The sequence below is a fragment of the Nipponia nippon genome, unplaced genomic scaffold (genome assembly GCF_047370975.1).
Source record: "Nipponia nippon isolate SJK-2023a ecotype South Korea unplaced genomic scaffold, ASM4737097v1 scaffold_2, whole genome shotgun sequence".
NCBI lineage: Eukaryota > Metazoa > Chordata > Aves > Pelecaniformes > Threskiornithidae > Nipponia > Nipponia nippon.
The window spans coordinates 16,718,037-16,954,092 of record NW_028262336.1 but is presented as its reverse complement, the minus strand read 5'-3'; the positions used below and the strand labels follow the sequence as shown (position 1 = coordinate 16,954,092).

The 236,056-nt window shown below is 46.1% G+C and overlaps 7 protein-coding genes and 1 pseudogene across 48 annotated transcripts; 3 read left to right on the top strand and 5 right to left on the bottom strand.

Annotated features, from left to right (window-relative positions):
- Positions 1-8,762: 8,762 nt before the first annotated feature.
- LOC104015009 (cell surface glycoprotein CD200 receptor 1-A-like) lies at positions 8,763-25,647 on the bottom strand (annotated as a pseudogene). The gene is made up of 10 exons (XR_015704632.1): positions 25,572-25,647; positions 24,569-25,000; positions 21,001-21,267; positions 19,397-19,633; positions 17,885-18,287; positions 17,082-17,148; positions 16,532-16,676; positions 15,432-15,727; positions 13,905-14,140; positions 8,763-11,251 (listed from the first exon to the last, which is right to left on the bottom strand). The product of XR_015704632.1 is annotated as a cell surface glycoprotein CD200 receptor 1-A-like (transcript).
- A 1,839-nt stretch (positions 25,648-27,486) lies between these two features.
- On the bottom strand, positions 27,487-74,558 carry GPHRB (golgi pH regulator B). Of its 10 annotated transcripts, XR_015704531.1 has the most exons (22): positions 74,438-74,558; positions 71,574-71,633; positions 70,589-70,692; positions 68,966-69,072; positions 67,955-68,056; positions 64,679-64,799; positions 64,351-64,431; positions 61,184-61,293; positions 59,794-59,882; positions 59,309-59,401; positions 58,861-58,956; positions 58,214-58,303; positions 57,502-57,567; positions 56,844-57,347; positions 34,206-34,376; positions 33,812-34,041; positions 32,284-32,435; positions 31,457-31,555; positions 30,419-30,763; positions 29,143-29,250; positions 28,719-28,894; positions 27,487-28,472 (listed from the first exon to the last, which is right to left on the bottom strand). XR_015704531.1 is itself a non-coding variant. In XM_087756252.1 (14 exons), exons 1-14 carry the CDS (start codon positions 74,477-74,479, stop codon positions 57,141-57,143), a joined length of 1,368 nt encoding a protein of 455 aa, XP_087612378.1. In that variant the 5' UTR covers positions 74,480-74,558; the 3' UTR covers positions 56,693-57,140. The 10 variants fall into 10 exon arrangements, 1 of the variants encoding a protein (XP_087612378.1); XR_015704528.1 differs by lacking the exon at positions 28,719-28,894 and having other exon boundaries at positions 29,143-29,666; XR_015704532.1 differs by lacking the exon at positions 28,719-28,894 and having other exon boundaries at positions 29,143-29,338.
- PDZK1 (PDZ domain containing 1) lies at positions 44,489-55,555 on the top strand. Its single transcript, XM_009467681.2, has 9 exons — positions 44,489-44,593; positions 48,721-48,932; positions 49,245-49,497; positions 50,482-50,618; positions 51,889-52,084; positions 52,346-52,542; positions 53,053-53,247; positions 54,054-54,353; positions 55,307-55,555. The coding sequence occupies exons 2-9, from the start codon at positions 48,723-48,725 to the stop codon at positions 55,379-55,381; spliced, it is 1,563 nt and encodes a 520-aa protein (XP_009465956.2). The 5' UTR covers positions 44,489-44,593; positions 48,721-48,722; the 3' UTR covers positions 55,382-55,555.
- A 760-nt stretch (positions 74,559-75,318) lies between the features above and the next one.
- On the bottom strand, positions 75,319-132,178 carry GJA8 (gap junction protein alpha 8). 22 transcript variants are annotated; one of them, XM_087756476.1, is made up of 9 exons: positions 130,985-132,176; positions 129,246-129,388; positions 123,104-123,368; positions 120,478-120,605; positions 108,195-108,283; positions 107,842-108,023; positions 93,627-93,708; positions 93,059-93,211; positions 75,319-84,454 (listed from the first exon to the last, which is right to left on the bottom strand). In XM_087756476.1, the coding sequence occupies exon 9, from the start codon at positions 84,442-84,444 to the stop codon at positions 83,245-83,247; it is 1,200 nt and encodes a 399-aa protein (XP_087612602.1). In that variant the 5' UTR covers positions 84,445-84,454; positions 93,059-93,211; positions 93,627-93,708; positions 107,842-108,023; positions 108,195-108,283; positions 120,478-120,605; positions 123,104-123,368; positions 129,246-129,388; positions 130,985-132,176; the 3' UTR covers positions 75,319-83,244. The 22 variants fall into 22 exon arrangements, with proteins under 22 accessions (XP_087612602.1, XP_087612605.1, XP_087612601.1 ...); XM_087756479.1 differs by having other exon boundaries at positions 123,316-123,368; XM_087756475.1 differs by lacking the exon at positions 129,246-129,388 and adding an exon at positions 100,346-100,513.
- Positions 123,020-142,551, top strand: GJA5 (gap junction protein alpha 5). 3 transcript variants are annotated; one of them, XM_009467676.2, is made up of 2 exons: positions 123,020-123,159; positions 139,627-142,551. In XM_009467676.2, exon 2 carries the CDS (start codon positions 139,680-139,682, stop codon positions 140,787-140,789), a length of 1,110 nt encoding a protein of 369 aa, XP_009465951.2. In that variant the 5' UTR covers positions 123,020-123,159; positions 139,627-139,679; the 3' UTR covers positions 140,790-142,551. The 3 variants fall into 3 exon arrangements, with proteins under 3 accessions (XP_009465951.2, XP_087612622.1, XP_009465952.2); XM_087756496.1 differs by having other exon boundaries at positions 123,027-123,165; XM_009467677.2 differs by lacking the exon at positions 123,020-123,159 and adding an exon at positions 128,516-128,819.
- Positions 142,552-159,374: 16,823 nt separating this feature from the next.
- On the top strand, positions 159,375-167,067 carry ACP6 (acid phosphatase 6, lysophosphatidic). Of its 3 annotated transcripts, none has more exons than XM_087759011.1 (10): positions 159,375-159,559; positions 160,216-160,344; positions 160,438-160,568; positions 161,190-161,269; positions 162,071-162,158; positions 163,757-163,889; positions 164,622-164,722; positions 166,094-166,189; positions 166,402-166,567; positions 166,890-167,067. In XM_087759011.1, the coding sequence occupies exons 1-10, from the start codon at positions 159,425-159,427 to the stop codon at positions 167,028-167,030; spliced, it is 1,200 nt and encodes a 399-aa protein (XP_087615137.1). In that variant the 5' UTR covers positions 159,375-159,424; the 3' UTR covers positions 167,031-167,067. The 3 variants fall into 3 exon arrangements, with proteins under 3 accessions (XP_087615137.1, XP_087615138.1, XP_087615136.1); XM_087759012.1 differs by having other exon boundaries at positions 159,375-159,616; positions 166,497-166,567; XM_087759010.1 differs by having other exon boundaries at positions 159,376-159,616.
- A 5,949-nt stretch (positions 167,068-173,016) lies between these two features.
- On the bottom strand, positions 173,017-184,717 carry BCL9 (BCL9 transcription coactivator). 3 transcript variants are annotated; one of them, XM_009467674.2, is made up of 7 exons: positions 184,592-184,717; positions 182,693-183,009; positions 181,571-181,760; positions 181,000-181,099; positions 178,346-180,575; positions 176,129-176,389; positions 173,017-174,763 (listed from the first exon to the last, which is right to left on the bottom strand). In XM_009467674.2, the coding sequence occupies exons 1-7, from the start codon at positions 184,642-184,644 to the stop codon at positions 173,646-173,648; spliced, it is 4,269 nt and encodes a 1,422-aa protein (XP_009465949.2). In that variant the 5' UTR covers positions 184,645-184,717; the 3' UTR covers positions 173,017-173,645. The 3 variants fall into 3 exon arrangements, with proteins under 3 accessions (XP_009465949.2, XP_087614836.1, XP_087614835.1); XM_087758710.1 differs by having other exon boundaries at positions 173,017-174,727; XM_087758709.1 differs by having other exon boundaries at positions 182,693-183,006; positions 184,592-184,710.
- Positions 184,695-233,515, bottom strand: LOC148055673 (uncharacterized). 5 transcript variants are annotated; one of them, XM_087758712.1, is made up of 4 exons: positions 201,870-202,946; positions 188,730-188,871; positions 187,890-187,972; positions 184,695-184,898 (listed from the first exon to the last, which is right to left on the bottom strand). In XM_087758712.1, exon 4 carries the CDS (start codon positions 184,884-184,886, stop codon positions 184,695-184,697), a length of 192 nt encoding a protein of 63 aa, XP_087614838.1. In that variant the 5' UTR covers positions 184,887-184,898; positions 187,890-187,972; positions 188,730-188,871; positions 201,870-202,946. The 5 variants fall into 5 exon arrangements, with proteins under 5 accessions (XP_087614838.1, XP_087614837.1, XP_087614839.1 ...); XM_087758711.1 differs by lacking the exons at positions 188,730-188,871; positions 201,870-202,946 and adding an exon at positions 233,288-233,515; XM_087758713.1 differs by lacking the exons at positions 188,730-188,871; positions 201,870-202,946 and adding an exon at positions 204,852-204,924.
- Positions 233,516-236,056: the final 2,541 nt, after the last annotated feature.

Sequence of the window (236,056 nt, the reverse complement as noted above, 5' to 3'; positions counted from 1 at the left end):
ATCTCATCAGCTGTGTAGCTCAGCAGGAGTGGTTTGACAGAGCACAGCATGGGTTGGGAGGATTTTATTTTGGGCTAATCACAGTCTGATCCTGTGAACTGAATGCCCGTCAGCAGCTGGGGAGCATTAGGTGTACCCCCGGGGTGCATATTCTGCTTTAGCTCCATCAGAAAAGATGCAGCATTTGCTCTGTGCTCCAAGGCTGCTTGACGATATCAACCCAGCACGGTAAGCAAAGACCATGGGGAGTTTCTTTTCAAAAGCACATTCCTGACCCGGGCTAACACTATGTGAGTGCATCTGCCAACAGATGACTACAGAAAATAACAGCTACAGAAGAATCTCAAGGATAGAACATGGACACCAGCTTTAGTGTGATCAAGCCTCTCGGTACCAAAGCGGTTGGTTCATGCAGAGCTCCGGTCACTTTTGACTTATTTGACAAGGCATATTTGAAACGTAATTTTCTAAGAATGTGCTATAAAGGGATGATGACAGCTGCAGCTGAGAGCTAAAGAATGTTTTGTATTTAGCAAAACATTTCCTCCATGCCTTAGCATCATCTTTAGTCTTTCTTCTTCCTTACTGTATACCCTAGCCCAAGCTGTTTCCTACATCAAAATTAACTCCAGTGAAGGCAATAATATCAACAGTTCCAACAACCTGCTGCAGCTGGTCATAGACGGGCAGTAATGACCACCAGGGATTCAATTTTTTTCTGCCTTACACCAGACTGATACCAGGACAAGAAAGGGGATTAAAATACTCACAAGAAAGGAGAAAAAAAAAAAATTCCATTAGTCTGAGATGCACATTACAGTCACAGTCAGATGGGATTTCCATTTGTGTATCAGCAATTCAGATTCTTTTTCCTAAAGGAAGAAATGATATGCAAACAGTATTCTAATAGAAGACAAAGACTGGGATTTTGAGTGCAAAAAAGACAGGCTTATTTCAGGTTATGGTTTCCACAGCAACTTTTAATTTTATCCCTCATGTGTCTGTCTGTCTGATAAGGTCTTTCACAACATTTATATATAATGAGATGTTCCATTGATATGAAATTATTAAGAAATTAATTTCTTAAGGAAAAAAACATAACTTTTTCTGTATATGTTTACAGCTTCACACACACACAGGCATGTACATCTGCATAAAGACGTTTGCATATATGTGTACATTTTTATTTTTGCTATATAAAGCACCAGGAAATAGGCAACCACTGTTGATTACACAAGAATGACAATGATAAAGAATGTGATAGTAAGTGCAGCTGGTAGAGATTCAGACCTGGAGGCAGGCAGTGCTCACAAAGGTATCATAGCTCTGCAGGCGCTAACTTGCCTGATCAAGGAGGCAACCCCAACAATGCACTGACTGCTGTTGTTCAACTCTAATATTCCTGATTTGAATATTTCAAGCAAGTTGAAGATAAAGGCAAGCAGCCAGGCCAGAGCTTTTCAGTAGTTGGCTTACTCATCTTTTTTTCCACACAACACCCCTCTCTCACACAAGAATTGAAGTGAGTACAAGCAAGACGTTTATGTACTAAGTACGTTTTTCTGCATGTGGCCACTTGTTTTGCACAGAAGAGGGGATTGTATACTTCAGAGGTGATAAATATAACATAGAAAGGATTTCAGAGGTTTTGTTCATGGTTTCTCTTTCATGCACGAGAATGGAAACCCGAAATATAAGCACAGCTAGATACAAACACTACACTATGGCATATAAACCCTGTTGGACTGTGGCAGCAGTCAGACAAAAGTCAATCCAAAAAGCACTTACCTTTGTTTGCTCAGCAGTACTTATTGTCAGCTGAGAGAAAAGAATGAGTGGAAATGAAATTTTCGGAGCTCAGTACAGAGTGATAAGATTAAAGTCAGAAGATCTAGAGATGTATCATCAACATAAAATGCCTTAATAGTGTACAGTCTGTGTTTACAGCATCCTATTTCCTATTATAGCTCTGTTGGTGAATAAGACTTGTGTGGTGGGTTGACCTTGGCTGGCTGCCAGCTGCCCACCCAGATGCTCTCTCACTCCCCCTCCTCAGCAGGACAAGGAGCGAAAATATGATGAAAAAGCTCGTGGGTCGAGAAAAAGACAGGGAGATCACTCACCAATTACTCTCACAGGCAAAACAGACTTGACTTGAGGAAATTAATTTAATTTATTACCAATTAATAACAGAGTAGGATAGTGAGAAATCAAAACAAAACTTAAAACACCTTCCCCCACCCCTTCTTCTTCCCAGATTTACCTCCTCCTCCCCACCCGCCAGTAGTGCAGGGGATGGGGAATGGGGTTCAGGGTCAGTTCATAACAATACTTCGTCTCTGCCAATCCTTCCTCATGCTGTTCCCCTGCTCCAGTGTAGGTCCTTCCCATGGGATACAGTCCCTCACAAACTGCTCCAACGTGGGTCCTTCCTACTGGCTGCCATTCTTCACGAACTGCTCCAGCGTGGGTCCTTTCCGTGGGGTACAGTCCATCAGGAACAGACTGCTCCAGCGTGGATCCCCCACAGGCCACAGGTCCTGCCAGAAAACCGCTCCTGCATGGGCTCCTCTCCACAGCTCCTGCCAGGGCCCTGCTCCAGCGTGGGGTCCTCCACAGGCTGCAGGTGGATATCTACTGTGGCATGGTCCTCCATGGGCTGCAGGGGGACAACCTACTTCATCGTGGTCTTCTCCAAGGGCTGCAGGAGAATCTCTGCTCCAGCACATGGAGCACCTCCCCCCCCCCTTCTCCACTGACCGTGGGGCCTACAGGGTTGTTTATTGCACATTTTTCTCACTTCCCTTCCTCATTGCTGCTATGCAGCGTTTTTTACCCTTTCTTAAATATGTTATCACACGCTCCACCAGCTTCACAGATGGGCTCAGTTTTGGCCAGCGGTGGGTCCGTCTTGGAGAGAGCTGGAACTGGCTCTGTTCAACATGGGGCAGCCCCCAGTTTCTTCTCTCAGAAGCCACCCCTGCAGCCCCTCTGCTACCAAAACCTTGCCACATAAACCCAATACACCTTGTCATTCTTTTAAGCTTTGTTTCTTGTTAAAAGTTTCAGTAATAAGTAAAAGTTGTAGATTTTTTTGAAGTCCAAGTATCCTGCTATTCTGACCTTGAAAACAACACAGAAGTCTCAGCTGAGACATTACTGAGACACACTCAGCTAAAGCAGGGAGCATCTGTGTGGCGACTTAACACACTTGCAAAAAATGCTCAGTTACAAGAGAAAAAGCCGACTGTGACTGGCAGGGTACTGCACAACCCTACACCTGCAGACACTGATTGCTAATCCTATCCTGCAATGCATCCCATCCCACCCAGGAACGCACCAGAGGAGCATGCACCTGTGTGCAACACTGAGCAGGCAAAGACAAAGTGCTTCGCAAACAGCAAAGTCCTTACATCAGAAGTCAGTGTTCAAGCAAAGAGCCACTGACTTCCCAGAGGAGTTGTTCCTTCAGACAACGTCTCCTGAGTTGCTGAATCTTGCTTGCAAGGCATAACAGTCTTTTACAATATTCTTCTCCCATACCCAAAGCACCAACACTAAGTTCTGGCAACCCTGTGCTGGAATGAACCCTTAGTTAGTTTGGGATCTAGAAACACTGGCACTAGTCACAGAGTCACAGAATAGCTGAGGCTGGAAGGTACCACTTGAGATCATCTACTCCAAGCCCCTGCTCAGGCTGGGTCAGCTAGAGCAGGCTGTTGAGGGTGTGTCCAGTCTGGTTTTGAATATCTCCGTGGAGAGAGACTCCACAACATCCTGTAGGATGCTATGGGTGGTCCAACAGCAATAAAAATCTACTGTCTGTCTCATCAGTTGACACAAAACATTACAGAACAAAACCACCCTCCCCTGCCCGTCCTGAACACACACTGGTGTCCTCTGTCATAGGCAATCAGCTGTCCCTCTGTCTTGCACAATAAACCTATTTCTGCACAGCATGTTGCTGGACTTTTAATTGTAACTGAGTTCCCAGAATTGCTCCAGTATTGGGTGTTTCTTGAAGCATCGTTTGGTAATTGACAGAATTATTGTCTGGAAAAGCAAAGAGTGATTGCTTGAGATTCTACATTTGTGTTTTCCTTGTGCTAAAACACAGATAATAGGATCTACATGGCAGAAGGTTTTGTAGCGTTTAAACATGAGAAAGAATCTACAAAATATCAGGTCCTGATATAACATTAATGTAAACTTATGCAAACAAGGTACAAGAGGAGAAACTCAAAAGCAGCCATGAAGCTAAGCCAATATCCCTCTGAGAACAAATAAGTGCAAATTTGTATTGGAGCACAGCATTCATATGGACATAACTGGCTTAAATTCAGAGAAGACAGATACTGTACTAGCATGACTCTCCCAGCCTAGGATTAAGTGCAAATCCCCAAATTCAATGTAGGCTGGTAATTCTAGTTGACGCAGAAGGAGGATGATCAGCCCACTTTTGAAGAGCCATGGAGATACACTCCAAGATGAGCTTGTCCTGTGACTGTTCTGTAGCACTATACACCTCTTACAGGCAGTCTCTAAATTAGTAGGTTTATCTGCAAGCAAGATGCTTTTGCTTTGAGAGGGAGCCTGGGTACCATTTCTTTTTCAAAGGGAAGGTAGAGGGATGGGAAGTTTTGCCTGGAGGAATACAGCAATTAACAGACTTGAAAAGTTCTTGCAGAAGCTTCTCTGACCTGAGTAAGACAAGGAGCAAGATGCAGAGGTTTGGGTACAACCTCTGCCAACCGTAAGGCAAATTACCAGTCAGGCTCCCATGAAAGCTGCTCAGGCTTTTCAAGACCTTTGTCACCAAGGATACCAACTTCAGCCAGTGAGACTCAGGTCAGATATCCCAAGGAGATCCCGATGAAAGGAATAATCTATTGCATTCCTTCTCATGCAACAAGAGATTATTCCTTATCTCTGGCTGTTCCAGAGTTTATAGAATCATAGAATCATTAAGGTTGGAAAAGACCCTTAAGATCATCAAGTCCAACCGTTAACCTATCACTGCCAACACCAGGCATCAGATTAAACATTGTCAAGGCATGGGAGTCTGGCTCAGTGCTAGGGAACAACACAAGCCGTCATAGAAATAAAAACAAAAAAAAGACATAAAAATAAAAAATAATTAAAAAAAAAATCAGGAGTCAAAATAGAGGCCAATTCGGACTAGCCCCAGTCCAAAGAAGGAAGTCCAAGAGGCTTCTCTGGGTACTGTGTGCTAAACTCTGTACAAATTGATTTGATAATATAGTCAAAAGCACTAGAAAATACAGGGGAAACCCAGCAGCAGGTGCGGTGATAGCTTGATCATGACAAGAGACAGAATCTGGAGGAAGTGGAGCAAAAAGCCTCCTTATGCTCTTTGTTTCTACTCTTCTTGAGGGAAAGTTTCACTTCTGCAAATGCACAAGGAGCCTGCCGTTTGTAATACCATTTTCCTCTTTCGCTGAAAATATTATTGCTTATTAATCAGGTAAAATAGCATCTACTTTCTACAGCGGAGCTCAGTCCACGCTTGTTTGGTTATATATAGTGTTATTAACAATGTATCAGTCAGACATAGGTACAGCCCCATTCAGAGAAAGCATAACATTGTATCAGAGATATTTTGTGTCTGAACTAAGTAAAATCCCTGATAACCAAGACTGTCTGAAAAGCCTGACTGATAAATGCCTGCTTAGTTTCTTTGAGCTGGATGCCTGTTGCTGGTGTGAGTGGTACAAAGCAGCATGGAAACTATGGAGGAAAAAATAAACTGGCTATGATATTTTTGCATAATAATGCAAGACAGGTGTCACCCAAAGGCAAATAAAATGCTGCATATTACATATTTGGGTTTGGTAGGTGAGCTTAGATTTGCAGAAGCTGAAGCAGAGGAGTGGTTTATAGTCAAGAGCGATTAATTTTCTATTATGTATTGGCCAAAAAAAATAAATCAAGGAGACCTGGAGTAAGTTTGTCTCTAAGGGGAAGTTCAGTGAAAAGCACCAGAAAATTCCAAAACATGTCACAATTTGAAACCTATTGTTTCCCTCCCCCCCCCCCCCAAAAAAAAATCTTATAAAGAAAAAGTCTCATAGAGAGGATCTAGCACCTACAAAAGCAACTGAATGGAGAATGCAATTGTATTTGATGCCAAAAAGAGAAGGAAAGAGAACTAGATAATAAAACACTTAGAGAAGATAAAAATCAATAAACTGAGAAAACTAGTGCATGAGAGGATTGGGGAGACAACTTTAAAGAAATAAAGAGAAAAGAAAAGTCGGCAATTGCTTAAAGAGGCACCACTAAGAGCAAAACCACAAACTATTCCAGGACAGAGAAGTGATAGGAAAGGTAGTAGAAGTCCCACTTGGTTAAATCATGAGCTCTTCACTGCCCCCAGCACGTGACAGATGTGTGCAGATTGTGGACACCAAGCCAAGTAACTGAGGACAAATTAACATTAGAGACTTCACAAAGGCAGAAAGACCAAGTCACAAAGACATCAAAACCAGCAGGGCAATATTCCACAGGTGTTGCAGTTATTAGAGGAGAACCAAGGAAAGTATTATTTTCTCATCAGAGAAGAAAAGCTGACAAATGTGATGCCAAGAAGGCTAGACCAGAAAACACAGCTGCAAGAAATACCAACTTAGGAAACAGCTTTTCACTGAACTGGCAAATACCCTTAGGACATTTGCCCCATTTCCAAAGTCTGCAGGAAAATGATTTGCCTTCTTCATTTCAATCCTGGTATTGAAAATTGGGATTTTAAACAAATCTTGTTCATAATCTGAAGTTACATTCCAATTTATGGGGTTCTAAACATAACTTTTTGTCAACTATTTTTTTTTTCCATATTCAGTGAACAGGAGAATAAAGAACTGTTCGGCAGCATCGCAACACCTGCTATTACCAGAAGATCAATTGTTCATAGGTTAATCAGAAAGCAGACATCATGACTATTGCCAAGAGTGCCCTATAAACATTATGAGTGAAAGTCCATACAATAAACAGGAGCCTTTTCATCTGTAATCACATCTAGTGCTAAAAAGCACAAGTGACATTCAATCAGCTGTACATTTGGCTAAATAGTCAGTCTGAAAGAGCAGTGGCAAGGCAGAGCTGTTGCACCAGCCCTGGAGCAGGGGCTCACACTCCCAGCCTTTTTTTTTTTGTGTGTGTCAGAATGTACAAACAGCTCACTCCAACACCCATCACCTTGTAGTAGCTCTCTCTCAATGATTACACAATAAACAGTCAGCATTTTCCTAGCCATTTTGACAAGGCCACAGAGTATGTGGAAGTTTGCAGTCCAAAACATTTGCCTTGCTTAAATTTGCTTTCAGTGCAAATAATAAGATCACCAAAAGTGTTCTTGCAATTAAGGAAAAAAGCATGGTAAATACACTCATAAAAACATCCTCAAGTTGGTTATTTTCCAGACCAAATTCCTACAAGAGACAAAATACACAATTTGGGTTATTCTTTGGATTACACCAAGATGCCTATCCTGTTACAAAATCAGCAGGACAAAAGATATTTAAGTGATTTTCCTCTCATTCTCAAAACACTCAATAGATCAACTGCAAAATTAAATCCAGGAGGGAAACAGGCACTTCCTCAGCAGTCAGCCCAGGAGAGCACAGCTCGGGCAGGAGCTAGGAGCCACCAGCCCCTGTGGCCAGCATGGGGAGGGCTCCGGCACCCCCCCTGCTGCACTGGCCCAGCAGCTGGGCACTGCTGCACACTGGTCCCTGCTGCTGGGAGGGAGGGAGTTGGCAGAGGTGGACATGGCTGCAGGCCCAGCTCAAGCGTTTCTGATGCAGGAGGAGTTAAACCCCTGGTGCGCCACTGAAGCAGTGCCAGGCCTTTCCCTCGGCCCCCTGAGGTGTGTGTCTCATGGGTTTTAGCCCTTTGGTGTGCAGCTAAGACCAAGAAGTACGACACACACCCCCTTTGGTGATGGCAGGCATAGAGGAAACCATCAAAGCCCGTGCCTAGTTTTCCACCCTGAGAGGAGAGTGTAGAGCTTCCCATATGACAAAAGCCTGTCCTTCACCAGTCACGATCAGCAGTTAAGGTACCCAGTGACAGGCAGTGTGAATGGAAAAAGCAATGAATCACAGTATTAAGCTGCAATGACCCAACATCACGCTCACTCTTACTCATTGTTCTCCTCTGTCAACCCCCTTCTCCAGTCTCTCCCTTTTTCCTTTCTCTGCTTCCATATAAAATCATTTAACTCACAAATCCCTCTTACCCCAAGCAGCAGGGGCTTCCTTTCTGAGCATACACATGGGCCTATGGCATGGCTAATCCCATCTTCCTCCTTTCAAAGACAATGCTATTAGCAGAGCTGACAGGCCCACTAGAATATTTATCACCTCTTGGCAGCTTGGGTGTAATACGTACTCCTGCGGTCAACAGTTCCAGTGAATTGCAGGCAGCTAAAAAAGAAGCAAACTCTGTATCTGAAACTACCTACCGCTTGTGCCAGTATTATAACACATACAAAAGATGAGCAGAAAATTAAGTGAGATTGTTCAATTATTATGCTCTACCTAGAAGCATTATTCATGTCCCAGCCTTTCTTACAATCACCCCCACTAGCCACATTACTCTCTTTGGCCTAATAAGTTTCATTAATCATACACAACGAGCTTGAAAAGCATGAGGGCCAATTTTATTGCAGAAGGAAGATACAACAATTAGGCAGCTGAGGCCTTCTAGTGCCTGCAACGGGTTTGCCTGAGCTGCGGGTTGATAACTCAAGCTTTTTGTTGGCAGAAAACAGGTGATGATCAAAGCCTGACTAGGCTACAATGCTGTAAGCTAATTTTCTGAGAGGCTGCAGCACTACTGGCTCTTGGGCCATCCCAGAAATAAGAAATCAGGCAAACCATACTTCACATGGCTGTTAAGAGCTGTGGAACCACCAGGAGAGCCCATTTCACTGAATACCTGCAGCATGAAGGGACCTATCTCATTGCCAGAGCACCTTGTTTCAGTGCGTCAAACAAAGTCTACTCAGAATTTCCAGGAAATGCTGACACGCTGCAGGTGACTAGACCAATTCCACCAAATGCAAATTAAAGGGGAAAATAAAATCATGAGCACAGAAACCATGCTTTTCAGCCAGGGCTAATTATCAGAGTGATGTTTCTCCAGAGCGTTTTCCCCGCCATGCTATCAGCTCCCTGGCTGTCTGCATTAGCTCTTACTCTTCAACATTTCATTTAGTGCAAAGGAATTATGAAAAGTTCTTGCTTTGCACCCTAAAAATCACAACACACGTGCACCATGATTGCCAAAAGCAGACTGCTCCACAGCCTAACTCTTCATTTCAACATCCGTAGGTCTGGCTGCAGTGGTCCAGCTTCTGAACAAGAAGACAGACCTAAATTGCTGTGGTTGTCCACAAGAACGATCCATGCTCACTTATCACACTGAGCAACACCAGCCTAGGAAGCCAGGTTTTGACCCAACTGGGCTAAGCAACAAGACATCTTTCCCCTATTTCAGAGGCTTCCCATCACAACCAACTCCTTGACAACACCATGACTGTGAAAGGTCCAGGCTGACAGGGAGGACAAAAAAGGGTGCTGGATCATGCCCATGATGCACTACCAGCCATAGGCCAGCAGAACTGGGAAACCGCTTCCTTAGACTAAGGCACTGCCGCAGACTTCACTAGAGCTACAAAACGCTTTTCCTTTTCCATCACTGAAAACCTGTTTTCACTAATTCTGAGCTATCTGTCACTTATTTCTCCCAGAGGCTGTATACATGAAAAGGTGCGTCTCCTTCCCCACAGGTGACATGAAGAAGCTGTACACAGCTCTGAGATAGTGACCCATCATTGACATTTAACACCACAAGAAAGGCTTTCCTCGGTTACCAGGCATGAATGGACTACCTTCTGTGGGCACTTTTCATTAATGCAGAGAGTTGCTCTTCATGCCTTTCTGACTAAAATGAAAGGCTGGAGCGATGTCAGTAGGTGCCCACCCATGTCAATTTAGAAGTGATAAAGTGAAGTGCAATTAAAAGGCACCAGGAGATCCGCACGCCTAAGAACACTGAAGGAGCAGAGATGACTTCCTCCAGCGACGAGCCAGCAAAGGCCATTCAAAACACACATTTGAGTATACTTACTGCTGCATTAGGGTTTGGAAGGTTTGGCAAATCTGATGAATGAAAACTGAAATTAACAACCAGTTGGGGGGGGGGGGGGGTGTCAGCCTGGGGGCACGAGGACGAGAAGAAATAAATTATTTGGTTAGGGGTTTTTTGTTTGTTTTAAACAAGCACACCACCTGCATTTTTCACAACTTACTTCACACTTCTGTTCTCAGTAAAACCATGCTGTGATCTCAGCTTCTAAGAAAATGGTCAATAAACATTTACCCAAATAGCCTCAGAAATCATTTAGGTAAATATTTACACATTCGCACATTTGCTTTAAAATGAATCTTAGAAAATTTCCCATTGCGCTCTCTCATTTCCCTATCAAGTACAATTTCAAATTGGCTTTTTTCTTCCATTATCAATGTAAACAAAGCTTAATTAAAAAAGAAATAGATTAAAAAATTAAAAAGTAAACAAAGATGACAAATACAAGATTGTCATCTGCCACATATAACTATATACTCAGGAAAAAAAAAAAAAAAAATCTTATTTCTGCTAGATGCATTTCTTTGACCTCCTATGTTTTGAGTCCCCTGTGTCACTTCCTCGTTTCCAACACAAAATTGCAAAGAGAATCCAGTTGTAAAAAGTGCTACTTTTTCAACAGCAGTCTGTTAGATTGGCACAGAAATATGTCAATTATTGATTTGAGGACAGACAGCACATATCTCAGAGTCCATTTTCAAACAAAATTCAGATAGGTATTTCCCCAAATCAGTCTTTAAAAAGTTTCAAACGCTTCAAGAGCTGTACTGATATTTAGAGAAAGAAAGAAAGAATTTACTAAAACAGGTTGCTCTCTCCCACTGCCTTCAGGAAAGACAAAGGCTTTTGTGGGGCAGTTTTGAGCGTTCTGCTGGCCTGCTATGCGGCAAGGTCTGACATTTGTTAGCTGAAGTACAAGTTCAAGTAATTGGGTATCATTAGTAGCTGAGCTGGTACTGTGCCTACACTGTTAATAGTTCATATATATCATTCTTGGATTGTAATTCTGATAGATACTCTCTGATAAGACAGGAGGCTTGACCGCAGCTGTTTTCTCACATGATGGTCTGAAGTTCACAGTCTGCAATATAAAGAAAAACATATACCATTATATTGCATGGTAGAATTTTATGGAACCATCATCCCTATAGAGTCCAAACAAAAAACAAGACCAGAAGAAACCTGGTAGGCAACATTACTTTTGCAAAGAAACTGGGAAGTTATTTCTCACAGCTCTGTGAGCAAAGGGGTAGGGCACAGAGGGTGAAACCTGAACTGACAGAGAGATGCAACAACCGCCTTCATAAAGCCTAAACAGGGCAGCCATTTGAATTTTTTTTCTTAATGTGATTGAAAACAGATTTTGAAATGTCGGTATTTTCAGCAAAATAGATGATAACGAACAATGCTAACTTCTCTGGAAAAAAAACAAAACCAAACAAAAAACCACAAAAAAAAATGGGCAGGCCACAGGCAATCCAATTTAGGCACCTAAAATTGCTGGAAGCTTTTGACTTTGATCTCTGCAACTCCCACTCCCGTCAGTCAAATTGTCCTGAATGCCATGGAAGTGCGTATCAGGAAATTAATCATTCTAACTTCAGAGCACTGTTTGACTAGTTTGCAACAAACAAGGCACACGGCCATTAATTTAACCGTGAGCAGAAAACAAAATATGAAATAATTGCTCTTTCAATGTGCATTAAATGAGGCAGAAGCCCTGAGGGACGAGCACCGTATTATCATGCTGTTAAGTATGTATCACGACACACTGGAATTAGAGAGGAAGTAAAAGTTGTGGTGGCAAATGTATCGTTGCTCTTTCCTAGCTTCTGAATGTTTGAACTGCAACTTAAGAAATAAAAGTTTCATAGCTGTGTTTGCCTTTAATACAGCATAAGGAAGTGCACCCTTTTCCCTCATTGTAAAATGCCCATCTCTTTTCATCTGATCTTTAATGAGACAGGTTTCTGCCATCAAGGGCAATACACATTCTTAAGCAAAAGGTCAGAGTTAAGATTACTCAGTGAAGCAGAAATTTGAAAACATTAACTTTTGGGAGATTTAAAATTCAGCTTAACCACTGGCATTGTAAATGTAATTTATAGTATTCTTAGGCAGGAAACGCACTACTCCACTCTTGATCTGGTGCTTAAACAATTACTCAGATACTCTGAACATACATGAAGATAGGGCCTTCCAAACACTAGACACCCTCCCAGATACACTGTTTCTCATTCCCCCCTCCAAGGACACGTAGAAATAAATGGGACTTTCGTCAGAGCAGACATGTTGCAATGAAATTACATGTTTTAGTGAAGAATACACAAAAAACTTCAAAGCACAGACAAAAAAAAGCCCACTTAGTGCAAAATGGTACTGCCGACCCATGTGCCAATTTACGTAACCAGAAAGCTGAAAGTAGGATGTCAGGAAATTAAAATGGTTTGATGGGGCAAGGTGCACAGCCGTTGTGTCTCTAGAGTTCTCCTTTAGCTGCCCTCAGCTGTTGAAAGACTTTCTTCGTATACAGTTACACTCATAGGTTAAATTCTTATTTTTTACGTCCTGGTCTCGAACACATTATTGTTTTCTTTATCCCTTTTTCCTACTGGCATAGACTTCTAACAGGTCCAGCACAGCCAGCAAGGAAGCTGAATTTTACCCTTTACTACCTTTGGCCCTGGGAAAGGTCACCTGAAAGTCACAGACAGACATTCTCCAAGGAATTTTTCTCCAGACCATCACCACTGTGGGAAGCTGGACAAAATTCAACTCCGTGGGTTCAAAGCTTCACATAAAAAATTAGTAAGCTGTATCGTGGTGGCTGTTGAAAGCAACTTTTCTGTCATCAGTGATTAAAAAGGTCACTGAAGCAGCATATTGGGTTTGAGTGGCAAGGTTTTGGTAGCAGGGGGACTGCAGGTGTGGCTTCCGTGAGAAGATGCCAGAAGCTTCCCTCATGTCCGATAGAGCCAACGCCAGCTGGCTCCAAGACAGACCTGCTACTGGCCAAGACTGAGCCCGTCAGTGACGGTGGTAGCGCCTCTGGCATAACATATTTAAGAAGGGGGGAAAACCTGCTGCAGAGCAGCAGCCAGAAGAGAGGAGTGAGAATATGTGAGAGGAACAGCCCTGCAGACACCAAGGTCAGGGAAGAAGGAGGGGGAGGAGGTGCTCCAGGTCCAGAGCAGAGATTCCCCTGCAGCCCCTGGTGAAGACCATGGTGAAGCAGGCTGTCCCCCTGCAGCCCATGGAGGTTAATGGTGGAGCAGATATCCGCCTGCAGCCCCTGGAGGACCCCACGCCGGAGCAGGTGGATGCCCAAAGGAGGCTGTGACCCCGTGGGAAGCCCATGCTGGAGCAGGCTCCTGGCAGGGCCTGTGACCTCATGGAGAGAAGCCTACACAGAAGCAGGTTTGCTGGCAGGACTTGTGGTCCCACAAGGGAACCCAGGCTGGAGCAGTCTGTTCCTGAAGGACTGCACCTTGTGCAAAGAACGCATGCTGGAGCAGTTCATGAAGAACGGCAGCCCATACAATGCTACAAAACATTTGGTTTCAACTGACTAACACAAAATTGTTCATTTCTCCATCAACATGCACTAGAACTTTGGCCTGTCACCCCATTCAACAGTCTGCAGAGCCCTGGCATTCAGTGGGAACAGCTGCATAGAACAGCACAGAGAAGCCCAAGAGCACAATGAAGAGAAATTACAGAATACTGTTATTTACATGACAGGTCTGGTTTCTAGCTGGGTGGGTAACCAGGCAGGTGATGGCGGAAAGCGTGCTGTTGACCCAGCCTATGTAGCTCACTCTGGTCGCTGTCCCATTGGAGTGACTGACTTCTTCCTCGGTGCTGTGATTACTTGCAGGGGTCCAGGAGATATCAGCAGCTGGCTTTCCAGCAGGTGCTTGACAGACAGACACCCTGCTCTTGTCACAGGTCAGAGTCACTGTAGAAGGGACTACAGAAGAAGAAAAAAAAAAAGTCCACAACCATTATTTCTAGTTCAGTATAAAATCACCAACTGAGAAACTGAAAAATAGGTGGTATTTTTTAGTTTGCATGGCCATTCAAGAGATTTTAAAATAATTTGGAATATTAGCACCGATGATCTTTAGGGAAAAAAATACATCAAAAAGTCCAAGGTGAGTATCTCCAAAACTAGCTAGCTGCATCTAAAAGTACTGCTTCCTCATGTTTTCCAAAAGGTAACTACAGTAGTAACAGAAGATGGGATGACAGAGAGGAGTGGATTAAATTAAGATTTATAAGTATGTCAGTGCACATACTGAAGAAAACACAGCTTGCTGAAGCTCCAGCTAAAATATTTAGGAGATTAGGTATGTAGAATCAAGAATTTTATAGCAGGGAAAATAAAGGAGGAATCGGACAAAACTCTTCTGCCTAAAGTCCAACAACTCGTATTCTGCATTTGACAAAACAGGCAAAGGCTCAGACAATACCTAAGCCATTATCAGAAAAGCAAGACCCTGCAGGGAAGAACAAAAAAAAAAAAAAAATCAAGTGACAAAAATCAATAATAGCAATTATAGAGTTCCAAAATTCATTTCCCATAATTTTTAGTTATATTCAGAAGGCTTAACTAATATGGCCAGTATACAAAATCTTCTCGTAGGGGTTTTGGTTTTTTTTTTTAATTTATGGAAACCTGGAGATAGTTTACCTAACTATCTGAAAAAGATGACTTGATGTATTCATTATGTTTTCTAATATTCTTTTGTTCCTGCCTATGTTGAAAATAGACTAATTTTTATTTTAGTGATGCAATCTTATAGACAGCCTTCAGTGTTTCTGGAAGAGTGAAATATTTCCAGATAGTGTCCTGAAACTTTTGCTTCCTTCCTATTCAGCTCTTACCCAGACAAAACACACATTGACCTCATTGTGAATTTTGGTTCAGCATCTATCTCAGAAACTATGCAGGCTGTTGGATTTGTGCATTTTCAAACCTCTCCTATTCATGAGTCAGAAGTAGTTAAAAAAACAAACACAAAACCCTCAGATTATTTCTCCACAGAACAGTCAAGTCCTATTGTGTAACTCCTCATGCCTTTTTCCCCTCTCCAAATAGCCAGACTAAATCAGCTTACCTCTGCGTTTTCAATTTCAGTATGCATCCAAAATGAATTCGGTCTTTTACCACCAAATCAAATAATTTTATCTCTATACACACACACACACACACACAAAAGAAAAGAAAAAAAAAACACAAGGTGTGTCTTACCTGTCACAGAGAAGAGAAAAAAGAATATTCCCTGCACTGCTGGCAATTTCACAGGTGTAATTTCCCTCATCACCGAGGTTCACAGGGTAAATACAAAGAGCAGGGTCGCTGTCAGGTGAATATTTCCACATCATTCTCTCACTGCAGCTTAACTTCTTGTCTCATTGTGATCACTTCTATAGGCCAACAAGCAGCACATGCTGCATTTCATCTTCCACATCACCGTTAGCAAACACACCTTGGAGACGTACGGACAATTCAACACAGCCTCATGACCAGCCTCCACACTCACCATGTTGTAAGCTACATAAGAAGAAAAAGACATTAAAAATGATGCTACAGCCATCGTCAAAGCATAGGAAACTCTTGGCTTCATCACACTTAAAAATTTCTACTTCCTTGCTGTACTGGCAGTCTTGAGGACACATTGCTCTGTACAGACACATAGAAGTAGTATTCCATTTCCAGGTCCAGCTTCCTGCTGTCACTCTTTGAAGTCTGGAAATGCAGTGGAGATGTTGCCTTTCTGCTGTGGACCCTGTGTAGGTATGTGATGCATGCTAGTGAGCTGCAAGTCCTCCATCTTTTTTTAGGCAACAGATTTCTATCACTTTATATGGGCTTTGAAAAACTGATGAGGAGGGCAAGTTTCACCCTTAAGGAAACTATTCTTTAAAAAAACTTATGTTATTGAATTAGGTACCTTGGTTAAAGTGCAAGTAAAACCAGGGATAGCAGTGGAACATACACCTGTAACAAGGTTAAAACCCAAGGGCATTTGGTGCAGTAGTTCCCGAGGCATATTTAGTACAGGGCATATGTAGATCCCTTTTCTACCAGAAATCATCGCTCTCTTGATATTGTCCCAGTTGAACAGGAGATGGGTCTTCAGGTGATCTGTTTTGGATTCCTATCAGATATATCATCCTGTTCCACTCTGCAAGGGACACGATTATTTTGCCAGCTGAGCTGACATCACTCTGTGCATTCACATTAAACAATAAGCAAAATTTCCCCTGATAAACTGCAAAGTTTCAGTGTACTGGCGAGTTGGAAATACAGAGTACCAAAGAGTGCTGCATGTTGGTTTGGATCTTTCTCGCTTACCTGGCCCTTCAGCCAGATTGATTAGCAAGAAAAGGAGTGCAGCCAGAACCACCCATGTCTGAGCCATCTTTAGCAGAAGGAATCAGCATTGCAGAACGTAAAGGCCAAGAAAATGGCATGGAGTCACAAACTGTTGTGCACATCCCTTCAAAGAGAACACGTAGTAAAACAGAGGTTTCCTTTGAAAACAGAAGTTCTAAACAAGACCCCATGTCAAGTATCATTCTTGTACTGAAGAAAGTAAAGAAAAAAGGGTTTTGACAATAAAAACACACCACTGTTTACAAACAAGTTTTAAAAATCCAGGATCTCTGATACCATTTTACAGGCATCTCCAGCTGCTCACTATTCATGCCCAGCTAGCTAGCACAAAAATAGCTACAGACCGCTTACTGTCACTTCACAGACTTACCTGCAGAAGATGAAAAAAAGGTTTTGCAAGAGCAACCATGCACACATTACAACTCTTTGTGAAAAATCAAGGTAACAGCACATATAGGAAAATTCAGGATCTAGACTTCAACTATTTGACAAAGAAATGATTCCTAACCTTTGCATGTTTTTAGTTTCTTGAAGAGTAACTCCACTTCTGTAGTAGAACAAAAAGGGCAACCATCCTATTGCAAGAGATCAAAAACACGTGAGTTTTTTTCCGGCTTTCATAGACACAATGAACTAAAGAGGCATCTAATAACTTATGCTATTCTGCAACTATATATACTTTTTAACAAACCATATCTTATAAATTGCTAGCTCCTTTTTGGCAAAAGGGCAGTGCATCATTGGTAAGATTGAGACAGTGCTGTCATCCCAACACATTGTTTTCTAGTTCACACAAAAAAGCAGAACTCCATGCTATCCAAAATCTTTCCTATGAAAACATATATGGTTCACAGTGGAGAATTTTGATGTAAACCCGTTCAGCTCTTGGTTGAACATGGATTTGGCTAAGAACATCACTGATACTTTCCTATGGCCAGATATCATATATAAATGACCCCAATTTGGCATGGCAAACTTGCACTACCCTGTACTGAACAATATACCTGTGTATTCCCACAGTCAAACTCCCAACCTCTTCTGCTCAGGTCTCAAGGAGGAGCACCCTACTGCAGTAGGTACTCATGCTGGTTCTGTCACTGCAGAAAGGTTCACAACCAAGGCACCTCTGTGCCCCCAGCCAGCTGGGGGATAAAGCCGAGGTCGCGGAGCGCAGGCCTGTTTCCACAACACCACGGCAGCCATATCCTGACTGCAGTTTTCTGATGTTACTGTCAGGAATCAATGGCCGCACTTTTGCCTTGAGGCTCCCTGTAGCCTGCCCATAAAGCTATCTCATTTTCCATCACTCACCTCTGCATTCCCTCAAATTGTCGTCTTGGTAGAGCCTTTGTCATTCTCTCCTTTATGCCGCCATTTGTTTCTGTTTAATCTTTTACTTTCCGAATCAGTCACTCGCAGCTAGAGATGACTGGAAAATTGTGTTTCCATCCCATGAGAAATACTGATACATTGTTTTCTTTCTCAAGTCAAAACCCAATATGCAGCAGACAAGAAAATATCTTTGTGTGATGGTTGATTCAGAAATGTCATATGTGTTGCAACAGGACTTTCTTTCTGGGCTGTTTAGATCACGCAGCGTTCACACCCGTATTTAAATACAAGCATGTTTCTCAGTACATGCTGAGAGGAGGAGGAAAGGCAGCCAGGGTTCACTGTGCACACAGAAACCTAAATCCTCATCTGGTATCAATTGCTGTAAAAGTAACAGGCTTCAATTACGCAGCATTCAAAATTTCATTTTAAATGTATAGTATACCAAGTGAGGACACCTGGTGCACAGAAGAAAAACCAGAACACTGCCACGCTTGTGGCACAGAAAGAGCAAATGCTGCCACATTCGCAAGCCAAGTGCAAGAGGCAATAGTGTTTTCTTAAGCACAATGATGCAATACGTATGCACATTCAGACAAGAGCCTGATGGTTTTCTGTACAGTTCTAACAAAACACTGATGCATCTGGATGGAAAGCTTTCATTGCAACCTGGAAACAGTGCCAGTGCAACCACATTGATCGGTACTCTGCACGAACACGCAACAGGCAACATAACTCTTACATTTAAAAAGTCCCAAATTGAATTTTTATTCACTTAAAATCTTCGCCACATATGAAATATTTTGGGTTTTTTCATGTTATTCAATACTGTCAAAAACTTTGGGGTTTTTTTTTTGTAATTTGGATAAATTATGCATGCAAAAGTTGCTTTAAATCAAAAAGTTTGAAAGTTTGAACATGTTTAACCAAAAACGAAAAAAGATGCTTTTTGACCAGAATTATGTGTTGAATTTGACCCAATTTGCAAATAATTTTTCAGTCCCTTTCAAAAGAAAAGTAAAAAAATATCCTCCACAACGTTCATCAACAAATTCAATATTCACCAATTTTGATGGATCTATAAATATTCATAAACAGAATATTGTCATATTGGATCTTGTCCCAGAGAACTATCTTTTTTTAAAATGCATACAAGTCTCATATATATGGGGTTTATTTGCTCAAAAGAACAGGCATTAATGATTAAAAATGGGGCCTTACAGAAAGAACAGAGTATATTACTCTGTTTAAATATTCATGTATGAAACGCAGAATTTAGACTGCAATTTTTAAGGTTCACAATCCTTGAATACTTGTGCCTGTAAGCAAGGAGTAAGTCTCAAAGTAAAACCCAAAAAGGAGAAACCAAGCACAGCTGAATCAAATTCATTTAAAAGTAGCAAATTAATATTTGTAGATTGTCTTGTGTTATTTCCTTTGATGGAATTAAAATGCATCAATAACTACATTAAAATAAATTAAAATTTTTACTCAGCCTTGACGGTGGCAGCTGGCACAAGACCATGCAATATGTGTGCCACTCTTCCCTTAGCCTCAGCCTTCCAGCTAGGGAACGGCACCGCTCACGCTCAGATTCATCCCAATGAACGCTGAGGCTGGAGGAGAGTTACCCGGTTGTCAGCCTGGAGAAGAGCCCTCCAGCCATGGGGGCATGAGAGACAAACAGCAGCAGCTCCAGTGTGCTCCAATTTTCCGATACTTGCCATCCTGGGGATGAGAAGAGAGACGTTAGCGCACGCAGCCGCTCCGACGCGGAGGCCGGTCCCTGGCTGCTTATGGGGAGGCTGCTGCGCACCAGGGAACTGCAAAGATGTACCTGGAGCTCCCCTCCTGCTCTGTCCTCACGGGGGGCCCAGATATAGTTGCAAAGAAGTGACAACTATGTCAGCTTAGGACTGTCTATCCCAGACAGTCCCTGTTTTCAGCTGTACAGTTCATTAATTTCTTTTCATGGATGCTCCTGAGATCTTAACACGCAGCTGATTTGTCTCACAGACAGACATAGCCTCTTCCCCCTCTGAAAGAGCTCAGTGAAAACAAACCATCTGGTTGTACGCTCCCCTGAAGAGGATGTAACACAGTTAAAACTAGGGAAACAAACTGCTTTCTGACATGAAGAACAAACCACAACCTTAAGTTGTCTGCTATTACACATCAAACACAAGCTACAAGCCTTGAGCTATGCAAAGCACCAACTTAAAGTCAGATAAATAGAAGTCCAACATAATGGAAATATATTTCAATGCACTCTGAAGGAGGAAAAGGTGCAGATCATAAAGAACCAGGTATCAGTCAGTCGTAACCACAACTTTTTAAAAAATAACCAATGTGTCACATAGCCATTCCCATGCTTAGCTCAGCAAAGTATGGCTCTGCTTTGCAGCAGAAGCACATTTAAAGGGTAGAGAAGACCCTGCCTCAGAAGTCTGTTCTCTGTAACGCCTGGCGTCTTTGGGCAGGGGAGGGCTGGAGAGGACGGCAAGAAGAGGAAGCAGTTGCATGCAGCTGTGTCAACTCTCCCACTTCTTGTACAAGGATAAGGTAACAGTAAAGACTGAATATTCAAAGCAAGGCTACATTATTTAAAATCCAAACCCACACTTTTAGTGGTCAGAGCCTCCACACAGCAGCACCGTCCACTACAAAGCATTCGATGTTTCTACCTCGCCAGCAAGGCCTCTCCTCAAAGCCACGCTCCTCTGTCACTCAGCTCCATGGTTTCTGCAGGTGCGAGTCCCTGCAGCCTACACAGGGCTGGCAGGCATCTCAGGAGGCCAGGAACCCTTACACTGAATACTTGCCAACCACATAGCAACTGACCCAGAAGCCTGCAGGCAGCCAACACCTTTTCTGAAGTGAGAGGTGCTGGTTATGCCATATTTTCAACATCCCCAGGTCAGCCTCCACTTTTAGCTGTCCTTTTGAGCGTGGGAAACTCTGGAAGCTGGGCTTATCCACTGGTACCGCATTTGCAATAAATAACTGGAGCAGTTCAAATGGCAATTTGAGAGGCTCTCCCATTTCTCCTTGAAGTTTTAACACTAGCTGCTAGGCATCTGAGCTGTAAGAGTTACCTGAAGAAATGTAGCAGCAGATGCGTCCGTGGGTCCGCGTTCCTCGTGCATTTCAGGGGCCAGGCCCTGGGTTACTTTTGTGCAGCCTGTTCACCGTTTGCGAAGAGTTCTGCGCCAGGTCTGGGAGCAGCCTGCAGTCCTCACTCAGGGGACAGATTTGGCTCAACTGCTGCCCCAGTTTGTCCCAAGCAATGGTCCTCTCGTGGGAATTCCTCAAGTCCCTCCACTCGAAATGAAGTTACAAAATATAGGAAGACTTTGAATGCCCTGGGAGGCAGACAAATCATATCAAAAGGGGCAGCAGGTAGATATTCCCAAAGCTGTTCATTCTCAGAAACTGAAAAGTTTTTGGAGGAGAGAAGAGGTTGCATTCTTGCTCTGTTCTTAGCCATCTCCTTAACCACCTGTCCTGGTTTCACCTGGGACAGAGTTAATTTTCTTCCTAGTGGCTGGTCTAGTGCTGTGTTTTGGATTTAGGATGAGAATAATGTTGAGAACACACCAATGTTTTAGTTGTTGGTGAGCAGTGCTTACACTCGTCAAGGACTTTTCAGCTTCCCGTGCTCTGCCAGGTGCACAAGAAGCTGGGAGAGGGCACAGCCAGGACAGCTGACCCAGACTGGCCGAAGGGCTATGCCATACCGTATGACATCATGCGCAGCATATAAAGCTGCGGAGAGTTGGCTGGGGAGCAGCGATCGGTGCTCCCGGACAGGCTGGGCATCGGTTGGCGGGTGGTGAGCAATTGTATTGTATAGCAATTGCTTTGTATATTATTATTGTGTTATTATATTTTTATTATTATTACTACTATTACTACTGTTCTATTTTATTTTATTTCAATTATTAAACTGTCTTTATCTCAACCCACAAGGTTTCTCACTTTCACCCTTCCAGTTCTCTCCCCCATCCCACCGGGGTGAGAAGTGAGTGAGCGGCTGTGTGGTGCTCAGTTACTGGCTGGGGTTAAACCACGACACCATCTGCGGCTGACTGCTGCAAATGCTGCTGGGCTAACGGACCTTTGGTTTGCCTTTATAGCCTCCTGGTATTTTTATTCTCCAAAAGATACCCTGGCCCTGAAAATGCATCCATGAAGCCCTGTACTAGCACAGCAGACAACTGCTAGCACTGTTAGCAACTGGAGGAGCTGTACCTCCATAATGCATTTTCTTCTCAGGCTCTCTATTTGTCTTATACTTGCTGGCATCAGTGGAAGCCACAGATGGTTTGTAGCTGTGAAATTCAACCCATCCAGTTCGTGAGCTAGTTTCATTCAGTTCCAAATACGTAAAACTCTAAAGCTTTCTCTACGAACTGGGAAACAGAGGGTAGATGGCTTTCTGAAAGAGAGAGAGAACTAGCCTAAGAGAAGGAGCTCTCAAAACAATTATGAACAAATTATACTAAACAACTGTAAAATTACAGTGTTTTGGTAATGTATACCTGAAGGTAAATAGGTTTGAAGCTTCCTCCACAGCAGGGCAGAGGTTTGTAGTGTCTGTGTGTTGAATTCATCAAGATATTAATATTTAGAATAATGCTAATATTAACATTACAAAGTGGGTTTTTCCCCCAGAGAAAAAAAAATAAAAATGCCATACAGCAGATGAGTATTTTGTCTGGATTTTTGTTTGGTGGGTTTTTTGTTTGGTTGGTTGGTTGGTTGGGTTTTTTTATCTTTAGTAGCTGCAGTTCAAGAAAGCAGGTGGGCATCTCCTCTCTTCTCAGAAATATTTACCTTCTTAACCAGCTCATCTAGAAAATAGCTTAATCCCATGAAGTTATTACACGAGGCAAGTTGTACACCTCACATCTGTAGCTGCCTCACAGCCAGCCTCTTCAGAAAGCACTGTGACCCCGTGTTGGGAACGGAGCATAGGAGCAAAGGATGAACGAGAACATCATCATCCCCAGTAGCCTGTTCTCTTCCTTTCAGAACGACAGAAGACGTTTTCTTTACATTTTCCATCGTATGGGAAAAACACCTAATCCATGTACCTAACAGCTTGACTTTCCCAGGTATAAACCATCTGCGGCTGTCACCAATGTCAGCAAACATATGGGGGAAGCACTGCTGATAATGAAGCCTTTAAAACCTGACACTTCCAGGTTAAAATGTCCAGCGGCAATTATATTGCAATTTTCAGAGACCAAGAAAAAGGATTTCTTTTTTAACTGTAGCTCGTTTTCCCCTAATTGCACAGTCACTGGACCAGCATGCCGTGCTCAGCATCTTCTGCTCCTGGCCCTACAGAATCCCCTTACCACTCATGTGTCATTAACCTCAGGGGCTTCTCACTCGATCCCAATACTCCAGCAAACAAATCTATCTACAACAGAGATGTTCATGACCTTAACTACTTTAATTCCTGCCTCTTGTGGACCTACTGCACGTTGTTGCTGGTTTCCCAGGAAGAACCTGAGAACCAACAACCCGCAAGTCCAATTACTGCCTTCAGAGCTGTGGGTAATCCAAAAAAAAAAAAGTCTCCCATACAAGTATTCAAAGAGGAACAGAAAAGAAATGGTTTATAGGTGGACACTTAACTCCCAAAACACTTCAGTAAGAACAGTATGTATCTCAGACTCCCTAGATGAAAGTTTCCTCCCCATCTTTCAGTATTGGCCTCCCACTCCACAGCCAAATGTGATGGAATTGCATCACACAACTCGAACTGCACATAAAGAAACTGCAAACCTCAAATAATTCCCACTTCAAAAAGAACAGAAATAGCAGAAGAACTGGTGTATAGCAAAATAAAACCCCAGGTGGTCCTTCCTCACCCATCCGTCAATCTGAAGTGTAGCATCACTAACCATGGTTTAGGCAGTGCCAAGCAGGAGTAGAGACACAGGACTACCAGGCCCCTCTCCTTCAGCTGTTCACTGCTCCTCCTCCTTCACGCCCCAGGGAAGCTAATGTTCTCTGAAAGCTGCAGCTTCCTCCTCCCATGGGGAGCTGTGAACATCCTGCAAGAAGTCCCAGGAACCCCCAACCGACTCAGCTGGGAGTCAGCTACTCCAGCCTCAAGGAGCTGCGTACTCGGCCCTCCTCAGACTCATCACACAGAAGTAGATTTTTTTTTTTTTTTTTTTTTAGGAAGGGAAAACCTTGTCTCCTATGCTTATAGAGCAGCTAGATCAACACTTCCAAATATGAAATCCATACTGTTATCACATAGCAAAGGAGAAGGCTCAGTAGTTTTCTTCTAGTGGCTTCCATTTCTGTGATTTTTACATCAAGTGGAACAAATCAGTTCTATAACAAGCAGACCTGAAATAGAAACCCATATCTATATTGGAAAAAACTACACATCCCACCTCTCAAATGCAAACTGAAGTCATGACACCAGTGTCAGGATGGCATTTATCACTGCCACAATCTTTTGTTGCAGTATAATAAACCAAAGGGGATGCTTCTGCTTTACCCGTTTCCTTCCTCACCATACAGGCTTCTTTGCTGTCATAAACTCCCTTTCTTATGAGCCAGCTTCACACCTATAGCTCTGTGTCACTTAGCGGTTTAGGAAAATTCTCCACAGTGGTTTCCAGTCAAGCTTCTCACCCCATTTCTTTCTGTGACGCAGTGGGTTAACAGCACTTCTGGCAGATTCTATGCTCGATGCGAGGGAGCATGATGCAGAAGGGTACGAGTTGAAGGGTGAAGCCCAGTCCTACGGCATGTCCTTATTCAGGTTTGTGCTGCCTGAACTGCCTGCCCTTTTTGTAGACCAGTGTTCTGCAGTTGGAAAATGTGACATGAAGCCAGGTCAGCTCTCGCAAACGTTGATGTTGTTACAGGATTGTGGGCATTGCTGGTAAATGGTCTTCATTTTCTCATCTTCCCAGAGTGGCTTAAACTACAGCCCAGAGGGGAAGCTCCCGAGGACCAGGTGACAGAGCAATGCCTGCTCCAGCCAGGGAGAAGGCACACATCAGGACTTTTGGCTCCTTATTCAATGGCCTAAGGCACTGTGTGAAAAGCTGAGACAAGGCACTACAAAACAAATGAGGGAGAGGAAAATAAGATGCAAAAAAAGTCAGCTAGCACGGAGTGTGCCGGAAGCGTCAGAAGCGGACTCAGGAAGCCTCCCGCTCCCCACCACAAGGCCTTTGCTGCATGCATTCATGCTGCAGACCACAGCCTTCCTCCCACCCCCTGCCCTCGGGCCCATGCAGCCCGTGCCACGGCGCACAGCTATGGACTCACTTAAAATAGATGTAAAACATCTTCATTTACCGGAAGTATCTGTGCTGTGGCTGTGTCTATGTGTGCGTGTTGCTACATATATGTATATTTATAAAAATTAATAGAGTCAACATTTTGCACACACTTTTAGAGCTGTTGCACTTAAGTGACAAGGTATCTAGGGATGCTCAGCTAATGAGGCTGTGTCACTGATTATATACCATTTTCCATTTAACTCTCGTATTAAAGTGGACACTTTCAGTAGAGCAGCTGCCAGGGGCGGCACTGCCAAAAAGCCCAGCTTGCGCAGGCAGACACAGCACGCCCTCACTGCTGGCAGCCCTGCCATGTACAGCAGCAGGCAGCCATTGAAACTCACCCCAGAGCAGGGCATCCAGCCCCATGGTGTGGCCCAGGCTTAGTCCCCCACCGCCTTCCTCCCCTCCCAAAGAGGGGATGTCTCCAGCCCTGGGGCCCAGAGTCAAGCAGATATCTTCAAAATGGAGATAGGAGAGCAAAACGGTGCTGGCAGCGCTGCATCACCAGTTTTCCTCACCTCTTTTCCTCCTCAGCTCCTTGCTTGGAGCTGCGTACTTCACAGCACTCCTACACCGCAGGAAAAGTTATTTGACCTGTTTGCAAGGTCTCCATCACTAGAAATCTGGGTTGCACATTGCTTCTATATGGTTTATTGTCAGAGCTGGTTTACGACTCCTGTAATGATAAATAGCCTCTGGCTAAAGGAATTAAAAAATGCATCCAAAGGGATACACCAGAGGCACCTTTGAACTATATAGGCTTCCAACAAGCCCCTCTGAATAGGGTGATTTTCCCAAATGAGACAATCCATCATGTAAAAGAAGATACATTGCAGACACTGACTGCAGCTTACATGGGAGTCCCTGCAACTGAACAACAAAGAAAACAACCTCATTCAAAGGCCAGACTTAATACTTTGGAGTCCAGTACCTCTACTCAACCAGGCTTATGTACATGTGCTACAAAACTTCTCCAAACTAGCTGTAATGCTGTTAACAAGGGCATAAGGAACAGTGATCTCATTATGCCCATAAGGGATCCTGGCTGAATACATGAACAGTTAGCTTGAAAATCAGTTTTCACTGAAAAAGACATTTTCATCTGGAAGTTTTGGACTAGCAGTCTGTATTTCTTTATAGGTTCTAGACATATGTATTTCATTGTCTGCTCAAGCTTGTCTTTTTCCTGTTCACACAGGGCAGTTCTGAGATGGCTGCCAAACGGACTTTTGGTCTTTCCTGTGCAATAGCCAGATGGCATTGACCTGGCAAAGAATAAGAAACGGGCACTGTAGGTTTCTGATCAGCTCCTGAAAGAAAACCCAGTTCTGGCTACACTGTTGTCAAAGACGGAGAAGTCATCCTGACTTGTGAAAGAGATTTTTATTTGGGAAAAATATCAGTTTCTTATTACTGAAGGGCACTTATCTCACAGAATGCCTGCAGTCTTGACTACGAGTTCTCTGTAACAGTATGTACCTCTATAACAATTGTTGTCCTTAATAGACAGAATGTATAGGTATTTTAGAGACTGGAGTTTCCCTAAGTGTGTTCATGTCCCTGGTTACCATGGATATACACTCATGCTCCCTCCCTCAATATAAATGTCTGTCTGGTGTCTTATTACTTACAGTCCTTCTGCAAGCACCTTGTATTTGTGACCTTTCAGCTCAAGCACTCATTTTCACAGTAGTTACAAAGCAAAATATTTGGAAATGGCTTCTATGCTTATACGTAGCATAGAATTCTGAACTTTGAAGAGTTAAAAATCTCTTCGAGCTCAAGAGAAGTGCCTCTTTAAAATTCCTACTTCATCTTCTAGTGCCTTGCAAAAAAAACCATAATTCTCCTTAGTCTCTTTTCAGCTATTCCTTATAGTTGCCAGGAGGTGGAAACATAGCTACACCAACCTACAAGAGAAGCATCATGTTGATGTGTAATTGTACAGCATGCTGACTGCTGAAGAATAGTGCTAAAAATATCTGCAGTCTGAATTGGCTCAGTGGAGCCCCAAACACAGGATCCTACAACCCTCTTCTTGGGCCCCCCCACCTCCCCCTTCCCCCGGCTAGCGAGGCATTTACACCGCTTGTTACTGCTTCTCAGCATCAAGGATGCCCTTAGCAGCTGGTTCTGTCAGATGTGACATACACATTTATTTCAACAAGAATCCAAAATCAGGCTGCCTTTGATGGAAAGGCTCACAAAGCAGCAGCAATTGCAGCCCTTCAGAGCTGATAAACAATCAGATACCTGGCAAAGTGATGAGGAGATAAATGATCACTTATTTATTTAGAAGATACGTGTCTGCTTTGACATTCAAAAACATTACACACATACCCAAGTATAAAAAACATGGCAGAGGTCAGAAGCACTCATAAGACAAGCTTTAGTAACCACAGAAACAGATACAGATGTAACCATCTTCCCTTTGTCATTTGGTACCCAATTTTAAGTCCTAAGAGAAAAGCCCTTACACAAAAGGCAAATTTACAGAAATACTTGGAAAAGGGGAGAGGGACACAACACAGTTAAAAAACTGCAGATAAAATAGCCTTTCAAAACATCCCACAATTAGGGTAAAACAATGTGCCTGGTTTTGGTTTCTGTTTGCAGAACAGTGAGTTTGACACTGGCTTCGTTTCTGCCTCCTGTGCATCCCCCCCACTTGAGCTCATGCTGCTGAGAGTTGATTAAGGGCCTCAAGCTTTCTCAGAGCAACTTGAAGAGCACAGAGGATAGACTAGAAATATGTCAGAAGATGTTTCAGAGGAGAGAAGAACCCAGGAAATCCTTCTTTGCATAGAGAGCTGTAGCAGAAAGGGAAAACCTCCCTGCATGGGAGGCAAGTCCCAGAAAGCACAGCTGGAAAGAAACCATCTCTTCATTTCAAAGAGCACAACACTGAGAAATCTGTTGCCTTAATGAAGGCAAAACCTGGAAGAATTGACATTAGATGCAAGAGAATTTCCATTCTAGAACCAGAAAAGGCATGAAGAAATTCTTCTTCTCTGCCTAGGAGGTGGATGGGGTTAACAGGTAAAGTGAATAATCCCAATAAACCAGTACCAGGAAGTCCAGAAATAAGTCCCCGGAAACCTTGAAGTGTGCCATGAAACACAGCGTGAATCCCAGGCATTCATCATGTGCAATAAAATGAAGTTGTTCTTACAGCATCTCAGGAATATTATCTTGTTTAAGCAAAGCAGTTCAGACTTCACAGTGTCTTCATGGTACGAGTCCTTGGGTGGAAAAAGAGACAAACACATGCACACACACAAAAAAAAAAAAAAAAAAAGAAAAAATCTACCGGTGTTCAGGAGCAAAATGTACCAATCCAAACTAATAAAACACAAGCTTATTCAAAAAGTGACTAATGCAAGACCACATAGAGGTTATATTGAGGGGTCGTCTGGCCAAGAAGAGAGACTTTCACACATCTAAATCAACTGCTTGAGCTCAGGTGCAGGATTTAATTTGCAAGATACCTTATGTCACATTAGCACACAACTACATATTCCCAAAAGGCCACACAGGAGGCATCTGAAGTTCATAAAACCATGGTCCTGTGCTCAGTGCACTCTGTTTTGGCACAACCAGGAATTGGACACTGGGCCAGGTGACTTCTGTGGATGTTGGCCGGAATCCAGCTCAGCTGCACCTTCTGCAAAATCGCTCAGAACCAAAACCAATGCAAGTTAGTTGGGATCTTTTCACCTTCCTGCCTGGGGAGTTTTAGCCCACTAACCTCTATGGAATTATTACGATGGGAACGGGGGAGTCATCAAATACAAGGGCCATGCCAGAAATCCACTTGTGAGACTTGTGATTTTATAAAATGATTTTATAAAATAAATCATAAGCTCTATCTCCAGAAAAGAGATATAGATAGATAGATATGTATCTTCTTACCTTTGACATACACAGTTATCCAGGATATCATGGCCACAGCCCACATCATCTCCAGCTCAGAATCCACCCTCCGAGCTTTGTTCTGTTCCGGGTCACGCTCTGTCCTCTCTGTGGTATTGACAATGCTCACACTTGATATAACGATGACCAACATGCAAATAAAAGTCTGCAGAACTGCGTCTTTCCTTACCTAAAACTTAGTGCCAAAAAGGTGACTGAAGGTGTAATTTTTATTTTATTTTTAGTCAAAATATGCTGGAGAAAATTTTAAGGCGGCAAAAGATGAATATAATCCCTACATCTTCACAAAACTGGGACAACAGCTTGGAAGGGATATGAGCTGGTTTCTCAGCCTGCCCCTGATCAGAACCAACCTACAAAGCTCTAGTAGCTCACCACCACCACGACCACCAGATGAAAACCTCGGCTCCTTAGGCCAAGTAGATATTCCCTTCTGCTGGAGGCTTGGAGCTGAAGTCACTTGGCACAAGTAGAGGACACCATGCCATACGGTCAGTTAAGACCTGTATAGAAATGATTGCACAAGGGCACTGCTCCTGTATGTTTCAGCCTTCCCAGTCTTTCTGCACAGTATTTTTTCTCTTCTAAGTAACGAAGCAAGAGAAAAAAACTTCACCTCAATAAAAGCAAAATAATTCACAGTGGTGGCTGCTGTATCTCAAGTCCCACTCCCTATAAGCATCAACCCTCCCTGAGGTCTACATACACTACAACGAATTCAAGAGGTGATAAGGCTAGACTATTTGCATACACAAAGGTTTCTATTTAAGAAAACACATAGATCTCCATTTTAGAGAAGATAACTTTACTGCCTGTGAATGTAACTATGGCTATAAGCCCAGAACAGATGCTAGGTGAACTGGGGCAGACCTGCGTCTAACCCGAGACTAACATACATTTTCCCACACTGCTTTTTCCACCCAGTTCCTTTCAGCTCTGGTAACGGTGCTTGGAGTAGAAATGCCATGGGAAACTATTCCCATTAGCTCAGAGAGATCTACAGCCAATCTAAAACAAATCACCAACATTTTTCACACATCAGTCTTGCATTTAGCATGCACAGACGAAGAGACAGAGGAGTATGAAACTTATTTCACATGTCACAGTGTGGCAGCAATCATTTTTAGTTTCACACCCTAGGAGAGGATACATCTTCATGAACACAGGTTTTATCATGTACAAATTTTGCTTCAAAGACAACCATGCAATCTCCCAACTCCCTCTGCAAGAAAGCTCCTGGACACACAGGGCTTACCTGTTACATTCAGTCTAATAAAGTGGCCCACAGCAGTTAGGACAGTATTCTGTATTTTGGCCCTACATTGATAGCTCCCACTGTCTGACTGGCTGACATTCTGAATTTTCAGATGCAGAAAGGACGTGACTTTTGCCTTGGGGTCTGAGTTTTGTGAGAGCTGCAAGCTTTCCATCTCCTTTCCAAACCCAGTCTCGTTTTGCTTCTTTGCTTTTTTATACCAGTGAGCCTCCATTTGTGATGACTGATCCTGTTGATGCTTGATGGTGCAATTCAAATTCAGGGTCTCTCCTTCTTGCAGGTGTTTTGTGGCAGAGGCATAACTGATTTCCAGCATACTGTGTTCTGGTGGAAGACAGCAGCCATTAACTGAACTGGCCTTTGTGCCAGGCCAGCTCCCCCTCCCTCACCATACTTCTCCATTTGTTTATGCACTGTGAAAGTAGGGGCTATCTCATGCTCCAGATGTGCACAGAGTGCCCCGGATAACAGGTACCACAATAAAAACAATACTTTTTCCCTCATGTGAGAGGAAGAAAAATCTCTGTTTCCTACGATAAAGCTTGCAGCAAAGGCATTATGCAAACAGAATATTCTCTATTAGCTTTGCTGTTTTCATAAAAATGGAAGATGAGAAGAGCATCCTTTCTTCAAAAAAGAAAGCGAAAGCATCAGGGAAGAGGGATATTGGGGGGGGGGGGGGAGCTGTTTGGTTTTTTTCACTTCAACTTGAAGGTTTTTGCTTTCATCAAATATTGAACTATTCCATGGAAAGATAATATAAAAATACTGACTGGTTCAAAATACCTTTCTTTTGGGATCAGATTTCACCTCCTAGCTTCCTGGGCAAAATTCAGCATGGAGAAAACAAAAGGCTGAAAAACATCAGGCAGAGCATGCCCCGCTGGAAGCTTATTGCAATAGATATTCTTTCTTTCCCATAACCCAGGCAGCATCTCTCGGCCACACCAAGTAACTCCTAAACAGGATTAAAAAAGTGCCAACAGCATGCTTTTCCTTGCCAGGGCTCCTCCTTACCTGATACCAGCATCGCCAGAGCTGCCATTTGGAACACCAGAATGGGGCTGCTGCCTCCAGCCCTAGTGAGGAACCTTGCGATCAGAGTCATCTTCTGCACTAAAAAAGGAAAGTGGAGAAAAAAATAATAGGCAGTTATCCGCGAGTTCTTCTCAGGGTACAGAGGAGAGCTAGTATCACTTAGCTTGGTACTGCAAGCCTCTCCTAGCAGTTACAGAGCAGTCAAAAGTGCACAGACCTTCCCCTGAAGTGATGAGCTTGTAAATGACAAAGTAACCCCTTGCATTCAAATACAACAGAGACACGAAAGCACGTCTGCTTTGAAAAAACAAAACAAAACAAACAACAAACCAACAAGGCAACGGATGCCACAAACCAGAACACTGATGCACACGTACTATCTGTAAACTCAAGTTGCAGGCAACAGGCTTACTGAAGCTCAGAGGACACCAGCTAAAACAGCTGAAAGTTAGGACTGAGACCACAATCACACAATTATTGCTGCAGTCTACAGGGAATTGAACAACTGTCAATGAATTCCTAAAAGCTAGCAAAATTCCTTTGTAATTGTTTCTCCTCCTCAAGAAGGCACCTGCATCAAATTATTTGGCTAGCACAGGCAAGAGCCTGGCTCCCAGCAAATTGTCTCAGGACATTAAAATGAATGTACAGAACAACAGGCTACTGGCATCTCTTTCTCAATGATGAAAAAAAAAAATCAATTCTTGTTACTAATATTACCATATTTGCACTCTGATTAGGAGAATTTTGATCTGGGCATCAGGAAAAAATAGAGAAATTCTGAAGGAAAAAAAAAAAATGCTTACCACAACATCCTTCTGTTTCAGATTAGTGTTAAGAGGCAGGAGAGCTTCTTTCTTTACCTCAGAATATAGATTTTCCTTTTCCATAGAAAAACAAAGCTGTCTTTTAGAAATGTCTCTAAGCGCCAGACCAGCAGGTGGAGTTTGGCACACTGCTGGGAAGGAGAAAAGCGAGAGTGGTTTGCTTGGCCTCCATTTTCCGAATGGGTAGGTGCCTTGAAAGTTCTGAGGTTAAATAACTACCCAAAAATCAAAAGCTTTGGTTTTGTTTGCTTGGGGTTTGGTTTTTTCCTCTCTCACCTACCAGTCATCTGTGTACTTGTGTGAGTTAAATCAGTTCTTTTGGGTATGCTCTGATCTTCCTCTTGGGAGGGGAGGACAGCAAAATGGTGGGAGTGAAAATGACAGCTATTCATCTGCTCTTTTCTATACTGCAAAGAAATTCCTGTGTAGGCTGTACTTGCAGGAAGTTGAATGTCTGGTTGGTTTCTGTGTTATTTTAACTACAATGTCTATTCTTAACTTACCTTTCTGCTCTTTATTGACTTTCTAAAAGGGTCCCCATACACTTTCTGGTGTCAGGCTTTCATTTATGGGTCAGCTACCCAGGCCTGGGAGATTTTATTGGCTTTTACCAGCTAAGGGCAACCTAGCTAACATTTCCTCTCTTAGAGGACCCAGTAATTTTTGGACACTTAAAAGACTCAGAAGAGGTTTCATTTTCACAGTGCAGACAAGAAGCATGAGTTCAGTTGCTCTTTTAACAGTTTTTGAGATGTGTAGAGCATAGTGGTTAATGTAAGGGGAATAATCAGAGCTGCCAGTTCACAGCCTCTGCAGCTCATTAAAGCAATCAAAATCCTTGCTATTAGCAGAAAGTAGTTCAGTGTCCCCGACACGTTTACTGAAAATGTATGCTCTCTGTGCGGCAAAGCCATCAGTTTCCAGAGTTGCTTCCAAACATCTTTAAGACGACACCGCATTTGTGAAAGGTGCTGACTTGAGAGCTCAGACGCAAACATCAGCCATTCACAAAGCATGCACAATTCGGAGAGCAAAGCAAGATTTTTTCCCCCCCCCTCTTCTCCTTCCACTTTCTCTCATATCTCAGGCCAATCCCAAAGCAATCACTTCTCCTGCAGAGCAAGCAACGTGTTCCTTGAAGTCCATTCAGCATCAGATCTGTCAATGTAGCGTAATCCCAGTTACTCACCCTTCGCAGTGGAGCCTGTGGATACATACTCAGGAGCAAACAAGATTGAACATGTCTCTGAGGTTTTCCTCAGAAATAGGGCAGTGAACAGCCTTTTTATTTGAGAAAGGCCTAGGGAGGCTTTAAGCCAGCACCATGAGCTCTGCCTACATTCTCAACAGCCATCTGAGCTGAGTAGCCTAGGAAAATACTGAGGGTGCAACGGAACACCCCCTAGCACACACACCATGCTACTTCAAACAGGGCTTAAAAGAGGAAAAAAATCCCTTATTTGAACCATACAAAAAAAAAAAATGCAAGTAGCGAAGTTCTACTTACTGAGTAAATCTGAATAGGTGCCTGTTTGTTTTAAGGCAAGTGAGATCTCCTCAGGTGTCTCAGCATTAGTAAATCCATCAGATTCAATACAACATTTAACAAATTTTCATTACAAGATTGCAAGGGAAGGATATATCAGGGCTAGGAAAAACATAGATCACAAGACCAGACAATATATTCTCCGGTGTCCTCATGTATCCTACATATTTGCTGCTGCAGGAACCTACCTCCTGAGGAAAGGAAAGAAAAAAAAAAAGATGCTTTCAGCTCTTGCGTGTGTTTATATTAAATCAGAAGATAAAACCAGTGATAGATTTGAACTACTGAAATCCTGATATTTTCATTCTACTTTGTTTAACAAAAAAAAAAAAGGCAACATGGGAGAAATACATACCTTAAAAAAATGTGTGCTGATGCTGCTTTGGACTATCACCTTCACGTATACATACCCATGATAATGGAAGAAAAATTTCAAATAAGGCAAATTCCAGGATTTGTCTTAGTGGTACGCAAATCATATTCAGATAGCAAGAGAGAAAGTAAAGTTCAGTTTCACCTAATTCATCTGTTACAAATGAAAAACAGTATAGTCATGAGGAAAAACATATACAGAAGACAATCAAGTCAGATTAAGCAGTTCACAGCAACTGACCTATAACTAGGTAACACCATATTCTGTATTTGCAACAGAGGTTCCAAAAATGCATTTCAGAGGACCTACCAAGTTTTCCTAGAACCAAATCCTGACAGCTCCAGCTCTAGCTTTCAGCTCTGTAAATGAGGTGGTGGGAAAGCCTGGTCCTCATCAAACCTGTGAAGAAGGATGTGTCCTCTAGGTGGTCTGGAATTGCTCTTTCACCACTTTGGAGACAAGCGCACCAGGAACAGCCCTGACAGAGCCGGGCATCAGATGCTCTGGGTTTCTAATAGTCCTGCTTGTAATCTGTACTAGATACTTGTCTTTGCCCTGATCATATGGCAGGACTGCATTTTGGATGCATTGGTCTACAACTCAATGATGACCAAAGGCACCCTTTTACCCTCCCGCTTTACCTCAGTTTAAGACCTAGTTTGCTGGGTTTGCTTTTGTAGAATACCACTTCATCATTATACATCTTATACATTGGCTTCTATAAATGACAAATGGGCTGTCATTTTTACTTTCTTACATCTAGAATTAAAAAAAAAAAAAAAAAATCAAAACTCAAGAGTTCTATACTGAATTAAAACATAAATAAGGCTTTTTCCCCATAGTGATCATTATTTTTACTAATCATTCTGTGAAGCAATAGAGAACTAAATTGAATAGAACACAAAGATATACGTATTCTGTAACTGTAAAGAGAATAGGTCCAGGTACCAATTAGTGAAAAGATGCACCTTTTTTCATTTTTTAAAAATCAAAATAATAAAATTAATAACGTCAATCAAATAACACAAAAGCAAGCAAACCTTGAGAAATCAACGCTCCGCTGTTATCTAAGCTGATTAAATATGTAACTTCACAGTATTAACCCTAGGAGAATTTAAGAGAATGACAACATCTTTCAGTTTCAACTCCCTTACTTAATTTAAATGCCTACCTGATTTAATTGTCCATTAGCTACTTTTTCCTTATGCCTTACTGTCACTAAACACAATTATGGAGCGTTCTTATTCCATCATCCTCTTCTTCAAAAGGACACAGTGGGCTTTAAAGAAGGTATGACAGTCAAATCACATGGCAGCAGCTTAAAATACAACCATTAACACAAGCGAATTTGACTCAGTAACAAGTTGTGTTTTAAGTTTAGGAAATCATTAAAGGACTCTGTTGGGAATCTCTCATGTGCACAGACAAATGAAAAGGAAGAGATAACAGTACAATTCTCCCCCCGCAAAGGCGAAACAAAAGGCACAAGAGTAGAATAAACTACTTCTGCTTAACCTCTTGCGATCTTGTCACTGGCTATATGGACTCAAATATTGTGGAGCTTACTGCCACACACGAGTTTCATTCAGGCTTATGCTGGCTTCCCCAGTGACAAATCTTTAAATTCTTCCTCCTCTGGATGACCTGCCCAAGGAAACAGCTTAATGTAACTTCAGCTATGTCTGAGGATAACAGAATTTTTCCTTCTCTGGTCTTTACTGCTTGAGAAGGCATGTCCTCCTTACTCCAGTTCAGCATTTCAGGATCACTTAGTTTTTTAGGCCCAGATATAGTCATGTCACTCAGGATGATCTTCAAGAGAGGCAATAAGCTAAGATATAGGTGGGTATTTCCTAGAAAGTTTGAGTGTCATCTTCCAGCCGAAGTCAGGGACACAAGCTCTGCTGTCACCAAAACCAGTTTTACTCTTATAACCAAGGCAACCTTATTTCCATGTGTGCATTTTATGGAGATTTATTCTGTCCTTAGTACTTAGGCATGGATTTCTGGTAGGATCTGTTGCTTGTTTGGAACGGATTTTAAATAAATAAATATAGGCTCATAACCAACTCTACTGGCTTTTACACCATGCTAAAATAATTTATTTTTATACTTTTTTTTTCTCATATTAAAGTAATCTTGGGTTGAAATAGCATCTAGATTTATATTCCTCCCAAAGCTTATAATAATGGTTTTCAACAGTTATGCAGGAAGAGGACTGCATTCTGCATTTCTGCAGTGCCAAGCATAGCAGTAGCCGTTTCCTTTTTGTGATAATGGATAACAAGCCTTTCAAAGCCATAAAGTGACAAGAACTAATAAAGAGCAGGAGTTTTCCACCCCCACGTTTCTATTAACAGTTCTATAAGCATCATATAAGCCTCATCAGAGCAGAACGCAATCATTCCCCCAACACAAAAGCAAAGATACAGTGACCGAGAAGATGGAAACCTCTACAGAAGTTTGTATGTCTCCTTGCCTTCAAGGCTACATTCAGACTTTCCATTATGATCACTGATCTCAAAGAGTGGTAAATGAATGCTATTCCAATTTAAATCCTTCTTGTAGCAAATTTGAAGCAGAAGTTAGGTCCTTCGCATACAGACAAGAGCCAAAATAATTCTCCTGCATTCCGTGAAGCAACATCATTTATATTTGCTGAGGCTGATGCACCTTACCCCTCCAGACATCAGTTCAGCCTGAGCTTAGGCTAATGAAATGTCAGAATAGTATCTTTACTGACAAAGTGAAATTAAATACTCAATAATATAGAGGTTAATATAGAAATTAGGGACATTTCCTGGACAGATTACAGACTTGGAGGGGGGACAGGATGAGTTGGACACAGAAAGCGGGAAGAGGAATGGAAGATGGGAAGAGAAAGAGATTCACACTTGCTGCTGTCAAAGCCTTTGGCCAGGATAATTCCTGTCTCACAGAGCTGTATTTTTGGAGGAAGAGTATATGCTTTCTATAGTGATTGTATAAGCATCTCTTCTTTGTGCTCCTTGAAGAAAATAGCGAAGTAGACATAGTACTTATTATTTATACATTTCAAAAGCTTAAAAGAAAAGGAACAGATTCTACTGTCAAATTCAGAAATCCATCTCCAGAGGGCAAGAAATGCACATGCAACTGAGATTTAAGTAACTTATTCTGTTCCTTCACAGATAAAAAAAAAAAAACCAAACCAGTTTTATAGCAGTACATACCCTAGAAAAAAGAAAGCTCCGTGTGCTGAATGGAAAAAGCCAGACTAGTAGATTTATAATATTATTTTTTGTCTCAGCGTCTTGCATGTCCAAAGACTACTGAATGATACAGCAATTAAAAGGCAGGACCAAAGAAATACATGTCCAGAAAACGCCCAACAGAAGGAGCTGGAAAGAAAAGTCTCCCCGCACATTAAGAGTGCCAGAGGGAAGACGAGAATTCCAAAGGCGTTGCCATTTGAGCACCGTTAATCCAGCCAACCTCAGTTGCTGTTATCCAAACAGTCCTGCAGACAGCCGGACTGCTGTGCATGCATGTGATTATAGATACATGCGTACAGCCATTTACTGTGAACAAACACATAGCTCCACCGAAAATCCTATGTAGCTCACATAATTCCTCATTTTTAAGACCTTCAAATTTTTGTTTCAACAGAAATTTCCAGTTTTTAACATTGATTTCGTCCTGACCTGACAGCAAAAGAAGCTGCACAGACACACCTCACAGTTAACTCTGTAAAAAATTCTGCATCTAAAAGCCCAAATTCATGATCGATACAGAATATTTGTTGACTAGCTAAAGAAGAAAGCATTGTTTATAGTTTATATTCTCCAGTAAAAAGGTCACTAGGGAAGACAATTCAATATTTAAAGCACAAAGAGCAAAGCCTGGGGGAAGAGGACTGCCACTATAATTCCTTACTGACAGGTCCAGGGGATAACAGAATACCTTTCTTTGCTGCAAACACAGGGACAGCAAATGATTTTTTTTTTCCCTCCCCCATTCTTTAGGAAGACATAAGCCCAAAACGCTAGAAGGAGGGGTATTCTCCCCTCCCTCTGCAAGCCTGCAAACAGGCAGGATTGCAATGTCATTCCTGTTTGCTTCCCCTTTTTTTTTTCCCCTGACTCTCTTTACCATATCAGGAGCATGTGGTCACCAGAAGAGAAAGAATTAATTACCATTTGGCTATGCGCAGGATGACTGATGAATATTCATTCGGTAGCTCAAATGGACTTTGCCTCATGATTAAGGAGGACTTCAGTGAACCAAATATTCTTATTACCAAATCACGTGGTGCTTTATATAATACTTGCCAAACTCAAGTGGAAAAACTGTCACTGGCAAAATAAGGGGCAAAGGGAAAGGGCTGTTCTGATTTTGAAGAGCTTAAATACAAGAATAAGTAAAATATGCCTTTGTATTACTCTACTGAAGGAGACCTTAAAACAGTCCAAGGCTCTGATTCACAATCCCTGTCAGACCTAGCTGTGGAAAGAAAGACTTAGCTGAAGAGGCTGCTGCCCCCTCAGATGGGAACAGCAGCTTCTTCAGGAAGCGTATCTCTACCTGACAGAGGCTGCGAATGACGGCCTTCAGCCATCGCAGCTCACAGCCTTGCATATTAATATAAATTGAAAGTGATGTTGCCTCTTGTTAATACATGGGGTTGCGGTGGCTTAGACCAGGAGTATCACCTTTCTGGAACTCAGCTGCAGGGGCATCATTTTCTGAGGGGAGTAGGGGACAGCTTTACAGTCGTCCCAGCTGGAGTCAGCAGAGGACACGAATGAGCCTGTATTCTCCCAACACGCTGCATTTGAAAATGAATTTTCATTAACTAGTTTGTTATGAATCCAAGAAAAGGATGGCACTGCAAGGAGATGAGAGAGCTTGTGGTCAGCAAGTATACAGTAAGCAATATAGGTAAACCAGCACTGTTTAGAAATCCTCATTAGATCGATTTTTAAGGAATGTACATGCTCCCAGGCAAGAAAGTTCAGCTGTGATCGCTATAGGCACCATCATAAAGATTTAAGAGAGGGAATATTTTTACAGCAAAATATCCACATAAACCTTTTGTCAATAGAACAATGCTGGCAGTGGTACATATCATTTGAGCACAACTTTATTTTCAGATCCAAACATATGAACCATATTCATTCAAATTTAGGGTTGGACTCCTTGTACAACTGTGTTAATAACAAAAGGCACCTTTTAGCCGACTGATCTTTGTAACTTTACACTTGTATTATAAACATTAAAGATCTACTTCACCGATCTTTCATTAACAGCTCTGTTTTCTACTCCTGTCATCCAGTGGAACAGCCATGAAAGTGGTTTCTTCACCATCACTTAACACAATCTTGATGAGTCACAATTTAATAAAACAAAACAAAACCGCTTATAACAAAAATTAGAAGTGATCCAGAGGCTAGCTACATTATTTTTTTGTCTCTCTCTTTTTTTTTTTTTTTTTTAAAAAACCTGACATACATCTGTATAAACTCTTCAGATGTGAATAAGTTAAATAAGGGCCATCATCCTGGTACCAATGGGGACACACTCTCCTCATGTCTGTGTCCAGAACAGGGTTGGGAAGTGAGCTGGACCACCTGCTTCTTGGCCAAGAGCAAGGCTTTGGCAAAGAGCGCTCACTGAAACTGCGCCCTGGCACACCACCACCTGCACCAGGTTTGGCTCTCTCCACTCCGCAGCGCTCTGCCAGCACTGTGAGACTCTGGAACAAGCCACACGTACCCCCAGTTTCAGGCTACTAGAACGTGTGCAGCACAGCTCTCATCTTATTTCAAATGCTAAGTAGGAAAAATACCATTACCTTTACTGTCACCATTGCCCGTTTGCCAGCAGAGGACACATTCACCCTTCCTTGAAGTTAGGCAGCTCTTCAGGTTGTTGCAAAGAATATGTGGACAAGGATGCTAAGGCACTTTCTGTTACTGCTATGTGCTCAAGTCAGCTTCTTTGAAAGCCTTCCAGAGGATCAAAATAAGGTGCCTCAGACAGACTATACCGAAACATCTCTACAGTCAGTGCTCTTATTCCAGGGGGCCTGCTGGCAGCACTAGAAAGTGAGAAGTTTTTGCTTTGGGGGAAGAAGGCCAGGACTTATCAAAACCTGTGAATTTACTAAAGCCAGAGATCCTTGCAAGTACTAAAGTTAAGAACACAGGTGCTTCTCTCCATTTACCAACATGCTGAGGAAACCATGTGATCACTTACAACTACTAGAAAATGCTTATTTCTGATAATTTTTCACACCACAGGTAAGTATCATAGAATTTCTTCTAACCGAACATCGGAAAAGCTTTGGCAAAAATAATAATTGAAAATATTTTGTAAATGTTAACCCACAGGAGAATGCAATGAGGATAGGAACAAAGGTCTTTATATTACTACAACCACACTATAGATGAAAAGGGACATACCTTGGAGAAATCAGACCCCCCTTAGTCCCTGTGCTAACAGAACCACACCACCTAAGTCACTGTGGCCAACTCCTGCAATATAAGAATACTGTGAATTCAGAGGTTTTCCCAGGTTTTATCACTATTCTCAAAGTGTTAAAAGGTAAAATGTCTTTTTTTTTTTTAAGTTAGGTTCTTCATTTTTGTGGCTGTATGAATGTGCTTGAGAACACTCTTCGAAAAGGCTCAAGAACCAGAAGAGGAGATATTTCAAGCTGCCTTTACTCTAATCCATTCTTAAATAGTTTTCATTCTACTGGTGGAAGAATAGGAGAATTTTTGGACTTAAGGGCTTGTCAGCATTGGATGCGTTAGTGTACCTTCCATACAATTTACACCTCAGCCCCAGAGATGCAAAGATCAGCTCTAAGACATGCAGGGTCCTGTTCGTGAGCACACATGGAGATACATCCTCCCTGCACCTAGTCAGCAGCATCCCATTTAACCTCCTGTCATGGCCCTAGGGCTAACCACCAGCCTCAACTCAAAGAACCTTCCCCTTGCCATTCGTATGTACTAATGTTTCATAATGCATCACGCCACAAGCTTAAGTAGTCTGTTGACTGCTAGACCTTTCTCCCTCATCTTTCTTTTCAAAGCCTTTTGAAACTGCTGCACAGCCTCCACCTCCTTCCGATTTGGAACATGACCATACTTTCCCTTCTAGAAACACAGAATGTTTCTATGTTTCGCTAACTTTTTACATTTGTGTAGCAACTTATTCTTGAAAAATCTTGTCTGGACCCCAAATGACCTCAAGTGACTATCACAGTGGCACTACAATAAAAAAAAAAATACATCTTGCTTCAAACGCCGAGTTGTTTCCTTGTATGCTGACCCAAGATCCTTGTATGTGTTCCCATCTGCACTGTGCTTAGCTGCAAAACTATGAGCCAGTGTGATTCCCTTTCTCTCTGTCCCTCCTCTCCAGTCTTTGCCTTACTTGTCTGAAAGATTGCAAGCAGAGGACAGGGCAGGGTCTGACTTCTCTGGGGCTTACTTAGGTTTTTAAGTTGTATGTTATACAAAGAGGAACAACTGCTAGTCACAACAGGCTTGCAAATCCACTTAGAGTAAGTGGATTACAGTAAGGCTTTTACAACATTGATGACTGCTCTGTTGCAGCACATTTAGGTTATGCTTATTTCTATTACCTTTCCTTTGAATGAAACAGTTGGAGCAGACAGCCAAGGAAAATACAGGTATTATTTCTAATAATCCAATTCCACAGCAAGTTAATACGGGAAATAAGTCATTTTAAAGCTTTCTAAAATTGAATGAGGTTTTTTAACAAGAACTTCACACCGTCAATTCATTAAGTGTCTTAATATACCAAGATCTCAAATTTGGAGGCTTCCCCCCTCATTAGAAACACCAGTCTGTGTCTATAAGCATATCCTGCACATGCGTATGGCCAGTGGATAAGGTATGCCCTTGCAGTGGGGTGACCCCAACCAACAGCCAAACACCCACCCTGACTCCCTCTCACTCCTCTCCTGCAGGCTGGGGGAAAAGGCAGGCAAGAAGACTCATGGATTAAGACAATGACAGTCTGATAGGGAAAGGAAAGTTGCGCATGCAAGCAAAGAAAAACAGGAATTCATTCACTACTTCCCATCAGCAGGCAGATCTTTAGCTACTTCATAGGAAGCAGCACCTCAACATGCACAACAGTTGCTTGGGAAGACTGCCATAGCCACAAACATCTGCCCTTCCTCTCTTTCACTGAGCTTTTAATGCTGAGCATGACATGAAATGGTACGGGGTATCCCTTTGGTCAGTTGGGGTCAGCTGCCTCGGCTCTGTCCCCTCCCAGCTTCTTGCTCATCCCCAGCCTACTCGCTTGGGAGGGCATGGGGGAGAGAAAGCCTTGAGAGAAAGCAAACACTGTTCAACAACAGCCAAAAAACTGGTGTGTTATCAACGCTGTCTTAGCCCAAAGCCAAAGCACAGCACCATGCAGGCTGCCATGAAGAAAATTATCTCCATCCCAGCCAGACCCAGTACAGTCTCAACCCCTTATTCCATACCATTCACATCATGCTCAGGTCACGCATTATCTAATGCATTTAAGTATCCTCTGTCCCATTCATACATTGTTTAATTTCTATATGCTACTCAAACCTTTTCATTCGGTTTTTCATTCACGAAATTCCTTTTTACCAACACTTACAACTTACACTACATACTTAAACCATCTTTACATCCAATCATCTGGTTTATACATCCTCATTAACCACTATACCTTGTCCCTTGACATATATACAGATATTATCCCCCCATTCCATGCTCCCCCTCCCCCAAACGTCTGTAAGAACAGGCGATGACTTTGGTCCTGTCTGTTAAGGAGATCACTCAGGACAGGAGAAGCAGCATGTTGGATTGTTGAGCACCAGGACTGCCTGGGCTGGATCAGCGCTGCACTCACATGGTTCCTCGCAAGGCTCATTCTCCATTGGTTCAGGTGATTCCTGCTGTATTACTTCCTATATCATACAAGTCAAATCATGGATTATTTTCGCCCAGGGATAAATCTTGTGGAGGTACACACCAGATTTCCACTTCCTTCTGCACTACCCACCAAGTGCACCTGGGTCCTTGAGCAACGACAATCCCACAAATGGGCTTTCCTTTATCCCAAGGGAGAGCAACCCACACTGCCTTTGCCAGCCACTTACCTATATGGACTACAGGGACCTCATCTCCTCCCACAGTATGTAGGGGCTTTGTTTGGGCAGAACCAGGACACCTATTAGATCATCTGGTGTTAACCAGCCAAGTGGCTTCTGCTAAACTTACGCCCCACTGCTTCCATTCCCCAGCGCCCTATGCTCTCAGCATAGTCTTTAACAGTCCATTGTATCATTCAGTCCTTCCAGAGGCCTGTGGGTGATAGTGCACATGATGCACCAAATCAATGCCATGTTTCTTGGCCCAGGAGTATTTGAGGTTGTTTCAGAAACAAACTGCACTGTCTGACTTTATTCTTTCAGGGTTACCACAACACAGAACTTCACTTTCAAGGCTCAGGATGGCATTTCAAGCAATGGCATGGTTTACAGGGTATGTGTCCAGTCACCCAGTAGATGCTTCCACCATGGTAAACACGTAGCACTTGCCTTGGCAGGTTCAGAGCAGTGGTCCAGTATAGCCAACTTGCCAGGCCTCACCATATTGATATCCCAGCCACCTCCCTCCCTCTATTCCAGGGAGACTTCACTCACATGGGTCACTTGATTGCAGTGCATGTTTCGCATGTGTGACAGCCTCAACAGTCAAGGCCACCCCTCAATCACAAGCCCGTTTTTTCATCATATCTCTCCCAGTTACCATCTTTATCTTGAATTCTTCAAGCTTTTTCATCCTATTTTCCCCCCCTGTCCTGTAGAGGCGGGGATTGAGAGCAGCTCAGTGGGCACCTGGCTGCTGGCCAAGGTTAACCCATCACAGTCTTTTTTTTGGCATCCAACATGGGGAGCACAGATTTGAACCTGTAACCTCCTGATCTGCAGACAAATGCTGCTGGCCCAGGTCAATCCACCAGAATCCAAACCTGCTCCCTTTAAGACATTTCTTATAGCTGGAGAAGGCTCTTGCCCAGAGCAAAGATCAGGCTTGCCCTGGATGACCTCCTTGACTGAGTTCTTGAGTATAATTCTCAGTAGAACAAAATTCAAAGCTGCTGAGAAATGCATGTGATTAGCACTTCTACAGGCAAGGACAAGCCAGCTTATCAAGGTGTTGAACATATTCAGTGAAACTTGGTTAAATAAATCATCTTTTAAATCAACCTTTGCCCAATCAAAGTCCAGCCTTACTTATAGGTACAGCCACAGGAGGGATAGCAAAAGAGAATTCCTGTGAAGGCTGCTCCACACAGACACACAGGTAAGAAATTCCTTTTTTGCTAATCCCTTTTCCCTTAGAAAACTCCTTTTTATGACCCCAATAATTTTGCATGTAAAGCTTTCATGGATTAAAAGGAGTAGTATGCAGTGCACTATAACATTCCCTCCGTTTCTAAATACAAAGAAATAATCTTTCCCATAAAAGCCTACTGTTTCTTCAGCTTTGTGTACCACTGGTTTTGCATGTTAACTTCAGGACTTAGCACAGATTCCCAGTGTTTGTCAAGAAAAACTGTTTTGAGTTGTAGTTGTGATCAATACTGTCTGATGTGTTCCAAACAATGTCCAAATAATAGGGCAGTCCATCCCTACATGGAGTTAGTCCCAGTGCAACTACACAGAGACTCAAAAAAGCACACGGCACCTGACCAAAGGGAACAAGTGAATCATGATCTGCAGGCTTCCTATCACCACATGCTGAAATTCCCCATATTCTCCAGCTTTGGTGACATCCCTGCCAAACCCCCACCACACATCCATACTGTTCTATATGCTGCCCAACTAACCTCAACAATGCACTTTCAGCTTCAATAGCAAACAGTGTAGCATGGGTAGCCACAGAGGTGGTTCTGCAGTAGGCTGCTATCATGGAAGGATCTGACTGCCACCTACTTCTGAAAAAAAAAGGGAAAAGAAAAAAAGGCCAGTCCCCACATACATTAGTCACACAGGTGATATGAAGAGAAGAAAAACCATGGAGGTGCAAAGAAATCTTTACAGGCAAACAGATTAATTTTGTTAGTATTTATTAGGCCGTGATTAATGGCTAATCTCTGCAACACAGCCTTGGCCTTTTGACAGACTTCTGTCAGTAGAGAGAGGCAGAAAAAAAAATTTTTCCAGTAAAATACAAATCAAGTTTGCTAATTACCTGGACTTTCCAACTGGAGGAAGTTGTCTTCGTTCGTCTTGTTCCTCTGCCATCATGGATCTTTGGCAGGAGTTCCTAAGACAACTATCTTTGGAGTTGTTCCCTGGTCATAACTATTGCTTACTTTCAGTATGTAGTATTCCTGCTAATTATATACATTGCCCAAATCAGAGTTTCATTACATCATAAAAGCATAGATAAGTTTAGGTTGGAAGGGACTTTTGGAGGTCGTCTGGTCCAATGCCCTGTACAAAACAGGGCCAACTTAGATCGGGTTGCTCAGGGCCCCATCCAGGTAAGTATCTCCCAGGATGGAGATTCCACAGCCCCTCTGGGCACCTGTTCCAGTTCTGACAGCCCCCGAGATGAAAGCTGTCCTTATGGCTAATTGGAATTTCCCTTGCTGCAGCCTGTGTCTGTTGCCTCTCATCCTACCACTGTTAACTTTCAAGTAGAGTCTGGCTCTATGTTCTCTACACAATCCAGTTAGGCAGTTGAAGACATCAGTAAGATCTTCCCTTTACTTTCTGTTCCCAAGACGGAACAAACCCAGCCCTCTGAGCCTCCTTAAACGTTATGTGCTCCAAAACCTAAATCACCTCAGCGGACTACCTCCAATATGTCAGTTACTTGGGGAGCTCAAAACTGGAGACGGTACTCACAACTGCCAAAGAGGGGAACAATCCCTTCCATTGGCCTGCTGGCTACATTCTCATACCACTCAGTATACAGTTGACCTTCTTCACCCCAAAGGTACACCACTGGCTCATGTTCAACTTTGGCACTTGAGTGCTGGCCAGCCAGCAGTCAGCCTGTATTGTTGTGCATGGTCTAGATACATTTTTTTTTTCCCCCCCACTTTTCTTTGTTGAAGTTCATGAGGTTCCTGTCAGCCCATTTCTCCAGCCTCCTGAGGTCCCTCTAAAGATCAACCCTAACCTCCAGCCTATTGACTTCTCCCCCTCAGTTTGGTATCATTTATCAGCTTGTTGAGGATGTATTCTGTCTCACTGTCTGTATCATAAAGATGTCAAACAGTATCAGCCCCAGTACCAACTCTAAAGAACGCCACTGATAACCAGCCAACGGCTGGATTATACACCACTGACCACACCCCTCTGCACCTAATGGCCCAGCCAATTTTCTGCATCACCTAGTAGTCTGCTTCTCCAGTACATATATCGCCAAATTGGCTACGCTGGCTCTACTAGAGACTGTATCAAAGTCATTGCAAAAGTTAAGGTGAACAGCATCCACCACTCTCTGGCCATCACAGAGCCAGTCCATTCATCATGTAAAGTTATCAGGTTCATCAGGTATTATAAAAATCAGTAAACCCATACTGTCTGATCCCAAACATCTTCTTGTCCTTGGCATATGTGCCTTGACACAGCTTCTAGGAAGATTTGCTCCAAAACCTCCAGGGGACAAAGGTCACTGCCTAATAGCAATCCCCAGCATCCAGTATACTCCTTAACCAGCTGGCCTCAAATTCTCTGGGGAAGTAACACAGCACTCTGGAGACACTGACTGGAAATTCTGCTCCGGTTGTCACAAATTCATTGAGAAATCATTTGAATCAAACTATTACAGTTACTTCAGCAGCCTGTCATTTCTAAACCAAATTTATTTCCTTTCTCACACAACATCACATTTTTATATTGATTACACCTCATGTCATTGTTAAAGTCATCAGGGTTGGAGACAAACTTTTAGTCAGGCAGCAAACTGAGGCTTTATGGTCATTTCGGGATTCACGTGAGAACTGCAAGATAAGCGTACTGTCTCAGCTCCTCTGTTTTGTTCCACACAGACCAGGCAGTATTACATTTCCTCTCCTGCAAGTGGCACATTCCCATTGTCAGTAGGTGTATGCCCGAATATTCCACACTTGTGTTAGACCTCATAATACCTGGATTCATATCTTACCCAAGTCTCACATAAAATGATATGTCAAAGTGAAATAGCTCTGTTAGCTCCTCTTCATAACAAAATCAAAGTGTTTAATTAGCATTCAGAGGCAGAGGAAAACATGGACAGCTCCAAAAACTTTGACTCTACCAGTAGCTTCTAAAGGACACAGAAATAAAGCAAGTGCACCATTTTGTAGGAAAACTGAGCCTTAGAGATATCAAACCCAGCTAGAAGAAAAAAAGCTTTGTAAGTGGAGACAAGGATCTTCCTAGTTCCTTTATAGTCCTTGCTTTCCACCCTCCAATGCAAACCCTGCACTCATTAACAATAACACTCCAGTTACAATCTCTCTTCCTGAAACTTGATTTTGTTTAGCTAAAATAACTAAGAACAGGAAAGCCTGGTGAGGACAATGAGGTCCTTCCTTGATCCCACCTGTTCGTCCATCTGCACAGGTTGCCCATAGAAGTTGTAGGGTCTCCATCCTTGAAGATAATCAAAAGGCTAGAGAGCTGGGACTGTTCAGCCTGGAGAAGCAAAAGCTCAGGGGAAACTTAAAATACCCGATAAAAAATATCTGAAGAATATTCAGAAAAAATAGAAAGAACAAAGGAAAAAATAGAAAGGCGTAAAGAAGATGAAGCCAGGCTCTTTTCAGTGGTGCCCAGTGACAGGACAAGAGGCAACTGGCACAAACTGAACCACAGGAAGCTCCATCTGAATGTAAGGACACTTTTTTACTGTGAGAGTGACTGACCACTGACACAGGTTGCCCAGATAGGTAATGGAGTCTCCCTCCTTGGAGATATTCAAAAGCTGTCTGGACTTGGTCCTGGGGAACTGGCTCTAGGTGGCCCTGCTTGAGCTAGGAGGTTGGACCACATGACCTCCAGAGGTCCCTTCCAGCCTTGACCATTCTGCGATTCTGTGAAATCTCATTTTGTCACATAATTTCCCTATAGTGTTCCAGTATTTTTTGTGCTGCTGTTATTTTTCCTCTGTAAGACTTAATTCTGGTACTAAATCCTCACCTCAGTTTTCACTATGTTGTCACAGGCAGACAACTTCTTTCTTCCAGTTCTGCATCTTGCTTAACTTCATTTGAGATAGGGAGACAAGAAAAGCAAGGAGGCAGAGGGAAAAGGGATTGATTTCTTCTCCCTAATCTTGTTAACTAGCTTCAACTTTACACAGCTGGATTTCCTGCGAAACAAAACCCCAAGAATTCTGAAGAAAACTGTCTCAATATGTATTTAGAAGGAACGTATCTAGGTAAGCTTACTGTTTTTACTCACACGTATCTTTTCCATCCTGTCTGGTAGAGATGGCTTCTGTTCTCCAGCCCCGAGAATGTAAAGTGACGAAAAAGCCCCAAAAGACCTACGGATTCTACCTGCGTATCGAGAAAAACACAGCAGGGCATCTCATCCGGAATGTGGAAAAGAACAGTCCAGCTGAAAAGGCTGGCTTGAAGGATGGAGACAGAGTCCTCAGGGTTAATGGTGTGTTTGTAGACAAGGAGGAACATGCACAGGTACATCTCTGTTTTGTCTGGGATCCACACCACTCCCCTGTTACCCAGACCCACTGCCACTATGTGAAGCTTTCGCTTCCAGTTTTTATGGTATCTTCGGCTCGGAAATCCAAGAGCTCAGTCAACTGCTCCAAGTATCTCCCTGCAACATTCATTGCCCACCACAGGCATGAAATGTCTTTGAGGTGCCTCCATAGTGCATAAGCAGAGGGAGGAGACAACAAAAACAGTAGACAGTGCAACCCTTCCTGGGGAGAGCTTTTAGGTCAATCACTCTAGCACCTGCTTGCCATTTCACCTTGTCCGCTACAGGTGGTGGAGATTGTCAAAAACAGCGGGAATTCTGTTGTACTTCTTGTTCTGGATGACGCATCCTATCAAAAGGCAGAAAAGGAGGGAGTGAACTTGGAAGAGCTGGGTCAAAAGGTGTCAACAGGACAGCAGCAGGAGCAGCAGTCCCCACTGCCCATGGCCAATGGAGCGATCACTGCAGTTCCACAACCCTGGCTCTGCTACCTAGTGAAGGAGGAGAATGGCTATGGCTTCTCTCTGAAAACCACAGAAGGTGAGAGCCTGGGGAGAAGAGATAGTGTGTGTATATATATATATACACACACACACATATACATATATGTGGCAGCAGGGACAGAGGCAACCACAGTTAGCACGTGGGGGCCAATGGGGACACACAAACTGCTCTTGCTAACAGAAAGAAAGTGAGAAGCAGCAAGATGATTTCAGATCCATCTCTAGTCCATTTCTGTACAGCATATGCAGTGCATGGTTTTCTGAGGACCACACTTCTTACGGGGTGGAGAAAAGATAAAAAAAGAGATAAAAAGAATAAGCTATTGTCATCTTGTTATTTAAGCCCACACAAATTTGCAGTCCCTGCTCAAATACCAGATGTACACTCAAGGTGCTACATTAAGACCTCTTCTATTCCTCCAAATCACCTCAGCGATCAGCACACAAGGTTCTAGACAGCTGTAATAAACACTTTTCCTGATCTGTAAGTTATTTTGTTGAGAAAGCAAGGGATTTTGAACCTCTTCCACATATGCCTTTCTTCCAAGGCCAGTCAACAGAATAGGGAAGTCTTCTGGAAAGCATCACCTCTAAAGAAGGTATTTTGGAATGCAATATAATTGAAAGACCAAACATGGAAGCCTTCCAAACACAGGAAATTATGAAATGTATAAAACAACAACAAAAGCAGCTGGTCACTTCAAACTGGGGGGGAGGCGGGCAGGAATCAAACCCCTTTCAGCTATCTTAATCAGCCCCTTTGGCACTCTTGGTAGACTCATAAAAGATTGTTTGAGCTGAAGATAGTGAACCAATGCCTTCATCCCCCACAGAAGTGATTTTTCCAGGACAGAATAAGAGATAGAGGTGTGTCTACGTGGAATGTTTGTGGTGCCACTGTAATCTGCATGTAAACAGAGACCAAGAGTCTCTAAAGACATCAGTGCTGAGTTTCCTTAACTATTAAATTCAGGCATATTTCAGTGACTTACCCTGCGTAACGAGTTTTCATTTATTTTAGGACAGAAGGGGTTGTTCATAGTAGAGCTTTCAACACAAGGAGCAGCTGCAAAGGCTGGTGTCCAAAATAACGATCGCCTGATTGAAATCAATGGAGAAAATGTGGAAAATGACACACATGAGGAAGTGGTGGAAAAGGTATATTGTTTGTATACTGATTCACCTTCTGTTCTGGCCCACTTTCACAGCAAGGTAGCAGGGTTACTGAGGAGGGAGGTCTGGCTGATTCGAATGCCTCACAGTAAATCTTGGAAACTACTGTTCGTGTATCATCAACATGGCAGAGTACCCCTCTGCTTTGGCTCTGTTGTCAAGCAGCCTCTTGAACTGACTCTGAATGAATACTGCCATCAAGACAGGCCAAAGAATTTTAAATAACGGAAGTATACTGCTGCCAGGAACCCTATAAATAAATCATGCTCTGTTCCTAGAAGTCCTGGAAATACTCCTAATGGTAAGAAGGCAAGTCATCAAATGTGGTTTTCAGGGCAGGAAGAGGGGGAACTCTCCGATGATACAGTTAGCATGGAACAAGGAAAATTCATTATTTTAGTAGTTCCTTTCTCCTGTTAAGAAGTCCAAAACTAATGAAAATTACTGTGCAAGTAATTTCACTACCTGGCCTCAGCTGCAAAGAACATTGCTAATGAGGCTTCCAGCTTTCCACTATTGGCACCACTAAAACGCAGCTGGAGCTGAAGAGATTTCAGAGCGCCATGTGACAGGCAGTACATGCTCCGGCATTCCAGCATCACAATTCAGTGCACGCTACAAACTATGGAACTGTGCAACGCCTGTGTTTTGTTGAGCTGCTATAACATCAACAGCAGAGTGACACTGATGAGTAAAGAGGACACCCAGTAGACTAGAAAGGAGTAAGAGAAGGATGGACTTAGAGTGGTTTAAACAGACAAAAAAAACCCTGAAACCTCAGAATCAGTAATACAGTGAGATGGAAGAGGACCAAGAGCGATAGAAACTTGACTCTCGTCACTGTAATCTAAAATAGTGGTATAGATGGCATATGTCTATATTGTAAAGTTCCACAGCTAGATAAGCCAAGTACTATCTACTGAGGCTCACTGGATTCTACTGGCACTGTACACCACCCTCATGGGACTCTATAGCTAAGTCCCTAGAGTTCAGGAACACAGTATGAAATACAGAAAATTTCCTCATATGTATGCTGGATCTCACATGCCCGAGATCTTGTCATGGTCCAAATTTCTGACCGGGGCGGGGAAAAAAAAAAAAAAAAAAATCAACTTACAATAGCATGGCCTACACCTTATGGCTCATTCATCAACAGCACCCACACTATGTATCAGTACACCAGTTACCAAAATATCTACAATTCCCACATGTTGTTGAAGGGGTGACATCTGAGACTGTATATGTATTGCCACAGGTAAAGAAGTCTGAAAATCATGTTATGTTTCTACTTTCAAATGAAGAAACAGACCACTATTACACAAGCCAGAAGATGGTACTGAGCAAAGAGAGTGCCAGCCTAAGATTGCTTCCCCTCAAACCACGACTTATTGAGATCCACAAAGGAAAAAATGGTTACGGCTTTTATCTACGGATAGAACAAAGTACTGGTGGTAAGAATCACGTTAACACACAGACCATGACATTTGCTATACAATTTCTTCCTGTACAAGGTTTGCAGACCTTTCTCTTTGGCTTCTTACTTATCATCTGGGAGAAGTCCTCTACAGACGTGTTGCAAACAGGGCTACATCAGGGAAATGGTCTCAACCTGAAGTGCAGTTCTGACAATTAGCCTTTGCCATGCATTTTAATGTCTTTAAACTTACCAAGCAAACACCTTCACATCAATCTTTTACCCCTTCTGATCTTAGATCATGTAATCAAGGAGGTTGATTCTGGGAGCCCAGCAGCCAAGGCGGGTCTCAAAGACAATGATATCTTAGTAGCTGTCAATGGTGAGCAAGTGGATGGTCTGGATCATGAAAGCGCAGTGGGAAAAATTAAGCAGTCTGAAGCAAAAACCACACTGTTGGTAGTGGATAAGGAGACTGACACCATGTATAAACTGGTAAGAAAATGCAAATTACTGCTAAGAATTGATAATTTATCATTATGAAGAGACATATGCAGCAATGAAACAGTCTGCTCTGACAGACACTTCTTCAGCTTGCAGGAAACGTCTAAGATACACCCATATTTCAGCAACTTCCCTTGCACTTGTACAGCAAGTCACTAAACAGCCAAATTTTTGGCCTGTTCCAGATTTCTATAGGCACTATTGGAACAATTCTAAATTTAAACACACCACAAGAAAGGGCAGAAGTTTAAGACAGCAAATTCAGAGCTACATGGCTGTGTAACCATTTATGAACAAAACGAGTAACAGAATTCCCTTCTTACATAGATCAACACTAGTTTTCCACTCAACCAGAAATTAATAGCAAAGAGTTCTTCATTGCAGCTCAAGTCCCAGTCATTAAAAAGGTTTCAAAGAAAACATGCTGCGCATGAAAGCCTAATACAGATTTCACAGGATAAGTTTTTATGTTAACAAAGTTTTATTTGTCACTTTTTTTAGGGTCAAATTTCCCCCTTTTCATACTACTACAAAGCACAAGACCCAACTCCAGCTAAAATGGAGCAAAGAGTGGAGTTGCACACTGAGCAGAGAGTGAACCACAAGCCAAGAATCTGCAAGATGGTGAAAGGCCCTAGTGGATTTGGCTTCAGTTTAAACATGATCAAGGACAAGCCTGGACTGTTCATCAGTGAGGTACTAATGTAGAATGAGGAACAAGGAAAAGCTCAAGTAGTCTGTTGGACAGCCTCCTCCCTTCCACCCTGCAAATACATTCAAGATAAGCCACAATAGACAAGTCTCTTCTCCAACGTTCTCAGATAAGAGTTGTAATTGTTACAGTCATACTGACATTGTAGGACCAAGATAAAAAATAAGCACCAGAAAACATTCCTGTTAGATGTCTAGATGGAAGGGGAATCCAGCTTTTGCATCATTTTTGCTTTTATTCATGAGGCTGGCATGGTAAAATTACTATTTTAAATAGATTTTTTTGACTGTAAAACATCCTAAATGTAAGAGAGAGACCTTCGCCCTGCTCTACCCCCATTCTCTGAATTCCACAGCTGGCAAAAGTCAAACCTCTACTGTCTCAAATTATGTCTGTGCCTTTAGCTTTCTTGAGAGGAGGGATTCCACTCGTTACTACAGAATCTGTGAGATGTAGTAAAGTTAACTTTGAAGTTACTGGACAGGGACCTGCACGTAATAAGAAAACTGGTTTTCTACCTGTCCATGATTCTACCATGCCACATTTCTCTAACGAAAGTCTATCAAAATCAAGATGCATCTTAAATCTCAAACTGATGGGTTCCATGTTTATTATGTCTAGGCCTATTGCCTCTCCTATTGCCATTTCTGCCCCACAAATCTCCCCGTCCCCATGCTTATTTTGCCATCTTGTAAGGAAAGCAGTAACACAATAGCCTAACTAACCATCAGTTGTTAATGCATCTTTCCATGTTTTATGCTAATATCACAGTCTGAACTTGCCTTTGCAGGTACAAAATCACGGACCAGCTGACACAGCAGGTGTAGAAAATAACGACTTTTTGGTGGAAGTGAACGGAGTGAACGTGATGAACGAATACTACGACAAAGTGGTGGCAAGAATCCAAGATAGTGGTGACAGACTAACACTACTGGTGTGCAGCAAAGATGCTTACAACTACTTCCAGGGCCAGAACATTCCTATCACAGCCTCTATGGCAGATCCAGTCCATGACACTTCTGAACCTCCTGCTTGTACAGAAAACCATCCATCAGAGCGAGACAGGAACTCACCTGAACCAAGGGAAAGGGTAAGTAATACTGCATTAAGTAGATGTTGCGGGATCATCTAGGGGATAGCAAAAGAACTTCTTTCAGCCTGGATTTTTACAAGTCAGTCTATGTTATTAAAAGGGAAGCTGTGGTCTGATTATCATAAACAACTCTTCCTTTCCCCACACGTAATACAGGTGAGTATCTTTAATGCAAGATTAAATCACAGAAAGGATGCACATACAAGAGATTTTATGGAACAAGATAATCCAAATACGGTAATCCTTAATGAAGATGGGAAACAGGCAATACAATCCTGAAAGTGCAGGGAAAAAAGTGCTTAAATACACCAGAAAACATAAATCATTTTTGGGGAAATCAGATTAAATATTTCAAAACAAATAATTTTGTGGAAGGAAAAGCAACTGACAGGTTATGATGACATTTTCCAGGAAATGTGCTAATTTGAAATGATTTTACTCACTTCATGCCATTAGAAAGAACCTGAAGCATGACAGAAGTCAGAAAAGCAGGAAGGTATTTCTTCTTGAAACGGTCATTTTGAACCCTATGTGGTCAGCCTTAAATATTTAAATGCTTCTCTTCTGATCATGCAAAAGAGGCAGACAAGGAAGAATAAGACCAGTACTGTCTCCTATTCATTTTTCATTAGCCTTGTCTGCAAATGTCCAGCTGTAAGTTTTTTCAAGTTTCTTAGACACCAAGCTGCCTTTTGCAGATCTGAAGTTAGCACCACTTCTGTGTGCAAATTCAGCAGGAATGGGATTTAAACAATAGGAAACCTCTATTGAACAAATTTCTCTCTAAACGTACTTAACAAAAAAGCGCTTCACATTTGTTGGCCCATTCTGCCATCCAAACAAGTACATGATTAGTGCAGATGTAAACAGGCGTCTTTCATAACACTGCAGACTATCGAGCATGTTTACAAACCAAAAATAATCTGAACGTATTTGTTACTCCTCTGCAGGCAAGCTCATCCTCCTCTTCACAATCAGCTGCCTCTACAAGAGCAGACAGTGACAAAGATGACACAAAGTTGTAAGAAGACAAACTATGCCAAGAACAAAAAAGAAACCTTCCAAATTCTTTCTTCAATCATTCTTTGCTACTACACCTCCCAGAACTTGACTATTCCCGGGAGTGCCACACCTGTAAAGGACTGCAATCTCTTGCTGAAATGCAGCTGCCTGAAATAAACACTTCGGTGTAACTTGCATTCATTTAACACACTGCAATTGTACTTCATTGGTTTTCTGCCTTGTAAAGCAGACAGTTAGTCACTTCTGTAAAGGCTTAAATAACTAGAAGTATATAATTAAGTATGCTGCAGCAGAAGGCAGAAATGTTTTACAGATTCATAAGCATCTTAGCCTTTTAAGGATAAGCTCTTAATAAAGAGCAACTGATTTCTCCCCATCTCCCAGGAGAGACAGTTCTCCCCCTAATCCAAGTCCATCAACTTAATCTCTGTGGCGACTCTTCTGTGCTATACTTAGAGCAGTACAACTGCTGTGAAATGGCATAAGCCAACGTACTCTGTGCTTTACGCTCCTTTCTCCTCCTAACATTGCAGAAATTTCTTTCAAACATTAAGCTAACTTCATAATTTATCTTTTCTCTCCTGTACATACAGTTGTGGATCGTGGTAGTTAGAATAGCGTACATAATTCAGTCATGCAGGTTTGTCTAACTCCAAGTCAACACCACACTGTCTGGAATGTGACATTAATGGCTCTAATACTGCTGCTGTATACTTCACCTCCTTGCTGTACACTGAAGACAACACAGAAATAAATTGTTTAGAGTGGTTATTCTCCCCTGCCCCCGCCAGGTCTTACTCTTACCACCTATGATTTATGTTCCAGAACAATTTTAAAACAAATAAAGCCTAGGAGAGTGGTGGAAGCTACAACTTTAAGCTACATGAATAAAATTTACTTTTATGCCTTGAATTACATCAAGAAAGGGAAATGGGCTACTGTAGAAAAATACACAGGTTGTGGGGAACAGCAAATTTACAGCATATAAGGTAAACAAATTTGTAACATAAAAGGTAAAGAAGGCATAGCCATGGTCTTTGACTTCACACTGAACTGTAGCAAAGAGGAATTCAAAACCTCAGTTCCATTTATGCAGGGAGAGAAAAAGTTGAGACTCAGCAACAGAAAGCTAATCTCCAGCTTCTAAGGACAGTAGGGGCTAGTGATACACACTAGCATACACTCCATACACAAAATGGAGTGAAATTCTTTCCACTTCACTTCTGCCACGCAGCACATCCTAGCCACTTTCTAGCTCACTTCCAGACAAATCTTTGGGGCTGACAAAAAACAACTGTGATGCTTGCAGCAGATATTATAAAAGCTTATTTAATTCCACAGATTTAAACATTCAGCTCCAGAATTGCCATCCTCTGAATCCCAATTATGAGTTGATTTTCAAAAGAAAAATCACATTTCCTTGGTGCCTCCTATGAAGATGTTCTTCTAACAGTAAGGTCTTACCTCCTACTGCCTACTATGCAAGTTCCGATGCCCCTAGATACTGGCGTACCAAGGAGTGCCCTTATTTCTTGGCAATGAACTATTTCACATTCAATACGTGCATTCCCTTTCCTTCAAGCTGTGGCACTTTAACAAAATGAGCCACAGGGCTTGATGATGACATGCGTGGAAGTTCAAAGAGCCAGTTACACTGCTGGGACACACAGAATAGTCCTGGCTCTCTTCAAGTTTTGCAGTCCACAGGAGTTGCAGCAGTGCAGTTGAAAGGACAGAGTAGTGCGTGACTGCAGTCCTTATTTAGAGGGCCATATGCTTTTCTGGGGCTTGTTTGTGTGCTAAATAGAGAAAGAGGATACTGGACAGTGCACTAACTAGGAATATCACATCAAACCAACGATGATAAAAGTTGAACTGGAGCTCTCCCAGGACTTCTGTAATAATAGTGCGATACTCTAGAGGCATACTCATCCGGATCAGGAGCACTGATGACACAAAGTACATACCCTGTAAATTAAAAAAGAGAAAGTAGTTATTGTTTCACAGTTGGCTATGAGGCTAACATAGGTCAGCATACAAAGATTCTATTGTATGTGCACACACACAAATATGTATGCATGCGTAAGTGTATATAGGCGTGCCCGTGATTCTACATACTCACCATTATCTGTGCTAAAAGCAGAACAATAACGTTGGAGGACTTGCTGCTGGAAATGGCATAGAAGAACTAGGGAAAAAAAAAAGCACTGGAAATAAGCAGTCAGAAGTCTGATGTGCCTTAGGACAGCATGAAAGGTACATACCATTCAATACTTTTTCATTTTAAAAAACAATAAAAAGCATACTTTCTGGAGGGGTGCCTGTACCCTGCTTTCAGAAACCTGCAGTCTTAGTCTTAAACATTAATCTCCCTAAGCCAGTGGCACTATGTGGTAAAAGTCATATAACAATATATATTGAAGTTTAAGCTTAGGTACCAAAAGCCAGGTCAAGACAATGAGTCACATGTCTCTGAGTTAATGCCTTTCCAGTCCTACCAGCAGCTCAAATTAAGCAATCTAAATTCTTTTAATCACCACCTCATCAACCTTACTAATAAGCCCTGGCTACAGCATCATTTTGAACACTTGCTTACATTTAACATCTCATTTAACATCTACATCTCTTCCCCAGAGTATTAACAATAGAGGCTGAGTGCGGAAATATACTGCAGAAGGTATTTTCCCTCCCTTCCTCCCTCTGCAAGTATTTATATTCACATATTTAAAACATAAATGTGTATTGAAAGTTTATACAGTATTTGTCCCATCTAAAGTTAAAGATCTGATAACAGCTTTCCTGGTCCAAAACCACATAAGAGTCCTGGCTCTTACCTTTGTAAGTGTGATTAACAACCCTCTGATAGAGGTAACAATGATTATTCCAACAAGAATAAAGGAAATGTGCTGAGACCAGAATTTCACCTGTATCAACAAGAAGAATACAGTTAAATCTCTAACACTAACCCCATTTACACCACATTGTATAGCTGCCAATTCTTCAGGGTCTGTGTGTTTCCTAATTGTACAGATATCCATTGTAGACAGGTTTATATAACAGACATTTTCACAAACATATTAGCAATTGTTTACTCCAAACACATGAGAAAATAAGATGTAGCTTACACCAACCACAGAGAACCCCGTATTCACAGGGATGTATTTAAAAAGTGTAAGTGACAGAACACATGTGCACAAGCAAACATAATTACTCTGTAGCTAAATGTATCAATCTAAGTTGACTAACACGTTTCCATTTGCCCAAAACAAACAAGCAAGTCACTGCCTCTCTGGCAAGACCACATTACCATCCCACTACAAAACCAGTGTGAAAGCAAAGTTCATGGCGCATCTTCCCTTCCTCCTCAGTAAGTCAGAAGTCAAAGACACATTCTCAGGGCTCTATCACTCTCTCCCTATCAGCAGTATGATTTTATTTAGATAGGAATTGCTGAAAGCACTAAGAATAAACAAAGTCTCACATCAAACTGGATTCCCAGATAATTTACAGTGATCTCAATTCCTCTTGTGACTGGATCAGTCTTCCCCACACGATCAAATACAATATTGATGGTTGCCTGCAAGAAAGAGATGGATTTACATTCAAATAAGAAAACAAAAGCTTACCCCACTGTTACAGGTGAGACGCATGGCTCTTACTCTGTATCACCAAGGAAAGGAGCAGGGGGCAGACAGATTGTCTAAGAAGGTGCAAAATGCACACATGTAAGAATTGCTTGTCTAATGCTGTATACAAAAAGGCAGATCCAGAGCTTTATTTCAACCAAGGGCCAGTTTCTTTCAGAATTTCCAGAAGCAGGATTTCAAGGAAACTGGAGCCTTACTTGATGAACTGCATGTATAGCATAATCTATGCAGAGTGTGACATTTGCTTATGTCCTCATAAAATGCATTAAAACATTTACATACCATGAAGATTTTCCAGACACAATAGATGGAGAAAAAATAACCCAAAAAATTAAAGTATTTTCCCTGGAAAGTTTTGGAGTACTCTATTCTCTCCTGGAAATATAAAAGGAGGGAGGGGGAACAGAACACAAAAAAACACATATCATTTCCAGTCAACCACAACACAAAATTTTAATGGAGCACCAATAGTAGCAAACACAGCTTTATCCTTCTACACCCCTTAATTAAAATGTTTCTGAACTCAAAAGTTTTAATTCAAAAGTTTCTGAATGGCTTTAGGGACATGGGGCATACTCCAGTACGTATCTGAACTGGAAGAAAACTGCCATCTAGACCCCAAATTAAAGAAACAGATCCTCACTCCACCGCATTACAACATTTCAACATTTACCTGCTGAACAGCTTTCAATTTCTTGTAACATACATTCTCTTTCAAAGTACTCTGGCATCCCAACACCCATCTGGGCAGCTACTTTGCTACGTACCTTTGTTGCATGCAAGTCAGCAGTTTCCAGAAAAAGCTGCCGACTCAGCTCTTCTAGGGCATCCACTTCTTGCTGGATAAGGGACAGATCTGGCAAACCAGCATAGTCAAGGCTAGAATACGTCACAAATCCTTAATTAAAAACAAAATGTTCCCCACCTTCAGCCCCAGGGCCACATCTAATGGTTTGGCCACTTTTTTGATCCAGATCAGGTTTTTGATTCAGTCTTAATGGTCCTTGTTAATACTGCACCCAAAGAAATCTCAAGGATACATATATTGCACACTACTCCATTTTAAGAATGTAGGCAGTACACAGTATTTAGGCAGTCATGCAACAAGCTCTTTATTCCTCTGCCTGGGGAACACATAGCAGAATAGAACCAGAGCTCTCAAAGACTGCTGCTCTTTGATCAGTGTCCCTTATCACTGAAGTGCATCATCATATGTCACTCTCACACCATCTTCATAAACAAAACTGCTGAGTAACTGCTACAAGAAATTCGTGATTATTATGAAAAGTCTAGTCGAATAGCCAAATTTTGATTTTAACAGCTAGTGGGAAAAGAGAGGAAGAAGAGTCTTCAGCCTTAAATATGCAAACTGCACACTTTAGGTGGTCTGGCAGAAACTGTTGGTAGGCAACTGTAAGTTAGAGAAATACAGACCCTTGTATTCCCAACAGATTCCTTCTACCCCTTTCGCATGGGCAGAACAACTTCTGTTCACCTCTTCCTATCCACCTTTTTGTCACACTGGTATAGCACCAGTGCCCAGCCTATATCATGAGAACAACTTATTCGGTCAACAAGTTGCTTTCTGCCCTTCTTTTTCTCACGGCTTTCAAACATGGCCAGAAAGCCAACTATAGGCTAGGTAAATTGTTCCAGCACCTCAGCCAACCCCATTTGTTTTGCTCAAGTACACCACAGGTTCTCCATCCTGGAAAAGCATATTTCAAGTTATGAGAAAAATATGCAGGCAGATCAGTCATATGAGCAGAGGACACATCAGAATAGAAAGCTGCCTCCCACGTCAGTGATGTGATGGGGTAGATATCTGCAATGTGACACCGTAAGTGTGCACGTCTGTCCTGTGACCTGCTGTACACCTCAACCATGGTGATGCAACAGCACATTTACAGGGCACCGCAGCAGCATACAACTCCCACTGTGTCACAGTAAAACTACGTGTCCAAGCCCGGGGCAAGAGGTGAGACAGTACAGTGGTAGAGAACAAACTTCCCAGGAGACATTAAGCCTTTTGCTCAGGCTGCTGAAATGTGTTGAAACACAAATGTTTTGTAACTGGCCCAACTAACACTCTTCCTTTCAAAACAGAAGGCTGGAGCCACCTCCTGAGGCAGGTGCCAGCATGCAGATGAAGGATACTTTCACTGCCTGCAACAGATGTTGTAACACTTTTTATCATTCCCCAGAAGCCAGTGGGTTTGTTATGCACTTCTCCTCTCTGGAACATTGTTCTATGAGCCACTGCTATCCTGAAAGAACAGAAAACACAAATCCTTAGGAATAAAGCATTTTTATAAAAAATCCAAACAAAAAAACACCCCAAAACTAAAAAGCAGTTCCTTAGAAAACACTGTTAAACTAAATTCACTGCAAACAGATGCCCCCTTTTTTTTCCCCCCTAAGCACCAATCTTGCTTCATAACATTATCTTGATTAGCTCTGGAGTAGAGCCCAGATCTAATCAAGCAAGATTCAATGAGACACTTCCCAAGACTTCCATTCAGGATCCTGCTTCAATCCTTAAAGGGATTTAAACCCAATTAAAAATAAAAATTCAAATAGATTTTTCAGTCACATGATTATTCGCTTCCCTTTCCTCAAACACATGATTGTGCTATCTCAGGTTCAGAAATCGGAAGACTTCTTGTGCTCCTGTCCCCTTGAACACCTCTTCTTTATCACTGCACATCCGCCTCCTCCACAGAACTGTGAGCGCTGGATGGTATGCAGCAGCACTCTCTGATATGTTGTCACTCACTACTGGGCTGCATGACAAGCTGTTATGAAGCAGAAACACATAAATCCATTATTGGACTGAACCACTGGACGCTTCAGGCGACCTGAACGTGACTCCTAAAGCTAATTCCAACACTACAGCAGCAGCTGCATATTGTCCCTCACACTCCCACATGCACTGCAGCATAATCCCCACGAGCAGCGCTGGCTCCTGGCCTCATTCCCTCACATTTCTCCCCATTGAAATTTGTGAGTCAGTTATCCACTCCTAAGCCGAAAACTATTCATAGGATTGTCAAGGCGATCCATGATTCAACAGTGTGTAGCCCCTTTCTTGTAGCTGCAGCCCGTATTGCTACATTTGGCACTAAGCCCTCTTGAAGGTTGTTGATAAGCAGTGCAATAAGAAAAAAAAATTGCTCCTCCTGCACATCCAGCAAAAGAAACACCCTTGGGGCACCCCACATAACACAGATAAAAGCACATATGGCCACAGACTACAAATAACAGAGATCTTAGGACGATTCAATTCATCCTGATAGCTGCCAAATATAAGAATTGCATTTTTAATCCTTGCTTTCTTCCCAGTACCCGATTCACACGTTCCATCCAAAACGATCCACAGCATTGCAGCAAAAATGCAGCTATGTCAAGGTGAAGCACAAGGCTATATGTATACAAAGGCAAATCTTTTCTTTTGAGAGGTGACAGGGATCTCTGTACCTACACAGTAGTTAGCAGTTCTGAAGACCTCACAGAAAGGATCCACAGGCAAAAACCACACACTTTGCCTGTGCAGGTATGCGATAAATCTATGTCAGATAGGCTGATTTGACTCTAACATGAAGCAAAATGAAGCAATGGTGTCACAGAATCTAGACATTTCAAGCCTGAGGCTTAGTTATGTCATGCCTGCAAGGATGAGTATAAAGAACCTGCCAACCTTAGAGGCGAGTTTCCATAAGGCTTTACTTGATTACACTCAGGAAGAAGAGAACAATAATTCCTGTGCAAAAAGCATCAGGGAAAACAACTTTCAATTACTATCTCCCACTGACAAGGAAGCCAGTATGAATAAGGGTTGGTATGGGAAGAAATGTCAAGATCAGCAAAGAAACCAAAAAAGCTTTATGTTCTATTGCCTTAAAACGGTTGTGTGCATTGAGAAGTTATGATTTATGAGTACTACTGAAAAGGTGGCCAACAAGTAACTGACAGTTTATGGAACTATAGCGTTTACCCTACACTGTAATATACTCCTATTCCTACTTGTTCTGCCAAATGATTTGGATTGCATTTGAACTGATAAAAATCTAACTTTTTAAGCTCTGCTTTATATGAGCAAATATTCCAATTATGCAAGCCATTGCTCCCTGTCAAAGCAAAAAGAGAACTGAATCTACAGAACTCAAGCTTCTGCTGTTTCTTGCACATTTCTGAGACTACATAGTTTTGGGGGTTTTTCTGTTTTGGTTTTTTTAAACACAAATACATGAACTTCAGTATAATTCCCAAGCAATTAACACACTTTATGTGGCTCTTCATAATGGTTAGGAAGTTGCTACATTCAGAAGATTTCATGGCCACGGGAAGGCAAGAAAGTGCTAGTCATTTACAACTCCCAGACATCCTTCCTTTTACCCCAACATCACCCTCCTTGGACCAGAGGTCCAAAAATGCTGTACAAAACAAAAGAGCACAGAGTCAGAAGCAGCACTATACAATATATTTTAACTCCAAAGCCTGAATTTGAGTATGTTCTTAGTCAATTAAATCAATTAAACCTGAGTAATTAAATTTTCTCACTACTTACCACCTCACACATGACCACAAATACTGAGTTAACATTTGTTCACCACTTAACATTTTCAAAGGGGAAGAAAAAAGGTTATGCTTTAACTACACTTTCATATGCTAACACTGATCAGCAGATACACATGCTGGTGACTAATTCAGCAAGGTTAGACTACCTAAAAGCCCCCTTGTCATACATTAAAAGGTTCCATTAAAACATTAGTGCACCAAAAGTAAAGTTTGGGGGACTGCTGTGAGAATTCAGTGTCAGACAGTCAGACCTTTGAAGTGACTATGGTATATTTATTCCACACAACTAGTAAGGCACGTAATATGTAATTTGTAACAGCACACAAAAATCTTTTCAGTGTAAATAAAATTATATTGTTTCCAAAAGTAAGCTTTTTCACTTGGGGTACATGGAATAAGCTAAACCAACACAAGCAGAGTTCTGATGGCACGCTTGTGCACTACACCATGTTCACATTAGCAATGTTTTGCAATTCTACAAAATTTAACTAATGCAAACCTTGCCATTTGCAAGAATATAGCTGTGTCCACACCAGCACGCTAGCCTGCTTCAGCTTTGATCAGGAAACACCAGATCCACAGAGCAGGAGAGCACTCAATATGTATGAACCAGCTGCTGTACTGCAACCACCAGAGAGCGAGCCAGCTGTAGTGGCTTAAGTAATTTCAAGAACCTTCTTATACCATACTGAAAATACTTGAAAATACTTGAAATAAAACATTTCATACTACTGCTGCCTTCTCACCTTTTTTTCTTGCTAACAATCATGTCCATAGTCTGAAGGAGTCGTCGTTCCAAAGCCAGAATATCTGCATCTGTCACATTCCTGCAAAATGACAACACCCAATTAGGCCTGCTATCCCATTTCAGAGGAAATATGCACATGTCTATGAAACAAAGAAGAGAGAAGCCAAGTAGAATACGCTTCAGCAATGAGAATGGTTCTAGCATGTGGACATGGCAATAGCTAGATTCAGAAAAAAAGTTATGAAAAAAATTAAATCAATGCCACAGGAAAGGCAGAAGAATAAGCTCAAAAAGGCGGACAAAATATTTCACAAGGCTGCGGTTACCTGAGAAAGTAGGACATGTAAGTGTACGGACAGTTGACAGCCCCAAATCCTGACAGCAAAGCCATGAGTGTCACCCCAATCACACCCACACGGCTGATGAGCTGTTCTATAGACAGGATTCCTGAGAGGAAAAACACAGCATTAGTAACCTTGCTCTCTTCACTCTGCTCCCCACTTGGTGCCTTCAAAACACAACACACATACAGAGCTGGTTAATGAATCCAACTGCCCTCCCACTGCAATGACCAGAGGTAATACAAAATACAAAGGGACTAAGGAAAGAAAGAGGTAAAAAGTCTCCCTCAGAAAGCATGTTACCATGCTTAAAAACAAGAATGGGAAACTCTAGATATGAAGAAGCCTAAGACAGACCTGGAGGGGACTAACAGTCAACATTTTGTTTCTAAATTAATAAAACATTAGTGATTGCACTTTGCTAAGGTTGGAACACAGATCATCCACCAGACCCTATAAAGGAGGCACCTTCCACAAAGCCACTTCTGCAATAACCAGGATTAGAGTTACCGAACCAGTTAGTCTTGGCAAACTGGCCCCAAAATATCTGGACCATAGAGAGGAAGCCCTATACTGTCAATTGTCATGAGAAGTGACCTCTCCAGATCAGACGCAATTTGTGCTTGTAGGACAGCAGAGTTACGACAGCATGGGAAGCTTATGCTGCTCCTGGCTGTTCAGTATTCATCTTGTACACACACACGTTGTTGAGGTGACCACCACCAAGGCATTCCACCTGAGCACCAAATGGACTCTAAAACACATATGCACGTAATACAACCTGAGCATCAAGCCTGTGCTGTAACCAACACCAAGCACTGAAGTTGCATTTATTCTTCTCAGCCATTAAACACAGACCTCAACCTGTCTTCTCAGGATACAGTGCCATGTGCTACTAAACATCACTTGCTTTTTAGGGAGCTAGTTACAGAGCAGCTGCCACACACAGCACATTTGGAGCTCAAATGATTGCAAAGCTGAGATGGCCAAGCGCCAAGCCACATTTCATGCTTCAGAGAAGGGGAATAAATGATGAAAACAAGGCAAAAAGACTTCACAAAGGGAGACCGAGACACCCAGTCATGTGCAGCTGCATAGAGATTTACACCAGCTACAGAATGTGCTACAATACGCTGGCCTTTTGCCCCACACACTGTCAGACAGCAGCAGTTAAAACAGAGGTGCCTTCAAAATGACATGACATTCCACTGGTTAAAGCAATGCTCCCCCATAACACTCATAGCAACTCTACTCTTGTGATCAGGTCAGATAAAATGAATGTTTCATCAACCCAGATAAAGATAAGAGCTTTATTAGAATACTAGTATGTAACTGAGTAAAGCATAACCTTCCTTCTACTATGAGCTCCCAAACTCAGGTATTTTAAGCAAACCGCAGACCAACCAGGGCTCCTGACTCGAAGCCCTGACTGCCAGCGCATTTCCCAGCTGCAGCACACTGCCATCACCATCCCCAGGCAAGGCACCCCTGACGCAGGATGCCAGTGACAGTACTCGAAAGGGCCCCGCTAGCCAGCACAATTCCCCAGCTGCAGCACAGCACCATACATGCAGGTGAGCAGTGTGAGGCACACTGAGAAAGGCACTACAAGGAATGTACTGCAGTGTGAGGGGCTCGTTAAGCATGGCCTCCTGTCAGGTGTCCCTCCACAACAGGATCCTACCTGTCTGAACTGGGACACCGCCACACAACAAAGCCGTGCAGCAGCCTTCTCAGTACATGCAGGACAGCAGCACCCTAGCAGTACAGCAGGGAAAAAAAGCCTAGAATCCTTTCCTCTACCCTTATGTCTACACCTGGTAGGATAAGGCACTGTGCAACCGTTAAGTGGAGGTATCATCCTGTAAAGCAGAACCTAAAAATAGAAGACACCCCACTACCAGTTCTGGAAATCTGCAGTTGTTACGCAGCTTCACAGAACCTTTTCAGTGATCTGAAAAGGATTACCTAAACCTGATGGCAAAGTTCCCATTGGGTTATTATATTCTGCCAACTCAAGCACCTTCCACAACTCAAAGTGGATACATGTTTTTCTTGGCAATGAAACACTGGACAGAGGGATCTGCACTGTATACTAGCTGTTGCATTTCAGCAGCAAATGACACAATTACAAAACACAGATACACACTTTCTCTTAGGAAAGCTTTAGGATCACAGACGAAAGGGTGAGCAGACCCTACAGCAGTTGGTATCCTTCAATTTTTCTCTTACAGATCAGCACAAAGTAGCCTCCTAGAGATCAGAAAGATTAAGCTGACCATTATCTACACAGACAGACATATTCACCAATTTGAGTGAAACTGACTGAATTTCACCTGTTGAGAACAATATACAAACAATTTTCAGGTGCAGGGGATAAGGGCAACATAAGTTACACAGGAAACCCAGGTGACAAACAGCCTGCTTCTACAGCATTATAATCCTTTGGCACACTTAGGTGCCTGAAGGATTCAGTACAGTTAGGCACACGCTAACAAGCTCTGTTGGACCAAAACTAGGCCAAGAGCACACAGTATCTTCACACTATAAATACTCTTGGTTCCATGACTGCAACACAGAGATACTCAAGCTATTCTGCACATAAATAGCTCTGGCATCCAGCAGGTCTTTCCAAGTCACATTCTAGTACCACACAACTGTATTGCCTCTGGGCTCAGGCAGTGTATGAAGCTGTACTGAACCTACCATGCACTGCCAGACTTGTTGCTGGATACAGTCTATATAGCTCTGGTATTTAGGCACCCCGCCATGTTTTGTCAACTGGACAGCCACCTATGCTAAAGTGATCTGATTTCAGTCACAAGAAACAATAATCTGACTGAAAAAAGCCAGATGAAGGATTGGTTGTCGATTATCTCAAATAAATTACCTTTAGTCTCCACAAGAAAAGAAACAAGTGAATAAAAATTGTGATCAACTTTCTGTGGAGTTTCTGTGTTCTCAAAAAGTACACTGAGTTCTTACATACCCTACGTTCAGTTAGGACTCATTCTCTTCCCTGAAGTTCTCCTGTGGTACTGGAAGAAAACTAATGCAAATAACTCGGATGTGTCTGCCCATTTCTGTCAGTCTGACAACCTTCAGATTGCAGATTTCAAAGCAGAGCAGACCCTCAGTGGCAAAAACTACTTGCTACAGTCCCAGCTGTAGAGCTGAGATAACATAATAGCTCCAAGATAAAAGTGAGATAATAAAGCCTATTTTCAGGAGGGAAGGAATAAGCAAGAATACAAAACTCACCATGTTTTGGGCTGAGGATAGGAAATGGATCCCCCAACTTCCAGAAGAAATACATGAATGTCAACCACAGAACACATGCAAAAAGCAGTTTCCGTCTGTGCACTAACAGAGAGGAAAAAAAAACAACAGTATTTTAAAGATGTTCTTCCTTTAGGGCTTTTTCTAGCTTGCAAAATTGCTACATTGGTCCAAAAGCTGCTTTGAGCACAGGTGGCCAAAACAGGTGTCAGCTGACAGAGCTACAGCTAGCAGTATGCACCCCTTCACTTCCTACAGAACGAGCTATTTGAGACACCACCGTTTCTAAGAGCTAATGCAGCGACACACCACTTTGGCTTTTCCCTACAGATGCATGAAGAGGGCTGCATTGTGAATTGGGAATGACTTAGTTGCATCTTTCTTGTATGACCCTGAACGTGAAACTTCGAAACTTCATGCCAACACTACACATTTAATACTCCCAACCTACATGCCTAAATTTAATACAAGAAAGCGATGAATATCAACAGCTTAAGGGTAAATGTCCATTAGCGCATGGAAAAGGCCTTATCCAGAGAGCAGTAAGCAAAAAAAGCATAAGTAATTTATTGATCTTTTCTGCCTCTCCCTCAACAGTAATTCACTGAGTTTCTCTGCCTCATTTCTTTTACCCCCTAGCAGAACACCACCACCTTGCCAAGGGTTCCAGGGTTTGGCTGCAAGCTTAAAATTGTAAAGGAACAAATTCCAGTAACATTATTGTAAAGTGCTCAACTTTGTCAAAATCCATAAAGAAAAGCTACATTTGTTGGGGTCACATGAAGTATCTCCTAACTGCTCAATAAACAGTTCATGCTAAAGCATTAAGTTCCAAAGAGAGGTTACCTAGCCAGAAGCCAGAGGAAGGAAGGAGCTATGGGGATAGTGACCAACACATCTCTCTCTGTCTCAGAAAGAGTTTCTCAAAGTTATTTCTCATTTGTATGCATAGTCTCAAGTTAGCAGCCCCACTGCCATAAACCAAGTACTCACATAATCTGATATTGCTCACAACAAAGTAACCAATGTAGAAGGGTACCATGAAGACCAGGATGAGCAAAATGACACACAGGTTCAGCTTCCAGTGAAAATATCGAGAGCTAAAATAAAGCCAAAATACTGATTAGCATGCTATCATAACACAACAAATTTCCCAAAGACAATCACATGTCAATGCAATCCTTTCAACTACGCCAAACATTGGATAATATTGGCCTAGCATACAGAATATTCTGGATTTTGTTTGTTGTTTGGCTTGGGGAGGGGGGGTTGTTTGTTTTGGGTTTTTGTTTTGGTTTGTTTTTTAAAACAGAGCTCAAGAATGTGTATTCCAAAATTAACAACTATCCAGAAAAACACATTGAGCTATTTTATCAAATACTGTATTTTCTACGGTGACTAATGCCAGTTGCAGCATGATTCATTTGATTTACTGCTCATCTAGTTGAACAGTAAATCAAAACTAAGTATAAGCAGTAATTTTGTAATGAGTGGCTCAGTCAAAAAAGGGCTAATTCAAATTTAAAATATTAGAAATATTTAATGTTCATAATGCTACATGTTTCACTTCAAAGTGAGTTGTCTCATGTGCAAGACACTGCAAAGCAAGAATTTAAAAAATACACATATATATCAAAATGATCAATACTCCTCTGACCAAAGCAGATTAGTCAAATGCAGATGAGATTTATCTTGGCTGGACTGACTTTTCACTTAGCTTGAATAGAAAAATACATGTCCTGTTCCCAGTATTAACGCATATCCTCTTTATGCCCCAGGGAAGGAGAAATTATGAGGATCCTTGTCACTTTTTCCTAGCTAATTCAGAGGCAAACATTTTCATCTATATTGATGTCCAGCCCTTATTGAAGCTTATAAAAGCATTCTCCTCAGTGATCTCTCTGGCTGCAAGCTCTACAGATTAATAACATACAGTCAGAACTAGCATTACCTTTTATCAGTTTTGAACTTCTTGCCTTTCAACTCCTTTGACTGCTCTCTTATACTAGTATGATGAGAGAGAATAAATAGGAAACCCAGCTAGCCTCTACGTGTTACTGTTCTACCTTCTCTTTCCTGCTGACTTCTGAAGTAGATAGTTTTTAACATCCCCTTTATGTAGAAGTCCTCACCCTATGTCAAGGGAGGATGCGCCTTTGATTCACAAATACCCTATTATTACAGAAGTAGTTTTCACTCCATAATTAGCTTCACACCTTATTCACTGCTCTGACCACGACAGAAAAACTACTGCTTATAGTTTCTACAGTCCTTAACATCTGAAAAGTGCTCTTCAGCATGATCTGAAGCTTCACAATACTCCCATAAAAGAAACCATTTCTTTTAACTTCACAAATGGAGAAAGTCAAAGACTAATGCCTTGCCCTAAGGACCTAGACCACACTAATAGCAACTGCATGGAAAATCAGGAGCTTATGGCTTCTAGTCTCATGTTCTGTCAAAAAAACAAATCCTGCTGCTCAAACATCTTTGTTGAGCTGTTGACAATTTTCTCACATAATTTCCCCAACCCAAGACTGATCCATTCATTTAGAAGTTGGACTGAAGCTGCTGAACACAAGGCAGGCTAGTCCTTGAGTGAGCTCCCAGACTCACCTGCTGTTCAGGACCCCCAAAATCTCAAAGATGATGAGTTCAAACATAGTACAAGAGAAGGCAAAAGTCACAGAGAAGATCACCTGGACCACATACTGTCGCACCTGCAATAGAGAAAGCAAGCCAGAGACATCAGGCATTTCCATTCCCAGAATGGCATCCTGGTATCCCTCAGGTAACGAAAAACAAATCACAAGGTACACAACTGGGTCTCTTGCTTCAAGGCACCTTGCCCTTTATGTAAATGGGAAGAAACCAACAGCCTGTTAGGAATAGAGGGCAAACTCATAAGTTGCTCAGGACTACACTGATTGCAGCTATCAGCACTTTTACCGGAGATGCCTACACAGAAGGGGTGTCAAGCATGCAACGCCCTATATGTCAACTTGACTAATGACGGACCCTTGCTAACAGAGCTCTTTGGTCTTAACCTTAGATTTAAAAATAAGATCCATATCAGAAAAACTTTTTGGGTCTGAATTTGGCTCACACTTAAGCCATCTCTGACCTAGACTATATTCCCTCATACCCCTCTAGGGATATGATAATGTGACAGTTTTCTCTCATCCAGTCCTCACAAACAATTCAGCCACAATGAACACACCTCACTGAGGTTAAAGTTAACCACTGAATTTCATTTTGTCTCAAATATTTTACAATTACATAAGGCAGGCTTACTGAAGCAAAAGGCAAAATGGTTTTCTGTTATCCCTGCACCTCCTCCACTTTTTTTTTTTCCATTTATTTAACAGTAGCCAATATGGAAACTTTCACTGGCCCCAGGAAAACCCATTTCCTCAGATATCTAGGAGTCTTTCAAACAGAAGCACAAGAGGAAATGAAAAAGAAACTAACTGTAAAGCCAATTAAAAATAAGGTAAGAGGGCTTAAAGAAAGGAAGAAGGCCAGGTGCAGTTTTTAAAATATTTCTATAACTGGGAGTAATTTTTAAGATGTAGAATTGTAATGAAAGGCCCCTTCTCACCTCATAATCCTTGAAGAGCTTACGCATGAAGAACAGCCACCCAAATCCAAAGAACAGCACCTGCAGAAGAGATAAAGCACTTAACATTTGTATCCAGCAACTTGCAAAATACAGAGCTGCTTCACTACTGACTGTTGATGAAAGAAATGGAAGGAAAAAAGCTGGGCCAAAGTACCCAAGATCCACAAAAGATTAAAACTTGTCACGGTACCATGGAAAGAAGAGTATTGTAAATATTCAACTGTAGCAGACGCTGAAGGCTATGACTTTATGGAAGATCCACTCAAGACAGCCCATTTCTGTATTCCCAAGATCTCAGCATTCCTCAGCTGTTTCTTGTTTCACTTGTCTAATCTACAGAAGTAGAGCTTACAGTTTTTACAGAAAACACAGTAACAGAGGCAAAGTAAACACTCGAATGTCCACAACATACAAAGCTAGGGATGAGCAAATTTTATAAAAATACCTGCTGTTTCTTTAAGATTAGAAGTGCATTTGATTTTTATGGAGAGGTCTTAACACTAAATCTGGTTATACTCTGACACAATGTGAGAGAAAGGTGTTAAAAGCATCTCTAAAATAATGAAAAGGCAGTGTTGAATGCCTCAAACCACAATCTGGAGTTGCAGGAAAGCCGCGTAGAAAAAGTAGGTGAAGCAGGACAAGCCAATAATGCCTTGCATTTCAACGGCTCTCAGAGCTCTTCATAAAATTAGTTAGGTTTCAACACACACCTGAGTGTGTGATAGGTAACAGCTGGCAAAACTTGTTTGAGGAGGACTTCAGACTTTAAAGTAATTGATAGCAAAATGAAGAAGGTAAGATACTCCACAAGCCTCCTATCTACAGGTCATAAGTCAAAGAAGTATGATAAGCAAGTGATACTTACATAAAGTAATTCCACATTTAACAGTGTAAAGGAGGAAAAAGGTAGAGACAAACTCTTCAAAAAGAAATATGTAAAGTAAAAGAAAGAGATGAGGAGATAATCAAGTACAACAATAACAGAGGAAGTTATATATGAAGATTAGGTTTCCCTTTGCTAGGGACTATACAAAAGCACAGAAAGATATTATCTTAAGAGTTCACACTCTAAAACAGTGCAGATGAATGTGACACATTAAGTCAGAAAATTCTTGAGCGTTTGACAATTACATGCAGCAATTTAAATATCTACTGGATACTTTTGAAGATGATGGGATGATGCAAAGCTGCCACCACAAATGAAAGAAAATCAATTAGATAAGTTAGATCTTGGAATGCAAAGCAAATGATAGGGGCAAAAAATCAAAGCATTTATCAAGTAAGAGGACGTTGTACCTCTAATGGCCAAAAACTGTCCTGAAATCTGCCAGGAAAACTACAAAGTTGTGCATGAAAGTCTACATAAGATAACCAACTGCTGTTGAGAGGGGAAAAGTCCTCTTTCCTCAGCTCATCCCTCCTCATTACAGAACAAAAATTTCACACCAGCTCAGAAGTGTATCAGATCCCTCTGTGATCCAGTTAAACTTATTTAAACCAAATACTGGAGAGAGCACAAATAAGGGAGTATAACTGTGCAGCAAAGTGGAAGTAAAGAGGGAGCAGAACCTTTGCCTTTTGGCAGAAGCAAAAAGTTGGACCATCTCAGTTGCCAGAGAGGAAGAAAGGGCTTACTGAGGAGGGAGCAGGATAGCAAGGAGGAGAGGAAGGTCAAAGAGAACACAATGACAAGATAAATTACTAGCAAAGGAAGTTAATGAAGAAGGAGGGGGTGTTTCCTCCCACAAAACAATAAAATAGTTTCAGGTATGTTAAGACCACAACCTGCTTCGCAATGATAAATATAGGATGACATGAAAAAGTTTAAAGGGCTCCTAGGTGATTTAAGCTGGTGTAAAACAAAGCCTAGTTGAAAGATGACTTTGATGGCAGCAGAAAGAAAAAGCTGCAGGAAGTGCTGAATCACAGATGGATCAACGGAGACAGAAGCATTTAAGATAAAATAGTGGCATCTTTTTTAAGATTCCTTAAAAAAGAAAATGAAAAATCATGAAAAATCTTCCAAAGCTGTAAATGAGCAACCTCCTTGGTAGCAAACCAGGGGTAGAAGACACAAACAATTAGCCTTCTTGAAGAGTATCATAAACAAAATAAGTACTACACAGAGAACAGCAGAATGAACTTTCCTGCCTCTTCCAGCAAAGAAAAGTTAAGTTTATAGAGGGGGTGCAGCGTTACAAGAAAAGCTCCATTCCCTACAACCTTACTTACGGAACCTTTTTATGCATTACACGCTGACTTAACATTTGCACGAGAGCAACGGTCATCATGACACATAAGGGAGCGGCCTAAAGATGCATACACCTTTTCTTCTCCTGCAACAGGGGTTAGGCGGCAGAAAAGGGCGGGCAGCCATAACGAGACGACCCAGCAGCCCAACACCCCTAAACTTGCAGCGACGAGGTTTGGGGTTTTTTTTGTTTTTTCCACCTTGCTGCTGAGCAGCGGGCGGTGAACGCATTCAGGCGCGGGGTCGCTCCCTGCGCTCAGCAGCCGAGGCCACGGCGGCCCGGGCAGCGGGGCGGGCACGGCGGGCAGCGGGGCGGGCACGGCGGGCAGCGGGGCGGGCACGGCGGGCAGCGGGGCGGGCACGGCGGGCAGCGGGGCGAGCAGGGCCGAGCCGCTGCCGCCAACCCCGCGGCTCCGCACGCCCCGCGCGCCGGGAGGCTGCGCACGCGCGCCCGCAGGCACCGCCCTCACGCACTCCCAACGGCCGCTTCCTGAGAGGCGGTGGCAAGGGGGCCAGGCCCCGGCGAGAGCCACCTCGCCCCGCTCACGCCTCCAGGGCGGGGGGGCCGCGCCGCGCAGCAGCGGGGTACCTGGGAGGTGACCATGATGCTGGAGTCGATGAGGAAGCTCATGGCGGCCACCGGCGCCGCTTCCACCGCCGCGCGCCCCACTTCCGGCCCCGCGCTCGCGCCGGCGGCCGCAGTGCGCAGGCGCCCGCCTCCGCCCGGCGCACCGCCCTCGGCGGGGAGGGGCCGGGCGGGAAAATAAGCCCCGCCCCGCGGTGGGCGAGGCTGGCGGTGGGGCCGGGGCCTCTCCAGAGCGGGGGAAACGCGGGTGGGCCCGAGGGGTGGGATGTGCTGCCGCGGATGGCCTGCGAGTGGCAGCCCAAATCTGCCATTTTACCACAGCTTTGACTCCAGTGCAAGAGCTGGGCGGCAGCGGAGCACGGCACGCCCTGACCGCGCCAGGCCCGGCTTGCCGGCTGAGGGGAGGCCGATCTCCCACATGGGGCCCTTTCCATCCTCCCTCTGCGCCGAGGGAGAACCGGGCTGGGGGTGCCTGCCGGGCCTGGCCGTTATAATGTATCAAGGAATGGGGCCAGAAGGGAAATAAAAGTTCAAACAGGGAATTTCCTTGATGCGTATCGGTGTGAAAGCCAATCCTTCATGTCAAAGTCATGTCCCCACTTGAACTTCATGGCATCTGGGTCTTGTTTTTCCTCCTCTTAAAAACACACCTCACCGTTGCCACTCAAAACTCTCTGTATTTGGAATAATAAATCATACAGGAAGAGAAAGAATCAGGTGGGGTCAGTCAGGAGTTTAACAAAGCACGGAGCCCCGGCTGATTGGAAATCAGGAACCTTTATTCATTACAACTCATTTCACTAGGAAAGTGGAGCTACGTTTGGTTGTGCCGAGTCACCGGATTAGTCCCACAGTCTTTGTTTGGCTTTCTGTCTTGCTGCCAGTCGTCTTGGTTTGAAATTTGTCTCCTTGTCCACAGCATTGCAAAGAGAAAAAACATTCAGCTTTCACGGGGAAATGAACTGAGGGAGCAGATTACTGTATCTGATCTGAGGCCTCTTTTTTTACAGCATTTGGTATTGCTGCCAATTAATGCAGAGCTGAGATCGGAGCTTCCCTGTTCTTCCTTTCTGCATCTGCTACTTAGAAACTGATCTTTCCTAAAGTGATGAGATTCCTGAGTTCGGAGGGATTTATGGTTGTTTTGTTCTGTAGTGGTAGGTTGTGGGGCAAGGTTAGTTGTTGGTTGTTTTTTAAAGACAGAAGTTAACAGGAAATCCTTTAAAAATAAATTGTACAAAGCTGAATTCTGCTCTTGTTTACACCTTGGCAACTCTGCTTGCTTCAACACAAGGTTAAAAAACAAGGCAGAGTTTGGTCATAAGTCTTTAAACTTTCTTCTTTGCATGTGTTTATAAATAGGTTTGAAACATGCTTCTACTTAGGTGTAAATTACTGATCCCTGAGCCTTGGGAGAAACACACAGGGAAGAAGATAATTCCTACTGGGAAAACCTCAGATCCACCCCCCAGCCCCAGGACTTCTCCCTCAGGGAAGGCAAAAAGTGTAAAAAATAAATGGGAAATTTATTCTGTGTTTTTCCTCCTTAGATAGCCGCTGATGGGCATGTGAGAGGAGAAGGGTCCATGGCACTTCACAGACACAAAGGCAACTTCCCAGTTCTGAGAGGCTGATAGTTTCATTAAACAGAATATAGGTGGAGATGGCCAGAGAGGAGAAGCAGCGCACGAGGAAGAGGGGCTGGTCAGTACCTTGGCAGGTTTCCGCTCAGTTCCATATTTTATTCTTCCGCACATTAAATGTGTGAATATAGCTATTTTATGTTCAGTTTATAGAGTGAACTAAAGTCAAAGCTTTCAAGTAGAGCGGAAAGGTGGAGTATATTGAATTAAAACAGTTTGTTGGCCAAGAGTATACTTAGAGATAGCACAGATTTCCAGAAGGTGCTACAGGGCATATTCATGACAAATAGGCTCAGCTGGCAGCCGGCCATCCATTTTCTTTTCTCTTCTCTCCAGAGGTTTTCATAAACAAGAGCTCTGGAGGTGGGAGTAATCCGACATCATTCTGATTCTGAATTTCTTTTGAATTTATTTGTGGTGAGTTCAGGAGAAGGATGTTCACTGGCAATAGATTAATTCCTTTATAGGAATGTCTGTGAGTTTTCTTCGAGCTAACATATACGTATTGAGAAACTTACCTGAACATTTTTGTCCCAGTAATTCTTCATATACTTAGGTAGAAGGATTGGGGAAAAAAGCTTTGCCCATGGTAGTTCTGGTTCTCAATTCTATCAGGTAAATAGAGGAACCAGCGCATAAAAGTTAAATTATTTTGAAGTTGCTAACCTTCTTAAAATCTAGAAATACCAGATTTGGTGACGGGATGGGTTTAATTTGTGTCTCAGCTTGGCTTGCCTCACCCTTACAAAGAGATACTCGGCCGATGAGCTCGCAGGTTTCTTCGCTTTGGCCTTGCCTGCAGCCTGCCTGTCAGCTGGTGTGCTGCGCCGCTGCCTGGGGCTGCCTGCTGCCTGCCTGCATGGCCTCTGCCCTGCAGCTGCCTGTACCCCCGGAATTTTTGGTATGCTCATTTGTAACTGGGTTTCTTTATCCCGGTCATCCTTCAATCCATCTCTCCCCTGAGCTTCAGGGAAATGCCATAGGAGCCACCTTTTCTGTTTAATGTTTCGCCATAAAGTCTTTGCTGTGTTGACTTAAAAGTTTTTTGGTAGGCTACTCCATGTCTTTTCCAAGCAATGTAGCCTTTCCTCCTTGGAAATCAATAAATGGCTTGTTTTGCTTTACAATCCCAGTCTGGATCTAGCAAGGCAAAGGCCAACAGTCTTTGTTTTTCTCAAAATGTTCTGTCAGTAGCACTGTAATCACCATTTCTATTCAGTTCTGCTTCATCCCAGATCAGCAGGCTTTAAAATACACAGGTTTTTGTTGACAGAATGTAAAAATGCAGTCCTCTGCACTTTCAGATGGATTTAAAGGCACACTTGACACTGAAATTAAAGGGAGATGGAAAGACCTAAGCCCCTTTTATTTCCATGATTTTCTCTGTTGACAAGCATACTTTTTTTTTTTTTTTTATGCTTTTTCCAAAGCAGTTACAGAACACATGGTTCTGGCCTCAAGCAGCTTCTGTAGCTAGCAAACATCAGTTGACTGTGTTTGTGCATCAGCCTCTGCTGCGGTGCCCAGTGAGTTGGTGTTGCCTGCTGGGACAGTCTAAGCAAGCTCTACCAGAACACCCCAGAGAGGCAGAAAGTGCCCTACACGTGCTGTTCCACCATACAGTGGCTGCACTGAGCTTTCAGCCTCCCATGAGGTGGATAGTTTGGGCTGGAAGGGACCAGCTGGTCCAATCTTCAGCTCAATGCAGAGTCAGACAAGGGGGCTCAATGTTTTTCCCAGTCAGGCTTCATCCCCCAAAGATGGAGATCCCTCCATGCCTCTGGGCACCTGCTTTAGTGCTGAACCACTCTCCATGGAAACAATTTTTTTCCTTGTCAGAATTTTTTAGTCAAAATTTTCCTTTGTGCCCCTTGTGATCGTTGCCGCTGATCTTTTGCTGTGTACCTCTGTCGAGAGTCTGTCTCCATCTTCCCTCTAACTCCCCATTAGGTACCTGAAGACAGCAGTTCGACTCCCCACCCCTTTAACCTTCTCCTCTCTAGGATGAACAAACCTTTCACGTCCCTGTACATCAAGCTGCTGAGAAAAAAACTTGAATTGTTGATGGAGACATGAGTCTTGCCTGTTCTACTGAAATAGGTGCATGCCAAGCTAGTTGCGAGGAAAAAGGATCGTGTGCCAGGCTACGTCTTGGCAAGTCAACACACATTTATTTGCCATGGTTACTACTCAACTGTATAAGCACATTTGGTGTTGGCAAAAAGCCTTTCCTGAGCCACGTTAAAAGGTGTAGCACACACAGAGCCTAAGAAACGGTAGTGTCATTCTGATGGGGAAAAAAAAAATTGTTCCAATACTTAGACAAGCCCCCTGATTTTGGTACGCTTATCCAACCCTGGCCCTCAGGAAATGTGGCACCATATACCGTTTTATCACAACTGCCTCGGGCTTATAGGAGGCTTTAGTCTAGTTCTCACGGACGTTCCTGTCTTTACTAAACAAAACTATGCCTAGGCTAGGATTACTTTCAGTTGTCAGCCTGAAAAGCCATTTTCTATACAAAGCAGCAAACTGCCACTTTTTTTTCAGCATTGTGTGACACAGCCACCCTTTAAATGTAAAACTGCAGAGTCAGTAAGTTACTGAGTGGCAGGAGAGGCTGGACTTTCCTCCCTCAGTAAGTAGATGTCATGCCCACGCAGACCTGGAGAGCAGAGATCCCCTCAGATCTCTCCCCTCCTACAGGAGGAGGAATCTGTACCTCATTGTGTTTCAGCGCTAAGAGATCGTTGGTATCTATCTCACTTAGAGGAAAGAATCAGTATAACACGGTAATTTGTGGGTTTGCATTCATGAAGGGTAGCTTTTTTTCTGTGTGCCATAAGCAATTGTAAACTCTTCCATGGAGACTCTGGAAAATTACTTTGAGTTTGCACTGAGTGGTTTAAAACAGAAGCCCAGCAATATTGTGCATTATACAACCCTCTCCCACATGCCTTGCAGGGCCCTTAAAATTGTTAGAGATCCACAAACCTGCATCCCCCTCCAGGACCTGTCTTATTTAAGCATAAATGCTGCCCCAGAATGGACACTGGGGATGGAGAAGAGGGGTCCATGTAACCACACTGTCACCGCTGCTTCATACAGCCAGGCCAAGGCTAAGGTGGGAGAAAGGGGTGGGGGATCAATAAGGTCTTTTCTATTCATGGCAAATGCACATTTGTGTTGATGTTGTCAGTGCAATGTGGTGTTCACGTTTTCAAACTACTGCCCTTCTGGTCGAGGAGTCATGTATTAACCAAGCTAGCAGTTCTGCCAGGAAATAACAAGGATACCATGCATTTCAGCAGGGCTTTTCATCAGATCATTCCTACTTACTTTACAAACAGAATTAAGGAAGCCTCACAACATCCCTGTGAGGTAGGTGAAAAGTCTTACACCCATTTTACAGGTGGAGAAAACAGGCATTGAGAGGTATAGTGATTATCACAGCAAGTCAGAAGCAGAGCTGGAAATAAATCTAAAAGATTGTTAGCCTAGGTCCACTGCTCTAGACACTAGAGAACACCAACTCCCACATGCTATTGTAAGCTAAGACACTACCTTTCTCTTCTACTTTCACCTCCTTTGGTGATTTTGACACTTGCCTCTTATGCTCCTTGCAGAGAGCCATGTGATCAGTTAGTAATTTATTCGCACAGGGAGCCAAGGGGGTACACACACCTTTAAATGATCCAGGCATGGCTCTAATTGTCCAGTGACTTCCCCCTTCCCAAGAAGACAATTTTCCCTGTTCTTTACATACAGATCTATGCTTTGCTTAATTATTTTTTGAGTAGAATCATACACTGAATCCACAGCTCTGAGGCTGTTATGCAACTTCACTAGGAATTTCTTGAATAAATGATTAAATTTGTCTCATTGCGAGGGAATAAAACACATTTATATGCTATCACATCCAGAAATAGCAATAATCCTTTGCTCATCTGTAGGGCCTTCCATCCAAGGGTGTCCCATTCTATTACTAACACGATATATCGAGCCTCACATCATCTTAGTGAGGTAGAAAATGATTCCCAATTGTACAAGAAAGAATGACTTGCTGACAGTCCCACAGTGGTTTCATTGCAGAGATGAGGCTGAATACCAGAAGACCGGACTGTTAATTCCCTGCCCAGTTTGCCGAGAAGCGCTGTCTTGATGCCGTGGCTCATACTTCGTGGCTACAGATTCGCTAGCAGCCTGGCAGGGTCCTTGAAAACTGGCTTGAAAAAAAAAAAGTCAACAAGCAGTCGACTGGATGCAGGAGGAAAACATGGGCTTGTTTCATTGTGCTGTCGTGACCCGGAGGAAGAAACAAGCTTTCCTGCGGCAGCTGTGAAAGAACTACAGTGTCCATTGAGTACGCTGCATAGAGTGCATTTTACTGAGGCACTCCAGTGAGAGAGAATGACATACTCAACATCTGATGCTTAAAGACTGGACTGCCCGGCAGCCATATTGTGAACTATATACCTCTGATGAATAAGCACTCATCTTAATTAGTCCAGGGATCTAATGAAGGTATGCATGTCAGAGGCCAGGAACAGGGATGGATATTAAAATACTTTGTATGTAAAAGGACTTGTCGAGTAATTAGAAGTAAACAAGGGTGGGGGTTATTCATCTAGTCCATTGGTATCTGGAAGGGTCAGATCCTCTGAAGAAGGTGGAAGATACTTAATACTGAGCCATTACAGATATATATATATTTTTTTTTTTACATACAGGAAAGCGTGTTTCCAACCCCCTTCAACGAGTGGGCTGGTTTATCCTTAGAACCATTAAAACTCTCTTATATCCTTCTGTGAAGTAAATAAAAAGTAACAGAACCCATCTCGTATAGGTATGGTGATTCTGCTGTTTATCTAAATCTTTGCCCTTGCTTGAATTCTAGTAGAGTATTGGGCACAGCGGACCCTTTTCCTGCTGAAAAACGTTCTCTTTCCTCAGTCGCCTTTTGTTTGTGTTAACCATTCTCCTGTTTCTGTATTAAGAGAGTGGATAAATGGTAGCCTCCAGATTCTCTCTCTGCGTGTTCCTTCGCATGTGTTGCTTTGTAATATTCCTTCCTAAAACTGAGGAGGTACCTTCCAGTCTTCCTTCACAAGGAAGGACAACTTAACAGCCTTTGTCCAGAGAGCAAAGATTTTGACCTCAGGCTGCAAACCTTGGGAAAACACACAGGCCCAAGAGGAGCAAAAGGATTAGTAGTATATAAAAAAAAAAAAAAATACGTGGCACCGCTATGGTGCTGAAGAATCCCAATGCACCCTACAAACTTTATACATATGTACAGCTTACTTCACTCGGCAGTGAAGTCCAGCCACCTTTGCGCTCGTATAGGGCAGCTGCGTAACAAGGCACGGGAACTCCACCAAACAGGTTAGATCAGCGAGGGAGAGACCTGACTGTACTGGTGGCTGCCTGGGCTGGGACGTGGGGCAGCCGGACTGGGGTGTGAGCCCAAGCCTACCCAGAGCTCTCTCAGACACCCATTTGACTTCAGCGCTTTGAGTCAGCCCTGCTACAATGGGAGACCGCAGGGGGTCTTTTCCAGCTAATGACGGGATGAGTTTTATGCATTATGCCAAAGACCTTTTTTTTTTCCTGACCTGGATTAGAGCCTGCCCTGGGAACAATGGGATGGGCTGCAGCCCAGCAGAAGGAATTTGCTGAGCTGGCAGGGTCTGAGGTTTGCAGAGCAGAGCAGATGAGAGTGCATACCTGCACTTTTCTGGCATGAGGCTCAGTTTTGGGGGGACATAGCTGTTAACCTGAAGGTTTTGAATGCATTGCTGCACTGTCCCAGCCAAAAGGTGCTGCTGTAGTCCTAAAATTAGAAATCCACAGACATTTGAACATTTCCATGCACATGCTTTTCTACCTTTTGTAACAAAAAAGATTTTGCTGAGGCTCTGAGCATTCTGTACAGACCTGTTGGCACAAAAGGTCTAAATCATCTTTTGAAAGGACTTATTTTACTTTGGCATTTAATAGAGAAGTAGACCATGGGATGGCTCCCATCTGTCAAATTAAAAACAAAGGATGTCAAAAGGCTATTATCATATCAGACTTCAAACTTGAACAACCAGTTTTGTATTTCGAGGTTTAAATAGTCACATAGTTATCCAGACCCCTGGTTTAGGTTCACAGGTGCCTTCAGGACTCTGTACCTGAGATTTGCTGAGTGCCTGCAAGTCTGGGAGCTGCAGGAACTGAGCACATGTCAGGATCGTGCTGTGAAGGCTTATATTTGGTTTCATGCTCTGGGGGCTGTAGCTGTTTCCTCCTTTCACAGAAGCCTTCCCACGCTTGCTTTGCTAAACTGAGTTTCAGATCTTTAAGTCACAAGACTACAAGAAAAAATATCACTTGAATTTATTCTTTCCAGTGGTCTGAAATAGGCTCGGGGCTGGATGACCCTCTTGGGAACAAATAATCCATCTGTGGGCATCTGCTAAAGCCTAGTAGAGAGCTACTGTTAACCTTGCCCACTGTCACTTGAGGAGCAGAAATAGTTTTGACAAAGGCAAAATATTTTTACCTAACTCAGATTTGCATTCACAGAGAAATTGGGGACATTTTGCCCTTTATTTTCTGAACAGAGATGGGAAATAGTGCTTCCTATTTTTGTGTGGTGATGCTAAGCACAGAATTCACTTTGTGAATTAAATAACTGCAATTCCCTACCATCAGTGAAGGGGAGATCTGCTCAGCATGTCATAGGTGGAAACAGAAAAAGAAATACTAGATACAGTTGTTGATCAGTCTTCCCCCTCACTTGCTGAAGGGACAGATCCTCCCCATGTTCCTAGAGAAATGTGGAACACAAAGCTTCATAGTAAATATGTTCACAGTGGTGACATTTGGGTTTCACTGCCACATTAGGTTTTAAAAGACATCAGTTATGTGTACAGTGTAGATATTACTGTAAGGAGTGAGCTGGCATGTGGAAATAGGGAAAACATTCCTTTTCAAATGGACAGACAGGGCAAATAAGGCACAGTTACCATGATAGTACCTTTCCAGTTGAGAATCTCAAGAGGAAATAATATTCAAATGGCCATTTTAGCACTTTGCTTAAAAATATCTTTTGATTCTTTCTCTATCTCTCCTTTTCTCTTCAACCTTTTCTTTTTCATGTGCTCCCTGTATCCTGCACCTTCATACAGTCAAATCATCTGACCTGGCCCGGCTGCTGGCTTTACTTAGCCTGCTGAGGGGTCTCATATCAGTGGCGAGTTCAGCAGGTGCTGAAGGCCCTTCCACTTCATCGCTCACCACCTCCTCTGCATTCTTCACCCCTGGCTCTTCCTGAGGTGCTGGCTGCTCCTCTTCTTGTTCCTCCTCCTCCTCCGCTCTTACCTTCTCCTCCTCTGGTTCCTTTGCTGGTACATATGATGGTAACCTCTCATCAAATGCCCTGGACAGATCTTCCAGTGGTTCCATCCCAATCTTCTCTTCAAACTCGTTGAAGGCTGATGGAAGGGGACTGGGCTCAACTCCTACTTCTGTGAGAGGGAAGTAGAGGGACACCGGCTTCTCTTCTTCCAGCAGCTTGTAGCCTTTGGCCTTTGGGATGGAAGGGACTGTGATGGCATGGGGGGGCTTCTCCGGGACCTCCCCCAGCTGTTCCTCTGCTGGTCTTCTCAGAGCCCTCCGGATCCTTTTCAGGATCAAGTGACTGATCTCCACCAGGTTGAGGAAGAGGGACACAGAAGCCACCACCAGCATGAACATAATAAAGATGGTCTTCTCTGTGGGCCTGGAGACAAAACAGTCCACAAGATTGGGACAGGGCCACCGCCCACAGCGGTAAAGGGGGAGAATTCGGAAGCCGTACAGGAAATACTGACCTACTATGAATCCCACCTCAAACAGGGTTTTGAAAATGATGTGGAAGATGTAGGTTCTCAGGAGGGTACCCTCCAGGCGAAACTTCTTGGTCCCATCAGGGTTGTTGCCTTTGTTTTGATTTGGAGCCAGGGGCAGCTTCTCTTCATCCACTTCAGCTTGCTGACGCCTCTCTGCTTCCTCTCTCTCTCTCCTCTTCTCCTCCATGCGGACGTGGTGCACTGCATGCCCAAAGTACATTAGTGAAGGCGTGGATACAAAAATGATCTGCAGGACCCAGAGCCGGATGTGGGAGATGGGGAAGGCCTCATCATAGCAGACGTTCTCGCAACCAGGTTGCTGGGTGTTGCACACAAAGTCTGACTGTTCATCTCCCCACACTAGCTCGGCAGCTGTTCCCAGGATCAGGATGCGGAAAATGAAGAGCACCGTGAGCCAAACTCTCCCGATGACAGTGGACTGCTCGTTCACCTGCTCTAAAATGTTCCCCAAGAAACTCCAGTCACCCATTTCTTACTGTCTAAGGAAAGAAAAAAGAAAGAGAATAACCACAAATTATGCTAAATTTAACAGATTTCAGGTTTTCCAACTGATCCCTGTTGTTGCTTTCAACTAATATTTTCCTAACATGCTTTGAGACCAGAAAGAAGGTTGCTTGCTTGCTTATTTGCCTGATCACAATGATTTCTTAGCAGAAGAAGGGCTGGGAAGCCAGAGCAAACTGCTTGCTAAATTCTTTCTTCCCTGGCTCTAAATAGACAATTACTTTTCAGCTGGGGAGGATATTTAACTCCTTTTCCAGGTAAGAGTCTTCTGTGGTGCCCTGTAGGCTCAGTTGCATGAGCCTGCTTAGATTTTGTACACGTGCAAACACTCACCAGCAGTAAAGAAATACAGAATTATCGGCATGCAGCTGCAGTGGTTAGAAAAGAGAGTGAAGCTTTCAAGCACCCAAGCTCTTCTGCAGCAGAACCACACATGGGTCAAACAGATCTCGAATCGGTGCCCATCTTGCACCTACACAAACCTGAATTCTTTATAGGTTGCATATATTAATTCTACATTAGCAATCGGTCTCTTAGGTAAGAATAGCAATTACAACACCATTACTATGTTAATAATACTGTATAAGCTTAATAACTACCATATATACTAGTTTTGCTATATAACATGCATTATATACAATATAATTATTCAGCGTTACTGGTGCTATTAACTGTATCCTCTTCTGAAGTCAGTTGCCACACTGACATTGGAACCGACTTGGAGAAAAACACAAAGGTCTATAACTGGGACCTAAAATGCTATTTTCTTTCTAAAATGTCAGCACTGCAATCTCAGGCTACACAGAGCTGGAAGCCAGCTACAGATATCCTATTGGAAAGCTAAGAAATTAGTCCCTTTTCAAGTAATGCAAGTTAAATGTTACATCTGTCATTATTTTTGCATGATAAGAAATTATTCCTAGGCCAGGACTTCATCCTGCGTATCCTAAACTTCCCACTATATAATTTTAGGCAAGGAAAAAATCTATGAATGAGGGAAATAAAGAGGAAACTTGTTTGGGATGGGCTAATTTAACATATCACAGCAGTCTGAAGTCTGAGGAATGCAGAATATTACAGTGATCCAGAAAGACCGACTTATGGACCATGACAAGTGAAACACAGAACATAATTCATAAATAGCTGTTCACAGGGATCTAGAAGTTCATCTCTTAGATACTACCTCCATCTATAGTTTCCTAGATGCAGACACAAGCTGGGAAAAAGAAGGTACAGTCAACAGCATGGAAATCTGAGTATCTAAACTTCCTTCCTCCTTCAGATACCACTGGGATATATTTGTAATGCCATATGTTACGGCACACCAACGCATACCAGTCTGTTTCAACTACTGTGTGTACGTGTTCACACATAGACAAGCACACAAAATATTGAGAGTTCTATGGCTCTGGGGAATATCACAAATTTTCAACCAAAAAAAGCCTCCTGATGTTATTTTTTGAAAACAAGGTGGACTCACTTTCCTTGCCTTCAAACCTTGTAAAATTTTAACCCCAGGCACCCATGTTACAAAACGAAAAACAGAACACAGTCCTTCAGCTTGCACAAACACCTTGCATGCGTAAGCGGCAAACATATAATTTAATCACCAAAGAAAATTGCTACTTTCTCAGTCATTAAAGTTGTGTAAAAGAGTGTGTTAATGTCAGCACTTACATTAACAAGTCTAGCAGAAGATTACGCTGTTTACATACATTATCTAAACTGATTTAAACATTCTCTTTCTGCAAATTCACAGAGCAAAGTACACCCAACAGTTACCAATCATGTGCAGCTCTGTAAAAACCACGACTATACACAATATAAACCTCATTGTCCCCCAGGCACCGCAGTTAACTCCATCCCTTTCTTTCTTTGTGAGTCACACTGATATCCACAGCTACCATTTGAACATTTCCACTGCAGCACGCAAGAGCGACATTCTAGATGTGATAACCCTTATCGTACGGAAAACTCACTGTACAAGAGAAGGAAAAATGTTTCCTGTCTAACTCCATTAAATGCCTTGCTTGTGGCTTGCTACATTTGGCTAAACTCTTCCTGAGATCACTTCCGAACTAGTCACATTTTTCAAAAATCTGCCATGACTGCTCTCTCTATTCTCTGCAAGTCAAGTGATTCCAGGTTGCTCAGTCGGTTCAACTGCAAGGAACAATTTTGGGCAGACTGAAGATGAGTGGTACAACCAGTTCAAATGTCTAGGATTCTACCTGCAAGCAGTTGGCCCCTCAAGTCTCAAAAAAGGTGCAAGTGATGAATTCAGGCAGTCACCTTTTCCCTTAATTTGCTTGTCATGAGGAAAAGACCAGGAGACTGCTTAAACCCACTCAGAGTCAACGGACTCGTGTTCTTAACTCACACAGGCTTGTTGCAAACCCCTACCCTGCACTTCCACACGTTGCAACCTGAGCACACGACCAGCGAAAAAGACTCTATAGATTAAGGACGTTGAGCAAGCAACTTGCCGCTGTGAAAGGCTCCACCGAAGAAACGTGTCCCCCTCCTCTCTTGGCACTCTGCAGGGAAGAGTGAACTTTTGTCTCTCTTCTTCCCTACCCTAAAAGTCCCAATCTTGTCGCACGACTGAGCAGATATGACTGAATTGGCTCTGATGGTGGGTTTTAGTTGCCCTGCAATATTTAAGCTCCGAGCCAGACGGCTTTATGAAGTGAGTGACAGTTAGTGACGTGAGGAACAATAGGGAGAAAAAAAATAGAGAAAGAGAGGCAGAGACACAGAGAGGAGAATCCACTGAACATGAAAAAGCAGAGGGGGGAGAGGAACAGGCGACAGGCAGTGAAAACCTAATACATGCATAAATGGGAGTTTGCACAGTTAAGCAGGGACGAAAGCATCTCTGCAATTCTGCCATGGTTCAGCACAGCTCTGTGTGTGTCCCCACTCGATAGTCGTTAGGTGTCACGGTGTGACAGGTGAAAAGGGAGCGCCAACATCTCTGATGGTGGCAGAACTAATTGAATTAATTTGTTACCCTACACACAGCTCTGACAGCCAAGTTGCATTGCTTATTTCCAGCACAGGCAGTCAGTGAGGTACTGGACCTGTATTTGGCATCATCAGATACTTTGGACTGCTCTTTAGCATCTTTTACCAGGAAAAAGAAGCAGTATGGGAAAACTAGATCATCAGTCAATGTTAATCAAAGCTGAGAAATACCAATTTTACAACCTCACCTTTCAGTGTCTTAGTTCTGCTTAGTTTTTCCTCCAAATGCATCTCACACATGCACATGCATCAAAGATGTCTAAAACAAACTGTTTTGTTAAGGAGCATAGCCGAATTCCAGCAGCCCAGCAAACAGGAATGTTACCCCGTGTGCACTCGCCTACCCCTGGCCACCTGCAAAAACGCTAGCAAGCCCGTAGAGGAGAAAAATCATAGGCTCAGTAATGCGTCCACAAGTACAACTAACTGCCCTACGAGTGTTGATTATGAGCCAAAGGATATAACTTTATTCTCAGGTGCTATTTTTGTAGTCTTTCTGTATGAAATGCTCAGGATGTGCTCTTGGTGCTCAGCTCTGAAGAAAAAGGGCATTACTGGAAGCAAGATCTGCTAAGCAATCATACAGATACAGTGCTCACGAAGGAGCAAGTAGCTCTCCTCTCTCTTTATGCAGACTCAACACTGAATTTAATTCCTCAGAATAGCACTGGGAGATGCTCTGTCTCTAGAAGAGCTGTCATTTGAATGAGATATTATAATATGAGGGCTGCAAAATTTTGTATCTTCAAACCAATTGTTTCAGGCCTCTCTTCAGTGTTTCTGGGCATTTGTGCCCATGTAAGTTCAGAGCCTCATTTCAGCAGTTGTCTTCCCAAACAGCTTTTAAGCTGAGTTGCATAGCTCCAAAGTCCAAAGCACAACTGGAGGCAGAGATTATATTTTCCAAACTGGATTTCAAAAGAGCTAAAGGATAAGTGAGAGGTGGAAATAATCACATTTTGCAAGAGGGACCAGTCTGGAGACACAAAAGAAGAATCAATCTCTATGCATGCAGTTGGAATGAAGGTCATATTCTGAACACCTTAATAAATCACCCTCTTGTTAGAGAAGTAGTAGCGGTCTATACGTGACATTTTTCAGCCTGTGCTACATAAAGCATGGGAATAGTCTTCCTGGAGAGAGGACACACAGAGAAGGTACAAGTGCCAAGAACGTGAAGTGAACAAGAACAGGCACAGTTTGATCAATGAGAGCAATAAGGACAGTAAGGAAGAGTAAGGAATACCTTTGTTGCTTCATTTTGCTATATGCTACAACATAAACTAGGATTAATACACGAGTGACTGGTCATCTCTGCCACCCTCATCCACCTTCTGGGAAGATGTAAGAGAAGAAGGACTAAATGGTAGCACCAACAGCTAACACCTTTAAAGAGTGCCTGCAAGCTGCTGCATCACAGAGGCCAGATGGTTCAGATGTTAAACTGCCCATCCCTTTTCAAACTGAAACTGTCTTTTTGGAAAACTCAGCTCTGGCTCAATGTGCATATCCCTTTCTGGGCCTTATCTCTCTAATAAAATGAGCCAAAACCCAAAGCTGTTATGTACTACATGGCTGTAGTCCATCTCTAAATTACATCCAGCTACTGTCAGAGACATTTCCCATTAACCTTCTCTCTGCCACTTGCAAACACTATCCAAATATCAAACACTATGTGGCAAGTTGCAGAACAGTTTGCAAGATACAGCTGATGCAGAAATTATATTCAAGTCACTGATCACTGGGCATATGTTACCTTCATCTGAATGATCAGAGTGACTTTCTTGGCTATCACTAGGGTGCAGAGCCTTTAACATGGGGCACACTGAGTTTGCTGGACATTTCTGGTTTGGGGGAAACCACACAGTCCCTTCAACTGGATGCCTTTTAAAAAGGTACCAGTGAGCTCTGGGCCAGATTCTCCAGCTCACTAGGGCCTCCTCCCCCTGAAGAAAATGGCCACAGAAAATGGCCCAAATGAAGACGAAGATGGCCAATGAGGAATTCCTCTTGTACTGGGGCTACACAGGGAAGTGGTTGTTTGAGATGGGGATGAAGAGGAGAGGGCAGAGCAGGAGAAGAGTAAGAAGGGGACTTGATTCTCTCAGGCATCAGGGTAATGCTGGAAGTCAGGGCTTCCTTTGTAATATGGAAGCAATGGCTGTGAAAGAAAGGAGTAGAGAGCATGAGGTCTACAAGACTGGACCTCACACACAGCATGCAACGTTCGCTGAGTCTGCAAAAGAACTGCAACACTGACAGTGCCAGACTGATAATGGCCAACACTTCCAATGTGTGTACCTGGCCCAGCATTTACGCTTTCGTTAGGCAACCTGTAGAAGTGCTGACTACTTCCATCCCCAAAAAACAGGGCTAGAAATAGTAGCAGCTAATGAGAGTAACACTGCTACTCACAGTGACTTTTTCTTACTTTTGGGACTTCTCTTGCCTTCAAAGCACCATGGACATCTCATGCACTTTAAAAATGTTGTTTTCTTTGGAAAGAAGTTTTCTTCATTGCTGACTTCTGATCCTTTAGCTGCTTTGAGGCTGGTGACTGAGCTCCCATCTCTGGCACCACTGAGACTGTAAAGTCTCCACTGCAACTCAGCCTTTTGCTCAGAGACTACGAGGTCACTTGGGGAATGTGGGATTTTTCATTCCAAATGGATTTCCAACACAGACATGATGTCAGGACAAGGCAGGGCCATGCTATTGAACAGCTCTGTTCATGCATGATAGCAGATTGTGCAATTATATAGCGCACAACCCTGGATAATGATACCTCTCCCTCAAACAAAGTTATCTTCTCCTGATCTGCTTAGCTGGAAAGCGGCACATGCTTCCTGTTCTTCTGCTGAACACACAAACCTTTCGCTCATGGCTGAAGCTGAACGCCAGATATATTCAGCCTCCCTACAAGAAGCTGGGAGCTCTACCAACACTCTTGTTTGCTACACACTACCCACCGTAGCGGACACCTGCTTTCTAGTAACACGTCTCTTTGTCCATCCTAGAGCCAAAGTGGTCTATCAGTCTGATCACTAGGACCAGTGTGTCCCAGATTTCATCTTCTCTCTGCCACCTACCAGTCTCAGAAATCATTTAAAGGTAGCTAGCCCTGGGCAAATCTTTAGTGAGAACTTACTGTGTTCCTGCAAGACTGGTAAATGTCACTGTCCACATTTTAAGGGCAGGGCTCTGAGACTTTCCCAGGACTCCCTTCAGAGCCCTCAGGGCACTGAGGGATATAAATTGCTGGGGAATATATTTTGCTAGGGAACTGCAAACAAACCATAAAGAAAAGAGAGGGAGGAAGATATAAAGCATCAAGAAGGAGGGAAGTTGGGAAGTCTGTAAGCTAACAGAAATATTGGGCAAGAACACAGGAGAAGAGGTGGAGGCAGGGTTGGATTGTGCTGAGCCTCAAGTGGAGGATAAATACTTATGGGAAATGTGTTTTTAATTTAAGGGATGGAACAAAACCAGACAATGAATAAAGATAAGCAGGGCAAAAGTGGAATGTCTTTCAGTATCTGTTTAACTTAAACGCAGTTCTTCTCTGAAAATTACTATTATAAGAGGATCTGGGGAATTACAGGCCAGTCAGCCTAACTGTGATACCTAGAGAGATACTGGAACCAATTATGAAACCATCAATTTATAAGTAGCTAAAGGACAATAAGGCGATAAGAAACAACCAGCAGGGAATTTTGAAGAACAAATCCTGTCAAACCAGGCTAATTTCCTTCTTTGACTAATAGGCCTGGTAGATGAGGAAGAAACGGCAAATATAAAATACTTTGACTTTAGTGAGCATTTAGAAGATATCTAGATTGCAGGCTCCCAGAGCAGCAAGCAGATGAAGTCACCATGCAGAGGCCACACAGGTTGAAGTACCATAATCAAGGGTAATTATCAGGGCTTCACTTTTCCAGCAGGGAGGATGACATCCCTGAAGTTCTACCTCCAGGGCTGCTCAGTATTTCCTTGCGTGTTTTGGACAACAGACTGGAGGACAAAACCGAAAGGATGACAGCTGGGCTGGGGCAGGTGGCAGTCCCTCCTGAAGGCAGGGGAGCTGGGGGGTCAGAATTTGAAAGGGACATGAGACACTGGAGAGCTGGGCTGCCTTCTGCAGAGGTGACTGTACCAAGGTACAAGTCAGGAAAGGTGACTGCACGGACACCAAATGCGCTGGTCCAAACTAGGCCGTAACCATTTCAGCAGCAGTGCAGCAAAGAAGGAGCTGGGGTGGGACCTAATATGAGTCTGTTAAGTGAGATTCCTGCAGAAAAAGACAAATCTCATTCTGAGATGCTTTAAGGGGAGTTTTGTGTATAAGGCAAAGGAAGCAATTATTTTGTGTATTTACTCGATACTGCTGAGCTGTCAGCAGGAACAGTGTGTCCGGTTCCAGGCACTACATTTTACAGGAGATGTAGACAAATTGGAGAGAGTCCAAAAAAGAACAACAAAATGATAAGAGATGTGAAACAACATGACTTACAAGGAATGGATAAAATAACTGGGTTTGTTTTCTCTAGGAAAAGAACAACAGGAGGGGAGACATGATAACAGTCTTCCAGCACATAAACATTTGCTATAATGGGTGGAGAGACTAAGCAGTTGTCCTTTACATTCACCAGAAGTAGAAGAAGAAATAATCGGTTAATTTGCAATAAAAATGATATAGCTAAACATTAGAAAACCACTTTGCAACAGTAAGAATAGCAAAGCACTGCAGCACACTGCTTGGGGAGGCTGTAGAATCACAGGAGGTTTTTATGAAGAGGTAAACAAACATCTGTTAAGGATGATCTTACCTCATAAGCAGGAGAACAATTGGGGGGAGAGGGAGGCTTTCTGAGGTCTTTGGCCCTACATAAAACTCTAGGGCCAAAGACCTAGAGAAATCTCAGAGAAATATTTTCAGTTAAAAAAAAAAAAACCAAACAACAAAGTATCTTGCCACCAACCCTGAAAACTCAGCCTGGGCATCCTGGCTTGTCTACACCAGCCGGTGCAATGCTGAGCTGGGGAGATACCAGCTCAGGTCTGGGAGCAGGTTAGTCGTGTCAGCAGAGCGTTCCACTTGAGCTAATTATCTCCTCTCTGGAGTGGGGCTAATTAGCTGGGGCAGCGTGAAGCACACTGGTGCTATGCTGCTCCCCATGCTGGTGCTAGCTCACCCCAGGCTATCAGAGGTATCTCCACACCACCCTGCGAGGAGGGCTGACTTTGGGGGAGCTTCAGGAGGGTCGCTGCTTTGTGCTTTGAATGCAGTGATGGCTCTGAACGTGCTGCGGATTTAGAGGTGTTTGCTCACCATAACCACATTTCAACCAATTTGTTCTCTTGCTACAGTAACTGTAAGATTAAATGCCATAGCTTAGAGTGTTGCATGTGGATGTTGACGCTATACGTGAAAAACAGGGTGCGAGCGACCCATGGCGCTTCCAGTAAGAACCTCTTTCCTCACTCAGTTCAGCGCTGACCTTTTCCAGAGGTGCTGGTTTTATCTGAGGGCAGGAGGAATAAAAGCCACCCACCTTGTCCTAGTAGAATTGCTGGAGAAGCATCAGCAAAGCAGGAGTAGGGAGCAGCCTCTGCCAAGCGGTCGCTCGGGCTCCTGCAGCCGAAACCACTAGCGGGCGGTATCTTCTCATTCATGCACTGCACAGCACCGGGGAGACCGAGGGATGCTATGAACGAGAAAGGAGAGGCTCAGTGTGCCTGTTCCGCTGTATCTAAACCTTGCCTTCCTCTTCCCTCATTTCTTGAACTTTTTCTGCAAGATACAAAACTAAGGCAAAGCAAACACGGGAAAGTTGCGGTGGTGCAGTAATGCCTATCGTGAATACAATTTTTAATAGTACTTTTGCAATGGTTAAATAGATGGACTTAAACTGACATGCAGGTCACTTTCATGTCATTGATTTTACCTATAGAATCAGTACAAACTTTATTGACAAAGCACCCTTTTTGCTAGTGTAATCCGTATTTTCACTTGAATCTGCATCCCTTATCTAGCAAATATTTCTTATGTATACCAGCCGACCTCCATGATTCTCCCTTTAATAACACCATGGTTAATAATAAAAACTGTGCTGAACTTACAAAGAACGCATCAGGCAAAGGAGATGCACTCGCACATGTCAATGGTAGGTGCTATGGTACTGCAGCAGCAGCACAAACAGGGCTAGGAAGAAATGAATGCTCTTTTAGACACATGATTTCATGGATCCGCATGATTTCTCTTAAAACTTGACCAGGCTATTCCTAGAAATACACACCTTTACGACAGTGTCCTGGTTAGAAATTCCAAGTTCTCACGCCAGCACAGATGCTATTTCTGCAGAGGTGCACTGGGAAAGGGCCCAGGGCTTGTACGCAAGGTGTAGCACATGTATTATGGAGCCATCATATACAAAATGCCTTTCCTAGGTACCCATATACCCTCCTTTTACCTGTCCCTTTCTCTGCCCCTGCCTAGAACCTACCACCTGGTCGGATATGGAGGTGGAGCACATCAGCTAGAGGACATCACTGAGAAGATCTGAGCATACAGGCAAGCTGCATACTTAGGTGGTCCACGGACTCAAATTTCTCTCTGCATATTTTCTAGATTATGGTTCTTCCACCACTATTGAGATCCTCCTCACAGAAATGGCTTAACTGCCATCGGGAGCTGTGAGGGAACATATTGCTTACAGCCAATCTGGACTACGTAAAGTGGATCCAGGGAAAGCAGTGACTAGCACCTGATAATACTTCTGGTAATAATTAATTGCTCCAGGCCTGCCCGTAAAAGAGGGGCTAATAATATCTCCCAGCCTCTTGAGGGGATCTCTGTATGTTTGTTTTATCAAGACTTTTTGTACAGTCTCTTAACATCCTCAGGCACAAGGAGCTGGCAAGGACAAAGCTTCTGAAAGACCTGAACAAGTGGGTATTTCTGGAAACATCCCGTGTTACCTCACTGTCCGTGAGGTTTGTTGCCTCCCAGTTTCTGCGGGGGGCTCATTTCCTACTCTCTTGTCCCTTTTTCTGAGCTATTCTAACACCACCAAAGCTTGCCTTGCTGAGTGGTAGGCTCAGGCCTCTCAGGAGCGTTGTCACCACCCACTCTCCACCTTTATCTCCCTGCCTTCATTTCCACACCGTGGAACAACGCGGTGGAGGTGCACTGTGCATACGAGGTGTGGAGGTGGCCCAGGAGAGCTCAGAAGCAGGACAGGGGAGCGATGGGGATGGCAAAACAGGCCATTATCTCTATTCTCCCAGTCCCGAGATGCGTGTACCTGTCGTGCACTTTGGCTGACCTCGGCCTCCCATTTCCCACAGCAGAGCATGTTCCCAGCCTCTCTGGGGAGGACATCCGTGGGGATGGTTCCTGTTTCCCTGCCCTTTCAGCCGTTTGCCTTCCTGAGCCTGATACGATTGTTTCTTTGGGCACAGTGTAAAGATGCCAGCAAGGAACGGAAGCCTCTCATGCCTCAGCAATTTATTAAGAAGAAAAGGAGGTTATTGAACTTGGAAGCTGTTGAGCCAGTCGCTCTCTTTTCCTGATCAAGAAGATAACCTGTCCATAGATAAATCACCCATCCAAAGGTCTTCAGCATTCCCTGAGACAACCTGGCCTCAAACTAATAAACAGCCGGGTGGAGGGAGGCAGGGATTATCTACATACAGATTTGCCAGAAAACATAGGCGGTAGGGCTGAAGGGCTTCCAGTTTGGAGAGACCTCGGGCTTTTTTCCTTTGTTATTTCCAGCAAACATTAATCCCTTGAAGTCCTGCTACTGCTCAGTGAATATGATATTCTTAACAGCAGTATGGTTTAAAGCATTATGACGATCGCTGTAAGAGAAGCATTAGGACTCTCTGGGGGTCCCCTGTCGTGGGTCAGACCTGGCAAAACTTTCAGCGGCTACTTCTATGGTAAGTCCTGCCTTGGCGTAGCAAATGTTGATTACTCTTCCACATGTCCTGCACTACAAGGCCCTGTTCTTGTCTGATTGATAAACACCATCATAATGGATGCAGCTATTACTACAGGTAGTTCCTCAGCAAAATACAGGCATGTATTTTAATGGCCTGTGTCTCTCCAGTCCCTGAAGCTCTGAAGTGAGAACATGAATCCTAATATTTCTGTTGGCCACCCTGCTTTGGCCCAGGGTGCAGCAGGTTTGGTGGGTTTCTCATCCCTCTGCTGCATATCAGCTCCACTGAGCAGTGCTTGGTATATTCAGCTGCAGCCCTGTCTCTTCCTTTCAAAAGCGTGCCCTCCTTTACAGAAGCACAATATAGAAGTCAGTTCCATTCTAATACATCCTCTTTAGCTGTATACAGTTGTGGCATCCCTTTCCATTTTATATTCATCAAGGCTTTGCCTGCCCAGGAGACTACAGCTGTAAGACACTGGAAAAGATGCTGGGATGGTTTGTACGACTGAATGTTAAAATCAATGACTATAGCCCTAAGAAAGACTGAGTAGGCAGAAGTGGAGTAAAAAGAAAAAGTATTACCTGCTTGCTTGTTTGTGATTTTGAATCGTAATTTCCTAGTTAACAATATTCAGTATTTGTGAGTGTTCTAGTAGCTGGATTGATGATTTGGGTCTGCGACAGATAGCCGAGCAGCACCAGAATATGGGAGCCCTGATTATTCGAGCACTAACCAAAGAAAAAATAAACATAAGTTATTGCTTAGTTTAACACATGCTGATGTTGCTGACTCAAAAACAGCCGTGGGGATTTTTGAATGTTCTAAACAGCTTCCTCTTTTGGCAAATCTTAAATCCAAAATGAACAAAACCTCATCCAGATGTGTAAAGTGATGGTAGAAATGAGAGGCTGGTAGCAGGTTTACTGATCCCCAGTTAACTGCACTGTCATATGACAGCAGAAGAAGGACCAAAGTGATAATGCAGTGCTTTGAAAGACATGATGCTTTGAAAAGTCCTGTTTTCCAGCCCTGAGTAGAATTCTGCACTAAATCAGCACAAGAAAGGATTTAATACATATAATCATTGAGAACTGCTTAAAAACTTTTTACTAGGCACCAAAAATACACAACTCCCCAGTAAAGAAAAAATAGTGTAATTGAAAAAACACAACCAGATTTAAAATGGAAATGGGGGTGGCTTTAAGTAAGTAAAACACATGTAACAAATAGTAAGAGGAGCAGCTGAATATAAACTGGAAGATAGGAATTATAAAAAAAAGATGATGGAAGTGAAAAGGAAAAAAAAGACTGACAAAGCTATTTTTTTAAAAAATAAATTAAGAACAAAATGAGTCCTGATCATGGTATTGATCTGTTATCAGATGGAAATGTTAGATTATTCAATAATAATGCAGACAAGAAAAAAGAAATCAATAAATACTTCTATCCTACTGCTGGGAAAAAATAAAGTAGATGATGAAGACATTGTTGATGACATGTCTATTCTTGTAGTATCTCAGAGGAATTAAATACCACCTACTAAAATCAGGCATTTTAAATCAGCAGGACTGGATACCTTGCACTGAAACTTCTTTTTTTTCTTAAATAAGCTGCACATGGTCTCTGCACTATTTATGTTGATTTTCTCTACTTCTTGGTGCAATGGGTAAGTCCTGGAAAAGAAGAAGAAGACCCATGGTCTGGCATTTTGTAAAGACTATGCAGAAGGGCATTATTATTTTATAATTATGTCATAACTGTAATTACTCACAGGTAACTACAGACCTGTGATAAGATCTCAGTCCTGAACTAAATAATGAAGTGGCTAACACAGAATACAGGGAATAAAAGGAGGGAAATATAACTAGGGGCAATCGACATGGGTTTATAGAAAATTCACTCCATTGAACTGTGTTAATACTTTTCTCTGAGGAAATTGCACATACCATTGTTAAATATAACAAAGCTGGTACAATATACTTAAGATCCTGGAAGGCAGTTTCCCTTCTATCACATGGCAATTTGATTAAAGAACTTGCTTGACATAAAAATAAGATAGCAGTCATTAAACAGACTATATATGACCTATCAGACTGGTCCCAAAATACAACTGAGAACTAGAAGTGATTGTTTTCTTTATAACATGTTTGTACCAAGATCCTGGAGGGCATTTGGCATCACGATATTTTTAGTCAATAACTTGGAAGAAAACATCAAACGTTTTGCAGATGTCACTAAGTCCAGGAGAGGGACGAATCACGAAGAAGGGGACTGCTGATCTAGAGCACCCCTGATGGCAGAGTCAGAGAGGGTTTGCTTTAGCACAAGGAAGGCCATGTCTTGCACATCCACAAGGAGCTCAGCTGTAGCTCTGCTATGGGGAGCTTTGTCCGGGTAAACAGCGACTTTGCGGAGGACTCTGAGCTCAGGGCAGCTGAGGAGCTGCACATGAGCTTGCAGTGCAACACTGTGCTTGACAGGGCTAATGTGATCCTTGGATGTACACGTAGAGGCAAGGTGTGTACATATATCACCTCAGTCCTGCCTGGTTTATTCTCCAGTTTTCATGACAGTCCTCTGCTCCCCATTATGTCTTCTACAAGACCCCTAACTCGGCAAATTAGAAAAAGAGTGCTTATTTTCTGGTTCAAAAGTCAGCTTGCTTTAATGACTACCTGCCAGCTTGAATGAAGAAGGAACGTCCCAGGACTGTCTTCTTACTTTGTACGGATCATATGAGATCTTAGATCTACACATGTGCTGCTAGTATGTAATTTTAAAGGCTTAAATCTGCTCTAGTCCAGCTCCCAAAAATAATTTATGATCTGTGAGGCAGCCCAGAAAGCAGTGTCACGAGTGGTGACGTACAGCATCATCCTGGGGTTTCTTGCTCATGCATTTCAAAAGCAGGTCCCATCTGTGAGCAGTGTTTCATCTCTTAGTCCCAGAAAGATAACGCCCATCTTTGCTATCCATATACGGGAAGCGGTTTGAAGGACACAGGCAAGACCACGTGAGAAGCAAATGGGAAGCGAGAAGACTAGAATTACTGCAAAGCAGAATGAGAATAGCAAAGAACATTCAGCAGAAAAGAAAGCAATAAACACAGCACCAGAGCACAACCCATACATGCCAAAGGACAGCTCAAAGACGACTTGAATGTACATCTGCCTCCTTCAGGCTTAATGCAGATGATGCCCCACAAAGCACCGAGGTGCATTCGTGTCGAAGGGTATCATGCATCAGCACCTGAGCTGCCTATAGCAGGCTCATGTATGTCCAGCATGAGGGTGCCAGCAACCTCCTGTTTATTACTGTACGCTTTCAACTCTACTTATTGGAGTACAAATGCCAACCCTGGCAAGCTGTCAGTGAACCTACAAAGACTTATGAACAACCAGCCACCAATCACGTACCCAGAAGACACACAAAAAAACACAGAGACTCCTGCAAATTCCCTGGGATGCTATGTGCTGTATACATTGTCATGCCTGTCAAAAGCCGTCTGACTGTCCTACGAGTAGATTTTAATTCAGCTGGAAATTGACACCTGCATTAACAGGTCTCCCTGAAGGCAAGGACTTCAGTCACTGATGAATCTCGGATGTCAAAGGTTGGAACCACTTCATTTCCTGCAAACTAGTCCAGTGCTGTTACACTCTTTGAATATATTGCCTATCCTGCCACAGCATGGAAAACTTGGAACTGTTCTAGAAAACATCTGTCCTGGGAAAAGCAAAGGCTGCCAAGGAATTAAGGAAAGTGTATTGATTTCTGACCTTCTTTTCAAGAAAGGATACCTGGGCAAAAAGGCACACAAGGTGCAATAGAAGTCTTATACCTGGAACAACAGAACAAAATAAATAACGTAGGCTTTTCTGCAGGCAGGAGAGCAGGCTTAGGCTGGGACTTCTAGAGGCAGCATTTAATCTAGCTTGTGTCCCTTAGAGAGAAGATAAAACTTCCATAGACTGCCATGGACGGAGATCTGTGAAAATGCTAAGTGCTTCTGATGATCCAGACTCGACTCTCCTTTTTAGGCAAGATACTTAACAGTGACAAAAGTAAAAATGGTTGGACGCAGAACACACATCCCTGACCTGTGCAGCCCACTGCCACAGACTGGGTCTGAGCCCCGAAGGACTACGTTTATCCAAGAGTACTCATAGTTTCAACAGCTCTGTGTGCGTTACAGAAAGGGGAACAGGCTTTTTGGGAAGGAACAGGCTTTTTGGAACTCTGAGCAGGAAAGCCTTCATGCAGCAGAGCCCAAGCGCTCCTTTTGAGTCATTAACTCAGCTGTTTTGCACAGCAATAAAGCCTAGATAAGGAAACAGCTAAGAGCAGTGCAGATTGCCAGAGGGGTGGGGTAGAGCTGAGGTCCCTGCTTCAGTTCCTGAAAAACCCTTCACTTGTACTCCCCATGACTAGATGTCTGCCTCGGTGGCACAGGTCATCTGCGAGCAGAGGCAGTCCCGGTGCCACTGGAAACAAACCCAGGGAATAGGGTCGTGGCATGTTTCTGGCAAGAGCCGTCAAAGCCAAAATCTATAAGGACTGGAGAAAGTCTCCTGGGGCCTGACTGTGCAAGCACAGCTGTCCCAACCGCGTGCTGGCTTGCAGTGATAACATTGTGTGCTGAGGTTGGCACTTGGTCCAGGTGAAATCACAAGAGGAAAAGCTTCCCACCCCGCGCAGCCTCAGCGGTCACATCCACAGCTCCTTGCCCGCTTACTGCCCCTTGCCACACTCCACCCAGCTAGCCCTCCTGCGCCACAGGGGACACGCTGCCCTGCCTGGCTTTCTTCCACTGTGTTGGGGTGAGGCTGGCTCCCAAGTGGCCATTGTGTTTCCTAGGAAGTACTGTTACAGCAAGTACCTGCTCATACCGGCTGTGTGCGAAGGCTCAGAGCATCTGCTGGCACGTATTAATGTTGCCCCAACCTCCACCTGCATCAGCGCTTGTCTTTCCAACACCGTTCTCAGAAGTTTCTAATGGTACGCTGCACCACTGACTCTTCCACATGCATGCTCCTGACCTCTGTCAAAGTTTAAGTCTGTGGGGAATAAGGTAAGAAATGAAGCAAAGCACTGGCATCATGGGAATGTAGTTTTTCCACAAAAAAATTAAAATGTCCATAGACAGGGGGAAGAGGGAAAAAACTCATTCTTGTTTGGCTCAGAAATATAGAAGAATAACTGCTCAAGGTTTAAAGTTTGAAATATATGACAAAGCCATAGATGATAGTATGCAAAGGAATGCCTTGGCTTGGCCAGAGGAGAATTAAAGCAACACTGATAAATGACAATTAATACCTCTTATCACTGAGTACCTCAGTGGACACTAATGAAGCCTCATTTACTTTGGGATATCACTGCAGCCTAATCCAATAAAAAGGTGAACCAAACACCATGAGTTCAGGTGAGAGGCCTGCATCTAGCCCATGCCCTCTTCTCCCAGCAAAGAGGGTGCCTGGTTGCTCCTGCTGGGGACTCTGGCTGCTCCCACCCTGTACAACCAGGCAGTCAGACCCATGGGTGCCACCACGGGGAGCAGAGCAGCGCTCTGCTCCGCACAGAGAGCAGAAGAGAGGGGCTGGTGGCAGTGTGTGGGTGGTGGCAGCTCCTCTTTGAAATGTTGGTGCTCACCTCCACCATCCTCAGTGGTCTTTCGGTGGTGGAGGTGGCTGCCAATGTCATGGAGTGGGAAGAGGGTAGATGGTTACACGGGAAACAGGAATGAAGGGGAGCAATGCTGCTTACTGGAGCAATAGCATTTGAAACTTAAAGAGGGAGAGTGATGTGGTTTGGCTGTTTGCAGGCTGTTCACACAGGGCGGGGTGAAAAGGAGTAATGCCTTGGGTTGAGAGGGGATGCCTTCTGCTCTTGCTCTGAGGTCCCAGCTCTCAACCCCATAGCTGCCAACAGCGAGCCAACCTCCAGCTGTAATGCCAGAAAGAACTGCTGTGATCATCTAGACCCACACCTTCAAAAACTTGGGTCAGAAGACTTGGCAGAAATCCTTCCCATCTCTGTAAGGGTCTACTTTCTGACAAGAATTCAGCCACACTTTAAAAGCCTCCTGTGAAGGATATCCTCCACAACCCTCACTGAGTTTTTCTAGTGGTTAATTACAGAGAATGTTAAAAAATGGTGCTCTTTTTCATATGACTTTTTTTTTCCCCAGTTTCAAATTCCCGTTTTTGGATCTTATTAACATTCAGTCTGCTAGACCATAGAAAGTTTGTTCCCCATGTAAGTATATACAGACACGGAAAAAAGTTAGCCTTCAGCTTTCCCTTTTCCCTCAACGATTCAACCTCTTTCACTGGAAGGCACACTTCCAATTCTTTAATACCCTCAGGCATTGTCCCTGAAACCTCTCCCATCCAGGAACCACCAACAAAAGCACTAAATAGAGTACATGGGAAGTGACCGCGTTAGTGCTTAATGACACACGCACTCAGCCTCTCCTAGAGCTATTCATCTTGGAGTTATTTACCGAAAGCTCCATGAGTTCCCCCAGCTACAGCATCATCCTGGAATTTTGTCGTCAGCCAGCGAGCCGCTGCAGCCCCCACTTCTGCCCTGTCACTGCTTCCCGACACAAACTTGCCAGCTGATAAGCATAGCCTGTATTCCTTATTCTTTGACATGTGACTTACAGCAGCTAGTGTTATGCTTGGCCCCATCTTTCCGAGTGATCCAGACTATTGCAGTAATGTATTTTTTTTTTGCTAGCTTACTGATTTTTGAGTCATTCCTACTGATCAATTACTATTTTGCTGTCTTTCAGATCATTGATAGTAGAGTTCAATAGTATACAGCCACAAACGACCAACTTTACAATGCTTATTCCCCCTTACAATTACACATCTCCACCCATTTGGAGGACCGACACGTTTCCTGTAAAGTTTTAACGTCTGCGTTGCAAGAAACAGCAACAACAAAAAAAATCTCTAAAAGCATTATGGCAGCACTATCTATTCCTGGCTCAGTCTACCTTGTGTAATTTGATTGTAAGTGCTTTAAGGTAAAGTTTCCATTTGATACATGTTTCTGTAGGGCCTACCACAAGTGGGCCCCTCATTAAGAAACAGTAGTCTTCCTCTCTGGTTGGGACAAAAGCAAGTGATTCGCAATTCTCGGACTACTGCTAGGATCTTGTCTTTCAGAGATGTAAAATTTCTCACGAAAGCACATGAACGTGAATAAGTTGTTCTCAAAGCATCTGCGGTGCAAGTCCCTGATCTGGCAAAGCTTACGCATGTGCTTAACTTCATCCTGTGTCAGAGGAGCTAGTCTCAATGCACAGTAAAATACAGGCTTTCTGTTTTTGCAGGACTGTGCACCAGGAAGATGCATAGCATGCAACAAGGAAGGCAAAACAGGAGGCTAGACAGTCAAAGCTTTTCTTTATACTGCTGTAAATATAAACCTCTTCTCACATCTTCTTTTCAGTTGTTAAATACACAAATATGGGATTGCATTCCCATGCCTGGTTGCCTCAGGGGCAGTACACAAATTACACAAATTGCAAATAAGCAAATATATGGACTCCCTGACTTCCAAGGGATTTTTGAAGATTAACTACTTAACCCCTAATTATACTGACACTGGCTGAGTAATGAATGAGGTGAGGCAACACCCTTGGCTGGTAAGATTCATGACGAAAAAAGGTGGGTTATTCCATCCCAGGGAGGAGAAGGGCTCATGGGTCCGGCATCTCACTGTGCAGACTTCCCATCTGGGACAGAGTCCCAGTAATCTGTGTCTACAGGAATATCGGATCTTTCCCGTTTTATTGTAGGATCACTGTACAAGAAGGTATGAAATACCTTTGCTCAGTGTAAACAAAGGGTCCAAGTGACACAGATTCTTCCTGGAGAGGCGCTTTCCCTCAGTGTCATAGCTGGCTAATGTAAGAACAGCCTACCTCCTAGAAGATTTCACTTTAGGTATGAGGAGCACTTTGGTTTCCTGCATCATCCAGGCGGTTTGTCCATCCGTGTCAGACCACACACTAGAGCGGAGGCTAGCACACTCCAGGCTGCTCATGTTTGGTGCTTCTGATTGGGAGCAGAGATGTGGTTATAGGGTGAAACAGTAGTCATTGCTGTCAGGAAACACCAGCCCTTGCAACGCGTTACTGGATATTAAACTTTTAGTAACCTTCACTTTAGTCTCTTGACTAGGACCAGGAAATACAGAGCAGTGTCTTACAAGCACTTCCAAGCATCAACACCCTGCATACTCTGCACCCCAAGGCATAGCTGTGGCCTATGGGGACAGACGCGTAAAGATTTTTAACGCAAAGAGCCTACATGCCAAGAACGGCTTCAGAGACCCAAGCGGCAGTACCATTGCATTCAAGCTAGCAAGAGAGGTGGGGAGAAACAGAGCATCCACAACTACTGCATATGGCACTTGCCCTGTGAGCCACAACGTAAAATAGCAAATACATTCCTTTGGCCATATATTCCTTCACATTACTTTTGGGGATACAGACTTACTCAGAGATCCGATACAGAGGATCCAGACCATGCTAGGGCCACAGCCCCCCAGTATGAACTCAGGATAGTTATCTAGGGGATAAATTCTGCTCTCAGTGAATTTGGAGAGAGCGGCAGGGCCTGGAGATCCATGGTTTGTGTACTTGCCCCCGCAGAGGCCCTTAGCCTAAGTAGCTGAAAAAATACAGTGTTTATGGAGTGTATTAAATGGCTGCAACATTTCTCCATTGTACAAATCACTGTCAATACTTCTCCCACCTCTCCCTAATTATGTTCTTCCTCTTTCTATCTTTCTTTTTGTTTTTGACTCCTTTTCCCTTCTATCTCCCTGTGCTTCAGCTTGACTGGGCTTTCATTTCTGCTTTACTCCATGACTCCATCTTTGATATCATCTTCTTGGATGATCCACACCAGTAGCACTGGGCGCTTCTTTCCCCCTGACTGATGGGCTTCATCCCTCTCACAAAAGCATATCCCAGTAGTATTAGGCCCATATGGAGAAGCAGACATCTCCTGGTTACTGTTAGATCTTTATCGCTTCATCCAGGAAGAGCCTGTTTATAGCCTGGAGCCTGCGGAGACTTCTGGAATTTGAAATGCTTTCTCCTTCCATTTTGAGGGCAAGCAGCTGAAGAGACCAGGAATCCTGCCTCCCCTCACAAATATCTTGCCCTTCCAGATATTGACCTTACCTTTAGATCCTGCAGCTCAGCAAATGTGCTATCATATATCTCAGTGTTTACCCAGCCTGTGCAATCTGATAGGCCACCTATATTGAAGAGGGTGATTAACGTCTAAGAACGGATGGGAGGTGACCCTCCACACAGCCATGATATATTTTTGGAAGGGCAAGGCAAAGGCAGAAGGGCTTATTAAACTCTGTGATCACTTAAGCTTCTGGTTACCAAATAACCATCAGCATCCTTTCCATAAACCCATTTATTCTTAGTAACATGAATCCCCATCCCCACTTCTGCAACATTAGCATCTACTCCTAAGCTACGTCTTTCCTCCCAGCTACACCATTATCCCTCAGCAGTTCCAGTAACCCATTCCCCAAGTGCTCGCCTTTTTCCGATTGATGACACATCATGAGTCTTGCTTATGCACCCTTCTCACCTTCCGCAGCACCCCAATCACTTGACATGATCAAGCAGTAGGCCACAGTTTGAAAACTGCTACTTTTAAGCCCCCCCCCCCCCCGCAAATTGTAAGAGAATCTACTTAATTCATGCATTTCTCATAGCTTCTCTCATTCCCCCGTCAGTTGTTACATTCACATCTGCTGCTAACTAGCCTCATTTTTAGCAAAGCACAGCAGGAGCTAAAGAAATCCAAGTCTGGTAGAGTTATAATATCAGAAGTACTCCCCCACTTCCATTACCTCCATGTCCTGCTTTTCATTTTCTCTATTCCCTTTTTCTTCTCCTCCTTTCTTTTTTGCTGGCATGGTGAACTGTTACACTAGGTCTGCAGCAAACACGAGCTGGTTAGTGCTGAGCGCAGGAGCAGTTCGGCTAGTACTTCACATCCCCTCATTGCTGCACATGGACAAAGAGTGGAGGTGGCTGGCGTCGGGTGCGTCAGAGGAGCACCAGCAAATACCAGCACCCTTAAGGGACGCCACATAGGATGTCCATGGGAAAACACTGACCGAGGGCATGACTTCAGAAGGACATGCATACCTCACACCTATCTGTAGCAGGTGTACCCGTCTGAAAACAGGACTCACCACCTTGCTGTCTTTCCTGATCTAAGTACATAACGCAGGGTTCTTTTGTCAAAAAGCACTCCAGGGAAAAAAAAAAAAAAAAAAGAAGATAGTAAGCCAGGCTGGTGGTGACGTGGCCCAGTAGGCCACTAATTAGGACATTTTACTAGAATGTGGAAAAAATAAGAAAGAAATCAAGTTCAACACTTTCTCCATTTCACCTCAAGTGTCTTGGGCAAATGGTTCTGCTCTTCAGGCTGGAGCACATTCTAGGATGAAATTCATCCAAATCTGACAAGGAAACTCCTTAAAATTGCAAAGAACAATAACCAGATAGCTAGAAAAAGTGCAGATGTAAGTCTTGGTATTACATGGGCAGATTACCAGAGGAACATAAAGGAAACACAGTCCCGCTTTTTACCACCATGACAGCTTAGCCTAGTATTACATACACTTCATTTTACATGCTTTGCTGAGCCACTGAGCAAACTTCAATGTCATAGCTGCCTCCGTCTCTACAAGCAGTGGATTTCAGAGGTGAGGGGGCTAGGTGCTGTTTCACATCCTCCAAGAGAAGAAGGAAGTTCATCTGGTCATTTACCTCCTGGTCTAAGACACCAGCCACAACACTTACCTTCTCCACCAGCCCTGCACTGTGCACCAGTTGGTCTGGTATGCCTTCTCTGAAAACCTGTATGAGATCAGACACTGACAGCCAGCTAGCCAGAGGGACAGCTTGCTTATGGATCCCAGTGGGCTGAAGTGAGAACTGGATATCAAGTTCCTCAGGCTGTTACCCAATGCAGACTTTGGGGACATTACTGACAGATACCACAGACTTGCAGGGTGAGGTGGCATCAGCAGTTTGGGGAATCTAAGTACTGGTCTCAAGAGCTAACAGTGGGTGCAAAGTAGCACACTGCTGCACAAGTGCCTTCACAGTATTCAGCTGCCTAACTCCCAGGTGGGCAGTTAATCACTATTAATTTCAAGGGAAATTAGGTGTTTATTGTCTCCAAGGTGTGCTCCTGATCCTGCCTAGCATGAACAGGGTCAAGGAAAAAGGGTTGAAGTGTAAGAAAAGAAATTTTGAAGGCTTGGAAAAAGGCATAAAGGTGAACGAGCAGATGCAGGAAGAGTCAGTAAGTGGTTAAACACCACTCATGAAGATGGCAAGTATGAGGGGATAGCAGACAGCCATGAAATGGGGACGTACAGAGTCCACATGGAGAGGCTGAAACCTGACGGAGAAACCAGAGAAGGAATATGAAGCTGGAGAATGACAAGGATAGGCAGCAGGACCTGGGAGGCAGGAGGCTGGGGACTGCAAGCAGCACTGCAGTAACTGAGGACAGCTGAGCTTTTCACTTGAGGACGTAGGCAAAAAGTCATGTTTTAGAGGAAAAAATAGTGAGATTTGACAGGTCCATATGCAAGACAGAGCTTGGATACAGTAAAATGTGTGGTAATCTGGACGTCACTGTCAGGGAGAACAGCAGAAGTGCTGGGGGTGAAGAGAGGTGGTCTGGGGAAAAGGCCCGGGTTTCCCACACATCGAGTTCCAGATGTTGGTAGAGGATGATGGAAGACTGGAGAAATGGGGAGATGCTGGAACAAAGAGATGGTAGTACAAGATGTTGGACAGAAACAAGAGAAAGAGAGCAGAGGGGAAGAACAGTTCAAAAGCACAGGAAAGATCAAAGCTGGTGGGGAAAAAAAAAAAGAGACTCCTAAAGGTGGCTAGGGCAACACTAGATATTCCTGTGAGAACAACTATGGGATTATGATATTGAAAATAAACTTCAAGGTATCCAAGCAAGTATTGGAGAGGAAGAACTTGGCAGAGATAATGTGAATACAGGGAATGCGGAAGGAGTTTGTTCCATTCTGCAAGTTTGCAGCATGTGGAAGTGATTACAGGGATGATTACAAGACTAGCGCTATATAAAAGATACAGGATAATAACATTCAATGAATAACATAGTACAGAGTAGAGCTGTGGCCCAAGAGGAAAAAAAATATGCTTAGAGCTGCATAAGCCTATTTTCTGAATAAAATGGAAAAGTAAAACAGCAAGTCAAACTGAAACTTTTCATTGATTTCGCTGGAAGTTTCTGTTGTTAATGATATTTCCTTCCTCTAAAGAAGTCCCTTGTTTTACCTTTCATCATTTAAAATAGTTGGACCAGTGAAGCTGAAATCAGATCTTCAGCCATGAAAAAAGTGAAGTACTTTGGCCCCGAGTTCTTTGATAAAAATCTTCAGAAGTTTTTCTCCAGCGAGGAATTTTAGCATCATGACTTTTCTCTCCAATTCAGGAAGAAGGACACTAAGTCTAGGATTCTTAAAAAAAAAAAAAAAAAAAAAAAAAGCATTCTTAAACATCCAAATTTCTCACTCAGAAGGAAAATTCTTCTTGCCAGTCAGTTCCATGACAGGTTTCATTGTTCTCCTCTAGTGGTAAGGTACTGTACACCAGTTTGGCACCAGTTACAGGTTCCAAAAATTACATACCTGCTCGATAGTTGCTTATTGTTTTATATTCAGGCGTCCTTAGTTCAAACCCATGAAGAGGACTCTCTTATCACTGCCAAGTTGCTCACCTGTAAAAAAAAAAATTTTAAATAGTTTAGAAAATTGCCGTGGGCCTACAGGTAGCAGTTACATGTTGAAAAATAATACCCTCTTTTAGTGATAATTAAGATTTGTACAAGAACTACTTAGGTGCTTAATACCCTAAGAGAGAGAAATAAGTTATTTCTGGAAAAAAAGAAAGACTACGAAAAGCCCTGTGCATTCCTTCCCATTATCATAACTCTACTGTTTATAGCTCCAGGCACTAACATACTGCAATCACGTCGCATGGCTTACATTTCCAACTCCGTGAGGTACTGGAAAGTAACAGCTACCCCAACTTCTGTAAACCCCTATTCTAACACAAAATTCATGTGCTGCCATGCCAGTCATATTGGCACACCTGGTGCTCCATAAACCTAGGAGGTTATTCTGCCCTCACCTTCTCTCAGATTAGGGCCGTTTCTTTGTTACCTTGCTCTGGACCAGAGTCCCACGCTGGTTGCTGGCTGCAGGCGATTCAGCCTCCCATGCTCTGCAACGATTTCTGCAGAGCTGCTCAGGAGATTACACCGGCGATGGCATTTTATCAGTGCTGCTACGAGGTGAGCGCAGACACGATAAGGAAGCGTTAAAAGTCAACGAGGTGCCATTGACAAGGATTGAAGCTGGGCTCGCGCCTCTCCACCGACCATGTGTGCGCTGACGCTGTGCAGCCCAGGCGCCTTCTCACCAGCTGCTGCTTTGGCAGGCGGCACCTTTCACCCTCGCTTTTCGGTACGCAGCCTCCTGTCTAGCCAGCCAGCTCATCTCCGCTGGAAGCTGTCACAGCATCAGGCCTGCAGGGAACAAATCTTTCCTTACGAAACCCCCGTGGGTTCCCTAGTGAACATTAAAGAGATTTTTCGTTGCTCAAACACGCTGATGGAGGGGTAGCCTGATTGCTTCAGTTTCTCCCCACCATATGCCCTCCCAGAGAGGAAAGATCTGCTCCCTGAAGTGACTGCTTTCCCAGGCAAGCATTGGCCCATGCTGCCTGCAGCGGAGCAGAGAGCCCCAGCAGCATGCCTGGCATACACCCCACAGAGATTAGGCCCCTGCACAGGCAAGCCCCAAGGCTTGGGAAACCTGCTGTGACTAACAGCTTGATTAGGACCTAAATCTTTTTCCACCAAGTTTTCAGGGGTAGGTGAAGCAGCTCATAAGAAATTTATTTCTTTTGTGCAACCACAGTCCCTGAGCTGGAACCACACAAGCAGCCAGCAAGCTGTAGGCTTAACCACATCGCAGGGCCATACATGCTGTTAGAGCCAAAACATCCTGGCTCCATCCTGGCTCCATCCTTGCCATGGTGACCATTAACTCCACATAGCAACAGCAGAGATAGCCTAAGTAGCCACAGACTGATCAAAGTGTTTCAAAACAACCTGAAACTCAGGAATCTCTTCCACAACCTACATAACAAGGATCCACACATGTACCAAGGATGCTCCCACTGCCTGAGTTACCACAGCTGAGGTCCAGTAGCTCAAGCAACACTGCTCTGGAGAGCAACCAACTCACAGAAGCACCACTAACTGGTCTGGCACGCAGCAAACCCTCACAACTATTGCAATGAGCTAAAGGACTCCGTTATATTCCCATGAGACAGGTGTGGTTGTCACAACCACCCCTTCCCAGCTGATGCCAATGAAGTCCTTACCAGCAGCCTCAGCATGGAAGCCCATGTCTGAAAGAAATTCTCAGTTCGCCTCCAGCAATGCCCTGCCTGTGCGAGGTCGAGACGCACTGAGCAGTTGACTAGGCAAGCTGTATCTTGCTGGTCCTCTGGCACCCTGAATTTACATTCATAGAGAGAGAAGAGAGAGCCGCTGCTTCTTGGTGTGTGTTTGCTGGAAAACACCTTCTGAGATATCCATGCTTTCTGTTTCCTAGTCTTCATAAAGACACTAGGGGCAAGAAGAGTCTCTCCCTACTCCTTGAGGTTTGATACAAACACGCATCCCACCACGGAAGCGGTAGGCAGCGCGGGCAGAGCCCCCGTGGTTGTTCCCGAGAGAGCAGGCAGGTAGGGGTTAGTGCCGAGAGCGTGGTGCGGGGCCAGCCCTCACCACGCCGTACCATGCTTGCGTTGGCAGGCGCCGCTTCCCATGCTGTGCAAAACAGATCTGAGGCTCCCAGGAGACCCAGAGACCCAGGAATATCATTAAAGGGGGATGTTTCTTTCCCAGAAGAAACAGATTTCCAGTACAGGAACTCCATCTAAGGTCACTTAACTGTGGATGTTGCCCTGTTTATATTTGCATGGAGGGAAGAGGCTGTGACAGTATCTGCAATGTGTATCACTGTAGGGGTATCTGAAAGCAATAGTCACAGGCTACGTGCAGTAAAGGCCCCACTCAAATACTTAGTAGATTCTATTTCAGCTTAATCTGAAATGATTTCTCCATTGTCTGAAATTTCTATTTCTCCCTCCACCCCCGCCCCTCAGGACAAAGGCTTTGTCCAAAGACAAGACTGTGCCTCTGCCACGTACCACACTGGGAACCTCCTCAGGGGGTTGTCCTGCTTTGGATTAATTTCTTTTACATTATTTTTTAAACACACCCCTGCCTCCCAACCAGGTAAAAATGCAATTCCTGAACCAAAAGGTGCCAGAGAGCGATGGGCAGGTATACTGGTATACATGGGGAGGCACAGACAGAAACCATGGGGGCCTTCGTGGCAGCACCTCCTGCCAGGTTCCCCGATGCCCTCTCTATGGGGGATGCAAACGCTGGGTCCTCTGTCCTCCCTGTCTCCAGGTGCAAGCAGGCCTGCAGGAGCGAGCAGAGCATCCCTCCCCACGCGACCCTGCTGCCAACCAGGCTTCCTCCATCTCCTGACAATGCTCCACGGCCTGTGAAACGAGCCTTTGATGCTACAAATGCAGAATTCTTCCAGAACTTCAGCAGTTCTGGAAAGGAAAAGAAAAAAAATTCTGATGGAAAAAAAGAATAATTGAGAAGAGTTTCCTTTGCCCAATTCTTCCTCCGGCACAGTGGGCCCTGTGACTGGGCTGGGTGTCCCCCTGCCAGGTTTTCGGGCCTCGGCAGCAGTTGCATGGTGTGTGTCCCCCAGGCAGCCAGGTCTGGCAGCCCCCAATGCCTGCTGCTGTCCTCGCCCTGTCTCCCAGCAGGCACCCTCGGCTCCTGATTCCTCTATGTCACCAGTCCTCAAGCGTTTTAGTCGGAGACCTAGCAAGCTCCTGAGAACGCACTGCCTTGCAGGTTTTGCCTGGAGCAGAAGCACCTCATGGGTGGTGGTTCAATGTCTGCTCCCAGCCCCAGGCAAGAGCAGGAGGTTTGCTGGTCTGGCAGGCTTCCCCCCAGCATTTTCACAAGCAGTTGCCTTACCTTGTTTGAGCTTCAGGGAGTTCAGTTTGGGGTGAAGGGTAGGTCAGCTCTTATCTCATATCTACACGCACAAATGCAACCCTTACCAGTTCCCTTTCCAGCCCCCAGAGTTCCTGCCCCGCGGCACAGCGAGGACCACACTTTCCCCCTCTGCTGGGGCCTTTCAGCAGGTGACAAGCTGTGCCAAAGAGCCACAAAGATTTCCTAGGGAGCCCCCAGCTTTAAGGAAAACCCTGGGGGCATCTCTGACCTCTTTCCTCTGCAGCCTTTGACACAGGGCTCGTGGCTAGGGGAAGGAGCAGAGCTACAGCCCCGGCCCAGTCCAGGCTGGTGAGAGCAGCCCCAGGGTGATGCTCAGGGACAACATGAGCTGAATGAAACCCTGCAGGCCCTGTGAGATTCAGAGATTATGGAAAGTCACCCTGGCCCCCTTCTGCTCTGGAAAATGTTTTTAGTGCAGCTGAGGTGGATTCAAGAGCTTGAGCTATGGGATCTTGCAGTTTGTTTAAGCAACTACTGCTTTTGTCAATTTTCCACATGTCTGTTTGCACACAGACTGTCCTAGCATCCTGCCAGGGCTCCAAAATTCATCTATGCAGAAATTTTCTGGGAACCTGTGCCTGCATCCTTGCCTTGCCTTCTGACCATTTTAAGACCAATTGCATAAATATAAGCCCATGTGGAAATGTAGGTGTCAAAGAATGCGTTCTCCAAAGCCTTGCAGATGTATGTGACTTAGGGAGCCCTGCTCAGGCCGCCACCACCACCACCTTGTCCTAGCCACAGCACATCACACACAGCTCAAAGTCCAGACTAGCAAATCATATCTATATCCCTCACTGGCGGAGGCTACCACAGGACAAAGACACCAAAACCGAGTGGGGGTGGGTGGGAAGGGAATAGTGGAGCAGGCAGAGACAGTTGGTCTCGTGTGTTTTCTTTCCTTAAAGATAAAAATTTACCCCAGTCAAATGAAAAACCAGGAACAATGCAGGAATTTTAAAGAGGCCCAAGCTGCCACCTGACTCAGCGTCTAGGCAGGATATCGATTAGAGAGGCTATTCTTTATTCCTTTGCTATTGTTTAAGACTGGCCTCCCTCATGACAGCAACAGGCGTGGGAACACAGCAGCTTCGGTGTTAAAAAGTGCTTTTATCCCTGAGCTGAGTAGGGGGGGTCTCTGGGAACCAGAGATGGTGTGTCTGATAGTCAAGGAAAGGCATTCAAATTGAGAGCCTGATTCTGAGATCTCTATGGCCCTGTTAAAAACTCTGAAGCACACCAACACAATGCAGCACATCCCCAGTCCAGTATTTCTTCTGAGCTATGTTCAGGCTCTGGTGAGTTAGAGAGGTGCTGTAAGAAAACAACTCTGCCTGCTATAAATTCTTGGATTTTTCCTTGAGCCCCAGTAGCTGCTGTGATGGCAGCTCCTATGGACATACATACCCAATCTGGTTTTAAACAAGCCAGACTGGGTTCTATAAATAGTGTGGCACAACACAGAGAATAGGCTCACCACCTGTGTCCTTATCGCTCCTCTTGAGCAGGTTTTGCTAGCCAGGTTGGGCTCCAGCCTGCAATGGCTGCCACAATAATGTCAGTAGGTGAGGGTATCTCCTCCTTATTCAACAGAGCCAAACAACTGTAGGGTGGTGTGCATCATTGCCACTTAAACTATCCAGGTGCCTGCAGCCCACCAACAAGCCACCACAAGTCCCTACCAAATGAACTGATCATAGAATCATAGAACCACAAACGCTGGAAAAGACCTCCAAGATCATTGAGTCCAACCGTTAACCCAACTGCCAGGTCCACCTCTAAACCATGTCCCTAAGCACCACATCCACACGTTTTTTGAATGCTTCCAGGGACTGTGATTGCACCACTTCCCTGGGCAGCCTGTTCCAATGCCTGACCACTCTCTCTGTGAAGAAATTTTTCCTAATATCTAATCTAAATCTCCCCTGGCACAACTTGAGCCCATTTCCTCTCGTCCTGTTGCTTGCTACCTGGGAGAAGGGACTGACCCCCACCTTGCTACAACCTCCTTTCAGGTAGTTGTAGAGAGCGATAAGGTCTGCCCTGAGCCTCCTCTTCTCCAAACTAAACAACCCCAGCTCCCTCAACAGTTTCCTGGTAGCTCCAAGCAGGGATAAAGCAAAATCTTTGGTTTCCTGGTAATTCTCGATGCACTAAAAAACAACACACTTCAGCACTTGAACACAACTGATTTGACTGAGTAGCGGGCAAACAGTGACCACCAACCAGGTTTTCAGCCAAAATATTTCTGGCTCCCCTCAGGGCTGTAAGCTGGCTCCTGATTTTATATTCTCTGTAGGTTTGTTCTTCATTTGCAACAGAATCTCACATACAACCACCTTATATGTATGTATGGGGGTCTTTGTTTTCACCTACCCTTAAGATAAAATAAAAAATGAAACTCCTTCAGGCACTGACTGGACAAATATCAACATATGAATTCACTTCAAAGACAGCCCAAATGAAAGCGCACAATACACTGCGGAGTGGATCTCCAGACATAGGGCATGCTCTCTGTCGATACTAAATACTTATTCCAGCATCTAGAAACACTCTGCAACATTGCTTCACGTGTCTGTGTAAGAATACACAGTTCAGTAATAGTGTGACTGCACCAACTTTTTCTGCGGGCTTTCATGCTTCAGTTTCATTCTTTCCATGCATTTTTCACCTTCCCGAAGTTTAAAACCAGTCAGGACTCAGCCAAGATTCTCCTCCTGCAGTCTGTGACAAAGGGACAACCAAGCTAAACTTAGACTTTTTTTACTAGGTGATAGCCCCCCTTCTACAAGAACCATGTTAGCACACAAATACTGTTTTTCAAACATGATGGACATCCTCTGATGTTGTCTCAGGACTGGTTATTTATACTGCCTCCATGTCAGCTTGTACTGAGTGCCTAGCACAGAGCAAGCCACGCACCAGACCGGGAAGCTGACACACAGGCTCACTCTGCCCATGCCAGCACCGTAGACATGACACTTGGCTCTACAAAAACAAACCCTGCTCTAGTACTAACCTGCACATCAGTCCAGAGATAAGCAAAATAGCTACTGCATCAGCTCATGAGCTTAGCAAAGATGTCAATTATGTCCTTATCCACGTATTTGGGCAGTCAGCAGTTGAGGAATCCATCGTCTTACCCATTACTCCACAGTCCAAAAAGCAATCCAATAACTGCAGCGCTTTGCAATTTAAGGAACAGCTCCTTTCTCCTTGAGCTCAGTGGCATGGTCATATTTTCACTGCTTACTTTCTGACCTTCTTCCTCTTCTAAACCTAGCTTGCTCTCAGACAGAGAAGGTGCTTCTATAACTCACAAACTAACAGGACCGAGGCACAGGTTCCCATATCATCCTGCTGCCATCAGTACTGTTGAACGGTCAGCACGCTCCCTGGCAATTACGCTCCAAGCCAATGATGCTCTCCCAGGGTGGTTCGGGTGCCGGCCTGACTAGTAATGGCTCCCACAAGGCAGCACGGGCAAAAGCGCCCTGTTTGGGGTCTGAGGGAGGGTGAGGAGAGCCAAACGGACATAAGCTGTGCCATATCATTTGCTCTCAAGACAAGCAGAGCGGTCTGTCATCAATATTAAGACATTGTCTTTTCGCCCCATATTGATCAAACCCCAGAACCTCTGCCTGCAGCAATAAGCTCCATGTTTGGGCGATCATAGAATCATAGAATCGTTAAGGTTGGAAAAGACCCTTAAGATCATCGAGTCCAAACGTTAACCTATCACTGCCAAGTCCACCACTAAACCATGTCCTCGAGCACCACGTCTACCCTTCTTTTAAATACCTCCAGGGATGGAGACTCAACCACTTCCCTGGGCAGCCTCTTCCAGTGCCTGACTGCCCTTTCGGTGAAGAAGTTTTTCCTAATATCCAACCTAAACTTCCCCTGGTGCAGCTTGAGGCCCTTTCCTCTCATCCTATCGCTTGTTACTAGGGAGAAGAGACCGACCCCCACCTCACTACAACCTCATTTCAGGTAGTCGTAGAGAGCAATAAGGTCTCCCCTCAGCATGCCTCTCTTGTCAGGGAGCTGGTCAGAAGAATGTTTCCTACAACTTTTTCCATGAGCGGTTAAGTTTACTCAGGAGCCTGGAGTATTTAAGGTGGCGGTGCTTCCTCTGCCAATCCAGCGACTCGTACTTCTCCCGTGAATTTCACCTGCTACACACTGCTTTGTCTCCTGGACATTTTGGATTATTCCATCACATGAGTCCAAGCTACAAGCCCCACAGGACTCGGGGCACGGTGTCTCACAGAGCAGAAGAGCTGGCTCTTCAAAAACACCTCAGAAATCCCCTGGCACATGAAAAGAAAGATGGCAATCTATGAACCACTTCAACAATTGTTTCTTTACTGGAACGGGAACTCAGAGGCAAGGATAGTCTATGTGGAACCTGGGGACAAAGTATCCTCTGCCAAGGGAGTCTCAATCATGGCACAATCTTCCAGAAGGAAGCAAACAAATCCAGAATGCAGGTACCCATTTCTTAGGAGTCTTTCTTGTTGAGAAAAGCCTGCCATGAAAATAAGTCTTGGTACACTTTTCTAACAAGGAAAATTCAAGCAATCAAAACAAAAAAGCTACTCTGACAGAGTTGCACCTAGAAAAGCAAATAACATGTATTTTTAAACATAGAAGACTCTTCCTCGGTGAGTAATCTGACCCCCCAAATTAGGAATGTTATTGATGCATGGGGCATATATGCCGATGTATAATATTACTATACATTTGTGCTAGTTGTGAATTTGGTCATGTTCTTGTCCCTGTCCATGTCACTATTCTATATTTTAAACAGCATCTGTGCTAGAGTATGCTTTGGGACATGTCCCTTTATTATTTTTCTGTGTTAAACTGGCAAACTACTTCAGTAATTTCCTTCTTTTCACTTGTTCATGACCTATAACAAAGCTTCCTCCTCAAACCAAGGCCACTTGGGCTCCTAAATAGCTTCATCTGAAGAATTTTCGAAAAATAAGATGAATAATTTCTGCTTTTACTACTTTTCTTGATATGCTGAAGAAATCCTGTACACTGATATGAGTCACCTGTAAAGAAGCTGCTGCACTGACCTCAACCTGCTACAGACCATCTGCTTCCAGCAACTTATAACCATGGCGTAATTCAGGTGGGAAGGGACCTCAGAAGGTTTGAACTTCTTGTACTTTAACTTCATCAGCTGAGACCAGCCTCCCTTTTGGACACCAGTTTCCCCAGCAGTTCATCTTTACTGCCAATACTAGACAGACTAGGAGTCTAGCCCAGATTCTGGCAAAGCTGAGGAGTGGTACAGCTCAGAGGGCAGCCTGTTATCAGAGAGAGCAATTTGGGGGCTGCTCTATGTAACGCAAGAAGCCTCAAACAGTCCCAGAGCTCAGAGGGCTTTAAGGTGGCTTAAGGTACGCAAGTGGTAGGTTTTCTCTGCTGTGCCCCCATTCTCCTTCACCGCAGCTTACAACCCAGTCCCGAATGAGTTCCTCCGTATTAACCACACTTACTAGGTCACCACCCGTTCCAACAACTGGAAGTGCTGCAGGGCATTTCTCACCATCACCAGCTGGGTTCAGCAACTTGAACAGGAGGTAACAGCAGAAGATTAAAGGAAGCAGGAGGCCCAAAAATTTCCATCTTTGGAGATCTCTGGCCATTACCGAGGCCAGATAATGTTGGCATCACAGTAAGTTTCTTCAGCTCCATCATCTTCTTCCTTTTTCATAGCTGAACCATCTCACAGCTTTGTTGCGCTTGGAAACAGAATGTGAGTTCCCGTCCAGTTCAGCACCCAGCAGATTGCCCGCACAAAGCCAGACAGATACCACTCCACAGATCACCACTGGCCTCTGTGTGGATTCCTGTAATGCTGGTCTATTTGCTTACACAGCTGCAGACTACTATTTCACATCACTTTGGTAGCTGAAAGATAATCTCGTGTCAGTCCTGCGCCAGAGTTTCTGTGTGGAACCACTTTTCAGAGTGGAAAATACTTATTTTTAACTATATGAAGTAATTTCTCAAGGTATCTTTTTTTAATGCAAGGATGACCATACAGTTCTGAACAGAGGAGGAAAAATAGGAAGGGTTGCTTGGGTGGAAGGAAAGTTGTGTGACCTGGATTGGAAGGAATTGGACTGGAAGACTGGCTTGGATTTGCCCAGATCTATCAGATGGGAATGGAAGAACTTCTCTCAAAGGTTTTTGGGATGGGGCTGTAGGGAGTGCAAGAGAAAGCACCTCGTGTGACCAGTACGGGCAGCCACAGGAGCTCCAGGAGAAAGGCCGAAGTCTGGTGTTAGATTTACCCTGGATTGTGGCACTTGGGAAGTTCTCCAGCTCTTAGGAACCTGATGGTATTAAAGCACCAGCAACTACTCTCAAGGCAGCATTTCTCATGTTTTCCAAACAATTTGGGAACTGCAAATAAGTGCAGATTTCTCAGCTCAGTAATTGTGATGTTGCCTCAGCATTTTTCTATCAGAATGCTTCAAAGCCCTTTAGATTTTCTCCCCAAATGCAGCCATCCATTCTCCTCCAACAAATCTCAGACCTCACTGATTATTACCAATAAAATTATTGATGTTAGAAACGCTGACGCAGGAAGATGAAGCTATTTAAGAACATTTTACCAGATGTTAGTTGAGTGATACTGCATAATTTCATGCAGCACATTGCAAAAACTCTTTCTTCCCTGCTGTGTTAAATTGTTACTTTCCCTGAGAGAGAAACATGGTTCTTCACAAAGCTGGCCTGAGAGGAAAGTGGGGAAAGAGTGTGGGAACAGCAGACAACATCAAGGCTTCCCATTTCTCTATTCTCTGCTTCTTGTGAGCAATCTTGCATGGCTTTTAACCACTGTCATTCATATTCTGAAGTGCTCTTTCAGTGGGCACATCCTGTGGTGTCCCTGGTTTGGTGACAACACTCCGAAATACTGAGTGCATTGTCAAAGAATCAGTCCTGGGTTCCTCTTGGTCTGAAAGAACCAATTTACTTTTCTCCTTCGAGAGGCGTAGGGTAATTATAGGAAGCCCCCACATCATACCATGTGGGTATCACATGCAAAAACCATCTATCCTACAAACGTGCATTGCTTAGGCATCTCTGTTTCTCATACACACAGAAAGCCAAAAACCATCATACCCAACCAGGAAAAAAATTACTTATTATTTTAATAGTTATTTTTATCATATCTCAATGCGGGGGGGGGGGGGGGGGGAGTTTTTAAGGAAAATAAATTTTGTTTGTCTCACCAAGAAGTCAGACTCTGTATTTGAGTAAAGAAAGCAAGATTCCACTCAAAAACAGTGAATTTATAGCTACCTCAACTTGTTTCAATCCAGTTTAAATATCTCTTCCACTATTTTAAGGAAAATAATAAATGTCAGCAAACAAACACAATCCTGTCTGACATCAGTTACTGGTCAGATTTTATTACCAGGTTTCTGCACGAGCTCATACAGGGGTCTTAGCACAGCGCAAGCCTGCTTTCCTATCATCTGTCAACCACCAAACCAGGGAGATGAAAAAAAAGCAACCCACAAATGAAACATCTCAGCACAGGCTAGCAATTTTGCGTACAGTTTTCTGCTAGGCGCCCCAGGATCCCACTTCACCTTTGCCTCCACTAGCACTGAAAGCAAGAAGCTACCGCGTGCCAAGAACCCAGTGAGAACGCAGTGCCGGGATTTGTACGGAGCAGTCAGCAGTTAGGATTGGAGCAGAGTGGGTCGCACTATGTATGAGGAGCAAGGGGAAAGGATTGAAATGAAATCAAATGGGAAGCTAAGTGGGGAAAGCCCTACGTTAGGCCATCAGCAGGACTTCAGTGCCCAGAGAATTTCCTAGCCCCCTCCCCGTTCCTCGCAGCTTTAAATGCGAGCATTGCTTGTGGCCACCTGGAGAGCCAGTGTGGCTCTCCGTATGGCCTCGGCTGGCTGCTGGGGAGAAGCCAGGGCACTGGCTTCCTTGCCTTTGTGGCTGTAGGTGACTAAGGCGCACACCTGCTTCCTCTGCAGGCTGTCACCTTTTCTGGGTGGCGGGGCTCTTCAAAAAAGCCAAGCAGATGGCGTTTTACCAGGAAACCCAGCTGTCCAGAAACACAATTAAGGAGACTTGAATTGACCAAATCCTTCACCCTTCCAGAAAGCAAAACTGGATACAAACCTTTTCCAAGGACACCAGGCTGACAAGTATAGGTGCCTAATGCATCCCTGTGAGCCTATTTGCCTTTATACAGCCACACAGAAGGCAGAGCAGGGCTGCACATGAAGGAGCAGGGCTGCCTGCTTCCCTCACGCTGCTCCCATCGACCTCATGGCACACTTTGGAAAGGGAAGCCCCTTGCAAGGCACCTTCCCTGGGAGTTAGTCTCGCTTGTGAGTTCTTGCCAACAAAAAAATATAGTTTTATTCTATGTGCGTGTGTTTGTGCATGCACACTGCATGCTTAGCGCATGGCTATTTGGTCTTCTAATATAAAATGTACCCTTCTAATCTGCTTGGGCCAGCAGCGTCCTCCTCCCCCCTCCGTTTGCTGTAATTTGCATTGTTCACAGAAGGCTTCAGAATCCAGCCAACACACATCACAAAAGTGGTGGGAAGAACCATTACTCAAAAATTTGTGCAATTAATAATTAAGTTCTTAATTTTACCCAGGAGGTCATGTCTTGAAATGCTTTCAGACCATCACAAAAGAGAGCAAGCTGGCTGGGAGTAATAAGCACCATCTGAGAATCCTCCCATAACTCAGGCTGTTTACTTTTCAGTTTCACTCACCACCGTCCAAGCACATGTCTCTTTTTCCTCAAATCCTTTTACTGTTTCTTCCTTTGAAGCTGACTTCCAGGGAAAGCTCTAGAGATCTTGGCTTTCAGAGCAGATTCAAGTCCTGATTTCTCTTCCCCCTGCAGAGAATGTATAGAGCAGGCTGAGGTCCTTCTACCCCACAGCAAAGCTAGCTTGCTTTATGATGAGCTGCATGCCTGTGATTCCTTCTACACTGGCAATATTGCTTAAGCAGCCTTTTTCTAAAGCCTCAAGCTTTAGGGCTGGGAGATCTTGCAGCAGCACAGCTATCTAACCCCACCAACGGGACAGCACGTCCCAGGAACTGGGTGCTGGCACTGGCACCCCGTGGCAGCATGTCACAGCCTTCTGGGGCGAGAGGTCCCCTGGCATCCATGTGTCCAGCCAGCTAGTAACCTATGTCATCCCAGAAGTTTCTGAGCAACCATATGGACTCCTGGTAGAAAAAAACAGGAGCTTCAACAATCTACAACACTTTCCAGTCAATGATATTTGTACACAGAGGGACCTTTACCCACACAAATGGCCTCAAGCCGTAGCTATACCAAGTTGCTCACATGACCAAGTCTTTGCAGGATCCCAGCCCCAGGGACTGCCGAGAGTCCCACAGTCTGGAGTGACTGACCGAAAGACTCTCACAGCATACATTTGGGGTTGAAACACTACTTACTAGAACAAAGCGCGACTTAAGTGATACCAGTTCAGATGACACAGATTCCAAATAAGTGCAAATAAAATATTTTCCATTGCCAGAACACCATCATGTGATTTGCATGTGGCATCCCTTACAACAGAGGTGATTGAATGGGAATGTACTTAAACCTAAGTAAATGCCTACGAACTGTAATGAACTAGGATGCTGCACTGCTCTGTGTGCTTCTTTGGCTGATTTGTTTACCAAGGAAATATCTCAGAGGGACAGAAATTAGAGAAACCTTCTAAAAGCTGTAAGAATACCTTAAATAAGTGCAAGATCGTTGCATTTACATTAAAACTACCAAGGTTAAGACCCAGTTTCTTAGGTCCTTCCAGAGATCATGTACTCACTTTGACCCTCTTATAAGCATCTAACCTGGATAAATTAAAAGGAACATATAAACCAAGATCATCTACCACTTGCCAATACAAGATGCATTATTGCCCTAGGCCTCAGAGAAAACTGCAGCTCTTAGTTAAGCTAATGAGGAGAAGAAGGAAGAGAATTCTGGAGGTGGGCTCTTCTTCCTTTCATCTGAAAAGCAGTTACCGAGTTGTTCCAAGCTTGTGTGCTCAGCTCTGTGGGCTCAGTACCTCTCAGCGCCTGACTTTCTAGAAACTACTACTGCACCATTGAAAGGAGAGGTGAGTTCTTCCTATATGCTCCCTGGAAGCAGGTTAAACGCTCAGTTAGGAGAGAGCCCTCTGAAAAAGGGACATGGCTTTGAATTAAGCAGAGCTTGTAAATGCTCCTTAGTTACTTGTTGTATTTGCTTCCATGCAAAGAATGAAACTCCTTAGAAAGGCTCAGGCAGCACGGACGCTTTCAGCTTGCGAGTCTAACAGTTTGGCTGTCCGTTCTCAAGAGCCACATGCCAGCGTGTTTTCAGTGACTTAATGGCACTACTACTCTGGGGTAGCTGCATGGGGAAGCAGACTGCAGCTGCTTCTGAAGGATACAAATATTTTTTACAGTGGGGGGGGCTCCAGCAGTCCAACAGGATCAGGGACACCTGGGCTCTATTCCTGGCTCTTCTGCAGCCCTGGTCTATTGTTTTGCTCCTTTCAGTAGCTCTAAATGAAGACCTTTTCCTGCCAAATTTGTTATCTTAGGTGTGAGGCTTCCATTTGAAAATTTGAGCCACGATAAGGAATTTGGGGTGATGGGGCTAGCCTATGAATGCAAGCCCAGGCATTCATTCGATACCAAAATCCCACGAAAGCCAGTGCCCTGGTGAACACCACGAATGGCTCACAGGCCAACCTTACTTGCACCATTTACCAGTTAGCCATCTGCTCCTTTCAGATATTATTTTATGGCTTTCCTTTGTTTTCACCAAGGCCTAAACAGGAATGAAATTGTGAGTCTTGTCGCTAGCCCTTTTAAATAAATAGCTCTGCCATCACTCTAATAAGTTTGACAAGTTGGTCCCAGGCCCTGGGCAGGAAGCTAATAAACTTCAAGTTGCTTTTCTATTGTTTTCCTAAAACAATTTGACTTCCTTTCTGATAGCCTCAAATTCCTTCAATAAAAATAGAGTAGCTGGGAGCCAGAGGAAGAGCTGAACTTGAGCCAAGTTGTGCTTACAATGCCGCCTGCGTAAGATCACATTTTTATCCTGATCCACGAAGACTCTTTAAAAGAATAGCAGGCAGACAGCTGCCAGTGCATATCAGGAACAGCTCAGGAGCTAGTCTCCCCCAGCATCGGTCCTCCAGGCTTGAGGGAATCTCCAGCCAGTGAGCCAGTGTCAGACCAGAGCAGGAGGCTGAGCTCCTGGGAGCTGACTGGGGCTTGCTTGCCCTGTCCAGAGTGTCCTCCCTCAGACACAGATCGCTTCTGGGAGCCGAACACTGACAGAGAGGTGGGCTCCAGCAAGACCAAGGGGCTTCAGCTCACCCTTCAGTCAGCTTCACCTGCTCCTCCCTCTACCTGTGCAGGCTCAGCAAAAAGAGGTAAAGGTCTGTTCTTTCTTTTCTTCTCACGTAGGAAAACTTATATGTATACACACATATATTTTTGTAAAGCAGCAATTAATCTAGCTGGAAGTTTACAGGACAAGATGAACGTCTGGTGGCTAGGTAGATGAGGACTCCTTGCTTGAAAATTACTTGCTGATCCTTTGGACAAATCCTTTACGCTCTCCATGGTTTGGTTCCTCCACCTGTAAAGCAAGGAGAGTGTTTATAGGAGCTGTAATTACATTAGCATTTGCAAAGCACTTAACTACTCAGAGATGCTGCAGAGTTGGGAAGTGGAAGCAGTAGTTGGGAGAGTGCCGTGCTTTATTACCAGCAACATAAAGCTGACAACTAAGCATTTACTTTGGGATAGATGGTCATTTCTCCTCAGTGAGATGAAATCCTCTTCCAGTTTTTCTCGCTGAAAACTTCACTGGCAAATGAGGCTGACACACAGTGACATTTCACACTTTGCTGTTTCTTATTTCCTCTTTTTTCACTCTGTGCTGGTTTGGTGCTCTGGGCTGGGAAGGGGAAAACGTCCATCTATAATGGAATAATTTGGGATTTTTTACTAAATAAGGAACTGTGACTGTAAAACTGTTCCCCCTCATTCAAGGGTGCATCGTCGCATGCTACCCCGTTCCCTTGGGCCCAGCCTGTCCTTGGGAATTTGCTTCCTGCTGGAGGACGCCTTCAAGCTGTCTCCAGAGGTCTGGCATATAACAGAGCACTTCCCTCTCCCGCCTTCTCTTTCGATCATATCCACGTGGGGGGATTTTAGATAAAATGTTTCACCAGGAAGGTAGCATCCATTGGTGCTTTAGAGGAGGTACTAGAGGTGCCTGTCCAGCATGGGACAATATGAAGAATCAGAATAAGTGCAGTGCTGTGGCCAGGCATCAGAGATGAAATACATACGAGAAGTTTCTATCTATCTCAACCGCTGTTGCACGGTGTTTTTTTCTGAAACTTTCCAATGCAGTAAATCTCATATCCTCCCCAAGCGCGAAGTCCTTGGTAATGGCAGGAAAGTACAAAACATTTTCCCTTCAGACAGTCTCTTGAAGTTCTCAAATCTCAGGAGAGCATCTACCCGCATTTGAAACAGCCTTCCAGCAAAGCCAGATGTTCCAAGAACATCTGTTTTATGTGAAGAAGCTCTTTCATATGTGAGCTCTCATCTATACTACTGGATATTTGCAGCCCCTCTCTATGCGTTGTGTTGGCTTGCTCTTTTTGTTTGTTTAAATCCCTGACACAGAATGAATCCTCCATTAAATATCCATGGGATCAATGCTGAAAAACTCATCACACAAACTCTATTCAGGATTTACCTGGCTTCTGTGTGAAAGGGAGCGGCTCTGATAAGGCAATAAGGCAAGTACAGGAAACAGAATGAAAAAGGGACTTCTTGGCTTATCAGGTTCAATCCCTTTGAATAACAGGCAAGTACAAAACAAATGGGCTTTTCTAAACTTACTAAGCTCTGTCCTAAATCTCATTAGGTTTCTGCCCTCACTTGTGCTACTAGAATGCTGTTCCAGCACCTCTTTCCCTGCTCTGTTGCTTAGAAACCTTCTGATTTCCAACCTAAATTCATTCATGGCCAATTTATACCTATTTATTCTTGTGCCACATTGTCCTTTAGCTTACGTAGCTCTCCTCTCTCCCTAGCACTTACTTTCCCAACCCCCAATTCCTAGAAGTATTTATAGGCAGCAAATCTCTTCTCTCTTAACCTTTGTTCTGCCAGACTAAGTAGCTAAGATCCCTTATAGTATCTACCCCGCAGGCACATCACACCATGTTTTAATTACTTTGGGTAGCTGCACTAGCATGAAGTTCAGTGCAAAATAATTAACGCAGAAAAGCTCAAACTGGTACCACATCTGTTTTCAAATCAGCTCAAATACCTCTCTGCCGTCACTTCTGTGACCGATGAGAAGTAAACACACTCTTGGCCGAGAGACACCCTCTGTCCCTCTGATCACCCCCTTGCCTTTCCTTGCACCTGTTCCAGGCTGAATATCTTTCTTGAACGTGGGTGAGCAGCACTGCACACACTGTTCTGGTGGGGTCTCACATCCTCTTGGACGACATTAATCTCACTCGCTGCAACTGGAAATACTGCTACATCCTGAAAGCTCACTTGCCTTTTTCACCCCCACATAGCATCGCTGGTTCCTCCTCCTTTGGTGACCTTCACCCAGGACTTTCCCCGTCTCGGTCCTGCCAACTAGGAACTCCCAATTGCTGAGAGAGAGACTCCTGTTACCCTCTGAGCAACAAGTTCCTCGTGTGTGACTTTGCACTCTCCCATTTAACCTCACCTCGACCACTCCAGTTGCAAAGAGCCTTCGGCTCTCCTAGTGCTGGAATCCACCTCGGCCCTGACGATACCTCCCAGTTTTGTTCCATCAGCAGATTTCATTAGCATTTCTACTTTCAGTGCCAAGGTAATTAACACAAATATTAAAAAAGATCAGTCCTAAGAGCAATCTCTGAGCAGCCTCACAGCTAAGTTGCCTTCAGCCTATTAGGGAACTGGTGTCTCAATTCTGTCAGTCTCTTACCCGCTTGAGGATTTCTCTAATAATCCCTGTCTTCTTCAGCTGAACCTTCTCCACTACTTTGCTTCTTCTGGGACACCATATCATATGCCTTACTGAAGGCATACTAAAGGTAGATAACTACTGAAGGTAGATTAGGTGAAAGAAACGTAGCAGACCTTGAGGGTCAGGAATCTTACCCCAGGAAAGCTATTTACCTTTGATCAAAAGATGGTACCTGTTGTCCTATTTTCCCCTTACCTCCTTGCTTTATTCCTCCTTTCCTTCAAAAACCGTTCCACAGCATCATAAACTGCTGAGATCTGCAAGCCGCACATGGCAAGCTGTCAGCTGTTCTCCTCATTCCCGCTCTCTGGGGAGCATTCTCTTCCACTTGCTCTCCTCACTCAAGTCATACAAGTTTTGCATAGCAGTCTCTTGGGGAGGGGAGGAAAAATCCTTCTTCCCAGCTTACTAGTGGGCAAAACAGCTATTTATCTGTGGAGCTGGAGAAGCTGCCATGACACCTGTGTTTTCCCTTGAAGAGGGTGCAGTAGAGAAGAGAAGGGACAACACATTGAGGGGCTGGCTGACATATCCATACAACATCTCTACGCACCTTTCTCTCTTTTGCCTCCCTGTCTGCCTTCACCCGTTTCCTTTCTGTGCATCAAAATTCACATAGTTACCACCACCACCAAAAAAAAAGTGCTCATAACAGTTACCTCACATGCACGATGCATGCATTGGGCAGAAACCTTCTCCCCTCCCGCGTTCATTCAACAGAACTAGACTGCATCTGCTGGATTCAGAGATTAACTCTGTAGGAGAATGAGAATGCCACTCAGGAGCAATACTGGGATAGGAAGCACAAAGGAGTGAGCGGGGAGGATCAGACCTGATCTCCCTGAGCGCACAGCAAAGAGTCAGCCACGCAGGGAGGGGATTACATTTCAGACAGCTCACTCACAGGACCTGCCTCTCCACAGCACGTGAGAAACGCTTGCCAAGCCTTAGCTAGCCTATCCCAAAGCCATCTGTGAGCTAGATCTGTATTATTAACACCTTTTTTTTGGACACTTCTATGATGAAGTCCTTGACAATTTTGCTGGCATAAAATCAACAGGACTTTACATAATAATGCTTTATGGAAATTACTCCAGAAAGATGAAAGAACACAGAGATATTCTGCTTCCCATGAAATTCCATCACAGGTATACAACTGCCAGGCAGGAGAGGGAGAAACAACTCCAGAAACATTCCCATTTTCTTTGAAGTCACAGAAGGCCTTTCAATAAAGTTAGAAATGAAGTGGCAAATGACTACGGGTTTCTCCATACCAGGGGTTTACTGAGCTGCTATGGGAATTTACTGTGCACTGTACATCCTGGACTAACCATCAGCGAGGATTCAGCCCTCTTGGAAAGGAGCTGCACTCTTCTTAACATCAGAGTGAGAGCGTCCTCATAGGACATGCCTCCAAAGGCAGCCTCTGCACAGCACTGTCCCTGCATAGGCTGGCTTCCAATCTTGTGGCTAAAGGGGATACTAAATTAGTGGAGAACAAACTCTCTACAACTACCTCAAAGGAGGTTGTAGTGAGGTGGGGGGTCGATCTCTTCTCCCAGGTAACAAGCAATAGGACAAGAGGAAACGGCCTCAAGCTGCGCCAGGGGAGGTTTAGGTTGGATATTAGGAAAAACTTCTTCACCAAAAGGGCAATCAGGCATTGGAACAGGCTGCCCAGGGAAGTGGTTGAGTCTCCATCCCTGGAGGAATTTAAAAGACGGGTAGATGTGGTGCTTAGGGACATGGTTTAGCGGTGGACTTGGCAGTGCTAGGTTAACGGTTGGACTCGATGATCTTAAGGGTCTTTTCCAACCTTAACGATTCTATGATTCTAAGAGTTGCCAGCCCTGTGTTTTAGTCCCTGGACTGCTTTTGCTTCATGATCTACACCAGCTGCTGGATAGGGATCACTGGGCAATTACGTTCTGGATGGGAGATATCTGGCCCAGAAAGGATTGCTGGAGGGATACCCGCCAAAGCTTGTGCGCAGCAAGCCAGTTCTCAGGGTAGCAGAGTCTTCTGTGCAAATCCCACTCTCCTGACACTGGTTCTTTGAGACTAGCCTTTCTCAAAGCTGGAAGGCATCTCTGATTCACCCTCCTCTCTGGGGCCTGATGTGCAGGAATCAGAGGCTCGACTTGACACATACATGAAATACAAGACCTTCAGACACTTGATGTGCCAAAAGCATTTTTTTAGAAAGGCCCAAATGCTGGTGCATCAGACTGTCTGTGTGCAGGGAGGTGGTGGGGGGGGTGCTGTGTCAAAAAACACCTCTCCTGACAGGCAGGTTATTCTCTATTTATCAGTAAGGGGGCCTGTAAAATCCTCCTGGGAAGCATCAGGTGCCCTCGGGGACAAGGCTGAAGCTGTGCTGGGCCCCTGGTCTGAGCCAGCAGAGCAAGTCCTATGTTATTTGAAGAGGTGGAGGACTCTGCTCCACATGAACTCTGCTTTGCCAGATTAAGCTTGAACGAGTCAGAGAAATGTCCTTCATTGATGTCTTCCGTGGAAAAAGCTTCCTGGGGTCTGGCTGGTGTAACTGTGGGGCACCCCTGCCTCTTTTCGTTTAAGGAAGGCTTAGACCATGGCATGTTATCTGGGGGAGGAGGTGCGAGGAACAGCGGTAGCGGCAACTGGAAGGGACAGCGCGAAGCCGGCAGTGAGTGCATCCTGTCGGCATGGGGAGGGTGGCATGGGGAGAGGCTGAGCATGGAGAGGGAGGAATGAGATCCATGGTCTTTAAAGGAAAAACAACAGGAATCTTGGTTTGAAAATAGAAAGATTAAGCTGGAGGGGGTGGGAGAGACAAGAAAAGTAGGTGAAGAAAGAAGAGGGGGAAAAGCAGAGAGGCAGTGGGGAAGACAGAAAGTGACATAGAAAGGGGGTGGAGAAAAAGAGAGGAAGAGAGAGAGAACCATATTAAAGGAATAAAACCAAGCAACCGAGAAGAACAAGGAGTCCAACTCAACTACAGAAAGGAAAAGTGCTAAAGCAAGGAAAGGAGACAGAAGACAAGATACTGGAAATCAGGTAAGTGACCATGAGGGGGAAATAACAGAACTGCAGAAGCATCGATGGCAGATCAAGCTGTTACACTCAGGGGGAAAACAGCATGAGGGGAGAGAAGGACTTGGTGAGGCAGGAAAAGAAGGATGGCCAAAAATAACTCAAGAAATTTACTTTTTCTTTCAATCTCTCTCCAAAACATTCCCACTAGTAACAAGATGGGCTTGGGACATTTTAAAAATTAGACTCTTTGCCACAGGCAGCTACAGAAATGACGAAGAAGCCTCCTTGCAATGAACATGGATACCAATAGATTTCCATGTACAGGAAAGCAGGATAAGAGCCCCAAGTATCCTCAGACAGTATAATGTGCAAATTGCAGTTTCTGTCAGATCCCATTTCAGCATGCTGTCAGGCTGCTCAGGGGAGGGTGGTGAAGGGAACTCTTACCTATGAGAGGCTCTCAGGGTATAAACACTTTATCAAGTGTCGGTGTGAACCGCCTGTATTCCAAAGCACGCAGGATGGTTTCAAAATATTGCAGTTTCTTTTCCTTGAGAGTACTGTGTCCTGGCTGGTCTGTGACATGGAGCCTGGGAATGCAACTCAAATGTAGAGAAGTGCCTTGCTCGTATCTCCCGGTCACCCGTGCTGCACGCAGCGCGAGGGGAATGCCTTTCTTCTCCGTCCTGATACTGCCCAGGGCAGCCTCGGCAAAGAGGCACGCAGACCTAAAGGGACAAATGCTCTCTCCCACTAGCAGCTGCTGCTTCTTTTTAGTTGCCTTCCTAACTTTTTTTCCCCTTTTTATACTTGGAATAATTACTCAATTAATTACATTTCCATAATTTAATACTTCTAGCATTGCCATGGCATGTTTCAAAGAACGGCCCAGCTTGAAAACACAGTACCCCTACACATCCACCTGGAAAGAAGCAATCACAATGAGTGTAAAGGTTGCCTGCTGATTGCTACCTCTGATCTGTACTGACTCCTTTGATTTCCTAAAGGGTCATTTTACTGGCCATTTCTCATGTCTAATGAGCTTTGTGGCATTCTGATTTTAACAGCTCAGGTAAACTGAGGCAGTGCCTCTGTCCCTAAAGTACTGTAAAAACCATCAGAGGCTCATGTAAGTAACATTTCTGGACAAACCTCAGCTAAAAATGTCACAGGCTGAATAAGCCTTAATCATTGAACTCTTCCTCCATGCTAATAAACCTGTCAAAATACCTTGGTGAAGCAGTATGTGTGAGTGGTTTTCCCTACTGCTGCCTATGTGATCCTCTCTTTAAAGGCTAAAGAACTTAATGCATGTAATATATGTGTGCATATACGTGTGCAGCTAGGAGCAGGTCAAACTGTTATTCAGAAGCCTCACAGTATTCAGTATTTGCACCAGAAGCCAAAAAATTCTGCATTTGCTAGACTTTTCGAAACCTACTCTGAGAAGAGTGCAGATTTCTAACTTTCTTCACGCTTTCCTTGGGAGAAGAACAGTAGTTTAGGAGAATTCCTGAGGCTTCAGGGTTTAAAATACGCATCAGGCTCTGGTCGCTTGGGAACTATGTTAAGTATTCCTGCTACTATAACTATTTGGGGTTGTTGGGTTTTTTCCACTCAAGAGTATATATTATCACAATATTTTAGTATTACGGGCTTTCACATGAAAAATTTAAACCTTGCCAGAAAATACAGAACTTCATACCCCAGCCTCTCTTCTCTTTTTGACCTTCAGACAGATTTCACACATTCTGCACGTTTGCCCTTGTTTTCTGACTTATCTCGCAGCATTGAAAATAGATGAGAAGGAATGAGTAATTCAGCACTATACCATGTCATTAGGGAGCACATTTCCGACACTGCTCCACACCTCGGGTGCTGTTGTATGAGGCACGAGGACAGAGGCTTAAAATTAGAAATAGTTCCCGGGAGGCACCAGAGAAACTTCAATCTTTGGGCTAAGAATTCATAAAGACGGGAAAAAAAAAATCAATTTTATGGCTATTGATAAGCAACAGGGAGATCTCTATGAACAATACTCTAGCATGCCAGCTCTTTCCTGAAACAAATATTCATGCCACACAGTAAGTAATGAGCATAGAGATGCATGCTTCTAAGTCTCTCTAGTTTATCTTTAAAGAGGGGTCACTGGTTTTTAATGTAAGAACTACGGGGTTTACACTTACATTTCCGTCTTTCTTCATTATCTTTGTCATTACGGACATGCCTTGAGAATGGTTGAGAATTTCCATACGAAACTCCCCTCCTTCAGAAGCAGAAAAGCTGACAGATGCCTTGGTCAGGGCACAGGGTCGCTTGGGAAGTGAAGCAGCCCATCGAGGGTGACTGCTGCAGAGCTCCAGGGTCTTGGCTGCATTCGGATGTCTGGTGAAAAAGGGAGGGAATAGTGGGATGGGAGAAAAACCGTCTCCAGTTTAAAATCAGATAAAGCTATCCAAGATGACTAGAGTTAATTCTTGCTTCTTACTCCAATTTCCTCTGTCACGATCGGGCAAATCACTTCAGCCACATTTCTTCACAAACACCCCCTCAGTGGTGTCTGTCATCTGCTGGATATCTGACTTCTAGATGTGGTCCAACTGGTGGAAGTGATAAACTCTCCTACTCCAGCATTAACCAGACAGAGCTCTGCTTTGAATGTACGTTATATAGTGCTAAGTACACTGAAAAAAAACCCCAGATTAGCAACATTGCCAAACAGCTTCCAAAATTAATGAACATTTTTTATCTTAATCTCTCACTGCCTTAGTTCCTCAGCTGTAAAGTTGATTAATACCATCTCCTCACCTCCGGGTGGTAATGAAAATAAGTAAATTAATAACTCTGAAGCAATCAGATACTGTCGTGATGAAAGCCATAGGAAAACCCATGAGGAAACTAATAATTCTCTCTTTAGAACTGGAGCTGAATAATGTACAGTAAATGAGGCACAGGCCACCCACTGAACAATGAGGAGAAAACAAAACATTGAATAGCTGCTGTTCAAGAAAGCCCCAGCCAGGCTGGCACAGAACAAGGCAGGCATCCTGTGCAAAGAATGAGGTGACAATGTGAGGATGTGGTTAAAGACTCATAGCTACGAGGCACAGGCACAAAGAGATTGAATTAAGATTACTGAGAACAGTAACTCTAGCATTCCCTAACTCCCTGCTGCTGGGTTTTGTGAATTTAATATTAGTTGTTTTTAAAGGGGGGTGGTGCATATATATATATATATATGTACATACACTGAGTATATAAAATAATCCACTCACAAGCTATAGCCAGACTTCACCCTGAATGAGGAATTAAATACTTGAGGCAGGGATACAGCAATGAGGCTGGAGTGTGAAGAGAGTCCTACGGATTTTTTGGAAAGAAGGAAGAAAAGAGATTTGACAAGGTAGTACTAAAAGCGGGAATAGTCACTGAAAATTCCCCCTTTCTAAAGCTGGAAGTATTAGTAAGCTGGGTGCTGTAGAGAGTTAAGTGGTCAAAACTGCCAAAAAGCTGAGGCAAGTCTCTGTGGGGGGAGTCTGGCCGTAGGAGAGCAACGGGGAAGTGACAGGCAGGGAGACATTGCGGGGAGAGGAGGGAAGAAAGGATGCGAAAAACCCGAATGAGAGCCCTCTCCTTCTCCCACTACCTCTCCAGTCTGTTTTATTTCAACACTATAACAAGTTGCATCCCATGCAGTCTACGAACCAGCCTAAAATCACAGGGGCAGGGTTTTTGCTGCTATATTGGGCCCAATGTGATGCCTGCCATCACTGCCACGTCTCCTCCTACCGGCCTCCCCCACTGACTAAGCAGTGCTTCGGATTAGCTTCTCTCAGCAGAGCTCAGGAACAGCTTTACTACAGCAGCCCCCAAATTTCTCTGCATGTTTCTGTTTTCCAGAGCTCCCTCTGCCCTGTTTGGCTGTCCCCTCTCCTGTATACAGCACTGCCCAAGTTAGCATCATCTGCAAATTGATATAGGTTAGCTTCTCCCTGCAAAAATAAAGAAACTGGAAAGAGCACCGAGCTTTGTAATCCTGAACTGGATGCTCTTCATCCTGTTAATTAAGGAGTAAACTGAGTAATATCCATTAGCCTCTTTGCAGCATTTACATCAGAGAGAAAATTGATGTTTTTTTCCTAGCAAAAAGCACATGTGAGCCTTCATTTAGCTTATCCCAAGTCCAGTTTTGTCACATTTGTTGGGCTCTCTGAGGACGCACATTTCTCTAAGGCAAAGAGAGAGAATCCCAAGAGAATCAGAGGGTGCTCCCTGCGTGCTACACGTAAGCCTGGATACCGCTATCATGTAACTATTCGATGCGGGCTTTTCAAACACAGTGGGACGAATTCATTCCTCAGCTTGACTCCTCTGAGTTCAAGGTCTTTTCTGTTCTTGGTCTCCTGTGTCTACATCAGACAGAGCTTGGCCCTAATGTATATGAAAACACAATTTGACCCTGGCCAAGGGGTGGGGGGGAAATAGCATTAGATCTCCTGAACAGACAAATAATAAAAATTCAGCTAACTGGGAGTCTGCAGCTTCCACCATCACTTCAGATGAAAGTATTCTACATAATACTGTCATCTGTGTGTGTAACACATCCCTGATGTACACACTTGGAGGTGTTGAGTGATTTCCCTCTGTCTGTGTCTCTGTGTGCGTCAGGGTTGTGTGTGTGTGTGTGTGTGTGTGTGTGTGTGTGTGTGTGTGTGTGTGTTCAGGAGGTGACAGGTCATTCAGCTCCCTTATCTTCTCACCCACTCTCTTTTTTGTGAACTCTGAGATTTTCCACATTTGGAGAAGCGGGGGAAAGCACACCTCATCAAGGAATAACAAGCTGTCTGCAACTGCAAGCAGGGCCTGGATACCAGTATGACCCTTCCAGAAATCGCAGTGAACTCAGGAGGAGCAGAGAGAGGAGAAGCTCTGGATGTCTGTCTTCTAGGACAGGAGCTGTTAACACAGAGCTCTGCCTCTCCCCTGAGATTTGAGCACTGGAGTCAAAGTCACTCTCCCTGACGCTGGTTCAGCACAGGACCTTGAACCCAAGGAACTAGAAAGGAACCTACACAAACATGTCAGATTTTTTTTTTAAAGCATAAAGAAGTAGAAACCTCTTTAGTCCAGATCTGTGCACAGATCAGAGTTACAAATTTGGCTAAAGAATTGTCCTGTTTCAGGCAGAAACTTATCATAAGCATATGCATGCATATATGAAGCCAGAGGGATGGCGCTTGGACAAAAATGCCTAATAGGTCATTGCTTGTCTGTTCTATACACACATGAAGGAGCCAATGTCAGCAAACAGTAAACAAAAAGATACCTGCTGAGGTGGGCTTGAGCATTGATCTGTGTGACAGAGCTACGAAAAGCCTCTGGAATTCAAAGCATCGCACTCACGCTGGACAGTGCATTTCTAACTTTATTCATCTTTTAATGTTGTAAGCCATGTGCCCCCAAAACGCTTCCTGACCAGGTCCTGGCGACAAAGGAGCACTGTATATGTACATTGAAAAGGCTGCTTCTTCCCTTTGGGCACTGACCATGGCTGCGGGCTCTGCCAGCAATAACAACGTTTGTCCCTTAGAAAAGAGCCAAAAAAGAAAAAAGAGAACCTCTGTTTCTGCCAGGTGTACCTGCTACAGAAGGGTGGCATGAGAGGGATTTCTTTCACGTCTCCAAGACAGCGTTGTCCCAGGGCACAGGGGAGGAGGGCTGCGGTCTGTAGATGCAGATGTTCTTGTGCTGCAGACGCAGTGTTGTGTCGCTATCACCAAGCCTAAGAGGCAGTGCTGCATAGAAAAAAGGACACAAGTTTGCAAGTCACAACCCCTGAGCTCTGTCCCCAGACCGCCACTAACACAGATACCTTGAACAAGCAGTTTGCCCTTTCTGTGCCCCAGTGGTCACAACCTGCAAGATAAAGATGACAGCATCTGCACTGCGTGGGATGCTGTGAGGCTGGACTACTGCGAACAGGGGGCTAGAGATCCCTCAGTAAAACGTACAGCTGTGTAGCAAAGCAGCGCTAACTAACCTGCAGTGCAGAGCTGGAAGTGTCCTTCATAAGTTTCTACAGGAGTGAGCATCCAGTTTTGCAGTGTGGGGACCAGTCAGGTCTGGCTACAGCCTGACAGTTGTCAACACAGGGGTAAAGATCTCTGCCCTCATGCCCCCACAGTAGCTATCTCTTGTGCCACATGCTCACCTGGACCTGCGATGAGGTGACACAACTGGAGGAAGGAAAGCCACAAGCAGTTCCTAGGCACTGCCACAGATGGCCTGGATGCCCCACTGCACGGGGCTGTCACTTCTCATGTGCCCAGTCCCTAAAGGAGACAGCTGCCTCCCCATTTGGGAGCCCAGAGGGGATGGACTGGCTGCGTGGCCTCCACGCACAGCCCCACGTCTAGCGTGTGAGCCCCTTCACAACATCTTGGGCCCCAGCCTTCTCGTTCATTGGGACATGTCATTAACTATCAGATACACACATTTGTATCCAATTAAGCAAATCACACACGCAGACTGGGCAAAAATACAATGGCTTTGACTTTGTTACTTTCCCCCCTGGGAACCGTGCTTCCCCCACACAAAGGAGCCTTCCTCGGAGAGACTCTCGGTGCGCCTGGGACCTGCCAAGGGGAAGAGGCGAGCCCAGCGAGGGAGAGCAGAAACAGTGGCATAATCAGGCTCTCCACTTTATTTTAGAAACATGGCGACCTCCTGTCACCTTCCTTGTGGGAAAAGTTAGCATGAAGTGTCCAGCTCAGCTATTTATATCGCTGCTGATAGTCTCGCCTGTCTTCTAAAGAGGGGAAAACTTTCTTCCTAACAATTCCAGGGGAAATAAACTCATATAAAGAAGAGGATTGCACAGGAACAGTCCTCCTGTCTCTTTGGTGTGAATTTCCTAGCTGTTCCCGAAAGCCCCAGCTGGTCCGTCCAGAACAAGCGCGCTGACCGGAGCAAGCGGCAGCGATGCAAAATGCTCGCCTGTTGTTCAAAGCGTGCAGCATCACAAAGAGGATGGGCAAAACTGCTCTGAGAGCGACGGATGCTTCCCCTCGCATAGAAAAAGGTAGCGCAAAAAAAGGATGGTGGAGAGCAGCCCATTGCTGGCGAGCCAGCCTGGTGTACTGGCAGGTGCCGTCCCCGCTGGGGTATTTTTATCATGGAATTTGGCAGTCACAAGGCAGCCTGGAGATGAGCGGACTCCACGCCTGGCCTGCAGTGTGATATTCGGTTTTCCCCAGATTTAATAGCGTTCCAGGTGATAATTAAGCCGGGACGGCCACGTCGCTGGGTTTGTGCCAGGCTGCGCTGGTCTTTGTCACATACGCGATTCCTGGTGCCAAGATCCCATGACTGCGCACAGCTCCTTTGTTGATCCAGCAGGAAGCTGACAGCCAAAAGCACGGCCAGGCAGCAGCACAGCCCACAATTCTGCATGAATATGCACGACTCCGCTGTCAAGACAGTCTGCTATCAGGTGCTGAGACCCCATGAAGATACCCAGAGGTGTCTTTCGCTGAGTCACGCCAGGGTGAGATGAGATTTGTCCAACTGAGTCCAAACTAGGAATATAAAAGGCCACAGATGCTCACATGCTGAGAGGTCAAAGCATGCGGGGACCACAGTAGTCTGGGAATGAGGAAAGGGAACTGTACGGAAAATTCCCAAGAATAGTAAAGCCCTGAGGAGAAAGGCTAGGTCAGAGGCAGTCCTGCCTAGCCAGGAAAAGCTGTCAGGAGGTGACAGCAATCCTTCTTTGCTAGCTGGCAGCAGAGAGCTAGATGCTCTCTTCTGTTACTCTTGGAGGCCCTTGGTCTGGCATTGCAAGAATAGCTCGATAGTAACTAAAAAATGTCTAAGCCAAAAACACTGCTCTAGGCGGTAAACTCCTTCTCTTGGTTTCCAAAAGCCCGTTCTCCCATGGACACCTACCCCCTGGCAGCAGCTGTCTCAGCTCTCTGGGGGCCGTAGCAGGATGACCAGGAGGTGTTCGGCTCTTTGGGAAGCTCCTACTTTAAACAGCCTGTGCAGGGGAGCAGCCAGCCAGAAAGGCAGAGGGAACAGCCCTATTCTCTAGCCTAAGCCTCATGGCTGCCAGCCTTCGATCAGTCTGACTTACTTCCTCTTGGAAAATTTTGTGCATGTGTGAGGCAGGTAAATGACTGTTATTCTCGCAGCCATTAACATTTTTCATTTCTGGACTCCTCTTGCACTTAGGTTTGCTTTACTTCGTGTTCTGTACACATTGATTTTTACAGTTTGCAAGTGTCTAGGTTTAGTAGCCTTCCCTAGGGAAAACAAGCCATAGTAAAGCCCCAGACTACCTGCACATGGTAGAACTGATGGAAAGAGATGCTCGCTTTGGGATTGCACATGCTTATGGCAGGAAGGAAAACTCAGCCTGGGCACATCCAGGGAGACGTGTGTTCATTTTTACCCTAACAAGCAAGGTGAATCAAGAAAAGGCAGCTGTCAGCTAACAACAACAGGAGCAATAGGGGCACCTGCAAACAACAGAAACTCACCTGGAAAAATGAGGACACCCACCATTGTTCATGCTGTCTTGGAAGGGATGTTCTACGCGTACAGTTGTGCTACACCATAATGACCTTGGATGCACCTGTACATTGAATTGTAGGTAGCTGGTTGCCTTGTCTGCACTCTGAGGAAAAAAAAAAAAAAATTAAACCCCCTGATTTCAGTGCAACTGTGTAAATATTTCCCATCACTGATTTATCTGCCTGTATTAAATCCCCTGGTGCCCACAGAATGAAGCCATATGCTAATTTCTCCAAAAAGCAGTAACTGCACCAAAGCCTTTTCAGAAGATAAGAGAGACCTGCAGATTTGCCAGTTTTTACCAGTGCAGACAAAGAGGAGTCAGAAAGACTAGCTGATTTTCTGTATTACTGCTCCTCCAGTTCTGGGCTGGCAGCAGATGAAAGCTTCAGCATACTCTGAGCAGCCACCAGGATCTACATCAGCACGATTGCAGCACGCCTGCCAAAGCAGGGAAGAGCCAAAGCCCATCCTTTTCCTCCTGGCATGCCCCTTCTCCCTCCTCACCCAGCTTCCCACTGGCAGTGGGGCAGCAAGTGGTCACCTCCCCGTCTCCTTACCTGGGCAATCCTCACCTTTCTGCAGGGCGGCCCTCAGCAGCACGAGGAGTTCAAGAATTCGACTTTTGATCTTTGTCCCATCCATCCCTGCAGATGGACACCGCACATAAACAGGCGAAGGCATCATTCATCGCGTGCGCTGCTACATTAAATTATATCACGTACATAACCAGAGGAGGGGATATTGTTCCCTCAACAAGCGTCTCTCTCTGTTCTCCAGCTTTTGCTCACAGGAAATCTACACAATATTGCTGCAGTAAATTCTCAGCGTTTAACAGTGTCTACTCTCCACAGACATTCTTTGTACAGTAAAAATAATTGGCTCTTAAAGACAAGACAAGGGACAATAAAGAAGGAGAGTTAACACTTTTGGTCCCTACGGCTTTGGGATTTACCTTGTCTAGTGTTTTTAATATTTCATTATGACGATTATTAAGCTTTTCATTTATTTATTAAAAGGATATTTTCAGAAAGAGTGACTGTGGGAAAACATTATCTCCAAGGTAATACTGCACACTTTATAGCACCTAGCCCTTAACTCATGCACAAGGGAGAGCTTCGCAGTGCCCTGGGAAGGTAAGCATGGCGAGTATAACTGGATCAAATGATTGCTCAAGCACTCCCACAGAGCCCCACAAAAGATGGATTAAACCCATCATTCTCTTTTTATCCGGGGGGGTTAAGTGACTTGGCCAGAAACAGTCTGTCAGAGTCAGAAACAAAATTGAAGCAGGCTCTCCTACATCCTCACGTTGCAATCAGCCCACCAAACCTTTCTTCTCATCAGACCACCTACCAAACAGCAGATCCCAGGAGCTGCTGGTCCTTGGGAGGCATTTCAAAGGAGGCTTTTTTCTTTGCCTGTGTCATTTGAATTGTGAATTTTGTCTTAGAGCCTAAGAAAAGAGGAGGGAGCAAGATCCACCATTTAGATTTTGCAGCGGTTCCCTCTCAAAGAGGCATGAGAGGGTGGCAGCAGATTACGTTTACAGGACTGGCACAGCTCACCAAAGTCTTTATGCTCCCCAAAACATTTGCAGCTTGTAAATGAAACACTTGCCCCTGGCAACACTGGAAAACCAAAGCAAAACCTATTGGCAAGGGGCAGGTGGGCAACAGGAAGGTTTTCTCTGCATTTTTTTCAGTGGTGGCATCGAGCTCAGAAATGAAGCCCGAGCACTTTACGTTCCAGGTGTCGGTGCAGGTATTACACAAAGGCGACATAGGAAAGTGCCAAGGCACTGCTCAGACCAAGCTGTAGGCTCCAGTCTTACCTCCCAGGGGATCAGCCCATTAAGGATTCCCCAGAGCGCAGTTTGCAGACAGATGGATACTGCTTTAACTACACAGTCCACAGAGGATGCAACATGCAGACCGCAGTGAAAGTGCTTTCTGCACCAAGAAAAAATCTGGCTCACTCTCAAAGTTTTGGCAGCCCGTCTAACAGGTTGTAGTTGAATTATGCAAAAAAGATCACTTTTTGTTTCAGTAGCTGAGTAAAAAAACCCAACCAACCAAACAACACATTGTTTTCAGTGGATGTGAAACAAAGTTTTCAGCAAACTAGACCGCATTCATTTCAGGTCAAATTAAAACTTTTCATTTGACACAAAACAAATCATTTCACTCCATGCATCCCAGTTGGGCATTTCCTAACCCTCCTTAGAACCACTCTCTTCTATTTTCTCCCACAGAGGCTGCGTCCAATTGTCCCTTCGAGATTTCTTACCCCTCCTGGTGAGCAGAAATGGGAGACTGGAGTTTCCTGGGAGAGTTCCTTGAGGAGGTCCACAAACACTCCACAGTGGTGGGGAAAGTCTGGTTGACCGTGCTCTTCATCTTCCGGATGCTGGTGCTGGGTACAGCAGCTGAGTCTTCCTGGGGGGACGAGCAGTCTGACTTCATGTGTGACACCCAGCAGCCTGGCTGCGAGAACGTCTGCTACGACAAGGCTTTCCCCATCTCCCATGTCCGGTTTTGGGTCCTCCAGATCATCTTTGTCTCCACCCCATCTCTGGTGTATATGGGCCACGCAATGCACACGGTTCGCATGGAGGAGAAGAGGAAGATGAAGGAGGCAGAAATAGAGGCCCAGGAGATGAAAAACAACGGTGACACATACTACCAGCAGAAGTGCCCCGTGGCAGAGAAGGCCGAGATGTCTTGCTGGGATGAATCGGGAGGCAAAATCATACTCAGGGGCAGTCTGCTGAACACCTACGTCTACAGCATTTTGATTCGCACTGCCATGGAAGTGGCCTTCATTGTGGGACAGTACATCTTGTACGGGATCTTCCTGGAGACCCTGTATATCTGCCAGCGGGCACCTTGCCCCCACCCTGTCAACTGCTACGTTTCCCGTCCCACAGAGAAGAACGTGTTCATCGTCTTCATGCTGGCTGTAGCAGTGCTCTCCTTATTCCTCAGTCTGGCCGAGTTGTACCACTTGGGCTGGAAGAAAGCCAAAGAGAGGTGCTCCCGGTCTTACAAACCCAGCCCCAGCACAGCCCCCGGCAGACTGGAGTCCGCCCCACAAGTAGAAAGGGCCCAGATGTACACTCCTCCACCGGATTTTAATCAGTGCTTGTCAAGTCCCAATGGGAAGTTCATCAGCCCCTTCAGCAACAAGATGGCCTCCCAGCAGAACACCGCCAACTTCGCCACCGAGAGGGTCCATGGCCAGGAGGATGCTGCTGGTGAAGGGTCCTTCATTAAGTCCAGCTACGTGGAGAGCCCGGAGGTGGCCAACGAATGTGCGGCACCCGCCTTCCCTGAGAACTACTTCAATGAGAAACGCCGGTTCAGCAAGACCAGCCGTGCCAGCAGCAAGGCGAGGTCAGATGATTTGTCCGTGTGACCTGTCTCCAGGAGGAATGAGGAGAAGGAGCAGTCTCAGCGCTTAGTAAAACTTCTGCAGAGTGGACTCCAGACTCTTGCCTCTAACCTCTCTCTGTTTTAACACCCTCTTGCTCCTTTTCAATGAACATCACCGTTATATTGCAGACAGCACCTCTCACAGCTTAAGGCAGGGGTAGCCACTGGGAGACACGCTCTGAAGAGAGGCACCAATCTCGAGGTGTGAAGCTCTCGGCCATATTTTCATCATGGGACCCACAGGGATTGGAGGCTCGCCATCCTTAGCCTGGTAGAGCACAGGCCAGCAGACTCCTGAGGCTGCCCAGCAGGTATCCACTGCAACACTGTATTCAACAGCCTGACTGGACCTCAACCCCCTTGCATCTTCTTTGGTGTCTGTTCAACATTTGCTACATCAGCTTGGCAATTATACTGAGCTGAAGCTTCTCTCACCTGCAGGGAGCAGAAACACGCCGGCAGGCTTTCTGAAAGAAAGACTTTCTCATCTGCTTTGTTCTTGCTCTTTCTAACCCTCCCTTTCTCCACCTGAGCCCAGATATTTGACAACAGTTTACCTATACAATAAATCCTACTTGAATTTTTTGACACTGTGTATATAGCTCTTCCCCATAGATAAGGACGCCCGTGGTCCCCCACGCACAGCTGCCTCATGTCTAACGTTGGAATCCCTTCCTCATTCCTAAGTCAGCGCAGCAGACTGGCCCCCGGGGCCCTGGGATATCACTTAGATGACCAGTTGATGAAGACTAGGGAATTTTCCCAAGATACTTATGTCATCAATTCTAAGCAAGACATCCATTAACAGAAATAGAGACTCTCCTGTGAGAAAAAATATCCTACTAGTAAAAAAGGAGGAATTACCACGTGGAATCAAAGTGATTTTTCCCCTCTTTAAACTCATCTTTCGAGCAACATGAATGCTGCTGAAAAGGAGCTGCCAGCTGCCGACTTGAGAGAAAAAACATCCTCTGTTTATCTGCAGAAGAGGTACGGGCCTGTGTCTTCTCTCACTAACCTACCAAAACACTTCAGCATCTTTTGCAAGGAGCAAGAGTCCTCTCCAGGTCCTGCACATCATTCAGCTCTTGGCTGCTCTCTCAAGCCTGCCAGCCAGTGCAAGCCAAGATATTTGTCTTCACAGCAAGTCCCTGTTCTGCCATCAGGTCATCTTCACCTCCACTCCATCCCTAGCGTATATGGCATAAGAAGCCACCCATGGACCAGCTCTTTCCACCACTGTAGCCTCTCAGAGCAGCCACTGAGGCCCAGCACTGCACAGAGAGTCTGGTGGGTGAGGTCTGCAGGCAGCTCCCACTCCAGATACATTTTCTCACTGCAGAGCTGACATCCCTCTTTTAAAGAGAATTGCTAAACAGAGCGATGCTGCTCCCTGTTGTTTACCCTGCACTGCCCTTTCAGGCACAGGCCACAGCTTCCCGACATCGGGCTGCATGAGCACATGGCCCAGGACCAGCTTATGAGGGGACTGAGCCATTCCCTCTCTTAGGGGCCACTGAAAGACATTGTGAATCCTTGCTCCTGATACATAGTTAGCTTTGGTACAGTTCCCTGTACATATACATACCTACATACTCACACATGGTGGGGGGGAAACCATTTTTTTGTTTGTAAGGTTTTTTATATATGTGTATTTTTTAATCCTGAAAAGACCTGTGTGCTCTTCTTAACATGAAATTTTAGTCAATTGTGCCTAGGTTTCTCCTAATAAAGTTCTAACTCCATCTCTCCTCGTTGATGTTTCTCCTCTCACGTGGCTGAGAACGAGCTGCTAGCATCGATCAGGCTGCCCGCCAGCCTCTGCTGCTCAGAGATCACAAAATTTCCCATCGCCCAGAGTGGCAGGGATGAGCGGAGGGTTCGGCCAGGGGGATAAATAATAAACATTGGGAAATGATTGATTGACTGGCCAACAGAAACCCCCTCCAGCTCCCCTGCCTGCCTCTGCATTACACCAAGGAAGACTGGGAAGAGCTAGCCAGAGAGCAGAGCTTCCATCCTCTTGTGGTGGAAACACTCCCTCCTTGCATCCCTTAGCACACCTCTGCACCCAGAGAGGCCACCTCCGACCTGAGGCCAGCTCAGCAGGAACAGGGTACCAGAACCTGTCCCCTGAGCATCTGATTGCTTCTCAGTGCAGTAACAGGGCCTTGAAAGGCTTTTTAAGAGCAAGGTCTTGAGAGACATTGAGAATCCACTGCTAACCATCTCTGCAAAGAGTTCCTGTGGGTACTCAGCTCTCTTAAGGTGTAGTTGTCCGGCCCAAAGAATACCCTTTCTTCCCCCAGCTGATGCCTCTCCTCTGAACTTCATCCCATGCTCCCGCTTTCTGACTTTCACAGGCTCCCTCCTTCTGACCTTGGATCCCCCTCTCCATCCAAAGGAAGTGCCCTTCCTTCCTTTCTCCACACAATCTCCCATCCCATGGGACTCTGCGGGCTGGGAAGCTGGAGACCAGTAACGTATTGGGTCCCAGCAAGGAGCCTGAGAGGGGGCATAAAGAATGAACACGGAATTTGATAAGGACACCAGGAGAAGGACCTTTAACTGTGTTAGAGACCGCAGGGACCATTTAAGATCAAAGGAGCCTTGCTTCGGTGGCTTTCAGCCCAGAAAGGAAGATGCCGCCTGAGCACCCCCAGCCATACAATGCAGCAAGGAGGCAGCATTAGTCCCACAGACCTGGGGTTTTTGGCTAGCATGTGCCCAGCCCTGAGTATGCCTGTCCCGTAGGGTGCCACCTTCCTGGGAGAGAGACGCAATGAATAAGTCAGGAGCTTATTAAAGCATATTCACAGCAGATCACTCCCCTTGGAAAACATGGCTATTGAGTGATATTGCTGTTTCACAGGGCCACTCAAGCACTAGCCCAGGCCTTTGTTTAATAAACTATTCTTGGTTTATAATAAGCAATAGCCCAAACTTTAAAACCTCTGTGCTACAGGCACTCAGAAGGGTTGCGTCTCTGCTGGAGAGCAAGGTATAGCCAAAAAATGAGGATAAGGATCTCCTCTATGCCATTTCAGACCTCTACAATCCACGCATGTTCACAGGTAGCATTTTGTTGGTCCTTGAGACCACAGGAGTACAACCATCCCAGCTCTCCGTCTCCCAGCCTAGAGAATACATGCATCAAAAGCAGGTAATCTCTCTCTGCCACTCATTTCTTAATGCCTCTCTGGTTCTGTCTTCTAGGTATAACAAGTGGGGAATACTTGATGGATGGATGTTTGCACTGGCTGACAGACCATAAACTTGTGATTCTGGGAATCCACTGTCAAGGCTGGCCAGGCTATAACACCACGATAGCAGCACAGTTCCTACAGCCAGTGAGCAGAAAGGCTGGCCTGTCATTTCAGACAGATTTTGTATTTATTGTTTTGTACCAGATGGATGGATGGACAATCTTATAGTTGTGACCTAAATCAACATTATATATTAAATTTAGCCCTTGGATAGGCACTCGATCTTTAAATGGCAGCATTACAAAGACAACGCTCTGAGGGGGAAAAAAGAAAACACGTGAGAACTTTTCATTCTGCTCTCATCCCTCTTTTCTCCAGAGTCGTACCTGCGGGGGTCTGCTCAGCCTCTCAAAGTTGAATTCTCCAGCGAGAGCTGGAACTGACATTTAACAGAAATACTGTCCCCAGTTGTCTCCTTGGTCAGCACATCTCAAACCATTTCAGCATTGCCTCCTCTAACTGGTGTCTGAAGGAGCCAGGAGCCAGTTCTGATCTACAGCCTTGTGCTGATCAGCTGCCGAGCCTAAGATAGGAGAACAGGAAAATGTGTGTTTCACCAAGCTCTTAAATCAGAAATACTTAATCCTATAAAAGGAAAAGCTATATTTAAAAATGCATAGAATGCCAAAACTAACAAAGTAACGAATTGAGACAAGGTCATGCCTGTAGTCCCTCTCCTCTCTCCAAACAGCACGGTTGGACAGCTGAGCGGGCCAAGAGACAAATGAGGGAGAAACTGAGAGAAAGTCTTAAAAGTAATGGCTGATCTAGAGCACATGGGTCGAGCAAGTTTTTTCCTCTTTCAGAATACGTGAGCAAGGCAACACTCAAGCAAACTCAAATCTGATAACACTTAAGACGTAAAAGGGAGCAGGTCAAAAGATGCCAGACTACACAATCTCCCCTCAATCACTTTTCCACAAAATACCACTGAGGCCAAGGAATTAAGAAGATCCGAAACCCAAAGAATAAAAGCACTGTGTGTTCATAGGAACGAGAACGTGCTTGACTGGACTGCAAATGGCCAAAGTATGAAGAATGCAGAAATTCACAATTCAAAAAGTCAGCGTAGCGTAGCAGAGAGCCCAACCCGCCGCAACAGCAAGCTCCCCGGAGCGCCAGCATCAGCCGTGGAGCAGCGCTCTCCTGCCAGCGCCGCTGCTGCCTCCCGCGCAGCCTAAGGCAGGCGCAAGGGGAACTGCTGTCCCCAGGGGAGCCTCCTCTGCCGCCGCCGCTCCCTTGGGAGGCCCTCAGAAACACGTCAGTCTGGCCAAAAGGATGCCCAGGGTCTTTACAAGCCTGGGCTCAGCAGGAGAATCGAGGTACAGACAGCACATGATCTCTCTCATTCTGGGCCCAAGAGTAGCTGGCACCCAATTTTCTACTCATCCAAGCAAGGAAGAATGACTTTAAGAACTGGCACGAAGCTGAGAGGCAGCTGAAGGGATATAGTGTCACCGTTTCAATTATATCCCACTACCGTTTTTCTCTGCTCAGTAAAGCTCCCAGGGAAATCTGATGCTTTTCTTCCTACCTGGTGAACTATCACCAGGTGCACAAAAATCAGAAATTTCCCAGTGGCAAAAACGATGACAGAAAAGGGCAGCAGTGTCTTTACAAATGGCATTAAAATAAATAAATAAATAACGCAACCAAACGACACAACCAAGCAGTCCTGTTCAGGGCTGTAATATCAACCTGGAAGTTGTTAAAGATGAAAAAAAAGAGGAGGGGAACCAATACCTGGGCAACGTGGGGTGGGGAGCTCTGTCCTGCATTCACATCACATCCAGCTCTCAGAGCTGGAAGAGCTGGTCGGGCTATGAGGAGCTTCCAGCTGTGATTAAGACTGGTTTGCAGTAAGAAAGACCGGGATAGGTACCGGTCAATTTTACCTTTAGCAGCCAGGTGAGAACTCAGCCTCTTCCCTCTTTCCCCAATAAGACCTCTAACTGCCCCAAGGAATTCTGGCACCTCCTCCCAGCAGGGATTACAGGAGGGATCCCGTACAGGGCTGACACCAGTTTTTGCACCCATTTGTGAATAAAGTGCACCATTTCAGTGATTAGGTTGCCAACTGCAACAGAGGTGCAGGTGGACTGAGAATGAGGATGGAGAGTGGCAGCTTCTCAAGACACACTTCTTGGAGGAAAAACCTGTGACTGAAGTGCAAAATTAATAGCTTTGCTTTTGCCTTAAGTGTTCGTTGCTTACATGGTCTAGATGATTAAAGATGTTTCTGGGGACCACAGGAATTGTAATATCATATATATAAAACATTGTCATGAAAATTTGATGGCAGAAAAAGAAAGAGGATCAAATGAGCTTGTAACACTCATTCTAGCCAAATAATGCAGAAATGCTTCATTTTTCCTCCAGTGAACATTGGTTTACATTTTTTAAAATGAATTTGCTGAGACCACATTCACATACCGCTGCTGGTTTCCCACAGACATTTGAGCAATTGAGTTTGACGGGCAACAGAGTTCTCAGAAAGCAAATGTCAGTCATGGAAACTAAATTTTAAATTCATATGGGCCAATATCCACCCCAGAGGCAGCTGTGTGTTCCTCCAGCCATGGGGAAGCACAAACAACATTGTGTAACCAATCCTGCCAATCACAAACCAAACAACGCACCTCCACCGGAGAGTACGTGCAATAAATACACACTAAAATAAGTTTTAAAGACAGTTATGCATTAGATCAGTAATATAAAACATCTTAGAGAACCGTGATGTAGTGGTATTCTGCCGGTGGAAATGGTGGTTGCTTCAAACACACTTTTAGCTCCCTTCCACTAGCCCCCAGGCATTGTGTGAGACACCGCTGGGAATCCTCGACGCCCGTGCAGGAACCCCACAGTGGGATGTATGTGGATAAGGGCTGCAGAAGACCCCACGTTCCTGGCTGCTCACAAAGTTCCCATGGGAAGGTTCGAGTCCTTCAGCAGCTTTTCCACATGAACGCTTTTCACCATTTTGTGCTCCCGCACAGCGGGCTTTGTCACCCCCTCGCAAGCCCCTACACTTCCCAAGCACAAAAGTAGCAAAAGCACCGTGAAAGCACCACGGTGCCGGCATAAAACATGCTCCCCCATCCTCTAACGCAGCTTGCCATGCAGGGCTTCATGGCCTACCTACTAACACAAAAACACCGGTCTCTGGATGAATAAAAGCAATCATACCGCATTTGCAAGCAAAAAGTATTCCCCCGGAGCAAGCCAGGAAGCAAAACTCAGAAAAACTGCAATATTTACTTATTCCTTTAAAATTATTTCTGGACTGAGGCCTGTAGGACTGCTACGTTAAGCCACTTTCCTCCCTCGAGGTGGCTACATCTCATTAGCGGATTAGGCACTTTTTTCTTTTATTCATTTCTGTATTACAAACTCCGTTCGTCTGGCCCGTGACAAGCTCCTGGGAGGCAGCGGCCCCGCTGCAGTGTTTGCAGGAGCAGGGCCAAGCCCCCTGCAGACCACTGTTATTTTTTGAGAGGACATCTCCATCTCTCAGGGCTGGACCACAGTGGGAAAGTGTTCAGGGATTTCTCCGAGCTGGGTTTTGTGACTCACTATTCATATGCAGGAGCTCCTCTTTATCATCAGGTTAATTTAGATGGGAAGGGTCAGGACAGATGGGACCAAGCTAGAGATCAAAATGAACTGTTAGGGACCCATGAGAGAGTTAAATTTTCTTCTTCGTGTTGGACATGAACCTAACCTTAAAAAGGCATGTCGGCGATGGTCAGCTATACAACAATATAAAGAAAGCAAAAAGACACATCAAGCAATTTTTCTAGAAACTTGATATGGACTGCCAGGACATGGCATTTTTAACAGCAGCCCCAGCAAAACCCAACACGCTCCTATTCAGCTACACACAGGGTTTCACCAAAAATCATGTTAGTCACCAGCTCCTACCCTTAAAAGGAATCAGATTAGCAGGGAGAGGCAAGCCTGAGGTCAGAAACTTGCTGCTATTTGTTTGGGTTTGTTTTTCAAGTAAATGCCGTGCCAGCTCTTCAGCCTGGGAACAAAGTTTGAGGTTGAAAAGTGCTCCTAACAGAAGCAGTCTGATGGGTGCCAGGCTATGGGCAAGACGTTTCAGAAACGAGTGTCTAAAATTAGCCATTGCGAACTCACGTAGTCCAATGAAGCCACGTTCTGTTCCCACCTTGCTTTTCTTCCAATTCAGCCCAGATTCAAGAAAGCACTTAGGTACACATGTATCGCAGAAATTACCACCACCTTCGCTGCATAACATGAACTGTCAACCCAAAAGCATATGTGGTAGCTGGTACTTCACTGAAAAATGGTCTTTTTTTCAGTTCATTTTCTCCTTACAGATCATGAGGACTCTTTTCTCACCTTTTTTTCCTCTGAAATTAGGCTTTGGATTATTTTTCCCCTCTGTGGTCTTGTATTTTCTTAGGATACAGTTACACTTCCCTCTCCATATTTCTAGTTTCTCCAGATTCCTTTCATCTCTGGCATTTCCAGAGAAATGCCAAATTTGAGGACTTTCTGAAAAGTTCATTGAAGTACCCAGTCCTAAATCAACAATAAAGACAGTCATAAAATGAAAGAGAACTCAGAGTAACCCTCACTGATTCCTGATGGATCTCTCTGACCACCCAAGCACATCACAGCTCCCAGCACGGCGAGGTGCCCGAGAGCTTGAGGAGATCCTCAGAAGCGCACACACTGAGACACCTTGGCTTTTTTCCTCTCCCCGTGCATACCCAGGGGTAAGGTGAACAGCTCGCTTCCTATGGTGCAAACAGGCTATAGCTTTCCAAAGCGCTCCTCCCCGCAACTCAAATCAGGGCTGCCACTGCCTCGGCCGTATTTCTAAGCAAGCAGCAAGGCTGGAGCGCACACACACACGCGCGTCACCTCACAGCATCACACACCCATACTGTCTCAGACCCAGAAACACAAATACAGCCAGGCCCGGCTGCACCAGACTTGCACACAACCCCAGCTCCAGCATTACCCCCAGCATCTCTGCACTACAGACTGGCCTGCAATGGGAGTCCACAGCTTGCTCTCTTTCACTTACCAAGACAAAGTTAAGAAGCATTTTAATCCTGATACACAAGTACTTACAATGGGGACAACATTTCTGACAACCGATTGCTCTCCTAACAGAAGCACTCTCATAATGAGAACTATTATTTTAATTAACAATTGGAAAGCACAGTCCAGGGATGAGGTAATTTCTAATTACTGCAATGGGGTTTAAAAAGGTATGCACTGGTACTAATAGAAGTTACTGACCCCACTGGAAATTACTGGTTAAGGTCCTCTCCCCTACACTAAGCAGACAGTCAGACCAGTCACCGCAGCATTAAAACCTACAAATCTGTGAAAAAACTGCTCTGGTCGATACACTGCGGTTCATAATGATTATTTTTTGTCCACACTGCTGCTGTTTGTTTCAATCCATTTAGCAATATTCATTAGCTCCCCACTTCAAATTAGGGTAATTGAGAGTAAGAGAACATGTAATAAAGTTTTTTACTAAGGGAGACGTGCCCCATTCCCTTCTCTGATTCATTGGTTGACTCTGTTGACTTGCAGTCATGTTTTACCAGGAATCTTTCTTCAGAAATGCCAAATGTGTCATGAAAAACGTTGTGCTGTGCCTTTCTTACGACCTCGCTATCAGTGAAGATCTTAAATCATACGTTTCTCTTCCCATTTATTCTATTATCTTACAAGGGAAGGATATTAAACTCCGATGCCAAGACTGTTTTGCCTCTGACCCTTTTTCATGGCTGCAACTATAGATACGAAAGCCCTAGAAAAACTCATGCGTGTCAACAATCCTTGAAATAAATACTAAAAAACAGTTTTAGGACAAAAACGATGTTAACCATACCATTGTCTGGGATACTTCAAATTCTTCCTCTCGAGGCATCTCAGTCACTCGCATTAAATGACTCCCAGTTGAGACATGAGAACTGGCAGCAGCGTAAATACCCACAGAGCACTGGCTGGTGCAGCTGACAGCCAGATGGGATCAGAACGGCAACAAAAGATAACACTGAGTCTGGACAAGCAGCTCGGGCACCGGCCTGAAACTTTGGAGACTGCCCTCAGGTTCCTACTCCAGCAAGTTTTGTGTCTGACAACAAGCAAGTCACCTGAGCCTTTCTTTGCCTGAAATTCCCATCTGGAAAATGAATATAGTGGCCTAAGGAGGGGCTGAGATCCTACAGGAATGCAATATCCTGAGGTAGACAAGAGATGGAGAAGGGAACCAGAACAAAAAAAACTTTATGTCCAAAGGAAAATCAGTTGCAGAGGGAGAAAAAGCAGGATAAAAAAGTTTAAACTCTGTGTCTGCGAAGCTACAGTAAAACACAGATATGGCACTGTGTGTGTACCCATGCAACATGCACAAAAGCAACACAGGACTATTTCCATTTTGTAACAGCAGTGGTTTTGTAACCATGAGGATCCAGGGCTGTCAGGCAAGACCTGAAGGAAAGGTCATATCCCTCATTCAAACAGCTACTAATATAGTTTGAAAAACAGCTAAGCTCTTGCATATAACAAAGCCTTCTGCATGTACTTTGCTACCTCCCAGCCTTCCTGGTGAGGCAGGGAATAAGTGTTATTCCCATCTGCCAAAAGATAATCTGAGTTTGAATGCCCTGCTGAACGCTGCACGTGAAATTACACTGACTTTGATTCAGCTCAAGTTCCCAGTGCTCCCTCCACGATTCCCATTGTGTGTCAGGGCCCAGTTTCAAGTTCATTACCTTCATGTTTTGAATTAGCACCTACCATCTCCATGCAAATTTACTATTAGCAGCTAATGTTTCAACAGCTTTCAAAAACTGTGAAAACTCTCAGAAGAGATGCAGCTCGGTCCTTCCAGCACTGTCACGACGCAGGTTCCTCTGTGCTGTTCCCTGTTTTGCCATGGATTCACGGCATCACCAGGGCACATCATTAAATCACCACACCGTCTCTCCTGGCTGTGCACTAGAAACCAGAATGATGGGTGTACAGCTTCACTGGGGAATGGTACAGATTAACGACTGTGAGCTGCTTCGCACCGCATGGATGGAAGACAGTACGGACATGTGAACCAGAAAGTTAAAAAGGGATAACTATGTATTTCTGCATTAAAATCACCAGCTCCTGATTTGTACTGGATTTCTCTCACTAGTTGCACATAATTATTTTTGTTTATGAATACAAAAACCCCATAGTACGTCTCATCTCTCTGCTAGTTCTTGATACGAGGGGCATTCACCCTATAATCCTGCAACTGGTATGACAGCAGATCTATAGCCTGCCCAGCCTCTGCCATAATTCAGCTGGCTTTGTGCTTCCTTAGAGCTGGTGGTGGGGAGCTAGCTGCTGTTGGGTCCCTGCTGATTTATGCCATCCAGTGTCTGCGTCAGTCTGATATGCAAAATAGTTTTTCCATTTGACCATATGAACCATATTAGAGAGACCCGCCATACGTTTGCAATTAGGCACTGAAAAACAAAGTTACAAGACTCAACATCCACTTTGAAAAGGCTCTGGTTTAGGCCAACGAAACTGATTTTCACAAACCTGTGGGGAAAAGCCAGTTTTAATTTTTTTTTCTTTTCCCAGGATACGAGACCTGCAGGCCCAAGAATAGAAGGATGAGTTATAAGCCTTTCAAAGCAGAGATTTATCATGGAAATTCTGACAACCGTCAATGTGAGCAATGCCGCCAGGCACCGCTCAGAATCCACAGCATCTTTCAAACCTGTCGGGCGTTTTTAGAAAGGGCTAAAAATAAATGCAGAAATGCAGCAATATACACACACACACACATATATATATTATTGTTCAAAAAAGAACAGGTGGTCCTGCCAGCAGTGTAAACACAGATGACTCTTGAAAACAGCTAACAAATGCCCAGCTAAGCAGCCTTTCCTAGCATGACAAGCAGCACATTCAGGGCTCTCCTTGAGTTCTCCTAGTCTGCAAGCCATAATCATCTGGGATCCTGACTCTGTCATGACGAGGCCTGAGGACTTCCAAGCGTCCTGATCTCCTTCACCCGGCGTATTCACACAATTCCACCCTCCTGACCTCCCACGGATTATTGCCCTGCTGAAAATAACACACATGGAACAGCTGGTGGGGCCAGAAATGTCTTGAATGTAAATAGCACGGGTCCCCGAGACGATGTCCCCTCTTCTAGCTCCCCACCACTTGATCTGCCCCCCATCCTCATATAGCAAAGAGGAGTACATACTGCAGGGGAAAAAGGATCAGGGTGCTATGGACAGCCCGCAAGGACTCAAGCAGCCAGTCTGGATGACTGCATGTTGAAACCCATCAGGTCCACCACCTGCAGAGAAGGCAAAGAAGAAAACGGAAAGCAGCCTTGGAGTCTTAAAACATAACCCAAGCCTGCAGCGAGACAGAAGGCTAACATTTTACCCCAGGTTCCAGTTATGTCTCCCCAGCCCGTGACGGGAAGAAGACAGAGGTCACGGGTTGTCTCACACACACAAATCCTACCGCTTGGTCGCTCCTGTGTGAGTATGAAAGCGTAACGAAACAACTCACCTTGCTAGGAACCCACCGTAAGGCTCACAATGACTTCTTTGTAGCCCTTCTCCCCTGGGTGCTTAGAAAAAAGCAACTGTAACCATTTACACTTGCACCATCTCCTTTTAATTTCATATCATCCCAAACCACTTGCTGTAATGTATATTCACAAGAAGCAAAGGAGGTGGTGAAGATTAAAAGTGCCACATGGTTAAACGCTGCCACAGGGGAGCACATCTGCCACCGCGGCAGAGCAGCGAGCCCCGGGATGCAGCATCTCAGCCGCCGTGAAGGACTGGCAGCTCTCCCACCGCACCCAGACACGAAGACTCCACCTGACGTAGCTGGGAACGGCTTATCCAGCTTGCTTCCTACTTATCTCAGCCTCCATTTGCACGGGAAAAACACTCTTTCAACGTTGAAGAGAAAACTGGCCTGCTGTTATCCCAGAGAGGCGCATAATTGAGTCGGCATGATGCCGCAGACTACCAAATGCAGCAGATGGCTGTAGGCATCATCCAGTTTAGGATGACAAAGTTCGAACAAAAGAAAAACAGAAGGCAGGGAGCGCATCTTCTGCGCGCGGTTACAGGGCAGGGGATGAACCTTCACGCAATCGGTATGTCACCCAGCACGCAGCCGGCTTCCAGCTCTCCCGCTGCCAATGACCAAATGCCCGAGCCTGTAATTTAAAAGGAAAAGAGAGGGAAAATCATGCGGTCCCAGGCAAAAGGGACACGAAACAGCTGCCTGTCTGATACCCTGTTTCTAAAAACCACAGAAGCAAATCTCTGAAAATGTCCTCATGATACCAACCCTAAATGCCACGACTCTGACTTCCAGGACTGTCCCACATAACCTGCAGGAATTCAGAAATAAAACGATGACCTGCAAGTACCAACGCACACCATTTCACTGTTGGAAGGTAAACCACTGATGTGAAAGCACGCAGAAAAGGAGACGAGATGCATAGATCTGTACACTGTACCACGAACGGTGCCTCGTGGGGAGGGCTTGGTCTGCAGTGGCATTTAGGAGTTTATTTTTGCCAATTCCACCCCAAAGGATCACAGAAATTAGGAGTGGAAACATTCCTTCCATTTCCCCAGGCGCCTTGCTCACAAAGCAGCTGGCTACAAGGTTCACAACGACAGACAGACTGGAGCAGAGGAGAGTGGTACAGCTCCACAGGAAGCAATACAGCACACTTGAACAATTTATAAATAAATTTCTGCTCTTTGTGAACGCAATACAGCTTACGTGCCCAGACTGACTAGTTTATAATAGCCACTGCGGTCACCAATCCTTGCAGGACACAGAGACATCATCATTAGCTCTACAGTTGGGAATGGTGAAAGCTCTTTCGGCTGCAGCAGCCTGTGATTCTGAACATGAAGACTGCATGTATCCTTGCCCATGTTGCAAGAGCGGAGACCTGCCAGTTACACCACCTGAGATTTCAGTAGCCGTAGTCACTTCAAGGGACCAGAGCAAAAGCACCTTAATTGTACTTAGAGAGCCAGTCACAGGAACATTTTGGGGTGGAAGGGGTATTTGGAAGGGTAGGAAAACTCTTCGTGCTAGAGCAGAGCAGCAGATACTCCACCCAGAAGTGGATCTGGCAAGCAAAGTACCTGGCCGTTAAGACATATTTCATGCACCTCGTGCAGTTCACGGAGCTGCCCCGAAATGGCCACGTGCCGCACCAGACAGGGACAGGGAGACGTCGTGCTTGGCATGAGCTGCTCGTGGCTCGCTTTGGGCAGCCACACCAGCACGGTTACGCCACCCTCCTCCAGCAGCCAGCACCACTGCCAGCTTCCCAGCGCAGCTGCAGCCTCCGTTGTGTAGAGCTGCGGGAGGATGTTTCCAGCCCACTTGCCTCGCTGAGCAAAAAGCACTAGGGGAGGAACCAAAGAAACCAAGGCAACATAAGTCTAGTTTTTGACCCCTACCATTCAGGGGGAAAAAAACCCACCTACCTAAGGGGTGCCCAAACTCTATCTGTGTCTCTACTGCGCAGTCATTTTATGGTAAACCTCTGATTTACACCACAACAGCTATAGCCCTTTGTTCAAGGAGAAGACGTTTGCCTAATCCAAGAAACAATAAAAGCCTGGAAATCATCAGGCTAAAGTGTTTCTTTGGTGGGTATTTTTTAAACGCTATTTCATTTCAATCCGTGTCATGGAACAAAAATCTAATCATGACAGCTGGTTGCATACCTTATCAATGTATCAGCCACACGACGACTGCGTGGTTTGGTTGAATTATGAAACTCACTATGACTCAGTTTCCTTTTCAAGAAAATGAGGATGTCAATGCAAACTTATCATATAGGAGTGTTCTGAGGCGCGATACATTTGTGAAACACTACAAAAAGGTGAACGGTAGCAATGGAAATACTTTGCAAAGGTAGCAATCATTGTAATTTGGTTGAATTCCAGCCAGGAGGAAATTTGCACTCTGCTTTCAGAGAGGAAGGTTTCCTGAAACTTGCTTGTCCGTTATAGTTCATTAACTTCCCCCAGTGAAACAAAGCTCACCCACAGTGGCTATTGGAATAGCCTTCTGCTCCTCGTCTGGTCGCAAAAAGCAACAGAAGAGTAAAAATAACAGGTCTTTTGAAAATGTTTCTGTAAAGACGATGCATCTTAGAATAAATTTCTACACAGTTGGACAAAGAAAAAAAAGGGCAACACCATGTGCTAAAAAATTGACAGCCGCCTGCTATTTTGGAGAGCGCTCCTCTAATTGCATGCACCTGCTGTGGCGTGGTATATTCTAAAATATATCTCAACAGTAATGCTGCTTGGCAGCAGCCAAGTCCCCCCAGGAGGGACCCTGCAGTCCCAGTCTTCACAGCTTCAAAGGAACTGGGGTTTTCTTCCAGGATAACATTTGAATGGAAATTCAATAAATTCACTGTGAGCCTCTTTCCTTGTTCCACCTCTGCTCATTTCTATCACACCACTTCTCGCCCTCTTCCTCCTTCCCTCCCTCCCTCCCTCCCTCCCCTTAACTCCATTTTCCTATTCCCTCTCCCCCCCAGCATCCTTGCCCCCCTCACCCTCCCACAACACAAGATTCAGGCTTGATTCCTCCATTTATTATTTTCTTGGCTTCTGAAATTTTTTTGTCCTTCTCTCTCTGCTCTGGTCATCCCCCTGTGTTTCACTTACTCTACGCTCCGAAAGCTGAGGTAACCCTTTCAGAAGAACATTGCTTTGAGAGACACGAGGAGATCACCAGATCCCCCCATCTGCACGTCCTGGTGGCTGTGCCAACCTCTCACCACCTGCAGCAGCTCCTCCCTCTGGCCTTTGTGCAGCTCACCATCCTCTCCCTCCTATTTCTCCTTCACCCTTGTCCTGCTCTCTGCAGGCATCAGCTGCCTGTGACTCCTCTGGTGGCTCCTGCCACCACCCCTCTGAGCAGAGGTCCTGTGAGCTCCGCTTGAACCAACGCTGGGTGCCGCTCCTAGGAGACAGATAAAGGCATCCTCAGCATCGACGCTCAAGGGACTTGGTTTCTATGCCCAGGTCTTCCTCCCAACACAAGGCAAATTATTCAGGTGTCTTTGCCACAGATTTCTCTCTGTAATGTGGTGTTTGTACTCCAGAACGATTTGAGGATACTTGCCTTTAAAGTCTGGCAAGAACTGAGCCGCTGTGGTGACAGGGGTCAGAGACGAGTTTCCAGCAGGTCCCCCGGGAGCAGGAGATCCCGGGTCTGCCAAGTGGACATTTACAGGCATGTGCGTTCAGCCTGCACTGAGCTTCTGTCCCAGCCTGATATCAGCTTGGCACCCGCGCCTTGTGTATCCACACGGGGCTCCTCTTTCTTTCAGGGGCGACCTCATGGGAAGCAATCTTGTCTCTCTTTCCAGAATTTCTTTAATTGCCTGCAGCAGAAAAAATGGAAAGCAGGACAGCTGGGAACCAGGGAGAGGTAGATGGCATAGGGGGGTATGCTGGGGACAGGGACACTGTGTCCTCTCATCCTCACTGTCCCAGCTGGCCCCAGACAGCACAGGCAGCCTACAGGCTGCCAGCACTCGCTGTAGATGCTGAGCTTTTAAATGCAATGGGGCCAAGCAAAGGGTCTCTGCTGGTGTACAGGGCTGCTGATGCCAGCCCAGCAACCGTGATGTCAGCCCTAGTGTTAAGTGTCAGGCATGGCTTCCTGACGTGCACCCTCTGTGTCACCCACGGCGTGCCACTGGCCACAGACCAAAGGAAAAGCGGCAGGAAGCATACAGATACCAGAAAGCTCCGAGTCCAGGCAAGCAACAGACCTGCACCATTCAGACCAAGCAGAAAATCAAAATCTTAGAAACAGAGGAAGGGACGCTCTGCACTAGGGCAGCAACGAAGCACAGAAAGGACTCCTTTAGCCTCGTATCAAACCGTAGGCACTTTATGAGGCTCCAGAGACACCAACACCTCACCGCAGCAATCTCCACTCGGTAGCTTTCCCGAAGACCTCACTTACTGTAGACACCCTCTTTGTCCAGTCTCCATGGCGTTTTTCTGGTGGGCTACCTTTCCAAGACCACTTTCCACCAGTTCCAGCCTTTCAGGGAGCACTCCAGCTCCCAACAGACAGTGCCCGCTTCCAAACACGAAGATCAGAAAGAGGGAGACAGTGAGTGCAGTGTAGTCAGGTCTGCAGTTGTCTACGGAGAAGTTAAAGAACTGATCTTTATAGACAGTAAAATAACTGTTTGATAGCTGCCATCAACACCACAAATTTCTGTAAAACTTCCCCTGATCTCCTTGGAGAGTTTTAAAATGTTGGCACCTTGAAAGAGTAAAGAGAAGCAGGGGGGTGAGACAGAGAGGACAAGGGTAACCAAGAGAAGGAGAGCACCAAGAACCGTCAGCACTAGTAGGCAGAAAGGGGTGGGATAAAAGAGATCCTGGGAAAGCAGAGATCCAAACCCACAGCAAAAGAAGTACTGGAGCCTATAACACACATAAGGAGGCAGGATGGCAGACAAGGGGGAACACAGGAATCCCTAATAAATCTAAATTAAGCAGATGTGGTCTAAGGAACAAGCAAACTCCTTATTCCCTGATAAAAATACTACTTATGCAAGAGTGCCACCACCACCAAGTCTTGAACCAGAAGATTCACAGGAACCAAGGAGACAGGAACCTGTCGATTGCTTTATAATGTCCAAGAAAGGCTTTATGAATGCACAGCTCTCTAGCTTTCACATGTATCAAAGTTATTAGCTACTATGCTAAAAAAAGATGCTAAATAGCATTGAATTTGTGCAGACTCACTGGTCCTGCACATCGCTGCCAGGAAAGGAGAAGCAACAGTTTGAAGAGACGAGGAGCAGAACGTGCACCGCTAGGCGCTGGGTTCGCATTCACCCTGGAACAGCTTCACCGAGGGCTGCCAGGGGACGCCAAGAGGCAGCTCCGATGTTTGTTACAAACAGCCCTGAACCTCTCCAGGTAACATCAGGTTACCTACACGGCAGGGCCATGCCTTCACCCACCTCGCTGCTGCAGCCCATCTCCAGCCCTGGTAACGGCAGCGCTGTGCCGGCTCCCGAAGCCACGGTGGGGACAAGAAGCCAGACAAGACCAGGCCCACTGCTCCCTCCCAGGGTGTCTGCACCTGGGCATCCAAACTGGAAAAGACCGTGTTTAGTAAACTCACGGTGGAAAAAGCCCTCATTTAAACAAGAACAACAAACAAATTTCAGTTGCGACATTTAACACCAACCGCAAACCTTTGCTGGTGAGGTTAAGGAGGTGACCAAGCACAGGTGGGGAGAGAAACAAGCTACAGGGGTAACCAGCTGTTCCCTCCCTCGGCCAAACGTTGCCATTACGATATGAACGGGAGGGAAATTTCTCCTGCTGCTCATGCAACACCCACACAGGCCGATTAAAAGACCAAAGCGCTGTGTGCGTGTGACTGGCCCATATAAGACTTGAGCTGAACGCAACATCCTCCCCTCCCCAAAGTTTCCTTCCTAATCAACGAGCACAAGTCTTACGAGGAGCAGCTGAGGGAGCTGGGCTTGTTTAGCCTGGAGAAGAGGAGGCTGAGGGGAGACCTTATTGCTCTCTACAACCACCTGAAAGGAGGCTGTAGCGAGGTGGGGGTCGGTCTCTTCTCCCAAGTGACAAGCGATAGGACGAGAGTAAATAGCACCAGGGGAGGTTTAGGTTGGATATTAGGAAAAACTTCTTCACCGAAAGGGCAGTCAGGCACTGGAACAGGCTGCCCAGGGAGGTGGTTGAGTCCCCATCCCTGGAGGTATGGAAAGGATGGGTAGATGTGGTGCTTAGGGACGTGGTTTAGCGGTGGACTTGGCAGTGCTAGGTTAACTTGATGACCCTAAAGGTCTGTTCCAACCTAAACGATTCTGTGATTCCGTGACTCTAAGGGCTGTGAAGAGGAGGGTGCAAGCAGCCAGATGGGGAGGAACTCGGGCACCCCTCTCCCTCCTCGCAGGCCCTTCCACCGAAACGCACCGCTCCCGCGGCCAAGCGTGCCTTCCGAGGGAAAAGTTGGAAGGAAAAAAACCAAACAAACGGAAAAGACCCAAACAAACAAAAAAAAAAAACCCCAAACCCCACAGCCCAGCAGGACTTCCGGGGCTGCGGGCGGGGGAGACGCGGGGCGGGGGGCCCCCCGCGGCGCGGTGCCCGCTGGGAGCTGTAGTCCGCCGGCCCGGTCCCGCCGCTCATCGGAGCCGGCGAGGGGCCTCTGCTTCCCGTCGGCCCCCGCGCTCACCGGCCGGCCGGGCCGCGGCGGTGCCGGCGCCGCCGCCATGGGCTGGGGGAGCCGCCTGGGTCTGCTGGGCGGCCTGGCCCTGTGGGCGCAGCGGCGGCGGGCAGCGGCGGCCGCCGCCCGGGATGGCGGCGCGGGCGGGGAGCGGCGGGAGCTGGAGCTGCAGCTGGTGCAGGTGGTTTTCCGGCACGGGGCGCGCACCCCGCTGCGGCCCCTCCCGGGGGCAGCGCCGGTGAGGAGGGGACCGGGACCGGGACGGGGGCGGCCGGGGCTGCGGTTGCTGCCCTGGCCCCGCGCCGGCGGGGTGCCCGGTTAGAAGCGGAGCGGCGACGGCTTGGTCCCGCTGGCTGTGCGCGGGGAGCCCCCCGCCGCGGCCGCGGGAGCCCTCGGAGGGAGGGCGCGGGGCCGCGGCGGCGGTAACGCCCGTTGCGGCTGCTCCCCGGGACTCGGCCCTCCCCGCAGCACGGCGCGTCGCAGCAGGGCCGCGGCGGAGCTGCGCTTACTTGCCTCGGCGGCAGCGTGATCGATCCCCCTTCCCCGTCGCCTCCGACGAGGCGGCCTCTTGGGCTGGCGGCTAGGAGCGAAGGTTTTCGGTGTGTAACAAATAGCAGCAATGACCGTTTCCTACAGGTTCTTCTGCTCCACATCACCTGTGCACGGCGCGCAGCAGATCGGCAGCGCCAAGGTGCCGCACCGCGCGCGCCGTACGAGGCGATGGCCTTGGCTCTGTGTTGCGTTATTGGCAAGGCAGCGCAGAGTAACAGTCCAGCATTAGTTTAGTGCTCTTGAAAGTCCTCGTTTTTCACTGAAGCGCTGTTTGTTTTGAAACAGGTGGAATGGCATCCCGGTCTTCTAGATGTACCTGCTCAGACTAAGTTTGATTACCTGGTGACTGACCTAAATGGGGGACCTCAACCTCCCTCACCCTACGAGGAGCAATACAAGAAGACCACGTTCAAGGTGAGGCTGTCTTGCACAGGGGTTGTGTGTTCCCTCTGTCGACTTGTGTGTTTCCATATGCCACTGGAGACTCTTCCTTTTCCTTGCACTTAGGGTGGTGCAATTGCAGGACAGCTGACAACAGTAGGGATGCAGCAGATGTTCGCCCTGGGGGAAAGGCTGAGGAGGAGCTACGTGGAAGAAGCCAACTTTCTCTCGCCAACATTTAAGCCTGCTGAGGTTTTGTGAGTCTCAGTTCCCTCCTGAACCTTCCCTTGCTTCCTCCCTCCTAACAAGTAGCCCTGTGCTAGGGAGAATTTCTGACCAGCACACTTCTCCACCCTAAAGCAGGCTGGCTGGGCCCCGGGCCTTCATTTTTGCTCAGCCGGCAGAGCCCAGTACAAGAACTCACTTGTGACACAAAGCATCCAATTCCCCAGCAGTCCTGAAAGTGATGCCAGGGACAGATTCATCTCACCTAGGTTTAGCCATTGGCAGTGGTATTACACACTTTTACAGTGAGTGAAGAGAAACAGGCATTTCTGGAGCACAGTTTAACTCACTGTAGATTAAATAGCTGAAGTTCAGTGAGATGAAGCACACCGCTGCTGTTCACAGCAGTAATGTTGGGAATGTCTGGTTAGGATGAGATAAAAATTACACCAGAGAAGTGCCAATTTGTTATCTCCAACTGCCTTTAAAGGGCAGTTCAGACATAGGTGTCTATAGCAAGGCAAGATGAGTCCCACCACAGGTTTCCAAAGCCATAGTGAAAGAACCCTCAGTTCCAGCAAGTCCTCCCCAGCTGCAGCCACGTCCACATGAAGGAGAAAGTGCTATCTCACAAACTGCTTTCTCTCTTTCAGCATCCGATCCACTAATATTTTCCGGAATCTGGAGTCCACACGGTGCCTGCTAGCTGGGCTGTACCAACAGCAGAAAGAAGGTTGGGGAGACTTCTGAGCAGTGTCTTTCCTTCTCAGTCTTCCCTAGATGCACACACCTCGCCCATCCCAACTCTCTCTGGCTCCTGGTCGTTTCTTCTTCCCCGGTTCTTTGCACCTGGCCCTCTTCCCCATACTCTCCTGGTTCTGTATGTTCTTTATCAACTTGTCACTTACTCCCTCTCTTTGTGTAGCTTTCTGCTGGTGCTCAGCTTGGATCTCTTGCCATGAATGCTGCAATTTCAGACCTACAGAGGAGGTTAGCATTAACCCACTTCAGAATCAAGAGGGCAAAAGTTACAGATCCAATGTTAATCTGAAAAAAGTTTCTCAGAGAAACCCAAGCGTCTCAGCCATAGGAGTACCAAGATCCTTACCTGGAGTAGCTTTCAGCTGTATTCCTACAGTGGACAACTACTTGTATGTCCTAGAAATACGCTCTGGGTTTTAAAGATCTCACCTCTGCTCCCTCCGTATTCAGTTCCAGGAATAAATAGCAGAAGTGACTTGCCAGAACTCCTTATGCCTCGTGACACAGAAACTAATTTTTGTCACGTAGAAACACTAGGAAAAAACAAACACACGACTAGAAAGCTTTACAAGGTGCACAGCAGACATCCCTGTGGAATTAAATGCTGCGTGCACAGAAACAAGCACAGTGGCTTGTGTTGCAGGTGCTAGCTCAGGGGGAATTGCTAGTTGACAACAATGGACTTGAGCACAAAGACTGTGGGAGTGATTAAAGCAGCCTAAAGACACACAGAGGCACTAGTGATCACAGAAGTTTCCTTCTCCTTCCACAGGATCTGTTGTCATTGTCACTGACGAAGCAAGCTCTGAAATCCTCTACCCCAATTACCACAACTGCCAGCGCCTGAAATGCTTGAGCAGGTAATTGCCAGCCAGACCTCCCCATATGATTTCACTGCTGTTTCATTTCAGCAGTAATAATTTAAAACAACACATTTTCTTCCCATTTCCCAATTTCTTCCCCTGCCACTTACTGTTTTTTTGGGAATGGTTAGCTAGCATATAAAATACTCAGTGAGCAGCATCGTATACCAAGCAGTGGCACCAGAAGAAAAAAAAAAATTAGAGACTTTTTCTTGAAAGACCAATTTAATTTAGTCTGTGTCTAGCAAACACTCATTACTAGCTGATGTACAGCTATTCTGCAGCGTTGCTGCAGGGCAGAATTAACGTCATCTACATCCCTTAGCAAGCCTTTCAAGTGTGAACATATTGGGCCTCCTTTTTATATTCTGCTTCTGGTTTGGGGGTTATTACAACATTCCTGTCACATTTATACCTTGAAGAAACTGAAATATACTCAGCCTTGACACATTTAACAAAGACTAATGAAGTAAAATAAGGAACATTCTACGCAGAAAAAAACCTCATGTTTGCGGAGTCAAGTGAATGTTGGTGCCAGGTTGGGCATGGGTGGAAACTGAAGAAGAGAGGCAAATGTATTACAGTTTGGCTGGATTATACATTAGCATATTTTTGTCCAAAATTCAAGAGTTGTCAGAATTCACTCGCAAAAGCTCGTTACATAATGCTTGACTCCGCAGGCAAAGGGTTGTTCTTGACAGCGGTGAGGTGATGGCCCATAGAAGTAGTTCATTCAGCCTCCCCTAGTAACATCAACTGTCCAAAAAGCGAGTAAACTGCCAAGCTCTTCCGCTCCCTGCCCCCCAGCCCACCAACCGAGCATAGTTTGTGACCATGTCAAAGTGGATTTTTTTTTAAGCTGCAGTAAGCAGCACTGCCTCAGCTTACAGGCTACCTATGCCAGAGCTTCTAGCACATTTGATTTCAAACAGAAACTAGAGCTGTTCCTAAAAAAATAAAAAGCAAACTTAAACTTTTCCCACCTCCTCCCCAACAAATCAAGATCAGAGAAAACAAAACCTATGCAACATATTTTGCTTGAAGTACATGGCCATTCTCAGCCTAACTTTTTAAAACAAAATTTAAAACAGTGTAAAGAGGCAAATGGCTTCTAACAAAGCGTGAGGTGAATTTAAGCTACAAGTAAGTAGATGTTTCCCTTTTCCCACACCATATGGCAATCAGTTCAAAGCTTCTACCCTTTCTTCTTTCATGAGGCAGTTCAAGGCTACTCCCCGAAGACACAGACTTGTACTGTTCCAGTATGACCAGATCTGTTAACTGATACTCAGCCCTTGCTTATGGGAACCACTTCTGAGGTGTTCACATCTCATCTTAATTTTTAACCCTGCCTCTGTGAGAGCCAATAGTCAGCTCCGATCCTTGACATCTAGACACAGTGTCTGTCCGCTCTGCAACTGAGACTCCCAACATCAGGAATTCCTCAGTATCCTGTGGCGCTTCTCTTCTGCCCCTCACTGATGTGAGACAACTCCACTGGGCTGGGGTCACAAAAAAAACAAAAAACCAAAAAGATAGAAAGTCTGACGTGTGAAAAGATTTTGTTGTGTTTTGTTTTCTTAATTCCCTGACAGGCATAAGTTGAAGAATGCTCTGCAACAGCCAGGTATCTCCGATGACTTGAAAACAATTAAGGAGAAGATGGGTATTGATGGCGATAAGTCCGTGGATTTTCTTCTCCTCCTTGACAACATTCTTGCTGAGCAGGTGAGCTGAGCAGTTCTGTTGCACCGTCACAGAAAGAAACATCCCTTTACCATGCATATGGAGGAAATCAGAGTGCCAACACCCACTGATACCAGTGGGTACCCCAGTACCTTTCTATGCAATCCAGAAAGTTTATAGAAATAGCATGGACTTTTTAAAAAGCAAAATACGGAGTCAGCCTTGCTCTAGGATGGATGAAGACTCATCTCCAGTATTTATGTTCTTACCTTGAAATCCAATATCTCTCCAAGTGTAATGAAGTAGAGCTAAGAGAGCAGTTGGGCCTTGCTTACCCCATTAGAAAGTGCTTTCCGTTTTCTGGCAGTCATCAGCTAATAGAGTCATCTTAATCCTGGTTCCAGCATACTACCCGTGAGCCAGATTGCTTCTGCTACTGGAAGGGAGCTGGGTGTATTTGTAGCCCCCTTAGTACCTCTGTTTTGCTGGAGCTAATGGTAATTGGTCTGGCTGCCGGTTGAATAGCTCAAGGCGTTACGCCCCCTTCACGTAGAAATATATCCTCAAGAACAAACATCCATCCTTTTGGTACACGGAGCAAGTCTGTGTGCTTAAAACCATCCTAGAACTCCTCACACGAATACTGTAGTACAATACTGTAGCACAAATACTGTGACACCAACAGCAGTTTTCTGTGGGCAGTCATCCATGTGTCTTCAGGCTGGGTTCAGAACGGGTCGAACCCTATTGTTACACTACATCTTCTCCTTCCAGGTGCACAATTTGCCAAGCTGCCCTGTGCTGAAGCACTTTCAGCAGACAGTTGAGCGTCGATCTGTTGACTCGCTGCTTTTCCTTCTGGAAGACGGTTCAAGGTGATTGCCTGTATCCATGCCTCCAGCCTTAAGGGTTGTCTTAGGCTTAGCCAGGGCGGATGAGCTACGCCAGCTCACTGCGGCAGACAGAAGTCCTTTCTGATCTGCTGCATTCCCCCACCAGAGGCTACTGCCCCCTCACGAGGTCTGTGCCTCAGCCATCTCAGCGTAAAGTCCAGTGCCTTGAGTCAGGAACATGAGCTAGGACAGAGGGGTCCAGCCGGAGGAGGCCAAGATGTGGGCTTACGTCCTGTTTTGCTGACAGTCACGGAGAGCAGTCTCCGAGGAACAGGAGTAAGCCACTGAGGTAAGCAGTGAATGCCTCAGTTGCCACAGTTGTTTAAGCGAACCTGTGTCAAAGGCAAAAGCAGAAGAGAATAGGAGATGCTTCCAGCCTGAGCACTGAGGCTGCGCGGGCGAGGCTGCCCTTGCAGATGCACAACTACAACCTGAATTCCAGCCTGGGAGGTTTATCCCAGGGATGGCACCTGCACAGCTGGGCCGAGAAGCGTTGGTGCTAGTGGAAAAAGTGATGCCAGGCCCTGCACACATGTAACTACTTGCAAAAGAATCTGCTGCTACATGCAGTTAATCACCTCCTCCACAGTTGTTTGTAAAGGTGGCTGATTTGCTAGCCTAGCAGCCATTTTCCTTTCGGATTCCTTTGCAGCTGCCATATTCACTGGCTCTTCTCAGGTGGTGGTGTAGGACTGCCTTTTCTGTTAGGGCAGTCGCCCTTAGCCTTTTCTTTAACTTGTATTAAGAGATCTCGGGTACTGAAAGACTGATTTCCCCCACTGCCACAACACCCGGGAGAGCCACAGTTGCACTCATCCTCCATTTCCACTGATGTATTCATTAGGTAGAGGGAGTTTCTTCAGAAGTTGTCTAAAGATCTCCTCTTTGTTCAACACAGGGATAAAACCTAATTTTTAAATATAGCCGCCACCTTCTTGAATCCCACCCTTCCCCTCCCCGCCAAAGACCCCAGCCACTTCAGTTGCTGTTTTGCAGTCAACTACAGTCATCTTCCCTAGCTGAAAACCATGCATCCAAAAATCACAACTAGGGAAACAAAACAGCATAGAGAACATCAAGGAGTTTCTAGATTTCCCTTTATGTGGGCCACACCTCATGAGACTGCTTGTTAGCACCTCTCCCCTCCCAATCTGCAATCACATTAGAATCTCTGCAGTGACTATGCAACTGCTGAAACAAAAATTAATCACAGGAATTGCATTTAATAGTTCTTAGCTACACTCAATACATGTTATCAATTTGTAAGAGAAAAGCAAGTTCCCAAGCGTTCATTTGAAATTATTTAATTTGAAAGTTTATCAACTAGTAGATTTATTTCTGCTTCTTTTATAGAGAAGTTCTTCAGATGAGCGTCGGTCTCCTTTTCCGTACCTTACAGAAGAACATTACAGAAGCAGTAGATCCCTCATCTCCAGCTGAAAAGGCCAGGTACAGGGCAGATCTCTTCCTCTGATCGTTATAAATTCTGACTTGCTGTCAGTGTGAAAAGCTGGTTCAGAAAAGATGTTGAATGTGTGGGTAAAGAGAACGAGTGCTCATCTGCTAGAAAAAGCATGAGTGCTACTGGCTGTCCACGGAGGAACACAGCTAACATTTTAGGTTTGGGTTTGTTTTTCTTTTTTTTCTTCCCTTTTTATCAGAAAGCTCATTCTCTATGCTTCTCATGACGTTACCCTTATTCCTCTCCTGGTGGCACTGGGCACCTTTGATCACAAGTGGCCACCTTATGCTGCAGATGTGACCCTGGAACTGTATCAGGACCGGCAGTCCAAAGAGTGGTTTGTTCGCGTGTCTTACCACGGAGAGGTAAGGTCCCAGGGGAAGTCCACCATACAAATTTTGGGCTTTTGGTTTTGCCATGCGTGCGTGTAAAGCTGTGAAACAAGACTTCTTCCGAGCATGCCGTCAAGCCAGATAACAGAGTAAGACACCTACAGCACATCCGTGGTAGCCAAGATACCTTTTCTGTTGAGCTGGCTATTGATCTAGCGTGAGTTTAGGCAAAGACTTTTAACCTCTGCCTTTCTGTCATTGCCTCGACTAGCGTATTTCCCTGCCACAGAATGTATCAGTATCAGCAAAAAAGGCAATGCACAAGATGTGTGATTTTGTCTCTTTGCCGTTGCAGGAGCAAGTGGTGAAAGGATGTAAAGCACGTCTCTGCCCACTCGAAGAATTTCTAGAAGTTCTTTCACAGTACTCGGTCAGTCCAGAGGAGTACAATAACCTGTGCTCCCAAATGCAGGGGAATCAGCAAACTGACTCATGAATAAGTTGTCTTAAATTAAAATTTGTTTATTGTCACAGTCTTTGACTATTTTTCTTTATATTCCTGCCAGCCTTCCCTATTCTAAAGATGTTTTAGATGAGTGGACTTTTTCCTACCAGACACAGGGTGGCACAGTGTCACTTTTCACTGTTAGCAGCAAGACGAAAGAAGCCACGTAACAGAATGGCTCGCGTTTGCTTCCGAGTATTCACAAAAGCACGGAGAGGCTGCAAACAGCAAGGGAGAAAACAGACCTTTTAAAATTGCCCTGCTGCTTCAGGAATATGACAGAAAACATAACTGTTCCTCATATGCTGGGACTGTGGGATGAACCTCAGCTTGCTCTGTGCTACCAGACTTGAGAGCTTTAACATAATGATTGGTTTTATGTATGGCGAACTGCAGAAGCCACTGTACCTTTCCCTTTCTTTTGTCGTGTTGGAGGGTTGCTCTGCAGACAGATGAACCTCCCAAAATTGCATAGCATTTAGCTACCCCATCTTCTTGAGGGCATTTTTGTGCACACAAAACCTCTCCAAAAGGGACAGAAAGCCTCCAAACCTCTTCCCTGCATGCCTGTAATTATGGAAATTCTGCTGTGAACATGCAAAACAACCACAGTGGGCCAAGGACAAGAACATGCACTCTTGGTGAACTCTGCTTAAATGTGCTTTAAACAAGGAAGTCCAGGGAGCTGCTACTGACTTCAGCTTTGAGCAGTGTTGCATCTATTTTGCACTTGCTGAAACAGGAAAACACTGGCGTAGCCAACAGAAGTACTTCGTACTTCTAGCTGAGATGGTGACACTTTTTCCTGTAAGACTGTACTAAGGATCACTGTGTTGCCAAAATCCCCATTTTTCAATCAGTAAATAAAACTTGAATCCTGACCTACTTTCTCTGGGATATGTAAAGGCTAAAATAGGGGGACCGCTTATTAAAACGGCCCTGCAGTTTTGGTTCTGCGTTACCCCTTCTCACTTAGCGAAAACAGACTGCAGTGGTGTTAGTGCAAGTCATTGACAGGTATGTGACTGGAGGCACTACAGTACCTTCTCCCTGAGAAGCGTGGGCTGGATTTACCTCTACTCTTTCATTAGCCTGCCCCCACCACAATTACATGTTGACACCACGCACAGCAAACAGAATAATTTGAATACTAAATACATTGCTGGAGGTCTCACTGAACTGCTATTAGAAGCTGTCAAAAAAGCAAACAAAACATTGTTATTTTCCACCAAGTTTTTATACAGCCTAAAAACATAATGCCGTTATATAAAAATCAATGGCCTACCCTTGCTTAAGAACACTGTGTTCTACTCTACTCGAGCTCTCTCTTATGCACGGTATAAAGTATTTGGAGAACGGCAACGGAAACATTAGGCATACGATTGCAAGTTATTTGTGAGGCACGGACTGCTTGGGAAAAGGGTATCAGGGAACAGCATCAGAAACTTTGGCCATACCAGTAGACAAAGGGGGAATTCGCATACTTTCTCCTAAACAAGAGCCAGGAGCATCTCCCAGCAAAAAACTGACCAGCAACCAGGTTAAAAATTGCAACATGGTCAAGACCCACAGAACTTGGTAGCGCGAGCTGTCCTCGTGCACAAAAGACTGTTACACAGCATGGAAGAGCTGAAGCATTTGTGAGAACATGGAATAAAAATTTCCAGAAATCAGCAACTTCCCAAGGAACCAGTGCATTTACAGGAATACGGCGACTATTTGCAAGAGCTGGGAGAGACACAAATCCCAGGGGACAGAAAAAGAAATCCAAAACTTTCTTACCCTGAGCTGTTAATAGGAGAACTGCTGACATAAGCAGCTAATGTGTTCAACCTCAGGTTCCCTCAAACTTGAGCTGGAGCTGCTAACCCAAGTTCATCTGCCTCCCTTGCTATTTTAGTCCAATGCAGTTAATGCAGGTTGGTCAACTTAAACCTAAAAGACTGTTTTTTTCCATTTTGCATTGCAAACCTATCCTCATATAGTAGGTTTCATTTAAGGCAGCGTTAGTATAGTAGGTAATTGGCAGGAAAGATGTCAACCTAAATTTAGGTTTTGTTTTCACCTCACGTAAAACATCATATTTTAAAGTTTCCAGTATCCCAGAGAAAACAGCATCGCTTTTCTTTCCCACCTCATGCTCTGACTCAATCATAAGCTTAGAACCTGCGTGCGTAATGAGTCATGAGGACCTACATCTCTGGCATGAAAGGTTTGCTGTTTGAAAGTCAAAAGGAGATCAAGCGGATAGCGAGCTTGGTATGTTTGTCAATAAACCCAACATAACAAAGCTAGCCGTTTGGGTTTGGGTCTTTTTAAGGCCTGAAGAACACTCCTGATAATGCGCTTTAACCTTAGGCATAAAAATATGATAAAACTAGGTGTTACACATCTACCAGAACAAACGGCATTAACAGAAATGATTGGAAAGCACATGTACTCACCAAAAACTGAAAAATCTTTCAATTAGAGGTCACCTCGCCAGAAAGATGACACAGCACATATGCAAGACAACTTACCTTTTTTAGGTTAAGAATTACTACCAATCGATACAGTGAAGTGCGCTCTACTAAATACAGGCATACATCAAACATGGATCGTTTCTGCTCGAGAAGTATCAAAGTAGGGAACAGGTTTCAGCCAACAGCCTGCCAAGGCTGCACGAGGAAAGCATTCACCATCGTGAGTGCAGAAGAGCACCACCAATGAAACGTAGCCTTTTCTGCCACCAGAATGAAACCCAGTGTAGTAGACAGTCAGTGTACCAAGCACCACAAAATTAAGCCCTGCGTGTACCATATTTGTAGTAGTCCCAACACTTTGGTATAACAAATACTGCGTTCCAACAGTTTAAGAAGTGTGTTTAGGATTCGCACTTACCCTCAGGAAGAGTCGGGCACCCACATCTACTCCAAGTCAGGATACAGGTATTGTGTACCAGAAGCACCACCGGCATTCAAATCCCAACCAAGATTGATACAGATAAGATCTCCACATACTGGTCTGTCTTCTGAAATGTTACCCATTAGATACCACTAGGAGGTCAGGACTAAACTCGCAAGGCTGGCTACTTGCTTGTCACGTTCTTTGGTAGATTAGCTAGCCCATGATACAGATACAAAGCTCGAGTTTATTTGGACGGTGCTTAAAACTGCCAGTGTACTTCACAGATGACCTGTTTGCAACAGTCTACTACTTTAAAACAAACAGATTTCAAATATTTTAAACTTTTGATTTAGCAGGCGCATTACTTTGCGTTTCAGAAGTTCACCATCTGCTGGGTTTACCTTTTAAGTCTCTCCGCACTCCGGCTGCGCGGCCATCTGGGATGAGATAATTTGAACAGCAGACTGTTTCCTCCCATGTTACTAGAGAGGAAGAGCAGCCAAGCATGTATGAATAAAGTCTATTTCATTCTTTCAAACAAAGGTGGAGGAGGATGATTTGAAAGTTAAATAAAAAAAAAAAAAAAAAAAGAGGAGGGGGAGGGGAAGAAAACTAAAAATGGCAACCCCACTTTCCGTCTTCAACTGCACCATGACTACCAGAGCTGAGTCACAGTTACTATTGATTATAAACAAGCAGGAGAGAACAGAGCCTGACTTACAGATCCCAAGGTGAATTTGCAAGGCTGGCAGCTAAAAAGCTTTTTCATTTAGGAAGCAAAAACGGGAGAAGTAGAATTAGAGCAAAACAGCCTACGTCTACCGAGTTGCTTTTCCAACCGGAGCCAGCTAAGGCATTAGCATCTCTTGTCCATCACCTGGTGCAAACCAGGCAACTCCACTGAGGTTAAGTGCACCTACGCGGACTCAGGAGAATCCACGTCTTCTGCATTTTCTGTAGGGAAAAAATCTCATTAAGATACCAAATACCAGCATCTTAAGTCAGATGGACACAGAAGGAACTTTAATTGCCCAGCATCTTTAAAATGTATCCTTTCGCTAGCAAGTGGCTTTGAAACAATGAATCCCCTATGCTTACTTTTTTAGAATAAGTCGCAGTCAGCTCAAATCCTTTGCTATTCAAAATACCTCGACAGGCAGAGGAGGCACTGAGAAAGACTGTTAAAAAAAACCCAAACTCTCCAGGTTATTTCTATGTCAATCAAGAAGTTTGCTTTGTTCAACATGGCAAAAACAGTCAGGAGTCGTGGCGGAAGCGGCAACACTTAAAAAGGTTGCTCTGTGACAATTCCCATGCAAGGTCCTCAAAAGGGAACTGTGCAACCATTTAAAGAAGAGGTAACTCCGCTCTACAGAAATAACACTTACTGTGTCATTGTCAGCTCCTTCTAAAATCTTGACAAGCCCGTGCTTCAGGCACGCTGCTTGTCTTGTTAGAGGGAAGCACCACAACATACATCCTACACTTTGTCAAAAGAGTAATTCTCACCCAAAATCATTGTAAATTTCCATGACAGCACAAAGGTGAATTTGGAAGCAGGCAACAGAAGGCTCTGAGGCTTGCGTGCCTCCAACAGTGCATAGCTTCACCCACGTTGTAACGCTAGCAATGAAACTGGTAAGCCAGCCACCTTTTTTCTTTTTCCACCTGTTAAAGATCAGTTAACTCTGAAAAACTCTCATGCACAAGCATATTAGAGATACCCATTCTCCACATGAAGTTTCACACTAATAGCCAGCCCTTTGAGGAAACTACTAAGTGAAATAATTTCAAGTAACAGTAAGTGGAAGGAAGACCAGAGATTACACACTCCATATACAGTGCTGGGGGACCAGAGAGCAGACAGCCACAGAGCCCACACCCTGCCCTGCAGATCCACAGCTGGCTCATCTCGGACTTCTCCAGGAGCGGGGCTCAATTCCCAATCCACGTTTCGGCATCCAGTCTTTCACTCCTCACAGACAAAACCAGAAATTCTCTCAAAAAGCAAGTTTGAAAAGACAGGGGATTAGGAAGCGATCAATGAGAACTGCGGCAAAGCAACAATTTACCCAGCAGGGTTGTCTTGATAAAAATCTGCTCACCGACGATTTCTCTCTCACCTTTGTTATTTAAGTTCATCCGTTCCCCGCTATCTCGGCCTCTGAGCGCTGGCAGTCAGAGACCCTACCCAATCCAGAGCCCCAAGGGGACAGACAACTCCAGTGCCCTGCACAGCGCTGGACTCCAGCAGACAGATGCCGCTGCTTAGGGAAAGCTCAAAACCATGTACCTTGTAGCGCTGCAAACGCTCACCAGGAGGAAGTGACGGAGACAACAAGTTTTATCTATTCCTTGACCCTCAACAAATTGAGGAAGACAGACTGTAACTATCATCCCTGGGGCGTTCTGAAATAAAGACCTCACTCTGCAGAAAAACAAGCTCAGTTCAGGATTAAGCGAACAGAAGTGCCTTGCAAGGAGCACACAGCTGCCTACAGACCAGACTTTTAGGAGCTGCCAAAGCTTACCCCACCTGGCCTCTAGGCTGGCTGTGATCACAAGGAAGAGCAAACAGTCATCTGGCCAGCCATCTGACATTCGTAGAAACAACTGCACTGGATAAAGAAGACAGTTCGTTTTTGTAAGAAACAATATATTTTATTTTTCTGACACCACAGCCCTGGCGAGTGGTTTTGTACCAAATTTAATGGAGGTTACACAGAACGTTTTACGCTGGGGAGGAAAAAAGAAAAATAACCACAAAAAAAATCCTGGATAACTTTTAGTGTCTGTTCCACTCCCACATTAATAAAATCACTTGGGGTTTCTAAGAAAAGGAGAATAGGAAACAGTGAGAGAGACTACTGTAGGATGTAACAGTGCCCAAGTCCAGCCCCTTCCTAAAAGTGGGAAGAGTCCCCACATGAGGAGAGGCTCTCCTAGATTTACTCCCCAAAATAACACAATGTATTGCAGCTGCCATAGGAGGAGACAGAAGGGGGACGGAGAGAGAGAGAAGCCTATTTAATAAAGAGTGGGAGGGAGAGACAGAAGGTGCTGGACAGCACGCCATAATTTGAAAAATATGTCCTTAACTTATTATTTATTTCTTTTAAAAGATTCCCCTCACTGAACTTAAGTTCCTTTTTGTGCTTTTCATTAATACTCTGCTCTGAGGTCGTAGTTTGGTTTTTCTATACATTGGAGTTGAAGGAAAATAGTCCGAAGTTCTGAAGATGGATTCTCCACCTAAAGTAAACAGCCTAGAATCCCATTCTCCTCTCACCCCAAAGACTAAAGTCTCTGCTAAAATCCCTTTTACAATATAGTACAGTACACAAAAAACCCCAAAAATAACCGAGAGTCCTGGGAGAAGCCAGTCCGAAGGACGTAAACATACAGAGAATGGTGCAACTTGTGACAAATGGCAATTCTCAAAATACAGCTACAGATTCTCAAAGCAGGTGCCGTCACGGGATACCCAAGTCCACAAAAATAATTTTTAAAAAATAAATCTTAAAAAAAAAAACAACCTGTTAAAATGAATAATTTTTTTTTTTCAGGTAATTCCATACATTCGAGATTTCCCAAAGCGTCCTCTGGTCTCTTTTCACCTATTGCATGGCCAAACTGTACTCCTGAAGCTCCCAAAAAAGCGCTCAGGACTTGGAATCTCATCTTGACAAGGATCAGAACATCCAGTCTTATGGTAGCAGCTTAAAACATCATGTTCCCTGGGTTTCCAGGGCCTTGGCTAAATCCTCCCATGCCAACATCAGCAGCCATACCTCGGGGCCTCATCTGGGGGGGAATCATGATGTTTTGTTGGGGTCCCATCATGCCCTGCATTGACATCATCATACCAGGTGACCCCACAGGGCCCGGGTGGCTGTACAGCCCCGCAGGGGCTCGGTCCTTGCCTGGGATCATGCCCACGGCGGCCACGGGGTTACTCATTAGCGCGGGCTGGCCAGGCATCGCCGTTTGTGCTGGTGACATCATGCGGTGGTGCGGCCCCATCATGCCTTGCTGCAGGAAGGCAGGCGGTCTCATCGGGTTATGACCTGGCATGGACGGAGCCGTCCCAAGAGGGATATCCGGAGTTCCCACTGGCCCAGGGCCCCCCATGCCAGGCAACGTTAGTCCCATCCTTGGGGTCTGCTCTCCTATCATCCCCTGCATGTGGGAGAACCCAGGCCCAGGACCCTGTGGCTGCTTGCGGCCTGGCACCTCCCCACGAGGGAAATACTGTAGTGTCTGGCTAGGCTTCTCCGACGGGATAATCCTGGACAGGTCAAACTCTGGTATTCCCGTGGCTCCAGGACGGATCACCTCCTGCAGCTCTGGATCAGTGAAAACCGAAGGCATATTGTTTCCAAGAACAGTGAAGGAGTCTGGACCGCCAGGGCCTCCAGTCTTGCAAAGTGCTGGATCTGTCGAACTTTGGGGCAGGTTGGTAGGACGCCCCAGAGGTCCTTCTCCATGGAAGCCCATTCCCGCTGGGAAGTTGCCTTGTCCACCGCTGGGCCCGTTGTGTGGAAATGGCACCTGCTGTGGAGGGGACTGTACGGGAGGGAACCCCTGCGGGAAGCCCAGGCGTCCTTGAGGTACCATTGGAGACTCCTGGGAACCATGCCCCATCATTGGGTTGTGTGACATCAGGCCGGGTCCCACGGGGACCCCATGAGGAGGTATATTGGGTCCCATAGCATTTGGAGAGGGCATCTGGTTGTTATGGGAAAGAGGCTGGGTCATTCCCATTGGGCTAAGGGTTGGCATTGGACCCACTGGGTTCGGACCTGAAATTCGAGGATTCTGAGAATTAATGCCCATTCCTAGGGAAGAAATAAGGAATCACATTTAGGTAACAGCCAATGACAATCAATAAAGCTATCAGAGAGCTTTCTGCAAGGTTACCAAGTCTGCACACACACACAAAAAAATTAGTGCTAATAAAAAACCATCAGTAGTGGCTCTGGAAAATGTTATTTTAACCAGAAAATTGATGCCACCTGCACAGCTGTCTCCCTAGGCTTGTCGCTGCCCTATCAAAAAATGACTAAAGCCTGCTCTTCAAGTAGGATCTCAATCCAACCCACACCTTTACTACATCCCTGGCAGTCTACATGATGCAGGCAGCAACAAACATGTCTGTGACAGATTATCAGCATATGGACACTTGTCCACTGGGAGGAGGCTGAATCTCCTTTCAAAACTCAAGAAGTGATAAATCAGGTAACCCTCGTCAGACTAGCAGGCGACGATCAATGAGGTTAATGAGCTATCATCATGAACTTATTCAATTAGCCAGCTTCCCCAGGTATATTCAGCCACTCTGATCATTACTGCGTGAAACAGAGAGCAAAGCTACAGGTAAACTCATCAAGAATTCATTACCAGTTGCCGGTCTCATGAAACATCTACTCATCCCCTCTTTCCACTATGTTAATTCAATTGGGTGGAGGGGCTACAGCCTACTTTTGTATTAAATATGTACCCACAAACATTAAGCTATCAGCAGGGACTGGATTTCTCATATAAACATGCTCACCCACAAGACAGCCCAAAAGGACAATGTTGTATATTTTACTTTTCCTTTAACTCTCTCAGGTAGGGACCAGGACAGTTTCCCTCAGTCCTGGCTGAGGTCACCTGCCATTACACATTCCCTGTATGAAAAGATGTATGCTTTGAGAAAGCACTCTAACACTCTCTTCTGTAACAAAGGCAATCAACAAAACCCAGGAAAAGACCAGATGATTCAGTGTCAAAGCAAAAAAACAAAAACCAAAAAAAAACCCCAAAAAACCCAAAACCCACACACAACTATGAAGCTTCTGTGACACTGCCTTAAGACAGGGGAAGAATGGTTTCCTCTGGGTAACACATTGTAGGTCTAACTCTTATTCCCATGAGCTGCCTTCACTGACACAAGTAACTCCAGTCTGCCCAAGTGGAAATCTCTCCCATAGATACGGGCTTTCCAGATCAGACACTTTCTGGACAGAAAAAACTGCTTGCAAGGAGAATTTCCATCTCCCCATTTCAGACAATTGCAACTGCCTTCCTCAAAAACAACCCATGGCTATATATTCTTCAAGTTTTTCCCTCTCACCATGTTCATCTGATGAAGCTTCCATAAAAATCACCCTCACTGTACTGCCTGATAGCTTGGGCTTATGTTTCTTTGAGTTTCTTACCTGGTACGCTGTTCATAGGTGGCAAGTTTGGGGAGCGTGCTGGAGGGGAGTCATCATCCGAGCTGGCCACAGTTTTGATGGCATCATGATAGAGCGGTGTAGAGCTGGGCATGGCAAATTTGGACATCCTGGACATCATAATGGATAGGGGATTCTGGGAGAGGGTCGGCTCTGGAGGCATTGTGTAAGGACTGCTAGAGGGAAGATTTCCAGGGAGAGTCACAGGAGCAGACTGGCTGACTGTGGAAGGAGGTGGACCACCTTAGGGAGGGGGAAAAAAAATAAAGAGAAAGGAAAAAACACCTTTGTTTTCCTTCTTATCATTTTTTCCCCGAAATCTCACCCTTTTCTCCTAGCAATCTCAAAAACTAGAAATCCCTTTTATTGCAAGAGATGATCTGACTAATGCAGTCGAGGCCTGTGAAAGGTAACCAGAAAAATAAGCCTATTGGTCAAGATGGTTAGCATTTCTTATCCTGGATTCTGCACTTCTATTGGAACTACCTTGAGCCTCTACAAATCCACACAAAGAATTATCAGGTACGCCTGAAAATCCTACTGTTCATCTTCCATGCACTGAAGAAGGCAGACTTACATACCAGGTCTAGCCATAAAAATCCAAATCCATAATAAATTAATGGCTCCTGCGCCTACCAAATGTCAACTGTAACTCCTTTCCCTTTTTCTTTAGGAGGCATCAAATAAGCACAAAAGACATAGGCAGCACAACGCAAGCTGTAGCGGATATTATGCCGAGACATACAGGCAGATTTCTGACAAGCTGCACCAGCAGCTACAAGTAAAACTCCTTGTTTATATTTCATTTCAGGTTTTATATACACATATTTACTGCTCATTCCAGTTAAAGAAACATTCTCTGTGCCTATCAGCTTATCATCCTCTGCTCTCCCAAAACTAGAAATAACTTAATTGCACTTCCAGTCTCCTTTGTTCTTCACTGATGAATTTCATGCCACCCAAACCACGTGCGAAGGAAAGATGCTAAACCAAAGTTGTGCTATCACTGAAAATTCACTGCACGTTCCTCGGCTCACCCCAGAAAAAGGAAAGGAGACTAGTGAATACAAAAATTCTGCAATGCCAAAACATTGATGCTGTGGAAGAGCTGCATGTAAAGGCATTTGTTAAGCACAACGCTAGGCACGGACTAAAGCATTCGGTTCTCTCTTGGAGGCGCTTGGTCTCACGCAGCAGCCACGAGGGACACCAACATCCAGGCTCCCGGCATCCAGGCTCCCTTCCCGAGCAGGGAGACCCGGCCAGCCATCCTGCCAGCCAGTGCCAGGGGTTACCCTCCCCACCACCGGTCCCCTGGTCCCCGGGCCCGGGCAGGCACGTCCCGGCCGCTGCGCTGTTACCCGCAGCAGCACTAGAGGGCAACGCGGGCAAGCCTCCGCTCCCAGCCTCCCAAGACCTTCCCGGGCTGGAAGGCCGCCCAGGGCTGCGGCGCTGGGAGCCTGGACAGAGGGGCAAGCGTGCTCCGGGAGGATTTGGGAGAGGGAAGGAGAGGGCAGAGGCGTGCTGCCAACAGGCCAGGGACGTTCAGGAGCAGACAGGGCAGAGCCAGCACCTGCATCCCGAGTCCCCAGCACAGCACGGCTCCAGCATGCTACCAAATGCTACATATGGTGGTGGTTAGCTCTCTCCAAAACAGCTGAAGCCTGGACAAATGTTAGCACACCTCCCTGTCTGTGGTGATTAACCTAGAAAGCCATAACCATACCTGAAGCATGTCTAGATACATGACTGGCTAACTACGCTCAGCATCAATTTGTAGGAGCCTTTATTTCAAAGCATTTTCATAACATCAGCAGGAACTTCTCTGCAAAGCTACAGCCACCAGGAGCTGTGGCAGAACAGCCAAAAACCCTTCCGAGGAGAGATTTCTCCCATCGACACTCCACATCTTTTCACACCGCTTGACCCCCGGCCACCTTTCACTTTCACGTCCTCGGAGTGACCAGCCCTCACCCCGACACACGGCAGGCACAGCGCAAACCCACAAACACCACAGGAGGAGGAAAAGGGCTTGCGCTCCCCTCGCGTAGCCGCCAACCAGACCCTCGGGCCAAGCACCGCCTCGCCTCGCGGCACTGCCACCCTGCAAGAAACCTCCTCCCTCTCCCCTGGCTCACCCCTCGGGGTAACCCCACGCAAACCCACGAGCCAAGCCTAGCTCGCAGAGGCGGCACTCACCCGACTCCACGTTCCCCAGCATGGCTGGAGAAGACATGGTGAGAGACGCCTTGTGGTTCGGGGGAATCCCAGGGCTCTGCAAAGGAGGCTTTGGAGACGAAGTCCATCCGGGAGAAGGTGCGGGGAGAGACGGAGACTTGAGGTGGACAGGAGAAGCAGCAGCAGACCCCAAGACAGGGGGGGACTTAATGGAGGCAGCGGCAGCTGCGGCAGTGGGGCCCGCAAGCATTCCTGCCAGCTGGGAGGGCGTCTGAGGGGACTTGAGGTTCCCGGAGGGAGACCCCATCATGGGAGACTGGACCTGGCGCATCGTAGGGGATTTCAGGGGGTTGATTCCTGGCGAATGCACCTGACCGGCTGCGGAGATATCCAAGGGCTTGCGGCCGAGGCTGCGCTGTGCAGGGGGAGCAGTGTTGAGGCTATTAGGGTTACTGGTGGGATTCAGAGGTAGTGGCGGCATGTGGCTGAGCCGGTTGTTAGTCCTTTGGTCAGGCCCAATCTGTTCTCTGAGATTTCGGAGACCGACTCCTGGGCCCTGAGACATGGGAAGGAAAGGCCTGGGACCCATGCCATACTCCTGCTGCGGGTGCTCCCCAAACGGCAGCGGCACCATTTTCTGCTGAGAGGAAAGCATCTCTGAGACGCCGGGGCGCAGTTTCATCATCTCTTCCGGCCCAACTCCTGCCTCCCTCAGCTTCTGAGGGACCAGGGGTGGGTTGGAGCCCATGCTGACGTTCATGCCCATGTCCCCCTTCATGCCGCCAGGGCCCATCCCAAACTCCAGCTCCCTGCTAGAGGCCATTTGTGGGGGTATTCCTTTTGGGAAGTCCCCCCTGGAGGGGCTCATCGGCCCTTCCACCGGCATGCGAGGGAAGATGGGGTTGTTCCCAGGCTCCATGTGTCTCTGGGAGGGCATCATCCTGTTGATCTCCATGCCGGGCCTGATGCCTTCCATATTCAGGCCAGGAGGGAGGCCCATCTGTTTCTCAGCCAGCTGCTGCTGATAGAGCTCTTCGGGCAGGCCCTGCGGATTGGGGAACCGCTCCCCTCGGCCAGGGCCACTGAAGACACCCTGGCCTGGAGGGAAGTTTCGGCCATCTGGGATTTTTGGCACATCGTCTGGCCAACTAACTCCTGAAAGCCCAGGCCGGGAGGCAGGATTCGGGACGCCGGGGCCCTCCATGTCAGGATTAATCATTCCTGCAAAACCAGGCAGGCGCATCTGGCTCCCGGGCATGTTGGGATGAGGGGCCATGCCCCTGGGGGGCAGGGAGTGCGACATGTTCATGCCTTCAGGGAAGGGCTCTGGACCCCCAGGTCCCCAGCCCTCCCCAGGGGTCATCTGGTAGGGAGGGGGAGGGCCTCGGACCACCCCACGAGGCCCGTGCTGATGGACCATCATGTCCTGCAGGGAACACTGCTGCACAACCACCTGCTCTTGCTTTCTTCTCTTCTCCTCGTAAAACTCCTGCTGCAGCTTGAGCCAGGCCACCTGCTCAGGAGTCATGTGGTCCAGGTGGTCTGGGCCTATGGGTCCCGACTGGGAGTTCATTGGTGGTGGCCCCATTTCGTCTGGGGAAAAAGGCATGTCCCTGTGTCCTTGAGGGCCAAACGGAGCCCCTCCATCTGTCCGAGACCCTGACCCTTTGCCTAAACTTTGGGATTGAGCCATCATGGCCTGTATCGGCCCTTCGGGTTTCTTTTGGGGACCATCCAGCACCCCAGCATTTGGGGGTGGCCCCCCACTTTGCCCTCCCGCAAACTCCTTCTCGTCAGGGAAGAGCATGCGCTGTATGTCTCTCAGGGTCTGCAACGAGCGCTCTCGATGCTCCAGCTGCTCCTGTGACAGTCCGTCTGGATTCTCACCCAAACTGGACGGGTCCCCACCAGACACCTGCTGGGGAGGACCTTTGGGGTCTGCAGCAGAGCTATTGCTACCTTGGGAAACTGGGCTAACTGCTCGATTATTGGGGGTTGAACTCTGCCCAAATCCTTCTGTCTGCAACGGGGTAGAGTTGGCAGGGCTGCCCACAGACATCACTTTGCTTTCCACACTGGGACTGTCCTGATCTATGGGGCACGGAGGGCCAGTGGATTTGGATACAGGCGCTGACACGGGTGGAGTCGGCTGCATTTTGGCGTTCTGGGGAGCGTTCTGGTCCTGGGCGGTGGGGGGCTGCGGCTGCGGCAGGGGCTTGGGTTCAGTCCGAAGTGCAGTGATCTGGGGGTTCTGCAAGAGAAAAACCACACGTTGTCACTCATTCATCTTACAGCCACGTCACATAAGTAGAGGTGCAAACAAAACATCCTGTCTCAACACCGCCAGCCCACACTTTGCAAGGAAGGGTAGCCCTCATGCAGTGATTACAGAACAGCATCTTGGCCATGCCAAAAGGTATTTTGCTCAAGTATTACAGCAGGTAGCCCTTGCTTCTGCGCTAGCTCTGCATGAGCAGTGGGTCAGAAATACATTACACGAATATTGCAAGACTCAAGCTCTTCTTTGGATGATCCAAGACATTTACTTGCAGAAGGCTAGGACAACAACTGTCTCTCTCTTTTCCACCCTGAAACTTATTTCAGTATGTAAATAATCATCCACGCACACGGACATTTGCCATTTCCCTTCCCACCCACATGCAGGTATTCCCTACCAAGGGTACAGTGTTTCGTTCCGCCTTGCTGTTTGAGATGTTCTGGATATGAAAGGACACGATGGTTTCCACCTGTCCCTTCAGCACAGCTTCTGCAGCCCTGCAAAGACAGACAGATGCACATATCCAGTTGAAGCTAAGAATTAATTTTTCTTAATCGCCCTCCCTTCTATCCTTCAGCTGGCAGAAGGAAGAGAGACTTAACCACACATACTTCACTCTAGATGAGTAGCAAAAGAAAAATGCTTACATCTACAAACTCATCAGCATTCAGGGTTCATGTCTCAGTTTAAGCCATCCTGGCTGCTACTCACTGCACGGATTGCAAAACAGTATCTACCAGCGTTTGCCAAAAAAAAAAACCACACCTCGGAGGAATAAATACTCACTTCCCAGAGGGCAAGAGGTAACTACATTCTCCAATCTAGCCCCTGCAGCATCCCCAAAACAAGTAATGACTTTTTGCTACAAGAATGCACTTGATGGAGAAAGCACACTTGAGAATCTCTTAAAAAGGGAGCACAAATATAAGCCCTGCTCCCTGAAGACATTCAAGCATCTACCTACTTACTTGTTGGCCATCTCAGTAGAAAAAACATAAACCACTTTGGATGGAGTCTTCTGCCCACTTGCTGGCTCCAAAGCAGCAGTCAGGCCATGGGAAGGTGTGGAAGACCTCGGGGCTGAAGTATTTGAAGGAGTCATGGAGTGTGGTGTGTGCTGAGAATCCTGGGACTTCACATGATCAGCAGAATTGCAGTCTGGGAGAGAGAGGAAAAGAGGGGAAGCTCTTTGGAAAACATTTCTTGAAAACCCTGGGAGCTCTTCGGAAAACATTTCTGGAAACTGACCAGAGCTTTTCCTCCTCAAATTTCCCGCCTCTCCCTCAAGCACTACTAAAGGCAGTTCTTCTACTATGCCATGCATCTTCCCTCTAATGCCATGCTGCCCTTCAGGCACCACTGGGAGAAAGCTCATCTTGCTCCTTTCCAAGGCAAGTGGCAGTTCCCAGAGCCGATCCCTTTGAATTCCCTAATGGCCACACAGAATAGCAGGAAAACTACACACTAAAATGAACAAATATAAATATGTCTGTGCCCAAGGAGAATACTCTGTGCAAAACTTTACTTTTATTTCCGTCCAGCCACCTTAGCCAGGTGACCTCGAAAATGGACAGCAAAGGAAAGATGGACAACTGCACATCTAGTCTGTTTTTGCACTACCTCACAGAGGCAATGTTGGAGCCAGGAACAGAACACAGGAATCCCAACTCTCTGGCTTGTGTTACCAGTCAGGGTGCTACGGGTTATGTATCTGTGTTGACAAAACAGGCTGGCATATTGTTCAAAACCCCAGTTACAACAGAGCAGTTCCTGAAAGGCCAAAGGCCAGAAGGAAACCAACAGGTTGCATTTATATTTTCAAATCCTCTGGGGGAGTTTCAGAGTTACAAAGGAACTTTCCCACCAGAGTCAGGTCTGCACTTTAACTGAGCGTGAACAGGACATTCACCAATGCCAGCCATGACAGCCTCTCCTCTTCACCTGCTCTCAAGACCTTTAGACTTCGTTGGCTGAAACTTACAGAACCCCAGACAAATAAATGTTTCGCTAACACTTGCATAGCAATTCTCCATCTCACAGAAGACTCAGGCTAATTGTCTGCACTTGCGCATGAATCCTAGCAAACATACCTTTGATTTCGGGGTCATCATTAGGAGTCCCAGCTTCCCTCTGTTCAAAGGAGTCTGCCGAAATGCTCCTCTCTCTCTTCCCCTTCCCCTTGGCACCATTTCCAGCCCCATTCTTCAGCCCCATGCTCCCACCTGGGCCAGGGAGCACTTTGGGGGGATGACCCCCACTTTTGGGGTCACAGGGAGAGGGCTGGGATTGGCTGGTGGAGCCCCCTTGTTTGCCCTGGTTGGAAAATTTGGAATCCAGCTGGGGGTTGCCAGACGGGGACATCACTGTAGGGGGACGGACCATCACCTCCTGCTTTGATTTGGGGCTACTGGGGGCAGAGCAAAAAGAGGAAAAGAAAACAAAAGTGACAAATCACACCATGGATTCATCCAACCCTGTAGGAACAGATGAGGGAGAAGTAGAAACAACCACTGCCACCTTTGCAAGCCAAGACAATTGCTGACAAATAAAAAATGCCTGCAAGCTTAGAGTCATGTGCTTTTTTGAACATGCCCTGAAAGGGTTATTATCCAAGATGGGATCTCATTGCTCAAGAAGGCACTAGGGCAAGCTACAGACCTGCCAGATCCCAGGAACTGCTGTCACATGAGGACCTACCTCTGGGGCTTCTGTCAATAAAGACAACGGTTTCTATGTGCACAGAGAAGCGCCTCACACCAAGACCAGCTCAGAGTAAACAAACAAGGCACAATAAAGTTCACCTCGCCAGTCTCCTGGACCCCAACTATATGCCGCAGCTCTGATCAGAGTAGACGCCCCCCCCCGCCCCCTCCCTTGCACCTCCCTATCCAGTTCTGCAGGGAGCACAAGGAAAACCCAGCATTACTGCAGCATTCATCATACATTGGGGCGAGCTGCCAGGAAAACACAAACCTCTGACCGTGAAAACAATTAAACCAGCTACAACCTGCCTCTGAAGAAGAAAAAAGGATACCATCTCCCTGCACACTCCTGCAAAATGGGGCAGATGAAGCTTCTTTAATTTGCCAAAAGAAATTCAGAGTCTTTCCTTCCCTCTTCCATTCAGCAAATTGCATCCTAAAAATAGTTTGTTCCTCTGGGTTTTACACACACATTAGCCACCCCTTCCTCCACACCCTCCAGTTACTCCATTGCTATCGGATCTTCTGCATTGTGTTTTCCCAGCATCACTGCCACTTCCAACAGGCAGCGCTTGCTAGCATCCTCACTGTTGGGACTTGCACAAGCCGTCTCCTCCGTTGGACATACATCTGACTCAGAGGCAGTTCCTCTGAATTACTCTTAAGCTCCAAATGACCTCTAGGAGTAAATAATCAAACGCAAGAATGCTGTCAATCAGACCACTTTAAGTCCCTGGACAGTGCTTCGCTTCCATATTTTTCCCCTTCCAAATTAGCGGAGGAGAGATGCTGACCTGCTGCACTGGCAGGTGAATGATGCAGAGGATCTCAGTGCACAGCTGATCAGTTCTCCAGGCTGTTCAGGCCAATAATACAGAGGAGGCGTTTTGTGTGAAAGTACAGACAGAGAGACCTTCTGCTGCCCAACTACCCCTTGGGGAAACAGATAATTAGAAGAGGTGGAAGAAAAAAAAAAAAAAAACAAACAGATAGAAGCAGCATGTTTACTCTCCTACAGCCTATTCAGACAACTGATGGGACGGAGGAGGGCGCGAGGAACATAGAATCCGCACCTCACGGGTCTACAGCTTTCAGCTCATCCTGAGCCTAGCAAACGTGAAGGCTCGTCAGTACTGTGCAGCCAGCGCTCAGGTACTCAGCAGGTCCAATGGGAGCGCAAAGAGGACCAGTGAGTCACATGCAGCAGTCCTCGGCTAATCCTGCAGCAGAGCAGGGACAGCACCACGCACCAATCCAGAGCAGCTGACTGCAGGCTCTTTACCTTACCTCTGCGTGTTGCCTGACGGGGAGTTCCTCACTTTGGGGTTACTGGAATGCATTGACAGAAATCCTGAGCTCACAGTCTCACACGCACGCAGATGGGCTCTCGTCAAGTTCCTCTGGGGAGTGTGCCGCCAGAGGCAGCGTCGAAGCACTTTCTGCCACCCGCTTCTCTCAATGCTGGCTGTCTGCTTGCCTTTTTTCTCTTTGCTCCTCTCTGGTTTTGCACTGGGCACTTCCCTCCTGCAGCTCCAGCATTCTCTAGACGCGTGCCTCCTGCTGCCCAGGGGAAGTCTCGCATCTCCAGGGCACACTGTTAAAAACACCCCACAAGAAGAGAACAGAAAACCAGTGAGGAACTTTTCAAGCAGATGCGTCTGGTGTGAAGCAGTAAACGGCAATTCTTCCCCCATTACTGAGAAGACACAGGAGAAGAGCTTTCAGATGGCTCAGTACAGCTGTGTATTTCAAACCGGAGGCAGCCCTGGATGGCCATTCAGTTTACAGTGAGGCCATCTTCCCTTCATCCAAAGCAAATCACTCTGGAGTCAACAAAACAGGGAAGCGCCTCGTATCTGGACACTTTGATTCTGCATCTGTGCTCAGCTTGAAGACACCTCAGAGCAAGTCAGTAGGAAGCCAAAATTACAAATCCCCAACATGACTTAGCTATCCAGAATTCCCCTGTGAATGGCTGTAATCTGATATTTCTTAAGAACATAAACTCTGCTCAAATCTTTTCTGTCTCCTTGGTCCAATATAACTAGACATATGTTCAATGATGTGTGTTAAGGACTGCACAAAGGGAGGGAAATAAAATAAAATTCCTTCCTGACCACCTGTAAGCAACCAGCTATGCTGTGATTACTCTGAAAATACCAGAGGTTAGTTCCTCATTATATCTATTAGAAAGGCCAAAAGATCACTAGAGACCTACGTGTCTAAATTTGCTCCGCACCACTATACAGACTGTTGAGACTTAAAAACAAAACAAAACAAAAATAAGCACTTTTTCAGCTTCTTTCTAAGAAACAATATGCATGACACAGGCAATAAGGCACATAAAACCATTTCTGGAGGAGGAAACTATTGAACATTACTGTTTATGTCCTTTGGGCTAAATTATTTTGGAACAAATTTCTGTCTTGTTTATGTTTCAACAAAATCTCTCCTGTTCATCTCACCTACTCAGATGCAAATCCACTTAATTTAGAATCTAACCAAGATTTATTGTTAATGTATTAAGCATTGCTAGTTAAATATTATTCAAATGTAAATATTCCCAGTACTCCTTCTCAGCACCAAAGAAGCAGTTTCTTCCTCTGTATATCAAATGAAACAAAATAAATCTCACCAGGCTGGGAGTGTCTTGAATTTTATAAAGAAAATACTGTTCAAACGGCGTTTAGAAAACAAAAACTGGTTTGCTTACATGCTGACACCAGAGGATTAAGAAACACAGGCACTACGTGACCACCTCTGGCCAAGGAGAGTTATCAGTAACTTGCAGTATTGAGCACCATGGTTTTCCAGTTCCCCAAATTCATCTTGTTGTGAGGTTGTGCCATTACACTTCTTAGTGGCTTTGCACTGCTGTATTTTAACACGACAGTGCTCCACACTGCAGTTGTTCCGTGAAGCTCTGCATCATCTCCCAAAATTCTCCTCTCTACCACACGCCTCCTTCATGACCCAGAGAAATCATCCCGCTCCCTATTCTCACCTCCACTGTGCTGCACAAATCCATTAATGTGAGGGAATGTTTCTGCAATAAAGGTCTCATTTTTAATGCCTCCTATCAGGCACAATCAGATGAACTCCAGTCTGAGCCACACACTGCACAGGATCCACATGCCTCTCTGGGGCTATCAGCTGGTTCTCCCACTGATTTTGCGAACAATTACTATTGTTACTACTATCGTGCTGTAATTGGAGCTGGTGCTATACACATACACTAAAGATAAGGGAGAACATCTTCACAAGTATCTAAATTGTACCATCTTTGCATGCAAATTTGGCTCCTCTGTCTGTTTTGACAACAAAACCGTAACATTATCAACAGCACGCAACTCCACTTTTCGAAAAAGATTTACGCATGTGTAAAAGTCAGTGGAACTCACTGATACTTCGGGGTCCTCGCTTACGGTGAAGGTGTGACTGAAAACAGTGAATTTCAGGTAAAAAAGAAAAAAGGAACAATAGCATTAAAGTGAGCAGAGCTCAATGCTAAAAGGAGGATGCGGATGCCTCTGTGACGAACGTAAGTATTCTAGTTGTTTCATCCTCTGCTTTTCCACTTTTGAAATTTATGCATTATCATGTTACCTTTTATTTTAAGATGAGAATTTTCTCAGACTCCCAGTCTTACACAGTGCAACGAGAAAACATGAAGAACAGAATCAGGATCACACTAGCTGCACAATATTTCTGACATCACCAAACTTTCAAGTATTTTACAGGGGGGAAAAAAAAAACCCTCTAATTTTTTTAACCCTACTTTTTTATTATCCTATATACATGTATCTTCCATCTATTAGAACTCATACGCTCTGCAAGGGAATTGTATTTTCCAATCTCAGTTTAAATTTCTTCTTACCAGAGAGAGCTATAAAGGATACGTCAATATATTCATTGGTGGAACAACGGCAACTCAACTTCCTTCACTTCTCATTTCTGCACACTGGGAATGTACCATCTTTTATAATGTGAAATGGAATACCTCATGATTTTTCTAAATGCACTTCTAACATACGTATGTCTGGGAATCTAGGGTTCAGTAATGGAAAAGCTCTAGAGAAATGTATTTTTGCAGCTGGAGTCTGGCTGCCATAGCAAAGCCTTCACCATCGCTCTAAAATTAGAGGTAGGGTCACTGACAGTGAACGGTCAAGCCACTTTTCAAGACATTTTGGCAAACTACATCCAAGGCTGTATTTTCAGGATTGCTTTAATGGCAATGGCTGCAGGGAAAAGGGATGGTTCAACTGTCTACTCATTCTCACCACCTCTCTCCTGACCAGATCAGGGAAAGATCTGAATGGGAACTAACCCAAGGGAAACAGCAGAAATCTCTATTCAGCTGGATCACTCCCCTGATCTGGTTGATCAAGTAACCACATCAGTGCCACTGCAAGCTCAAAGGAGGAGGTGAGAACAGGTGAAAAGCAGCCTCACCCCACTTGGTTGCAGCTTACAATTTGGATGGCTTAAAATGTCTTCAAACCTCAACTGCAGAGACAAAAAGAGATGGACCCGCATTTGCAGAGATACGATAGGTCCTCGCCCTTCCAACAAGCAAGCTTACCAAGACCCCTGGTGTCACGACACGGCAGTACTCATTGTGGAGGCCATGAGCTGCGAACCACTCGTCTCACAAGAATAGATCACCTGGAAAAAGAAGAGAGGAAAAGTGTCACCAACAAGAATGCACAGCCAAGCTGTGCATCCCTCCCATGCATCCAGCCCCAGAAGCAGAGGAATCAAAACTTGCTCTGAACCACCGACAAGGGGAAGCCTCTGCTCAGACTGGCAAGATTTGTCAGCACCAAAAAAGCTACCATCAGACTGGAAGAGCCTGAAGATGCGTGCTGCACATGGTGGGGGAAATATGTCAGACCTGCTTTAGCACTCCTGCATTTGAACTAGCTGGATTCCCATGAGCTCATCTGTGCTTAGAGAAGCTGGCACAAAGCTCGGACATGTAACCTCCCCGTCTCTGCACCCATCTCTCTTCAAAGGCTCACCTTCCCCTCACTACGAGCCCAGCAATTTCTACCAAACCCGTGCTTCGTATATGCAGCCTCCTCCACAGCCAGCCAACATATAAATAAAAACATCAAGCATCAGGTAAAGCCAGGCTCAGTCACATCTAGGGGAAAACCAGGCAGGTTTTAGAAGGAAGAAGCACTATCTACTGTTCTGGCAGTTCCTACTTCACATCACTGTGCTACGCTACAGGGAGAAGGGAATCCAACTGCAAACCTTCCCAAGTAAGACATACTGCAAGTTTGCTCAAGATAGAGGGCTTAGCCCCACCTTGTACTACCGTTATTTCCTATAAGGCCAAAAGAGTTCACGGCCCAAGAACCGATCAGCCACACTTTCAGTAATGGAGACAACCCTGCATCAATTAATGCTCACTCACATGTTAAAGACAGTTCAAGCGCCTGAAAGTTCCGCAATACAAGGAAACGCAGACTCTGAGGCACGGCTCAATGGTAAACTTGAGGTCAGTAAAGAAAGACGGAGCAGCTACCTGCCAGCTTCTCCCTCACCCACTGTGAAAACTGGAAAGGCCGCAAGAACAGTATGAATCCAGACAACGTTCACCCTGCCGGGGCCAGCGTGGTCTCCCGGAGCACTCTCAGCTATTTACGCGGCACGGACAGCCTTGCAGTTAAAGTACGACTGCAAACTGAAATCACTACCAGAGGTTTTCTGTGTAATCCCAACGCATTCTGCTGACCAGATCTCCCAACAGGAACACGGGAGCTGATGTGAGGCTCAATTAGTTACGCATTGTGAAACCCTGGGCATATTCTCTTCCCTCCAACACTCTCCAACTATTATCTGCTGCAGCTTCACCTTAATAATGTAGCAATGTGCTGCCATGTAATCCACTTCAACAAAACCAAACTACAAAGCCAGTCCCAAACAATGCAGCTACATTCTCCACCCAGTCCGGCCAAATCAAACAATGAAATCATCAACGTGATAGACCATCCTTATCTAGCCAAGTCATACCTGCAGACAGAAGCTGAAACAAACACCTATCGCAACAAGCTGCTTCATCCAGAAAAACCTACCACAGCAGCACAATCATCCCTGAATCCAATTACCCAGTTATTTCTCCTCTCCCCTTTCCCCCACCCCACCCAACAAAACAATACAGGCTAAGCCATGCCAGTGCCAATACTGACACACCTCTATCAAAGCAGCAACAAAAATCACCTTTTCCCTTGAAAGGGAAAACATGTGAACACCAGCACGCATCAGGATGGAGAGAAGCTATCACAGCAAATGCTCGGGGCTCTATTGCTTGAAACATTCAAGTTCAACTTCGCAAAGCGCTGGAGCAGGGCAGCCTTACAGACCATGGCTCAGGACTGCAAGAGGGACACAAACGATCAGACACGATCCAGCTTTAAGGCTACCCAGCCCAGTCATTGCAATGTAATTCCTTCCCCTAGTTTGCCATCTCTGCTGCTCACCTGCGCGGCCTTAGGCCACAGTCAGCGCAAGACAGCTTGCTTCACAGTGAATTTAAGAGCAAAAGGGTGAGAGCATGTACACAAGCAGCTACCACAGAGTAACTAACAAGACAGAAATGCACACCTTAGCTTACCTTTTGGTAACTTACTCATGAACCATCCCTGTATTTCTATGAACTAGCCACCATATTATTGTACTGCAAACAGAAGGAAAAAACCATCCAAACTAGCTTATTCCTCCTTTATGCCCTTAAACTGCAGAAGCTCGATAGTGACAAGTGGTCAGGTAGTTGGAGGTGTACAGCATGATGGCTGCTTCAGCAGGAACAGCTGCAGTTAGCACTGATTCACTTCAGTCTTTTCTCCCTCTTTGAGAAGGAGAATGTGAAGAGATGAAATAAAGGCATACCAAGCAGATAAAAGTATCGAACTTGTGGCCTTACTGTGACACGAAGCATTAAAGGCAAGAAATCTCTTTCTCTGTGTACAAGAAAGAGCACACTTCTTTTTTCCCCGCGGCCTGAGACTGACAGTCTGTGCTGGACTGAGGGTGGCGAGAGCCCGAAGTCAGCAAGGAAAAAGAAAAAAGGCTAGAGACCTGCTGCTACAGAAAACAAATGATGGCTTTGGACGCAAGCTGAGCCAGCACCCTGAATTGTAGCTGTGGTAGCGGAGGGGGAGAGAAAGGAGAGAGAGAGAGAGAGAGTAAGGGACTGCTCCGGGAAGAGCAGCAGCTTCAGGAGGGACCAAGAAGAGCAGCACCAGCAGCAGGAGCTGTATGAGCAACTGCTCATCCCGACAGCCACCTGGAAGCAAACCTCTGCGTGTGCATCCACCAGCGGATTCCCCGCGCGACCGGAGAGGTGGGTAAGGCAATGAATCAACCGACGCGCTCCTTCAGCGCAATTTTACTGGGAAGGGCACATCCCATTTCTCCGACCCTCATTCAACCACGTAAGAGGGAGAACCGCTGCACTGGCAAAAAGTGACTCTGCGACACCCAAGACACCCCAAGAGCTACCACTGGTTTTCACCACGTGCTGCAATTACAGGTTTTGTTAAGCATTTGCTTATTTTGCAGACTTGCAGCTGAACTGCACGTGTTACTTTTTAATAAGCTGCTGTTTAATAAAGTACTTGGTCACACACCTCGTTGATAAAAAGTGCAACTGGGAAACAAGGAGGACGCAGGAAGTGTTATTCAATGCTTTTATTGAACTGTCAGACTCCCTTAAGAGCATATAAAAGTGAAAGCAAATAGATAAATTGACATGAGTATTCCACACCCCACACATCTCCCCATGACACTTGAGGATACGGGGACACAGGACACTCTTCAATCCCTTGAACCAGTCCCAATTTCTAGATATGGCCCCTACTAAGGGCTTTTAACTACACCTTTAAATCTGCCCCTACCTCTTAGCGAAAGCTGTCCCCCTCATCTTCTCCCATGAACACATAAAGCATGTGCGTGTAATACAACTAGTACTGGACCCATCAGCATTCAAATAGGTTTGTCAAAAATGCCGCCTTATCTTCTGTACACCAAGCGCGTGCTGGACCCAGGAAAGCAACTTCAACCAGCATAAGTCTATCCAACCCTATCCCTTCCAGCCATCGCTAGCACTTGTGCCCCAGCTGAAAACTGCCTCGAGATAAGATATGATTAATGTTCAGGAGAGAAGCTTCCCGTTTCAGCCAACCCGGTGGCCACGTGCTGACTGGCGCTGGCGCAAAGGAGGCAGCAGTGACTGACAGCACAGGCATGGAGAGGCTTAAGCTGGTTGTTCAAACACACTTGCATCCTTCTCCTGCCAGGTCCCTCTGCTCTTTTTCTTAAACAGGGGCAGAAAATACAACAGGTACCTAAAGAACTGCTGGGGCTAAAGACACAGTATCAATATGCACGTCATCTGGACACAACACAACTCTGCTTGTTCAAGCAAGTCATCAGTAGATAGCCTGGCTACCTGCTGTCCTGGCTCTTTCCATTGCAGGGTGTGCAGACCTCATCCTTTAATCAAACTATGCGGTTATCACACAGTAGACTTTCAGTTCATTTGTTTGTGTGCTCCATCTGCCAGAAAGGCAGTTGCCACTTGCACCAAGGGCACCTCATATGGTACATGGACCATATTCTACCCAAAGCAGCTGCTGATTTGGGGAAAATACCATGTTCTGTCATTCCCTAGTGAAACACAAATCCCGTTTACCTATAAATCATTTTGTCAACATCAAGAGCTAACTTGTTAATACTAAGCTCATTAGATAGCAACTCACAGCCAGCCACCAATTTCTAGATGGTCCTAACTTATCCTGAAACAGTATGGATTTTTCTACGTTTGTGTCTTGGCAGTAAAAAACGAAGGCATACGCAAAGTCCTCACAGTTTCCCAAGACCAAAAATTCCTCCTTATGCACGTCAGAGGAACCACTGCTAATCCCAAATCTGCACAGCATTACCTCTTTGCTCATGGTCTTGCACCAGAAGTGACTCTCAATCAAAAGAAGAATCCAGCACTTGTCACCTAAACTCATTTTGCTGCGTGAATGTGGGGACTACACAACCTTCACCAGGCTCATTACAACCTCCACAGAGAAAACAACTCCTCTCGTACACGTGGTGTGTGTGCACCTCTCTGTTAACCTCTAAAACATGGGCAGGTTATTGCCCACAACTACTTCAATGCCTTGAAGCACAGAGAAAGGGGCTGAGCAAAGACAGGCTCACTTAAAACTAACACCTTGATAACCTACAAGCACACTGACAGGGAAAGAGCAGGCAAGACTCTATGCCATTATGAGGAAGAGAAGTTCCTTCGAGTAGCTCAGATTAATTTAAGAATTTAGGACCACAGGGTAAACCTCCCAGAAACTGTAAGAATACACTCAATCACCCCCATGCAAATTCAGTATGTGTGGTCATATAAACGTAGCTCAGCTGAGCCTACTTGTGCCTGCCCATCCACGTCCCTTGAGTAAGACAATGCAGGTACTCTTTCTCCTGCACTTTTGCCCCCCAGCTCCTATCACCACACACATGGACATTTTCCAAAGAACCAGTCTCTCCTGAAGTCCACTCAAAACAGGGACGGCCATAGAAAGTCCAACCTTTTGCTCCCCGTCCTTAAAAAGCGTAGTCAAGACAATCACTGACAAAGCACAATACAAACCCGAAGGCTCAGAGACTGAAGTGTTTTATGACATTTCTCACGTAACCATCCCCTGCTCTCCCACATCGGTATCTCCACCGACTATTCTCTTCCTTCCTCCTTCTGACAAACACATGGATAACGAACAGCAGCCATGACATAAAGGCTGTTTAAGTAATTATTCTTTTTAGGTATTTGCAGAAATCATTCTAAAAGAATCTTTTGCAATAGGCACGTTGTTCACTACACTCATAACCATCACTTTTAAGAGCTGCGAGTAACACTAACACTTTTTGTCAAAAAGACAACTACACGTCCGTTAAACTTTATTTTTACTGCATCTAACAACACTTCAGTGTGTTTTTAATACAATGGGGATGAACTGCTGTCCTAGACAGTTCCTGATTTTGTACAACTCTTTCCACAACTCCTTCTCTAAAGTAATGGAGGAGACAGACACTTATGGAGGAGACAGACACTTATGGACACTGGTGAGCAGATTCAAGCCGTACACAGCCAGACACTTGAAGTCCGGTTCAATTTCCCAGGTACTATATGTAAAAAAAAAAAAACAAAAAAAACCCACTTGAACTACTTGGTCCACCTGGGACTAGAACAACCTCTTGGCAAATTCTGACACACTTCCAGAAATCAGTTTGGGGAAAAAAGCCAAGAGGAAAAACCCTAAATAAACCCAAAGCCTAAGCTACAACTATCTGCTTCTGTACAGGAACGCTACGAACACTTCCCCTTGCTGCTCGCACCATTTCAGCTTCACCAGCATTAGTGGCATTTGCAGGTGCAGGTCGGCCAGACTGCTGCCAGGGCATTAGGCACACTGTCGCGTAACCCGTAGCGCGCCATGACGTCACACTGACCTCAGCTCAGCCTCAGCGCACTCCAGCGCAGCTGCCAACATCAGTTCAGCTCCACCTATGTTAGCAATGCTGGGAGCAGTCTATGTACACTATGACTGGAGTTTTAAGCACTTAAAAGTGGAGCGTCACAGCAGCAGCCTGTCTGCTCTAGAGTTCCTACTATTGTTAACACTGATAAAGATCAAAAGCTCTAGCAATAAGGGATTTTTCAAGAAATGTTTTAACAGTATTTCCCTAATATATGACAGGCTTCTGCAGCTTACTACATCACGTTAGCAGTTAACAGCCCCAGCATCAGTCAGTATTACATGCAGGAGTCCGGTGGATAACGCTAGAGCTTTCCGCAGGCTGCTTTCATAGTTTTGCCTTCTCTCAAAATGTCATCCACTTTTTGGGAAATAGGTAATGTGTGCGGAGCCAGAGGCAATCTCTTTTCCCTTACTTCTCTGGGTTTATTTTTTCTAAAATTTAAATAGGGACATCAGCATGAACAACCATAGGTAAAAGACAACTGTATCAAGCTTGCCAGCAGCCCATTCTTCAGAAACTAATCCTTGGGCAGGCGGGGAAGGATGTGGAAATAACGGATGGGAAGACAGGACCGAGGAGACACCAGTTTGTTCTTCAACATGTAGTAAAGAGTGTGGTCACTGTTTAAGCAGAAGGCTTGGGAGAAATAAGCCACCTATCAGTTCAGCACAGAAAAAAACAAGCGCTTTTTCTTTTCATTTCAGCATCCCTTCACTAGGCTTCCAGAATGAAAGGTAAGAAACAGTCCTCGGGCATAACTCCTCAGGCTGCAATCTTGTCAGTTTTCATAAGCTAAGTGGGGCTGGGATGGGTCAGCACAGGACAGACCTCCTCCGAGGAAAACCCAGTGCTACAGCAAGCAGTAATTCCCCAGCATGCTGCAAGGGGACATCACACACACGCCTGTCAGAATTGCTGGGGGCGACCCACACACCTGCCTTCGTGTTAACCTTCACCTTCACAGGTGTCTGGTCTCTCTCTCTCATCCCAAATGAGCAGTTTTTCAAGGCTCCCCTAAGTGTTGCTACCGTTCCAGCACTGCCCGTGAGACCAGTTTTCGTTCAGGACTGCCACCACCAGCTATCCCTCTGCTCCTCTCCCTTAGGCGAGCCCTCCTGCTGTTTCACAGCAGAGGTGCTCACACCTGGGGCCCTCAGCACTGCAGAGCAGGTATTCCCGCAGGGGCAGAGCTGAAGAATTACTATATCCCATGCAGCTTACTGCTGGGCAAGATGTGTGTCGAGGGGTATGCATTCCCGGTGCGCTGCACCTCTCATTTCTTTGCTTTTAGACCCACGTTAGGCATGTGAGATGTAGCACAACCTTTAGCAACACAGTGCAGTGCTTCCGTATACTGGTTTCCTAGTCGTTAAATGCAGGATCTTCAGCAGAGCAATGACTCTTCTAAGGAGTAAGGCTCTTCAAAGAACTCCAGCAAGCAAAGACTGCATGTACACAGTGCTCCACGATGCTACATGATTATATCAAAGCTGCTGGGATGAAAAACTGACATTTGATAAATAACATGAGGTCACCTAAAAGATCTCAAAACACCGCATGTAAAAATGTTATTTTGACAAGAAATTAAGCAATTGTATGATTAGGTCTATTACCAAATCTACTGCTTTGACATGACCTTATGAAAGTATGAAGAGCATGCAATTCCAATTGCTGTGGGATCCTCCTTCACCCAACACAAGATGTACGCGTTTAATATTCCTCTAGTTAGCCACGCGTGTACAGCAAAGCCTAACGTACTTCAAAGTATTTACAGTACTGTATAAACAGAGCGCTATTTTCAAAGACTCATAACTGTCAAATCAAAGCTAGCTTTCACAAGAACATTCAGAAGCATTTCTGCTGGATGGTGGCTATTTGCCTGACAGTTTCAACTTTCTATCCCCAGCCACAAGAAGGTTAATTTTAAATATATATTTATTTATTTATTTATTTTTAAGAGAGAGAAGAAAGCATTTTCTTGCTAACAAGCTGTCAAGCCATTTTGGCCTGAAGTTCTTTACTCCCTTCTCATGCATACATATAAACCGTGGTGGAAAACTTCAATTCCCCTAGCAAAAATTCCGAGAAGAGTTTCACCATACATAAGACTGCCGAAACTCTCCATCGTAACAGCTCTTGCTGTAGAAGCTGTGCCTGCTCACCTCGACAGGCTACAGCTTTGTTTTATATTACGCTGCAAATACATTTCTAATCAGTCCTCGAACAAAATCAGATTGGTACGTAGATAAAATACTGCCATTTCACAGGCAGTGGAACAGCAGTATCAAGACACCTGAAGAAGTCAGTTTAGCAAAATGCAGCGAGCATAGCTCTGAGCAGCCTGAAAAAGGGTCTACTGCTTGATCTCACCCAGTGTTTTTATCAGTGAACCACTAAAACAGAATTTTCCTTCAGGTTTTGCATAATTCTGTACACACTGCAGAGGTGGCAAAGATGGCTTCATGCAACATACACGAGCAGACTTACAGATTTAAAGCCATTTGTAGAGCGTAAGTAACACGGTCGGGTAGATAAATCACAGGCACGTTAAGAGCCAGGTTCTGTTCTCAAGTTCACCACCAAAACCAACCCAACCTGGTTTTAAAAAAGCCCATGGGCCCCAGCCACCCTACTGATAAGGTAAAACAGGTGTCTGCACACTTTGTTCAGAAGGCATAGAGGACAACAACAGGCACATGGAGACCATCCGGTGACAAAATGGGTCAGCGATTTAAAGCTCCCTTGCCCTGCTGCTATGCAGACAGCCCCACCAGAAAGCTAAGTAGCAAGAATACAGTGGCACTGCTTTCTCAAGAGGCCAAACAGCCATGCAAACAGGACAACCAGCTCAGAGGAACTGCAAACACTAGGCGTTGGGCAGGCAGCTGTATGGCTATCCGTGCCTGAGTCACAACTGCTCTGACCTCAATACAGAAAGCGGCAAGCTCTCCCTCAATTCTAGATGCAGTGAAATTATTGCGTATATCATACACTCTTTTTGCCATAGATTGTACCACTAAGGAGCATTCAAAATCAGTATTGTTTTCACGACTACAGCACCCAATTTTCAGCGCACACTCAGAGGACATCGCTCCACCACCTCTCAGCCCGGCTTTGTTGAAAGAAATTATGTCACTGGTACAGCATACTTTCCATTTTCCTCCCTTCAAAAGGATTTCATTGATTCTGCCTAGGCTTTAAAAACAAACAAGCCAACCACCTTACTGTTCCACTTTTCATCTCCCTTCCCTATTCCACAAGCTCCTTCTCAGAGGCCAAACAAGGAAAAGCTCACCTCTGCTTTCAAGTCTGTCTGGGGGAAAAAAAAAAAAAAAAAAAAAAAAAAGATCTTGGAGCATGTCTGTCTACTCTAAAGAGATAACATTCATTCTTCAGATATAGTAAACTGCAATTTCATCACAGTCTTTAAAATAAATTCAATGAGTGTTGTCAAAGTAGATCAAAACCAGAGCGCTGAGATCCGACTCTGCCGAAGAGCAGGTAAGAACAACCCACAGAAGCAGGAGTAAAAAAAAATATCCGAAGTCAGGTGGCAGCAGTTCACTTTTCACAACGGCCACCGTTTGGTAGCTCAGAGCAGATTTCAGGATGGGTTACCAGGATGCAACCAGAAGCCTACGCAGTTTAATAGCACATCTCACACACTGATCTCAATCAAGTTTCCAGAGAAGTGTGCAAGAACCCAAAGCTGGGCACAACAAGCTATTCCCTCCCTCTCTTTCCCAATATAGAAGCACATCTGTTAGAGCAGAATAAAAATCAAGGTTTAGACCACAGGCTTAATACCTCTTCCAAAATTTCTACTGTCGCTGATTATGATAACTGAATATTCTTCATATTGTACAGACATCTGATCCTTTTTAACTCTTGTTGAATTCTTGCTCCTGATGATTGTCACAGCATGAGTTTCACTGTTTAATTGCAACCATACTAAATAGTCTATCATCAATTTACACTAGATGTTCTGTATCATCAGGCAGTCTTGAAGCAGCAGAAGCTTTTCCATAGCTAAACCACCATAGTCTTTTTGCCCTGTTTAAAGCTTCTTAAAGAGGGTTTCTCTTTTTATACATTGCATGTATGTTCAGAGATGAGAAACATTTTTGGCAAAAAGAACAAGGTAAGCTGAAGGAACTGTTCTCAGGCAAGGGAAGCTGTAACAAATAGGTGTAAACAACATTTAGCAAGTTTAGCAGACTCTTAGGGGTGTAGTTAGATGAGCATTCCTTTTGGCAGCAACACCAGCTTAAAAAACTGCTGCTACCAATATTTACTTCCAGCCCTGCACCACACTGTCTCATGTGCCTGTACAACCGTTTGCATAGCCAAACGGCAAACCAGTTTGGCAAACTGATGCAGGCTAAATATAACCATTTTTTTGCCGGGCTACTTATAATCCAGATCTGTTCCTTAATCGGTTTCAGCATAGAGCCGCTCCAGCAGCGGTACCAGCACGCACGGAGGGGTGGTGCAGAGGGGAAAGGGGCGAGCGCCAAGGACTCCTCCAAAGCCAACGAGCACCGAAAGAAATGCTTACAGGCACGCTAACACAGGGTGGCTAGGCCCATAGCTAAGGGAATAGTCACAAAGTACAACCCCGCTTCTTCAAAAATATAAATTGAAGTCAACACTGGAACAGTTCGTTTGGATTCAGCACACGTTAAAATGTCACCTTATGTTTTGCTATTGTCCTTAACTAGCATTTGTAAGACCACGTGGTCTTAAAGGCAACTCTTCAGAAATTTCCCAACAGATGGTTGGGTTTTTTTTTTTGCTCAAGTTCTTCAAGATTATCTGAAATTCCTAATTATGAATAAGGTTCCTGTTCTTCTGCACTTGTATAGTCCCTACCACAAAGGAGGTCCAGCTCCAAAATGACTGAACTTTTAAAACAGGAAAAAAACCCATCTAACAGACAAGTAAAGGTACTGGGCAAAAGCTATTTTAAATATGATAGGCAGAGCAGTGCTCAGACAAAAATTCAGCAATGAAATCTCCTCCCATTCACAAATTGCTCTGATTGCTCTTGCTTGGAGTTAACACCTTCATTTTGCCAGCAGGAAGACTAGAGGGACTCCAGCAGAGCTTGTAAGCAGGAAATCCAAGCCCATAGCAAATCTGGCTGGGTTAAAGGACTTCGTATCTATGTAAACAGACCACAGACCTTACCGAGGCACAGAGATTTCTGTGAAGTCCAAGGCCACACAAACTAGATATAGAAGGATTTTATGAAGGCTGCCCGCATCGCTCTGAATAAATTTTGGTAAACTTCTAGAGAGCAGAAGAGATCAAACCCTGCTAGGTAACACAACTGACATTTAAGATGGGAATTAGTGTGAATACTCACTTGAGTGCAAATTGCTCCACAGGATAAAGTTGTTGTGGTTTTTGGTTTTTTTTTTCCATTAAATTTACAAAAGACCAACAAAATTCCTAAGCCATAGGCACAGTCTGTAAGGCAACAGAATTGACACAGCATGTCAGGAACTCAAGAGGGAAAAAAAAAATCTAGAAAGAAACATGTAGAAATAGGTATGGAAAGTCACCACACTACAGAGTAGCAAGCCTTTGAATAGCTAGGTAATATGGATCAAAGGTACTCCATTATTATCCACCTCAAACATATAAACTGTTCAGAAAAGCTGTTGTATATGAATATTTTAGCCTTGTAGCTTATAGTTGCCTTAGTTTCTATATTTGGATATTTAATGACAAATGTAGTTTCTCTGGCTGTGGACTAACCCTAACTGAAAACAATCCAAATACACAAACTGTAAAGATGAAATGCAAGATGGGGGGAGGGAGGGGGGGAAGCACAGAGAAGAAAGAGTCCACACCCTTTGTATTCATAATATACAGAAGATATCTACAAAGTTTCTGGTTGTAGGAAGAGAAACCTATTTATTTTCTTTTACATTAAAATTCATGTCCTGCCTAGCTTAGAAGACTGTGTCGACCGATGACAAGAGAGGAAAGCAAAATACCTCCCCAAAACAAAAAGTAAAACTGAAGAGACACCTATACACACACCCCTAGCCCACAAAAAGATGGTTACAACAGTACTGTCATAGTCTAGCTGCTTTTCCCACACCAGAGCAGATTGCGGTTTCTCCCAAAACATCTTTATTACATCTATGAGCTAAATAATCTGTATTGGGAAAACTACACTGGGAAGGCAGCAACAGAACTTTTACCAAACATTGCCAAAAACCAAGTACAGACACACACACAAAATACACCCCCAAGAGAATTTCTGATGTTAACCTGACCAAAGATGAGCAGCTGAATGGGAGGGGGACTTAGACAAAAACTTGTTTAGGGTGGGGTTTTTTTTGTTTGGTTTTGTTCACACTTATTTAACGTCAATGATTGATTAACATTTTGGATAAAGGAGGTCTTTGTTAGTGATTCAGCATCTCCACCCCTTCAATTAAGGTGTTAAGAGTTCACAACAGTGCAGTGAGACCCAAGATTCCCAAACCCTTTTCCACAAAAAAAAAAAAAACAAACCACCAAAAAAACCCCAACCCAAAAACCAGATCAAGAAAAAAAACGCACCCACCCCACTGGGAAAATTCCAAAATCCCAAAACTGACATCGCTGCTAACTCCAAGTTAAAAAAAGAAAGCTGCCTTTCTTTTGTTGTTTGAGGAGGGGCCAGCAAGGGAGACAGGGAAAGAATATGAGCCCTTGAGCCATTTTTCTGCTCTGAGTAAGAAAAAAGGGCACATTCATTAAAAATAATCTCTTTGGAGATCACTGTTAAAAAAAAAAACAACCCAAAATGCACCACCACACAACAGAGCCATCCTGCCAACTTGTCCAAAATGGCTATAAAATCCCACCAAAGCAACCCCCTGTGACTGGCAGGAGAAAGCGGATCGGGCTGCTACGGGATATAGGCATGTGCGCTTCTGCTAGCGCAGCTCTGCTGCAAGCGTAGGGTGAACACAAAACAACCGTCTGTTAGCCTCTATTTAACTTCACCTGTTCAACACCTGTAACACCCCACTGTAGACAGCCATGGGCATTACAGCCCTAATATCAAGCAGGAGAGAGGCAAACAAAAAGAAGACAGGAATAAAGCTGTTTAGGTATGATAATTCTTTCATTCCATACCCTGTGATTTTTTTTTCAATTTCATTTCATGTAACACCTTGCCTAGCTTTCCAACGCTTGTTTTTGTAATATTTTGAGCAACCACTGACCAAATATTATCTTCCAACAAAACAGAAGGGGGCGGGGGGGGGAAATAAAAATCTACATCACTTTTTTTTCCTCCTGCTTTTAAAGCTTGATACATTTAAAGATGCCTCAGAGCATCCTATGATGCCTGTGTGGGCTTTTCACAGAGAAATCAAGGACAAAATACTTTCAAGGAAAATAAAAATGTTACTGGAACCCCTCAAAACGGGAAGAACTGTCTCCCCCGCTTCCTCCAACTGTATTTTGACAGTAGAGCAACTAGTCACCAACGGGGTGGCTTAATGAGACAAACTTGACTTGGCACAACCTTTTCTTCTCCGCCCCAGTCAGTAAGGCTAATGCCCAAACAAAGGAGAAGATGCTACTTTACAAGGTAAGGGCTACAAGACTTGATGCTCCTCTCCCAGAAAGTGAAGTTCATGGTTATTTCCAGACCAGTTTCAGAGTCCAAGTTAGGTTTGGCATCTGGAGAATAAAAGCATCTTCCCTTTCACATTGGTGGGCTGCTCCACAGTCCGCTGCCTACTGCCACTTATTATTTCATACTTTTCCTTCTTTGCTGCATGACAATTTCCCGATTTCTCATTTTGTTTACTATTAAACCACTAGCCATGTAATCATCCCATCTTAATATTTTATACCCAAATAACAACCCACAATTGACTGTCACATCAGATTCTTCCCATCTGCGTCCTCATGGTTTGTCTACCCTCCCAGAGTAACATCCACCTTCCACATCCCAAACACTCGGTTGTCAAAGGCCTTTTCAGTCCCATCATCTCATCACCTGCACAGTGGCCTCAGGGACAGAAAGTCGGGTAGCACAGAAACACAGGGTGCTCTCTCTCATCCTAGAAGCGGAGCCTTGCTGCTTGCATGCATCCACCTGTCCCATCACCTCCCTAAGCATTTGGGGTCTCCAGCGTTGTTCTTTTCCCCCTTGTCGTCCAACCCCCAACCTCACGAACTTGCAGTATCTCTACAGATTTAGCCTCTCTCATCCCACTGACAGCCTCCCGTACCCCACTTTGCACTAGACCAGGGAACAGACTCCTTCTTATGCACACATGCGCAGTGCCTCCTCTCTACCTAACAGAAACACTTCCAAATAAATCCCTGCCTAGTCAGATACTGCTCTTCTAGTCAGATACATCTCCCCTGCCTAGTCAGATACTGCTCTTCCCCACCATCCCTATATACAAGATCCCCTCCCACACTCTTAGTATCCCACAAACTCCTCTTCCACAACGATCCCTCATACCAGTTCAACACTACCTGCTCAGCTTCCCTGGATTCCTGCTCCCCTGAACTACCTATGCTGCTCCCCAGCTCTGGACCCCTACAATTCCCTTTACAACCACACACATCACCTCCCTCATGCTGAAAGCACTTCCTAACCCCATATTCTGGCTCCCAATACTTCCCCATACCACAATCCCACTCCCATATCCCTTTCTCCCCATCACTCAAGTCCCAGCTTCTCACATCCTCTCATCACTACGTCCAACCCCCTGTGTATCAACTTATTTCTCCCCATCATAGAATCACTAAGGTTGGGAAAGACCTCTGAGATCATCGAGTCCAACCGTTAACCTAACTGCCAGGTCCATCTCTAAACCATGTCCCTGAGCACCACATCCACACGTTTCTTGAATGCTTCCAGGGACTGTGATTGCACCACTTCCCTGGGCAGCCTGTTCCAATGCCTGACTACCCTTTCGGTGAAGAAATTTTTCCTAATATCTAACCTAAATCTCCCCTGGCACAACTTGAGCCCATTTCCTCTCGTCCTGTTCCTTGCTACCTGGGAGAAGGGACCGACCCCCACCTTGCTACAACCTCCTTCCAGGTAGTTGTAGAGAGCAATAAGGTCTGCCCTGTGCCTCCTCTTCTCCAAACTAAACAACCCCAGCTCCCTCAGCCGCTCCATCCACCTCTCCACGTCCCTTCCTGCAGACATCCATATTTCAGTTCTTCCTGCAACAAAGCCCCCCATCCCTTCCTCACAGCACGTCCCAGCTGATCTAACGTCCCACATCCCATCTCCCACCCCGCCACTGCACGCTTCACCGCGTACCCCACTCCCTACACCCCTACCGCAGACCTTCGTGCCCCAGCCCCTCGCTCCAGCCCCAGCGCAGAGGCCACGCACCCGGTTCTCGCCCCACTTGCACCAGCTTCTTTCTCCTAGGACTGCCTGCACCCCCAGCTCCAACAGCCCCTCCTATCCTATGTCCCAATCCCTCACTGAGATTAAAAACTCAGAAGTACCTCTCCAATGCACCCAGCACCATCCTCTCCACACAGCACAGCCCCCGGGTGCCCCTCAGCGCAGCACAGGGCGCTCCACACACCTGCTCGTACAGCACGGCACCAGGCAGCGCCCCACAGCCCTCCATGCAGCGGCTGGTGCCCCCAGCACAGCTCAGGGCGCCCCACGCAGCACAGCCACGCCGCCGTCCCACGCACCCCAGAGCGCCCCACGCGTGCCTCCATGCAGCAGGAGCCCTAGGGTATCCCCCGCGCCCCACAGCATCCCGCACACCCCTCCACGGAGCACAGCCCTAGGGCATCCCCTGCACCCCACAGCATCCCGCACACCCCTCCACGGAGCACAGCCCTAGGGCATCCCCTGCACCCCACAGCATCCCGCACACCCCTCCACGGAGCAGGAGCCCTAGGGCATCCCCTGCACCCCACAGCATCCCGCACACCCCTCCACGGAGCACAGCCCTACGGCATCCCCTGCGCCCCACAGCATCCCGCACACCCCTCCACGGAGCACAGCCCTAGGGCATCCCCCGCGCCCCAGGACACCCCTCGCGTCCATCCACACTGCGCGCAGCCTCCACGGCATCCCCTGCAAGCCGGAGCAACCCATACACCCCTCCACATAGCGCAGCCCCCCCGGGCATCCCCCTGCACCACAATGCAATGCACAGCGCTCCCTACGCCCCTGCATACAGCACAACCTCCAGGGCTGCCCGGGCACCCCAAAGCGCCCCGCAGGGCCCCCCGCGCAGCGCGGCCCCGGCGCCCCCGGCGCCCCCGGCACCTCGGAGCGCCCCCCGCCCCGCAGCACGCCCCCGCGGCACCCCGCGCCCCTCCGCGGAGCCCGGCAGAGACCCGGGCGCCGCCGCCACCCCGCGGGCAGCGCTCCCCTCAGCCGCCGGCGGCGCCCCCTCCCCGCGGCGCCCCCCCGGGCCTCCCCCAACTCTCAAAGTTTGGGCGGGCGGCGGCGGCCGGTGCCGGTGCCCGCCCGGTGCCCGCTGCGCCGCCGCCCCCTCGCTCACCGCCGGGCCGTGGGGGAGGGGTGGGGGCCGCGGCTCCTCTCAGCCCCGGGCGGGAGGGGGCGGCGCGGCGTCTCCCCCCGCCGACGGCGGGTCCTTCCCCCTCCCGCAAACACACACAGGCTCCATTGTCCGCCAGCGCCTCCCCCCCCTCCTACCCGCACGCATGGTACCGCCCATCGCAGCCCCTCTCGCCCGCTCCCCCGCCCGCGCCCGCTCCCCCCCCGCCCCGGTTCCCCACACCGGTTCCCCCCCCCCGCGCCTCCCCTCCCGCCGCGTCCCGCAACCCGGAGAGAGAGGAATGGTACCGCCCGTCGCGCGCGCCCCGCCCCGGGAATGGTACCGTCCCCTACTCACTCCGCCGGCGGGACCGCCTCTTACTCCCCGTTCCGGGCAGTGGTCTCGCCCGGCCCCCCGCCCCGCCCCTCCCCAGCCATCCCTTCCCCCTCGCACACGCTTCTCCTCCCGCCTTCGCCTACACAGTGGTAGCAGCCGGGCTCTTAAAGGGACAGGCTCGCCGCGCCGAGCGCCCCCCGAGCCCGCGGGAAGCGCCACCCGCCCCTCCCGGCTCGCCGCGGCACCGCCCCCGCCATTAACATAGCCGGGCCCCCGCCCCGGGGCGGCCCCACCCCTCCTCGCCTTTTAAAGAGACCGCGCGCCCGCGGCGCCTCTTAAAGGGGCCGCCCCTCCCGCCTCCCCCAACTCCCCTCCGCGGAGTCGAACGCTGAGAAGGCCCCCCCCGCCCCGCTCCCCGGGCGGGGCCGCGCCGCCGCGGCGGGGGCGGGGGCTCGGCGTGCCCCGGTGCCCGCAGCCGCAGGGGAGGCGCCCGGTGAGACGGGGAGGGGCCGGCGCGGGCCCCCATCAGGGCGGGAGCCGGCGCCCCCCCCCTCGCCTCGCCCCGCGAGCACCTCGCGCTCCCCTGAGGCGGCGCGCGGGGCCCGCCCCCTAACGGCACTCCTAACGGAAACGGCGCGGGCCCCGCGGGGAGGGGGGGCGCCCACCGCCGAGCCCTGCGGCCTCGCACGGCCGCGGGGGGCTGCGGGAAGGCGGCCGCCGGAGCCGGGGCCGGGGCCGGTGCCCGTGCCCCGCCAGCCCCTCCTCGGCAGCGTCCTGCCCAGAGCCGCCTCGGCTGCCAGGGCAGCTCGCGCCATGGCACCTTCGCCCGGCGCCGCCTCAGCCTCCCGGAGGCTTCCACACACCGGGAAGCCGAGGCGGGCACTGGGCATGGCAGCCGGCCACCGGCACAGCCGTCATCCCGGCAGGGGCGCTGCCCGCGGGTGCTCCTTTACGGCTCGGTCGGGCCGCTGGCATCAAGCACCGAATTTCCCTTCCACGTATTTGTGAAGAAGGAAGGGGACGGGTGGGCATGGGCAAGGCGGGAAGGAAGCGGGAGGGAACTTCGGGAGGAGAAGCACGTTTCTCCTACCTGGTGGCTGAGCAACTTGACTCTGCCCACCAGCCGCCAGCGGGCTGATGGAGCCGCTGAGAGATCTGAGGGCCTGTTCTGATGGGAGAAAGCACTGGGTTAAGCAGCAGCTTGCAACTAAGCAGGGAGGAACCACACAGTAATGACAAACAGACACAACCTATCAACTCCTAAATGTGCTCAAGGGCCTTATCCTGAACAAATGCTCCATGTTTGGGGGATTAAACGTCAATGTAGTTTGAAACCAGCTGGCAGGTAAGAGTTTTGAAGGTTTGTAGCAATCCCCCGCCCTTTTCAGTCTGCGACTTACTCCGTGAAAAGAGTGCTTTCAACATCCACTAATCCTTCTCCTTCACCTCCACAAAATGTTCTTAAAATGGGCGATCTTGTGGGTTGTAAGGCAGAGCTTTCCAAACCACCGGTGACACACAGATGCACAGAACCGCTGCAGTCTAACGAGAGAAAGCAGGCTGATCATTTTTGCATATCCGCGATGCCTGAATAACCTGTTTTGCCAATACCAGAAAAGTGAATAGAAATGCAGAGTGTGTTCTCCCTCTCCCTTTATCCTCAGATGACCCACTCTTCACCCTCTCCAACTCCCACTTTTAAATAACCCAGCTCTTTGGAAGGAGACCTTTTCAGCCCTGGGCATTCGCACTGGGCATCGCTCTGGCAGATAAAACCACCTCCTCTCTCTGCTCAGCCCTCACCCCCCCAAGGGGCTTTTCTGTTTTTTTTGTCCCTCTCTTCTCCTTCCCTTGTCCATGCCCACTTGGTAACATGGTTGAAGAACCCTTTACAACTTCCTGAGCGCTGCAACAGGAGCTAATTCGCACCTCTCACCCTCGATAGATACTCTTCCTTGAGGGGGATACTTCTTAACAGCGGTTTTCGGTCCCTTCTAGTTTGCAGACCAGACCCCCTAAACGTTTCCCGCTGGACACTTTCAGCCCACTGACGCCTCTTGCCTGCTTCTCTCTGTTACTTTTTCCAGACAAGTCCCTCAGGCTACAGGTTCCCAGGATCCACCACCCAGAGGTGGAAACCGTTGGTCTCTGGCCAGTCCTTCCACCTCATCCACCAGCGCCAGCCCTACCTGTACCTTGCCACGGATCACGGTAGCGCTTTCTAAAGCTGAAGTGTTGGTGAAACCTAACTGATCAGCTCCACTTGAACCACCACCTTTGTTGCCATCGGTTCAGCCCTCTCCTTTACCTGACGTATAAACCTTCTCTATTTTTACACTGATACGGGTCTTTTTGAATGTAACACCTACAGTTCCTCCTCTACGCATCCTGCACCGGAGAGGGCTCAGTGAACCGAGCCCAGGGAAGGCTGCAACAGCGGTAGCTGTACAGAGTAGAGCGGCCAGGCAGCAAAACACGGTGTAAGGGACAGATACGTCTCGCGGTGCTTTAGACAGAAGACCCAGTCCTGCTCTCGCCGACACCAGGGACCCATCGTGGTTTGCTTAAAAGGAAGCTTGTTTCCCCTGGGCAGCAGAGGCTGGGATTTTGCTACGGAGCCTAAGGAAGCCAGGCACCCAGCTTCCGTTTCCTGAAGGTACCTTTGCAAATCCTACCCTGTGCTTCAATCCTGACACGTGCAACAGCGGCGATAAAATACGAGGTGTTAGCGGACGGCCTTTTTTGTTCTCCTCCCTCCTCTAACCCAGTACTTTGCTGTCTTGTCCCTTGCGGAGTTAGACCAGGGGAAAAGGAGCATAAAATGCTACTGGTTCGCAGATGCTGTGGTTCCTCCAACTCCCCTCCCATCCCCCCGACCCCATCCCCCCACATTTCAAACAGTTATAAATGACTGTGCAACTCTGCAGGCAGCGGTCTCAAATAACCACACCAAGCCTCTCCCCTCCAACGGCTTTATGTCTCTTCCTTCCTCTCTTTGGGGCTCCGGAGAGCAACTATCAAGGTGTTTTGCTTCACTCTCAAGAGTTAAGTTGCTACTTCACCCACCACCTTTGGGAATCTGCCACAGCAAACTGCCACTGGCAGTGAATTCCCAAGGCAGGGATTCTCAGCCGAGAAATCCCTCCTGCTGTCCTCGAAGGGTTTTACCATGGGAACTGACGACAACAACCGGCTCCCAAATGATCTTAACCGCCATGACAGGTTGTAAGGCAGGATTTCAGGAAGGGAGCCCCAGACCACAGGACCGCCACTGCCAGCCTCGAGAGCATCCCCCTGCACTGGGGCCTTGCCCTCCCTTGGCCAAGCTCGTAAAAGCTGCCCCAGAGAAGCCAGCTGTCCCGGCTCTTTAGAGCACTCCGGCAAATCCAAGACCATCGTGGAAACATTACAGCTCTCACCACACTGCGTACACTCTCCTCACAACTCCCTGGCCACGGCAGGGGCAGCAGATCAGCCTTCCTATTCAAAAGCAGGGAGGGTCCTCTTCCATTAGAGCGAACCAAGCCTAAGCCAAGTGGCTACAGGAGCTCCAGTTCTGCAGAGCAGACAGATCAGACAAGACAGGCCAGCCAGCAAAAGACATTTGCATTACACTTTCTATATATGGTTCAGAGCATGGCACACCCCAATCATGGCTTTTATTCTCTTTAAGGGCCCGGCCCTGCAAACAATTTTACATGTGCAAGTGGAGTCCCACTGAAACACAATGGAGCTACTCATGCAAATAACGTTAAGAGCGTGTGGGGCTGTGGCTCCGTTTCACTACTCCATCTGCAGCAGACCCAGTTTAAGAGGATCCTGCCACACTCTCTCACCGTTACTGCTGCTCACTTGTGCCAGTTAAACCACTTATGTAGCCACGCTCATAGGTGAGCTGTTTAAATGATCCAACTTTTTCTTAAAAGCCTTACTAACAAGAACAAATCCTTAACGCCAGACCAGCTCCGATGTAGATTTCATCCCCACAAGCAGCTGAACTGGCACAACTGGAGGAGGTGGAAACATCTGAGAAACAGGAACTTTTGAAGATGGGATCGAGGGCAGGCGCAATGGCGACATGGAGCCTTAGCCCATGAAGGCTGGAGGCATTGCTCTCTTCTGAAGTTACACCCTGCTCCTGACCATCCACTCTCTGAAGCGGAGCCTCTTCCCAACCACAGTCGTTCCACGTGAAACAAGTTTCACCTCAAATGCGACAGCAGATTGAGCCTTTTCAGTCATTTATGCTTAAAAACCTTCCCTCAAGAAAATCTGTCACCATGAAGAAGGATCTGCCAACAGTCACTACAGCCAGGATCAGGGATGCATGCTCGCTCCTCCTTGCAGGTAAAGGCTGTAGTCACCACGCGCATCTGTAGCCAGTCCACTGCTGCTTCTGCAGTCAAAGGATCCCTCGCTATTAGCTTTGACATGGCACATTTGGGCTATGCAAAGTGTTCCCTACAATTTTTTTTCAGTTTATGGGCTATTTTATCTCTAGCAACTCTGCGCTGAAATTGCATCACATATTTCCTGTCTGCTGAGGCAAGATTCCCCTCTTTCAATGTGATTATAACCTTCCAGCAGGGAAGCTCCACTAACTCCTTAAGAGCTTTGCTCTCTGTGCTACCTCCCGCTTCTGCGTTCACGTACACCTGCGCAAAGTGGGTGTAAAACGCTATCACTGTTGTAAGTGAAGAACACACATCATTAGGAGGATGTTTTGCTTTGTTTGTTTGCTTGCTTTAGGTTTGGGGATTTTTTTGCCCTCTTTTTGCTCTGGTGTAAATGATCAGAGGAACCGCAGGACAAGAGCGAGATCAGGCTCTATGAAATCTTTTTCTTAGGAGCTTTGAGTTTTACATGGCTGCGTGCTCTAATGAGCCTTCTGGAAAGGAAACAACCCATTTCTGTGAGGAATCCAGGTGATTACCGTTCACATACCGCCGTGATCTCTCTGCATGGGCACAGGGGAGCTGCCTTCATGCATCTCGCTGCAGGATGAAGTCTAAAGCTGGACAGTGTGAAAGAGACGGGGAAGGACCACAGGGAAGGGTAGTTTAACACTCACAGTTAACTTGGAAAAAAAACCTTCTTTCTTTCAGAAAGTCTTTTATTTATTGTAAATCATTCCTAAAAGATTAGGAAATCAGGCCTGGGGGAGGGGGAGAGATTGTTGCGGCTTTCTTTCTAGTTCAGCGGCTTTTGGTATTAGACATTACCCTGAGCCTCCCCAGTTTTGCTGAACCTCAGTCCTGCAAACACCAGAGAACATTCTTCGCTTGGTTTGGGTAAACAGCCCCTCTGCGCCCCGACTTGCGCGGGACGTCACAGACTCACAGAGGAGGGAAATGCATACACAGCCGTATCAATGTCGGTATCCATACGCACGCACCCCCCCCCCCCCCAAACACACATACGCACACCCCTACCTCTGTCCCCGCTGCTGGCATAAGACCACCTGCAGCTCACCTATACCGATTACTACTGCCTCGCCGGCTGCACAGCGCACAGACCTCTGTTAGGAAGGAGACTGGCTGATGGATCCAACCAGCACTGGCTGCACAACATCACCCTATGGCAGCAGCGTGCAGATGATGGCAAATTCAGCTGGGCGAGAAAGGCCTTGCTCTCACTTTTCCTGTCTACACCGAAAGGAGAGAAACAGTTGATCTTGTTTTTTCCTATTTGCACATGAACATCCAAACAATCTGACCCTTAATCAAGTTTGGGCTGGAGCATGGAACCGGGCCTATGGTTAAAATACTCTTCTGGATCTCCAGAGAGCCTTCTAGTTGATCTGCCCCCCTTCGAGACGTGATCCCACATCAAAACTCTTGACGCGATGAACAAATCCCGCATATTACAACACTCCAATTGCAGGAAGCTCTTGCCCTGTTTAGAAAGTCATGTCTCAAGTCAATAAGCAGGTATGAGGCAAATACCACGCAGCCATAGAGATAAATGCTCAGCTTTATCTCCTACGATTAAAAAAAAAAGGAGAAGAAGAAGGAGGAGAGAAGAGATACTGAATCAGAAGGGAAATCAGGTAAACAGAATCTGGGGAAACATATGCTCATGCAACACATGAAAAATATGAATTCATACTAAAGAAAGGTGGAAAATTTTGGCATACAGGAGACTCCAAAATCAATGTTTGCCCAGGAACACCGCTCCCATTACACTGTCCCCATGTTTTACAGGGAACCGCTAACACACACCGAGTGCTGTGGTGCCACCGGGAGAATCTGGCTGTGGGATCACCCGACCCTTGAGCCTTTTAAGATTCTCAGCCATGACTTTACACTCCCCTTGTACGTGTACGACCATCTTTGACTTCAGTGAGAAAAGACATGGCAGCAGCTCAGAAAATTGCCAAACTCACCTCCTGCTTCCGTTCAGCCACCTGCCGAGCCCAGTCCAAGACAGCAAGCCCCCTTGCACAGCTGCGCAGCTACGTTCTCTGTAATGCCTGCCGCACAGCGCCACGGCACACACGTGTGCACTTCCATGGTGTAAATCCAACCAAACGGAATTTCATTTCCAAAGGAATATTTCTGAGAAAGCCATGACCGGTTGAAGAAAGTGCCTTTCATTAGGAGCATCCTTCTCAGGGGATAAATGGAAGGCCCTCAGACAGACAGAAGAAGTCATCTGTCGCCAGCACGTACAACAGCCCTCGCCCTCTTGGCGTAACAGGCTTTCCGTGCCTCCCAGTGCTGCTCCTCCAGCATCCAGCTGCTCAGGGTACCCGCCTGCTGTGCAACAGGGCAGCAGTGCAGGCGGGTTACACTCAGGGACTACAGCTGACCCTACAGTCAGCGCACAGGTGTTTGAGGGCAAAATTTTGCTCATGTCTCTCCTGCAAGGCTACAATAACATAAAAATAACTTCAGCATGATTTCCCCTCTAGATTGCACACGAAGAAGAAATCAAGCCCCCACTGTACTGCAGACTGGCCCATTAAAGCGAATGGTTAAATTCTTGCTATGAAAAAGTAGGCGTTGTTGTCTGTTTTGTGAGGCAGAAATCAATATTCCCGCCTCCTCTCCTTCTGTTATTTCACCTTGAGATACTCATGCTCAGATAGATGAGATCTGAGTCTTACTCACTGTTACTGCAACTTTTCTCTCTCCAGCATCTCACAGGGTCACAGATGTTCCTGGAGTCCGAACCTGCCTGTAATTTACCACTCAGCTCCCTAAACTGAACACCACTGGTGACTGAAGTAGTGACTGATTTTCCTTCCAAATCACACCATTGCAGCTATTTCTAACTATTTATCTACACCCTCTATCTCAGTCATTTTGCTCCCTGTGTGCTCCAATAACAACCCTCTCTCTGCCACAGTCTCTTTCTTCTCTGGACCCCTATAATTCACTCCCTGGTGCTAGCCTCTTCCATACCACAGCCATCTCATATAAATGATGTTTTATTGCGAAATGCCCCTTCTGCTCTCTGTCTCCCTTTAATCTAACTGGGGGGGGTAGCTTGGTTAAGTCTATGAATTTGGGGGGAGGGAGGTGAGGGGGGAAGGACCGGGGTGACTGATGCTCAGCCCAGGTGAGCCTGAAGCAATGCTGGCTGGGGAGAGACGAGCAGGGTACGATAAGCTAGCACCATACCTCCACATCTGCTCCCGCGGCTGGGTTTCCCTGCGGCAGTTCAGATTCAGGGGCCTGGACCGATTCCTGCAGATCAGGTAGCAATAATGCCAGGCTGACTGGGCCGTTCCGATGAGTCCTCTTGGATGCAGCTCTGTCTGCTATCATGCCTGCCTCTGTCACCTAAGGATTAGACAACTGCAATATGCTCTGTTTGGCACCATGCTTTAAATCCATTCATAAACTGAAGGCAGTGCAGAATTCAGCGCTCCGTTAGATAAGCCGTGTCTCTCACCCACGATCATTCTCACATTTGTGCTTCATTTTTATGCCATCTGACCACTGGTTTCCAGACAGATTTTAGCATGTTCCTGTTGACCTCTAGTGCCTTGCACACCAGAACCCTCCCCACCTGAGAAATCACCTCTTCTATTTCCTAGAAGCTGTAGAAAAGACATCGGGTATTCTCGCACAGGTACCTAGGAGAGTAGAGTTGAGGGCTGTTCAGTCTTTAATTTGCCATTGTTTGCTGGTGACAGTCTGATGAAATTGCTTGAGTTATAATGAAGACAGTTTTCATTATCTGTCATTTAAAAATGTCAAGGGAGCTTAGACTGAATGGATAAAGGTGCTACCTGTTGTTTCAAATAGCTTTTGATGAAGGAAATACATTTCAAAAGCACCAGTCACTGATTTACAGGTGCTGTACAAAGATTACATAAAACAGTGAGATCCCGCCAAAGAAAGCAAGCAGATTTCCCCCTTGCTCTTTAGTTTAGACATTGGCTTATCATCAGCGTGGTGCTGACTTTCTTCTGCAGTAATCATCGGCGGCTTTCAGACCTGCAAGATCCTAGATGACAGAGGACTATACCAACAAAAACAGGGATCATTATTAGAGGGCACTCAAGAGCCTTGGCTTAGCCACATGCGTGCTTTACTCTCGTTCTTCCGCAATTTTACTTGTGCGCTTTTGTGGTGCAAACTCTGGACCGCTTTAGCAACAGATGTCGTGACTGGACATAATTCTGCCCAAACATTTTGCTAGTCCCTCTCTGCTGAAGGTGTTGGCCTCCCACAGCTGAACTGCAATAACAGACTGCGTGAATGTTCCTAGTCCATCTGAGCACAAAATCTGCCAGCTTATTTTAAATCATATCTGTTTATTCCCTAGCATGAATACATCTGCTTACAATACCTGCCTTGCAGGTCCTGAGAGACACCGATGACAGCACGTTTCTTTTCTGTCTATATCCTTACATTTTAGAGCATCCATCTAACGGTGAGATGGCGCTGCATAGGGGACCTGCCTCGGCAATGTGACTCTGATGGGATACACTCCCTGTGCCTCGCCTTGCTCACAAGATGGGCTGTTCCTACACACAACCCCTACCTTTTGCCTGTCCTTTCTGTCGAGCCAAGGCAAAATGAATGCCAGCAGCCCAGCCAGCGTGCAAGGAATGCAGGTCATATTCTGGCTACAGTGTCTTTAAGAACCACTTGCATTTGTGGTAATTTATATGAGTATCCAGCATCAAAGAGTGTAGCATGTAAATATTTAAACTCTGAAGCACAGGTTCAGAATCGGACAACAAAGATCGCTGCTGCTTTGTCCAGTTACCACGACTTCAGCCTGCCCAGGTCCCATGCAAGTCAACTAGCTTCCTCATCCAGGTCCCCGTTTCCCCCGTGCACAGAGACTGCGGTGTCCCCCGTGGGGTCCCAGCTCTTGGTGGTGTACGTGATGTTCAAAACTAAGATTTGGTGGTAATGAGGAAGGAGAGAAGGACCGGGCCTTAGTATGGTGGACTCTGAAGTCACAGATGTGGGGAAGAAATAAGAGTTGTTCTGAGACCCGACCATTTCCACGTCTTGTTTCTATTAGGACAATGTTTCCCAGGCACTTACTTGAGCCATCCTTACAAAGCATCTTCCAAAGAAAAGGGTTTATGTTCCCGGCAACAAGTTCCAAAAAAACATGTCCCCAGTGCCCTGCTGCCATAAGCAAGCACAACTCCAATGATTTCAATAAAGCTGCACTTTCTGTGGCCCTAAGGCTATAACACTATAGTAAACAAAGCCAAATACCGTAAGCCAGATGCTTTAAGGTCTGAATTCAAGTTTTCAATGTCTTACACATACAATTCACCAAAAGATGGCTGAACCCACACCTTCTGCTGGCTGTCACGGAGCTCTCTCACCCGCCAGCAGGACACGGATCCCAGGGCCTCCTCCCGAGGCAGAGCGATGGTGGGTGGATCTCAGCCGGCTCCGGCCGGGCACTTGCCCTTGAAAGGGCCGCGGTACCCCGCTCCTCTAGGCTCTGCGCTGCACCGGCGCTCCCGGCCTCCCTGCCGCGTCCTCTGCCCTCTCCAAAAAGAAACCCCGCACCCCACTCTAATGGCCATAAGGATAAGTTCGAGCAATACAATGCTGATGCTAAAATTAAATGACCTTACAATTTCAGCTGCTTACCACTCCGGTTTCTTCACTTCCCCATCATACAGCTTCTTTACCCTTTACACCTAAAACATCCAAACACACACCGCTCGCTCCAAGCACAGGATAGCGCGAGGCTGTGCCAGACGAGGTTTGGGATCCACGCGCACACGCTGAAAGCAGACCCATGGCTCAGCTAGACAACAGCGTACATCCTGGGGTAAGAAGGATGTAATGCTGGATAGTTGCTCGGGACTGAGTGAACACAGCAAATGAATGGTCTTTCCAGCTTCAGAAGTGGTCCCTGAAGGCCAGCAGTAAGGGACTTTGGCTTGATAATATAGTCTGGGGAACATACTGCACACAGATCCAGTGAGTAATGTTGAAAATCCATAGGCAAAGGAAGTGTTTTAAAACAGAGGAGGAAAATCTACTGGAAATCAATACCGTGAAGGTCTCTAAAAGGAAACACTCTGCAAAAAAGGACACATTTGCCACATATAAATCTTTAATGATATCTTGTAGTGCTAACAAAGCCTTTTTTTTTTAAAAAAAAAACACACAATCAAAACAGATACCGTAATACACCTGATGATAGAGCAGTCATCCTCGGATGGCAAAATATCATTTTCACACCTGGTAAATGAAATGACTGTGCTGCATCTCGAGGCCAGGGTTAGGGGCTAAGGTGAGCTGTTAATGGAAGGTTAGAGATGACACAACGGCTCTGCAGGGAGCACCTTTCAGATGCTCTTTTCATGTACAGTAGTGCGCAGTGATCAGAAGGCACCGGCGGCACGCACTAAAGTCACTGTCACTCACGGCGGTTCTAACTGTGCGGTCGCCAGTTGATAGCTCGGGTTAAGATAGCCGGCTTGCACGCCAGCGCTCCTCAGACTCAGGACAAGGCTTCCTCTCTTGTAAGAGCAATCCCGTATTCTTTCATCTCCCTCCTGGCATGCCTTCTGCAGCACACCAGGGTTAACCGCTCACTCTCTCCTGACAGACGAAGAGTGAAGCTATAGAGCCGAGACGACAAACTTTTCAACCGCATACAGCTAGAGCCTCTGAGCCATTAAAAGAAAAGCATGCAGTGAAAATCAAGGAAAATACTGATGGTAAGCCGTGCTGGTAGGAGCCCGATGGCATTCAGAATCTGCCCTGTATCAGTACGCGAGACTGCTAGATCCAGGCAGGATGGCTACGCAATTTGCCAGTCACTCGGGAACAAGAGGGAAGCGAGACCTGTGGGGAGCCAGCAGGCCCCAGAGGTACGGATATTTACAACAAAAAATCCGAGTGGAATCAGCAAGAGTAAGAGGCAAGGAGAAATGCACCACATGCTCCAGCACCAAACAAGAGACGTGGCTTAACAAGACGCTTTAGAATACCCAGCTCCATAAATCAGACTGTGATTCCCAGTTCTTTAACTCCCAGCTCCCGCTGATTTCTGTGGATAAAGGGGATGTTTGGCACTCCCAAGATCAGACACCAGATCGAATGCTTTTCAAGAAGTACACAGATGAGTGTGTTCCTAGGGAAGAACAAGCTAGAGCTGAGCCTTCAAATGAGCACAAGGAGAACCTCCTGCCCACAGACAGGAAAGTGGTAACCTCCTTCACTTCCTTTGTGGCTTTAACCTAAACCACAACTCCTCCCTTTGGGTTAGGAGTCTCTTCCACTCATTCAGATGTTTGTCAGCTTGTCTCTAATACCCAGCATCCGTCGCTGCCCCATAGGAAAAATAAGCTCTCCTCCTTTTTTCCCCTCTCCCACGCCCCTTTTGCAGTTTCTTTCCTAAACAAGAATGGCTTCAACGCATGGCAAAGCAAGTCTAAACTACAGCTCTTCAGGCACGGGCACAGAAGTTAGCAACTGCAACACGAGGGAGCCAGGAGAAAGGAGCCGTTGGCATACAGGCTACACCAACATCTGGGAACGCTGGCAGTCAGGAAACGTGGCTGCCAGCAGGAAGAGTGACGCCAAACCAACTCACAGGGCTTTTCCACGAGCGCGAGCACTCCTTCCCAGCCCTGGGCGCAACATCCCTCCTTCTTCCCCAGAGACTTTCAGAGCATGGACGAGGTGCTGAAAGCAGTGGGGCAGAGGGGGGCGAGGGCAGGGAAGAGCTGTGCTGCCACGGAGGAGGCCCTCTGCCCGTGCATACCGAGGTGAGAAGGACAGGTCCCATCATCCCTGGTGTGGGGCGTCCATTCGGGAGAGGCGGCGGCTCCCCCCTCACTGAGATCGCATCATCTGCTGAAGGGAGGTTTAACGATGTGAGAGACAGTGGCTCCCACCCAAAACCCAAAGGCGTAACCTTATGACACCCAGGTGATATCGGGGGTTTTTAGAGTGAGTCAGGCCTTGTGAAAGATTTGAGTGGTACTGCACAGGCTTTCTACCTGACAACTGCCTATAGCAGGTAGGCAGAGAGGTACTCGGGGGGGGCAACCTCTCCCACCGCTCCCACCGCAGCCCACCGGGCAGCCACACACGGCATCGAGCGGCGCAGTCGCTCCCTTGTCACCCCCCGCTCCCGGGACAGTTCGGGGCTATTTAGAGTGCAGGGCAATGCTTTTTATTCCTTCAAGATTTTCAGAGATTTCAAACCATTCTTCTGTACCTGATCAGGAAAAAAACCAAAATCTTTTCACAGCTTATACCTAGAAACTATGAACAAGTGAATTAAACACAAGATTTCATTTTGCCTTCTTGAAGCACTTTTTACATCATTTTGAAGCTTCAAAACTTTTCTCCATTTTTTTTTCAAGATGGGACATGAAACTGGAATCAACTTTTCCCAAAAATAGCAACACTTTTGGCAAATCAGCAATTTTCTAAGAAAAATGTATCACTGGAGAAAAATCCTAACAAAACCTAGTTCTATTATTTCCTCCAAGCGCCACACAAGAATATGCCTCCGTGGTCTAATTCAGCCTTAAGTTTCATAGCAACTCAGATTCAGACACATTGCACACACAGATATTAGAATATGCCTTTGACATCATGAGAGCAATGCAAAATAGTGTATACACAATATGGCCAAGCAATGCTGCTATGGAAACCCTTGCTTTGAATTCCCGTATACGGGGTGTTTAAATTCTAACCCCTAATATTGCTTTAACAGAATTTATTACGTATTTTATTTCCTTGCTCGAGTTACCTCCCTCCTTCTGAATTCTCCCCCTTGGAAAAGAAAGATGTTTTTGTGGGTGAAGCGGAACGCGATGAGATCTGAACTGCATTCCTGGTGCTGCATACACACCAGCTCCACGAGCTACAGCAAGAGAAGTAACTGATTTGTGCCTCAGTTTCCGCAGCTGTAAAATGGAAATAAGCTGACGTCTTACTTTGGCTATGACTCGAACGTGCTTTGAAATCCTTTGTGACAGCCACAAGATGCATGCATCCTTATTCCTATTTGTTACTTTCTGTAGGCGAGGAGTTACTGTCCTCTACAGACCTATGCTGATGATCTCTCTATATTGAAGAACCAAATCAGGAAGTACAGTCGCCCACTCATGTAGCGAAGAGATAAGTAATAAAGCAGTGCACTTGCCAACTCCTAAGGAGGTGGTTTCTTAAAAAGACATAGGAAGCTTTCATGTTCTGAAGCTGACTAATTTCAGAAAGTTCCCGTTTCGCTCTCTTTTTCTCAAACTTCTTCAAAAAACGCCTGTTTACCTGCTCTTCTGAAGTGCCTTCTGCTAGGGAGGGTCAGACCGGCTAGATTAGAGGTAACGATGCTGGAAGGAAAGAGGACACTTTATCTGTCCATCTCCTCCGTTTGCGAGGTGCTCCTGGTGACCCCAGCGGTACCTTTCGGGTCTCACCCTGGCAAGGAGAGGACGCTGCAGCCAGCAGCGCCCATCTGAAACTCTGCCGCCTGCTTCGGGGTGCAGCGCATCCCGGGACACATGGCACCACCCCCCGCAAAATCTGAGCAGAATGTGCAATCCAGTAACGATCACCCAGCAGCCAAACTCACCCGTGCAATCCAGTGATCGCAAATGCAGATTAAGTTACTTGCATTCGTCTGACGGTGTAATTGCCAGACTGCACATTCAAATGAGTATTTGTTTAACTGTGTGATATACAGATAGAGCTTATGCACTTGAGGCCAAATTCACCCCTGTTGTAATTTCCCTAACTCCAGTAGCAATTACTCAAAGGATTAATTTGGCCCACAGTGTTTCCTAGTATATGTGATTCATCATTTCTTTCCTATAACAAAGAATAATACACTGTTTCAATCAGTGGTGATGTCCTGGCCTCCTTGAGGCTGCCGGACTCCCTGTTTAATCAGACATAAAACAAATCACTTGCAGAGGCAGAGGCGTACAAGCATGCTTTAATTACAATATTGTAACACCAATTAGAGATCTATCTAATCGAGGACTCAGTACTTCCTACTCGGGTATTACTCCCATGTTGGGATAATTACTGCTAATTAAGCTTGGAACTAATTAGGCCAAATGATCTCATTTATACCAACATAGATGACTTCTAGGAGTTCATACGCACAAAAAAAATCCAAGGGTGATTTTATCATTCCTGGACTCATCAGCACTTTGCTTTTGAAATGGATGGTCCCTCCCCAATGGATAAGCCCTGTTAAAACTCAAGTCCCAGATCTCAGGTGATCTCAGATTCTCCCCAAGGTCGGAAAACGCTCTCTGAAGGCGTTTCAGTTGGTTGGCCCAAGTCACCGTCTGCTCTAATAGGTACAGTGGTTTAACAGAGCCGCGTCCCATCACGGTGTGGTTCATTCCACACCTACAGGCCGCTCTCACACCGTTATGGTTACAACTTCTCAGTGCACTTAGTACTAACTACACGGCCACGATTGCTGCACAGAATACGGAGGTTTGCTGCAGGGTGTTGTGCAGCGTTAAGACTTACAATAACTTAAAAAAAAATTTCTTAAACACACCAATAGCCATATGTACTTGCTGCATGATTTGCATCAATGTTGCGTGTAATTAGAGATTACAGCCCAACACCGTTTAGTAACAGTGGCTCAGCTGTGCTGTATGGGATGGCTGAGGGAAGCGGCTGACTCGAGCTAACGCAGTTCCTTGCAAAGCCTGTCTGTGCTACAAGACTCCCCATGTTCACAGTCTGTATCTAACAAAGTTGGCTTTACGCTGCCGTCAGAAAAATAAAGGACAGCCCCTGAAGCTGTGTTTATGTTGCAGCTTCTCCTCCTCCCCTCCAACCCCAAAATTTCTGCACCAGCTCAGCACTGAGATTCTCAGGCAGAAGAGACACCACGGCAGCTACCATTTAGACCTGCCCTTGGCTTATGGAAACAGTCGCAGGCAGTAAGCAGGGTGTTCCCCACCTAATGCTGAGATGGCTGAACTGGTGGGTAAAACAAAGCTTAAAAACAAAACCTCTGGGCACTGCATTTTTGTCTGGGTATTTTGGGGACTATGAGTCGGCCGGGATTTCAACTGTTGCTTCTCACCCAAAGATGGTTTGCACCAGCGGCGCGATTCCCTCCTGCAGTATTTGCTGAGTGAAAGAAGAATGCCATCTCCCAAAGTACCAGTCCCGCCTCTCGAAGCAACTGGGCATCTTTCAAAGGCCAGGGAAGACTCATATCCAAGAACTGGCTGGGAGCACCCATCCTGGCACCTATCCATCTGCACCACGAACTTTACAAACCTGCGTGGCCTCCTGTCCCTGGGTGCTCAGAGCACCTCAACGCCTCTGCTTAGCCTGCCGCGTCTGCTGAGGCGGCAAACTGGCGAGTCTGTGCTATCGGACAGCACAGGGAAGTCAAGAACGGTTCAGCCACGTTCACTGCACAGGCCATCTCTCTCTGTACATCCCTTCTTCCAACTCCTGCCTCAAATTCAAGCCTTCCAGGATCCGCTTCAAGGCGCAGCATGTAGTAAAACCTGCTTTCTCTTTACTTTTGGCTTTCTCTCACCAGCTGCCTTTATTGCTCCTAAAGCTTCCTCCTAAACACTTCATTTTCTTATGCTTTCTCGTACTTGAGGTTGGAATCCTGAAGCTGTTGAAACCAGGAATTCACCATTGTCTGCAGGTCTTCTTCCAGCCTGCCCCTTTATCCTCACAGCAATCATTGTTCCCTGGTGAGTCACAGACACCCCCCCTTCTCCCCTCCAAATGCCTCCTGAACAATCTTCTCTTTTCCAAAGCCTGTCAAAACTGAGCCCAGCAGGACTCCCTACACCAGCCTGACCTGGTTACAATACCTCCTGGAACTGATGCTCCAGCTGTCTGCGAAATTTCTGTAGAAGTGCCACTTCTTTATGCAGTACCATTAGCAGCAGATTAATAAATAATGCACAGGAATAACAAAATCCCCAATAAACAATGTGCTACTACTTCTCCTATTTTCTTAAGTGAACAACATGGATCCTAAATCTGATCTCCCCCTCCAGTTGTTACCCAATCCTCATCTCAGCTACCAAACTCTCTCCTCCCTCCCCTGGCAAGCCTGTCATTCCTCTCTTCCCAGCCGCCGAGGCCTTCGCTGCTACCTCCTCCAGCCCGAATACGCTAGCAGACATGATTGCAAGCATCCACACACGTATCGGGTTGCATGTTCAAAATGCACGTGCTTCCATACGCTGCAATACAGCAGCCCACGGCCCATTGGATCATATTTATTTGGGTATCTGCTGGAACCCCTGCAGGAAGGGGTGAGTTGGAGGAGATCTTCTAATGGAAACAAAATCACTGAAGCCAGAGTCTGAGCAAGACAGTGGTAGATAGATGATCAGGGCAGTGCTCAGCAGAAGCACACATTGGGCCCAGGGGGCCTCTCTGAATGGCATCTTTAGCGTTAAAAGGGAGGAATTCAGGAGCTTTAGATCAGAAGCGCATCCCAGCTGGGCATTAGACTCTAATAAATAAGATGCTTTACACTGACAGAGTGCCAGAAACCTCCTAACATCCTCCCCAAGCTCCGCATACAGGCGTCTCTTCAGTCGACGGTGGTTTGGATGGCAGAAACCAAGCAAACAAGGTACCTGCGTAACAGAGGAGGGAAGGGAAGCAACGTCCTGGTGGAGGAACATCAAGTCACAGCCGCTACAGAAAGCACCGTGAATGCCCTGATTTGGGACTACAGTGAGTCCTTCAGGACAGGACCTGTCTCTTTCCCGTGCCTGGACAGCACACTGCACAACGCCTCCCCAGTCCCGTATCAGCACTTCAGTATGCAGTGTACAAATATTTACTGCCACCAGCGGCCTGCAAAGAGAGGCCGCCTCAGAAGGACCTCCCCAGGGGCATCTGCAGGGGATGATGGAGGTTTGAGTCAGCGACCTGAGACCCAGACCTGGGGAGCTCGCTGTGAGTCACAGTTCAGTATGTCCCCTTTCCAGACAGGTTTCCTCAGTTATTTTCAAACACCCACCAATTTGGGGGGTTTAACACACTACTTTTTCAGAGCAAATCCCATACTCCCATTCAGGGTCTGCCTACGTGCAGAGGTCCAGTTGGTGGCCGGTCTGTATGGCCCTATATGGCCAACCCTATATGTGAAAAGACGAGGCAGAAAGCGCAAGGAAACAGACACAGGCCAGAAATAACCAATCTCTTGTTCTCCAGGAGCGCTAGACGCAGGAAAACATCCAGGGTCCCAGCAGCAAGATGGCAGGAGAGCGGGGACACTGGCCCTGTCCCCTCCCATCCTGAATATCTGGGTTGGTACCAGCTGCATTTGCAAAAGAAAAGCAAAGGGGCTGCTGCTTACTGCAGGCAGCTGCCAGGTTCGTATCCTCAACTCTCCCAAGAGCCCTGGCTCAGGCTCTTGCTGCATAAGGCAGGTACGCATCCCTAAGTCTGAAGTTTAGAAACAAGATGTATTTATTTGTTATTATTTTCAGTTTTCTGAGTGCGGCAAAGGTCAGAACGCTTATCTTCTGGGGTTGGTTCCTGCTCCCACTCATGTGATTCAAAACCAATTGAATGATTTTTTCCGTACTTCTCAGACAGAAAAAATCTAGTGGGAATGAAACCTGATACAGGGCATTTTCTAAAGAGGATCTGTGGGAAACGAGGATCCACCGCAATGGGAGGAAGGGGAGGCTTGCGGGCATTCCTGGGTACCTCCTCCCCAGTCACCATTAGATGCAACGAAACGTAAATAAAGACGGGTGGGGAGGCCACAGCTTTTTACCTAAGTAAGTTTTAACCTAAGCTGATCTCGAGGAGTGGAGTGGACAGTATCACCTATGTGACACTCGCAGAGCTCCATTTTGGGTGAGAAGACTCAAGGACGGAGCTGCGTGTCCTGTGCCCTGCACACGGGCTGCTCCATAATGTCCAAGATTAATTTATGCAAAACGCGGGAAGACATGCTTTTTCCTTTTGCAGTGAATGACTTCATTAACCTTTCAGGAGCTTGCCGATAGTGAAGTAGAAGCAATGGGAAAATCACTCTTCTCGGGGAAGGGGACTTCTGCCATGTTTCTAACAGCACATACCTCGGAGACGCCAAAGACACCAGCAAACGATGGACCCCGATCTAGTAATACTCTGCCTTCCCCCTCTGCTCTCCCAGACACCCTCCGGTCTCTGCCCTGCTCTTGCAAGGGTCCTTCTCCCCTAGCTGCTGACAGCTCACAGCATGACCAGAGAGACAACGAAGCCAGATGGGAAGGCAAACGAGGCAGAGGAACACAATTTTGGAAAGAGTCTGGAGAGAGACCTAGCCCAGAGGCAGAGCGGGAGGGAAAGAGCAGGTAAAACAGGTGAAGCCGGTATGGAGAAAGAGAGAAACGGCTGTGGGAAAAATGGGAAAAGGTGTATGGCACCTCGAATGGAGCGCGAGGGATACCATCTCAGCACGCTAAGGAAGGGTCAGTCTGTTGCAGAGACAGAAGGGAGAAATCAGGAACTGTCTGGTTAGGAGAGCTTAGGCTCGTGGCTTTTATGAGCCTGGGACTGAGACGTGCCTGGCAGGAACAAATGTGGTGCTACCCAGAAACTGAGCTAAACTCCACTGGAGGCCAGAAAGTCACCGTGCCCTATCCTGTAGGACACTGGCTGAACCTCAGCGCACGGCCATCTACGTGATCTCTTCATGCCTTGCTGTCAGGAAGAGCTGACCAGCCCTGATTTGGCTGGTTCTCCCATCAGCCTAGCTGCAGCCGCCTCTCCCTGCCCTGGGGAAAGGACTTCTCCACGCCATATGTCCCCGTTGTGGAAGGCCAAACAGAGCCCATGAAGGGATATCTGAAAAACCACCACCTTTCAAATGTCGCTGCTGGCCAGGATCCTTGCAGCCACAATCCTGTCCCTGCAGGGAGGTGGTTAAATAGGTTGCATCCACTCCGGCTGATTTGGAGGAAACTCTCCCATGTCAGATAGTGGGATAGCCTCTGCATGGGATCAGGTGCCTCTCTTGGGCAGACGGGAGAGGGGTTCTCTCTAAGGCAGTGACCCTGCTGCCCGTGGCCCATCCAAAGAGCAGCTCTCTTCCCCTGCTAAGCACAGGTCTCCCAGGAACCGAGCGCAGCTGTCCTGACCCGCTGGCTGCTGGCTTGATGCAACTCTCCAACAAGATGCAGAGGCCTCCCCAGACGTTTGGTGCTCGTCCTCTCCCCCTTCCACCACAGCTTTCCCTGGCAGAACATGGGAACTGAACTCATCTGGGAGCGAGGCAGGGGGACAGCCACCCTTCTCTTGACAACCACAGACGTCTCAAGCAGCCAGGCAGAACACAATCCACGTTTTCGGGGCAGAGAGTCCAGAGCCAGGGGGAAGTTGGGGGAATGGGAGTCGCGAGGCCATGTCCAAGGAGGTAAGGTGACATCAGGAGACAAAATTTGAGACTACAGACTTCATCAAGCTCCCAGGGAGAAATAAAGCACACATTGAAGTGACAACCGTGCTGCAGCTCAGAGCAAGACCCGAGGCAGCACCATCCAAAGCCGGCGGCACACGAGCAGAGGGAGTCTCACCTTGCTCTGTCAGAAGGCAACCTCCACCCCGCCTGGCCGGCAGCTGGGCCACGGCCGCGGCGGGGGGCTGTCCGGCCGATCCCATGCCCCATCCTTCCTGCTCGGGCCCTGGCCAGCCAGCTCCCACATGGCTGGGCTGCAGGGACACACAGCTGGGGACAACAAAGGGGGGTCCACGGCGGAGAGACACGCAAGGGAGGAATTTGGGGAATAAACTAGAGAGAGACGATAGGAAGAGTGTGCGGCACATGAATAGTGGGGGAGGGTAGAAGATACAGGGTGAGAGAAGAAAATGACATGAACAGAAGGAAGGGAGCTGCAAATAGAAGGGGATGTGGAAACAGCAGAGAGAGACAGATTGCAAGAGCGGTGGAAGTAGAGGAGACCTAGAGGGACAGAATATAATAAGAACTCTTAAAATCAGAGGAGAGGAGAGGAGAGGAGAGGAGAGGAGAGGAGAGGAGAGGAGAGGAGAGGAGAGGAGAGGAGAGGAGAGGAGAGGAGAGGAGAGGAGAGGAGAGGAGAGAGGAGAGGAGAGGAGAGGAGAGGAGAGGAGAGGAGAGGAGAGGAGAGGAGAGGAGAGGAGAGGAGAGGAGAGGAGAGGAGAGGAGAGGAGAGGAGAGGAGAGGAGAGGAGAGGAGAGGAGAGGAGAGGAGAGGAGAGGAGAGGAGAGGAGAGGAGAGGAGAGGAGAGGAGAGGAGAGGAGAGGAGAGGACTTATGGTCTCCCCAAGAAGGAAGAAGAAAACCCTGCACTTTCTTCTCCTTAGCTTTCAAAGCTTTTGCAAAAGCAGAGTGAAGAGTTGTCATTCTCATTTTAAGAAAGGAGGAACTAAAGCGCAGCGACCGAGAGAGGCAGCGAACGAGTGAGATGGTAGAAAGGAGCTTAGCTCCCTACTTAAAGTCTTCTGTCAAAGATACAGATGAAGAACAGTCCTGACTTTCTTCTCCTGAGCACACCAGAGAGAGCCCGCTACCCAAAGATGGTAGGAAGAGAGCCCACTAGAAGAATGAGATATAACCAAAGTAGCATAGGAAAAAGAGCAGCACCTCCTCTTTTTCGTCAACACCAAAGTCCTGGAGATCTGGATTTAGACATATTCAGAGTAAATTAAACTAGAACACACCAAAACCAAGCAATGTCTGAGTGCTTATGTGGAGAATTACCTGCGGGGAGAAGATGTTGCAGTGCGGGTTCAGGTACTTGCCAACCCTACCAGCTCACAGCCAGCTGCAAGGAAAACAGAAGCGGGGTGCGCAGGAGGCTGTGTGACCGGGGCTCTGCTCCTGCAACGCTCGCTAACGCCTTTCATTTGCAGCTTTTTTTTTAAGCGTCTAATACTTATCCAGTTTAATTTGTACCACCTTTATGTTTCAACTGCCTCTATGGAAAACAAGGGGTTTGTGCGTACAAACAAACACCAAGCCCCCAACGCCAGGTACGCCCGAGCCAAATATAGTTCGTAAAGAGCCCTGAATAAACCAAATACCCGGTGCCTGTTTGCACTCCCGTACACACATGGGCAAACAAAGCTTCTCAGTTACTCACCGCACACGGGAACCCAAAGGATCCGGTATTTTCCTAACCCCAGACAACACTACTTTATGGCTTGCTAGCACAGGAATTGTCTAGGATTCCCTCGTCAATGAGTGACGAAGGTCTCTCTGCTATAACTAATGTTAATGGCAGGTTGTGTACCTTGTTTGTTTATTGCCGAGGAGGAATGTTTGTCGTGGCTGTCAAGCTTATAAAAATATTTCCATGACTTCAGACAGCTTGGCATTTTTACATGCAGCTGAGAGAGTGGGTGAATGTACAGATGAAAAATTGAAGAAACATTATTAAGGGAGGAAAGAGAGTATCTCCTAGCACCACCAAGACGGCTTAGAAAGGCCAGAGAGGTCAGAGACATTTCTGAATAAAATGCGTTTTTTTTCCCCTGGGGGTTTCTGAAGAGCTGGCAATAATTAAGCATTACAACACCTTTCTGGAGTAGATAAGTCAGCTGAGGCCATCAGAGGTTAAAGGACTTGCCCGTGATCACACGCAGCAAATCAGTGGCAGAGAGGAGAATTAAACCCAACAGGCTTAGCTTCCATTACCCACATCCTACACCTACACCCCCTGGCTGAGGTTCGGATCAAAGGACGGGAGCTGTGCTGACTGTGGACCTGACTGTCAAGCGCAGGTCCTCCAAGACAGTATAGCAATCGGGCGAAGAGCTGAATGGCAGGCATCCACCCTAACTTAAAGATGGTAATTGTGAAAACAAGTGACAGAAGGCTGGGAAGCAGTGCCTAGTTACAAACCGTGGTGCCAAGTGGATTAAATATACATCGATAGATTCAATTACAAAGAACAGCATGCAAAATGGAAATGACTGCAGTCAAGGACCCCGGATGGCAAAAAATAACCCCAAAATACAACCACAGTTTTCGGTAGAAAGAAATGCGTACTTCCAGACCTCGTGGAGAAGGTGCAGCCTTCTGTCTCCAGGGGGGCTGTCCCAGGCCAGCCCGGGCAGCGAGCGGACAGTGACACCCAAGCCCTGAGGGCTAGTGAGAAGCCTGCGGGACTCAGGTTTAGTGGGCTGAGAGAGATCCGTATCACCTAATGCCAAGCAGCCGTTTGTTATCGCTGTCACCAGAGAAGCCAGAGAGTGAAGTGGCGGAGAAAGTGAGCGATTCCCAGTCGTCCCCCCGCCCGCCCCCAGCTCACCAGGGCAGGGCTGAGATGCACCCACTGAACGAGGAGTGGGAAACCTGTTCCACACTTCGATCCACGCTGCCCTGGGCTGGAATATCCAAGGACAGGCTCACCGGTGTCCATATTCAGCCCTGCATCCATCTGTGCCGAAATGCACGTTCTGGTTTGGGGGGCTCTGAAAGTACCGGATTTGGCAGAAGGCGAGGCCAAATCCTGACACCACCACCCCACTCCATGGCTCAAGACTCCTCCTCTGCAGCGGGAAGGGAAGCTCACCTCTTCCTTCTTCTTTTTCATCTATGCATTTCCCCAAGATTTCAGAGAGTTATGGAATTATCATTGTAACCCCCCCGCCCCAACTTCACCGTGCGCTTACCGCAACACATGTACTGCCCCGATCACTAGTAATGATTTAATTTCCTCCTTCTTCTTGGAGCAAAAATAGCAAGGATAATCATTCAGCACTCCATACACACAGCTGCCACCCGAAAAATGCAGGTGAACGCAGTTAAATGGAAAGGCAAGAACAATCTCAGACCATTTTTTGTACCTGGAGAACTAGACCAGCAGTATTTTGCATGCAAGATTACAGGTCTCTGTGTAGTTGCATTTTCACATTCCATTACTGCAATTGCACACGGCCAGTTACGTGCCTTAGCAGCAGCTTACAAAAGCAATTGCTGCTAAACATACAAAATCCAGCCCTGAGATGCTCACGCGCAAGACTAAAAAACTGGTCCTTATTTTTCTGCTACAGAAAAAACATGAATTTGCTAGCTGCCTGCCCCTTGTGCAAAACACCACACCAGCGTTATTTCCTTGCACTTATACTTGTATGTTGATCCGCATATTCATTCAAGCCTTGCAATAACCTAAAATACATACAGCATTTTGCAATTAGAAGCATCCCAAAAATGCAAAAAAAGCCCTGGTTTTTGCAGAAAAAATTCTTCTCCCAGCAAGCAACTGTAACCACCTCTCCAGCTAGAATGTACTGTCTGTTTAAGGCTCCAGAGAAACACAGCGCTAACCCTTTAAGACAGTAAGAGATGAATACTTTTTTTCATTTAAACTATAGGGGAGTTTTACCTAGATAGACTGCAATTTCCTGAGCTTGAGTCTGGCAAAGTGCCCAGGGCTAAGACCACCCCCACCCCTTCTTTTGGCAAAAATTACCATGGCGTTTTTAATAGTCCGAAGTAGTTTTTAGGGTTTTGTTTTTACAAAAGATGCCGAGACAAAACTCAGCTGTAAGCAAGCCCGGGCACTGCAGAATTTCTTCCAAGAACTAAACTGATGCGCGACGTCCTAAGCGTACTATCCCCAAATACCCGACCGAGGGATGGTTCAGTACTGAGTCAGAGGGAAGCAGACTGAATTGCAAACAGCCATTCCTGCAAACTGCTCCCCCCCACACCCCAAGTTTACAATCCCAGCAGTGACCAGGTTGCGGTTAGCTTGGGAAAGCTGATGAGATCACAGTCTGGGGAGATACAGCCTCAGACAGCCTCAAGTTTTTGTTAATCGTCTCCTTGTTTTGCATGGAGACACGGACAGGAGTTGTTACACCAGGTTTACCATATGTTTATAATATTGTTGTTATGGGAATACATGTACAGTCCGTGTCACTGGCAAGTTGCGCTGTTTTCTGCTGGAAGGACAAAACAGAATTCACCGTCCAATGGAGCGCCGAGCGCGCGCATACTTCTAGCAAAATTTATCATAGCATGAGTCACGCTCGGTGCAAAACCACACGCTTTGTTCGTGTGATGGTGTGCAAACCCGCCGTAGCGTCTGCACAGGAGCACGCGGCACTTCACAACCGTATGCAAGCGATTTAGGTGCGCTGCTCCTTCCCTGGGAGGTAGGCAAGCATTACCCCCATTTTACAGATTTCAGCAGGAAGATCGATCCTAGCTTTAAGGCGATTTGCCTAAGGCTGCCCATCAAATCCATGTCAGGATCGCAAGTTCTGCAAGACCTCCATGCCTGCAACCACTGTTCCTCAAACGGGACCAGTGAAGGATAAAGCAGGGATGACATTAACTCAGTTACGTACCTAAGCCCACATCACATAGCAGAAATATTTGCTTCCCCGCGCGTCCTGAAATGGTGTTTAGGGCAATGAGTTTGCTTACAGGACACAGGGTTAATGTGTTTGTGCGTGCCAGACTTATCAAAACTATGATGCCCAAGATGCCTGCACCCTTAGATGTAGGGCAGGGAGCATCAGTGAGTGGTGCTCGCATCTCCAGTGGGTAGGAGCAATGTTGGTGGCTCGAGTGGCTCTGCCACGCAGGAGCAGCACCAAGTAACTGCTGAGGAGAAATCCTCTTGTCTGACAGCCCCCAAAGTCCAGGCTGAAGGAGTGAAATACATTTTGTTTGCTGCCAGCCCCACCAACTCCTGAGCTGCTGCTGAAGATCTCGGGGGCGAGAGCAGCTGACTGGACCAACGCACAACCAGTTCAAAGGAAAACCGATTTACCCATTTAGTCTCCTTCTAGACATCAGCAAACAGCGTAAGAAATAGCCAACTCCCCTCCCCGCCTCCCTCCCACCCCCGGCCCTGACACGTTGCCATTTTCTGTCCCCGTTTCCATGCAGCTAGTCACATCCCATGCCGTAGTTGAGGAGCGGCGTGCAGGGTTTAATTGTGCACGCACTCTCCGGGGAAGGCCGGCATGGGATACAACTGACTGTCCACAAAGGAGCGGAGGCAGGAGGCCAAGGCTGGTTATTGGCCTCGAGTCATACTTGCTGATCGGCACGTCGAGGATTTTATAGCGCATAGCTGATCAGATCAGCAGCTTGTCCTAGAAGGAGAAAAGTGACATAAAATATGCACAAGCCTTCCTTCTGTCCTGACAGCAGGTTGAGTTTTCAGATGATGTGGAAACAGCAGCCTGATCTCCTCCCCCCAACATGGTCTCCTCTCATGCCTTTGCTGCAGCGCTGCCGTCTTGTTCCCGACTCCGGAGACTCCGCTCCCTCCCCAGCCTTTGTGCCGAGGCTCAGGCTCTGGCCAGGGGGCTCCACGCCACTGTTTTTATGCCCGTTCAGCCCTTGGCCTTTCTTCTCAGCATGCCAAGCCGGGGCTCATTAGTGTTCCCTGTTGTTAAGCTTTTGTGGCTCGAGCCCATCCAGCGCCAAGCTGGAACAGAAAGGGCATCGAATCCCCATCCAGGGCGTTGCTAAACTTCCCCGCGCTGCCAGCCCAGCTGGAATTCAAACAGGTGATGCCGGAGAGGAAAGGTGGAGCATGCACGCGTGTGATCTGCGTGTGCGGGAGCAGCGTGCGAGCTCTGTCTGCAACATGCAGGCACTGCTTCAGCTTCCTCCCAAAGAGAGCAACTTCGAGTATGTTTGACCCGAGATCAGTCCTCTCTGCATGTGTATGTGCGTAACATTTTTATGGCGCCTCTTGTGCGCGCGGTGTCTGCGGTATGTGCCTGCTCCGTCATGGGAACGCTGCTGTGAATGGAAAAGCTAAAACATGGCACATACTGGTTTTAAGCCTCAGCTGCCCTGCGCCTCACATCGTAATCCATGCTATTGCAAAGTTGGCTGTCAAATACTACCGCTACCAGGCTGATAGAATAAGCTATTATGTAAACTGAGGAAAACATGGGAACTGGGCCGTGTCCATGCAGGAACCACGCTCACAACGTGTGCACGTTGCCCCTCAGGAGGAAGAATGCGCTACACAAGCAGGTGTGTTTGCACAAACTTGCTCTTTCCATGCATGCGGAGGGGCTGGGTGCACAGGAGCATTTGTGATAAAGCTTTATTTCATCCCCACGCGTATTTTCACAAGGGACGGATATTTTGTCCTTGCTGTTGCCAGATTCCAACATAATTAACAGAAATTTACAGAGATAATTTAACAGAAGGTCCCCCTACCAGAGAAACCACCCACGGAAAAGGCAAGCCACACAGTCTCCCCCCATCCCTCAGCTGCAATCCCTGTCCGAGTCACTATCAGCCCTTGAGCTGGCTGCAAAGATCTCTTCCCCCAACCAACTGCCCCAAACTCTGCCGAGTCAGAGAACTCAACCTCCGTTTTCTTCCATGCCGAAAAGTCCTGCTAGATCACATTCAGCTTAGCTATGCTCCGTCCTTGCTCATATCCCGATTCAGTTCAAAATTCCCCCTCTTTTTAAAGCCCTCCGAGGAGCGGGTCCAAGGTCTTCCCTGGACATCCTTCCTCCCCGCTCCCCCATCTGTCCACATCCTCTCTCCGCAGGTTTTCCACCCAGCATCAGAACCGTAGGTGCCAGAGCCTCCTCCTCCTCCTCCCCAGGTCCAGCTGCCTGAAACAGGCATTTTTTCTCCCTACCTCACAGCCTGACAAGTCTCCCTTCGAACGCGATCTGATACTTCTCCCCCTCCTCTGACAAAAAACCTCAGAGTCTTTCTCCCTGCTTCTCGCATACCTCCATCACTGGACTCTCTGGCTGTAAAGCACGCGGGATAAAGGTACCGTGGAAAACGTTACAGCAAATCATGGGGTTTTGCTTTGATTCTTTTTCTGCTTATTTATTTATTTTTTGAGAGGAGGTAACAAGTCAGAGAGAAGCTGGCTGAGATTTCTGCCGTACATTTTTTTTGCAGCAGCAAGATCCTCCATCTTCCTTGCTGGATTGAATAGGGTCTCAGGACAATTTAGACTCCCTCCCCCATCTCCCATTCCTGCTCATATTCTTCAACACATGATGCTCTCCTCCCAGCCTTGACTGGGAAAGCACATATCCTCACTCTCCCCCTCTTTCGGCTCCTGCCTCGCTTAGGTTGTGTCAGGACGTTAGGATGACGAACGTTCGGGCAGCTCAGATTCTTGTAGGTTATTTTTTAACAAAACAACTAGAATCAATGAAACCTGAATGACGGCAGATGACAAACTTAAAAGACCTCGCGAGGATGCACCTAGCGCGCTGGGAGGCTTTCTGCATCTCACGCCAAAAGGGAAAAATAACCTTCCAAATTTCAGCCGAACCCAGCGCCGACACCGTAACGAGGCCGGGCGTGAGGAGCAGGGTTTCTCTCCCCTCCGCCTTTTATTTTTTTTTGCTCTTGCACGTTATCACCTCAACAACAGTAGGTTAACAGCCACAAAACCTCCAGCAAGCGAGCCAGCGAGCAGGCTTCACATTGCTGCTCTCCCGCCGAGCTAGATATTTACTTGCTGATAAACGGCAATTGTAAATACATCTCATTTAATCTCCCAACATCCAGGAGGGAAAAAACACCTCCCATCCCCGCGGCGGACTTTCGAGGCAGCGGGATGGAGGACTGACAAAAGGCCCCGGCTTTCCACCCTCCCCCGGGCCACCCCCGGGGGCTGCAGCCGGGCAGCGGGCAGGCCGGCCGCCCCCGGCCCGCCGCCCCCCCGCAAGCCGCCGGCACGGAAGCCAACAGGTGGAAGGAGCTTTTTTGTCCCTTCCCCGCTCGGTCCCGGCTCTCTCCCCGCGCCGGTCCCGGGATCGCCCCGGCCACCGCGATCCCTCCCTGCGCGCCGCCGCCGGGGGGGAAACTGAGGCACAGCCGCCGCCGCCCGCTGCAAAAAACTTTCCGCCCCCCCCGCGCCGGGTCGAGCCGGGCCGATCCGACCGGAGCCGGGCCTGGGCAGCGGGGCGGCGGGCAGGGGCTGACTGCGGCACACGCAGCCGCCCGCCCCGACGCCGGCGCGCACACGCCGCCCCCCGCCGCTGCCAGCCGGGCCCCGCCGCGCCGGGGGAGCCGGCGGCGGGGAGGCGGCCCCGGGGGCGGCGGCGCCAGCCATCGCCCCCCCCCGCCGGCAGCGCGGCGCGCAGGCTGCCCGGGGGCGGCGGGGCCGGGCCGGGCCGGGCCGGGCCGGGCCGGGCGGCGGGGCCGGCGCTTACCTGCCTCAGGCGGCGAAGGCGCGGAGCGGCATGTCGGGGGGCGGCGGCGGGGAGCGGGACCCTGCCGGCGGCGCGGCCTGGGCTGGCCGGGCGCTAGGGCAGCATCAAGGCAACTTAGGGGGAACCCTTGCGGGGCCTATTGTCTGCGCGGGGCGGCGGGGCGGCGGGGCGGCCTCCCCCCGCGGGCGCCGCGGCGCTTGGTACGGCCCAGGCATTCATGCCAAGCGGCTTTCACACATGGAGGCTTGTCTCCAGTGGCTGCTGACAAGCCACAAACAAGGCGTCCCCCTCCCTCCTCCTCCTCCTCCTCCTCCTGCCTCCTCCCTCCTCCTCCGGCCTCCTCCATGCGAACTCCAACTCCGGTGACAGGCGGGCGGGCCGGGCCTCGCCGCCGCCTCTCCGCGCGCCCGCCGGGGCGCAGGGGCCGGGAGAAGGCCGCCCGCCGCCTCCCCGGGAAAATGGCAGCCGCCGGCCCCGGGCCTCGCCGGGAGGGTGGGGGGTTCCCAGCCCGCCGCCTCCCCCCGCCGGCATGCCGGCCGCCAGCCGAGGGGCGAAGGGGGAGCCGGCGGGGTAAATAACGCGGGCCCACCGCGGCCCGTCCTCGCAGGCGCCCCGCTAACGGCGTCTCCCAGCGCTCCCGCTCCTCCGGGGCCGCTACCGGCAGAGGAGCCGGCGGAGAACTTGCCCGGTTCCTCCAAGGTCGCGCAAATAACCTCGCACGCCAAACCGTGGAGACCCAGCCCCGGGGGCCTCGGGGTCAACTTCGCCCGCAGCCGCCAGCCCTCTGCGTGGCAACGCGGCGGCGGGAGAGAAGGGCGAGGAGAGGAGTCGCAAAAAACAAGCCCTCGTGGGCTCCCGAAAATTTTTGCAGCCCCCAGCACTGTAGATGGCGGGGGCGAGGGAGCCTAGTTCTCCGGTGGGAAAGTCTGGGTGTCTCCAGGCACGGCCGGCTCTGGCAACCCGAAACACCCAAAAAGGGTCTCGCCCAACAACGGGGCCACGTTGGGTCCGCGCTCGCGGAGACTTGGGCAAAGTTTTTTCAGTGACTTCAGCTGAGAGGGTTCCCTGGATGCTCGGGTTTGTACGCCCTCCGTCCAGCAAAAGCTAAACCAAAACATAGCCGGCGTGAATCATTAAACCGCGTGCTGCCTTACGTACGGGTTCAGCAGGGTTCATTCGGCCCAGAAAGCAAAACACGTGACGGACTGTCGTACGTTTCATAACTAAACCACAAAACTCAGTCTCAAAAAACACATCCCTGTCCAGGGACAACAAAAGTTTTTTTCTGTGAGCCTCAGCGGAAAAGGTCTGCAGAGCCCAGAAGAGTGTTGCACAAGCATCAGCTGGTTTCAGTTAATAAAAATAATTATAATAATCGTAATAATCACCACTTGGATAGCTTTTTTTTGTCCAATGATTTCAAAGACATTTTACTAACCCGTGCAAGTATTTTTATCTTAAATTTAACAAGTGGTAAAACAGATTCAGGCAGATGAAGTGACCTACCCAAGGTCATCTTCTGAACCTGTTTCAGAAGGGAGAATGCACATTTTTGAGCTCAAGAGCTCAACAGAAAAGCCACTTCCCAAAAATAGAGCTCCCGCAATCCCGCCAAACTGTAAAGTTTTAGATGAGTCAGGGTTTCACTGTGAGAAACGTTAACCAGGTTTAATTTGTAGCTTGGATACTAGGACAGATGCAAATGAAGTGCTTCCCAGGAAAGAGAAATAGAGGTCACGCAGGGAAGGAAGACTGCAACCAAGAATGGCTGGGGAGAAAGGAGAAGAGCAAAGCCAGGGGAGAAGGCTGGAAAATCAGAGACGATCTTACCGATTTCCCAGCTGGAAGAGCAGGGTTGTGCCAGGGGATCTGGGTGGAAGGACTGAAGGCAACGCAGAGAATATAAAAAGGTGGAAGGACGTCCAGTCTAGAATTGGACAGGCAGGAAAACGAAATCAAACCACTTGCAATCCGGCACTTGGGGGCTGGTAGAGCGCGCTCTCACCACAGCCATGAGCAAAGGTGTCAGTCAACTCCCCTGAGCAGGCTGTGGGAAGCAGCAGGGCCAGGCACAGAGTCCTCAATGCCTTGGCAAATGCCGGGAGCATGGCACTACAAGTCCTCAGAAGAGGATGGCCACGACGCTCATCCTGTTGAAAGCAAGGACAGACTATATGCAGAGCAGTCATCCCGTCCAGCTTCATCTCCCGCGGTCTCCACAGCAGGACGTAGGCCAGTAGGGTCTGCAGCCGTGTGTGCTCTGTGCAGCAAGGCTCTCACCCGTCTCCTCAGCCTAACATCCAGCTCACAATTTCTGAGCCTTTTAAGGCAGAACAAAAGCCTTTCTGTATTGTCACAGGTTGAATCCTGATGATTTCAAGTACCCACATTCTGCTAATGGGGAAAAACAACCCAGGGCTAAACTTACCTTCTCAGGGAACGGCTGCGCCCCATAGATAGCCTTTCTCCACTGCTCCAAGTCTCACTCTTTCGGGTCGTTTTTGAACATTGATGAAGATGACTTGGTCTTCTTTTCCGGTCCCAGGACTTCCTAATGCCTAATCAGCTCTGAGTGAGGCCATATCTTCTTGCAGCTGATGAGAGCTGCTGCTCTTGGCAGGGTGGATTTTCCCTCTTCCTTCATTTCCATAACGTTTCTCTTCTGTTTACTTTCCCATTGCTCTCCTCATGGCCCCAATTCAGGACAGCATGTAAGCACATGTTTAATCTCATTGATCTCATGGCACTCCATGTACGAAGGAAAACATG

Bases quoted from the DNA above. Each gene is read 5' to 3' on its own strand.
- PDZK1 (XM_009467681.2), top strand. From the start codon at position 48,723: ATGGCTTCTGTTCTCCAGCCCCGAGAATGTAAAGTGACGAAAAAGCCC. The intron at 48,933-49,244 runs GTACATCTCTGT...TGTCCGCTACAG, and splicing joins ACAAGGAGGAACATGCACAG to GTGGTGGAGATTGTCAAAAA. The intron at 52,543-53,052 runs GTAAGAAAATGC...CACTTTTTTTAG, and splicing joins CTGACACCATGTATAAACTG to GGTCAAATTTCCCCCTTTTC.
- GPHRB (XM_087756252.1), bottom strand. From the start codon at position 74,479: ATGAGCTTCCTCATCGACTCCAGCATCATGGTCACCTCCCAG. The intron at 68,057-68,965 runs GTGAGTACTTGG...CCTCTCTGTTAG, and splicing joins TGTGAGCAATATCAGATTAT to TGCACAGACGGAAACTGCTT. The intron at 57,568-58,213 runs GTAAGAGCCAGG...TTTTTTCCCTAG, and splicing joins TGTTAATCACACTTACAAAG to TTCTTCTATGCCATTTCCAG.
- GJA8 (XM_087756483.1), bottom strand. From the start codon at position 84,444: ATGGGTGACTGGAGTTTCTTGGGGAACATTTTAGAGCAGGTGAACGAG.
- GJA5 (XM_009467676.2), top strand. From the start codon at position 139,680: ATGGGAGACTGGAGTTTCCTGGGAGAGTTCCTTGAGGAGGTCCACAAA.
- ACP6 (XM_087759010.1), top strand. From the start codon at position 159,425: ATGGGCTGGGGGAGCCGCCTGGGTCTGCTGGGCGGCCTGGCCCTGTGG. The intron at 160,345-160,437 runs GTGAGGCTGTCT...CCTTGCACTTAG, and splicing joins ACAAGAAGACCACGTTCAAG to GGTGGTGCAATTGCAGGACA. The intron at 162,159-163,756 runs GTAATTGCCAGC...ATTCCCTGACAG, and splicing joins CGCCTGAAATGCTTGAGCAG to GCATAAGTTGAAGAATGCTC.
- BCL9 (XM_009467674.2), bottom strand. From the start codon at position 184,644: ATGCATTCCAGTAACCCCAAAGTGAGGAACTCCCCGTCAGGCAACACG. The intron at 183,010-184,591 runs GTAAGGTAAAGA...CTCTGCCCCCAG, and splicing joins CCGTCAGGCAACACGCAGAG to TAGCCCCAAATCAAAGCAGG. The intron at 176,390-178,345 runs GTGAGTGCCGCC...CCCCTCCCTAAG, and splicing joins GCTGGGGAACGTGGAGTCGG to GTGGTCCACCTCCTTCCACA.
- LOC148055673 (XM_087758711.1), bottom strand. From the start codon at position 184,886: ATGCGAGACTTCCCCTGGGCAGCAGGAGGCACGCGTCTAGAGAATGCT.